Source organism: Pleurodeles waltl, chromosome 1_2 (assembly GCF_031143425.1).
Source record: "Pleurodeles waltl isolate 20211129_DDA chromosome 1_2, aPleWal1.hap1.20221129, whole genome shotgun sequence".
In the NCBI taxonomy this organism is placed as follows: Eukaryota; Metazoa; Chordata; class Amphibia; order Caudata; family Salamandridae; genus Pleurodeles; species Pleurodeles waltl.
The window spans coordinates 925246595-925534952 of NC_090437.1; the positions used below are offsets into that span (position 1 = coordinate 925246595).

The 288358-nt window shown below is 44.8% G+C and overlaps 1 protein-coding gene across 2 annotated transcripts; it reads left to right on the forward strand.

Annotated features, from left to right (window-relative positions):
- Nucleotides 1–931: 931 nt before the first annotated feature.
- LOC138246072 (general transcription factor IIE subunit 1-like) lies at nucleotides 932–146640 on the forward strand. 2 transcript variants are annotated; one of them, XM_069200281.1, is made up of 5 exons: nucleotides 932–1112; nucleotides 11023–11486; nucleotides 94562–94763; nucleotides 144594–144817; nucleotides 145567–146640. In XM_069200281.1, exons 2-5 carry the CDS (start codon nucleotides 11039–11041, stop codon nucleotides 145971–145973), a joined length of 1281 nt encoding a protein of 426 aa, XP_069056382.1. In that variant the 5' UTR covers nucleotides 932–1112; nucleotides 11023–11038; the 3' UTR covers nucleotides 145974–146640. The 2 variants fall into 2 exon arrangements, with proteins under 2 accessions (XP_069056382.1, XP_069056392.1); XM_069200291.1 differs by having other exon boundaries at nucleotides 144594–144811.
- Nucleotides 146641–288358: the final 141718 nt, after the last annotated feature.

The following is a 288358-nucleotide window of genomic DNA, read 5'->3' on the forward strand; positions in this document are numbered from 1 at the left end:
TATTATCTTTGATTGGTAGTCTGGGCTCTCATTTCTGAGATAAATGTAAAGCCCCAGACCTACACTCTAGTGCTGTGAGACTACAGACTAGTTGTGGGTACCTCACATCCTGACATTAGGTGTGAGACGGTCGCCAACACCATCTGCCCTGCCTCATTACATTATTTTTAGGATGAAAATCCATGGGTAGTTGGGGTGAGCCAGATGTTTTTGTTCAATTTGTTCAAACTAGCATAAGGTTAATTACCTTAATGTTTCCCCAACTGTTTGCCATTGGTTTTTTAATGTTCAGCAACATAATCAAAATGTTTCGGTTACTTTCTCTTCAAGAAAGATTGGGTAGATTTGGGTAGGGGTGATGGCCTTGACACAGTGCTGAAGGGCGTTATTTACTACTGAACAAGGACATAATGTGACAACTGAATGTAACATACCAGGCAGCAATCACAAAAAGCCCACAGTGAATAAATAGTGCTATGTTAAAAAAAAGAGCAAAAAAAAAAGGCACTGACAACATAGTGAGGCATAGCCTCTCTTGAGTGTGTCTGTAAAACTGATGTTTGTTCTTGAATTTTTGTCCTGAATTTTGACCCTTTGTCCTGAATTGCTTACAGGCCTGTCCAGAAATTGCCTCAATGCCAGGTGGTCACCCTAGGATGGGGTCAGATGAGAGTTGTGCATTGAGAAAGAAAGGTCAACCACACCATTATAATCTAAAATACCTCTCCCAAATGTGTGTAAGATGATGAATTAATTTCGTCTTGCCCTTTAAGGAGCAGTAGGTTCGTTTCCACGGCTGCTTTGGTCGAGTTCTAGCACATTAGTCCCTGTAAATGGAGGAAATTCTGTGTCCACGTCGGTTTGCGTGCGCACTTGTACTTTACCGAGTAAGACGAGGCTGATATCAAACACCTGTGCTAGGGACCAAGTGTCGAGGACGACGCGTTTGGGTTGGGGCGGAGCTTCTGATCACACACCTGCGCTATGTTAGTTCTGTGAAGTAAGAGCTCGGCCTATTACGTTTGCAAAGCAGACTAGTACATCTGATTGTGTTAGTGCTTGGGGGATGCCTTGCTGTTTTCGTGCTACTACCGCGGGGCACTTAACTTTCGGTAAGTGTTTACAATTACCAGCATAAAAATACCGGTCTATGTGTTAAATACGGGTCGGTTGGGCTACAGTTAACTCCTGTGTTTTTTGTCTGTGCATTGTGGGACTTGTAGTCCATTGCACAGTTATGACTGACAAAACGTCCCAGAATGCAAAGTTAAAAAGTGAACCGGAAAAGCTACTCGGGCATGGAGCTGAGAACACTGAGAGACTGGCATTTCCTCTGTAGGTTGCAGGCTATCGGGCCTCTTTCGAGGGAGAATTAATTGGCTGCCATAGTGTACCGTTCTTGTCACAGAACACCCCTCCCCCGGGAGTATCAATGTTTCTCATTTATCTCATCTGGGTGGTCTATTCACCGGCCTTGTGTGCATCTGACCACCTCGACGAAGTGGCTCTCTATGTAACTTTCTCATTATACATTTGCCCATAAAGAGTGACGTAAATGAGACTGTCGCAATCGTCACTATCTATTTAAAATGGCACGCCAAAGATAAAGGATTCAAAATAAAAATAGCCTGTTTAATTGCGTCTCACACGACTATAGTGAAACGCCGATGAACACTGGGGAGATGCGCATGGTACAGGTTGATTCTCCTGTCTGCGATCTGTATTTCAATGGTCAGTGAAAATTCACGAAGGTCTACTTAAATGTTTTTATTGGAATGCAATGCGTTTCGTTTGTTGGTGAATAGTCTTGCAAAGCCTGATACTAGTTCGTTTCTTTCAGCTACATTTCAAAAGTTGATGTGGACCTCCTAGAGTATTTAATTTGGGCGGAGGGTGATAAAACATGATTTGTGGTTGTGGAGGAAGGGAGCCATTGATGTTAGAAGGGTGGACTCCTGAGTCACAGCGTGACAGGCACCTCGGAGTTACTGATGGGGCAAAAAAAGTTGGGGCATCTAGGCACCAAGTAATGCAAACAGGGTTGAACATAAAAAGGCGCTTACTGGGGCACAGGTGGGAGCAGTGTAAGGGTGTTTGGTTAGTCGGAGCTGAGGGACTCAGAGATGCAGATGTGTGGCTTCAGAAGCTGAAGGATGGGTTACCAGGCCGCACTTAAAGGAAGTGTTTGGTGTTCAGGGGCAGAAGTTAGGGAACTTTGGGCTGTGAAAAAGGGGCACTCGGAGAATGCAGTTCGTGGTAGGTCCATGCTGGGGGCCATTTGGTAATAACCGGAGAAACAGCCAGTACCATATGTCACTTGGGAAAGGCAATTTGCGGCAGAGGTCATGGAGAGCTAGAAGCTGGGTAAGTGTGAGAAAGCACGTGGAACGGGAAAAATGAAAGGGGTTGGGGGTGGTTAGCTTCAAATAATGTTTTATTAAAGAAGCGGAGACCTCGGGGTTCAGGAAAAACAGGTAGATCTCACGATCAGCCAGCTCTCACCACGGATGTCTCAAACCAACTCTCACAGATAACAAACCTCTGTGGGTAAACTATCGCCGGATGTGGAGTGCAACAGAGAAGGAAACAAGTAAATGGCACGCGCAGGAACGAGCAGAGCGGGAGCAGCGTTGCTCCTGCCCACCACGCAATATTAAACAGTGAAAACACCCTTACATCATTTCCCCATTCCCTTGTAAATTAGCAAACAAAACTGCAATTCATAAATAAAAACATGAATGAACAGAAAAATCCTGACTGAACAGGCGTGGAAATCTTTCAAGTGGTCTTAGAAGTGGTAGGTGGTATGGTTTCTAATACAGCACAATTGTTCAAATCAGTCGAATTGTCATTTGGACTGGGCTCGGAATAATCAGCTAAACTGGCTGAATTCTAGCTAACCCTTGAAGTGCCAGGCAACAAAAAAAATGTGTGGATACATTTTATACCTGAGAGACTGACCTCTGAGATGTGAGCCAACATGAAATGCCAAGTGTAGCCCCGGGGTCACTCGCCACGTCAATAATCAACTTTTGCAGACACAATTTACTTTGCATGTAGTGGAGTGAGCTTGACTAAGCTACTTCCACCCGCCACCCTTTACCAGGAATTAAAACGGAACCTTTTTGATAACCTCACGACATGTATAGGGCAATGCATTTAGATTCTCTTTTTTTCACTCTACTGGGTTTCCATAGGAGAACCCAATTACCAATTGGCAAGTCCACAACTCTCACACAATGTTTCGTAACAATATTTTCCTTCATAACACTTGTTGCTGAACAACCTTGTTCACGACAAGATACTTCGACTGCTGAATTGAACCAATGGCACTTTTATTAAGGTCCATAATCCAATCAGGACAGACCTTTGATCTGGGACTACTTTTACGTAGGAGTTTGAACGATCAAATGGCTGTGGTGCTATGTGGGGTGATCAACTAAGACCACATTTTCTACCTCAAACATTTTTACTGTCACAATCTATAGCCAGCACTGTTTGTACGCCCTCTTTAAGGAACCTGTTCATTCTCTCCACTAAGCCATTAAAAGTGGGCGAATATAAAGTGACTCTAAGATGCTGAATATGCTGGGGGTTGATAAAATTCCTAATTTGCAGGGTTGTTAAATGGGTTCCATTTTCAGTACCTGGTACCCTGGAAGCACCATCAATTCAAAAAACACTTTCCCCCAAAACCTTGTGTGAGAAAGTTTCCTTGTTGGCATATTTATCCCCCCCCCCCCCCCCCCCCCACACACACACACGTTTTGCCTGATATTGATGCCAACTCTGAGAGTGTGCTGGGTTTCTGCTAACCAGGACCCAGTACCAGTGTTGTTTCCCCCAATCTGTACCATTGTTTCCACAATTGGCACACCCATTGCCCACAGTTAAGTCCCTTGTAAAGGTACCCATAGTACCAAGGGCTCTGTGGCCAGGGAAGGTCCCCAAGGGCTGCAGCATGTATTATGCCACCCTGGGGGACCCCTCACCAACCACATGCACACTGCCTTTGCAGCTTGTTTGTGCTGGTGGGGAGAAAAAGGCAAAGTCGACATGGTACCCCTCTCAGGGTGCCATGCCCACAAACCACGCCTGTGGCATAGGTAAGTCACCCCTCTGGCAGGCCTTACAGTACTAATGCAGGGTGCACTATTCCACAGGTGAGGGCATAGCTGCATGAGCAATATGCCCCTACAGTGTCTAAGTCCAATCCTAGACATTGTAAGTGCAGTGTAGCCATACTGAGTACATGGTCTGGGAGTGTGTCACTATGAACTCCACAGCTCCATATTGGCTCCACTGAATACTGGGAAATTTGGTATAAAACTACTCATCACAATAAACCCACACTGATGCCAGTGTGGGATTTATTGAAAAATGCACCCAGAGGGCATCTTAGAGATGCCCCCTGTATGTTAGTCAAACTGCTAGTGCAGGACTGACCAGTCTGTGACAGCCTGCCACTTTCAGACAAGTTTCTGACAGTATGGAATGAGAGCCTTTGTGCTCTCGGTGGCCAGAAACAAAGCCTGTCCTGGGCGGAGGTGTGCCACCCTTCCGCCCTACAGAAACTGTAACATCTGGCAGTGAGCCTCAAAGGCTCAAGCCTCTTGTTACAGTGCCCAAAGGCACTCTAGCTAGTGGAGTTGCCCGCCTGCCGGACAAAGCCCCACTTTTGGTGGCATGTCCAGGGGACAATTAGGGAAAACAGGGAGGAATAACCCCCCCACCCCCACTAGAACCACGCCTAAGGTGCCCAGAACTGAGGCGACCCCCTCCCTGCAGAATCCTCCATCTTAGTTTGGAGGACAAGGATCAATGGGGTTAGGTTTGTGTACCCCCTCCCCAAAGGCAGTGGACACAAGCAGGGTGTAGCTACCTTCAGGGACAGTAGCCATTGGCTACTGCCCTCTGCCCCATGTAACGCCCCTAAATCCAGGATTTAAGGGCTCCCTGAACCTAGATCGTCAGATTCCTGGTGACCTCATAAGAAGGAGGATTGCTAAGCTGAAACCCCAGCAGAGAAGGAGGAAGACAAAAACTAACTTCGCCCCTGCCCTACCGGCCTGTCTCCTGCTTCAGAGAACCTGCAAAAAGAAAGCAACCCATCCTGCGGGTCCAGCGACTTCTGCCAAACCTCCAGAGGACTGCCTCGTTCACTGAGGACCAAGAACTCCTGTGGACAACGGCCCTGTCCAAGAAGAAACTACACCTAAAGGACTCCAGAGCCTCCCTGGATCCATGAGTCCTGACCACTCTGCACCTGACTCATGCGGCTCGTGTCCAGGTGGCCCAACTGACTAGAGAGGATCCCCAGGCAATTCCGAGCAAGTGCCCACCCTGGGATGACCCCTCCTGTCCCCCCACAATGATGCCTGCAGTGTGAATCGAGAGGACCCCTCTCACCTCAAAAGCTGTGGATGAAGATACATATCGCCTAAAGGTCCACTGCACCCGCAGCCCCCTGGCCTCGGGGAACCTGACCTCCATTGCAGCAATGTTCAGCAGGTGCCCCTCCAACTTGTCCAGCCTGTGGTTTTCCGAAACCGACCCCCTGGACCCAGCCTGCAGCAGCCAAGTGACCCCCAGGGTCCCCTCATAAGAAACCATTGGGAGCCCAACACTCTGTTTGCACCCTGCACCCAGCCATCCCTATGCTGCTGAGGGTGTGTGTTTGGTGCTTACCTGTGGTCACTGCCTGGTGCTCCACTAAACCCCACAGGTCTTCGCTCCAAAGACGCAGGTACTTACCTGCCAGCAAATCTGAAACAGAGTGCCCCCAGTGTCCTTAGGAGCCCATGTTAAATTTGCCTCAGCTTTGACCTCTGCAGCCGGTCGGCCCCCTATTGCTGGTAGTGGGTGTTTGGGGTAAACTTGAAGCCCAACCTCTGGACTTACTAACCACTGGAGACTGGAACTGTAAGTCGAGTACTTACCTGTAAATCATACTAACACATCTCTCCCCTTCACCCCCCCCCCCCAACCAAGAACTGTTTCTGAAAATTGCACTGTCAACTTTTAAAACAGATTATTGACATTTATTCTTAAACTGTATAACTTACTGATTCCAAACAGCCATATTGATTCATATCTGAAATATGTATTTATTGATGTACTTACCTGCAACTTGAATCTTCTGGTTCTAGAAATAAATTAAGAAAATATATTTTTTTCTATATAAAAACCATTGGTCTGCAGTTAAGTCATTGAGTGTGTGCTTCTTCTATTGTCTGTGTGTACAAAAATGCTTTGCACTACCCTCTGATTAGCCTAACTGCTCGACCACACTACCACAAAAGAGAGCATTAGTATTATCTACTTAGCCTCTGTTAAGCCTCTGGGGAACCCCTGGACTCTGTGCACACTATATCTCATTTTGATATAGTATATACAGAGCCAGCTTCCTATACCTTGACAGCTTCAGTATTAGGAACAGATGTAAACTCAAAGTACGGCCACTTAAAATAGTAGTTAACAAGTACAAGCATGTACTTTTTCTCTGTTGGTAGAAGTTTATATGGACTGACCAAATCCAAAGCTACTTTAGCACATATATCATCTGGTAAAGGGACCATAGGAAGTGTTGTTTCATGGGTCTTCCAATGTTTGTCGGATAGTAAGCAAGTACTTTGCTTATCAATAAACTTGGAGACCTGAGTTTCCGTAGAAGGCTACTAGTAGGATTGTTTCTAGTCTTTACAAGTATCATTAACACATAGATCACCAGAATGCATCTCTTTTACCAAAATCTCTCTTACAGCAAAGGGAGGGACAAATTCATGATGTAGTTATACACCTTTTCAACTGACCACTCGCCAGTAATTTGAACAAAGGCTTTAAGCCAGGCGCCTCATTCCTCTCCTTTGGCCAGCCCATCTTCATGAAACTAAACACAGATTAAAGAATCGGACCATCTTTTCGTTGCTTCCTACCATTGCTGAGGAGTAATTATGCCTTTGTTATCTAAAATGCCCTCCACAAGAGCCACAACAGATTCTCATTATCCAAAGTTTCTATACTGTCCTCCACATATACTCTGGATAAACAATCAGCCCTAAAATTCTTTAACAAGGTCTATACTTGATAGTGAAACTGAATTCTTGAAGCTGTGACAGCAGTTTGACCAACTGCGAGGAAGCTTTCCCAAGTTCCATTGCTATTAAACATGTACAGTAAGAATTTGTGATCCGTAGAAAGATTGAAATGTGAGCCCCATAGGAAGGTTTGCCATTTTTCCGAGCCCAGCAACATGCCAATGTTCCTCATGGTACTATAACTAGATTCAGATTATTTTAAAGATTGGGAAACAAAGGCAACAGTATGATCTTTATCTTGTACAGTTTGGGATAAAACAGCCCCTAACCCAATCTGACTGGCATCAACAGTCAAAGGACACTGTTCATCTGAAACAAATTGTAACAAGGCAGGTACAGAAACTGTATGAGCTGCTTGACTTTCAAAAAAGATTAATTGACTGAGTCAGTCTAAATGTATTTTTTACCCTTCTTGAGTTGATTGTGTAAAGGCTGTACAATAAATGTATACCCCTGCACAAAGGTTAAGTGAAATTCAATTAGCCCTAAAAAGAGCAGAGTGTCTTTATTTTTGGGTGGTTGCATCAGTGTCTTGAATGGCTTTGATAAGGGAAGATTTTGGGATGTACATTGGGACTAGTGAGGATGAAGTCTGTACCCTACTGATTATGGAACAAAGTGTCAGATGTTATGGTGATGGGTTCACCAGAGTCAGCCATCATATTTATTGTGAGTGCTGGACTGTGTGTGACTTTACACCAAGGACTTTTGACTTTGGTGGACAAGTCAGTGACCACGTCTAAGGTGAAAACCATACAAGACAGGGATACAGAACAGAGATTCTGGCCCACATCGACACTTTGACATGAATTCTGCCACTTTTGCGAACACTGTGAAAGTGCCCCACTTTTTTGCACTATTTATAGTGTTTGCCTTATGCACAGTAGTTGTGATTGTTACTTACGTGACTCTTAGACTCACACCTGAAACATATTGATCCTGCGTGGTCCATTTGTGTACCCCCTTTTCCATAACAGTAACCGCATCACCAGTATCCCAATGAAGAGGAACCAATAGTAAGTGGACCAGATGAGCCAACGCCTTGTTCTCGAGAAATGAGCCGGCTAGAGAGAATGGAGCATTCAATGCTACTACAGCTATTTTCACTTCTGTTAAGGTGGGATATCTGCAGCTCAAAAGTCTTTCTTACATTTATCTTTGTTTTTAGAACAGCAGCTGTAGACAAATTCATCCCTGATATGTGGGGAACAAAGCACAAAAGTTACATGTAGATGCTCACAGTCCTCCTTATTTGAACAATGTTTGTTACTCTACAGTGCTCCACTGCAGGAACTTAATAATTATAAATGGTGCTCGCTTTAGAACAAGGAAGCCTACATTGATAAACACGTTTAATGTGTTATTAGTACACCGTAGAATCTAGTTGTTATGTAGAGAATCCAGGATACCAGCGTGTTGTATAGATAAGAAGTTTATTCTGTTTAAGAGGTCCCATCCACTTCATCCAACTGCCAGACTATTCTGCTATCTCTGCCCATAACATTCCATGATGACAAAGCCATGTTCTAATCTAAAACACAGGTTCTACACTTAGCTAGTGCCTACATACCTATTGATGAATACTACACACAATGAATACTACACATACCTCTTGCTTGGAGCCCAGGATTCCTTTGGTACGCATTGGCTTAAAAGAATCACAAAATGATCAATTAGCACCACCATATGTCTCTGAGCTATAATGTCCTCCATCAGGTGTGGTTCCCTTTCCCAAAATGACTAACCTGGGATGTTGGTCCCAACTCCCAGCTAACGGTTGGCTTTTCCTGGTGCCTGTGGTGTGCACATCAGCAGTGCGTCTATGTATATAGTGGGCAGGTGTTCCTTGTGCCCCCGGGACAGAATCACACACTCTTAAAAATGCATCTATTTTGTTTCAGCTTAAAATCAAATGCCCACACAATGAAGACTGGCACCATAATTTATTGCTGAGACACCCCAGTCTAAAGGACAATCCTGATTAGTGTCTATCAGATCTGAAACTAAAAAGCCCAATCCATACTAATGTATACAGACACAAAGGGTCAATCTGAAAGGCCAGGGACAGTTCTTAATTTGTAAATAAAAAGGAGCCCAAAGCTCTCCTCTGATTTACACAGCTGTTGCTATTCAATGTGCAAGCCCAGAATATTGAGGCAGCATAATCCTGAAACCATCTCAGGCCTCTTTAATCCATTTACATCCACTCCCTGCCCCTTCAGCTCACTCTTGCAGCATTCTGCTTTCTCCCTTTGTGTTGCTTTTTCTTTTTTAATCTCTTCCGTCTTTCTGATATGTGTCTTTTGCTCGCAGTAAATGCTTGAGGCAGAACAATAAGTGCCGCCCCTCAAAAATACGTGTCGTGTGGTCTCAAATTAAACCCTGGCCAGACTAAAGAATTGTGGACACCTGGCTAGCGGGTCACTTGGGTAGTATTTCTCCTTTCACCTTTCTACAGGCACATATGGGTAGAAATAGTTAGTCAGGAGCCCTGTACTTGGAACTTGAGGCACTAAACTGCATGTTTGGTGCGATCTGCTCCTTGTTGCCATTGGAATCAAAGGCATTAGAGTCCATATGGAGTGGTGGTGACCAGGCACTCCATAGGGGATCATCAGCCAGTGGCTCTGGGCAATGTACTGTCCGCCTGTGCAACGTTTGGGCTTTCCTCCTGGGGTCACGTCCCAGACTATGGTACTCTAGGAGAAGCGAAAGCCACCCTCCCTCTAATTAGTGGCAGACTAATCAAACGGACTCATTCTTCCAAAACAGTCTCTGGCCCTGACCAACCAATAACAGTAACACTTCTTAGAACTTGATAATCCGGCCTTTTTAGGCGCTTTCCAATTGCTAATGGGATTCATGACCCCAACCCTCCTAGATTGGGCCAGAGCGACGTCAACAATGGGGACCAACGGGAGTCCACCACACAGGGATCTCTGCTCGTCCGATGGCGCCTGATTTAGCACAGCTGACATGCGTCTATTCTCTCACTAAGTGAAATTTGGATTGCAATACACTGTTGGCACTTGTCATTAATGTGGTTAAACTACCTCAAATGGCGTTGCTTTTTAACATCAAAGAATCTTATGATCTTAATTCAGCACAAAAGATAAAGTAGCTAGTAAAGTGTTTTTATTGATGGTGAAAGAAGTTACTTTTAAAAAGTGTGGAAATCTTTGTCCTGCTCGTTAGTTCGATTTTACAACTATTAACTCTTGCGAAATATGAAAAGGGATAGATTTTAAGCCATTAAATTAACTTCCTGAAAAATGTGTATCATTATTGTTCAATGAACTTTATACCTGAGTGTGTTTTTTATGTTCCTTTACCTCTTAAATAAGAGATGGTTTATTGCATGTAGTATCACTACATATGACTTATATGATTTCAAAACAATCTGCCGTTCACACATTTAGAAATTTTACCATGTATTTTAATGGCATGTTTATGACCTCGTTTCTACGTATGTGTGAAATAAAAATGTCTAGTAAAAAACATTCAAGGATGTTGGATGAAATCATATGGGTCACAATCATTTTTCAAGGCTATTTGCAATTATCAGCCATTTTTACCACACGAGACCCACACGTGGTGCATTGTTGAAAGACGAGATGCTGCCAAGGAAGATGTTATGTGTTGTGTTGTACTAGCATGTATCTTCTCCATGCATCTTGTTTTTTTTAGAGGACACCACGAGATGGTGTCGGTGAATATTATCTCATTACTCCCTCATAGTTTGTGGCCTTGTGCTTTGTTCCCTTGCGTGGTTCGGTGATGTTACCTCGTGCATCTGGTGAGGTGGGGGATCATTAACAGCCAGGCAGAGGAGACGCCATTGCCATCGCCTTTTACAATAAAGGCTTGTGCTGTTTACGCCGAGTCTCTGCTTTCCATATCTTACTTATAATTTTCTGTCTTTCAGTACACGTGCACTGACCATGGGAGATTCGGAGACCCTGACAGAAGTGCCTGCCACATTGAAGCGCCTGGCAAAATACATTGTACGAGGCTTCTACGGGCTGGAGCATGCACTAACTCTGGACGTGCTCATACGGTATCCATGTGTGAAAGAGGAAGACATAGGCACGCTCCTCCAGTTTGATAAGAAACAGCTGAGAACCGTCATCAACACACTGAAGGCAGATAAGTTCATCAAGTGTCGGATGCGTGTGGAAACTGGGGCAAATGGGAAGAGCACAAGACACAATTACTATTACATCAATTACAAAGTCCTGGTGGATGTGGTAAAGTACAAACTTGATCATGTCCGCCGTAAGATAGAATCTGATGAAAGGGATTCCACCACAAGAGCTTCCTTCAAGTGTCCCTCCTGCCTCAAGACCTACTCCGACCTGGAGGTAAATCAGCTGTTTGATCCTTTCACGGGTAGGTGACATTATTACATTGCTAACGCGTCCCTCTATGATAATTTATGACACATCAGGACTCGTTTTAGGCAAATGAATATATTGACCCAGTTGAGAGACACCTTAGGACGAGATAGCTAATCAATATGTCAATCAATACGTCAATAATGTCATCAATATTTATCACAACAATGCATTTCACTTTAGTCAAAGACCTTAATCAACTCAAGTCTCTACCATGATCTTGCAGTCATGAATAATCACACCAGTTTAGTAGAATTTTCTGAAGTTTGTTCCCTATTTGTTTACAATTCTAAAAGCAAGTGTGTTAATCTCAAAACCAGAACACTCAATAACATTGTCATAATTTCGCAACTCGAATAAGACTTCATCAGAGCAAGAAACGCAATTATTAGAACATAACACAGCGTCAACATAGGTTGATTTCAGCAGAGTGTCATCCACGCGTCAGTTCAACAAAGCATAGACTCAGTCATTTGTCTATTTGGGTCTGTGTAGTGAACCCCTGTCCTAACCACTGATTAGCATTAGCATGTTGGGCTTTATGTAAAACAAATTAGAACACCAATTTGGAAAACATCTAACTATGGTCTCTGTCAAAAGTAAGCAGTTGGTACCTAGGAAGGAAAAGCAAACCGACAAATCACAATTTCATTGTCATAGTTACCCTCCAAGGTTTGGGTCAGCACTCAGGTTCAGTCTTCGTCTTCAGGACATCAGTTGATTCGCCATCAGTCAAAACTCAGCTCCCAGGGAAAAAGGGCACTTTCCTCATAAGGAAGTAAAGTGTAAAATGGGCAATCTAAGGAAAAGGATGGTTTGAGTAAAACCAATAAGTCACCAAACAGAGTGACAAAGTCTCTAGATCAAATCAACAGCATTTCCCTAACCAATCTCTAATGGCTCCCTGTCGTGGGTTTTTATCCTTTTTTCGTTGTACATTCCCATAAAAATTAATTGGATGGATGTTGCACACCACTATATTTAGCCAATAAGAAACGGATTATGTCATAGAATCTTTCACCCCACATTAGTTCACAAACATTTTATTGGTCCATATGATTGACGTCTTCAGAGGTAGCACGTCTGGTATGATTTCATCCTTCTGTAATTCATTGTACATCCTTTGGTCAGTAGCTCCATTGTCTGTACCGGTTTGAGCGACCTTGTACATTACATTAATCTACACTGTTGAATTTTAGCTAACCCTTTTCTACAAGCAATATGAATGTCATGAGAATGGATCTACTATGGTTGCATTCAGCTTCTAGTTTGAAGAAAACAAGGGGTCATGTCCTTTTGCGAGTCAGCACATTGCACATTAGGAAAAATACTTTTAATATGAGAGCCAGGCAACTAAGCTTCAGGTCCTGCTAACTTAAGGCCTACAAGGTTTATTAACAAAACCACAATAACATAATCAATAATTAGAATAAAACTATTAACTACAATAATTCATAAACATTAGTCGTTTTCATTAGTCCAGGTATACATTGACGGCCACTCCCCGTGGTCACATTTCAGATACACGTTTAAGCAAAACCTACTGATACAGTTTCTATGCAGCATTATTGCACACTATTTCATAAACATCTCATGTTAATATAGATTATATAAGCTAAGCTCTCTCAGTCCCTCCTCTGATGACGATCGTCATCACACAAACCTTTCACTTTTAATTTTTCACCTTGCGCATAATGCGCTTTTCAACATCTTGACCTTTGTGTGAACTCTCCCAAATTTAATTGAACATTTTCTCCCTTTCATTTTCTTTGTTTCTTTTACTTCACTTTGTCCAATTTCTTTTAATTCTGTCATTAATTTTGCATGCTCCCCATAAACCCAATAAACAGATCAGAACAATTAATAGACCCCCTAGTATTTTTGCAAGAACCCCGTTCCAAATGTTGCTAAACCAGCTCCCTACTCTGGCAATTCCTTTTCCAACTTTCTCCCACACTCCAGGTTCCTTCAATTCCTTCAAATCTGCACTATCTCTTGTTAGGTTAGTAAGCATACCTCTAGTCTTCTTGCTATTATCAGGAATAAATGAGCAGCAATGATGCTCGTTAAGCATCTTACAGACTCCTCCACTCTTTGCTAAAAGAATGTTGAAAGCAAGCCGATTTTGAAGTCATAACTCTTTCCGCAGCAAGTTCAGTATCCATCAGGAGTATGGCTCCTGTAAAATTTGTCAGCATGTTATCCACAATAGTAGACAACTTTCGAATCTTTATGGAGTTTAAAATAACCCCTACTGAAGGGATTATGGATCCAAATATGTCACCAACGACAGCAGCCGCTGTCTCTCTTTTGTCTTGCATGTTGTAATTCAGACATTTTAGGTATTTGTTTTAAGTCATCAATCTGGTAAATCTTTAGGAAAACTATTCCCAAATAACATGTCCCATACCATCCCTTAGGGGGACGGTAATAAGCATTAAGCCCACAGATATAATAGATCCCAGGGATCGCTGGATCCTGTCCATTTAACAAGAATGTCCATTTACTCTGAAACAAAAACACATGCCTGCATTCACTCGTTCCCACAAATAAGGTGTCTTGCTCAGATTTTGGCCTAAATATACAAAGCCTGCCTACATGTAATGCATCTATAGCTAATTTGCCTTGTGTGTCTATTGCGGTGTAAGCATAATCATTTGCATATGTGCGTTTCTCGAGCCCCTTTTTATAGTCTCTCTTTCAATGCTTTGCGTCTATCATCAGTGTGATCTAAAAAGCTTTTCTCTACAGGCGTTAATAAGCAGGTCAGATTGTTGCGGTGCGCATAAGCTGTCCCAAATGTCAGTGTTGGTTCAAAGAAGTCTCTAACTAATTTTATACTATGCTCCTTAGCTAATTTGTTCAGAAACTCAATCACAGAAAACACTACATCCAAATTAGAATAAAAATATTGCACATGTTCTTGATCATAGAATCTTGTTAGTAGCAAACTACACCTTATCCCGTAGGTTAAAGGCAAACTATGATAAGTGACCCCCTCTTGTACTGATGAAGGAATCTTTGTGCACACATAACAGTTTCTCGCATCCAATGTATCAACATACTCATTCAGCAAGCGATAGAAGACATTAGTAGAAAGTTCCCCATTGAATTAGTTCCCTCATGCAAGTGTTTTGTACCTTGCTCAAACTTTTCCCACGGTGTTAGTGTAGCAGTCTCAAATTTCAAAGCATTATTAGCCGCTTTCTTATCCAGCCACGGCATTCCCACAATCACACCCACAATTATTATTGCACACACAATACCTAAGAGAACACTTAACCAACCACACACTTTTTGCCACTACCTCTAGTGTAAGCCATGATCTGTAAAGAATCAGATAGCAGAATAACTCAAACAAACAATCAACTTTGAGGACGATTTAAAAGCTTCTTTTTTTTTTCTTGATTCAAAGTTTCTCTTTCTCTCTGCGTGTATTTACAGCGTTTCACTCTCCCCAGGACCCTTTTGTCAAATCAGGTTTAGCAGCTTGTCATAATCGGGTTTCAAAGTCAATTCAGGTTATCAATGTCACATCCGGTAATTTATAAGTCTCCTTTCTCAGCTTTTCAGCTTTCAATCTCAATTTCAGTTTTAACACAGTCTCTTTCTCTGTTTGATTTCAGGTACCGTAGTATTGGCCTGGTACTTCTCAATCAAAACACAACGCTAAGAATTCTTGTTGCCATTCAGATGTCGTTGCATATGCCCATTCAGGGCCTGCGTACCTTCTATTTGCGACTCTTTTTTTCTTTTCAGCCTGCGTTCACTTTGCAATTCTCCTTCACTTAGATCCTCTTTCCTTGTTGTATCAATTTCTTCCGCTATTGTTTCACCTGGTCCGACCTTTTCTCTTGCAGCTTGTTTCTTTGGCCAGTTATCACCTTTATGCGTCTTGTTCCTGCTCGGCCTTACAGGACACTGAAAAGCACCCTCCTCTTGTGCTATGGTGTTTTCTCTTGACGGATGTGCAACTGGCTCTGGAGATGTCGGTGTGCTTTGACCTCCCTCTGCTATTTCCCCCTCTTCTTCTGGGTCTGTAACGGGTTCAAGCTCTAACCCGTATCTGTCTACTTCTGGGAGAACCTCTCCTTGACTTAGTTCTCCTGCCGCCTCTACTGAGATAGGCTCACTGTCACCTCTCTCGAACTCGTTTACTGTTTGAGGGACTAGGTCGTCTTCAGTGGTCTCTCCTGCAGTCTCAGTTCCACTTTGGCTGTTCTCTGGCCCTGAGACTTCCTTCTCTGGAAATGCTGAGTCGGAAACTTCAAGTTCCTCATCAGTCGGACATGTCACCTTCTTTGTGTGACTGGCATGTATCCAGTTTGGAATGCCTGCACACTTCACAGCTGTGGTTGTTGTCAGTATTACTTGATATGGCCCCTTCCAGCGCGGCTCCAAACACGACTTCCTTACGTGCTTCTTGACAACCACCCAGTCACCGGCTTGCAGGGTGTGACCTGGATCACTGATCAGTGGCAATGTGTTGGCCTCCACCTGGTGGGGAAAAAGAGCGGACCACGTCAGCCAAACCCTTGCAGTAGTCCAACACCATATCATCCGTGATATTCACAAGAGCATTTGCAGGTCCTGCGGGTAACCGCATAGCTCATGGGGGGACAGTCCTGTCTTCTTATCAGGTGTGTTTCTCATTGACATCAGCACTAAAGGCAATGCATCTGGCCACTTCATATTGGTAGCTGCGCACATTTTTGCCATTCTCGACTTCAAGGTGCCATTCATTTTAAAGATTGTGAGAGTATGTCTTTCTCCATCAGTGTGAACCCTCATTACACCCTATCTGGTGTTTTGATCTACCGTCCACCAGTTCCTATGGGAGATTTTATGATCTCACTGGCAGAAAATATCTTGCAACTAGTATATACTAAATCAAACTTCCTATTGTTGGGAGATTTTAATCTACATGCGGAAAAAGAAGACAATGCTTCGACTAAGATGTTGATAGCAGATATGAATGCATGTGACCTAGTACAGCTAATTCAGGGACTTACTCATAATAGAGGACATACACTTGATCTGGTATTTTCCAATGTACCAGGTCTAGAATGTTTATCACCACATCCGCTAGCATGGTCGGATCACTTCCTTCTAGAGTTAGAACTATCCATTTCTCAATATAAGAGCATGAATACTAGGGCCCCTCTACGTAGAAGGAAGTGGCACAAACTTAAGGCCACAGAGTTTATTAACGCATTGGAGAAAAAGAGACCAGGAAATATAAATACAAATAATATAACCGATTTCACGCACTCCGTGAACAAATGGATAGAGGATAGCCTGGAGGAAATCATACCCCTTTCTTCTACCAAAAATATACCCCGAAAGAAATCGGCTCCTTGGTTCAGTGCTAGCCTACTTGAGAAGAGAATGTAGGAAGCAAGAGAGGAAATGGAGATACACTCAAGATGACTCTGTGAAAAGGGAATATAAAAATATGATTCGAGAATATCACTTAGAAATTAAAAAGACACAGGCTACATAGTACTCTGACAAAATTGAAGCAGCAGCTAATCCTCCCAAGGAGATATTTAATGCCTTAAAAGATCTTATTCATCCAATTGAGGAGTCAGAAACTATGGACTCCCCACAGCAACATGTAGAGGATCTGGCAAGCTTCTTTTTAAGTAAAAGTCTGAACATCTATGTAGCCCTCCCCAATCAAAGATCAGGGGTTGATGAACCAGGAGGCTAGGGAGGAAGTCTTCTTAACAAATTTTACTCCCATTAGTCTGGACAGAGTTATTAAATTATTGAGCTCAACGAAATCAGGCTCTCCGCTGGATCCTGCCCCCCCCCTCAGATTCTATCCATGGGAACACCAGTATTAGGCCCGATAATCACTAAACTTATTAACACTTCATTAGTTTCTGGCACGGTACCAGACTCCTGGAAATCAGGCTATTGTCAAGCCTCTCCTAAAAAAAACTAATCTGGATTCCAAGCTACTGACCAATTACAGACCGATTTCATTGCTGCCTCTAATGGCTAAACTTGCGGAGAAGCATGTACATTCTCAGTTGTCTACTCTTCTGGAAGGAAAAAAGCTTCTACACCCTACCCAGATGGGTTTTAGGTCTAAGCATGGGACAGAAACCGCACTGATTGCCATTACAGAAGAAGCAAAAAAGAGGATGGATAAAGGAATCGAAACCGCGATCATCCTCTTGGACTTGAGTGCGGCTTTCGATACAGTTGATTTAGATATCCTCAAAGACAGATTGCTGGGATGTGGAATCGCTGGAGTCGCACTAGAATGGATTCTTTCGTTTATACATGGGAGGTCCTTTCAGGTACTGGATAGAGCGTATACCTCCAGGCGCACTTTCAGTAGTTGTGGTGTCCCTCAGGGGTCTGCTCTGAGTCCGCTACTCTTTAACATCTACATGCGGCCATTAGCAGAGATCATTAAGCCATTTGGACTGAACCTGATGTCCTATGCAGACGATACTCAACTGGTCGTCTCCCTTTCCAATACTTACCCAGATATGGGTACGGCACTAGGCCCCTGTCTGAAAGCAGTTGCTACTTGGATGTCGGGAAGTAAACTGAAGCTCAATGACGAAAAAAAATGAGGTCATGCTCTTTGGGCAAAAAATGCCCTTAGTTAATTCTAGTTTTATTAAGAGGAGTGCCCACCCTTCCACCCCCTAAAGGTCTTATTAAAAGCCTGGGTGTATGGTTGGACCCCTAACTCTCAATGTCCCAACATGCCAATAGAATAGCAGGAACCTCATTCGCCCTGCTTAGGACTCTGAGGAAGGTTTTAACTATACTACAGTTTCTTGCCAGAAGACTGGTTATTCAGGTACTGATAGGTTCTCGGATTGATTATGGCAATGCCCTGTTTGTAGGATCACCAAGATACGTGATTCAAAGATTACAAAGGGTACAAAACGCAGCTGCACGTATGCTTCTAAATACTCCTAAGCAACACTCCATATGGACAGGAATCGCGTCCCTACACTGGCTCCCAGTGGAGAAAAGGATTCAGTTCAAGGCCCTATGCCACATTCATAGAGCCATATTCGATAATGGTCCTGAAATGCTTAAAACGTTGGCATATGTCTACATTCCAGCCAGGCCACTCAGATCCTCCTCAGCTAAGCTGGTCATAGTGCCAACGGTGAAGAAAGCAAGATGGGGAGGAAGATCATTGGCATATCAAGGTGCTTTGCTTTGGAATAACCTTCCTCTCAATATTAGATCAAATTCACAAGAGACTTCTTTTAGGAAGGATCTGAAGACTTGGTTATTTAAAACTTAAACTCCTGCACAAACATAAACAGTACAATCCCGCTATCACAGTATAATCGCTACGAGGCCTCTGGGCAGTTTAGGCGCTATATAAGCAATTATAACATAACATCTGTTCTACAAGTCCTGATGCTTCGGGCGGTAGCTACAATGCAGCTTCTGTTCAATATCTAATGCAGCACATAAGAGCTTAATCACCTCATTGTCGAAGTGTCTGCCTCTATCTGATTCTAAAGAGACCGGAAATCCGAACCTTTGTATTAGCTCTCTAAGCAACAGCTTTGCAACTGTGAGACTGTCATTCCTACGTGTAGGGTATGCTTCAATCCAGTGGCTGAAAACACACACAATCACCAACACGTACCTCAAGCCTCCACACATTGGCATCTCAATGAAATCCATTTGCATCTTGCTAAATGGACCTCCAGCTCTCCCTATGTGGCTCAGTCACCACAGTCCCTTTTCCTGCATTCATCTGTTGACAGATGATGCACCTGTGACAGGTAACCTCTGCAGCTTGTCTGAATTTTGGATTGAACCAGTCAATTTTGAACAATCTGATAATTACATCTCTCCCAAGATGTGCTTGTCAATGATAAAGCCTTTCAAACTGTGACAAAATGCTGTTTGGCAAAACCAACTTCCCCTCCTCTGAGACCCACAAGTCGTCGGCTCTTTGTACACATTGCATTCTCTGCCAAGAACGTTTTTCTTCTCTGCTAGCACGGCCCTGCAGTGATTTTAGCTCATCTAAAGTATCAACTACTCTTAATGCAAAGTTCAAACATGTTTCATTTTCAGTTTGTGGTAACAATTCCTACTGTTCTTGAACGATATACAGTTCAATACGCAAAACCTTGTGACTTGATCTGCATAGCCGTTTCCCATTGACACAAAGTCTTGTGACTTGACGTGAGCATTGCATTTCACCACAGCAATTTTCAAGAGGTAACTGAATTGCATGTAACACATCCTTAATTTGTTCGCCATTTTTCACTGGAGAGCCAGAGGAGGTCATGAAACCCCTCTGTGACCATAATTGACCGAAGTCATGCACAATTCCGAATCCATATCTGCTGTCAGTATAGATGGTAACTTTCAGGTTTACTGCTGCATGGCAAGCCTTAGTAAGGGCAATTAATTCAGCCACTTGTGTGGAATACACTCTTTCGAGCCAGGAAGCTTCTATAATACCGGTGATTGTACACACAGCATAACCGGCTCTCAGTATTCCGACTGAGTCTCTCAAGCAAGATCCATCAACAAATATAATGCAGTCATTTTCTTCTAACTGTGTATCTTTAATGTCAGGTCTGGGTTTGGTACATAGTTCTGTTACCTCAAGACAGTCATGCTCCACTTCTTCTGCATTATTAATCTCAGTGTTTTCAACAGGAAGTAGAGTTGGCGGGTTCAATACAGTACATCTCTTCAAGGAGACATTAGGTGACCCCAAAATAATTGTCTCATATCGGGTAAGTCAGGCATTTGTCATGTTCTGGGTTTTAGTTCGAGTCAACAGAATTTCAAATGAATGTGGAACCATTACTGTTAGGGGATGTCCCATCACTGTGCCTTCACACTGGGTGAGGCTCTGACCAACTGCTGCAACTGCGCGCAAACAACCTGGTAAGGCTGCTGTGACTGGGTCCAAAGTAGCTGAAAAATATGCTACAGGGCGGTTTGCACCTTCATGGACCTGTGTTAAGACAGACAAAGAACAAGCATCACGTTCATGACAGAACAGTAGAAAAGGCTTTGTGTAATTAGGCATACCTAATGCTGGTGCCCTACATATGCACTCTCTCAATTCCATGAATGACTCTAGCTCGTCCTCAGACAGAATTATGGCATACTGGTCATCCTTAATTTCCTTGCCTGTCCGTTTTATCAATGGTTTAGAGATAATCAAAAAGTTGGGAATCCACTGACAACAGTAGCCCACCATTCCCAAAAACATCCAGACATCCCTCTTTGTTGGGGGGTTCATCTGCAGTATGGCCGTCACCCTTTCTTTTGATATTCTCCTGGACCCTTTCTCAATCAAGCGCCCTAAGTATTTCACCTCTTTCTGACAGTACTGCAACTTCTTTGGAGACACTTTATGTCCATTCTTTCCCAAGTGATTCAAGAAGGCAATTGTGTTATACCTGCAATCGTCCTGGACGCAATCAACAAGTCATCAATGTACTGCACCAGAGATGAACTGAAAGGCAGTTCCAATGACTCTAAGTCCTTCTTCAATATCTGATTGAAGATGGAGGTGACTCAGAAAACCCTTGAGGAATTCTGCACCAACTGTACACGTTGTCCAGGAATTTGAAACTGAAGAGACATTGGCTGTCCTCATGAAGAGGCACAGAAAAGAACGCTTGTGACAAGTCCACAACCGTGAACCATTCTGCATCACACGGAACCTGAAACATAATCACTGCTGGGTTCGGCACTATAGGGCAACATTTTACCACTATCTCATTTATTTTCCTCAAGTCCTGCACAATTCGAACCTTCCCACAAGGCTTTTTCAGACACATTATTGGTGAATTACATGGGCTGCTCAATACCTCCTTCAGAACTCCTTGCTTTACAAAGTCCGCAATTATCTGTGACACCTGAATAAGGACATCTTCTGCCATGTGGCATTGCGGTACCTGGGGAAACACCGCATTCGCCTCGACCTGTACTTTAACCGGTTCAACTCCTTTTTATCAGTCCCACTTCCTTTCCTGTTAGGTCCCACACTTTCTCTGTCACCGTTCCCAGTAACTCGCCTGGTAAGTCAGTCATTGTAAGCATCAGGAATAAGGTTATCAAAGGATAGTATTCGTTGGTGCTTTCCGACTCTAGATCTGTAAATTGCCCTTCGTCCCGTTCATCATCACTGTTTGTCTGCACTTCAATTCCTCCATTGGAACAAGTAATTGAACATTTCGTCTTGCACAATAAGTCTCTTCCCAGTAGGGACACAGGACTTGAATCACAGACTACAAACTTATGCAGTCCCTGGAAGTTACCAATCTCAACCTGAACCGGGTGTGTAATCGGATTTGTCAAATACTGATTTGCCACTCCTACCACTCTTATAGTACGCTCTAAAAGTGGCAACTTCGGGACCTCTGCACTTCTGACTGTAGAGCGTGTAGCTCCTGTATCAACCAGGAATGAAACCTTGCGACCCATCACCTTTCCCTCTACATAGGGTCCCCTCTGATCTACTTCTAGGGACGCTGCAAGCCTGCAGTCTTCACTGTCTGAACTATCATCCGACCATTCATCATTTATTCCATCCTCACCACGCAATGGAAATTGCTGCACTGTGTTATTTTGACTCATCATTTGGCCTGTGACCTGTTGAGGAAGCATCACCTGTTGCTGTCCCATTTGGAGCTAATGGTAATTGCATTTGCTGTCTAGGTACCATGGGCACCTGCTGTTGTACCTGCTGCATATGAGTTGGTTGAACACAGGGCATTTGTATTTGCTGCATGGGCTGTAACCCCTGCATCTGTATCATGTTATTTTGGAGGTTCTGATTTAGACCTCTCACTTTTGGACCTCTCACATTTTGAAATGTACTGATATCAGTGCTTTGTTGAACGACACCATCCTGCACCATATTTGGGCATTCCCGCTTCCAATGCCCCACGCCCCGCACGCGTGACCTGGTGACATCTTTTTCATCCCTTGTACGTCATTTTGAACCTCAACAGTATTCAAATCTGGACCGTGATTTACACAACCTCGAACTCTGCCTCTCTGTTGCGCCTGAAACACACCATTCCCTTGCGGTTGCTGTTGTATCATCTGCTGAATCCCGTTTCCCTGCATACCTGCCTGCGCTGCTTTAATCTGCATCACCATCGCTTTCTCCTTCAACTTTCTCTGCTTCAGTTCAATCTCATCACTACAGTATTTTGCGTACTGCAACACCTCATCAATCGGCTTCGCTTGCCAACAGATCAAATGATTCTTAATCATCTGGCTCACCTCTGGCCTCAGTCCTTCAACAAATCTGAACACAAGATGTTTCATGTCTTTCGGTTCAATATTCTCAGTGCCACTGTAATGTTTGAACGCTTTCAACAATCTCTCATAGTAAGCATGAATAGACTCTTTAACCTCCTGTGAGGTTCGATCGATTTTCTGCCAATCAGTCACTTTCAGCGACACCTTTTGCTTCAAAAACTCAATCACTTTATGAGAGTACTTCATCACCTCCTCAGATGGTGCTCCAGTCACCTTATCTCTTGTTGGCTCCTGTGTCGGCCAGTCCACACCTCTCTTGCACTCAAGCCATAAGTCAGGAGGAACAATGATCTCAAACAAGGTATTCAAGTCTTCCCAGAGACATTTCGCAAGCTTTACAAATCTATCTATCTGTCTATAAGCATTTTATTGGCTTTTCCCTCAACCTGGGGTAATCATTTGTGAAGGACAGAATGTCTCCCCTACACCACGGTACATGGACTAGAACCCCTCCAGCTGTTTCTCTCATTGGTAGTATCTTTACTGTCCCAGTGTCTGGTGAGGCTTTAGTCGGACTTGATCCCAGACTATCACCTTTCTCCTTATCTCTTTTCTTTGCCCATCTGCCTTCCCACTTTTCTAAGGCTCCCCAAATCTGCACACTTTGCAGTATTTCTTTAAGATGCACTTTTATTCCGGCTGATCTCATGTGATCAAAATCTTTAGAGTCGAAGTCTAGTCTGTAGCTTCTCTTCAAATGTTTAGTATTCTCAATATCAATATTGTATTTATCTGCCATGTTCGCCAACCTCTGATGTACCTTGCCTACTTCCTTAGTGATTTTGGGGCACAGATACCTCAATTCTGCTTCTGTGTATGATTCTAATCTGTTTACCCCTATTGTTCCTTCCACTAGTTCAGCTGCTTCCACACCCAATCTCACAAAGTTTAAGGAATCCTCTCTCTCTGATCTTTCTGCAGTCACTGTAACAGGTTGTGAAGTTTTGCTATTTCCCAACCACTCATTTAGTTGTTGCATGGAAAAGCCTTGCAACGAGATACTTCCTGATTGCATCAATGGTCCTGCGATGCATCCGCACTTATTGTCTGTGGGGCTAACACACTTGACCCTACTTGTCTCATTGCCTCCAAAGGAGCCCCAATTGGACTATGGTCTAACAGAGACCTGAGGTGTTCGGCTGTTTGCGATCTTGGTGATATTGATCCGGGGGTTCCTGTGAACCCTTACCTCATTATTTCCTGGGTCCCCACCCCTTGATCACATGTGACCGGTTTACCCTGCGCATATAGTGGTACAGGTGGACCAACAGTAATTGGTAATGATATGGCGGCTGGTGTCTGACCTGGTCCCAAACCTCACGGGGCAGTAACTCCCAAGGCTTGACTCACTGTAGCTGGTGCAGGTATTAACGGAGATCCTGCTGCTGGACTATAACCCGGAATCATCTGTTGCTGCGGCTGGGGCAGCAATTGCGGAGTTGGCTCAATCTGTACTAACCTCGATTTTGTATATATCGGATCAGGCAGCACTATCAGACTCGTGGTAGTCTCTAGTACTGGGACGTCTGGATAGATTCTCTGTATCTGCGGTGGAGATTGCAACTGTATCTGCATGTCTGGTGCAGTGGGTACACTGACACCATTTTGTGTCAAAACCATATCACTAGTCTGCACTGTATCTGTAACTCCCTTATCCTGCGTCTGGTTCCCAGGACCCGTACTAGTGCTCGGGCATTGTTATCTACTGCATAAGGTGGCGGGCGATCATGCAATAACTGATTAAGAAACTCTTCATCGTCTGAGTCATCTTCTTCTATCCAAGACCTCTTGGACTCTAATAAGCCTAAAGAGACTTTGTCTGTCTTACAGGTGGCTTTCTTTCCCTGCGTTTCGTCTCCCTGTGTTATTACTGGAAACAATTTGAGTCCGTCAACTATCCCTCTTCTCCACATTTTGCTCTCATTGTCCCATCTAGCCTCAGCTAAAGTCTTCTTTGCCCTTTTCATTCTCCTTTCAAATTTCTGCTGTCTTTGTCGTATGGCCATTAAATCCCAGACCGCTAATGCCTCATACTGAGCTGGCCTCGGAGGTGGCTTTTGTACACTTAACATCCACCTCAAATTCTCGTATTGAATGTTCCATGTTCCGGAAACGCTGAACATCCCTCCTTCTCTGTTAGTTTGCGCCACTGTTTCATCCATAAGCAAGGCGCGACACCCTTTTCCTCCATCACTATATAAGCTGGAGTACCCTCAGGCTGTGTACGCTCCCCTTCACTCACCATAATGTATGCGTCTCCTTTCAGAGCACTCCTAAAAGCCTTGATAAAGTTAATCTTTGCTTCTTTTCTTTTGTTTGTATTTAATCAGAAAGTGACTTTAATTCCCAGGACCCTCTTCACCCACCTTTCTCAACCTATTGCCTCTCACGGACAGCAGCCAATCTGTGCGCGACCCCTTTCGGCAACTGACTTATCTCAGCACGGCACCACTGACGTCACACTCACACACACTGCAGCTGACAAAGTCTTGCGGCTTGTCCTCCTCACACTGGATTCACACCAAACTAATGCAAAATTACTGCGAGCACCTTTAACAACAACTCAAATTTGCTGGTTTACTACAGGAAAGGTAACACATTCGCTTCAGAACTTTACAGAGAGTTCACTTGAAGCCTCAGCTGCTACTCTCTCCTTCTCAGTTCCCACACCCGCAAGCAGAATTCAACCCGCAAATCCTACTCTCGACTTGCCAATGGTTTGTCCTAGTGCACATTAGAACTTGCCAAATCTCCATCAAAGGTTTCACTCACACAATTGACTCAAACTCGACTTGTCAAACACGCCCGATTGACCTATTAAACCGCACAAATTACAACATAAACCCAAGTGTCTCCTACACTGGTCAACGTACTCTGGAGTCTTAGACCACGACACGTCCGTACATTACCAACCATCCACGTGGCTAATTTTTTAGCACAAAGCGCCACACTCGTATGAAGTACGCCGACCTCCCTACTCTCATACTGCAGAGTACGCCCACTCCTACTAAAACATTACCAGGCCTAAACCTACACAACCTTCACAAATCACCTGCAAAATGCATAAGCTGAGCAAGCGCAAATTCTACACCACACAAACCTAAACGCCTAGAACATTCCCAACTCACTTAGGCAGGCTCCGAGATCCCGAGAAAGTCATGGTGAATTTAGAAACTCATCATACCTCCAATTTGCATCATCTCTGAAAAACAATTTAAGCAATAATTCTCCATCCTAGGGCCCCAAAGGGCCAAACCGTCGCTCTGCTACCAGAACTGCTAACGCGTCCCTCTATGATAATTTATTACACATCAGGACTCGTTTTAGGCCAATGAATCTTTTGACCCAGTTGAGAGACACCTTAGGACGAGATAGCTAATCAATATGTCAATCAATACGTCAATAATGTCATCAATATTTATCACAACAATGCATTTCACTTTAGTCAAAGACCTTAATCAACTCAAGACTCTACCATGATCTTGCAGTCATGAATAATCACACCAGTTTAGTAGAATTTTCTGAAGTTTATTCCCTATTTGTTTACAATTCTAAAAGCAGGTGTGTTAATCTCAAAACCAGAACACTCAATAACTGTCATAATTTGGCAACTTGAATAAGACTTCAGAGCAAGAAACGCAATTATTAGAACATAACACAGCGTCAACATAGGTCGATTTCAGCAGAGTGTCATCAATGCATCAGTTCAACAGAGCATAGACTCAGTCATTTGTCTATTTGGGTCTGTGTAGTGAACCCCTGCCCTAACCACTGATTAGCATTAGCATGTTGGGCTTTATGTAAAACAATTTAGAACACCAATTTGGAAAACATTTAACTATGGTCTCTGTCAAAAGTAAGCAGTTGGTACCTAGGAAGGAAAAGCAAACAGACATATCACAATTTCATTGTGATAGTTACCCTCCAAGGTTTGGGTCAGCACTCGGGTTCAGTCTTTGTCTTCAGGACATCAGTTGATTCGCCATCAGTCAAAACTCAGCTTCCAGGGAAAAAGGGCACTTCCCTCATAAGGAGGTAAAGTGTTAAATGGGCAATCTAAGGAAAAGGATGGTTTGAGTAAAACCAATAAGTCACCAAACAGAGTGACAAAGTCTCTGGATCAAATCAACAGCATTTCCCTAATCAATCTCTAATGGCTCACCGTCATGGGTTTTTATCCCTTTTTTGTTGTACATTCCCCCAAAACTTAATTGGATGGTTGTTGCACCCCGCTATCTTTAGCCAATAAGAAACGGATTATGTCATAGAATCTTTCACCCCACATTAGTTCACAAACATTTTATTGGTCTATATGATTGATGTCTTCAGAGGTAGCACGTCTGGTATGATTTCATCCTTCTGTAATTCTTTGCACATCCTTTGGTCAGTAGCTCCATTGTCTGTACCGGTTTGAGCGACCTTGTACATTACATTAATCTACACTGTTGAATTTTAGCTAACCCTTTTCTACAAGCAATAAGAATTTCATGAGAACGGATCTACTATGGTTACATTCAGCTTCTAGTTTGAAGAAAACAAGGGGTCATGTCTTTTTGCGAGTCAGCACACTGCACGTTAGGAAAAATACTTTTAATATGAGAGCCTGGCAACTAAGCTTCAGGTCATGCTAACTTAAGGCCTACAAGGTTTATTAACAAAACCACAATAACATAATCATTAATAATTAGAATAAAACTATTCAACCACAATAATTCATAAACATTAGTCGTTTTCATTAGTCTAGGTATACATTGGCAGCCACTCCCTGTGGTCACATTTCAGATACACGTTTAAGCAACACCTACTGATACAGTTTCTATGCAGCATTATTGCACACTATTTCATAAACATCTCATGTTAATATAGATTATATAAGATACGCTCGCTCAACATCACAAAACTACATTTCACTTTTTGATGGGTTCCTCTCGCCACAGCCAGACATGTCCTGGTTCTAGCATTCTGCCACCATATTATTGGTCTCCATGCTGTTATATAATTTGAGACGTTTTCAGTTTTGGCTCACAACTTCCCCTTAACCTGATCTTTCACAATAGCTTTGCAATAACCACACCGTATTTGTTTCTTTCTTACTCTTATTATTGAAATTAATTTTTAACTCTCCTGTTTGTTGTTCTTGATTGTGGAAATCATTCATCGTAGAGACTTTAGAACTCTATCTGTGATCCATCCTCTGAAGCCATAATGGTGGAAAACTTCTTCTCCCAGATGGTTTATTTTCCTCTTCTTTTGTTCATACCATAGTGGCCAGTGTTTTTGTTAGTTGGTTGAAAATTGCAACAAAAAGTAAAAAGTAAAATGTTATAACTGAGCATCACAAGAAGTCATTGCTTTAATTAATTTAGAATACAAGGTGAATGCCATACAGATAGTGCTCCCATTTCCAAGACCGAGCGATTTAGTATCCCCTGATGATACTAGGCTCCAATTAAACTGGTCCCCTCGTTTGTCGTAGACTCAGCAGTATTGATTCTCAGAATTTACTTGATAGGATCTACTACACCATCTTGCTTAGATGTGCTTGGTAGCTTGACTGCCACCACATGGCAATGTATTAGGAACATGCTTCTCTCTTGAGCTTCTCACACCAAGTGAGCAGAAGGAATTTATTTGAAGGACTGCAAGGAAGCTTGTGCTGTCTTCCCAGTACTCAATAGTTTTTCTTCTTCTCTTCGATGTATCCATAGCTAATGGACTGTACTGGTTTTTATGTGCTGGCACTTCACTTTATACGCTACATCATGGGTACTCACAAACACTTTTCATCGGGCCAGACTTTTGGTCTGTGATAGATGGCCGCATTGATGCCAACAGGGTGGCAGTGGTGGTTGTGCGGGGCGAGGTGGTTTGGGGTGTGTTCCAGGTAATATGTGCTTAGGGGAAGTGAAGCATGAAAATCTAATGGGTGAATTGCACAATGTGAATGTAGGACCAGTTGACCATATTGAATGCTTTGTCGAAGCCAACTGAGAGGAGGGCTGCCTAGGCAATTGTTTTATTCCACCTTCCCTCCATTATCACATATAAGAGGACCATGAAATATAGGACCTCAGGATACACGCTGTATGAAACGTTCTCCTGTGTTTGATTTAATAAACTAATGTTGTTCATGTATAATCGGGTCATGTAACAAGTGACTTGTCTCTTAGTTCACTGTTGGCATTGTTGTCCGTGTAGGGAAAGAATGAATGTTTCTAAATTAATGTTTAAAAAAACTAGCACGTATATATATTTTTTAAACTTCTCAATGCAGATATAATCTGATTTGTAAAGATGAAATGGTTCTAAGTGTTAATGCACTACGCTTTTTGAATTCTGAAAAGGCATTATATTTTTGCACCTTTGCTGCAAGATGTGCTTAAAAATGAGCCTTCCGAAAGTTAAGTGGTGGAGGAGAACCTAGTTACATCCTTTCTTTAACTTAAATTAACCTGTAAATAAAAGCTAGCCCGGTTTATTTAAAAAAAAAAATATATATATTTTATTTTTTTAAATCGTGTTGCTGAGTCGTATAAAAAAAAAAAGCCCATTGCTGCGCTTGGCCAGGGGGCCACAAGTAAAGGTCAGGAGGGCCGTACGTGGCCCCTGGGTCGTATTTTGAATATCATTGCTCTACACTACATGATGCATACTACTATGTGTAAATTGGGTTAATTTGCCAGTTGTTACTTTTGACATGTTTCACTTATCTCTTGTGTCTGTTACTTTTAATTTATTTCTGACCATTTAAATGGTTGGTTAGAATCCACTACTCATGCATTGGCACTGTGCAGCTTAATATGCACCTGTCCTTAAAAAATATATATATATCATTCAAAAGAAAATGAATGTTTCAAATACTAATGCATCTTATAGAGCCAGTGAAATTCAGCATTTCAATTAAGATGGTCATTAACAGGGGATCATTTAATACAAGTGCAAACATTTTGAGCTGCAAGTATTTAAAGAAGGACCGATATACTGCCATTTGTTACTTTGTCTAAAATGGCCCCCTCCTTAACCCGTGCTAGACGGACTATTACTCTTGGAGGCGTGTTTATAAGTCCAAAGCAACACCATCATAGGAAGTTAAATGATCAAATTCACAAAAAAGTAATAAAGATAACTGTAAGTCCCGCTTTTATAGTAACTGTACATATTGGCTTGTGCCCTTTGTAAGGCCTTAGACTGAAAAAAAATTTAACAACTCAAGTCTTTGCTTCTTCGTTAATGCCATACGCATGCTTGTTCTTGTCCTAGTGTCTAGTCTTTTTGCCAAAACAAAAAATACCATTGGTATCTAGGTTGCTGATAAGTGCGGTTTAGATACACTCTAGCTGCTCCTCCTTAGTTCCATAGAAGGTTTGTCAACCTAAGGTCTTTAGCAGCAATTGGCACATATAGCATGTTGGAGTAACCAAGTAGGTATTTGCTAGGAATCCACACTACAAAAAGACAACATAGGTAAGGGTTGCATGGGCTCCAAAACCGAGATTGCCCTTTTGCTTCCTTCAACAGATACTTGAAAGATTAGAGGACACTTTACGCACAATATATAGTGGCATGCTTCATCATAAGTGCCTTCTCCTCACCAGAGTATTTATTTATTATTATTGGGTTTTTTCCAACTCCACTGGGCTCAGTCCCTCATCGGTAGCTTGAGATAAATGTACAGTATGTATATGGCATCATATAATACAAACCTAGCGAAAAGGAAGCAGAAAGTTGTACATGGTCAAAGACTAGCATAAGTCAACAAGTGATAGGTTTGTTGTAGGCTAGTTTATAGACGTTTGGTGCATTGTGATGTAGTGCTCGTTAAAGAGGCAAGTCTTCAAATTTTTCCTAAATTGGAGGCCCAAGGCAGTCCTGATGGGTTTGGGGTGGTGTTCCAGTTTCTGCTGCTGCCTTTTCTTTTTTTTTAAACATCTTGGTCTGTAGTATGATGATGTACTGGCTTCCGTGTGTTGGGAACCACCAGTGATAGTAAGCTTGTCTGGAAGATTAGCAGGGATGCTGGTTGTGATAAATTTGTATATGATGCAGCTGTTTGTGAGGATGGTGCAGCTTATATCGCAGAACAATAAATAAAACCAGCGCCTGACAAAGAAAGGATACCTATAAATGAAATTGTAATAACCTTTTAATGTTTACTACTTTTACAGGGAACAAACGAGGGGTTGCACATGAGAATAATACTAAGTACAATATCCAGGCAATAATCTTGTAGGGATGAGGAAGAACCCAAAAGGTTCTTCTCTAATGTCCTGAGTAGTCCATGAGAAGCCCTGCAGAGCATCTGTATATCTTTCAGTGTTTCCGTCCATTGTTGTTCAGGTGCATGCAAGCCTCTTCAGGAGTGTGAGAGGTTAGACACTAACTGGTAAATTGCACTGGTGTTTTGAGTGTAGTTTGAATGATCTTCAATGGGTTTCAAAGCTATTAAACATTCTTTTGGGGAGTGACAGGCTCAGATACCAATATGTCTTTGAACTTAGGCACCTCAATGAGTGCAAAGATTCTCACAAGTTCATTTGAAATTACATATCCAACAAGGTGTCTCACCGTAGAAAGATTGCTCAGTAGGAATACTGTTTATATGAGCGTGAAACATACATGCAATCTCTAGAAGTGGTCTGAAGTAATCCATTATCTTTTAGGTGGATGGCTTGTCACCCCTCTGCCCCCCACGCACCCATCCATACAACCCAGCAGGAGCCCAACCACCTTCTTGCCCTCAGCTCTCTTTAAATAAATTTGCCATGTGTTCATAGCTGTTGTTTGCAAGGTAATTTAGGATCTGGGAGCTGAACAGCAATCTTAATCTATCGAAAGCTGTTTGAAAGGCAGTGTTCCGCTGGCCCTCCAATTGGTACACAGTGGTGGCAAGATTTGTTGTGTGTTTTTTTTTTTTTTTTTTTTTTTTTTTAAACTTTATTTAACTTATTCCATTGATCATTATCACAGAAACCGTAGTAATGTTATGATCATTGACAAGGTAGTGTATATCACAGTACAATTTTTAATGAGTTCCATTGCACATACCTATACAGTAACAAGTTACGCACTGAAAGGGATACATTGCTCCACTGTCTCAATACAAAACAGACATCAGACCATATGCACAGTGTGCTGTTATAATGTTACAGACGTCCATATTGGTCAAGAGATTACCTTGCAGGCACTCTAGTCTGAAAGAGCCCTCAAGATTCCCACAAACTCCCACTTATAATGCACTTTAAGTAGTCGTCTTCTACTAACTGACGTGGTGGCAAGTCAATCAGTGAACACTGAAAAAACCCAACCCATTTAACATCCTGCAATACAATTTCTTTCCTGATGATGTTCCACTACCACTTCACTTTCCTTGCCAAACGGTACTTTGTACTAGACCAGTCCATCTAGTCCCAGCCCCCTAATAGACAGCCATAAAAAAAATTGTTGTCCAGAGATTTTCATTTTTGATTTGTGTTTTTGGATCACTAGATAAGTAATTTAGCTTGGGTAGACATTGCTGTTCCGGGCTGAAATTTTCTGGGCGACGTATTTAAAAATGGCGGTTTTGTTGATGTAATATTTCAGGAACCATATACTTCATTTTGGTGTCAAAACATAGGTTTTGGGGATCAAGTAGTCTTAGAGAGACAGAAAATACCTCCTCAGAGCAACCCTTCCTCCAATTTTAAAATGGCTGCTATAATAGAGGAAGAAGAGACATCTATATTGAAAAGAAACACTTAAGGGTTTAAGGGCCAGATGCACAAAAGGATTTTACCCATTCTGTGTCTATGGGAAAAAGCTTTCGTACATATGGCCCTTAGTCCTTTTATATATGCACCAAACAATGTTTATGATCTGAATCTGAAAAAAATGTTTATCACTCCTGTTTCACACATTTTCATAGTTGACTTTATTTGTTTCAGGCAATCGCTTGCGGTACATTTGCAGAACGTTGAACATTTGAGAAGAATATATCGGCAGGGACAGGTTTTGCAAGTACATGTAAGTTCTGTGGTTAGAGGCTTTAGAAATTGTACAGGTTTTAGCACCCCATCAATATCTTCCCAACCAAATCCACACGGATCTTTCTCTACATATACTTGATCCAAAACATCTTCTAATTAAGTAGAATGCTCTTTTAATGTGTCCACTCACAGAATATGACATCAGTGGAAAGTCACTTAGCGGGACTGATCTCTTGAACTCACTGTAATGAAGATTGTCAAATGTGTGACAGTCAGAACTTGTTTCCACAAACGCACAAGGTATTTTTCTATGACTTTAAAATCACATTCTACTTTTGTCTCAGGAAATCCTTTTAGAAACTTCACAGGTTCATCAGGTAAAGCTCCAAGCTTTGTTCCTGTTTTGCTCCTAGTTTCATCATCCGTAAGAATATGTGCCTTGATAAGATCACTGTGCATCTCTGGGTCAAGTTTCTTGTACAAAAAATGAAGTGGGATTAATTGTCTTTTCTCGCCTGCTCCATAACATATCCATACCTCTGACAATCCTTGACTTTTGAACATTGCAACAAATCTAAGTAGCACAATAATAACATCTGTGTCATTTGACAGTAAAATGACTCAATTAGAACCATTTCGAACAGCCCACATGTGGCACAACCTGAAGGTCTGCTTCCTCTAATTTGCTCTTACATTCTTGAACAGTATGACCCATACCTTTCGAAAATATCTCTGCAGGCACCAACTCCTCATTGACCATCATTCCCCTTGCAATATTTGAAAATTCATTGTTCACTGAAGCATCAGCAATGTTTTGGTGAGTTAACATCTCCAAGTTTGATTTTTGAGGTTGATGACCAGAATGTATCAAGTTGCACAGGTATAGGTGTTGAATTTTTGATGCAGGCAAGGTCAGTTGTTCCACTTGAAGACATTTGTCAGATCCTCTCAGATTCTTTGACAGATAGTGTGTTATATCTTGTTATCTGGTATTTCATATTCTGGCAATACTACATTTGTTAAGTTTTGACACTGTGGAACACTCAATCTATAAAGATTCTGGAATGGAACATGTGGTGAGAAGAAGTGCAGCAAGCAGGGGCATAACTGGCAAGACCTAGGTGGTGGTGTGCTGTAAGGAATAACATTTATCTTGACATCTTCATCAAGTTTGGAGTGAATTTAACAAGTGACTGCACCAGTGTAACTGTAAGAAGATTTTTCACCCCAACACACTGTTGAAAGCAAATCTTACCTGCTTTTATTACGTGTCTGTCTCGGTCTTCGCAGGAAGTGGCTTTTTATTCCTTAGTATTTACGGTTGTTAAAGGAAAAAAAAAAAAGAGGACTTCTCTTCCTATTCTTTGTGGTGTAACATCAGCTATAATTCAGCCATTTGCACACTTAAATTATTTATGATGCAAATCTTTAACTACATGGTTCTACAGTGATTTGCACGCTTATGTTATATATACAGTGCAGATCTTAAACTACATTATTAATAATATTTCATTGATTTGCACACTTCAAGTCAATGATTTGCACATTCACCTAGTTTATTGAGCAGATATTTAACTACATTAGTCCACAGCGATTTGAACGCTCATGTTTATGGTGCAGATCTTAAATCATATTATTAATAATATATATCAGTGATTTGCACATGTTGAACTCAAGTTCTTAGCACTTAAGTGATTTGCACACTTTTTGTAACCTAGCTCCACATTTAGAAAAATGCAATTTGGACCACCTACCAAATTTGTACAAACCCAAGGTGATCCACCTGTACCTTGGCTGAGATGGAAAGAAGAATGCCTAACTATTAGAAATGGGGTCTCTAGTTGGACCCTTGTCCAAGTAGGGACCACAATCCTAGTCAGCGTAAGTCACAAACAATCCAAATTATCCTGTGCCCACCCTCTGGTAGCTTGGCACTGAGCAGTCAGGCTTAACTTAGAAGGCAATGTGTAAAGTATTTGTGCAATAAATCATACACCACAAACATATCCCACATAGGTTTAGAACAATAAAATATATTTATCTGAGTGAATTAAGGTCAAAATGATCAAGATTTGATAAGCACAATCTGAAATATCACTTTTGTAATGATAAGAAGAGTCTTAAGCCTTTAAAAAGCAACAAGTGTATTTTGCAAAGTACCTGGTATGCATCAAAGTTACATGCACGGAGACTGCAGAGTAGGGTATGCAAGGAAAATGAAGGATGTGCGTCGGCTTTCTGGGCGCACGCAGACAATGCGTCAATTATTTTCCACGCAGCAAGGACTTTGCGTCGAATTCCGGGGCGCAGGCTTGAATCCTTTTTGCGATGTGGGGTCTTTTGATGCCCAGGGACGATGCATCGAAATCCTGGGCGTGCAGGATGAAGTCATAGTTGCTGCGTCGATCCAGTGGGCGATGCATTGGAGTTTCTGTTGCACGGCAGGCGCTGCATCGATTTCCCCCAGCAGAAAGTCGGGCTGCGTCATTCTGGCTCGGTGATGCGTCAATCCGGTGGGCTGTGTGTTGAAGTTCCGGTCACAACGCTGGCATTGCGTCGATCTCCACTCGGGGAGCCGGGCTGTGTCATTTAGGCTCGGCAATGCGGTGATTCTTTCACCACTAGGCAGGCAGTGCATCAATTTTCGCCGCACAAGGAGTTCCTTTGCCGAGATGAAGTCTTTTTGGCCCTGTAACTTCAGGAAATGGGAGGCGAGCTCAATCCCAGCCCCTGGAGAGCACTTCTCCACAGAGCCAGAAGCCAGCAAGGCTGCAGTCCTCCACAGCAAACCTGTCCAGGTGAGTCCTTCGTTTAGCCAGGCAGCTCCTCTTGGCAGGTTGCAGGGTCTGGTTCAGAGTATCTGTCCCAGGAAGTGTCTAAGTTGATAGGGTCAGGGACCCAGTTTATATACCCAAAAGTGCCTTTGAAGTGGGGGAGACTTCAAAGAGTGGTTTTGAAGTGCACAAGGTCCCCTTTCAGTACAACCCTGTCTGCCAGGGTCCCAGTAGGGGGTTTGGCAGTCCATTGTGTGAGGGCAGACCACTGTCCTTAGAAATGTATGTGTCGGCCCTCCACACTTCCAGCCCAGGACGACCCACGCAGTATGCAAAGTATGACTGAGCGTCCGGTGCTTGTCTGGGTGAAATGCACAAGAGAGCTGTCAACCAGCCCAGATGTGGATTGGAGAGACTGGCTGTAAGGCTCAGAAGGATTTTACGTCCAGAGAAATGCTCACTTTCTAAAAAATTGTGTTTCTAAAATAGTGATATAAAATCTAACCTTACCAATAAGCAGGATTGTGTATTACCATTCTGGCCATACTAAACATGACCTATTTCCCCCTTTCTGATCAGAATCTACCACTTAAACAGTATATGAGGGTAGCCCTAATGTTAGCCCATGAAAGGAGCAGGTCTCACAGCAGTGAGAAATGAATTTAGGAGTTCTACACTACCAGGACATGTAAAACACACAGTTATATGTCCTGCCTTTTACCTACATAGTACCCTGCCCTATGGGTTATCCAGGACCTACTTGAGGGGTGACATATGTAGGAAAAATGGGAGTTTCACGCTTGGCAAGTACTTTTAATTGTCAAGTCGAAGTGACAGTGAAACTGCATGCACAGGCCTTGCACTGGCAGGCCTGAGACATGGTTAAGGGGCTACTTATGTGGGTGGCACAATCAGTGCTGCAGGCCCACTAGTAGCATTTATTTTACAGTACAGGCCCTGGGCACATGCAGTGCATTTTACTAGGGACTTACAAGTAAATTAAATATGCAAATTGGGTATGAGCCAATGTCACAATATTTTAAGGGAGAGAGCACATGCAGTCTATCACTGGTTAGCAGTGGTAAGGCTTTGCAGAGTCCTAAAACCAGTGAAAACAGTATCAAAAAGTGGAGGGGGGCCGGCAAAAAGCTGGGGGTGACCACCCTAAGGCTGTCAGGTCTAACACTAACATACATGAGAGCAATTGGTGATGAAGTCATGTCTCAAGAACGGAAGAAAAATATTTTATTACATTGCCTTGGTTCTGAGGGGCAAATGATATTCTGAACAATACTACCAGTAGAAGTTCAAGAACAACAAGGCAAATAAGTTGTTGTGTTTCAAGAAGCGTTGTTGAGGTTAGAAAAAAGATTTAAACCTACTGCAAGTATAGCTTTAAATAGGTTAAAATTTTATACCATGGCGCAGAAAAGTCAACACTTTCAATACATTTTTAACTGCATTGCAAGGATCATCTTTGCATTGTAATTTTGGTACAATTACCGATGAGATGGTTAGAGATCAGATAATAGTTCTTGTATTTTTTTGCTCTTGGCATGTACAAAGGGTTATGGGAGATCCTAAACTGCAAAATGTAATTACCATAGCTAAAGCGTTAGCACAATCTGAAAAGTGGATGAAATCTGTGCAAGAATCTGACAAAGTTAAAAGGGGTGAGAGTAAAGTGGTATGTGCTATGGGGAGCATCAATCCCAATACACGAAGTAATATGTTGGGAAAGAAAGTTGATAAACATGACAAGATGGAGGAAATTTCATGGTATCGTTGTGGCGGCATAAGTCATGTTGCTTCATCAGTTTATTGTCCTGCTATGAGCAAGGAATGCAAAAAATGTGTCAGGATTGGACATTTTGCTTGTGTGTGTAGAGACTTAAAAAAGGGAAATAATAGTCTGAAAGGGAGAGTGGCGTATATGAACAGTAGTAAAGCCAGTGATTGTGGGCACAAGTGGGATTTTAAAAATGACAATGAAATAGGTATGGTTTTGTCTCTTAAAGACAGTGGTAAAAGTGATGAGAGCGGTGAAATGAAAGGCACTTCCAAATGCAAAGTATGCATATTGGACACAGAGTTAGAACTTATGGGTGACTCAGGATCACCATGGACAATTGTCACGCAAAGTTATTGTCTCCAAAAGTTTGGAAAAATATTGAGGATTAAAAAAAACTGATAGCATATTAGAAAGGTTTGATGGCATCATAATTGATATTGTAGGTTATGTGGAGACTGAAATAAACTTTTAAAGGGAGATGTGCTACTATAAAATTCTGTGTTCCATTAAAGGGAGTGAATGTACTAGGTTGGAAAAACCAGTGGAAGCTAGGTATGATATTGAAGCCAAGAAGCAGTGAACCTGTGTTGGTAATTGAAAGTTGTGAGGAGAAAGAAAGGGTAGTATCCAAATTTCCACAAGTTTTCACAGATAAATTGGGAAAACTGGAAGGGTATAGTCATAAGATCAAGGTTAAAGTTAATGTTAAAACAGTGGTACAAAAACTCAGAAAGGTGCACATTAGTGTGAGAGAGGAACTGAAGCACATGTTATTATAAATGATTAAAGAGGATGTCATAGAGGAGATGGAGTTGTCAGAATGGTTCTCTCCAATTGTTTTAGCCCGGAAGGCAAACAAATCTTTAACGTTATGTGTGGATCTTCGAGTTGTGAATTCAAATACTGTAGAGAACTGTCATCCTCTGCCTAACATAAATGAGGTGATTAGCATGCTTGATGGGGCCAAAATTGTTTCCACGTTGGACTTGAGGTTGGCGTATCATCAAATGGAGCTGACGAAAGATTCTCACCATCTCACAGCATTTATCATGCCCCAGGGGTTATTCCAGTTTAAAAGAATGCCTTTTGGATTGGCCTCTGCAGCATCTATATTCCAAAGGGCAATGTTTTATTTATGAAAAAATGTCAAATGCTTTCAAGGCGATGTGCTGATTTGTTTTCAAGAAATGGAAAGGAGTATTTATAGCATATCAAGAGTGTATGTGAGGTTATGTAAAAAAGTGGTTTAACTTTAAAATAGAAGAAATTTCAATTTTTCTCTAAGTCAGTAAATTATTTGGGACATACGATGTCAGGAGAGGGAGTTGTGCCTTAAAATCATTAGTGGATGCCATTAATAATGCTCCTGATAATCGTGAGAAGTTATCTTTTGCAGGACTCAGTGAATACCATAGTAAGTTTATTGGAAATTTTGCCATTAAAATGGAACCACTCAGAGAACGTACATGAAAAGGAGTTGAGTATGTGTGGACGCATAGACAAAAGTCGGCTTTTGAAAGGATAAAAAAGGAATTGCTGAGGCGCCTACTTTGAAACCTTTCTAAGTGTGTGTACAATCTATTGTTACTGTAGATGCCAGTATGTATGTGATTAGTGGAGTCTCTTCCCAGAGATGCGGAAGTGAAACGTGGATTTGTTACATTTGCATCTTGTACTCTCTCAGACGCAGAGAGAAAGTATGCAATTATAGAAAAATATTTATTGGCATGTATGTGGGCCATACAACACTTCCAGAAATCTATATAGGGCTTACATTTCATACTAAAGACAGATCATAAACCTTTGGTGGGTATTCTTCCTCCCAGTGATGGATGGAATGCTACAGCTCAAATTGCTAGGTTGGTACCAAGGTTACAAGAGTACTGCTATTCTGTGGAATTTGTGCCAAGGAAAAGTAATGCAATGGCAGATTGTTTATCATGACTTCCTCAAGAAAGAGAAAAGGGATGTTAGTGTGAATCAGATGGAGATGGGAGTGGATATTGTGTCTGTGGTATCGGAGTACATGACTGATGAATTCAAACTTATTGAAGGGAAAGAATGAATGAGATGTGATGAAAAAGATTTGATTCTACACGAAATTACAAAATATTTCATACAAGGATGGCCTAAAAAAAATACACCAGCGGAAGTAGTATCCTTCTGCAAAGGATGAAGTGGTTGGTGATCTAGTGTTCAGGAAGGGAACGTGCATTCCACCACAAGGTATGCTGGAAGTTTTTTTAAGATTAGCACTTGAAGGACATCCTGGAATGTCTTCCATGAAGAGGTTCAAAAGTACCTGTTTTTGGTGGCCAGGCGTGGATAGAATGTCAGAGTAGTAAGAGAGTGGGATGTTTGTATGAATAGTGACAAAAAAGGTTGAAACCAGTGCCTGCTCCTCTCCAACCTGTTTTACTGTGGCATAAACTGTGATTTGACATATCCAGACCATCTTATGCTCTACCCAGTGAAGCTTGTCATGCTTTAGTGCTTGTGGACTATCATTCCAAATGGCCAGAGGCAAAATTGGTTCCTCAAGCTACCTCTATTGTCATTATTAATATATATATATATATATTTTTTTTCAAGGGAAGGGTACCCAGAGATGTTGATATCTGACAATGGGGTTCAATTAATGGCAAATGAGATGCAGAGTTTCTTTAAAGATAGTAATATTAAGCATGCTGTCACAGAGTTATATGAATCACAAGGTAAAGGACAGGTTGAGAGAGTTAAGCATGTTCTTAAGGAAAGTTTTTCTTCGGGCACATGGATTTGGTGGACAGTGGAAAGAGAAGGTGAGGTAGAAACTATGGTGCTATCGCATCACTCCCCAGAGTAAAATGGAGATTAGTCCTTTTAGGCTGTTGACTGGAAGACATCCTGTGTCAACATTGTGTCTGTGGTGGTTTAAGACGAAGCAACATGAAGATCAGAAGAAAGTGTATATAGAGGAAGTTAAAGAGAGGGTGAGGAAGAAGTAAGTAAATGTCAAGGAGTCTCATGATACTAAAAAAGGTCTTTAACAAACACAAGATGGTAAAGTGTGGAATGCGAGGTGATTGGCTAAGTGCAATTCACGGAATGAATAATTTTGTGGCTGTGATGTGGAACAATATTTTGTAAAAGTGGGAACTGGATGTCTTTCAAATGATATGCCATTGTTAGAACAGCAAAAGGAAAATGCTGATCATACCAGAACCTTGTCTGATGGTGGTCCAGTTTGTGATGAGAATATGACAGGAATGATTAGTAATGAATACAACATGAAAAGGGATGATGAGTCCATTGCTTCATGTGTGAAATCAAGTGCTCGAGCAAGACATATACCATCCACTCTGGGGGAATTTGGTATAATGTGTTTTTGATAGATGTGTTACAATGTCTTTTAGTGTTTTGTTTAAGGGAAGGAAATGTGTGTTTATATCTTATCTGCTATTTCATATTCTAGGCAATACTACACTTGTTAGTTTTGACGGTGTGAAAGACTTATTGTACAAAGATTCTAAAAACAGAGCATAGGGTGAGAAGGACAGCGGGCAGGGGCATAACTGCCAAGACCTGGGTGGTGATAGTTCTGTGCTGTGAGAAATAAAGTTAATCTTTACATCTTCATTGTGTTTGGAGTGAATTTAACATAGTTCAAGAAAACTGTCAAAGACAATGTGCAGTTCTTGCAAGGTGCACATATACTTTGATACCTGTAGAACTATCCAAAGCTTTGCATCGATGAACATTTCACCATTCACAGTTCTGACATATATAGACCACAACATCAGCAGTTTTCAATGTAAACATCTTTAAGAGTTTAAATTCTTCGGGTGAAAGCTTTTTTTTTTGGGGGGGGAGGGGTGTTTCTCGAGCTCTTGTACGAGTTTGTGCTTCACTGGTTTGGTTGCAGCATCTCCATCAAATAACTTGTTTGTTGGAAGAAGATCGTGGGACAGAATGTCCTTGATAAATTCACCCCTTTCTTTTGCTACATCCATCTCTCTATGAGAATGCCAACGTTGTTTTTGTGTAACCTGTTTTGTAGAGGCTGGTTGGACGAACCTCTTACTATGGCAATTAAAGCGTGGAAGTTTAGCTTTACTGATTATGTCAAACAGCCTTTTCTCTTTCAATACAAATCTCTCCTGCTTCAGTTCTGCATTTCCCAGAACATCTAGTAGATGTCTATATAGCACTATCCACATATTGTTTGGTCACTAAGTATTGCAGTCGCACAGGCTCAGTCATTTCAAAGGGGTTTCTTTGCTGCAGCATGAAATGTTATGAAGAAGACATGTTTATTAAAACATTCCCCTCTCTGTCACAAGTTTGTGGTGAGGAACTCTTTCACGATGGTCCATTCATTTTGAATTTGTCATCTCTCTGAAAACATTGCAAATGGACAAGACTTCATGGTAAACTAGCTGCCATTGAGCAGATATGATGAGCATACCTTGTAACGAACGAACATGAGTTCCACTCAATACTGAGTGGACAATTTTGCTTCCAAAGATTTCAGCATCAAAAAGTGCATCGTCCAAGCCACATCCACTGAGCTAACATCCTGCACACCGCAGCACAACTTTTGTCAGGTGGAAAACGTCCATCATTGAATAAAGATCATCCTGTTCTACCGGATTTCTCATAAAAAATGTCAGCTACAATACAGAAAACACCTTCATTGCAGAAAAGTGGCAGTATAGGCTGGTCTTCAAGCTGAGCATGCACATTTTAGACATTTTTGAGAGCTGCGTATAGTGTTACATAGTTTGTGACTGGAGATGGTACTTCTGGTAAAAACTCAACCTTCTTCAGTGGGACAGTATTCTGGGAGATCAGAGCATGAATTCCATCCCACGAAGGAACTAGCTTTTCCTCATCCTTCAGTCTGCCCCAAATAAGCAATATGATAAATTTAGTTAAATCGGCTTTGCTGCCTGCAGCATCAGGTGAAAGATCCATGTCCTCAGACACTTTGAAACTTTCTGCTAGACTGAGATGTGTTGATGGCTTGTAGTGACTTTGCACACATTGGCAAGACAGCTGGCTTATAAATTTGCAGCTTTGTTTGTTTATGCCAACAGCGGATACAGCTTGTTTTCCAGCAGCTACTTCATTGGTACATTCTTGAAAAAGCACCATGACAGTATTATGTGTGCTCAATGTCTCAGACAAAGAAGACCTGTCTTCAAAATCAAAATTATTAAGAGCAGCAATTGTAAAACCTTTCCTAGTAAAGTGACTTGGAAGTGATGTGCTAACTGATTCACAAGATTTTACAGCATGAGCTGCAAACAAGTCCCTACTCCGCACTATTATAACTTATTGATTCACCAATCCTATTTATTGAAGTGATTAGCTCTCTACGTTTGCACTTGTCATAGATTGCGTGGGTAGTCATCATGTGTAGCAGATATTTATTTTTCCGTGATGTAATTCATAAAACATGATTTGGAAAAGACAGTGCATTTGCACAGCATAAGCCTGTCGGTTGATGGGATTGTCTTCCACTTCTTTGCTTATAACTTCAAAGCCATCATCAATGTTGTTGGCTTCTGTCTGAACTCAAAAACTTTAGTTTGTATCAGTTTTGCTTTGATGATTTTAAACAATGATGTAAAAAAAAATGTTAATACCACATCAGGCATTTTTGTTGACTCCCCTGATTTGCAGAGCTCTGAGGCATCACAAAATTTGTCATTAACTCAAATCTAAATCTTTCAGGCCGTCTCTGAAAACTTCAGGAGTCAAATTAGCTGAGAACACCATAAGTGGCTCATTATTTTTGTTAGACTGACAAAAACAAATTCTGTCGTACATTCTCACCCAACAAATCTTAGTTTTATTATTATGGATCAATATAGTTTCATCAATATTGACCATTATTTCTCTGACCTGACTGAGTGTGAACCCATAGTCTGCACTCCAAAGTGACTTTAAAACTTCATTTGCTTTTTCAAAGAGTGCAAGCTTAACTGAAGGCTGACTGTTACGTTGCTGCTGGGAGCTCATTGTACATTCATATTTTTGTATGCAGTTTGGGTGGGCATACAAATCGGCAGCACATGCGTGCACCTTGCTGTTTACATCAGCTATTCGGCTAAAATAACTTCATCTTGGAAGAAACTAGCAGCTGATAAAAACAACATGTTTGTCCTTTGAGACTCGCATACTCTGTACTTTGTTCTTTTGTCAGTCCCTTTGGCCCTTGTTCTGGCTAAACCACAGATAACACATTAAAGATCCTCTACTTTTCTTATCAGTTGTTCGAGGTGGCTGAAGGGTAGACATTGATCTTCTAAGTTGATGGGCATTGGGTTTGGTTGTCATTGCTTTCTCAGAAGACCTGATTCTTGTTGTGATTCACTGGTTTCTCCTATTTTTTTGAAAAAAAAATTCCAAGCATTTTTTTTTTATTGTATATGACTTGTAGCACCTGTTCTTACAATGATAAAATATTTGATCCTTTTCACACATCAGTTTAATTATTTTGTAAACTTCGTATTGCAGTATTTTTGCAGCATCTCAACCTCTTTTGTTCAGCTGCAGTTGATGTTAGCTTTTCTTCCTGATTAGTTTGGCATAAGACACATTTTTCTTTGTTAGAGGAGTCCTCAGATTTTGTCGTTAGCAACACTGTGCCAGGAGGTAAAAATCCTATGCTACCACCTGCTTCACTTATGTTTACGAATTTGAATCAACGGAAATCCTGAAACAAACCATATTAAAATAAATTACCAACATGATGGCTAAAACACATCGTAATAGAGCCGTCGTTTTGGAAGAGGGCGGAAGGGTTGCTCTGGAGAGTTATTTATCATCTCTATAAGACAACTTGACTCCCGAACCCTATTTTTTTACACCAAAATAAAGTATGAAGGGCTCAAGGTTCCTGAAATATTACATCATCGCTGCAACACATCTGCCATTTTTAATTGGCAATGTCTCCCCAGGTTACATTACTTCTCTGATGATTCAAAAACACAAATCAAGAATGAAAATCTCTGGACATTTCTTTTATGGAGGTATATCAAGGTGCCAGGACTAATCTAATGATTACATCATCTCTGGGCTGTAGTTAAGATCTACTCCTATAAGGCAGGCACATTCCTTCCACACACCAATCCGGCATGGTCACAATGTGCCCCTGTCTTCCACCCCTTCGCCCCCAGCCTTGCATGAGCTTGTTGTCAAGATGGTGGTCCAATCTCCTGCTAATGGAGCTTATTTGTATAGTGAGGTGTTATGCAACAGTAAGCACAAGTTGTTCATATAGAATCTAACTCAGACAAGTTAAAATAAATATAATGTTCCACCCTAAAGAAAGAATTGTGTGGCACTATGAATGTAATACATATTTGAACTGGTTATTTCTTTGCAATTGACTATGGCACACTGGTCCCTCTCATAAATAGTAAACAACATTGTCTTCTCGTGTTTATGAATCTGTGTGGTGTGATTGAGTAACTGCTACTCTAGGACTTCCCCTTTAGCCTACCCTTTGTCTGAAAGGTTAGGTTGAAGGCATGTTCTGTTGCAATACGGAATGGTAATAAAAGGCTGCAAAATAAGACCATTATCTTCCATGGAGCAATTGAAGAGAGGCAGTGTTCCAGTGCTTCGTTGGTCTTGCATATTGGTGGCACATAGAGTTGTATTGTTAACCTAGGAAAATAGATGAGGTTGCGTTTTTTATTTTTTCATTATTTGTTTCAACCTATTGTGTTAGCCATCCATGCCTCACGAAATATCCCTTATGTAATAGCAGTAATATCAGTAAATAGTGTATACTGTTTTCAGTAAGTGGTGTTGATAAATATTGAAGGAGATAAGGTGTTTTTTGGAGAAACTGGCAAAGTCCAAGGGTTTTAGTTATACTGTTAGAGAGGAGGGTGTTTGTGTAGAATGAAATCAAGGAGTCTGCCTGTACACCTACTTCAGAGCAGTGGCAGAATATGGGTTCTTCGTTTACTCTGTCAAGTACCAGCTTCGTCCACTAAGCGCACCACCACCATTGCTGAAAAATAGTTCCATGGCTTCATCGCCTGCAAGGAGTCGCTCAACTGTGATCCTAGCCTTCATCTTTTCATTTAGATTCATATTTATTAAAAATGACTGACGGATGTTTGTCTGTCTGAATTTTTTATGTATAGGACAAAATTCTGATCGGTGGCTATATAACAAAAAATCTGGATTTGAGGCAGAGTTCAGCTTTCTCGAGAACGCTGTAAATTACAGGCAGACGTGCTATGTGCAAAGGGGTTCTTTACTGCGAGATGAAACCTTCTGGGGACAAACCAAGGAGTTGCGAAGGGGACCTGTGCAGTGAATCTATGCTTTAATTTCCTATAGCACCGAACAACAACGTGGAGGCTGCAAAGGTCCAATTTGAGCAGGATGATGACGGATTTCTATATGGCTGGTCTCGGTGAAGGGTGGTACAGTGGATAAACAGACTGAAATGTGGCCCTGACCATTATCTAGTGCCTGAGATGAATTCAACCATTCTTTCATCTCTTTGATATTTGTTGCCGTGATTTACTGGGGGAATCATTAAAAAAGACTTGATCTGTCCCGATCAGCTTGACTGCGTTCAGATTCACTTCATTCTGAGAGCTACGAGCTCTTTGTTATGGAAATAAAAAGGCCAAACACTTTCAGATTTTTGTGTGAATTAATTAATTCTCTGCAGAAGTTGATTATGATGAGGTTGCCTTCAGAAGTTTCAGGTGAGAAGTGTAGCATTTGAGATTATGATGGCGGAGTGGAAACAATTTGTAAAGGCACTCCAATTAAATCCAGCAACGTAGACACTGTTGATTTCGATGCTGGCTCATCTTGCATGACAAGATCAACAGAATCTGAAAAAGCAGACACTGTGGCGGCCCGATTCTTACCAGAGTCATCATGATAGCATTGGTAAATTGTCATAGATAGCTTCACTAATGATCGGTAACTGCAATGCAGCACAATATGCTTGAGGCATTCACATTGGTCTCGTTTTATTCGTCCGTGTCAAGGGCCGTTATTGATGGTTATTCCAGCAGGTTGCTCAGAGAGATAATTTTAAAGCAGATCATGCACAGATTATCTTGTTCAAAATTCACCTCCAAAGTAAAATCCAATTGCTTCACATTGCTTGTCAGTTGGGTAGATGTCACATTGCCATTTAAGGTAGCTTTATTTTTCTGCTAGAAAAATAAAGAATTCCATTTCAAACTTTCAGAAGTGTAGTTGAAATTCCACCAAATAGGTCTGACAACTGTGAACTGAAGAACGACGGGATGAATCAAAAAGTATCATGAAAGCCAGTCAAAAGGCGATATTTGGTGGTCTTAAAAACATGGACTATGCCTGTTTATATTTGTACCATGAAAGATGGTTTGCAATAATTCAGCAAAATGTGTCAGAAATTTAGGCGCTCATACTGAGTTTGGCGGTCATACCCAAAGACTGCAGTGCAAAAGGCAGGCGAAACACAGCCAGCGATGGCGGAGTGAACCCTGCCTTATCACGAGTGACCAACACAACACCGCCAAATTTGGAATGGTAAAACACCGTCTGCCCAAATGATGGAAAGAAGGAGGCGGTTGCCCCACCGCCACGCAGAGAAAATGCCACCAGCCAAATTCCGATACACAAATCAGCACCGCGGAAACCAATATGGTGGTAATCCATTGGTGGTTCAAACCGCTGCAGAAAAATAAGTACCCACCACCACAGCAACACTACACCAGATAGGTTAAAACCTAAAAAACATACACACACACACCTGTCAACAGCACTACAAAATGCACCCCCACACATACCGAGAACCCTTTGCAAATTGAAACGCAGATAGAGCGAGAGACAGACACACTGAAAGGAGGCACCAGACCTAGATACCACAGGTACCATCACACAAAGCACGCAACACACAACACACCACTGCACACAAACACCACAGAGCACGCGCACATATCATTACGCATACCCACAACTACAAACAGCACACCCACAATCCCTATACACCATACATCCCCACCCACAACACAACCACCATGGCACCACAAAATAAAAACAGATTCACTGAAGAGGAGCTCAAGGTAATGGTCGATAAAATTGTCAAAGTGGAGCAGAGACTGTTTGGAGCACTGGTCCAGCAGACATCCATAGCCCGGAAGAACGACCTATGGCAGAGGATAGTCAACAGGGTGAATGCAGTGAGAAACCATCCAAGCACAAGGGAGGACATTAGGAAGAGGTGGAACGACCTGAGGGGAAAGGTACGGGCCATGGCCTCCAGGCACCAAGTGGCCGTCATAAGGACTGGTGGCGGACCCCCATCACCTCCCCCAGAAATGGGGCCGTGGGAGGAGATGGTCCTGGGCATACTACATCCGGAAGGGCTGACGGGAATTGCCACTGGGCTGGACACTGGTAAATCCACTGTACTCACTGGCCACCATGTCGCTGTGCACAGCATGTACCCCACCACCTTCTGACCCCCCCTCAAACCACCCAAACATGCACAATCTAATCATTGGCCCCATACCCACACTTGCATGTCACATCTCCCCACTGACGCCATTCCCTCATAGCCCAACCTAGTGCATGTATGCCTGACACAGCAGAAAGTACCACAGTGCAACACTCTGTACCTTTGCCTGTCTGATACGTCCATATCACATCTCTGCAATTGCACGTTAAACCATTTCACTCCCCATCACTAATATGTTGTAGGAATGCACATCAGTTCATGGCAATGACAGTAGCAAGACAAATGTAAACTGTACTGCAAATTAGGACCATTGCAACCTTCCACTGATGGGAACACAAGCAGTGGACTGCAAACTGTCAATGCCAGTACTGCCCTGCAAATACAGTGAATGAGGGAACAAAACCATGTGTGTCACCGCATAAATAACATAATCTGACACAATACCTCTCATCTCACAGGTCTCCCAAGTACTGACACACAACAGAGGAGCCCAGTGACAGGAAGCCCAGGCCTGGATGCAGCACCAATAGGGGAGGATCCACAGGCAAGTTTGGATTCAGACAATGAACCTGGCCCATCAGGCAAGAGTGGTCAGTCCACCACCACCAGCCTTACCCTGCCCACAACCTAAACCACCTCCCCTGAGGCAGCCAGTACTCAGCAGAGCCTACCTTCCCATACCTGTGTCCCAAGGTCATCTCAATCATCAGTGTGCCCCACAGGACAGGGACAGGAGTCAACGGTGCAAACCCAAGACAATGACTGTCCTGGTGTCAGTCGGAGGGGGCACACTACACCAGGGGCATAGGCACAGGGTGCAAGGGCCAGTGGGAGGACAATCGTGGGACAAGGTACGAGGCAGGGCGAAGACACCACTGTCCAGGAGGCCGTCTCCAGATACTCACCACCTTGCAAGACACACAGAGGCTGCAGGAGGAACACCACCAGGAGGCCAGGCAGCAGTGGCAGGCACACAATGCCACCATGGCCTCCATATTAGGGGAGTTCAAGGAACTCAACTGCATCCTGCGGACATTCTCCACCTAACAGCAGGCCCCATCTAGTAGTCAGTCAACACCATGGCCCTCAACATCAGCACCTGCTACTGGGATGGAGGCACAGCAGGAGGACCCACAGGACAACAGCACCCCTACCCCTGCAGCTGAGGAACCCCCCGTAAAAGAGGTCACCCATCCAGGCATCCTGCAAGACCCCAAGCCAAGACCAATCCCCCCACCAGGAAGTGATCCCTCTTCAGATATGTCACCCTTTTGTGCCACTGTACCACCCTGTTGACTGTCCAAAACCAAGGTTCCATCATTCCGAGGTTAATGGTCACAGGACCTATGAATCTAACAGCTGGACCACCCTCTCTGATCATCACCTAGATCACTATCCCACTCCTCTGGACTGTGAAATTCAGCACTAAATAAACACCTATATTCACAAGTCATGGTGCATGTCTCTTTATTGTTAGTACTGGCAAATATGTTGAAGAACAAAAACATAATACACAGGTCTACAAAACACAGAATCCGAAGTTACATATGTATTGTGGTACTCCAACAGGTGTGTAAGTACATCCATTTTGTTTTCACATCCACTGTCAACTACACCAACAGGCAAATACAGTAAGCAGACTGCCAACAGGGAAGTCACCTGAAGAGGGATAAGTAAATGGAATGAGGTACAAGGTGGTAGGAATGTAAACTACAGTCATACTTCAACAACAGTTGAGCATAAACACAGGATGAGTGTCCCAGCAGCTATGTTGCACCATACATGAGTGAGTGCATTGGCATTCACACATGGGGGGGGGGACAGGAAAGCTGATACATAGGTAACGGCCTCAAATGCACAACTCCCTGATTAGTCACGAACAGGTACCTGACACCCATCGGATGGTAAAGCATGATATGCCCACCCAGTAGGACAAGAGTGAGAAGTCCCCCAAACATAACCCCAAATGGGCAATCTGAGGACCCTAAACCTTCACAACAACTGTAAGGCTGTACCACAATAGCACCAGCATACCACAAATGAAGTTGGCAACTTTGCATTTCCACTACCCCTCCGGTTGAGTCACCTACCCTTCAATGTCGTCAACCAATATGTAAGGCTTCAGTCCCCACACATACGTTGATGCATGCAAATATTGCCTACAAACTGCCTTCAGCAAAACATCCCCCATGTGCAGATGATATGTAATGCAGACATAACTGTATATCAAGGAAAGTAGTGATGAATCATGTCAGTCCTGTTGTCCTGTGCCTCATCCTCGTCTGCCTCCCCCTCAGCATCAGAGCCACCGGCCACAAAAACAGCTCCAGCATTAACATCCCCCTCCTCCAACAGTGGGATGTGCCTTCTGAAGGCCAGATTACAGAGCATGCTACTATGATCTTGCAGACTTTCCCTGGATTGTATTGTAGTGCACCACGAGACACATGGAGACAACGAAAATTGGCTTTTTTAAGAGACCGAAAGTATGTTCAATCACACACCTCGTCCAACCATGTACCTGCTCTCCCCTAATGTAGTTGGATGTCTCACAGGTGTCAGGAGCCAGGGCAGGTTGGGGTATCCAGAGTCACCTGTGTGGAAAGGAAACATGGCCATGGGTAACATTGCTAGGCGGAGTGCTGACTGGGTCATGAGGGGTATAGTAGTCTGACATTGCGAGCAGTACACATACCTATGAGCCAGGCCCTTTCGCCCTGTAGCTAGGACATTATTGCAGGGACACTGCTGTTCCTCAGGATGCTGGAATCCTGTACAGATCCAGGGAATTTAGCATTCACATGTGTAATGTATTGGTCTGCTAGACACACCACTTTTACATTGAGTGAATATGTACTTTTCCTGTTTCTGTAGACCTGTTCATTGATCCTCGGAGGTACCAGGGCAATGTGAGTCCCATCAATGGCCCCAATGACATGTGGGACATTTGAGACACTTTTCACAGTGGGGAAAATCTGGAGGTAGTGGTAACCTAATGTACCTGTGCACATGCCTTGAGTTGTGCATCCAACACATCCTGCAACACCTTACAGAATGGGGGCTGTGAAAAGCCTGCAGCCAGTCCCACTGTGCTCTGAAATGAGCCACTCACCTTGAAATGCAGGACTGACAACACCTGGACTGTTGGAGGGATGGCATGGGGATTCCTTAAACCCAGCAGGAGTTCTGCCATCCACTGAGTGACCAGTTCCCTGATGCACAACCGGTTCGGTCGATAGGTCAGGGTGATGTGGCATTTTTCCATGGTTTCCAGATCAACAATTGGCTGGAAAATTGGAGCATTCCTCCTCACTCCATTCTGGTCAAATCTGTGCAGGGATACAAACCAACAATCAGGATGTCTGTCACAATGTAGGCTATACAGTATGATACACGACGGTCATTATGCACTACTCATGCAAGTTGCATTTAATGTGTCAGTACACATTACTCTACCATCCATACCTAACCAGACGATGGCATGATTACTGTGTGGAGGGACGTATACAGGACATGAACACCTATACCTTTCGTGTGTTTTACCTTACTGGTCAAATATGCTGACAATTGTTGTGCCAAATCTGTACATTTCACTAGAAGGGTACTACATGTGTCCATATTCACCATGTCAGACCTGAAGTATGTGTATGTGTTGACAGGCAGGTATTGAAGCTGTGTAAACTCGGGACCGTAATGTCACAAACTAAAATGGCATCCGTGTGTCTGGCATGCATTGGACCTCATTCAGCTGGTGGAAGTCGTCATGGCATAGCGCGGTCAGATCCACTGTGCAACTCCTCATTGGTTAACATTGATGTCAATGGGAGACTGGGACCAATGACGATCACCGCTGGCGGTGACGGTCATGACCGTTGCGGTCGTAACCGCCATTTTGTGTGAGACTACTCACTTGACTCCTGGCATTTGGGCAATACAGACCTCCACTTTGTGACCTGTCTCTTAGAGCAATGATGGCATGCACTGCAGGGGAAAGGGCCATTGCCTTCTGAGCAGAGGAGCTGGAAAAACTGCTCTAGTCTACTATCATGTAAATGGCTTCACCCGCCATCTCTACGTGTACTATAGTAGTTTGAAGTGGTCACAATGGCACTGTATATGGGTAATGAAAGGCATGTTACTTGAGGGTTGCAGTTGCATCACTTCCTACATCAATGGATCCTCTGTACCACATGTACTCCTCACATTCCTGTCCATTAGTTAGTGTCAAAGTCCCTCTCTGCTTAGATTAATATCATCCTGAAGGGGATGACATATGATTGGTTACAGTTCAGGGCATGATTCTAGGAGTGGTTCTTTTGGCAATGATGGGCATGTAGGTGTCTCCATGCAGGGGTTTGGTCTGCAGGGTTGGGATGGGTTTGGACATAGCTTGCATGACTCTTTTTGGTAATAACTGGTAAATTGTCCAATGTTAGGCAGGCAGGGACTGTTATCTGCATTGTTAGTATGTGAAGTGGATGTGTGTGTTCTAATATTTTCCTCCCTTTCTGTTTCTGCCACCCTCCTTTTCTCTCGCCTCCTCTGTCTATGTATGCATTAGCATCATCTGGCGAGGGAGGAAGGGCACCAGCGAGTAGGGATGCTGCAGGACACAGGAGGTGACCAGCAGTGAAGCCGAGAGGACCAGTGGGATGGAGGGCGAGGGGAGCACCACAGCGGAGACTGGAGCTACCACAACATCGGACTCAGAATCCTGCTCCGATGGTGGCTCCCTGGCAGCGGCGGACCCTTCTGGTACCACACCAACACCATCGTTGTCCACTTCCCTCCCCCTTCCCAGCACCGCCCTCCCTGTAGCACCCCACCCAGTTTCCCGTGCCCGCTCACCCCGGAGGGTGGGTGTCTCCTTCACTGCAGGTACCTCTGCCCCTGCTCCAGTCAGACCTGCTGCCCTCATTGAGGAGGCTATTGACCTCCTGAGGTCCATCTCTGTGGGGCAGACCACGATCGTGAATGCCATCCAGGGACGGGCATTCCAGATGCAGCAGACCAATGTGTTCCTGGAAGGCATTCACAGTGCCTTGTCTGGCCTCCAGAGATCACTTCAGGCTCTGGCCTCCTCATTGACGGCAGCCAGTGTCCCTTCATCTTCCGTCCCCCCTCCAGTTATCTGTTCACAATCCACATGCCCTCTCCCTACAACCGTCCAAAGCACACCAACACACATGCATAAACCCAGTACAACAGACCAGGTGCGCAAGACAGAAATGGGCATCACAGACTTTCACACAGCCATGCACACACACAACACACATCTGGAGACACAACAACAGACACTTCTCCTACCACCTCCTCCCGTACAGTCACATCTTCACTCATACCTGCCAACACAGCATCACCACACACTGGTCCTGTTGTCATTCTTGTCATCCCCACAATCACCACAACAGTAGACGCACAGTCACACACCCCACACACCACATCCTCCCTCACCACGACTACAGCACATCCACCTCACTTGCACACAAAACCTCAACATTCACTCACACATCACCCATTCCTTCTCCCTGCTTCTCTGCCCCCTCCCAAGAGGTGCATATGTACCCACTCACCCACCCAACATTCATCCACCACACACATGCAGACACTGCACATACCAGCAACCACGTAAAGCACACATACACGTCAGATGAGCACTCCCTCAATCTCCACTCCCAACCCTCAATCATGTGACCGCCCCAGTGTACCTAAGCGAGTTTTCCTTGCCACCCTTGACCTCTTCCCTACTCCTCTCCCACCCCATCTTCTCCGTAAACAGCGTGTCCCCCTGCCCCTCTCAGGCCCTCCTACCTCCCATTTCTTGGGTCCCCCCTCTGGTGTTTCCCCTGCTCCTCCACCAAGAAAAATATCCACCTTTCCCAGTGCTAAAGTCACCCCTCCCAAGCCCAAGGCAAAACGTGCCCCTTCCACTTCAAGCCTCCCCCACCACCCTGAGTTGCCTGCCTGTCCCATTGCTGCCCCTTTGTAGTAGAGGCCTAGCTTCAGTCAGGAGTCAGGTTGGGCCATTCTTCATGGACAATGTGTCCTGCAAAATTGGATGTTTGAACTTGTCATTGGCACCTTTGTCTATAGTTTTTTGTTCAAATACAACTGCCCACATTGCTGTAGTTGGCAAGCTGAGATACTTGTCTTGGTTTCCTTCAACATTGTGGTGTGACATCTGTATACAAGGCTGTGTGGTGTCTGTGTGTGGAATGTGTCTTTGTTGTTGCATGCACTTGGTAGATGGTTTGGGCCATGGGGATGTTGTGATGTGTGTGTCTGCTTGCTTGTGTGTTTGTATGGGGTATTGTGTGCCTCCGTATGTCTAGTGCTGGATGTGTGCGTTTCCTTCATTTTTGGTTGTACATACTGTGTCAGCTGTATGATTGGATGTGTATTCACAGCTATTGTTTGTGTTTCATTGCTACATGGAGTTCATGGTGTGTGTGTACGTGTGGTGTCGCACAATGTGCCTGTCTATGCCATGGTTGAGGTGTTTGTGTGGTAGTTGTCATGTGCTTGTGGGGTGTGTTGGTGGTTGTTAGAAATGGGGTCTTTGGTTGGCAATCAGGTTACCCCCTGTCCAAGCAAGGACCCTCCCTCTAGTCAGGGTAAGTCACACACAATCCAAATTATTCTGTGCCCACCCTAGCTTGGCACTGAGCAGTCAGGCTTAACTTAGAAGGCAACGTGTAAAGTATTTGTGCAATAAAGCATACAATAACACAATATAGCACCACAAAAATACACCACAAAGTGTTTAGAAAAATATATAATATTTATCTGGATATTTGCAGGTCAAAACGATCAAAGTCTTTTAGAAGCAAACAAAATCTCTTTTTAGCACAAAGTACCTGGTTTGCGTGAAAAATCTCCGCAATGGGCTGCAGAGGAGAAGAAGCGTGGAAACAAAGTGGGTGTGTGTCGCTTTCTCGGGCCGCACACGGTGATGCGTCATTTAGTTTCCACGCAGGGACGGCTGTGCATCGATTTCTAGCGCTCGGTCATGGATCCTCTTTGGGTTGCAGGGTTTTCAGACGTCCCGGGGTCTGTGTGTGGAATCCTGGGCTTGGGGAGCGGAGTCACAAGCGCTGCGTTTTTCTGGTGGGCGTTGCGTGGCAATTTCTTCCGCATGGCAGGCGCTGCATCGATTTCCCCTCTGGAAGTTGGGCTGCGTCATCCCAGGTTGGCTGTGCATCGACCCAGGTCTGCTGTGCGTCAATCTGGTGGGCCGTGTATCGCAGTTCCGGTTGCAACGCAGGCGCCGCGTCAATCTTCTCCTTGCAAAGTCGGGCTGCGTCATTCCGGTTTGGCGTGCAGTGCATTTCTCACCACGGGGCAGGCTGTGCGTCGTTTATAGCAAGCTGTGCATTGAATTTTCGCCGCACAAGGAGTCCAGTTGCAAGAGAGAAGTCTTTTTGGTCCTGAGACTTCAGGGAACAGGAGTCAAGCTCTATCCAAGCCCTTGGAGAGCACTTCTACACCACAGCCAGGGAGCAGCAGGGCAGCAGCAAGGCGGAAGTCCTTCACAGAAAGCAGTCAGGTGAGTCCTTTGGGCAGCCAGGCAGTTCTTCTTGGCAGGATGCAGGTTCTGTCTACAAGTTTCTTCTCCAGGAAGTGTCTGAGTTGGAAGGGACAGAAGCCCTGTTTATATACCCAAATGTGCCTTTGAAGTGGGGGAGACTTCAAAGAGTGGCTTAGAAGTGCACCAGATCCACTTTCAGTTCAATCCAGTCTGCCAGGGGCCCAGTAGGGGGTGTTTTAGTTTTATGGGTTTGTAAAGCGCGTAGCTACCCTAGGGCATCCCAGCGCTAAAGGTATGTGACCCTCCTGGAGAAACAAACCCAGAAAGATAGACAAGTTAACTGCAGAAGAGGATAGTTTTCAACTTTTTCCTAAAAAGACGCTCCGATGGTTCATGACGAAGTTCGGAGGGTAGGGTGTTCCAAAGACGGGCAGCCTTGATTTAAAAAAAAAAAAAAAAAAGTTACTTCCCCCATGATCTCTTGACACAAGGTATGTAAATCTGCCGAGTAGAGGATGATCTCAGGCTTCTAGAAGGAACATAGATAAAAATCAGTTTTCTGAAGACAAACGGGCCCTTATTATATAGGGCTCTGTCAGTCCTTTGGGTGAGAACAGGCCCTCCACCCTCCCAGCCCATGAAGACCCATTCAAAATGCAGATGTATGCAAGTGAGGCTGAGTATTCTGTGTTTGGTGTGTGTCTGAGTGAATGCACAAGGAGCTGTCAACTAAACCCAGCCAGACGTGGATTGTAAGGCACAGAAAGATTTAAGTGCAAAGGAATGCTCACTTTCTAAAAGTGACATTTCTAAAATAGTAATATTAAATCCGAGTTCACCAGTCAGCAGGATTTTATATCACCATTCTGGTCATACTAAATATGACCTTCCTACTCCTTTCCGAGCAGCAGCTACCACTCAAACAATATTTGAGAACAGCCCCAATGTTGGCCTATAAAGGGAGCAGGCCTCAAAGCAGTGTAAAAACGAATTTGGGAGTTTTACACTACCAGGACATGTAAACTACATAGGTACATGGCCTGCCTTTTCCTACACAGCACCCTGCCCTGTGGGTTACCTAGGGCATACCTTAGGGGTGTCTTATATGTAGAAAAAGGGGAGTTTTAGGTTTGGCAAGTACTTTTAAATGTTAAGTCGAATTGGCAGTGAAACTGCACACACAGGCCTTGCAATTGCAGGCCTGAGACAAGGTTAAGGGAGACTTAAGTTAGTGGCACAACCAGTGCTGCAGGCCCACTAGTAGCATTTAATCTACAGGCCCTGGGCACATATAGTGCACACTACTAGAGACTTATAAGTAAATTAAATAGTCCAATTGGGTATGATCCAATGTTACCATGTTTACAGGGAGAGAGCATATGCACTTTAGCACTGGTTAGCAGTGGTAAAGTGCACAGAGTCTAAAAACCAGCAAAAATGAGGTCAGAAAAAGAGAAGGAGGAAGGCAAAAAACTGGGGATAACCCTGCAGAAGAGCCAGGTCCAACAGTGGTCATGTGCGTTGTGCTGTATGTTTGGCAGGTGACTGTATGGCTTTGTGTGTGTGTTGGGTAATTTGTATTGAGGTATGTTGTGTGTGTGGCTTTCACTGTGTGTGTGGGGTATCTGTATTGTGTGTGAGTGTGTATCACTGCCACTTCCCTCCCCGCTGTGCTAGGTATAATTACGGTTGTCGTCTTCGTCAGCGACAGTGGTCCTGAAGGTGTATGGCGAGATACAATGCTGGGAAGACTGGCAGTTAATTTGCCATGGCAGCCACGGAGGCATCTCTGTGCCTGGAGGTGGGTGTTTCCATTTATACTTTCTGTTTCTAACAGGTTTTTCAGGGTGTGTTGGCCCCACCGGATATCCTGGTGGAGTGGTTACTCGGAATATGGAGGGCGGGACGTTGTCTGCCTCCTGCCTGATGTTGTCTTCCACCGGCGGTTGCAGCTCGTCGGCGGTGGCGGGGCTGGCGGTGAGTTGTCTGTATTGTGTTGGATTAACCACGTTACTCGTTATTTGGCGGTCACAAGAACGCCATCAGCGTGGCGGTTCGTTTACTGCCAATCTCTGAATGAGCACCTGAGTCTGCAGAATTCCTTGAACCGTAGATGCAGACTGGGCTCCTTGGAGTACACAATTTCTGTTGCAGAGGTTAAAGATATCTCTTTTTGTTTGAGGATCTCAACAAGCTTGTTTAATTTATGTAAGCACATATTTATCAAATCTGCTTACGGCCACGGAACACTTTCACACAACTTATTCGGAGGTGGATAGAATGTAATATCAGAGAATTTAAATTTTCTTAAACAGTTAACACAAAAGCAAAATTCAGGGTCAACCCCCACAACTTTCATTTGTTCTAATAATATAAGAACTAGGAGCATACAGTATGTGTGAGGAACTGGGTTACTGGTTGACTGGGGTGTGAGCCATGGTCAAGCAGCAACCACAATCCTTGTCAGGGTAAGACACCAGCAAACTCTAAATTAATCTGTGCTGAACCCTTGGTAGCTTGGCACAGAACAGTCAGACTTAGAGGCAAAAAGTAAAGTATTTGTGCAACACTTCAAATAGTAAAACAGTTGAAATGCCATATAAAAATATCCCACACCAAGTTAGAAGATTAGAGCCTAATTTAATAAATGAAAAAATTCCAATAAATAGAACTAGAGTTATGAATTGTTTTAAAAACAAAGAGCAATATAGTGCCTAAAACCAGAAAGTGCCACCCGCGGCTATCTGGTCAAACTGGACTGGTCAAAGTCAAAGTTCAGGCAGACTGCGATGGCGTGTGGGTCGAATGAAGTCCCCGATTAGTGTAGCTGAAGTGATAATTTCTTGTGTTTTTGACGGCAAGACTCATCTTGACCTTGTTGAGGCGCCTAGGAGAAAGGAGAGTGCCGCGGGCTGTTGTCGGTGTGGCACGAAGAGCAGGCTGGGTGTCATAAATGGGTAGGCTGGAGTTTCGTGTTGGCTGTCCCCTCTGGGCTGTCAATACTGCTGTGTGAAAAGACAAACCGGGGTGGTGCGTACTGATTTGTGGTGCGAGTGGTGCAGTCTTGGTGTAAGTATGCCCATTTGCAGTCACAAAGAGACTAAAAGCTTGATTGTCAGAGCCTGTGAGCCATACCAAGGGTCCTGGACTTGAGAGGCACCCCCTGAGGTTCAGAACTCACTGCAGCTAGGTTCAGGGGCTGATTGGGGAGGCTTTTATGTCCTTGGGCTCCAAGCAGGAGGCTAGCTGTCTAGCCCTTGGGGTCCTGGGTTCATGATGAAGTTGCAGGTCCAGTTCTTCTTCCAGAGGAAAGAGGGCTTCAGGTCAGTTCAGCAGGGTAGCAGTTCCTTTAGAGCAGCAGTCCAGCAGAGCGACAGTCCTTGTAGCAGCACAACAGTCTTTGTTCCTGGAAGAGTATCCACAGGTCCAGACATGTTATAAAGAGTTGGTGTCTGAGGTGCAGTGTTTATACACAGTACTTCTGCCTTTGGACTGGAGAGAAGCTTCTAAAGGCATGCCTTTGAAGTGCACAGCTGCCCTGCCTCACCTGGCTCCAGACTAACTACAGGGGTTGTGCAGCCCTTTGTGTGGAGACAGGACACAGCCTATTCAGGTGAAAGTGGGCCTCCATCCAGCTCCTTCCACTCATTTACCTGTGATAGATAACTGCACACAATTGGGAGCTTACGTTTGACTGGATGGGCTAAGAAAAATACACAGTCCAACTGTTAGCTGCATCCAGTCATGTTACCCAGGCAGGGTGCTGACACAAAATGGATAAGGCAAGAAAATGCCAACTTTCTTAAAGTTCCATTTTCAGAATTGCAATTTACAATCTGACTTCACCATACGTTAGGATTCTAAATTATGATTCCAGAGACACCAAACATGAACTGAGTACCTATCCCCATTTGGATTTGGAAATTACACTTGTAAATGTAATAAGGTAGCTCTAATGCTAGCCTCGGAGAAGTAGGCCTTGCAATAGTGAAAAACAAGTTTAAGAGTTTTTCACTACCAAGATATGTAAAACTTAAAGGGCTGTCTAGGCCTAACCTAGGGGTCACTTATATGTAATAAAGAGGAAGGTTTGGGCCTGACAAAGGGTTCACTTTGCCATGTCTACATGGCAGTGTAAAACTCCACACACACTGGCTGCAATCGTAGGCCTGAAATATATTTAAGGTACTACTTAAGTGGGTGGTACAATCAGTGCTGCAGACTGTAGTGGCACAGGTAGTGCAACATACACCCCCTGGCGCAGGTAGTGCAATTTAACTAGGGACCTACAAGTAAATTAAATGTTCTAATCACATGTTCTAAGCAGAGAGCACAAGCACTTTAGCACTTGTTAGCAGTGGTAAAGTGCACGAACTCCTAAGGGCAAAAAAAACAAAGTCCAACAGTATACTAATAAGGAATTAATTAAACGGGTGTGCCAAGTAATTTATAAGCAAGGTCAGGCTTCAGAGGGTTACAACCCCTTTGCAATACGATGGTATAACAGAGGAGTGAAGGATTGGTACCTGCAGATGCACTAATGAATGCAGAATTGTCTTTTGTTGAACAGTTAAACTCAAAGCTGAATTTCCATATACACTGAAGAAAAGAAATGTGTTTTTTATTTCATACCAGTCCAAGGATGTGTCTTTATGACTGTCAAAAAAATGGACATCTGTTGCTGACCGGGAGATTATTCAATGTGAGAGCCACATAAGATGGTGGACTTCGGTGGTCTTCTGGTATGGAGAATGGGGTGCTCTCTGTCTGCTCTATGGATTTTAAAAGAGTACGTTTGTAATGCCCAATTCAATTGTGGTATTGATTGCCTCTGATCCTGCTCTTGGTGCAAGAGATAGAAATCTTCTTTTAAAAGCTTGAGAGTAGGTGAAATAATGGTTGAAATTGTGTATGTGCATTTTGAGTGTGTTTGAAAGCCATTATCAATAGCTTTAAATGAGCTTTACATTATTTCTTTGTCAGTCTCTCTAATAGTTTCTGCAGCTTCTCTTGCTGAATATGCTTGTTCTTCTTTTATAGCAGCATCTATTAAGGTATATGCAAGCAGTTTATTCTTTACAGAATGTGGTCTCAAGAGGAAATCTCCTACATCTATGTCTTCACTAAGCTTTGACAGATGAGACGACCATCTTTTGGATAACCTGGAATAACTATACATAGTTACGTTCATGGGGGTAATATACATTACGTTGAGGGCCAGGTCTGATTCTTAATTGACCAGCAGCTTTATATAGGAATCTGTTCATAATTACATACATTTTTATTGGCAGCTGGAGCTTCAATCTGAGCTGAACATAGTTGAAATGTATGTTCTATTCTGCACCTTTTTAGTTAATTCACATTACTGAAGTTCCCTGCACACGCTTTTTCGTTTATACTTTTGTTCCAATATGCGTAATCTTGTTTTGCAAATGAGTCCATAAACTCTGTGGAATAAATAAATCTGTGATTGGGGATTAGGTTTTTTTTTCATTTAATTTATCATAGTTTTTAGAATAATAAATGACAGATGCGATAGACTATTAAAATAAGGAAATGTTTTCAGGAAACATATAGGATTATTTATGAGGCCGACAATGCTCCTAATGTGAATTTGTATCAGTCCCTGATGATTTTCTGCACTTAAATAGGGAGTACCCTCTAAGGAGGAATAGTACTTTAGATCAATCTTTATCTATTTTACAGCATTCACGTCTCATAAATTTGCAAAATGGCAAGAAATTATAATGTCATCCCAGGAGAAATTTGAAACCGGGGATTTGAATAATTTTTGTCAGACCCAATCTGATAAGGAATTCTTTCCCAAACAACACCATCCAGCACAGGATGCGCAGTGATATGCACAGCATGATAATCCCTTGGTAGTGTATGAGAAGAATATGGTTACAATTCCTGAACCACAGGAAATTGCTCTGTTTATCCAGAATGTAGTCCCCATTCACTTAAAGCAAAATTATAATCCAGATTAGAATGAAAAAAACTCCAATAGCAATACAGATGTATGGCCATGGTGGAAAAAGGTGTTTGTCCCAGAACACCACGAAGGAAACCATCTGTAGTTTTGACAGCCTGAAGGAGGGATGATTTTCTCTTCTTTCAAAATCGATCAGTCATTATCGTATAGCACAGTTTCCTGCTGTGGTGTCTTTTCAATTGATGTGGATTCTATTGGGGGTTCATAATAAAATACAGTTGCAGAAGTTGCCATTGTTACTATTGCAGCAACAGGTTTGCTTGTTGGTGTAAATCTGGAGCTACCAGAGGTTTTTGATGACGCTAGTATGTAGACACTTAGGGAGGTGCTTCAATGGCTCAGCGGCTTGTGGCTGCTCTACCAGCCTCTGGCACTTCAGTGTTCGGCATCTATCCTCCTTCCCAGCCAACCCGATAGCACCCAAGCTGCCTGCCATTTGTTCCCCCTACATACCCATCACCGCCTGTGAAGCTGAACTTTGAAAAACAGTGGGAAAGTGTGGCGGGGTAAGGCAGGGCATAACTGGATCTCTCCCCCCCCCCCATGTCTTCTCCCGAGCTGCTAGAGCTGACATGGGGGGAAGGGGAGGCTGGTTTAATGTGGGGGAGCCGGTGTGATGAGCACGCTGAGGAGGATGAGCAAGCTAGTGAGGAGCTTGGAGGTTGTTCTCAACCATGGAGACAGTGAGCGGCGGAACCCATGGAGCTGACCCAGCTAGGACTGGGTGCAGTTTGTGGGAGTCTCCTTGTGAACTCCTGCTCAAATCCCCAATCTCTACAGAACATCACCCGCTACCTGGACCAGGAAGTCAAAGCATTCAGGCAGGTGTCACATGGTCTGCAGTCACCACCAGCAGTGCCCCTACACCCACTTCCACCTGCCCTAGGCCAGCAGTGACTCCCAGTGGACCTCTGAAGCGAGCAGGCATAGTGGCCAAGTGGAGGTGAGGAGTGGTGAGGCGTGGCATAGTGAGATGCAGTAAAAGTCAAGGGAAGACCTGCCATGCCCCAGAGCTGACTAGGGTATGGTGAAGGGGCAAGGCGTGGAAGTATCTGTCTAACTGATTAAACCTCATTAGATAAGACCATTTTGTTCAAGCAACAAGAATTCCAAGGACAATGCCCAGGAGGAAACTGGAATCCTGTAAGAAAGACCCATCAGGAGTATCACCCTGTCCATCGTTAACCCCCCCCCCCCCCCACGCAGCCTCTGTATCTCCTACATCAGTCACATGATCAGGAACAGGGGATGAAAAAGAGATGTCTAAGTAGCACTCCCGTGGGCATAACATCTGGCCCAAACAAATTGATAAAGCAGTTCTTTTATAAAACAGCTGAACCTGTTTCGCCAGGGTCCACTACCACCATCTTTACCACACTAGCTTCGGCCAGCCCGGATACCACCCCATGTACTTCTCGCTCCACTAGTAAGAGGCACCGTTATTCACGGGATTAAACGTCCGTAGGTCTCACTCATGTCCAGGGTTGAGCCTAGAGGAGCCTATAACGGTGTTCCTGGCCCAATCCCACTCACCCCTAAATGTTGAATTGAATACAAAGAGGGGACCCAATCACATGCCTGTATGTCTTTCCTTCACAAGTCATGTCTTAAGTAGTGCACCAGCAGCTGTATTCACAGCTAGACCAAACAAGCAGACAATAGTTCAAGTTAACTCAGAGTTGGCTGCAGGTATAGACACAGGAGATTGTGACTCTGTCTCCTGCAGTGGCAACTCCAACACTCAACAGGGCAAGAACTGGGCAATCTGTCAGATTGTTTCCTCTCCACTATTGAAGCCCAAATTGTTGACACTTGCCCACTCTCCAAAAATGGCAAGGGGCCAATTGAGCAGAGACGCCAATCCTGTACAGGTCATCCCTCTCCAGCCTCCTGCTTATGATCACCTCCATCACTGCCCAGCAAAAGAATTGTCAGAGTGCTCCTCTGGTAATCAAAAAAGATAGAGTTTCAAAAAAATGTAATACAGTCCTTTGCAACTCACCTCGCTATCTTAGGATCCAAAATAAGTATTATAGAAGGGCAATTAAAGGTATTGGCAAAGAAGCAATCCTGCCCCTGTTCCCCCATAATAGACAAACTAAGCACCCTAACAGCAATGCGAGGGACCCTACCCACACTACGTTTTGGAACAATCAATCAGGAGGGAGTCTCAAGTATGAATGGAAAACCTATCACTTTGATCTGCCCCACAAGAGCAACGAAAGCTATAGTGGAAACATCTGTAGTTGTTGGTTAGTCAAACACACCTGCAACACCCCCTATCGCTTCCCCTTCCTCTCACCCCCATGGTAGGGAAAGGGCGGCCTTGAGCCAGGCTAACCTTGATCAGCCTGAGACTGTTGAACATTTTGAGGCCTCAGCAAACCTGGTCTTGTCAGCCCATCTGTCAGGCACTAACTAGCCTTTCCAGAACCGCAAAAAAGAAACTGCTCTATTCGGCCATATCCTCTCATTAAATCAACTCACAATGGATGATCTAACGTGGGTAAAGTTGTATTCCTCATTCCGAAGTGCAAGGACAGAACCATCATCACAGTCTGGAAGAAGGAGGGCCGTCTTTGCAGGGAGAAAACAAATGCATTTGCGGATTGAACTCTTAATGCCCCAGACATTAAATTATCCTTTTATGCTTGCATCACAGGTCTCAACTCAAACAAACATGAGGGTACTGAAGGGAAATGAAAGGCTGTAACTATGGTCTGGCCTCATCAGCAATTAAGAATGTAACTCTTCTATCAGCATCATGCTCACAAAACTGGAGGAAGGTGTACTATAATAGATCGGCCAGGGGTGGTTAGCACAAACCCTAACAGCGAGGCCAGAGTGCCATCCCTAGCCTCACAACAGCCCATCAACTTCAAACCCTGATGGCAAATTTTGTGCTGTATCTTACAGTAGGATTATGGAACATGACCAACCTTAAGAGCATTCGGACAGGCAAACAAGCACTAACATACCTGGGGAAGAATTACATCCTGTGTTTCCAAGAGACCTGGGCTTTCTGTCAACATCAGAGCAGTGCGTGCTCTACAGGCAACTAAAATGCAAAAACCCAGTCTTTATGCAAGAGCATAATTCATGCATTGTGTTTATATGCAGTTTAACCTTTTGCATTGCAGAGTTTTACCTTGAAACCACTATTAATGATGTTTGCAAATAATGTTAATTTGCAAAGTATTGCTGCAGGCTTACAGAGTGTATCAGGGTGTGGTCCCTTTCTAGGACCTTCTAGAAGCTTTCCCTGCAACATGACTGGGTGTGGTTTGTGGGCTGGGCCAGACTCTATATAAGGGAGTCAGCCCAGCTCCACGTGCTCACTATTCAGAGGTCCCGGTGCAGAGCAGAAGCAATTTCCTGAGCTCCTGTTCCGGAGGCCTACCTTGATCTTCCAGGCCTTTGCCCATCATTGTATTGGTGATCCTTAATCAGGGCGGTAAGACGGTGGTCGGGCTGGGCCCCCGATCCCGTTTTCAAAGGCATTCGAGTTCTTGGGCCTAGTTTTCATGTTGGAAGATTTTTCCTTGTGCGTGTGAATGTGCTCTTGGTTTCTGGCATTTACATGTTGATATTTGAATCGGCAAGACCCGCAATTCATTCTTGGCATTTGACTTTTGAGATTCGGGTCGGCAACAGTGTGCGTGACCATTTCTTGGCATTTACATGGTGGCATTCGAATCGGCAAGACACGCAATTCATTCCGTGCATTTAACTCTTGATAATCATTGTGCGCAACGATTTCTTGGCATTTAGATGGTGGCATTCGAATTGGCAAGACGCACAATTCATTCCTGCATTTAAATCCTGAAGTTCACATCGCTTACAGTGTGCACGATCATTTCCTGGCATTTGCATGTACTTGTTGGAATCTGCAGTTTGCGCGATTCATTTCCCGCATTTAAATCTTGATGTTCAGATCGCTTGCAATGTGCGCGATCATTTCATGGCAATCAAAACTTTAATGTGTAGTGTTTCCTGAAGTGCACACAATTATCCAGGGCCCTTGAATTTTCTGCAGAGGTGTTAAATTCAAGATGTTACATTCTATGTGCATGTTAAGTCCTTAGTACAATTCCTGTTGTTTTCCAGGGAATGTTTGGATTGCCTTTTGTCCTCATGTAATGAGGCAGTGTTTGTTCTGAGACATTGTTCTAGAAGGTTCTTGTATTCCTAGACAGTATGTAACAACTCATGAAAAGTCCATATGAAACATTCTATTAACCATTCTTGATTCTTTTCCAGGTACCTAGATTTCTTGAGGCCTAGTTAGTCTAGTCCTAGGCCATTCATGTTTCTTCAGTCTAAGTGTTATTTCATGTCCCGAGTATCATTGAACCCTAGATTTCAACAGAGTTTTTATGAACCTCAATGTGATTATATCTTGATATTGTGTTGTTTAACCTTTGTTTCCTACAGGTCTCCTTCCCAGCTGTTCCCTTCCTAATCCCCTTTTCCCCACTTGGACTCTCTTAGGCTCTGTGATACTTCTATCAGCGTTTTGGAGCTGTCTTGTGGTGGACATGTTGGGAACGTGCGCAGACCCCAAGGATCTGGTCTCCCTGACACTTTCTCTCTATCAATGATACAGGGATGCTATAAAATCTTCAAGTCACGTTATGTCTCAGCCTCTTTGATTGCCCCTCAGGACGTCTGTCAATATGGTTCAAATATACGATGAAGGAAGTGGCCGGTCCAATTGCGCTGAGCTCCCCAATCTTACAAGCAGTCATGATCAGTGAAATAAAAATCAAGCAAAAACCAACAGCATTGTTGCTTTTATCTGCTACTTTAATGCACCAAAAAGTTCAAAGACAACATTGGTAGAAGAGCTATGTGACCGTTTGAAAGGCCTTCTCTTAGACTTTCCAATCCATGAAATCCTGCTTGCAGGCAATTTTAACATCCACAGGTTGTGGGACACAAGCAAATTTCTAACCCGTTCCAAAGAGTGAGAAAGGATGAAAGACTCTGTCAACTTACAAACTGACCTCGGCACAACAACAGTTTGAAGCACAAGGCAACCATGGGCTGTCCCTCCCCTTTACACCCCACCACCGCCACTTGCAGAGGAATCTCAACAATCAACTACGTCCCCATGTTAGAGGGTCTAGTTGAGCTGCTTACAAACTTTGTAGTAGTTAATAAACTTGAAACTGACCACACACCCCCTGAGTCTCACCCTGGGGCTAAAAGGGGAATGAAACAATGTTGGATTGTCAACAGGGGAGGAATTGAGGAACCTTGTGAGAAAAATCAGATAGAGGCCAGAACACAATCCCAGGGTTGTGGCCTGGCTGGGTAATCTGGTGACCGAGAAAACGTATACATCCTTTTAATCTATGCTTCAAGCATGGGACCACCTTTTTCAATGATTTTAGAGCCTCTCTGGTGGTTCATGACAGCAAACTGGCAAGCCCAAGGAACACCATACAAGGGAGGCGACAAATTCAATACAACAAATCTAGTGTTACTAGCAGAAGATCCCTATGCAAGGACCAGCCATCTCGCACCCTCACCCTCACTCCCATCACTCCACTCCATCACACATACTGCACTAACGCAGATGACCAACCCCATTGCCAAGCCTTGCATGCTATACCAATGCATGGACAGCCCTCCCAGCCCTGCATGGACAACACGGACTCAGATACCTCCTCAGATGGAAGCTCCCTGGTGGTGGGGGACACCTCTATGACCACCCAGCTGCAGGTACTGCCACTACCCTCCCAGTAGCCCCTCAGCGAGTTGCCCGTGCCCGCTCACCCAGGAGGGTGGGCATCGTCTTCGCTCCAGGCACCTCAGGCCCTGCCCCAGGGAGCCCTGCTGCCCTGAGTGAGGAGGCAATCGACCTCCTGAGATCCATCTCTGTAGGGCAATCAACTATTGTGAATGTCACACAGGGGCTGGCATCCCAGATGCAGCAATGCAATGCATTCCTGGAGGACATTCACAGTGGATTGGCGGCCCAACAGAGATCGATTTAAGGCTCTGGCCTCCTCTCTGATGGCAGCCATTGTCTCTGTTTCTACAGTTCCCCCCCCCCCCTCCAACTACCACTTCCCAGTCCCATTCTCCCCAACCCATTCCAGGCACACATGCAGACGAGCATGCACACAAGACAACACCCAAGAGTGGCATAGGAAAACATAAGCACCACACTTCATCCCACAAGCACTCATGCAAACACCATACAGTTGCAGACACAACCACATCCACTCCCTCCACTGTCTTCCCTTCCTGCTCCTCCACCTCCCTCTGTCACATCCACACTCGCCCCTGCATGCACTAAATCAACATCCACCACCAGCATCACCACACCAAGCAGCAAAAACACCTCACTAGCAAACACCTCCACAACATCCATGCACACGTCCCCTGTGTCCTCTCCCACCCTCTGTCCCCCCTCCTAAAGGACACAAATGCAAGTACTCGCACACCCAACAGCCATCCACCTCACTTCAACACACTGCCCATGCACCTACTACAACCATACCTCCTCCCTCCTCCGTCCTCCCGCCCCACCGTCCCTAAGAAGCTTTTCCTTGCCCAATTTGACCTCTTTCCTCCCCGCCCATCAGAGCAGAGCAGGGGCCCAAAGACCCAGCCCAGCACCTCAGCCAAACAGTCCATCGGGACAGTGGTGGCACCACCTACTTGTGGTGGGAAGGATACCACACCTCCAGGCAAGAATGGGAAGGAGCCCGCGCCTCCGTCCAAGAAGGGGAAGGAGCCCGCGCCTCCGTCCAAGAAGGGGAAGGAGCCCGCGCCTCTCTGTCCAAGAAGGGGAAGGAGCCCGCGCCTCTCTGTCCAAGAAGGGGAAGGAGCCCGCGCCTCTCTGTCCAAGAAGGGGAAGGAGCCCGCGCCTCTCTGTCCAAGAAGGGGAAGGAGCCCGCGCCTCTCTGTCCAAGAAGGGGAAGGAGCCCGCGCCTCTCTGTCCAAGAAGGGGAAGGAGCCCGCGCCTCTCTGTCCAAGAAGGGGAAGGAGCCCCACGCCTCTCTGTCCAAGAAGGGGAAGGAGCCCCACGCCTCTCTGTCCAAGAAGGGGAAGGAGCCCCACGCCTCTCTGTCCAAGAAGGGGAAGGAGCCCCACGCCTCTCTGTCCAAGAAGGGGAAGGAGCCCCACGCCTCTCTGTCCAAGAAGGGGAAGGAGCCCCACGCCTCTCTGTCCAAGAAGGGGAAGGAGCCCCACGCCTCTCTGTCCAAGAAGGGGAAGGAGCCCCACGCCTCTCTGTCCAAGAAGGGGAAGGAGCCCGCGCCTCTCTGTCCAAGAAGGGGAAGGAGCCTGCACCTCCAGGCAAGAAGGGTAAGGCATTCACACCCCATGTCATGGAGGGGATGAAGCCCTCTACTCCAGTGGAGGCTGTCAGGGTGACACCTCCACCAGCGGTCACAGGGCCCCCACCGCCAGTTGAGGAAGTACAGCCATCACCACCTGCAGAGACTGCCCAGGAGGCATCTCCATCTGCCACCACACTGCAGCCATCACCACCTCCAGAGGCTGCCCAGGAGGCACATCCATCTGCCACCAACGTGCAGCTGTCACCACCAGCGAACGCCATGTAGGCCTCCCTCCAGGGGCTGCTGTATAGGGGGGCCCCCTCCAGATCCAGTGGGCAAGTCACCCACCTGAGACTGTGGCCTTGCACTCCCCAGGACAGAGCGATGGGCATGGAGCCCCCTCCAGAACCAGTGGGCTTGTTCCTGAATCCGGCTGAGGTGCCCCCCCTTGAGATTCCTGCCCACTTGCAAACTTCTATCCATATGAAGTCAGGATTCGAGTTGGGCCTTAGACTGGGCCTTGTGGCCATGTGATCCCTTTGAACATTGGACTGGGCTGTGTCCCTTTTGTGTACATGTGTACATATCTGTTTCATGGACGATTCAATAATTTATTTGCTGTTGATATTAATACATTCACTTTCGTGCATTCCTGTTGTCCTTGCATTATTCTGCAGTGTATCGGGTGCAAATTGTTTTTCATGTGCAGCTGGTTGTGTGTGTGTGTCGGGTGTGTGTTGTGCATGTGTGTCACTCTTGTTTTCCTCCCTCCTTTGAGTGCTAGGCGGCTGTACTCGCCGGCGTTGTCTTCGTCGGCATTGGTGTTCCAGGTGGAGCATAACGTAGAAGATCATCAGGACAACTTGCTGTTCAGGTTCCATGGCGGCGTTCTTCCCTGTGTCTCCGATGGTGAGTCAGTTCTCTTCTGTGGTGGGTTTCCGCCAGGCTTTTGATGGCATTGGTACCGCCCTGGAAAAGCTGGCAGTTTACTGTGTCAATAAATGGTGGGCGGTACTTTGTCTTCTGCCTGGCTGTTGGCAGCTACCGCCATGGTGTTGTTTCCGCCCTGGCGGTTGGTATGATACATTGGCTGTTTATGGGAGTTATCACCTCCATGGTAATAATTTGGCAGTAGTTACCGCCAGCCTGTTTGCGGTATTATCACTCACAGCCAGGGTCATAATGAGGGCCATAGTGTGCACAGAGTCCATGGGTTCCCCAGAGGCTTAACATAGGCTAAAGTAGATAATACTAATGCTCTCTTTTTGTGGTAGTGTGGTCGAGCAGTTAGGCTTATCAGAGGGTAGTGCAAAGCATTTGTTGTACACAGACAATAGAAGCTGCACACACTCAATGACAACTCCAGACCAATGGTTTTTATATAGCAAAAATATTTTTTCTTAATTTATTTTTAGAACCACAGCATTCAAGTTGGTGGTAAGTACTTCAATATATTCGTATTTCACACATGTATCAACACTACTTTGTTTGAAATCGATAATTTATACAGTTATACAGTTTATACAGTTTTTGAATTATTGGCAATAATCTTTTTTTTTTTTTAAATGGACACAGTGCAATTTTGAGAAACAGTTCCTGGGGGGAAGAAATGCTAGATCGTTTTACAGGTGAGTACAACACTTACGGTTTCAGTGTCTGGGTTTTAGGAAGTCCACCGTTGGGGTTCAAGTTAACCCCAAACACCCACCACCAGCAACACTGGGCCGGTTGGGTGCAGAGGTAAAAAATTAGCAAATTTAATGTGGGTTCCTATGGAGAAAGGGGTTACCCGGAATCGGGCCTGCCTGCAGGTAAGTACCCGCAGCCCGGAGGGCAGACCAGGGGGTATTGAAGGAGCACTGGAGGGGCCACAATCAGTGGCACAGGGGGCTGTGGGTGCAGTGCGTCTTTAGTTGTCAGATATCTTCGTCCGGAGCTTCGTGGTCAGGGGGTCCTCGAGATTATTTCTCCAGGCATCATCGTTAGGAGGTCAGCCCAAGAGGGCACTTGCTCAGCACCACCTGGGGATCCTGTCTAACTGGTTGAGCCACCTGGACACGGGCTGTGGACGTCGGGTGCAAAGTGGTCAGGACTCACGCATCTGGAGTGAGTTGGGAGTCCTTAGTTGGTTTTGCTTAGACCGAGCCGCTGTCCTTGGGAGTTCATGCTCCTTTTGGGTGCAGAGTAGTCCTCTGGAGCTTGGCAGAGGTCGCTGGTCCTGCTGGATGCTTACTGTGCTTTTGCAGGTTCTTTGAAGCAGGAGACAGGCCGGTAGGGCTGGGGCCAAAGCATTTGTTGTCTTCCTTCTTCTCTGCTGGGAGTTTCAGCTTAGCAGTCCTTCTTTTTGTTAGGTTGCCAGGAATCTGGTGAGCTGGGTTCAGGGAGGCCCTTAAATCCTAGATTTAGGGGCTTTTTGGGGGTCAGAGGGCAGCAGCCAATGGTTTCTGTCCCTGAGGGTGGCTACACCCTCCTTGTGCCGAATTTCTTTGGGGAGGGGGACACAAACCTAATCCTATTGGTCCCTGTCCTCCAAACCAAGATGGAGGACTCTGGAGGGAGAGAAGGAGGGGTCACCACAGCTATGGACACCCTAGGGGTTGGTCCTGCTGGGGTGGTCACTCCTCCGTTTTCCTTAATTTTCCCACCGGACTTGCCATCAAAAGTGGGGGTTTGTCCTGGGGGTAAGCAGCTCCACTAGCTGGAGTGCCCTGGGGCACTGTAATCTGAGGCTTGAGCCTTTGAGGTTCACCACCAGGTGTTGGTTCCTGTGGGGGGGGGGGGGGGGGGGTGAAGCACCTCCACCCAGGATAGGCTTTGTTTCTGACCACAGAGTGCGCAAAGGCACACACAACATGTGGTCAGAAACGTTTCTGAAAGTGGCAGGCTGGCACAGACCAGTCAGTACTACACTTGCAGGTTGGCTAACATACAGGGGGCATCTCTCCTTCTGTGTGCATTTTCCAATAAATCCCACACTGGCATCAGCGTGGGTTTATTGTGCTGAGAAGTTTGATACCAAACTTCCCAGTATTAATTGAAGCCATTATGGAGCTGTGGAACTCGTAATGACAAACTCCCAGACCATATAGTAAATATGGCTACACTGTACTTACAATGTACAAGTGTGAGAGGGGTGACATGTCGACTTTGTCTTTTTCTCCGCACCAGCACACACAGGCTGCAAGGCAATGTACATGTGCTGGGTGAGGGGTCCCCTAGAGTGGCATAATACATGCTGCAGCCCTTAGAGACCTTCCCTGGCCACAGGGCCCTTGGTACCACGGATACATTTTTCAAGGGACTTAACTGTGTGCGAGGGTTGTGCCAGTTGTGGAAACAAAGGTACAGTTTTTGGAAAGAACACTGGTGCTGGGGCCTGGTTAGCAGGATCCCAGAACACTTTCAATCAAAGTTGGCATCCACACTAGGCAAAAAGTGTGAGGGGGTGACCATGCAAACCGTGGCACTTTTCTACACCTCTTTTCATCCAAGCCTTCCTAACGGGAACATTCTGAATGCATGGAGAGGATCTATCTTGTGCCTGATGTACAAGAAAGGTGATCAGATCAGGGCTGCAAATTATCGCTTAATTGCGTTCCTGGATTCGGAGGTGAAAGCTTTCACTCGAGGACTACTCAAAACAAATTGGAGGCCTGGGTAATAGAACACAAAGTTCTGCCTTTCTTTCAGACAGGCTTCCGGGTGGCTCCTTCCACAACAGGTAAGATAACATCACAGTGCTTTCATTTTTTAATCGTCAAGCAAGAAGTACAAAGGAATCCGCTACCACTCTTTAGCTCCTTTATAGATTATAGTGCAGCTATTGGTAGGGTGGACCGGCCAAAACTGGATGCATGCGCCATCATACCTAAAATGCCCACCACCTGGGGGCTGAAGGAGGGCTGCTTCCTTACTCCACCCCTATTTAATCTATATACTGTCGACCTGGGGCAACACATGGGGGAGCAGCAGCCTGGTACTCCCCAAATTTAAGCCAACCAAACTACACACTATCATTATATCATCTGCATATTGAATAATGATCACACCAAAGCTCGTATGCAAAGGGTCCTGCATGCTTTAAATGGCTGCAACTTGGAAATCCAGCTCAGGGTGAATCGGGACTAGATCATGGTTCTTATTTTTGAAAGACAGAGAAACCAGAAACACCTTACCTGGCATCTGGGTAGTATGATCATCAACACCAAACACACCACACAGGTTAAATCTTGGAAGAAGAGAGGGGCAGCACACCTAGCCTTACAGTATGGGCATCAATAATATACAGGTGCCCTGGCTTCTGCGAAGGAGCTTATTCACTGTACTGCCTACAGGGAAATCTTTCAGCAGCCATGCTACATCTGGCATTCAAGATAAAGACTTGAATTGACCTTGCTGAAACATTCACTACATTTCAAAGCTGCCCTATTGAAATATTGCATCAGGATTATGAAGACGCTGGACAGCTCGCTAAAGGGTCATCTGAATTGTAGTTTTGAGACTTCAGATAACCCTTGGCATCAATACTATGCAGGGCTCCATTAAGGCGCACATTACGACATTGGCGGTAAGTGCCGCCTACCACCGCAGTGACGGCCTCCAAAAGACCGTTGACGTGGCTAACATCCGTCCGCCAAATTATGACCACAGCCAGATTTCCATCCTTCTTCTGGCCATATTGGCGGACGGTGTTAAGGTGGCGCTGCCACCACCAGCAGCCCCATGCCAGTAGACCGCTGCCAGCCTTATGAAAAATACTGGCTGGCGGTAGCAGTGCCCTGTCCCGTTCCATGTCGGAATACCCTCTGGATGCAGGTAAGTTGGGTTTCCAAGAGGAGAGTGGGGGTGTTTTATGTGTGTATGGAGGTGTGTGCATGAATGTGTGAGCGTGTGCGTAAATGCGAATGTGTGTAGTGTTTGCATGTGTGTATGCATGTGTGAGAATGCATGTATGAATGGAAATGTGAATGCGTGTCTGTGTGTCAGTGTAAATGTGATACGGATGTCTGCGTAAATTAATGGATGCATGTGTGTATGAATGCATGTATGCCTGAGTGCGTGTGTATGCGTGGTGCATGTTTGCGACTGTGCGTGTATGGGGGGTTGGGGATTGTAATGGGGGAGCATGGATGGGGTGGGGAGGTGTCTCGGGAGTGTTGGGGGTGGGTGGGCTTCCTATCGGTGACAGGGAAAGAATTCAAAACATGGCAGTAGGCAGGGTCAAAATGCGGCTGGTGGTACTTAGCGGCCTCCAGGCTGGAGATTCTTATCTCCGGCCCAGCGGCTGCTACCGCCATGGTGGTTAGTGTGGTATATTGGCGAGTTGGCTTGAGTCAACCTGTCAATATCATAATGTGGCGGTATGTATAGCCAAGTCTGTTGGCGGTACTACTGCCAAATTATCACTGACCGCCAGGGTCATAATGAACCCTTAAGTCTTTTAACATAGAGGAATTGATGCTGAAGAACTTGGCTGTCCCTTATTCTGCATGGAAAAAAAGCAAAAAACAAGCAACTGAGGAAAATAGCAAGGGACCAGGATCTAAGGTCATTAAGGAACTTGGCCATCTTACTTCCTCTGAACACCTACTTGGTGGGGAAGCTGCAACCTTATCTTTTGGAAACCTTAAATAGGGAGACCCACAGGGTGATCCTATACATGTGGCTTTTACGACTAATTGTGAGAGATTTTACCCCAACTGGGCTGGCCAAGGAATGTAGGCTATGCAGCTACAGACATGGACCACGTTTCACCTACTGTGCTGCTGCCCTAAATTAGATTTAACCAGGAAGCTGATCTTCAAAGCCCATGGGGCACGCACGTGCCAAGAAGCTTCCAAGCTCTGTTTAACACAGTCTGCCGAATAGGCCATGTCCAGAAGTGGGAAATTTCACAAGCTGATGACATGCCCAGTCAAAAGTATGACCAAAAGCTGATAACACACTACTTCAACCAATCAGGGCTAAGCAGTGTATCAAGGTGTTACTGCAATGAAATTGGGGATGGCTGTGCCCACAGACCGGCTCAGTTGGGGCCATGTACTGAAGTGAGAAATATGAAATAGGGCCAGGTCGGTTAAGGACAAAAAGTGCAAATAATTGCTTAATGGGACAACATCAGCCTACTTTTGTCTGCACAAATTGGGTGGCTGCTAGTCGGTCACAATATGATCTGTTAGAACACTATCACCGCTATCCCACCCAGCATATGGTCAAGGCGCAGCAGAAAGCCATTCTTAGTTTAGCAAACTATCGCGCTCAGTCATTCACACGTGTGTGAGGCTGCTTTACTTTTTTACTATTTTTGAGAAAGGAGGTTTTAGCCTAGTATAGCCTCACACCTTGTTGTTCTCACTGTCCTGGAGTTGGTTTATGCTTTATCTTTTAGGTAGGGTTTTATTTAGTACTTTCTGCACAAATAAGGCACTTTGGTAACACAATTTTAGCTCTTTCTGAGGTAAACTAACTAGCTTGCTCATATTTCTATGACTCCTAGGAAGCAAGTCATTTTTAGCCTAGTATATAATCATGATCTGACATTCTTACTTTAGTGTTGCTGGTTTTCATTTCTACCTTTTAAATAGGGTCTTTAGTAACTTTAGTATTTAATAAGGCACTTAGGAAACATCTTTTATTAGCCTGTGCAGAGTCTAACCAATTACGCTTAAGAGAAGTCTGGTAATTGCACCCACACTTTCATACCCCAAGCATGGTTTCAGTAAACCCCTGAGAATAACCAGAATCTTTCAAAAATCTGGTCACTAGCACTTGGTAGAGGGAAACTAACTTAGTGAGGCTCCGTTCTAACACTGTTGCACTTCCATACAGAGAGGGATATGTGGCTTTGATGTTACTAAATAGGGATCTCCTGAATTGGAGGACAGGGCCACTTATGAATAAGATATCAAAACCAAATACATAATGCTGTTCAGTGGTAACTTTGAATCTTGTAGTCCAGCAAAGCGATTTGAAATGTCATTATTGTATTGTTGTTTTTGTCTGTGATTTTATGCTGTTATGGTTTTTATTAACTAAACAATAAAAAGAAACTGAAACAGATACTCATTAGTCCCAATGAGGTTGAAGATGTCCACCTTGCTGAACTCATCTTGGGTGGTTCCTACAGAGTATGGTGATAAATTGATCTACTTTAGAGCCACTTTGGTTTTGATAGGTGTCTGCTAACAGAATCAGCTACATAGTGCTTTTTAATGACCCTCACCTTCCTGCAATTTATTAAGAAGTGGAGGTAAAATTACTGTTTGTGTTCATTTTACCCCAAGAATTGAAATAGATTGTCTCTATGATGGTCCAAAGACCTGTTTGTCTGGGATCTTTTTCTGAACTAGCGCTCCCACTTTGGAGACCCACCTGTCAGCATCTGTAGTAACTTTCTTTGCTGGAGTCAAAATTCTTCATGTTGGATAACTTAGTTCTAGTTTCTTGAACAGTATACAATACATTCAAGCAGTAGACTGAATTGAGTGGTTTCAAGTCTGTCACCTTTCAAGAGACACTGAGACCAAGCATATATACTTGTACTCCAAAGAGCAGTTTGTATGGGGTGTGACGACTGCCTACTATTCCTCATCATGAATTCCTTCACTTTTCCGGGCTGGAGTGTGCTGTAGGGCCAAGGGAAGCTTGTCTTGTGGAATAGCTACCTTCTCCCAAAGTATTTACTTTTTTATTGATTTCCTCTTTAAGTCTCTGAATCCTGTCAAGTGTCAGTGTGATTAATGTACATTATATCTTTGTACACAGACTGCTGCTTAATCTGGCCCATTAAGTGTGGAACTGATTGAGCCTTCTTGAAGGCATATAATAGTACATGTATTTCTGCTAACTATGCAGTGGAGTTGCCCAGAACTTTAGTATGTGTGTATAAGACATTGAAGTCACAATTGTAAACAAAACCAAAAAACTGCCTGAATTGCTGCACAAGCTGTGGAGTACTTGTCAACTGTAGGCTGTGCAGAGCCATCTGAAATAGAACATTCTCTTATATTCATGTATGAGTAAAATATCTGGAGTTTGCAGAATATTTTGTGTGTCCTGCAACAATTCTTGAATACACAATATAGGATTATATTCACATTTTACATCTGTGGCATTTGAAGTGGGGACTGCACTCAACTAAGATATAGAGCGCGCAAAGTAGAAATATTAGCTCTTGCTGCTTCTAGTGTACATATGAGAGAAACTATCATTTGTTTCCCCTGTGCTCTAGGACTCTCCTTCAATATAGCTGTCTGTACAGCAAGGAGAAGTTTATCAGTAGGAGTAAATAGTTCCTCATCAGAGGGATACAAGTGTGATCTGTATGCAATGAGAGTTGTCTGTTCCTCATTGTAAACAACCTATGTGTAGCCTGAAGTGCTGGAAACAACCCTAATTATTAGATTTGACTTGTTGTACTGTGCCTGTAAATACTTGGGCCTGATTTAGAACTTGGTGGATGACATACTCCATCACAAATGTGACCAATATCCCGTCTGCCATATTACAAGTGCTATATGATATAATACACTTGTAATATGGTGGGTGTGATATGCATCACATTTGTGATGGAGTATCCCATGGTAGAATGACAAGGCACTATTATGCCTTGATACTTCATTTGATCTACAATAGCGTTCATAATGGGTTCTGGCTTTAGGGGACATTTAGCCTGAATCTCAGGCTCGCTCCTCAAGGGAAATCACATGTGGGACAGATTCTTTGTGCCACCCGCTTGATTTTTAGACAATGCAAGAGCCTGCTGTAAATCCCACTTGCGTATCTTTCCCCAGGTTCCCCCAATAATTAGAAGGAAAATGCCTGCATTATTTCCTCCTCACTTTGAGATGCATGCCTTAAAAAAATGTCTAGTCATACACTGTGAGGATGATGTGATAAGTATCCAATAAATGAGAGCAGAATATAGTTTTGATTTTGCACAATATGTAACCCTCAACTTGAAATATCTAGATCATCTCCACCTGTTATATTCTTAAGTCCCCCACAAGATGCTTATTGAGTGTCTGGTGAACTAATGTAACTTCTGCGCTGTCCAGAAGTACTGCCACCCAAGTCCCTTTCCTTAGAAATATCTCTAGTTTGTAGGGCATGCTTTTTACTAAACCAGCTACTTTATTTTTCTTAACCTGAGTTTTTCAGTCAGCACCTTTCTCTTCCTTCTTTATGGGAATTTCAACTTCATGTGTCAACTTTCTTTTCTGTTTGATGTATTTAGTTCTATTGTACTCAGCCCATCCACTCTTTTCTTTCTTTTTATTGACCCCAGAGTCCTGTATAGAATGAAAGAATACTGATACAGATTGTGCTTATTGACTTTTTCTGATAGCTCCTCATATTGTATTGACCTCTGCTAGAATCCTGCGGTCTGATGGTTTTCTTTTTATGGTTTAATTTTCTGATTTTTCTTAGTCTCTGGTGCTTTGTTCAACTTATTGGAGCACTCATTCTTATTTTTGTGCTTTGATTTGAAATTTTGTGGCCAGTGGAACAAACTTTTGAAATAATCTCAGGAAGTTCTTATTCACAATCCATTTTTGTATTTTTTTTATTTTATTTACTTTTTCATTTTATTTTTTTTACAATTGTTTTAATGTAACTACTTTAAATAACAACATAAAAACCATGGTGTGGAGTATGGATATGGAAAGTGCAGAATGGCACAATATAGTAAAGTATTTTGCAGTTGGCAATACACAGTATCCTGTCATCACAGTATGAACAATTATACATTAGCACTTTCCACCAAACCGCCATCATGAGACCCTCTGTAAAAAGTGTGTTCGCTGACCTGATGTGCCATTCTGGCTATCCAACACACTTTCAAACCCATAATAACTGATCCATCTGCCCCATACATTATAAAATATAATTTGGGGGGCAACCCCTACTGGCATATGTTACCTTCTCTGCAGCCATATAGAGGTCCATGCCTCTCTTCCATTCTTGAAGTTTCTGGACCTCTGGGACTGCTCCCCCCACTTCCACGCCACATTGTGTTTTGCCACAACAAGTCCCAGCACTCTAAAAAGAAGGTGTAGTCTAGGAATATTGATCTAGTTTGGGATCCCCAGTAGGACATGTTTGGGATCTGTTGGAAGCGATGCCTCCAGGAGTGCACAGTTCTGCCAACATTGTACCCCTGGATGGGGGGTCAGTGCCATATTGTATGGATAAAGTCCCCTCCATTGTAGTGGCACCTCAAGCATGCTGGTGACAGCGCTGTGCCCATTGTGTAAGTTAGCCCTCTCACAGTACACCCTGTGTAAGATTTTGTATTGGAATAGACGCAGTCAGGATTTGATAGCCACCTCCCTGGGGTGCATGAGCACTGCTTCCCAGTCAATATCGTCCATGTCACCCACATCCCTCATCCAGTGATCTCAAAGTCCTTGCAGGTTGTCGGGCATATTATTGTTTAGGGAACTGTAGGTGAGTGAAATTGCCCCCTTAGTCAATTAGTCTTGTGGCAATCTCCCCTCCAGGGGGAGTATTCCGGAACATCAGTTCTGGAGAGGCCCTCAGAACTCCAGGCATGTTGTAATTGTGCATATTTGAAAAATTGGGACTTATGCAGCTCATATTCAGAGCAAAGAGTCGCCAAGATTTGAATTCCTCATATTCCAGAATGTCTCACACAGTGGAAATGCTGATTAGTTCCCACACCCGAAGCCTAACCCCTCAACCATGCAACCGTGACCCCTTCCAGAGGGGTGTGATCTCCCAGGCCCAGCCAATTGTCTTTGTTGCCCTCTCCCAGACTGCTAATGTTACCTGGGTTGCTGGGAGTAGGTGTTGCCCTCTCCCAGGCTGCTAATGTGGGTATGTGCGGCATACCAAGGTGCCTCTCTCCAATCTATATGTGGAGGTCATCCTGTGGTGAATATACCCACTCGTTAATCTGTATCAGATGTGCTGCCCAGTAGTAGACCTCTGTCTGGGAGAGCTATCCCACCATTGTAGGGGTTTCATTGTAGGGTCTTCAGAGGTATTCTCGGGTGCCCACCCTGCCACAGTAGGGACCTCATTTCCCAGTTGATGTTGGTAAATGTGTTCCTAAGAAGTGGGAAGTATGTGTTTTGGAGGGTGTACAATAGCTGTGAGAGGGTGATCAGCTTGAAGAGAGCTGCCTGTCCTATCAGCGATTGGGGCGGGGGTCTCTCCACCTTACCACATCTTTTTTGAAAATGTCCAGGTACTTGAAGTCCTCTGGAGCTACTTTTAAAATAACCAGTGGGGTGGGGGTAGCTGTTTGTCTGCCCAGTTGAGAATATAGTGGATCTGCCCAATTTATTTTATACCCTGAGTGTTGTCAGTATTCCTCTAATGTATGGAATAGGGTGAGGATGGTTGTCTGGGGCTCAGTGATATACAAAAAGATATAATCTGTGTACAGGGAAATGTTTTACGAAATGTCTTCGGTGTCCGTGCACCGAAATCCATTGATATGGAGATTCATCCATATTCGACACACTAGAGTTTCTACCGTAAGGGCAAATAGAAGAGGTGATAGGGTACATTCCTGGCGGGTCCCCTGTCCAAGGGGAAATTCAGGTGACAGACCATTTGCTCGCACCACTGCCTTCAGGTCTCTGCAATCAGTGTACCTTCCAAGAATGGCCATTGCACTGCGTCAAATGCTTTCTCTGCGTCCAGGGATAAGAAATATGGGGGAGGGGGATCGGATTTTGGACTTCTGCCATCCAAATGTGGGTTCAGAGTAGGTTCAGGCAGGTGGTAAGCATCCTGGCATGAACCCTGACTGGTCTCTGTTTATAAGAGGTGTAATGACCCATAGCAACTGTGTCACTAATACCATGGCCAGGATTTTAACCTTTATGTTTAAGTCTGATATAGGGTAGTAAGATGCACACTTGTCACGTGGTCTTCTTTCTTTATGGATGATTGTGATCGTGGCCTTCCAAAGGTCTGGGAGCATTATACCATCTCTTTAATTTCCATAAAAAGATTAAACATCTTGGGATCCAGGATATCAATATAGCGCTTCTTGAACTCAGCAGGGATACCATTGGGCCATCAGGTTTTTCCCATCGTGAGTCTAGATACCACTTCCTCTACCTCTGCCAGGATTATGTCGTTCTCTGAGGTTTCAACCTCTTCTGATCCCAGAGTCGGGGTCTGGATGCTATCTAGGTAGCTAGTGATGGCTGTGTTTTTAGTGAGCTGACGTGCCCTATAAAAGGAGTTGTAGTAAGTAGCAAATGTTTGGATGATCTTTGCGTCAGTGGTGTGCTAGACCCTGTCATTTTCATGGATTTCACTGATCCACCTGAACTCCATTTCTTTTTTTACTGATCCAGGCCAGCAACTTCCCAGCCTTATCGCCGACTTTGTATAGATGGTGCATGGTCACAAACCTCAGCTGCCTTGCAGTGTCTTGTGCCACATCACAGTACTCTGTGTGCAGTGTTTCTAATTTCCTCAAAAGGAGTTAGTCTGACGAGCGGTTTGCACGCTCCTTTAGGGAAAAGATTTGTTGTTCTATGCGCACTATCTTTGCCACCCCTCCTTCTTTTTTGGGGTGGTTATGTTTTGGGCCCTATTTCTTAGGACAGTTTTGTAGACTTCCCATAACGTGACTTTTGAGTTAACAGAATCTGTTTTCCTTGAAGAGTTCAGTATCCGAGGGCTCTGTCTATCTCCCCATTGCGAAGGTCCCATGTGATACATTTCCATCCTGTGCCCAGAGATTGAGGTTTTGTCCCAAGTTGTACCAATAGCTGTGAGTGGTCGGACAGGCCTCTGGCCAGGTACTTCACCCAGGATACCCTCCCCACTTCCCCCATTGGCATAAATATGTGCTCTAATCAGGAGAATGCCTTGAGAGCCCCTGAGAAGTAAGAGTATTGTCTAGTATAGGGATGTTGGCATCTCCACAAATCAGGCAGACCCATTGTCTCCTTGATTTGGGCCAGCGGGGTGGTCTGAGGAGTGCTCCCCCCAAGATTTTGATTGGTCCAACAGTGGGTGCATCATGCCATTAAAATCCCCCCTCTAGGATATGTATGGAGCTGGGAGTCTCTACCAAGGTATCTACCACTCTGGGCAGCATAGTAGCCTGTAGACAGGGAGTTGCATAAGTGCAGATCAGGGTGAGTTCCTGCCTTGTCCACATGGCCCGAACACCTATGTAAGTGTCCTGGGGGTCGGTCCATGTCCAGGTTGGCTTGAATGGGGGGATTTTTTTCATCCGTGTTGCCACACCCCTAGAGCCTGAATGAGCTAGAACCACATTTTCACCCCTCCCTAGAAAACGGCATTGAGTGCCCTGCAAGTGTTTCTTGTAGCATCAATGTCCGGTTGTATTTTGTTTTATATGTCATTACCAGGCCACGTTTAATTTTATTTCCCAGTCGTTTTACATTCCATGTTAATAGCATGAGCCCCCAAGTGATGTTGGTAGACCCCATAGCCATTGTGGGTTTACAGCAATGCCTTGTCCGCTATCAATTGTGTTCCGCAGCCTCTTTGTCTCTGCAGCCTCACATTTTCTCCACTAATGGTCCTTAAAAGAGGAAACAAACTGTAGAACTCACCCACACTCTCCATGTTGCATCAAACCACATCAACATCGAACAACTATGTGCAGGAAGATATGCAGAGGTCTGTCGCCCAACCCCACAGAACATCCACAATTATGCAACACTAAATCTTGTACATGAAGCTAGTGAGAAGGAAATTTAAGAGGGAGACAGGAGGGAGAGACAAAAGGTAGAGAAAGAAAAGAGTAGAATTACGTGTTTAGAGAGTAGTTCACAATTAGATTGCAGTTGTGCTCTCCTTAAGAGGAGAGAGAGGGGTTCATGGGTTAGTATCATCTGGTCGCCGCCCTGGCTTTTGGCCATAGAGATGCCACTTTATGGGTTTGGCTGGTCCAGATCCCGGCCATGGGTGTTACTGTTGAGCCCGGTCAGCCTTGTCTGCCTCTAATGATGTGATTTCAGTGGCAAGGGGTTGTATGCTTTTGAGGATGCCCCCCCCAAGCTGTGGCCAGACTGGCAAGTCCCAGACAGCACTCTCCCCTGAATCTTCTTGTGGGTGCGCCCGACGTCTCCTTCAGAGTCTGAGGACAGTCCACCTCTATCTACTCTTCTGTGGGTTGTCCCCTCCAGTTGTTGTGTCTGCATTTTTTTCTCCTGCTTCGATGCTGGCCGGTTTTCAGTTTGTCCCCTGACTCCAAATCCAGCCAGAGTCTGGGTCGCTGCTCCAACCATGCCCAGGCCTCTTCTGGAGAGTGGAAGAAGAGGGCTCATCCGTTGTTGAAGATTTTTAGTTTGGACGCAAATAGGAGCCTGTTTTGGAGTTGAAGGGCACGCAACTTAGTTTTTACTGTATTTTAAATGCACCAGTGGTGTTGAATCTCCCAGCTACAGGCTGGGAATTTCATAATTATAACATTTTCTTGGCATAGGTCTGGCTTGTGGTCCACCTCCCGGATGATCATGTCTCTGTCTAGAAAGTTTAGAAACTTTGCTATCACAGGACTTGGTGGGGCCCCAGCTGGAGGCCTTGCACTGAGGGCCTTATGCCTCTATTCCACTACAAGATCTTTGGAGAATTTGTTGGGGGAGAAAGTGTTCAATAGCCAGTTAGTCTAGAACTCATTGGTGTTTGCACCCTCTGCTCCCTCCAGGAAACCAACGAAGCAGAGATTATTTCTATGGGCACGGTTTCCTGCATCCTCAAGTTGCGTTGGCCCTACAAGTCTCTGCCATTGATTTCTTAAGACTCTGGACCATGTCCTCTACCTCTAAAAGCCTGATCCCTACAGCTGTCATCCTCTTTGATACATTTCATAGGTCTTCGCGCAGGAGAGAGACTTCCACACACAGCTCCTCTATCTTAACCTCAAGTGCCTCCCTGGAGAACTGGATTGCCTGGAGGAGGGTTGATTTATTCGGTACTGAGGGCAAATAGGCTCCTGTTCTGACAGAGGTGGTATGGCTTTCGTGTACCTGTCCATTTGGCCCTGTTGTGAGTGTTTGGCTTCCTTATCTCTTGCCATAATTCTGAGTCCATCTCTGTAGACTTCAACACAGGACAAGCACCCTGCAGCGCCACCAGTGAGGAGGGGAAGTGGACGACGGGGGAGGCAGTGCATGGATACAGAGTTTTTTGCAGTATCTGCCTCACCTGGGAATGCAGTAGTTGGCAGGTCTGAAAAGTGGTATGGCTTCCAGCCCAATCCCTCTCTCCACTCGCCCCCCTTACCATAGCAGTCTGACCAACCAATGCGCGACTTCACAGACGCCCCATCTGGAGTGGTCCTCTCCTATCCTGTTCCTAAACACTACTATGGCACCAGGCCTCCCGGGGATGCAGCTGTATCCGATATGCCTCTTGGGGTGGAGGGTGAAATGTTCTTTCAGAGATCCTTGTAAGTGTTGTCAGTTCAAACGGTCCTCCTTAATCATACACAGGCTCTCTACACAAGGCCTCTGGTGCTCCAGCATGTGGCCCCAAGTTCACCTCATTTCTCCCTTGTGTAGTACATAGATCCTCACAGACACCTGTACTGTTCAGTCCCCTTTCCTTATCACTAGGGTGCCCCCACACCTCTACTATTCATTGGGTAGACCCCCACCTGGGCCTACCAATATTGCAATGTGACGCTGGCCACCAGATCACAGAGGCATACTTATTTGCGCTCCAAATCAATCCGTTGTATGAGCGAGTAGACTCCAACAAGGCTCGCCCCCTCCGCCGCAGGCGCCAGCTCCCTCAGGTCCCCCACTTCAGGTGCCAGAGTGTCAGTGTCCCTCAGTCACAGTTCAGCCCACAGATCTCCACAGGGCCCACCTGGGTAGGCCTCCAGTTCCGTCTTTCCATGGGCTGTCTCTCAGCTGAGCGGACCCTGTCACCTGCTCCGCTGTGTCGGTACTGCCAGCTGTTCCCATTTACTGACCATGGGGGGGACTCGAGCCTTCACTCTCGGGCCCTGAGAGACCGCATCCCCAGGCAAAATGGGGGGTGAGGGGTGTGAGGCATAGGCCCACCAAGTCACATCTCTGCCCTGTGGTGTATTCCAGCTTGGGGTTTTTAAGGAGGTCTGAAGAAGTGACCTTTCCTCCTTTGCTGCTGGTGCCAGCACTCTGTCACCCCTCCTAAGAGTGCTTAGGAGTGGGGGCTTCACAATCCCCACCCCGGTGTGTGCCTCCACGGAGTGCGTCCATGCACTGCTCCAACCCTGGCTCCCCTCAGACCTCACTCCAGCCAGGCAGCTTCTGTTGCCCACTCTGCTGTGACTGTGTTGCAGACTCCTCCTGCCCGCTGGGTATGAGTCAGGCTTGTTCTACCCCTCTCGGGACCCGGACCACCACGTTGCCTAAAGGATCCAGGGAAGCAGGAGAGGCACACTCACTGCCTTTGCTCCAGGGCCGACTCATTCTGATTGGCAAGAGAACTCAAGCTGTAAGGGGGTCGGTCGCCGCTATGTTGGTGTGCTCAATCAAATCATGTGCAATTATGTTGTTGTTAAGCGGTCCCGCAGCCCTCAACATGACTGGAGGACTGACCGTCTCGCTAGTGTCCCTTTGGTTGGTGTAGATATCCCCCAAGTACACAGGATTAATCCCAGATTATTTGTTGGCTGCCAGAGCTTGCAAGAAGTGTGGCTACTTGGCCGTGTTTTTGGCCACGCTCCCCTTGTTCAAAATCTTGAATGTGAATCGCTGCCAATCACTGGTTCAGTGCTAAAACTGCGGCTTCCCCACAAATGTTACTCAGACCTTTTCATGTAAATTGTCTCAAATTTACCTTTTAACTTCATTCCTAACTCCAGAGCAGCTCCGGCTCTGTGCTTGTTTTGTATTTGTTTCAACTCCTCCAGTCACACCGCTGATGAAGGTATACTAGGCATAGTAGTATAAATATTCACAAATTTGGTTCTCCAACTCTTCTGCAAGTAGTGCCATGACAAATATACAGTGTCTATCATAGGGTGTTGTGTGAGGATAAACCACTTATAGCTGGTTAGCTTTAAGAGTGATCCAAATTGAATCTTGTCTCGTTTTGTGGGCACTTTGCAAAAAATTGGGTTCATAGACTCTTACCTGCACCTCAGGAAGTGCTTGTTTTGCAGTGCCTGGAATAAACGCTCCTATAGCAGTTTATTGTAGAGCATACAGTTTAAGTTGCATATAGATGACCACTATCTGGTTTAGTAAAAATCTGACCTCTGCCCTGTCAATTTTAATAGTTCAGGAAATGGTGTCTACCTAGCCACTACAGGCCATGTAGCCCCTTAGGTGCACAATAAACCCAGTCTAATATTCTGAACTACATGGGATAATTGACCATCATACCATGATTGATGTTCTTGATATTGTAACAGGACTTCTAAGTCACAATTGGATTCATAGTTAGCCAAGATTGCAACAACTCTAAATGAATGATTGTTTCCTGTTTTGGGATATACAGCCTCAAACGCCTCCAATGAGTAAAATATTTCAAAAGGATATGTGTAGTGATGGTCTTCTTAGTTAGAATAAAGAAACGCCGTCAGTAAAATCACAGTGAGAAAAATCAGTTTATTCCTAATACAGAGCCCCGGCTGCAGCACACGGCCCGGTTACATCCACGCCTCCGGTCCGCTCTCCACCAACCGTCTCCCAACTCCCCCGAACATTCCCTACCTAACATTCCCCTGTTCTCTGGCTCGTGCGCCTAGCTAGCGCGAGCCCGACAACATGGGAAATACATTTCTTAACATTATAACATTAAAACAAAGATACAACACATCTTCCCCCTTACCCAATTTTTTTTTTTTATATATATATATCATATTCCATGAATAACACAACATCGTTACCATTCCAACAATACCCAACAATGTCTAATGACTAAAAGAAACCTATCATAAACTATTTAGTTTTACAAAGAATTTGGACTCAGTTGCATACATATTCACTAAACTTCCCCGGTCTTGTGATTTTCCTGCCACACCTACTCATTACCCTTGTCATACCTCCTTCTCGAACATTTTTTTCCCTTCCTTCAGTTACGCTATCATCTTGTATAGGAATTCCGTTGCCTCCACCCACCTGTGCTTCATTGGCATGTTGAACTGGAACCCCAAACTCACATTGTGAGGACATGTCGTTACTAGTTTCATCATCCACTAACCATTTGGTTTCAATCATACTCTTCTTTTCACCTCCTTTATATGGGGAAACCCTGCTTAAATGCCACACTTTCCCATCTTCGAGTAGCACTGCATTACACAAAATGTTCACAACTTTCATGGGCGGATAGAATTTGCCCATTCCATACTTTTTGAAACCTGGGACTTTCACTTTAACCAAATCACCTATTTCTATATTCACAGCCTTGCATTTGTGTTTTACATCATAGTTTTCTTTTGAACGCGTCTGCGCCATTTTAATGTTGTTCCTAACACCTTCAACAGTCCAACCGCTCTTCCTACCATCGATCATCCAACCAATGTTATCCTTCCATAATGGAACTCTACCCCTCATAATCTCGAAAGGACTGTGTCCTGTAGAATTACAAGGTGTGGTCCTGTATGACCAAACCGTTCTCCATACTTCTTTTTCCCAACATAGTTTTGCATTTTCTGCCAGCTGTATGCTGTTCTTCATCACTCTGTTAAAGCGCTCAACAGCACCGTTACCAGCCGGGTGATAGTTGGACATAGTAATGTGTTTTATGCCACACCTCGATAAAGTTTAGAATTTTTCAGAAATGAATTGTGGCCCATTGTCCGTAATTACAGCTTTGGGGAAACCTTCTCTTAGGAAAACCGTATCTAAAAAATTCACAATGGACCCAGAATCTACCTTGGTCATAATACTAATTTCTGGCCACTTAGAAAAATGATCATACATCACCACAATATATTTGCACTCCCCATCCGCATGTATAGGACCAGTAATATCTAGACCAATTTTTTCCCAAGGCATGTCAGGACACTTGATAGGAACTAGCGGTGGTCTAAATGTTGATAAAGCTTTCTCTGAATCATTGCACAGGAAACATTCTCTTACCTTTCTTTCCACAGCCACATCTATCCCTGGCCACCAATACAATTGTTTTAATTTTGCTTTTCGTTTTAGATATTCCTAGATGGCCGTCATGGCACAAATCCAAAACCTTATCCCTAAGTACTTCAGGAGGTATAAATTTCCCATTGCGCATCAACTTGTTGCCCTCAACAGACAACTCATCCTTCACCTCCCAAAATCGCCTTACATTTTCATCCAATTTTTTTTTATGAGGCCACCCCTCACACAACATGGTTTGAACATTGTTTAAAACTAGATCTTCATCCACAGCTTTATTCCATTCATCTTCAGTATTACCCTGAACATCTTGTACAATATCAGCTACCCAACAATCTTCCAATTCCTTCACATCTTCATCAGTACTGGCAAGGGTCATCCTACTTAGGAAATCAGCAATTTTATTCTTGACCCCCGGTACATAACATACCTCATACTTGTAATCTAAAAGTCTCATGGATAAACGGGCAATGCGTGGTGAAGCTTTGAACAAACCCTTAGTCGTTAAGACCTTGGTGAGTGGTTTATGGTCACTCCGCAAAATGACATTAGTGCCCCATACAAATGCTCGAAAATGTCCCAACCCCCACACACATGCAAGAGCCTCTCTCTCAATGACAGAATATTTTGCTTCAGTATCAGTTATCGAGCGGGAAGCAAATGCAATTACACATTCCTTATTATTCTCATTCATCTGTGAGAGTACAGCTCCCAACCCCTTACTGCTAGCGTCCGTAGTAACAATGCTTTGCAGGTTTGGGTCAAATCCTTGTAGAGCAGGTGCCCGGATAATGTCTCTTTTAATTATTTCAAAAGCCTTTTCACACTCCTCAGACCACTTGAATACACACTTATCCTTTTATCCTTTAGCAATTGCCTAATGGGAAAAGTTTTTTGAGAAAAATTATGGACAAACTTGGCATAATACTCCGCCAGGCCTAAAAATGCTCTAATTTCATCCTTGTTTGTAGGTGCAGGTGAATTTTTTATGGCCTGTACCAGACTAGCTTTAGGTTCGATGCCCTTACCACTTACTTCGTGTCCCAAATATGTGACACTTCGCCTAGCTATTTTGCATTTACTATATTCTGCTGTAAGTCCATTATCTCCCAACACCTGGAGAACCATTCTAACTTTAGCATCATGATTATCTTTCGTATCTCCCTGTTAGGGTTTGTGCACAGCAAAGAGCATGTCCCCTCTCACTGCACTAGTGGGTTCTGTAATAGCTCCCTTTTAAACTTACTATTGAAAGCCTTTCTTGTTATCTCACCTTCCCCCCCCCCCCCTAGGCTTCTGTGTATGTTGTTTAATGTGCTGTTTTGTTTATACATTGGGCCTTGCTCTTACCAAGGCTTCTTTAAAACACTCCTCCCTAGGCCATGTGTTAATTCAACTCATTTGCATAATAACTGAAACTCTGCACACCTTTCAAGAACATGTGCAGCATGTGAGGACCACACCCAGCTCTTCAAACCACACCCAGCTCTGCACACCTTTCAAGAACATGTGCAGCATGTGAGGACCACACCCAGCTCTTCAAACCACACCCAGCTCTGCACACCTTTCAAGAACATGTGCAGCATGTGAGGACCACACCCAGCTCTTCAAACCACACCCAGCTCTGCACAGCTTTCAAGAACATGTGCAGCATGTGAGGACCACACCCAGCCCTTCAAACCACACCCAGCTCTTCGAACCACACCCAGCCCTGTCTATAAAAGGCAGCCCCCGAGCCTCACCCAGTGCTTGTGCTCGTCTACCTCCCGCTTACCTGAGACCAGATCCCTCGGCGCTGGCACTCCTGCTCTCTACAGACTTTCATTGGCTTCAATGGGTGCAGCTGCTGGCTCATCCTTCCTCCGGTTTCCGGTTCCTCCTTGCCTCAGCCTCTCTCCTACAAGCAACCTGCAAAAGAGAAAGAAGACAAGGTTAGACTGATCAGTATCTCTTGCCAGCAACAAGTAAGTGCAAAACTTTTTATTACCTGAAAGAACTTTGACAACAATTTCTGGATTCGTGTATAGACAATTTGAAACAAGATACCTTCCACGAGCATTGTGATTCAAACTCTTTGTTACAAGAATACTTTGCGGAACTTTGTGAAGCAAACATTTTTTTTTATGGAACTTTTAAGAATTGAACAGTGGAAACCATTAACAGCAAGACAAACAGTAAATCAAGGACTTGCACAAATTACATGCTGTATTTTGATGTAAAAGTACAGTATTTGTTTTATAATAGATTCTGGAAATATGGGAAAAGTGAGTCTGCTATTGGGAGTTTGGGCTTTAGTTATATTAAGATGAATGTTCGATATTGGTAATTCTGATAACGGTATTTGTTTAATGTTTTAGAAGCTTTACAGCAATAGAAAGCACATCCCAGAGTAGTAACACATTCCAAACCTGGAAACTAGAGACCAGGATCCAAGGGGTACTTTTAGAAGAGAATTTCTAATAAATAAAGGGATAGTCAGGAACCCATTTAGGAATAGGTTGTACTTATCTGTTCTTTGTTTATGTTTCATTAGGCACCAGTTTCTACAGAAGTCAGAAAGGGCCGCAGATTTGTGCAGCACTTCAACAGTGGAAACGCAAAAACGGTGTTGTCTCTCTATTTTATTTTATCCACTTCCCCCCTTCCCTTGAGCTTCTGTTCTTAGTGCACTGTTTTAAAAACTAGTGTGCTGGAACAAGCAGTTTCAGGGTGGGGTCGAATTGTCTTCAACCTCCATCAGAACTGAACAAGGACTCAGGTGAGCTGGGCTATGACACTCCCAAAATTAATACATCATCTTGAAAAAAAAATACATCATGTATCTTACTGAATAGTTTATACATCAGCCTTTGGAACATAGCAGCCACAGATGCCAACCCAAATGGCACCCTAACAAATTGATAACACCCAAACGGTGTAATAAAAGTGGTTAATCTACGGCTATCAGGATGCAAAGAAATCTGGTGATACGCAGAAGTAAGGTCGATTGTGGTAAACCATTCTTTACCTTTAGTTAGGGTTACCACCTCGCTGATCCTAGGTAATGGAAATTGGTCTACCAAAATGTTTCTAATGAGGTCTCTAAGATCCACACACAATCTTAACTTGCCATTGGAACGTCTCGCTACAACCAATGGTGAAATCCAATCAGATGATTCCACCTGCTCAATAATACCTGCTTGCAATAACTTGTCTAATTCTCCAGACACTTCATCTCTAATACTTATGGGAATATTCCTGGCCTTGTGGATAACGGGTACAGATTATCCTTAAGTATGATTTTGTGTTGGAATTTTCTTAACATGCCTATAGTTCCCGAAAATACTTGTGGAAACAAATCTCTTATAGTTGCATCACTCCTCTCACCACCATGTATTATGGAAACCGGTTCCGAGCTGTTTGGATCTAGAACCATTCCCAGTGCTCCCTATCCCACCAGCCTAAAACTGAAGGTCCAGTCTTAGATACATACAATTTGCATTCTGCCCTACGATCTTTGAAAGAAAATAACAATTTCTTGTAACCTATCAACTGGATTGGCTCCCCAGTAAAACTTTTCGAAGAGATATCAGGACTGTCTAGAACCCCACCAATAACATGTTCAATTGTTTTTTAACCAAACCAGTTCATTTACAGTAGTATAAGGTGAACCAGAGTCAGCAGTAAAAGTGATGGTGACGTCCCCAACAGAAATGTTGCATTTGTTTTTTTTCCGCTGGAAATCCAGTGTCGAAGATTCATTATCCTTTACATTGAGCACCCACATGTTCCTGTCATCACTGTCTGAGGAAGATGCTGAGTCCGTTGCACTCTCTAAAAGTTTTATCGCCGAATCTTTTTTCCTCCTGCAAACTTTAACAAAATGACCACTAATGCCGCAACCAGAACATTTCTGGTTCCTGGCAGGACAGCTTTTATCATTCACATAATGACCCACTAAACCACATCTAAAACATGTAACATTCGTTTTAGTGAAATCTTTCTTGGTCTTCTTTTTATTTTTACTGGTGTAGTCTTTCTTTGAGAACCTGTCAGACCCAGACTTCATCTCCCTAACTTTGTTTAGAAAATTGTCTGATCCAGATTTAGTGTCATCATTTTTTTTACTTCCCTGTAGAACGGCTTTTGAACATCTTCCAGTCAGTTCTGCTTTTTTAACAACATCGATGACTTCCTGTAAAGACGATTCTCCTTTAGTCCATAAACAGTCCTGTATGTTTTGATTTGCTGCATGCATAACAATCTGGTCCCTTATAAGTTCGTCGTGCAAGACAGCAAACCTACATGTCAAAGCCAAGTTCTTTAAGGCTGATACATATTCCTCAATGGTTTCTTCCTTCTCCTGCTTCCTATGGTAAAATTTGTAACTATCAATTCCTACGCAAACAGTAGGAGCATAGTATCTATCTAAATCTTCTAAAGCATGACAAAAAACATCTCCATGCTCTCTATGTTTCTTTTCAATTCTATTGTATGTTTTCAGACCAAGTGGTCCCAAACAATGTAATAAAATGTTCTTCTTTTTTTCAGCAGAGAAACCATTCTCTTCATCACACGTTGAAATGTAATTTATAAAGTATTTCCACCATTCTTGCCACTTTGTAGAAGTATCGCCAGATCCAGGAATGAAAAGTTGAGGTGGTGGTAAATTCAGGTTACTAGAAGCCATAAGTAGTTATGTTATTCCACTTAAAATTCACCACAGACTTTAATTTCACTTAGAAACAGTATGAATTCAATATGCGAAGGTTAACAGTCTAGTTGTCAGAGTTCCTACACTGACATTGTAGCACAGCTTTTTTTTTTTAAAACGCGATGTACGCGAGCAGAAGCCTTTAGTGTTGCTAAGCAACGTGAAAGCTACGTTAGGCATTAGGTTGACAGTCTAGTTTCCCCACTGACGTCAGCTGTGGTAGCAAAAAAAACAAATCCGTGCACCGTGCGCGTCCCAAAAAAAAAAACTAAGTACTCACAAGGGATGTGAACAGCCTTTGGGTCCGCAGAACCACCAATCCACAAACGGAGAAAAACAAGAACGCGTGAGAGCCGGGGCTGCGCCAACACGTCGCCAAATTTGTAGTGATGGTCTTCTTAGTTAGAATAAAGAAACACCGGCAGTAAGATCACGGTGAGAAAAACCGTTTATTCCTAATACAGAGCCCCGGCTGCAGCACACGGACCGGTTACATCCACGCCTCCGGTCCGCTCTCCACCAACCGTCTCCAAACTCCTCCGAACATTCCCTACCTAACATTCCCCTGTTCTCTGGCTCGCGCGCCTAGCTAGCGCGAGCCCGACAACATGGGAAATACATTTCTTAACATTATAACATTAAAACAAAGATACAACATTATGCACCATATGCATTTACAACAAACATTACACGACCCCCTTTCTGGGAAATCCCCTACAAAAAAGTTGTTGTGTAACTGGTGCCTTAAAGTTTTAAAATAGGTGGTTGCATCATTATAAAACAGATTCAAAACATAAGACTCAAAACTGAAATCAAAACGGGCAATAACCTTTTATATATCAAGCGCCTGGCAAACACACAGCAGAAAAAAAAACACCTATCAGAAAATTACAACCGATGTCTCTGCTAATAATAATAATTGGTATCCAAACTTATTCCGATATCTAGATAACTGAGCCCTACTCAGTGCACCATGGATGTGTTTTTTGAATTTCTTTCCAGAAGATACCTGGTAAGAGGGTTTCTAGACGCTCTTGAGCCAAGGAATTTGCCAATGCGCCTGAAGCAGATATCCATATAGGCTGCAACCACCCCACAATCCCCTAAGCATTACTTGAGTGGGATGTGTTACTAGTTAACAATCAATCCTGCGAGATATCACAGGCATAGTTAGTGGAATTGAACCCTTCGTTCATCATGGAAAGGCAAACTTAACATTAAATATAATAAAAGCAAGCAAAAAAGTGACCATGATACTTAAGCAAAGTAACAGTATCTGGTATTCTTGTATGTGTCTGCAAGCAGGCAGATAGACCCACCGAGTGAAGGCTAGATGCGCCTTCCTGCATCCTTTAGCAATGGAAGGTGATTACAGCTCTGTATTGCCTTGATGTCTCGAGTCTCTGGTTTGATTCCCTCTCCATCTCAGAGACTGTTCTTAGTTCATATATTGCATCTGAACATTTTCAGAATAAACAATTAGCACAAAGGCCTTAGAGGCTTTCACTTGGGTACATTCTGTGAAAGTTGCCTGTTGATTAAAAACAATCAAAGAGAAGCGATCAGCGTCTACAAAACTTTGGTCATTATTCACTGAAAGGAAAATTCAATCCATACAAAAAACATGAATATATTTGTGAATAAGATAGCTAAGAAAGTGGCCCACATTCTGCAAATTAGGGTAGTTTTGAACTTGGGAATTTATAAACGTGCTGTATAGGTGCTGTGCAAGCTATGGAAGGCTGCATGCATTTCTGCCTGATGCAGACAATGTCTGTTGTAATATCAGGGAAAACAGCAGTAAAATCCTGCCCACCCGACCATAAAACAGGCCCACAAATTGTCTAAAAACCAACCCAAACACTGGCTTCTACAACCAACCTTCTGGCACTGCTAGACTTCCAATAGGCCAGTCTGACCTTTCTACTGGGGGTTCTGCCTGTTCCCCACGTAGCCTGTTTAGCCCTGCTTGCAAGGCTAGTTATAAATATAAAGAGCAATCGAGCTGCAGTATATGGAAAGGAAGTTATGATCGATGCTGTATTAGTGAAGCCAAGAAACTGAGCTGAAGCATTGCCATTGGTGCATATTTTGTACTTGGTTTTTACAACCCTATTCTGCTTCTAGACTGTTAAACCTACGTCTATTTTTGTGTATATTATTTTAATGTACTGTTGCCTTTCTGGATGTTGCAGAGCTGTTTCGTTGCACCTATTGCAGTACAGAGGTTGAGGAAGACTCTTCCTCGCTACCGAAGCGAGATGCTCGTACCTTAATAGCAAAATTCAATGACCAGATGGAGCCAATCTTTGCACTGCTCCGTGAGACTGAGGATATAGTTCTGCCATCTGACTTGCTTGAACCTCAACCCACAGAAATCCCTGAACTGGCATTAAGGTAAGGATGTTTTTCAGCTGGCAGGCAATGTTTGTAACAGTAGTGGGTTATTAAAATGAAATGTCGGGTAGCACAGACCTTTTGAAATGGTATTCTTAACAAACTAGCTACACAACATTAAACGGTTGGTAAGCAGACCTAATTTATTGCTGCATAAACCTATATCTGCATTAGAATCCTGCTAAATGTAAAGATACATTTTGTCCCTCTTTTTTAATACTTTCACTTTACAAGGAACAATATTTACAACTTTTTTTGGTTGTCTCTTTTTGATTGTAATTGCAACTTTGTTTTTCATTGACGTACTCTACTCTGAGGCTGACATATCTCTTTGGAACCCCTCCTGCCTTGTTAGCAAATGGCATGGTCCAAGAAGTCACTAGATCTTGCCAGTATGATGTGTTCAGCTATTGGCTTTGCCAATGCTGGTTTGTAAACATTGTAAAAACAGTGAAAGAAAAAACAATTCAAAATACTAGAGGAAGCTCATATTTTAATGTATCTGGAAAGTAAACGTTAAATTCAGTACCCTTTAATCTTTATAAAAAGCATGTTTCATGTTTTAATTTTCACACAGGAAATTCTGAGCAGAATTTTAAAAACCTGTTGCACATGATCCAGTTTAAAAATAAGACAGAGGATGGTGAGAGGTCCTTTAAAGATCATATAAGCTGTCTGAGGAAGCACTTGCTATTTGCTTTAAGCATGAGTTGTCTTAGAACTGGAACAAGTGCTTAAGGCATTTGGTGGGAGCAGATATAAGGGCCTCTAGGAGAAGATACATCTTCCCAGTCAAAATTATTATTAATGTTTCAGCCTTATAGCCATTACTTACTAACACAATATAGAAAACGGACATACGAAGGTGGGACTGTTGGAACCATGCGAATACAATTCGGAGATTACGGCCAAATAATAATAAAGCGTTCCTGATAAAATCACAATAGGAACAATAAAAACACACAAAAAGTTAATTACAGTTCATAATATTTAATACACTTAATGAATCAGTTATGTAAAGAAATCATTCTACCAGACAAGTATTTAATACAGACTTCGGTTTGAACTTTTCTCAAGATAAATAAGGGATACGGTAATAGTGCAAACGATGTCAATATCACCTGTCTTATCACAGTGATAAAGCATCACAATAGGATCTTATCCCAAACTTACTAAACAGAGTACAATGACAATTTCATCTTAGACCACTTCTTTTTGTGCAAAAAGCATGAAATGTAACACTGTGCCCTTGCCCCATAAAGTGCATGTGCAATCTTGCTAACAGGTGTGCAACCCATTGTGAGAGCTCAACTCTGGTTGGAAAGATTCCTATACCTGAACTTTATGTATAATGTATGTGTCAGTTCCTGGTATATAAGGTCTATATATGGGGCGTAACGGTATGCATCATGACCAAAATAGTTAGCAGTTAAAGGGTTCATATTGCTACTAGCGACAGTAATTTTCAAATGCCAGTATGCTCCTTGACCGCTGCAGTGCTCTGGGGCCCGGCCAGGGATGGCCCAGTATCTCATTAAGCACGTTACTTACGTGTCCCCTCCCCCACCCCAGCTGTAACCGGTTTTACATTCCACATCTAGGACTTCCATAGCAGATTGCAAAAATACACTTGCCAAGTGCTTTCTGTTTCAATAGATCCAATATAGACCAGGTCTTAAACCAGCTACATCTGATACAAGCCTGCATATAGGGGGAATAGCAGAGTCCTAGGGTCCAGTTTCAACAAAGTTGCAGGAAATTATTTTCCGCTGCTTGCAGGTCCCTGGATTTGCTATAAGCCGCAAATCCTGGCAACATAGAGAGCTGCTGCAACAGCTTTCTGCCTGTAGACCTTCAAGACAGAAGTTGAAGGCTGCCCACCTACCCCTTTGGCAAAGCTAAGAGCTGTAATGCAGAATGCTCTGAACTTAACTGTAGATTTCTCTAGATGGGGCTGCCAGCTAAGTGAGCGATGGCAGCACAAACCAAGAAAGTCGAACTGATCAACCTTTCCACATCGATCTTAGATGACCTCCTTAAGTGCAAACCTGTTCATCACCATGACCTTCTTTTTCTTCACATTAATATGTAAACATTTTTCCTCTACAGAACCCAAGAAATGCATCGATCATAAAATGGATGTAGTTTTCCATCCTATATAGCAGCACTGCATCATCCGCATGTACCAATATTGGGACCTTCGTAGCTAATAGCTATGGGGTATCTATGCCTGTTTCCTCCATGCCTCTGCCGCAAAGCCAAGCCGTTGACACGGGAGTGGCGCGTGTAGTCGAGAACTGCACGTGGTTCACCCACATTTTAAAATACATCTTTAAAGAAAGACGGTACACGCGCACTCAAGGATAATCCAAATGGTGATTTATTGAAGAGTCTCTGACACGTTTTGGCACTAAGCCTTGTTCATGGAGTATAATCCACCAACTGGATTAGATTAACAAAAGGGATATTTTTATAGAGGAAATTCAGCCAGTTGATTCTTCTTAATAGTTGCCATTTGCTCCAAAAATTGAAGGATTTTCAGTTTGCTCCAAACTCTCTTATATCCCAGCAATCATTTATGCCCAGGAATATTTTACTCTTCTGAGCCATGCATTTGAAAACTAGATTGTATGGATCATCGTCAGGTTGTAAAGACCAATATGGGTAATGTGTGATTCTGGGCTGTGAAAAGGCAATGGCATAGCCAAGTCCTGAACTTTTCAGCAGATGTCTTTGGTCGGGCCATCATCATTCGGTAGCACGTCTATTTTTCAAGCACCTTGGTTGGTTGTGCATTCTGTCAATATCGGTGTGCTAAAGGATAATTTATCCCAAACACTATGTCTATTTTAAATGCCTCTTTTGGAGAGTGCTGATACAAAATTCTAAAACTGGTTATTCACTGCTATGACATAACAATGGAAAGACAAAATGTAGTTACCGCTCCTGTCCAGGAAAAGAACTTGCTTTCTCAGTGTTCCCCCTCCATCTTGCATGGGTCTCCAGAGATCCAAGCAAAGGAGTGGAATGGCAAAGGATGATCTTTCATCTCACAATTCCTTTTTCATGATCTCTGAGATAGTTCCTTTAACTACCCTTGGCGACAGATGACTATCCACCTGGAGAATCTTGAACTAGACTGGAAATTTCACTATTTCTACAAGTTACTTTGATATTGCATACTCTGCTACTTTCCCTGCACTAAGTCGGGTGATATTCCTCCCTCCACCCTCCAATGCTTCCCCAGTACAGGAGACCCACCACTGATATGCTGACACTGAGTAGCAACCCCCCCCCCCCATCTCCCCACCCCTGGTTATTTCTGGTACAAGTTAGCTGTTTCCTTTCTTTTTTTGTTTTGTTAATTTCCTATCTTTTTATTCCACCTTCATCAGTGCTCACATTATTTATAGACCTCATGGCTCTTTCTTCTGTTTCAGCATTTGTTCTTACGCTGCTTTATGATTCGGCAGGGTACAATTCGAAACCTATCCCAGTCAGATTATTTGGGCCGACACTAATATATTGCCCATCAACAATAAATGGAGATAAAGCTGGTGCATACTCAATGTATTACTAAAGGAAGAACAGTGCAGGGCCATGATTAGGGCAGTCTGTTACCTGGATTGGCACTGTGTTCACAAATGGGCAGCTATTTGCAGCATACCTCAAACAAGTATACAGCCAACCCCCTGCCAGAGGTGGAAGTCTATTTCATAGAGCAATTCTTAGACACTACCCAACTGAATTCACTAGCCCCAGATCACAACTTTGGCCACAAGAGTTTGCTCTTGTTCCATCACAAACAGCTTGCATTGGGTCAAACCCCAGGAAGTGACGGTCCCCCGCTGGAGTTCAGCAAGTGCTACCAAGTGGATATTGCCAAGCACCTAGAGGTTCTATACAAAACTATGCAGTACCAGGCCAAGCTATTGCTACCCTGTTGTGAAGATCTTATTGTTATGCTTCCTAAAGCTCCCAGTGATCCATTGGATAAGGGTTCTTATCACCCATTGTCCGTTCTTAACCTGGACTGTGAGATCTAGGGTAAGAGCAGAGCAAACTGCATCCAACATCACCTTCCTTCCCTGGTTTATCCCAACACCCACCAATGAGATTTCATACCTGGGAGGAGCACTTCTTCATATATAAAGCAGCTTTTTTGCATCATTGTCTGGGTACCAGTGGGCTTGTTATGACCACGGTCCTCTCCATTGACATGGAGAAGGCATTTGATTGTCATTTCCCGGCATACCTATTCGCAGTGTTGCGGATAATGGCCTTTGGTAAAGAATCAAGGTCCCATACACAGACCCTGAAGTGCGGGTCAGGAGTTCTGTGACTGACTTGTGGCACATTCATATAGGCACCAGGCAGGGCTGTCCATCTCTGCTCTTTGTGTTCACAATGGAGCCACTGGCAAACAGAATTTGCCAACTGGGTATCCATCGCTGATTATTCATTGCTGGTCACAATCACTCAACCTAACAATATGCATATGACATTTAAATATATCTGAGCAGCATCATATCTGGTCTACATCTGACTTAACGTGTACTGTAATCCTTGAGAAGAATCTTGGGCCTGCTTGTTAACTAGGATAAATCTTGCATAATCCCATTGACAGACACGTGAGCCCCCCCATCAGGGATGGGTTCCCTCATGATACCAATCACATTATAAGCATTTAAATACTTGGGTATCCACATCTACAGGCATCTGGGGACATCCTGGAAGGGAGCATCGACAAAATGTCATCCCTTCAGTCCTTTGTGGGGTTTTTTAGGAACAAACGCCTATTGTCCCTGCTGAGACCTATAGCGTTGTTAAAAATGGTGGCGCAGCCACACCATTTGTATTTGTCAGTGGTCTCCTGATACTGCACCAACCGGTGTTCTGCGATCTGAACAATTGGCTCACTGAGCTGAGTTGAGGAGTGGTTAGATGTAAGGTAAGCATAAACAAGCCGATTCTCCCTGTAAGTGCTGGTAGTTTTGGGGTGCCGTACTACGATTTCTACTGTTTACAATCAAATCTCCAGTGGTTTATGATGTGGAACACACTGCCTGCACCCCCTGAGACAGGATACATGTGGAGCAGCGCGATTAGATTCTCCATTCTCAAAAGCATTCCAGAGGATCATTTCTAAGCCACTCCTACCTCTCCTTGTTTGGGTTGCTCATCTTTGCCGGTTGTGGGGCATGAACGCGTGCTTGCTCGATCTCCCACTCTGGTGTTTCCCTGCTTTGTGAAAGCAGGGTTGACTGCTAGCAAATTATACTGAATAAAAGTCTCCATTATAACTATAGTACAGTTATTGGATTCAGGAGCTACCTTCATTTTTGTAGAACTGTGTGATACCTATAACCTTACTGTGGGTCAATTCTTGCCATACATGGCACTCTGTAGGGCAGTCCTGGGGGAAAGCTGGATATTGAGCCAGAGACGGACCCTGCTTTAAACATTTAGAGTCCTAAATATCATGGGGTTAGAACGTATACTGTGCACTCAGGAAGGAAATACTCTACCTCTGACGGTTCTCAATATCCAATAAAGTTAAGATCTCCAGACTGAACTTTCTAAGAATGATTAGATCGTAGTCCTTAGCCAGGCACCTAATGTCTTTAGGAATGCACTCCTGAAACTACTGGAGTTTCAATAGGTCCATCCCACATCTGATTCCGGCCAGGCTGCACAACATGTATGTTACCACCTCCCACAAGTAACCTAGATGTGACAAGGACCAGGCAGATTTCTTCCACATGATGTGGCAGTGCATTACACTCCAGCCCCTTTGGACCGAGGTGTACAAACTAGTCCCACACGTGTCAGGCAGGTACCACATTGGTACTTCAAAACATGTCCCCTGGGACTGATGCCCCACACAAAAATGGGTAAAGTAAATAGTAAATGTATTGACGTTGTCTTTGATCTTGTGAAATAGGCAATATCATTGAACTAGAAGTCCGGTTCTTCCCCACTCATGAGTACTTGGAAATTCAAGCTCTCAAAGTTGGCCCACGCGGAGGATGACCTAGTTAGGCGTTTATTGCACACAGGTGAAAAACCTGCACTCGACAAAGGCTTAGTCACTATATTGTTAGCCCTAGCCCCAGTGGTGAACTTAAAACCACCTCAGGCATCAGTTTACCACTGTCTCAGTACGCTGCTTCCCCTGCAAGTGGCGTGATGCACGACCCTTTTATCTCATTAATTGGCCACATCCAGACGATCTCCTCCTGTGCACAGGGAAAGCTACTGTATGACCGCACTTTGTCTTGACATGTATGGTTATGTGAAAACTCTAAAGGAGCAATTAAAAAAAATCTAGACAGCTTTGGCTGCCTACTGAGTCATCATGTCAGTACAACAAACACAACTTGTACAACGCATATAACACATATACTACAAAGCACAATGACTGCTGTCGGGCGTCTGTCTTTCTCCCTTTCCCAAGCCATAACTCTCAAGAGACAAATTTGTATTTGTTAGCGCTGACTGACACCATTGTCTGTTCTTATTTCCCTTTTCTTGCATAATTCCCCCTTTTCCTTCCCGAGTCACAAGGCCCCTGTTTCTGCTCAGTCCTGGTTGACATTTATCAGTTCTCAATGTATTATCTCATGTGGTATTGGTTCTTTTTATTATGTATCTTTATTATAATGCTTATCTGAGCAATGTTTTTTTTTTTTTTTTTTTTTTTTTTTTTTTACAGTTTAGAATGCATGGGGGGATTCATTCAATAGTGTCATATTTGCAGGACAGCTTCATCCCACAATTATTTTTTGGGGTAAATCAGAATATGGATGATAAAACATCCTTGCTGGCGACCTTCCTTTTCGTTTATTTCCAATCCAGTTCTGCCGCAGAAGGCATTCTATAGCCCTTTCCTTGTGCTGTTTAAACACCATTAGTATACCTTAATGATCTAATCAAGGGAATTGGGTTTGGCAGAAAACGTGTATGTGTTATTGGACTGGTGCTAAGCATACGTATACCCGTGCCGAACTCAAAACATTTATTATGTACCTGACAGTGCTTAATTTGTAGATAAAAACGTGCCGGTGACTAAAGCCTTGCTCTTAAACATGCGGCTACTGCAATTAAATGTGCGAACACGGAATACTGAGGCAGCGTAATCCTGAAGGCATTTCGGGCCTCTTCAATCCATTTAACGCCACCCCATGCCCCTTCAGCTCACTCTTGCAGCTTTCTGCTTTCTCCCTTTGTGACGCTTTTTCGTTTTTCTGTTCCTCCGTCTTTCCCATATGTCTTCTGCTCGCAGTAAATGATTGAGACAGAAAAATAAGTGTCGGGCCTCAAAACTAAGTGCCGGTGCTCTGCACCAGAAACAACAAGCACAAATTAAGCACTGTTACCTGATGACATGAGCTCACTTTTATTTCTTTTTATGGTCCTTTTTTCTCACTAGCATTTACCCTACTCGTGTCCGCGTTGGAATGTTTTTTTTTTTTTTTTTTTTTCTTTTTTGTCAAAGCACAACCTTTACACTCCACTTTTGGTTGTGTTTGTCAGGTTTACAAAAGCAGCTTCAATTTCTACATGAAGAAAAATGTCCTCATTGTATTTAAACAGTCATAATAAAATACGTTTTCTGATATAGAAACGTGAGAAACTGAATCAAATAATAAAATAAATGCAAATATCAACTCATTTCTTGATGTTGTTGTACCCTTAGTGAAGCCTCTTCTAAATTAAGGTTAGCTAGTGTGAGTCTGCAGGTACTTTTGCTTCTTGGCGTGGCAAACTACTCCACTACTACTCTTGACTCTCCAACAGTACCATTGGCCAATATTAAAGCCTTACTTAAGGACTAGTTTATGGTAAAACCTATATACAATATCACACAATCATACACAATAAATACAAATAATTTATAAAATCTTTCATTTCTCAATATATATATATATATATATATATATATATATATATATATATATATATATTTTTTTTTTTTTTTTTACATGTCAGAAGACTATGGATCCTGAAGCAGAACCAGAAGGTTATAGTATTTCCCGGCATTGAAATAATACCCCAATTACTTAAATAATGTTTTGATACACATGCTATACGTGTTGGTATGGCCAATGGTGTACCATGTTTGGGGACCTGAAAGGTTCACAATTGTCTTTAGACTATGGCTTTGAAGATGTGGCAGAAAGCAGCTCCTTACTGGACTCAGCCACTGCAGATCTGTCTGCAGCAGAAAGAGTCTCCGGTCCTGGTGGGTGCTCACAGACCTGGTAGCTTGTACTCGCTTTCCCCTCCCCCCCCTCCCCCCCATTAAAAGTGGCTCATCCCTGGGTAACTCCCAGCAAAGTTCATAGTCCAAGCCAGGTGCATTGGTTTGTCACTTCAGTCTATATCTAGACCCCTCCTGGTTGAGGTATAATATCTAGTTCTCTATTGCCATTAGTCGTGTACAATGCAATGAACAAGAGGAAGACCTATTGGCATTGTCATATTAGGAGGGTGAACAGATGCAATGATGGAAAAAAGGTTTGTGGCAGAACAGGTATATTTGGACGGGGTGAGGATGGGAAGGAAACGGAAGAATAGTGGTGGTGAGTGAATAGACACCAGTTATCTTATTTTTAAATATTTTGCAGGGGCAGAGAATGAGTATTGTAGAGTGGTGCCAGGTACTTTTGGTTAGGTGAGGAGAAGGATGGCCACAGGGTGGTGGTGATGATGGGTGACAGAACTCTAGGACTCAATATGTTAGAAATATTCAAAATATCAGAGGCTTTAGGGAAACTTGTAGGATGGGTGGCAGAACACCAGATGTTCTATTTTTAATTATTTCTAAGGGAAAGAGGTAGAGAAAGCTGATGGTGGTCTTTGAAGTGGACAGGATGCCAGATAATGTTCTCAATCTTACAATGCATTACCCTGCTTGTTTCTATAAATGGTTGACTTTATTGAACTATTCTCACATATGGTGATGGTCACAAAGGATGACCTACTTGGGTTACTTATATGCAAGAATGCCTCCATATTCAACTTGATTGAAGTTAATTGTATTTTGGACTATGTGCTCAGAGGAAGCAACACATTAAGTTGCAAAATACTTGTTGTCAGTTTGGTATCTTTGAAACCTGTGCAATGACCGAGGCTTGAATTAAATAGTTGAATCAGAAAGCGTGTTGAACATTTGGGCGGGCGGTGCACACCAAGGCATAGCGTTCCCCCAGTGCAGGTGCAGGCTGGATCGGACTAGCCCTAGTCATGGCGCCATGCAAATGTTTCAAAATCACGCTCACTCCTGCAGGGTGAGCTGATTGGTGGATGGGTGTGGTGGGGGCTCCTAGGGCGGTCGGCAGGGGCAGCCAGACAAGACTTAAGAGGGACAGCAAGTCCCATGTAGGTCATCTTGTTCTCTTGACTGCTCCTGACGACCGTCCACGTGTGCACCTCCAGAGGACTGGAGGAATTTTCCAGTAGTGGGGGTGGACTCTGCAGGAGATCAGGGCGGGCACCCAAGGCGGGCAGGGGTCCCACCCAAATCAGCTTTTCCTCCAGTCCCTAAAAGGACTAAGAAAGTTACACCCAAGCTGAGGGGAAAAAAAGTCCAAAAGCGGTCACTCGCTGGGAGGGGGGGGCACCGGACCCCAACATGGGGCAGGCAGACGCACAATCAGAGGTTGCCATCATTGAAGCAGTACCAGGCTCAACCTTGGAGGGAACCAATTCTGTAAGCGACCGGGAACCTGGGGGGGGGCCTAGTTAGCGGCTTGGCAAAAGTGCTGCCCTGGCTGGCGAAATTAGGCAGTGTCCCACAGATGGATTTGGCCAGTGATGGGTCAGCATTGGCCACATTAAGGGGCCTAGCAGTGGGTATTTGTGCAAATCTGCAAGAGGCCACAGCAGAAACACGTGAGCACCTATGGCCATGGTCACCACATCGCACGAGCCACCCCCCCCACCTACAACATTTTTCATTGCCCCAGCAGTGGGGGGGGGGGGGGGGGTGTGCCGCTGCAAGTACATCGCCAGCAGAGACAAAAGGTGAGGGTGTTACCCAACCAGGTGGGACACATGATCAGGTGCTTTCTCCTAGGGATCAGCTGGGGCTAGTGAGATGAGGGCATAAATTCAAAAGGGAGCATTTGTGGATACTTTGGAGATAACAATAGTGAAGCCGGCTGAGGAGCAGAGTAAAGGCTGTTCCCGTAAATGGAAGAAACCTAAGGTAGATGAGACCATTATACATTGGATAACATATTTTGCTATTTATCAGTCCATTCTGCTAGAGAAATTCCCTGAACTAGGTCCTCAGACTGCATAAAATAGTGGGTACGCATGAAGTTTGGAGGATCCAATTGGAAAGAGTATGATAAGGCGTTCAGGTTGAAAAAAGCATCAAACCCTGCTGTGTTCTGGGATCAGACTGATGTTAGTGGATGGTTGCGCTGCATGATGCTGAAAAAACCATAGGCCAATGTCCAGAGTCTTTTTTAGGGGGCCCACAGCCAGTGGAGATCGCAAAGGGGCGTGTTGGGCATTCATCAAGAAGGCATGTTCTAGACCACAGGGTTCCTGCAAATTAAAGCACAATTGCTCCTTTTGCGGTACGGGAGGGCATCCTGAGTTCAAATGTTTCAAGAAGTCCAAAGAAAAGGGTGGGCAGAAATGAGGATAATTTTTTGTTGGTCCCGGGGATCCTTCACCTGTGTCTCTCTTGGCTATGAACCCTTGGCTTAATTTGTACTCGCAGCATGAAGTTTCCCAACTAATGAATGAAGGTTTCCGCTGTGGTTTCAGGATCCCAGTTTCAGAGGTGCATGACCCAAAAGTTTGTAAAAACCAGCAGTCTTTAGACCTGGCACAAGAGGTAGCTGAACACAAGATATTGAAGGAATTGAGTTTAAACAGGATTGCAGGGCCACTTGACAGCCCCCCACTTGATGGGTTTGTCTGCTCCCCTATGGGGTTGGTTCCCAAAAAGGACCCTGGTGAATTTCTGTTGCTACACAACCTCTCAGCTCCACACGGAGCCTCTGTGAATGACACCATCGATCCAGTGCTTTGCTCAGTCAAGTATGCCTCTCTTGATGGCGCCCTGAAATTACTAAGGGAACTGGGTCAAGGGACACTCTTGGCAAAAGCAGATATAGAATCAGCCTTCAGACTTTTCCCAGTTCACCCAGATGATTATCATCTGCTGGGTTTCCAATTCAGAGGGAAGTTATTATTTTGACAAGTGCATGCCCATGGGTTGTTCTCCTGCGCATATTTCGAGCAATTCAGTACCTTTTTGGAGTGGGTCTTTACGCAAGTTTCAGGGTCACCTGCTGTCATTTATTATCTAGATGACTTCTTGTTCCTGGGACTGAGTGGCTCAGATAGGTGTGCTAAGTCTTTGACTGCTTCCAAGTCACTGATGGATGAATTTGGCATTCGTTTAGCTCAAGAAAAAAACGACAAGACCAGCCACATCCCTGGTATTTCTGGGAATCGAAATTGATTCGGTAAAGGGAGAGTGTAGATTGCCCCTGGATAAAGACATTGCTTTTCGGGCATCCTTAGAAGCCTGCCTAGTGGCTAAGAAAGTCACCCTGCGTCAGTTGCCGGTATTCGTAGGTCAGCTTAATTTTGCCCCGCGGATCATTCCAATGGGACGCCCTTTCTCGCGCTCTATTGCTCAGTCTATGTCTGGTTTAAGGGAAAAACATCATAGGACATGCTTGTCTGCTGAAGTGAGACATGACTTAAGGATTTGGTTGGCATTTCTCCAGGACTTCAACGGGGCAGTGGTGTGGCCGGCCCCTGTGGTCCAATCAGGAACTCAGTTTATTTACCAACTTGGCGGGTAGTAGTGGTATTGGGGCCATTTTGGGTACCAGGTGGTGTGCCCAGGCCTGGCCTCAGTCTTGGAGACATCCGGGTTGGTTAAGAACACCACCTTCCTTGAGTTATTTTCTATTATTGTGGCACTACACATATGGATTGGCCAACTTCGCAATCAATCTGTGGTTTTTTGGTCTGACAAACATACAGTGGTCCAAAGTATTAATTTTCAACATGCTAAGTGCAGAAGGGTGTTAAGGCTGTTGAAATAGCTGGTGTTGAACTGTTTGGAGAATAACATTCTTTTCCAGGCTGAACATGTACCAGGTATTTTTAAAAATGCAGCTGATGCATTGTCTTGTTTCAAGTTACATTAGTTTTGGCAATTCTACCCAGGTGCCGAGTTGGAGCCCACATATTTCCCGGGACAGCTGTGGAATCTTGGAACTCACCCTTGGCGGATCTAGTGGTGGTCAGCCTTGCACCAAAAACAAGAAGGGCTTATGAGAATGCATTCCATAGTTACATAAATCACACATCTACCAACCCCCTAGTGCAGCCTGGCTCCTTGAGTAGTTGGTTGGGTTTTCTTGAGCTTTTGCAAAGTCAGGGTAAATCTGCCACAAGTGCCAGGCACCACATCTCAGCCACAGCCTTTTTTTTAACTAAATTGGGGGTTGGGGGGTGCAGGGTGCAGATCATTCCCGGTCTTTCCTTATCAGACAGGCACTCAAGGAATGGGAAAGGTTTAAGGGACTATTCCGGACCAGCGGCACCCCTTTGACGTGGACAAGCTAGAAGAAATCTTTGGGGCCCTGGCTGGGATCTGTGACTCTGATTTCCAGGCCACCCTATTCTTAGCAGCCTTCACGCTTGCCTTTTATGGAGCTTTTCGAGTCTCAGAACTTGTGGCCAGGTCTAAGCAGGACATTCACGGTGGGATTCTGGTGACTCATGTTCTCTGGAAAGGGGGGGATTTGGTAATTACTAGAACACGGTGCAAGACCGACCGTTTGGGGAGGCGTGAACAGTTAGTCCTAGGAAGGGCCGGTGACTCCCGTGGTTGCCCAGCACGTGCAGTCCACAGGTACTTGCAGATTCATCCCCAGGTTTCTTCCAACTTCTTATTGGTTCATGCATCTAGTGTCTGCCTCACAAGATATCAGTTTTCCAAAGTTTTGCGCAAAGCCTTGCTGGTGGTTGCTATGCAGGGCAAATTTAGTTTCCATTCGTTCAGGATAGGAGCGGCAACATCAGCTGTGGAGGCAGGGCTCAATGCTGAGACGGTCAAGGGAATTGGGAGGTGGAAGTCAGATTGCTATAAGTGCTATGTACGTCTTCATATGATCTAGGAATAATTGTTGGCACACGCCAATGATGACTTGTAACGGATTCTCCTTTTTGTTCCTATCACCTCTGTCTTCCATTGCACACATGGCTCCGCCAGTGTTTGGGTTATTGGGCATTCCATTGTGCGTCAGGTGTGGCCGTCCTTCAACCGCACCCTAGTCGGGTGCAGGACACAGGTCTCCAGTTTCTTTGGATAGCAAAAGAGGGTCTGTTCCTTGATGGTCTTCGCCAGCTCGTCGAGGAGGTTCTGCAACGGTGCTCATCATCCTTCACGTGGTAGGCAATGATCTGCCAGCAATGGGGAGGAGAGCAGTTTTTGAGGACTTGATGGTTAGCAAAAAGGTGTCCCAGGGCTATCATAGCATGGTCCCATATCATTCCTAGGCGGATTTGGAGGTCAGGGCACACAACGAAGGCCCTTAACGTCTCATCACATCAATGCTAAGGACTGATCCACACGGGTGCCTTCGAGGAGGGGCAATGTTTCACGAAGATGGAGTACACCTGTCGTATGGCGGACATGTACTGTTTGTTGAGAACCTGGTAGCATTTGCAATTCAATGTCTCTCTCCGCACCGAGCATCTAAGTCTTTGGGGGGGAGGCTTGGTTGGTCGGGAATCCATCCAGGCCTGTGGGAGGAAGGGAGTCGTTTGGGCACAAAGCAGGTGGACAACCTTGGCATCAAGAAAACTTGTGCAGGTGAACTCAAGACCGAATCAGAAGCCTTTTTCCTCAAACCAGGGTGGCGGTGCTGTGGGTGTAGAAAAGGGGCTCTGGATGACCGTTACCACGAATGTCCATAGTTCCCCCCACGGTACTCCATTACATGGCCTTGGGGATTTGGGGGGATGGAGACTGCGCCAGGGGACTAAGGTATGGCCCGGTTTCCCAGGACCATCCCCATCCGGTGCCGGGGGGGGGAATCCCTTTCTTTGGCTTGGCTCTGGCATGGTTTGATTTGGGGGACAGTTTTCATGCTGGCCTGCGCCCCCTCTATCTTGAGGGGGCAGGTGGGTCTCGCCTTGTGAAGTGTAACTCGTTTGGGGGGGGGACACAGCCCCCAGTCTACAGTCGATGCCACAGGTGCCTGGGGGGTGGTCAACCAGGACTCCTATTTAAAGAATCGAAAATTATGTACGAGAATTTGCCCCATTAAAGTGACTTGAGATGCATGTTGTAAATAAGTATTGGACATTAAGGATGAAAAAGAAAATACAGTAAAAATGTGATAATGTTCTTTTATATCATGTTTATGTGGTTATGAATAAATACGGCCTGAGAATTGTTATATTCTCTATCTCAGGAAGGTTTCAGTCTGCATTGTCTTCTGGAAGGTTGGGGGCAGACGACAGAAAATAAGTTTGCTCCTTTAAAGGAGAGGATTACAGATTTGGAACCAGTATGAATTATTTGGCTAATTGGTGGAAGGTCTCGGTACAGTCCCCCACCTGTATTTCAGGAGCTTTATTGTGTATCCGTATATAGGAAGAAGAATTAGTAGGCCGTACCAGGAGAAACCGTTTATTATTACTTGGTAGCCATTTTTATTTTATTTAAGTAGTAGTTCCTCATAAACACTATTACAACGCAAAACAGGTTTAAAAAAAAAAAAAAGGAAATACATAATTTTGTTTTTTATTGGGAATAAATGGAATGGAAATACATATTTATATTAAAACATTATCACATTAAAATGTGAGCCAGGGAAATTCATCGAATGATAACAAATACACACCAGTGCTTTATTTGTAAAATAAGAAATGCTGGTGTCCAAAGCTCTGCTCAGACACCAGCTGCGGCGCCAATAAATGTCCGAACTCCAATAGCAAGGTTGCGCAGTCCATCTCGGGCCACTTTAATTTACTGGCATTATTTCACTCTTACAGGTGCCTGCTTTCTCCCTTGGTGACAGATTGTTTGTATTTCTTTTCCTGCGGCTTTTCGTTTTTGTTTGTTTTTCCCCTGTATTGTCCTCGGGACATGTCTGATGTAGATAATAAGAGCCGGTCCTCAAAAATAAGTGCCAGTGCCTGCCACCAGCTCAAATTAAGCACTGATAAACACGCTGGAGAATTTACTAAAGGGGAAAAAAACAGCACTTTTTGTTTATTTCATAATCATCTTCATCAGATACTTTATTTCGGCAATTTGCCATAAAAAAAAATCAATAAATACATTAAACATGAGTATTAAAAAAATGAAATGTGTGGCTAAAACAGCATAATGTGTAAAAAGTGACAAAGTGCACAATGAAACAGTACACCACCCCATACAGAGCTCAAACCTACAATTCCTGAACAGTTACCCACTCTTACATAAACAAATAAATGAGAGAATATTAGCTTCAACATATCTTCTGTCAAATTCTCCACATCATTAACAACAGGACACAGCAAACATTATACTCTGCTTTATGTCTGTTTTTAAAATCCGCAGAGCCTCAGCAAATTCCCTCACTCCACGATTTCGACAGACTGGTACAATCCATTTACATCTACCCAAATAATAAGTAGGACAGAAGGGAAAAAAAAAAGTGCCCTTCAGTCTCCTCTTTTAGCCTACACGCAGAGCAAAGACTTCTTTATGCATGGGCTGATGCCTCCACTTAGCAGTAAAAGGCGCAGTAGGAAGTTTTCCATACCTCAATTGAAGGTACAACTTCCTTGCTTGTGGAGGTTCTATTTCGTTTAAAAAATCATTGAAATTTAAATTCATCTTTGGTTAAAAGAAATGTCCATAAGGATACCTTTTCAGACACGCTTTGGTGAGTGCATCCCATTAGATTGGATGTGCTTCACTTTCAAGAGTGATTTTACTAATTGTAGAAGCTTACAAGTGATCAGTCAAAAGATTACGGCAAACCATGTTTACCAGGGTGTCCTTCATATATCTAACCCAGGGAATTCCTTCTGATCCCGAAATATCCAGTACTTCCTTTAACCCCTCCCGGTAGGTCTTAAGATCTTCTGTTGGCCAAATATGCTTCCAAAATAGTACAGGTCGAATTCCTATATTCTCCATGATTGGTCTCGCATCCAAACCCATCCTAAGAGGTAGCACAGGGCTACTAGTCCGAGCCCCACCAGCTGCTGTAAGAAGCCTTTTTCCACAACTTGCAAAGTACCCACATCCTTATGACCCAACAGCTTGGCTCGGTAAAGAGACGAGCAGAGCACCTGTTTTTTAAATTTGGACCATTGGGGACAATGGGCGAAAACATGACCTATTCAAGGCTCTAATCAAAGCACCTGTATTCTGCCCAGTTTAAGCTTTGACTTAGCTATGTGATGTGTACAATCAAGCTGCTCTGTTAGGGTCAACCCTAAATATCAAATATTTGGACTTGCTAATTTGCAACTTCGGTTTGGATCTCGTACTCGTGCAAGTATTCAAAACCATGTATTTGGTCTTAGCCACATTAACTTCGAGCCCCCTTAGAGCACACAAATCTACAAAGCAGTCTAAGGTCTTCTGCAGGCCCATTGGTGATTAGGATAGTATTAGAGTATCATCTGCAAACATCAAGGCCATGATGTTGGCCAGGCGGGGTGCGTCTCCATCGCAATCAGTCAGAAAAGATATTAAGTTTGTTGAAATATAATATAAAAAGAGCTGGAGCCAGGCACAACCCTGGCTTACTCCTCTACTAACAGGGTATGCTTCGGTCATTTTGCCGATCTTTCCACAGTGGACTTGTGCATAATTGCTGTGGAGCTTTATTATGGCAGCCAGGAGGTCACCAGGGACCCCCATATCAGCCCAAACACGCCATAGTGTTCTCCTGGGTACCAGATCAAATGCTGAACATAAATTGACAAAAGCAACATAGTCGACCACCTCCCACGGACACTATTTTCCAGTAAATGAGCTGGAGCCTAAAGGCCTGGTCCACTGTACTGTATGTTTCCTGAACTCTGCCTGGAGGGCAGTAGAATTGCTCTATCCTCCATGCAAGTTAGCAGCCACTCCAATTTGACTCTACTAAATAACTTTTGAGAGCAATCAATAAGGCTACTTGACCTGTAATTACAGGGATCTGATAAATAACCTTTCTTATAGATCGGTACTATCTCAGCCCCCGCCCAAGTGGGCGATAAAGAGGCTCCTAATAAAATAGAATTAAATAAAATAGCAAAATAAGGTTGTCAAAAGTCAACCTCCCCCCTTGTACAGATCTCCTGGTATCTCATCAAGGCCAGGGGCTTTGTTGAAGACTATCTTTAATGTCTTCAATGTTTACTTCTGATAATGTTATTGGGACGATTTCTGATTGTGGCGCCTCACTGCTCCCCCCTGCTGGATTTCCTTGCTCCCTTACATGTACATCTGTGCCCTCACTGCCATTAGTAACATACAATCTGGAGAAGTGAGCAACTCAAGCAGCAGCAGGGACATTCACCTCTGTTGGATTATGGTCTTGTTGGGCTCCCATAGCGAGCAGGTTCCAGAAGGCTCGTTGATCACTCTTTCTAGCTGCTTCAAGTATGCTTTCCCACAACATCTAGTCCCAATCTGTTTTCGCAGCACTTATACACCTCGTAAATGACACTGTCTTCTCTTTTATTTCCCCCTTAAATTGGGATTATTTAGCTAGCATGAGGGCTGTTTTACAGGCCTTATTATACCAAGACGAGGAGAGCTTTCTCCTGAAGGACTTTTTGTAGACACATAAAAATAGTTACTAAGCTGTGCGAAAAGGTTGTTATGCATAATATATAGTTGTTCTAACTGGTTGCCCTGGCCCATACTCCACTTCAGGGCCTGGAGCTGCTCAATGCTACAACCAACAAGCGTGTTTATCTCCTTCAGCTGTTCCCTTGGAACCATGGAAGCCCATTTAACATAACGCTTGTTACTAGCAATTTGTAGACTGCTTTCAAGAGGCTCATCCATGCTAATCATCTTATTCACTGCTGGGAGCTTTACAGTAAGAACCAATGCATTGTTATCACTGTCCCCTCTATTGAGTAATATTATATCTCTTGCATACGGCCAGACCCTTACATCCGCCAAAGTATAATAGATGAGGCTAGTTCCTGGGGTCCGATTAAAAGTATGTTTTACTTCTTTATCGGACTGTGCACTGGCATTCGTTGCCCGCAAATCCTGGTTCAGCTCCAACACATTCATTTGTAATGCCAAGGTAGTTCACTTTCTAATGAGTGATTATTCCCAGTGGAGGAATCAACCAAACAGCATCCTCATCAAATGCGAGAGGAATTTGTCAAGCGTCAAGAGGTTCAACCTGACAAAATCCCCTCCCACAAGCTTCACTACTCCCAATGGGCAGACATATCATCCAAACTGTCCCTGCAAGTGACCAGTCTTAATGTCGCTCCCCCATCCCAAAACCAATGATACAGGCCTCTTCCAGAGTGGGCTTCAGAATATTGAGTCAGTCTACCCTATCCAACGTATCAAAGTAATTGGATACAGGAATTCCAAATATGCCTGTTCGACTAGGATATCTATTAGGGCCTTCCAATAAGACCAAATCCGGATGCATACACCTTTTGTAAGATGACAGAGCTTCCCTCTGGACATGGCCAGGCTTGTAAAAATATCCCAATAGGAGATGCTCAATAGCAGATTCTGTAATAGAACCCCAGATATGGATGAAACCAGCCTAGGGGATTGGAAATTGATCACAACGCAATCGCCCTGGAGATCCACAGATGCCGACCCCAACCAGCCCACCCTACATGTAAGGCGAACATCGCTCGCCTTGGCAAAAGAAAGATTCCTATGCTGAACCAGCAAATTTAAGCACTTGTTAGTAAGTTCTTCCTGGTTCTCCCTCTGGGCCTTAAGCAGACGAGGCACATCAGATAATATTACCACATAGTGACAGCTTTCAGGTGGAAGATCAATAACAGGCTGATGCTAGTAAAGAACAGGCCACTTGGTCAATAGGTGAGTTGGACGTGCCCCTCCCGACCCATCCCCTCGCTTAGGGGATTTAAACATTCTTAGGCCTGGAGACAGCTGGTACAGTTCCGCGAGACCCATTCTGCACTATCTGTCCACCCCTAATATGTGCAGTGGTAACAGACCAGGTAAGTTTAGTCTCCGGTTGAATCCATTCCTTAGCGTAATAATGGAGCAACAAATGTTGTTAGTCAATAGATCCCTCAGGGCTTAAGCAGCTGTTTTCTGTGTTTCACTCTGCAGTACCTTCAAGTTTATCATTTCAAGTTTATAATTTCCTTCTCAATTGATACTAATCGAGCCACAATCGGAGAGAGTTCAGCTATCATACCATCTCTAACCTTCCCTAGGCAATCCTCCATTCGATCATTAGCCCAGGATGGAACGGGTTAAGGCTCCTTCCAAACTGAAGTATCACTAGAGGCCAAACCTTTGTGTTGACAATCCATACTAAAAATTGCCTTTACCCAGGATCGCCCACTAGACAGCTTAACCTGCATGGAGGGTCTTATGGATGTGTTTAGGCCTTGCTCCAGTGGATCCCATAACTAAATCATCAATACAAAGACTGGAAGTCCGAAACTTGAAGAACAGATTCATCCATAGTTTTATCACCTGATGTAGCACAGGAAGGGCCCTGTGTTAAGGGTCTGTCAGTAGGCCAACTTACACCTGCCCCCAAGGACAGCCGCCTCTCTGTTAGATCAATTTCTGTGGAAATAGTTCCCACTGCACGCCGCAACATCTTGTCAATGCTTCTTGTACATATCAGAGGAGGGGTCCCAGCAACAGTAATCCCAACACCCTTCCTTTAACCCATATCACCAAATAGGTACACAGTGCATGTTTCTTAGAGGAAAAAGAGTGTACCAAAAAAGCGCCAAACAATGTGATACAGCACTGCAGCACTAAATACACATACAGCAACCAGGTTGCAGGACAATAATTTAGGGGAGGTGGAACCACACTTACCCCCCAGATCACTTAATCAGAGGCTGCAGACAGGCCCGCTCTTAGCCTGGTCTTTGCCCAGGTATGAGCCCGGGTGCGCCTTGTGCACTGGGGCCCAGCCAGTAGTTTTAAAGTGCCTCCAGGTACGTGAAGAGTGATGGAGTGGTCTTCTGCCACGTGGAGTGCTGGGAAGGTTAGTCCTCTCGGCCCCGGCCTGCCTCAAGCATGTCTCACACAGCGCTCCACTCATTGCCCGGAACCGGTTCACACCGGCCACGCCTCCTCGCCCAGCCCCTGCCCTCCCGCCTCCCAGAGCTACTTAATGGAGGCCTCCGGCATGCCAAAGGTAAATCTGAGGCAAGGCTGTCTGCGCCCATCCATGCCTGGTCCGCGCCGAGTGCCAGGACCCCTGGATCTACAGCCTGCCACCGGTACTCCTCCAAGAGATCCAAAACCTCATGCCCAAGACCCGAAAAACCAACTGCAGCATCACCTCAATCCACAGAAGGACCCGTCACCTGCCACCACTGCTATTTCTCCTGTGACGCCAGAACCCCTGCGATCACGACCCAGCTGCCCCCCGGCCAAAGACCACAGCTTCACTGCGCTCTGTTCAACATCCGATCCCTCTGCAAACACGGCATGAAAATCTGGAACACCATGTCTACCCTTGCACCCAAAGTAATGTTAATCACTGAAACTTGGCTCACTCCCGCATTGGCACCCGACATTGCCACCACAACATTCCCCAAATACAAGATGATCCACTGTGACCACCCCAACAGACATGGCAGAGGCATCTCCATCATCCACAAGGACTCCCTCAACTGCACTGCCTCAGACAATGGCACATTACTGATAATGGAACACTTCAAATTCTAGATCAAACCAGACGCCAAAATCACCATCGGAGGAACCCTCGCTTTTAGATCCCCTGTGCCCTGCCACAGCTTCTGCAACTAAATCCTGGACTTCATCGCCCACCCTGGCAATCAACTCCAACCACTACATCTTCCTGGGAGATCTGAACTTCCACCTCAACCCTAATGACGCCAACTCTACAGCGCTCTTGAAAACATGAGCATCATCGGTCTCTCACCTGGTCACTGCACCCACGCACATTGAAGGTGACACACTGGACTACATTTTCTCCACTGACAACAGAGCCACAATTTTCCACACCACTATGGTAACCTGGACAGACCACAACATCATCCACTTCACCATCGGCCAGAGAGAAAGCCCGGCGAGACCCCCCACCCTCCTTTGCCGCAGCTGGGGTAGAGTCACAGAAACCCCCTGAATTGCAGCCCTCGAAGAAGCAAGACCCATCCCCTCAGACACTCTTGAACTCCATGTCCAAAACTTCTCTAATTGGATCTCCTCAGCCACTGACCCCATTGCCCCCTGAAGAACACCCCAGCAACAAACCCACCAAGCAAGCCAGCAGGTTCACCTCAGACCTACTGACCCTCAAAAGCCACCGCTAGGAACTAGAGAGACACTGGCAATCCAACAAGACCCCAGCCAACCTCGACTCCTTCAGATCTGCCATCGACAGCTACAACCACCATCTCAGGGAGACCAAGAGAAAAGCCCTCTCTACCCACATTGAGGCAAGTGCCAACCACACCACAGAACTTATCAGAATCGTCAGAGAATTCTCCTGCCCCTCTGCTACAGAGAACACGAGCCACACCTCCCAAGCCCTCTGCGACACTCTAGCAGACTACTTTCACCTGAAAGCATGCCTAGGTCAAGCCCCTCCTGAAGAAGCCCTCAGCCAACCCCAGCAAACATAAAAACTACTGCCTCATCTTGGTTTTTTCCAAGACTTTGGCAGGGAAGGGGAAAAGCATCAACTATCAGCTCCCAGACTACTTCGAAGATAAAACACTGCTCAACCCATCCAAATCCTGGTTCCGGAGTAATCACAGCACCAAGATCACCCTGATTACAGCAATGGATGACATCAGACACCTTCTCAAACTGCGTGGAATGGTTGCCCTCATCCTCCTCGACTTATCGCCAGTCTTCAAAACAGTCTCCCACCATACTCTTGTCACTCGACTCCACTGCATCGGCATCCAAGGCAACGCATTCAACTGGATCTCCTCTTTCCTCTCCGGCTAAACACAGAGGATCCACTTACCACCCTTTGCCTCTGCACCCAAAGACGTCATCTGGGGCTTCCCTCAGGGCTCCTCCCTCAGCTCAACTCTTTTCAACACCTACATTACACCACTGGCAGACATCGCTCTCACCCACGGATTCAACATCGTCTCCTACACCAACGACACCCAGCTTGTCCAATCCCTCACAGACAATGTCGTCACCACAAGAGCCAACTTCCAAAACACCTTACACCTTACACTCTACTCAGACAAAACAGAGGTCCTCCTCTTCGGGGGCAAGCCCTCCCCTTGGGAATACACTTGGTGGCCCTCTGCACTCAGCCCCCCACTAGCCCTCACCAACCACACACACAACCTCAGCATTATCCTGGACACCCAATTGACCATGAAGCAACAGATCAACACAGTCTCCTCTGACGGTTTCCTCACCCTCCACATGCTCCGTAAGATCTTCCAATGGATCCCCATCTTAACCAGTAAGACTGGTCTGCGGCAATGCACTCTACGCCGGAACCACCAAACAGCTCCTGAACTGCCTCCAGACTATCCAGAACTTGGCAGCTTAATTATCCTTGACCTCCCGAAAAGAACCAGCATTGTCCCTCTTCAAGCTCTCACATGCGCTTACAAAGCCCTACACAATTTTGGACCCACCGACATCAACAACCCACCTGACATTCCACCAACTGACCAGAGAACTCTGCTCCTCCACCCTCACTCTGGCTCACATCCCCCACAATCGTTGTGACCGCTGCAGAGGTCGCTCCTCCTCCCACCTCGCAGCCAAGTCCTGGAACGACCTCCACCTGTACACCTCCCCATCTCTGAAGGACTTCAGGAGGCAGCTGAAAACTTCGCTCTTTGACGCTAGCACCTTCCGATTGAGGCTCGCAGAATCCACCATTTCCTGGAGACCCTCCGGGGTGACAAGTCGCGCTTTACAAGATCCACTTGATTGATCGAGTATCCAGAAAAGCAGGTTATATCAACCACTTCAGCTGAGGAAATCATTACACAGATAGAAAAGATCTGCCTGGCTGTCCAAAGGACTCATCTGGACTACTTTGCTGAGAAGGACTGCTGCCCTGCTGCCTTGCTGCCCCCTTACTTGCTCTCCAAGGGCTTGCATTGAGCTTGCCTCCTGTTTTCTGAAGTCTCAGGGCCAAAAAGACTTAGGGCCTGAATCCGAGTGAGGAACCGCCATATGGCCGCTCCGCGGTCGAAAGACTGCGGAGGCCATTCAGGCTTTCCCGCTGGGCTGGCGGGCGACCGCCAGAAGGCCGCCCGCCAGCCCAGCGGGAAACCCCTCCCCACGAGGAAGCCGGCTCCGAATGGAGCCGGCGGAGTGGGTATGTGCGACGGGTGCAGTTTGCACCCGTCGCGTATTTCAGTGTCTGCATTGCAGACACTGAAATACACAGTGGGGCCCTCTTACGGGGGCCCCTCGGCACCCCCTACCGTCATCCTGTTCCTGGCGGGAGACCCGCCAGGAACAGGATGGCGGTAGGGGGTGTCAGAATCCCCATCCGCCGCCATGGAGGATTCTCCCGAGCAGCGGAAAGTCGGTGGGAGCACTGCCAGCCTGTTGGCGGTGCTCCCGTGGTCGGTGACCCTGGCGGTCACCGACCGCCAGGGTCAGAATGACCCCCTTAATCTCCTCAGGAAACTCCTTGTGTGCCGAAAATCAATGCACAGCCTGCTGGAAACGGCACACAGCCATTTTGTGACTGAGAAATCGCCGCACAGCTGAGCTGGAACGACGCGGCCTGACTTGCCATCTAGTTTACTCTACATATAATTGTATCAATTTGATTTCATCATCTCCTGTCCATCTGTACATTGCAGAAAATTCTAGCTAAGCAGACTTTAACATTGGGTGGTTCAAGGTTAGTTCGACATCTCAGCTTCACTACAGTGCACAATTTATTCAGCTTCGGCATGAGGCCTGGCAAAACTAGGCCACAACTTCGGCTAAGTTAACTCTACAATATAATGCAAAACATACATTTTACATCTCAGTATGGCACATTACTCCATTATTCTTATATATCTTCATTATTTCACAATTTTTTTATCATTTTAGTACAAATTCGTATAGGTGGCTGCCATTCTTCGTGGGCACATTTTCAAATGTGCACATTAATTTCTCTACAATTAATTTATTTCTCTATGAACCTGTTGTTGAAGCACATAAACATTCATTAATAATTTTTAATTAGCATATCTGCTTCAACAGTCCCTCCTCTGACTAAATATGTCATCACACCTTTCTTTACCATCATTTCACAATTCTGTTTCTGCTGTATTTTGTCTCCGCCTCAAATCTTCCCTATAAATTCTTTCTCTGTTTCGTTCTTCCCTCCCCTGATTATTGTTAGATCTTGTCAATTTTATCTTTTGACATGATTTACATGAACCCCATATTCCTAATAAGTAAGCAATCACAAATAATAATACCCCATTCCTAATTTGACTAAGCCAATTTCCTACTGAAGCAAATCCTTTACCCAACCTTTTCCCAAACACCTAGTTCCTTTAATTCTTTCAAATCCTTACTTGAGTTAGTCAGATTAGTGAGTAAGTCTCTTATCTCGCTATCCGGTATATAGGAACAACAGTGCCTAGCATTAATCATCTTACAGACCGTCTTTCGCTAAAAGAATGTCTAAAGTAAGCCTATTTTGAAGCGTCATAGCTCTATCCGTGGCTAATTCAGTATCTAGCAGGAGTATTGCGCCTGTAAAATTTGTCAGCATTGTATCCAAAATAGTAGACAACTTTTGTATCTTGATCAAATTCAGAATGACTCCCACTGAAGGAATCACTGCACCAAAGATATCTCCCACAATTGCAAAAGAGGTTTCTCTCCTCTGTCGTTTATGATGTAATTCAGTCAATTTTTTAAACTTCATTAAGTCATCTATCTGGTAAATTTTAGGGAAAACTATCCCCAAATAACATGTCCCATACCATCCCCTTGGAAGACGGTAATAAGCATTTACTCCACAAATATAATAAATCCCAGGAATCGCAGGGTCCTGACCATTCAACATAAAAGTCCACTTACCCTGAAACTAAAACACATGCCTACATTCACTCATACCCACAAATAAAGTGTCAGTGCGTGATTTTGGCCTATATATACAAAGCTTCCCTACATGTAGTGCATCTAATGCTAATCTCCCTTGTGTTTTAATAGCAGTATAAGCATAATCATTCTTGTAAGTCCTTTTCTCTAAACCTTTTTCTAATTTCTCCTTTAATGCTTTTCTTCTATCATCAGTATGCCCTATGAAGCTCTTTTCTAAAGGTGTAAGCAAACATGTTAGGTTGTTACTATGGGCATAGGCTGTCCCAAATGTTAATGTAGGCTCAAAGATTCCCCTAACTAAGACTATATCATGCTCTTTAGCTACTCTACTCAAATATCTAATAATAGGAACAAATGAAAACACCAAGTCATAATTAGAGTAAAAATACTGTATATACTCTTGATTATAGAATCTTTTTTTAGTAGCAAGCTACAGCTTATTCCATAGGTTAAGGGTAAGCTATGGTACGTAACTCCTTCTTCTACTGAGGAAGGAATTTGCGTACACACAAGACAATCCCTTGCATCCATCGTCTCAACATACTCACTCAACAAGCGATAGAAAGCTCTCCTTGTGCATTAGTATAGTCATGCAAGTACTTCTCATCTAATTTAAACCTCTCTCTAAAGTTGTTAGCATAGTAGTTTCAGGAGCAGAAGTAAAAGTAGCTCTTTTCATATCATGAACAGACATTCCCACAATCATCACTAGCAACAGAATTCCACACATAACCGCCAATCTAACACTCATATATCTACAGCGCCTAGTAATTCTGACTTGATTATTTAGCTCCGCCATGATCTGTAAAGAATCAGAAAGTAGAAGTAACTCTGAAATAAAGTGCAGTAAAATAAAAAATGCAGAAAAATTCTTCTCACAGTTCTGTTTCACACTCAGGAACCCTTTTCCTTTGTCAAAATTCGATTAGCAGCTTGTCACATCCGATTTTCACTGTCACATCAGGTTATCAATGTCTCTTTGAGTTTTATTTTTCAAACAGTCTCTTTCTTAGGTTTTTCAGTTAAGCTCAACAATTCAGCTTCTTGATCACCTTCAGGTTACATCAAAGTACTGACTCGGAACTTCTCTATCTAAACAAAAAGACATAAACTTGTTTTTCCATACATTAGTAATTGCATACGCCCATTCAGGACCTGTGTAGCGTCGACTTGCTATTCTTTGTTTTCAACTTTCTATCACCACTTAGTTCTCCTTCACTCAATTCTTCTTTTCTTGTAGTAACCACTTCTTCCTCTATTGTCTCATTTATGACCAGTTCCTTTTTCTTCCCTATCTGTGATTCAGGCCAATTATCTCCTTTTCTTGTTCCTTCTGTCAATATTCTTCTCAGGATTGGATTCTTTTCCTTCTCTTTCTCTATGGTGTTTTCTCTTGATGGACCTACAACGGGCTCAGGAGGAGTCGGATCACTTTGACTTTGATCCGTCTCAACTCTTTTCCCCCTCTTGGTCTGGCACTTGCTCTATCTGCTTTTCAACACCTTCTGCTTCTGGGAAAACCTCTGCTGAGCTAAGCTCTCCTGCTGTATCCATCAAGATGGATTCTTCCGCACCCTCCTGTAATTCTTCACTCTCATCTCTTATAGGGGTAATTGAACCATCTTTCACTAGCTCTGGTTTAACTTCAGGTTCTGTTGGCTCTTTTTCTGGTTCAGGTGCGGTGACCTGTTTCCCTGTTGTTGGTGCTTTCAACAACGCTTCCTCATGATCTGGTGGACATAGCACTCTCTTTGTATGGCTTGCGTGTATTCAGTTCGGGAGTACTGCACGCTTCACAGCTGTCGTAGTTGTTAGCACCACCACCTGATAAGGACCCCTCCAACGCAGCTCCAAACAAGTCTTACGAACATGCTTTCTGACAACGGCCCAGTCACTGTCTCTCAGTTTGTGCTCTGGATCGTAGATAGGTGGCAGGGTGGTGGCCTGCACCTGCTGAGAGAAAGAGCGAACCACATCAGCCAGACCCTTACAGTAGTCCAACACCATATCATCTGTAATGTTTACAAGTGCATTGGCTGGAACTGCTGGTAATCTCATTGCTCTGCCCATGAGGATTTCATGGGGCGACAGCCCTGTCTTCCTGTCAGGTGTTTCTCATTGACATCAACACCAAAGGCACTGCATCTGGCCATTTCAGATTCTTAGCTCCACACATCTTTGCAATTCTGGATTTCAAGGTACCATTTATCTGTTCAACCAGTCCTTATGCTTCCGGACGATAACTACAATGCAATTTTTGCTCGATGTTTAGTGCTGCACATAAGAGTTTTATCCCCTCTTTATTGAAGTGTCCCTTTACCATCTCTGAGACATGAGCCATCAACAAAGACAATTTGATCATTTTCTTCCAATCGTGTATCTCTGATATCAGGCCTTGGTTTTGTACACAGTTCAATTACCTCAAGACAATCATGCTCAATGTCTTCCTCCTTTTCAATTTCATCAGTATCGCTTGGAAGTAATGTTGCCGGATTCAGCACTGTACATCTTTTCAATGTTACATTTGGAGCACCTATTATGCTCGTCTCATACCTTGTGAGTCTTGCACCAGTCAAATACTGTGTTTTCGTCCTTGTCAGTAAAATATCAACAGATTGAGGTACCATATCCGTCAAAGGGTATCCCATCACTACTCCCTCACATAGTGAAAGGCTTTGACCAACTGCGGCAACCGCACGCAGACAACCTGGTAAAGCTGCTGCGACTGAGTGCAAAGTAGCTGAAAAATAGGCTACTGGGTAATAAGCACCTCCAAGGACCTGTGTCAAACCAGACAAAGAACAAGCATCTCGTTCATAACAAAACAATGTGAATGGCATTCCCAACGCTGGAGCTCTGCACAAACTCTCTCTCAATTCAGTAAACATTCTCATCTGATCCTCATCTAAAGTTATGAGGTCAGTAATCTCCTAATGTGTCAGTTGCTGCAATGGTTTGGCAATGTCCGCAAAATTTGGAATCCACTGTTGACAATAGCCTACCATTCCCAGAAACATTCTGACATCTCTCTGTGAAGTCGGATGACTTCTCTGAAATGTCATTGTAATCCTCTCTCTGGAGATTCTCCTCGACCCTGTCTCAATTTAGTGTACCAGATATTTCACTGACTTCTGACAGTACTGCAATTTCAAAGGTGACACTTTGTCAAAATTTTCCCAAATGATTCAACAGGGCAATCAAGTTGTAATTACACTCGTCCCTTGTCCTGGATGCAATTAGCAAGTCATCAGTGTACTGCACTAGAGTCGATTGGTACGGTAGTTCCAATGACTCAAAGTTCTTTTTCAAGATCTGATTGAACAGAGTCGGTAACGTTGTATGCCCTTGTGGAAGCCTGCACCAGCTGTAGACTCTGTCTAGGAATTTGAAACTAAATAGAAACTGACTATCCCGATGAAGAGGCACAGAAAAGAAAGCTTGTGACAAGTCAACCACTGTGAACCAATCTGCATCGCGTGGAATCTTAAACCGTATCACTGCTGGGTTTGGCACTACTGGACAACACTTGACCACCATGTCATTCACTTTTCGCAAGTCCTGCACAATGCATACTTTCCCACACGGCTTCTTCAAGCCCATTATCGGGGAGTTACATGGACTGCTCAACACTTCTTTCAAAACCCCTTGTTTCAGAAAATCTCCAATTATCTGCGCCACTTTCATTAGAACATCTTGTGCCATGTTATACTGTGGAAGCTGCAGAAACACTACATTTGGCTTCAAAGTGATATTGATTGGCTCCACTCCCTTGATCAAACCTACTTCTTTACCTGTTGGGTCCCACACGTTCGCCTGTACTGTTCCCTGTAAATCTGCATGCAATTCTTTCACAGTAAACATCGGGAAAAACTCATGCAGAGGATACTCCTCGTTAACGTTTCCAATCTCAATTTCAGATGCCTGTTCTTCATCATTACTATTAGTCTGAACCTCTATTCCAGCAGTCGAACAACTAATGGAACATTTGGTCTTGCGTAACAAGTCCCTTCCCAGTAGAGATACTGGACTTGAGTCGCAAACTACAAACTTATGTAGTCCCTGGAAGTTGACAATCTCAGCTTGTACTGGGTCTGTGATCGGATTTGTCAACTGTTTGTTTGCTACCCCCACAACCTGAACTGTTCTGCCTGAAAGAGGTGAGTTCGGAACTTCTGCACTTCTCACGGTAGAGCGTGTAGCTCCGTGTCCGCTAGAAATGAAACTTTGTGATCCATCACCTTGCCTCTCACAAAAGGTCCTCACTGATCTACCTTTAAGGACCCTGCAAGCATACATGGCGTTTCATCTGAACTAATACTCATCCATTCATCGTTTATTTCATTCTCACTATGTAATGGGAATTGGTGCACTGTGTCATTACTTCTGTCTTTTTTTTTTTTTTTTTCCTTCTTGATCCTCATTTACCTTCCAAATTTCCCTTCACAGACCGGGGTTGGGGGGGGGGTAAGTTGTGTGATGCTATTAAGTGTGTTTTGACCAATGACTTTGTGTTTCACCACTGCGCATATTAGTTGCTCAATGTTCACCAGTAGCACATTATATGTTTTGTTCAGTTCAGCTGCCTATTTTCTTTGACATGATATTAGACATTACATTTGATATTTAGGTTAGCTGCCTATTGGCTTTAACGTGGAGTTAGACATTGCAGTTGAGACATTAGATGTCTGTGTTTTTCCAAGCTGTGTTTTTCCACAAGATGAACCAAGCTGTTTTCTTCACACCAGACCTTGCAATGCAGTCTGAGACCGGAATGGCTCGAACTACTGCCCATTCTCCAAGGCCGTTCAAATCTCACACTGAGTTTGCTTTTAAGGATGGCTCTGGGCTACAGTGAGTTGGATTCAAATCTGCTTTACTTCAGGCTGGAGCTAGACGTCAGTTGCCAGTCTCCCGTTTGGGAAGATAATCTCTTTCTCGCAGTTGACCGGAGTCATCAACTTGCAGACCCCAGAAAGATGAAGCTGAATATTTAGGCCCTGCCGCCTTGCCCATACGGTGATGAATTTGACTTTTATGCTTTGCTACTATAATCATATACATATATTTGCTGTGTACATTGCAACTGAGAAGTACTGTGATATATTTTATTTTATTTTTCTTGCTGCAACTACTTTGTGCTTGAAATCTACTAATTCGTCTCTCAAGAACTTGTGGGTGGGGAGAATTATCAACAATAAAGGTCTTCTTTGAACTCAGAAGTGCATTCCAGAGAGGTTCTGTAAGCTCCGATATGTAGGAAAGCAGAACAGAGCTGCAAAGTTCTCACATAGCTGCTCACCACCCGTCTCCAACCACATCTCCCCTGTCTAGGAAGACTTTCCACGTGAAATCCGATGTGGAGCGCAAAGGAGAGCGTATAATCACAGGATCACAGCCTACCTATTTATAACTCTCCAATTACCAGCCATTGCTTCAGCAGATTCCAAAATCTAGTTCTCTTACAGTCTTTATGAAAGTCTAACTTAAAATGATAGATTAGAGAGTTTTTCCATTCAACAAAAGTAGGGGGAACAGAGCTAATCAATTTCCTACATATCTCCCTTCTTGCCACAAGCATCATGTAACACAGTTTAGCTCCATCTCTACCCATCTTCTGCGCCTCATGTGAGCAACCAAAGATCACTACCGACGGTCTTAACTTGTGGGAAGAACTTCCTTAATCGCTTCACCCACCTCTTTCCAAAATTTACGGCGTAGAGGACAGTCTACAGACCTCAGCTGATGCAGAACCACACTTACACCTCACCACGTTATCCTGTTTCAGCCTGGAAAGCTTTATGGGAGTCCAGAAAGCTGTGTGAATTGAAAATAAATGATTTCTTCTTAACGTAGCAGGTTTAACCGTATTATAAAGAAGTGTAGTAGATACTTGCCAAAGATCTTTAAGATGAGGCTCCGGCAAGCACTCCGTCCAGCTTTCTTCTGGGAGAATAAATTCGCCATAGACGATATCCTTAATCAGCCAGTACCATCTAGCCACTTCTTTCTTCAACGGGATATCCAGCTGCATCTGATCCTCCACACTTTTAGTACTTCCCACTTCCCACTTCCTCAGTCACATTCCTTGCCCAACTCTTCGTCTGAAGGTATTTAAAATTGGACAACCTTCCTCCTACCTCCACATTAAGATTTTCGAACTCCCTGATTTCTCACAAGTGTCTCCATTGCACTAATCCTTCCTCTTTCAGTGGAATGGCCAAGGCATCTTTATTCCATTCTGGAGAGCCAGGAGAGTCCCAGACTGGAGCATACTCACTGTAATACGACAACCTTGTGGTCTTTCTCACCTCATACCACAGCATGGCCCAATCCTGCAATATCTTAAATACATTTTTTTTTAAAGAACTTAGTGTAGGAAAGTACCATCTTGCCTGGCATGTTACCCCCATATTTCACTGTATTTATGTTGTTTTAGTTGTATGTGTCACTGGGACCCTGCCAGCCAGGGCCCCAGTGCTCATAAGTGTGCCCTGTATGTGTTCCCTGTGTGATGACTAACTGTCTCACTGAGGCTCTGCTAACCAGAACCTCAGTGGTTATGCTCTCTTTGCTTTCCAAATTGTCACTAACAGGCTAGTGACCAATTTCACCAATTCACATTGGCATACTGGAACACCCTTATAATTCCCTAGTATATGGTACTGATGTTCCCAGGGTATTGGGGTTCCAGGAGATCCCTATGGGCTGCAGCATTTCTTTTGCCACCCATAGGGAGCTCTGGCAATTCTTACACAGGCCTGCCACTGCAGCCTGAGTGAAATAACGTCCACGTTATTTCACAGCCATTTACCACTGCACTTAAGTAACTTATAAGTCACCTATATGTCTAACCCTTACCTGGTAAAGGTTGGGTGCTAAGTTACTTAGTGTGTGGGCACCCTGGCACTAGCCAAGGTGCCCCCACATCGTTCAGGGCCAATTCCCCGAACTTTGTGAGTACGGGGACACCATTACACGCCTGCACTATACAAAGGTCACTACCTATGTATAGCGTCACACTGGTAACTCCGAACATGGCCATGTAACATGTCTAAGATCATGGAATTGTCACCCCAATACCATTCTGGCATTGGGGAGACAATTCCATGATCCCCCGAGTCTCTAGCACAGACCCGGGTACTGCCAAACTGCCGGTTCAGGGATCCCCCAGCCCTGCTCTGGCGCGAAACTGGACAAAGGAAAGGGGAGTGACCACTCCCCTGACCTGCACCTCCCAGGGGAGGTGCCCAGAGCTCCTCCAGTGTGCTCCAGACCTCTGCCATCTTGGAAACAGAGGTGCTGCTGGCACACTGGACTGCTCTGAGTGGCCAGTGCCAGCAGGTGACGTCAGAGACCCCTTCTGATAGGCTCTTACCTGTGTTGCTAGCCTATCCTCCTTCCTAGGTAGCCAAGCCTCCTTTTCTGACTATTTAGGGTCTCTGCTTTGGGGAATTCTTTAGATAACGAATGCAAGAGCTCATCAGAGTTCCTCTGCATCTCTCTCTTCACCTTCTGCCACGGAATCGACCGCTGACTGCTCAGGAAGCCTGCAAAACCGCAACAAAGTAGCAAAGACGACTACTGCAACCTTGTATCGCTGATCCTGCCGCCTTCTCGACTGTTTTCCTGGTGGTGCATGCTGTGGGGGTAGTCTGCCTCCTCTCGGCAATAGAATCTCAGAAGAAATCTCCAGTGGGGTGACGGAATCCTCCCCCTGCAACCGCAGGAACCAAAAGAACTGCATCACCGGTCCTCTGGGTCCCCTCTCAGCACGACGAGCGTGGTCCCTGGAACTCAGCAACTCTGTCCAAGTGACTCCCACAGTCCAGTGACTCTTCAGTCCAAGTTTGGTGGAGGTAAGTCCTTGCCTCCCCACGCTAGACTGCATTGCTGGGTACCGCGTGATTTGCAGCTGCTCCGGCTCCTGTGCACTCTTCCAGGATTTCCTTTGTGCACAGCCAAGCCTGGGTCCCCGACACTCTAACCTGTAGTGCACAACCTCCTGAGTTGTCCTACGGCGTCGTGGGATCTCCTTTTGTGGCTTTGGGTGAGCTCTGGTTCACTCTTCTTCGTAGTGCCTGTTCCGGCACTTCTGCAGGTGCTGCCTGCTTCTGTGAGGGCTCCCTATCTTGCTGGGCGCCCCCTCTGTCTCCTCACGCAATTGGCGACATCCTGGTCCCTCCTGGGCCACAGCAGCATCCAAAAACCCTAACCGCTACCCTTGCAGCTAGCAAGGCTTGTTTGCGGTCTTTCTGCGTGGGAATACCTCTGCAAGCTTCTTCACGACGTGGGACATCCATCCTCCAAAGGGAAAGCTCCTAGTCCTCTTCGTTCTTGCAGAATCCACAGCTTCTACCATCCAGTGGCAGCTTCTTTGCATCCTCAGCTGGCATTTCCTGGGCATCTGCCCAATCTTGACTTTGTCGCGACTCTTGGACTTGGTCCCTTTGTTCCACAGGTACTCTCGTCCGGAAATCCACCTTTGTTGCATTGCTGGTGTTGGTCTTCCTTGCAGAATTCCCCTATCACGACTTCTCTGCTCTCTGGGGAACATAGGTTCACTTTACACCTACTTTTCAGGGTCTTGGGGTGGGCTATTTTTCTAACCCTCACTGTTTTCTTACAGTCCCAGCGACCCTCTACAAGCTCACATAGGTTTGGGGTCCATTCGTGGTTCGCATTCCACTTTTGGAGTATATGGTTTGTGTTGCCCCTATACCTATGTGCTCTCATTGAAATCTGCTTGCATTACTTCCCTTTGCTATTACTGCATATTTTTGGTATTGTGTACATATATCTTGTGTATATTTGCTATCCTCATACTGAGGGTACTCACTGAGATACTTTTGGCATATTGTCATAAAAATAAAGTACCTTTATTTTTAGTATATCTGTGTATTGTGTTTTGTTATGATATTGTGCATATGACACCAGTGGTATAGAGGGAGCTTTGCATGTCTCCTAGTTCAGCCTAAGCTGCTCTGCTAAGCTACCTTTTCTATCAGCCTAAGCTGCTAGAACACCTCTTCTACACTAATAAGGGATAACTGGACCTGGTGCAGAGTGTAAGTACCCCTTGGTACCCACTACAAACCAGGCCAGCCTCCAACACTTAGGGTCCCCAAACTTATACAGAAAACTTTTCTGTACCTCCTGTCCCTCCATCATAGTAATTAACACCTGCCCTAACTCTGAATGATCTGGTAAGTTAAGAATCTGCCTTGCGTTTTTCAACAAAAAAGCCCATGCGTAATACTGCAAGTCCGGAACCACCAGACCACCTTTTTCTTTCTTCCTTCTGAGTTTTTTCCACAATATACGAACACCTTTGGATGTCCAAATAAAGCTGCTAATTTTCCCTTGAAACTTAGTCAAAGCAGCCTTGTTATACATTAATGGCAATGAATTAAAGATAAAAGTTAGTTTGGGTACAATCACCATCTTTACGACATTAATCTGACCTATAATAGTGGAAAATTAAGCCATTTCTTCATTGGTAAATCCACCTCCCTCATAACCCGACCAAGATCTAGTTCCGCCTTTTTTCATATATTGTGCGTTATAGTTATCCCCAGATATGTAACTTCTTTACATTCATTGAATCATTTACTTCCATATTCCACACCATAATTTTGGTCTTTTGCTTATTAACTGCATAACCAGATATTCCCCCAAAATCCTCCATTAACTCTTGTTGAACTGGTTTGGCCTGACTTAAATTCGAAGTGTAAATCATTAAATCGTCTGCCTATAAAGAGACTTTCCTAACTAGATTCCTGCTCCGGAAAGGAAGTATTCTCTTATCTCTCCTGTCTTTCCAGATTCTACTAGCTAATGGCTCGATATAGAGATCAAACAATAATGGGGATAGTGGACACCCCTGTCTCGTCCCTCTTTCTATTTTTACCGGAGGAGTGAGCAAACCATTAACCAAAATTCTTGCACTAGGGTCATAATAGATTTTTTGTAATGTTCTAATAAATTGGCCTCCAAGGTTATAGAATTCACATACAGTAATCAAATAGCTCCAATTAACTCAAATGTCTTTGGTGCATCCACCATTACCACGGCCAAAGGCATACGCAGAGAAGTGGCTAAATCAATCGACCCTTCCAACCCCTGTGTTAATTCGTGCACATATCTACCCTTCAAAAAACCTTTCTAATCTATGTGTATGAGTTTCCCCATAACAGTCCCTAATCTGTCTGCCAAAAGTTTTGCAACTTTTTGTTGGCAGCCTAAGATGTAAACTAACCGCCGAATGATCTGATAAATGGGCATATGTGTTACTGCCTCAACATAATCTCTCAAGACAATATCCATAAGGAAATAATCAATTCTTGACTGATGCCGATACTTATAACCTCTCTCCAACCCCCTCTTATCCCTCCAAACATCGTATAATCCCCATTGGGCCATCATTACCCAAATCTGAGCCTGCATTTTCTCATTTATTCTTGACCTACGACCCTATCTAAATCATAATTCAATACAACATTGAAGTCTCCTACCCATATGATACGATCTGAATATTGCAAAAGAAGATCTGAGACTTCCCTTAATGGACCTATATCATCTCTATTAGGACCATAGTATCCTACCAATGTAAAGGCATACTCAAAATCAGACAACTTCCCCAACACCCACCTCCCAGATTTATCCATAGGGCCTTCCACAAAAGTAATATTAGCATGATTCTTAATTAAAACGGACACCCCTTTACTACCACTTGTATAGTTTGAACTAGCTATCTGCTGTATCCATCTACATAGATTAGACTTCAAAACATTCTTACTTAGATGAGTCTCCTGTAAGATCAACACATCAAACGGAGCATCTTTCAAGTATTGCACCAACCTTTTCTGCCTACTCTACCAAGACGGGAGTTTCAGATTCTTCACTACCATCTTCCAAAATAGAGACCAAATACATTCTTACACCCCCCACCTTCCCTCTTCCCACCCCCCTCTCTCTAACTACATCAATGAGGATCTTTTTCTTTTTTCCTTTTTTCCCTTTATGCTCCCCACCCAGTGCTCCCCACCACCACCCCTCTTCACACCACCCATCCCCACTCCTGCCCAGGGAACCCACCCAATCTTTATTCTGACAAAATGTCAAAGGAGGGTCACCGTACCTGAATTGGGGCATCACCCCCATAACAAAACCTCCTTACCGGGGAAAACAATAGAAACTTAAACCAGACCGTTCCCATTCCCGCTCCCTTTCTCCATTTTCCTGATCAACTTGTCTACCTCCTTCCAATCCGTAAAGTTATACATTTTGTTATTCACCATGACCCTTAAGGAAGCAGGAAATGTTAACTGAGCTGTTGCGCCAAGCTTTTTTAATATATCTATTCTTTTACCCAGTTCCCACTTTTTATTTAAAGTCACAGGCGCTAGGTCTGACCTAATTTCAAACGGAGATCCATTCACTGACAATGATTTCTTTTTTAACGCCAGGGCCAAAATATGTTCCTTCAATGTATATGTTTGAAAATAAACTAACATTTTTCTTGGTCCATCCCTATTAGAGGGCATTTTCGCCGGATCCCTGTGCACCCTTTGAATGTCCTTAGCAATGTCCTCTTCTGATTCTACCACATTCACTTCCTGCTTTATCAGTCGAGCCATAAAACCTTTTAAGTCACCTTCTTCCAAACCTTCTGGGACTCTGAGAAACCTCAGATTATTTCTCCTCTGATTATTTTCCAAGGATTCCATCTTGGCCATTACCCCTACTTCCCCTTCTTTTAGATATCTTATTTGCTCTTTATTTTCCTCTACCACCATCCTTAACTCACCAACTTCCTCCTCCAGAACAGCCGTCCGGCCCACAAGCTCATCAATTTTCTTCCCTAAATCTTCACAAAGACTCCTAATCTCCGCCTGATTAGCATTAGAGGTCTCAAAGCCACCCTTCAATTCCACAGATAATGCCTTCAACATATCTGCTATTGAATATCCATGATCTTCCCCGGATGGCTGGAGATCTTGCCCTGCATTTACCTCTTCTTGAATCCCTACAGGCCTCCTGGATAAAGAAAATTGCAGCACACCTCTCCCGTCTTCCCGGAAATCTGAGCCAATGCCTTCCAAGCTAGCAACAGGTTCCAACTTGTCCACCTCTTGCATGCTCGCACCCCATCAACATTTTAGGGGACCCTGGCAATACCCAAAAATAGGTCCTTACAGACTGAGTAACCCAGACTTTCCTATTGTTCAAACTTGCACTACTGTTAACATCCAGTCTCTTTTTAACAAAACTGTTATTTTGCTCTGCCTTACTTCTCACTATAGAAGGTTTCTGGAGGGGGTCCAAGCTATCAGCTTCTACTCTTTTCTTACTTTTTTTTGGCACTCCGCAGGGAGTACGCTGCTTGGCCCAAACCATTTTTAAATGCCACCTTCCCCCCTTCCTTTCTGGCCCCAACCAGCCCTCTCGCCCTGTCCACCATATGGTCTAGATAAATTGCTGTACCGTTTGTATATGAAGTAGCGTGCCCCCAGCACGCAAAACCTCCAAATCCTTTAGAACACTGTTTTTCTCCTTCTGTACCTGGATCAAGCAAGTCCTCAATATATCTTGGAATCCTCAATGTCCTGCACTTCTTTCCCGATGGTTCCAGCCCTGTGCTGGCTCTGCCATGGCTTCCCCGGTAGGAAACGCGAGCTGCCGCCTCCCTGACACGAAGGAGCTCCAGGGAGGCTCGCAGCAGCGGCACAACCCTCTGCTCCTGTGCGTCCCGCGTTCCAGCCACTCCCGCCAGCCACCAAAAAACGGATCCCCAGCCGAAAGACGCTACCGACCTGTCATGCCCTCATGCCCCCGGTAAGGAGAAACTACTTTTACTTCGTTTTTAGTTTACTGAACTGAGCCCTCCGCGACCGGCTCCTTTAGACAACCGCATTGTTCCCTCCTGTCATGATTACTTCTGTCTTGTCTCTGATCTGTGATCTGCTGAGTAAGCATCATCTGTTGCTGTTCCATCGGGGCTTGAGGTATCTGCATTTGCTGTCTCGGTACCATAGGAACCTGCTGCTGCATTGGTTGTAACTGTGTCACTCGTGCATGCGGCACTTGCACCTGCTGCATGGGTTAAAAATTCTGCACTTGATTCTGCAAATTCGGATTAAGTCCTCTCCTTCTAGGGACTTTCACAGTTTGAAATGTATTGACATCACCACTTTGCTGAACAACACCATCCTGCACCATCACCGCTTCCAGTTTCCGCACAGATGACACGGTAACATCTTTTTTATCCCTTGCACATCATTCTGAATCACTACAGTACTCTAATCTGGACCACAAATCATATTGACTCCACGACCCCTACCTCTCATCTGAGATTGGAACATAATAGTTCCCTGCTGCTACGGTATCTGTTGCACTAAAGCTCCCTGCACTTCTGTCTGAGCTGCCTTAATTTTGCATTACCATTTTTTTCTCCTTCAACCTTTTCTGCTTCAACTCAATCTCATCACTACAGTATTTTGCATACTGCAACACCTCATCAATCAGCTGTGCTTGCCAACAAATCAAATGACTCTTAATCATCTGGCCTACTTCAGGTCTCAATCCTTCCACAAACCTGAACCCAAAGAGAAACATGTCTTTCGTCTCAAATGCTTCTTTACCACTGTACTCATTCAACGCTTTCAGCAATCTCTCATAGTAGGTATGTATTGACTCCTTTATTTCCTGCACTGTCCTGCTAAACCTGTGCCAGTCAATATTTGTAGGCAAAATTCTCGTTTTCAGAAACTCAATCACCTTATAGTAATGCTTCATCACTTCAGGTGATGGTGTACCTGTAACTCTCTCTCTTTCTGCCAATCCACTGCTCTCTTGCACTCAACCCACAAGTCAGCTGGAACCACTATCTCCAACGGAGTTCCCACAGACATTTAGAAGGTTTCACAAATCTGTCTGTCTGCTGGTACCACTCAACCGGTTTCTCTCTCAATTTTGGATAATCATTTGTGAATGACAAAATATCACTCCTGTGCCAGGGTACATGAACAAACTGCCCTTCGGTAATTTCCCTCATTGGTAAAATTTTTACATGATCTTTTTCTTTCTGAACACCTTCAGACCCTTGTTGTGAATCTCGTTTCCATTTATCCTTCTTCTTTGCCCATCTGCATTCCCACTTTTGTAATGCTCCCCAAATCTGAACATTCTGCAATAATTCTTTTAGATGCGCTTTCATCCCTGCTGACCTCATGTGTTCAAAATCCTTTGCCTCAAAGTCTAACCTGTAACTCCTCTTCAAGTGTTTTGTTCTCTCAATCTCTGTCATGTTTGTCTGCTAGTTCTGCCAATTTCTGATGTATCTTGTCCACTTCCTTCGTAATCCTCGGACACAAGTACCTCAGCTCTTCTGTATATGATTCTAACCAGTTCACTCCCATTGTTCCCTCAACTAGCTCGGTTACTTCGGTAGACAGCCTTACACGATTTATCTGCTCTTCTCCCTTGGATGCATTTCGAGGAGTATTCAAACAATCCCTGTAATCATATAACTCACATTAAGCATTGGCACCTGTTGTACCACTGCACCTGGAGTCTGCGGTGTCAAAAGCTTGAAGCTCTGACTTGCACTCGGACCATTTACCGCATCTGGAAGCGCAACAAGTGGATTAAGATCCATTAATGGTCTAGATCTATCAAAGGTCTGACCCATTGATTATATCACCTGTATATGATCTCTCACTCCCCTCCTCACGAGGCTCTGTGACATTTCACCCTGTTCTCCTGCACTCGATTTCTTTTTAGCAAACAATGGTACCGCTGGACCAACAGTAATCTGCACTGATATTGCATCTGGTGCTGCTCTGACACTCGCATTTTGTGGAAGGGCTACTCACATACTCTGATTCATCACTGGTGTCACATCTGAGTGTGTCCCTGTCATTGGTGTGAACTTCGGCAAACCCATGGCTGTGCCTGAGGCAACTACATTGGAGTCAGCTCAGTCTGAACTAGCATTGGCCTGGACAGCCATTGCTCCGATGGCACCACTAAGTTCGAAGTTGTCTCAAGAATTGGTACTTCTGGATAAATTCTCTGTATCAATAGTGGGTGCATCTGCGCCTGGACCACCGAAGTAGTCACTGCATTAGGAGTACTCTGCACTACCCCTTGTACCTGTCCATTATCTGCCTGCACTGTTCCCGTCACTTGAGCTGGAGCAGTTGGAACAGAACTGGTACTTGGACCCTCTTCGTGTGCCGCATATGGCTGAAGTCGATCCCTCAATATCTGTGTAATAAAATCCTCAACGTCTGACTCTTCTTCTTCTACATAAGTCTTTTTCTTCTTCTTACTCCCTGATGAACTCTTACTTTTGCCAGTACCCTCTTTTCCTTCTGACTCATCTCCCTCTGTGATTGCGGGAAAACAACTTAACACCCTGTAACATCGTCATTCTCCACTTCTTTTGTTCCCAATCCCACCTTTCCTCTGCTAAGGACTTCTCTACCTTCCTTATCCTCCTCTGGAACTTCCTCTCTTGCTGCTGTCTGGCTATGAGCTCCCAAACCGCTAAAGCCTCAAACTGTGCTGGTCTTGGAAGTGGTTTCGTCTCATATGTCATTCGCAACTGATCCAAAATTCTCAAATTAAACGTTACATGCTCTGGAAACGCTAAAGCTCCCTGTTTCTCTGTCAATTTGCACCACTGTTTTAACCAAAGACAGTGCGAGACGCCTCGCTCCTCCATCACAATAAATGCCGGAGAATTTTCCGGTGGGGTTCTTCATCTTCATCTTTGCTATCTTTTGTGTATTCAATTCAATAAGGAAATGACTTTTACTCCCAAGATTCCTTTCACCCGCTTACTCAACCAATTGCCTCTTACAGATGGCTGCGTATACACTCGCGACTCTTCTTACTAACCAACCTATCCCAGCGCGGCTCACTCTGACATCACACTTACACACTTCGGCTGACAAAGTCTTGCGGCTTGTCTTCCTAAACTTCGACTCACACGAAACGAATGCAAAATTATTGCGAGCACTAACCAAAAACCAATAACCAAAAACAAACCTACTGGTTTACGACAGGAAGGTGCACAATCGCTTCAGAGACGGATTTTCACTGATGGCCCTTTCGCTCATGCAGCTATTCCTCTTTCTTAGTCTCCCACATTCGCAAGCAAAATTCGACCTGCGAATTTCACTCTCAACTGGTCAATGGGTCTGTCCTGGTGCACAATGGACTCGCCAAATCTCAGTCGAAAATTTCCCTTACTTAACTCACACACAGACTTGTTGACCGTGCCTAATCAACCTACTAAACCAGACAGATTACAACATCTCCTACACTTGTCAATGTACTATGGAGTCTTAGACCACGCAGGGTCCGTACATCACCAACAACCGCGTGGACAATTTTTTAGCACAAAGCGCCACACACACATGAAGTTCGACTTCCCTACTCTCACACTGCGAAGTACGCACACTCCTACTAAACCTCAACTGGAATACGCAAACTCCCTACTTTCCTCACATACACAATTCAACTGCCATTTGCGTAAGCCTTTGCAAGCGCAACCTTCCACTTTTACACTATCACTTATACACTGAGCACATACCCAACTTTACTAGTGGGATCCAGGATCTGGGAAAGTCATTTTTGCGCTTAAGGGGACATCATCTGTGCTACAATTGCCATTATGGAAAACAAAATTTTAAACCTCCTAAAAGGAACAACTAATCCTAACTTAAACTACCACCATAATCATTAATCACCACATAACCAAAAACTGCTAGCGGGCCTGGTCCTTAGTAAGTAAACTTACAAGGGGACGCGTATAGGCCGAATTAACCTTTTGGATCGCATGGAGTATCCTAGCCATGTAGTGACCAATGTTATCAATATTCAATATTACCCATCATTAATCACTAAGAGAATCATTAGACAATTATATCAACATGTGATGAATAACCACAACTCAATATACGTTTTAACAATTTTTATTTCCCTATTAGTTACAATTCTAGTGCATAAGGTTAATTCAAACTTTATTCAATCAACTCGGAATTAGTTTATTAGCGACCACCAATAACATAACCTAATAAGAACTTGAGAAAAGAGATACTCTAATGCTTCAGCATAAGCCAACGAAGATGAATACATCAACATCAATGGCAATGTTCAGCAATCAGTTCGTCAATCATTTGTCACTGTCAACATCACCCAAAGTAGCCTTACCTAACCCAAATTAGCATCAGCATGTGGGACTTCATGTGAAAACAATTTTAAAAATTGAATTTGGAAAACATCTAGCTAGAAGAAAATCTATAAAAACAGCACAGTTGGTACCTAGAAGGAAAGGCACAAAGTTAATCAGTCACATTGCCATAGCTACCTATCAGCGGAATGGATCAGCAACAAAGTCAGTCTTCGTCTTCAGGTCAGCAACGCATCAGGCTCTCAAGAGCATGAGCCCAATGACAGAATCTTGAAGCGCTTGAACGTCATGAACCTCAAACATCTTGCATCTCCCTCAATTCTCATCTGAAGTTTTAGCCCCCTGTCATGACTTTTTATTAGTTTTTCAGTCCATCCCCCTAATTCCTAATTGGTCAATCACCAGTTATTACTCTACCCAATAAAACTGATTTTGCAGATCTATGAATTCTAATATTTCACTGTTCTCAGTTCATTGATTGGTTCGCTGTACGATGTCCTCATCATCCTGCTCATCAGGTATTGAAAATGTTGCATCTTCTTCTCCAATCAGTGTCTCTATTGTTCAAGTCCTGGGAAAGTATATCCAGTCTACTCTACACATAATTGTATCAATTTGATTCCATCATCTCCTGTCCATCTGTACATTGCAGAAAATTCTAGCTAAGCAGACTTTAACATTGGGTGGTTCAAGGTTAGTTCAACACCTCAGCTTCACTACAGTGTGCAATTTATTCAGCTTCGGCATGAGGCCTGGCAAAACTAGGCCACAACTTCGGCCAAGTTAACTCTACAATATAATGCAAAATATATATTATATATCTCAATATGGCACATTACTACATTATTATTACATATTTTCATTATTTCACGCATTTTTAATCATTTTAGTACAAATTCGTATGGGTGGCTGCCATTCTCCGTGGGCACATTTTCAAACGGGCACATTAATTTCTCTACAATTAATTTCTCTATGAGCCGATTGTTAATCAAAACACATAACAATTCATTAATCATTTTTAATTAGCATATCTGCTTCAACAATTCTTTGCCTCGTTACTACAGCCTGTGACAAAGTGTTGAAACTTGCTCACCAAGGGCATATGGGAATAGTTAAAACTAAGGGAAGACTTCAACATGATTTTTGATGGCCAGCTTTAGACCATGATGTGGAGTGTATGATTAGAGACTGTGCGGAGTGTCTCACAAGTGATCAGGGACTAAGAACTAACCATATTTCCATAGTATACAGATAATTACTAAAATATTAATGGGAAGAAGTTGCATTTTATGACCGGTAAAAGGGAAACGTGGCACTTCTTATGTGTTAATTCTTATGGATCTGTACTTCCAGTGGATTGAGGTGTTGTGTGTACATGACATCTCTTTTTCTGCAGTTACGATTTTAAAAACCATCTTCAAACATGAAAGTTATCCCTGTTATCTGTTAACGGATAATGGAGTGCAGTTTTTTTCTTGTGAAATGGAGAAGTATCTGAGAGAATGTGGGATTGAACATAAAATCAGCTTTATATCACCCTCAAATGAATGGTGCTATTGAGTGTGATGAAGACATTGAAGGAAGGCATACAATTGGCTAGGGTGGATGTGCTTAATTGGAAAACTGAGTTGTCACGAATAATATCCAGTTATCCTGTCTCTCCCCACTGTTTGAGTTGTTTGAAGGGAGAGCTCCATCACCAAAGTTTATCATGGCTGGATGCTTTGGAACAAAGGGTATGTTAAAAATGCTTTGGGTGAGTGAAGAGGAAGAGAGATTGTGGCTCAAGAAAAGAGTAAGAAGTACTATGACAAAAACAAGCAAGTGAAAAATGTGGAGGTCATGGTTGGAGGTTATGTAGAGATAAGAGCACCTAAGGGTTGTGCAGACTGGATCATATTTACAAAACGATTAGAGGTAATTAAATGTTTAAAAAATGCAATTAAAATGCATGATGGTTGAATCTAGAATAAGAACAGGGTAGCTGCAATTGGGATTCTGGACCTGAGACTGTCTTCACTGTTGATCGGGACAAACGAAAAACAGACCCAATTTCAACCCTTAACCAGGAAAAGAGCATGTAAGATGTCAAAAAACCTGTGTATCACAAGGATTATGTTGAACAATGACAATATTGAATTCTTTGTGACTGGTTACTTAGTAGCCTAATGTATTCATGCAAGCTGTGGTTCAAGTTCTACATTCTTTCTTCTATACTTTTCAGTTGATTGATGTACTGTTTTTTGGTTTCTTTACTTACCTTATTATTATTCTATTCATATTTTAATGCTTTACAAGGGTGGGGGTGGTTTAGGGATATGGTTTGGGTTTCTGTATTTATTCCTAGTTTTTTGGAACGATGTGTTATGGGAGGGACACGTTTGGCATAGTGGAATGCTGAGGGTGGAATGCCATGAGGTCAGCAGATGGAATGCAGGGCTGCTAGATGACAGTTGGAGAGAGCGCGCTGTTGGGTGAGGTGTTAGAATAAAGCTCCACATACCTTATCTGCTTGCTGTTTCACCCTTGTTAGTAAACATCGCAGATGCATGTGCATCGGTTAAGTGAATAACCTAACAGCAACATATGGAACTGGAACAGAACACTCTGTTGTAAAATATCCATGGTTCTTTGGTTTTTGTAGTTGCACGTGACTATGCGAATACTCCTAGTGTAACTGACAGTGCAGGAACACACTCGATCAACAAATCATGGAATGGCTTCAACTGATGTTGAATATTGACTCATTTGGATCCTTACAGGACACCCCAGCTTGTTTCAATCTCAGGTGCAATAAATATGTCACAATAAACCTTGTTTATCTTGTTTGTAAATGTACACCACATTAAAAATTTACAAGCTGCTTTTCAGAGCAGGCCTTTTTCTGTCAATTTGAAATTGCATTTGGAATAAAACGTATGTGCAATACAACATACTACCTGCCATGCTTCTTTAGTTAGAAAAATATTTATACATAAGGTTTTTCTTTTATTGTATTACCATGCATTTATATTTCGGTGTCGAACTGTCCCATTGTGACTGTGTTGCTCTATCTTTGGGTGCAGGTTCAATGATCAGTCATTTATTTGCAACATTATACATTTTGTTGTTTGCCCCATTAGTATCCCTACTGAAAATGCCCCACTAGACTTTAAAGTACTGTGCATATACAGGTCAATCATTAATACAGTTATCAAAAATCTAGACATAAATAGTAATAATAGGACGGTGATAAACTTTTAGATTTACATCACTGTCCACACCAGCCAGTGGCATTTTAAATACACCTCTGGTAACTGCCTTACTAGAATTGTAGCTTAACATTCTACTCCTCATTGGCTGTGGGTCGGGCAGGGGTTTAATTCATGCTTATAAGAAAATGCACTTGTTTTTGCCTGGTCATCTCCACTTTTTTCTAGATTTTTTTTTTTGTTGGTCTCTGTTGTCCAGTGTCTTTTGCATGTGTTATAACATGTTGGCTACATTCCTTAATAGCATATTTATCCTACGTATAAGTCCGTAGTATATAGTACAAAGGGTACCCAGGGCATGTAAATTAAAGGTCACTAGTGGAGTGCAGCATATATTGGGGCACCACTAAAGTGATAATGCAAAACATGACTGTATGCTTGCCACCAGTAACCTGGCTGTGCAAGTTTATACTGAAAATTTGATCTGTCAAAATAAACCCCCTGTTAAATATTACTAAATCACCCCTAAGTAGACCCCAATGCCAAATAAGACAGGGGGCATGATAGTTAAAGGTATTACATGTAAAGCATGTCCTTCCAGTGACAAGGCCCTAAAAGCTATTTTCACTGTAGCAAGATTAGCTGTTCCATTGGCAGTTACAATTAACATTTAATTTTATCTATACTTAGGAACCAACTACAAAGTTTACTCTTGTACTTTTTAAAATATTTATTACAAGTCAAATCCACTGGTAAAGTCTGAGTTGTAATAACTATTTTACAAAAGGTCCATTGGCCTCTGCTTCCAACTAGAATAGTTTCTTGATAAGGTGTGAATTGGCCCCAAGAGCTGAGACATAGACTTTGGGTGTGGGAAGAAGTTGACCTTTACATGACAGGATAACCTGTCAGATGTGCCCAACCCTTTGCATAGTTTCAAAGGATACCTATCCTGTCAGACAGATACAGCTCATGCCTGGATCTTCTTTCTCTATTGTCCCGCTAGACAGTGAGGTTAGAAGATAATAGACTCTGAGTGGGAGAAGAGCTGCCCTCAGAACCTGTTTTGAGTGACCACAAAGAAAGATGTGCTTGTTGCCCTGGCCATTCCTCTGGGGTGGGCACGAGTGCTACACAGGGGAAGAAAGTTTCTGCCATGGAGGATTTAGGTACAGAGGGAAACTCTGGGATTGTTTTCAGTAGGACACTTTGGCTCTGCTGCAAAGTGGGTAGGGTTACCACTGGAAACGTTTCCACTATTGGTCAAGTATGGACCAGGAGTCACCCCAACCTACTTGCTAGTGTCATGCACAATATGCTACCCCTGGGCACCCTCTTTAGAACACCACTAGACCCGTTGAAGACAGGAGGACTGCATCTACAGTTGTGACCTGTGAGGTGATGCAGAAGAGCTGGACGTGCACCCACTTATATCCAGGACTAAGAAGTGGAGTGCAAGGGTGAGTTGTCAGATCTGTTAAGCTACAGGGGCACATGCTGCAAGAAGACAACTTTCCTGGTGGAGCCCAGCAGACCATTTTCACCTAGACCTGCCCTGGACTCTTCTGGTGACTTTTGTTCTAGTGAGTCCTGACCTCCAAGTCCTGTTCCTGAGGTCCTGGAACCCTTGGCTGGTGCCAAGGTGTAATCCTCCTGCCTGACCTCAAAAGCTGGGACTTAGAAGCTTTTTCAAGACACTTTACCTGGAGAACTGACAGAAGAAATGGATAGATCTGCCAAGTCAGTCTGACAAGGTGCATTGCCATGGGTCCTATGATTAAGGTTGCGCCTGCTTGGAGCTCTTCCACAGTAGCAAAACCTGTCTCAGCAGGATGTTGTGGAGAAGATATCCAGCACCTTGGAGCCTAGTTTGGCTAGAGCTCACAGCCTTGCCCCCACTAAATGAATCTGAGCTCCAAAAAGGTGAGTACGAAGGTAGAAATCTTCACCGGGTGAAGGCACAAAAGGCATCCAGCCAGCAAGATACTTTTCACAGGCGCAAATTTTGAATTTCCCCCACTTAGTTTTCCTCCAAAAAGTCAACAGATTCACCCGGACCTCGTCTGTCGGCTAGCCAGCCTCTTGCACTTCCATTTCATAGACTAAGGGCCTCATTACGAGTGTGGCAGTCTTCGGACCTCCACACTTGCAATGGTGGTGGGACCGCCGCACTCCAGGCAGTCCCACTGCCACATTATGACCCTGGTGGGCAGGACCGCCGTCACCGCCAGGACAATTGTTGCTGATGGCGGTCTATGTTGTGCTCAGCCACAGTGGTGCTGAACCCAGGCTGTAGTGCTGATTACAACTGAGCTTTCCTCCAGCCTTTCCATGGCAGACACCCTGGCATGGGCAGTGCAGAGGCCTCCCTGCCCAGCAACATCGGAATGCGTACTGCCTGCTTTGCATTGTGTATTTCGATGGTGCTGTTGTGCTACAGTATTGGCCTCAGCTCACTTAATACCGTATGGTCAGCCCAGCGGGAACATTGTAATGACTGTGGGAATGTTGCCGGCATGCCAGTGGCAGCCTCCCTGGGGCATTGGCCGTCCTGTGGTGGGACAGCCAATGTCGTAATTGGGTCCTAAGAAGATAAAACTTGGTATCTCTATCCGACCCATGCTCCATCACGGCCAGCTTTAACTTGCACTTAGGTGCAGGTCATGTGCAACCAGGTTGGTGCTTAACACATTTTGGGTCTATTTTTATTTAAAACCTTTACAATTCATATCTTCCCCTTACTAGATTTTTGGCAATTTGGTGTAATTTGTTTATTAAAATATTCTCTATTGTTCTAAATAGGAGTGGTATTTTTATTGTGCTGTTTATGACTTTTTATCGGTTTTGGTACTTCTAAATGCTTTTCACGTTTTCTTAAGGTAAGCCTGTCTGCTCTGTGCCATAGTTTCCAAGGGTTAAGCTCAAGTTTAAGTTACTGAAACCTTTTCTGAACCTAACAAGAACACAATATCCACCCCAGCTAATAATTAACTTTTTCACAATGCTTGTATTGCAGTGCAACATTCATATAGTGCTTACTTCCCTTTTGGGGCACTGAGGTGCTTGCCTATATGGGCAGCAAGCTACACCATGATGTGTGTGTGTCGTGGAAATGTTGATACTGTCTTTGTTTCTATTTGGGAAGTCTTTCCGTATCGTGTGTGATGACCTACAAGGGCAGTTTTCGTGTTCTGGGACACAGTGCTTAGCAGTGTTGTAAATGAAGAGTTGTGAGAGATAGCCATGCAGTTTATGATTTTCAGTAAGCTAGCAGCTTTGAGCAGCTCTACAGGTCCCTTTATGGTATTTCCTATGAACATAGTCTACTTCGCTGGTTGTTGCACTGGGTTGTCCAACCTGATATTTTGTTTAAAGTTTATGGCCCTGAGCAGACTTGTTTGGAAATTAAAGTGGTGGGGAGATTTGGTGGGATGGACTATCAGTATCATCTCCTATCTGGATGTCATTGTAAGATGCAAAGAAGCAGTCATAGTATGTAGCGAATTGGGACCTGCAGTGTTGGGCTAGATTAGAGTCCTCCAATTACCCAGCAATATGTGTCCGATCACTTCAGTTATTCCATGCCTTTTCAGTTGAAGGGTGGGTGTCGGGTACAGTATGAGTGTTGGACAAGACCCGTTGCAGCTATGTCTTATGAAAGTATAAGAGGATTAAGCAGTATAGGAGAGTTTATTGTGCAGCCTGTCTGAGCTAAGGATGACTGCCGACCACTAGGTGTTATGGTATTAGTTTTAGTGCAGACCAGAAGGGTTATATATGAATTGATATTACTACACAACTACATAATAACCCAGCTAGACATAGGTCAGCCATTCTTAACTGACCTGGAAATAGAAAGTACTGTGCTGCTTGGGCTGTTCCATGTTTGTGGGCTGTAAACTGGAGATTACAATTGGAGGTTCCATTATCTTTGTGTTCTATCCCAAGGTTGTGGAATGATGGAGCATCTAAATGACCCCTAAAAATTACTCTTTTGACGCCTCTCTGAGAATTGCATGTAATTGGAGAAATTCTGTTCCTGACACTTTCTTCTGTTCGAGATATACATTGCTATTTTGATTATTGAAATAACGTGTAGTCGTGGAGAACATTTTGGGGACATGTTTTTCAAGAGTTTTGCTGATTATGTAATGCCTTTTTTTGGCTTGCAGCTCTAATCAGCTCTCAGGCTCACCTTTGAGAGAATTGGCAAGCCGTGCTGAAAAATGGGCCAATAAGAACTCCTCTGCAAACATGTATGTGCAAAATGTAGTAATCAGTGTGAGGGAGTCTGATCAGAAGAAGAAAGAGAAAGAAAAGGCCAAGGAGCAACCTGTCTGGATGACGAGAAGTACCATACAGGAAGTACCTACAGATGCTCAAAATACAGGTCTGTGTGAGTATTTCGCATGCTGGGTGCAAGTCTGTTTGGGTCTTTGCTTTCTAATTTCCTACGTTTTTTTCTTTCTTCCTGTTTCTGAAAATCATTGATTTATTTCCAAAACGTATGAACTATTCTATATAGTGTAGGCCAGATAAATTCTGCTGGCATAGACCTCTGTGTAAGTGCCTATGATACTACTATGGATGGTATCCAAGGCAGGCCATTCCACACCAGTGTGTACGTGTTTTTTTTTCATTTTTGTAGTTCATTTTGTTTGCTTCACATGGTCATTAATTGGAGCCATGTAACCATCAGAGTACCACTTGAGTAATTTTGTCTATGTAATGTAAATCACAAGACGTTCTATACAATATCTTATGGATTTGAGCCTGCAGCAGGAACTGCATTCCTCACATGGTGTCTAGAGCTCGTTTTCTCTGCTGCACTGAATACCATCATCTAGAATGTGGTGAGGGAGGGCTCCTGTTGTATCATCACAAATGGTCTATGAAGGATCAGCTTTGGGGATGATTGCGTTCCCCTGTAACTGCGTGAGCATGGTGACAGTGGAAGTCCATAGAGCAGCAGAGAGCGTCATGCAGGACAGGACTGGGTGGAGGGGCCCAAATGCTCCCGTAGTGCCCAACGATTGCAGTTAAGTGTGAGATTTCCACTTTTCATAGATATTGTTGTCACTCTTCTAAACTTTTTCTGTTATCTTTCATTTAAAAATTGTCAATTGCTGATGTATTTTTTTACAGCTCTAGAAATGCCTGCGGTGATGGATGAAAATGACAATAAGGACACAGCAGAAGACAATGAAGTGATACGGACACTTATGATGCATGAGCTGAAACCTTCTGGTCTCGGGCCGCTACCAGCAGCAGCCAGCACTCGGAGCGATACCGGCAGTGACACCAGTGAATCCGAAGATGAGAAGAAGCAAGTGAAGGAGCCACTGGGTAAACCCACAGTAGGCGATGAAGTAAAGGAGGAGGAGGAAGAAGAGGAGCAGGAGACCGAGGATCCGACTGTCATGGTCGCTGGGCAGCCGCACCTCTACAGCGAGGTCAGTCAGAATCCACAACTAGTGTCCTTCATGACCGAGGAGGAGCGAGATTTGTACATTAAGGTGGGGCAACAGATGTTCCAGTCTGCTTTTGAGTGATTGTATGCAAAGCTTCCTTTCGTGTTTTGGTTCGTTAGGTCACAGTTTGTGAGAGGAAGAGGTGCGCACAGCAGGATGTATATCCCACATGGGAGAAAAATACACACAATTAGATTATTTCTCTATTGATCAATACATGCAGACCTACAACTTCATACTCTGCTAATGTTTTTCTCTGAAGTTGCTGACAAAGTGTGTCTTTTGCTAGTAGAATCTGCTTTGAAGTCGAAAAGACACTTGGGTGTGCAAATGCTTAAAAACAGTGGGTGCCTGCAAGAGAATATTTAAATAATCGCAGGTTTTTTTAGCCCTGGATTCTGGCTTAAGCACGATATTAGAGGGGTACAGGAACTTTGTGTTTGTTTGTATATATTGTTTGATGTTTGCACTTGGATGAAACAAAATTAAACATTTCACTGAATTAAAAAATGAAGTATTATCTGTGCATAGGTTCTCATGCCAAAAAGCTGGTGTGTGCATGCAAAGGTGCTAGAGGCAAATCCGCCGTTGTTAATTTGATTTACTGTTTGGTATTGAAGTGTTCTATGTCTAAAGCTAAGACAGTGTAGTGTGATTGATACTTGGGAAACGAAGTCATTGTGTTCAGTGCATACGAAAAGGGTTTGTGCACTGTAAAATTATGAAACTCAAATAGTCACTTTCTATAATAAATGCTGAATTCCTTAAATGAAATACGGGTCTATGTCCCTGCTTGCACTTTCTTAGTACTGTTTGATGTGAGCAAATAAAAAAAAATACAATTAAGAGGATAGGATGTGACCTAACGACCAGAGTTTCCGACTTTGGAACTGGGGAACTACCTTCAAGTCTCGGCGTCGGCTGTGATTCTGAATTAATTACTTGATCGTTACGTGCCTACAAAAAAAATGAATGTGTCCTGTGCAATATTACTAGGGCTCATGTAAAGTGCTCAAACACCTTCAGGTCGAGTTCCCGATATATATAAAACCGAAAAAAAGGATCGCTCATGACACACTGAACAAATAGGATTTGCATTGATTTCTTAATCGTTTCCCAGGCAGATGACATGACTTCCTAAGGTTATTCTTCATACAGCTATGTAGATGATCCTTGCCGTTTTCTTTTTCCTTCCTTCTGTCGTTCTCCCCCTGAGTTAAATACTTTTTGGCGCATCTTCTTGCAGTGGAGAAATGGGTGGCCTGACAATATCTCATCCTCTAAGTGAAGGCAAAGGTGGTGTTTCAAATGGTCACCCAAATTGCTCATGGATGAGATGTTCTCTCCCCCATCCTCCCTTTCTTCCACGTCTATTGGCTGGAATATAGGTGTTGTTAAGAGACAGTTTTCCATAAAAAACCTGATTAACTTACATACGCATTCTGCATTAAACTTAACATATTCAAGAAAGTCCTTAAGTTTTCTTCCTTAAATATCTTGCACAATTTAATTCCTTCTCTCTTCATGTGTTGCTCTTCTCTGTAGGTTAGAGGCTGAGCTAGTGTTTTATGGTCGCCTAGGCTTTCGCCTCCACCTTCCATTGGCAGAGGACCACCTGCCATAATCATAGATTCCAAAACTAAAGCATACAAAAAGTGATGGGTGGAAAGGTTAAAATCATCTCACCTACTGGTTATCACTCGGTCCGCATCCCAATCCTTCATTATTTTACACACTATGCCACCTGAATTTGGACCCAGCCATATGCAAATCCGTTTTGAGCCTGCTCCACTGGGAACAGTCCAGCCTGAACTGCCATGCCAGGTCCTCCATGAACCAGAATACAAGCAAACCTGAACTAGTTTTGCCCAAGTTAGGGCTCATCAGCCAGGTATAGCTTGGTTCCACTGACAGTGTGCAAGGGTCCTTAAAGTGACAAACTAAAGTATCCAAAAAAATTGAATGTTTGAATTAATGTCGGCCAGTAGCTGCATCTCAATCTATTGTTATTATGCACACCATGCCACCTCAGTTTGGTCCTAACCATATACAAATCAGTCTTGACCTCGCTCCAAAGGGAACAGTTCAGCCTCAATTGCCAGGCCTTCCCTGAACCGGTGCTCAAGCAAGGCAGGACCTGTTTCTCCCTAGTTAGGGCTTATCAGCCAGTGACACAATCAATCCAAGATTCCAGCCTGCCTGCAGAGGCTCTTTGCCAAATGTTCATCTGCCTTTTGCTAGAGTGAACACTGTGTTTCCTTGTCCACTCAGCATTTATTTTTTGTTTTCCACAAACTTCCAAAGTGAAAAAGAAAATTGAATTCACCCTGACTTTCAAGGAATGTTTTCTGTTACTAGGAATCTTTATTTTCCCTGCCCGGTACTGCCATGCCTTGCACAGCAGATGCTGGCAGAGAAAATATGCATTGGAATGACTACCCTAAATAGGATGGGCCTTTGAAAGTATGAATGTCGGCAACTATGTGGCAAATGGATTGCCTCAATTGGCTGACCAGAGGTCAATCAGAAGTTCTCAAGCTCTTAATAGAGTGAGCCTAAACTTTATTTCACCACTTTTTAGTAATAGTAAATATATATATATATATATATAGACTAATGTAGAGTACCTATTGATTTTAATGTTTTGCCACCAGATGCAACACAAATATGAAGAGTCCTGTGTTTTATAGTTGTAGCCTGGGAAGTAGCTTGCTGTATTGTAGTTTCCATTCAACTAAGAGGTTCTGTCAATGTTTTTTGCGTCGTCTTGTTTAACCTTGCATACGTTGCCCCTTATGTAATTTCTGCTAGAATTGATTTCAGCTGTGTTTCTCTGTCATTCACAATCTTGGTTAAATATTCTTTATTCTTTTCTCTTTTTCCCTGAGATGAGAAACATGCTTGACAAATCTGATATTTATATTTTATGTCTTATTTATACAACTAATGTAAGAACCTGGTTATTAGTTGAGAGGGGTGGCAGTGTAGGAAAGTACCATCTTGCCTGGCATGTTACCCCCATTTTTCACTGTATATATGTTTTTTTAGTTGTATGTGTCACTGGGACCCTGTTCACCAGGGCCCCAGTGCTCATAAGTGTGCCTGAATGTGTTACCTGTGTAGTGACTAACTGTCTCACTGAGACTCTGATAATCAGAACCTCAGTGGTTATGCTCTCTCATTTCTTTCTAAATTGTCACTAACAGGCTAGTGACCAATTTTACCAATTTACATTGGCTTACTGGAACACCCTTATAATTCCCTAGTATATGGTACTGAGGTACCCAGGGTATTGGGGTTCCAGGAGATCCCTATGGGCTGCAGCATTTCTTTTGCCACCCATAGGGAGCTCTGACAATTCTTACACAGGCCTGCCACTGCAGCCTGAGTGAAATAACATCCACGTTATTTCACAGCCATTTTACACTGCACTTAAGTAACTTATAAGTCACCTATATGTCTAACCTTTACCTGGTAAAGGTTAGGTGCAAAGTTACTTAGTGTGAGGGCACCCTGGCACTAGCCAAGGTGCCTCCACATTGTTCAGGGCCAATTCCCCGGACTTTGTGAGTGCGGGGACACCATTACACGCGTGCACTACATATAGGTCACTACCTATATGTAGCTTCACAATGGTAACTCCGAATATGGCCATGTAACATGTCTATGATCATGGAATTGCCCCCTCTATGCCATCCTGGCATAGTTGGCACAATCCCATGATCCCAGTGGTCTGTAGCACAGACCCTGGTACTGCCAAACTGCCTTTTCTGGGGTTTCACTGCAGCTGCTGCTGCTGCCAACCCCTCAGACAGGTTTCTGCCCTCCTGGGGTCAAGCCAGGCTTGTCCCAGGATGGCAGAACAAAGGCCTTCCTCTGAGAGAGGGTGTTACACCCTCTCCCTTTGGAAAATGGTGTGAAGGCAGGGGAGGAGTAGCCTCCCCCAGCCTCTGGAAATGCTTTCTTGGGCACAGATGTGCCCAATTCTGCATAAGCCAGTTTACACCGGTTCAGGGGACCCCTTAGCCCTGCTCTGGCGCGAAACTGGACAAAGGAAAGGGGAGTGACCACTCCCCTGACCTGCACCTCCCCTGGGAGGTGTCCAGAGCTCCTCGAAGTGTGCTCCAGACCTCTGCCATCTTGGAAACAGAGGTGCTGCTGGCACACTGGACTGCTCTGAGTGGCCAGTGCCACCAGGTGACGTCAGAGACTCCTTGTGATAGGCTCCTTCAGGTGTTGCTAGCCTATCCTCTCTCCTAGGTAGCCAAACCCTCTTTTCTGGCTATTTAGGGTCTCTGTCTCTGGGGAAACTTTAGATAACGAATGCAAGAGCTCATCCGAGTTCCTCTGCATCTCTCTCTTCACCTTCTGCCAAGGAATCGACTGCTGACCGCGCTGGAAGCCTGCAAAACTGCAACATAGTAGCTAAGACGACTACTGCAACTCTGCAACGCTGATCCTGCCGCCTTCTCGACTGTTTTCCTGGTGGTGCATGCTGTGGGGGTAGTCTGCCTCCTCTCTGCACTAGAAGCTCCGAAGAAATCTCCTGTGGGTCGACGGAATCTTCCCCCTGCAACCGCAGGCACCAAAAAGCTGCATTACCGGTCCCTTGGGTCTCCTCTCAGCACGACGAGCGAGGTCCCTCGAATCCAGCAATTCTGTCCAAGTGACTCCCCCAGTCCAGTGACTCTTCAGTCCAAGTTTGGTGGAGGTAAGTCCTTGCCTCACCTCGCTAGACTGCATTGCTGGGAACCGCAACTTTTGCAGCTACTCCGGCCCCTGTGCACTTCCGGCGGAAATCCTTCGTGCACAGCCAAGCCTGGGTCCACGGCACTCTAACCTACATTGCACGACTTTCTAAGTTGGTCTCCGGCGACGTGGGACTCCTTTGTGTAACTTTGGGTGAGCACCGTTTCATGCATCCTCGTAGTGCCTGTTTCTGGCACTTCTCCGGGTGCTACCTGCTGCTGAGAGGGCTCTTTGTCTTGCTCAACGTCCCCTCTCTCTCCTGGTCCAATTTGCGACCTCCTGGTCCCTCCTGGGCCACAGCAGCATCCAAAAATGCTAACCGCACGATTTGCAGCTAGGAAGGCTTGTTGGCGTTCTTTCAGCGGGAAAACACTTCTGCACAACTCTCCACGGCAAGAGGGATCCGTCCACCAAAGGGGAAGTCTCTAGCCCTTTTCGTTCCTGCAGAAACCTCCGCTTCTTCTGTCCAGTAGAAGCTTCTTTGCATCCACAGCTGGCATTTCCTGGGCATATACCCATCTCCGACTTGCTTGTGACTTTTGGACTTGGTCCCCTTGTTCCACAGGTACCCTAGATTGGAAATCCATCGTTGTTGCATTGTTGGTTTGTGTCTTTCCTGCATTATTCCTCTAACACGACTTCTTTGTCCTTAGGGGAACTTTAGTGCACTTTGCACTCACTTTTCAGGGTCTTGGGGAGGGTTATTTTTCTAACTCTCACTATTTTCTAATAGTCCCAGCGACCCTCTACAGGGTCACATAGGTTTGGGGTCCATTCGTGGTTCGCATTCCACTTTTGGAGTATATGGTTTGTGTTGCCCCTATCCCTATGTGTCCCCATTGCATCCTATTGTAACTATACATTGTTTGCACTGTTTTCTAAGACTATACTGCATATTTTTGCTATTGTGTATATATATCTTGTGTATATTTTCTATCCTCTCACTGAGGTTACACTCTAAGATACTTTGGCATATTGTCATAAAAATAAAGTACCTTTATTTTTAGTATAACTGTGTATTGTGTTTTCTTATGATATTGTGCAAGTGACACTTGTGGTACTGTAGTAGCTTCACACGTCTCCTAGTTCAGCCTAAGCTGCTCTGCTAAGCTACCATTATCTATCAGCCTAAGCTGCTAGACACCCTATACACTAATAAGGGATAACTGGGCCTGGTGCAAGGTGCAAGTACCCCTTGGTACTCACTACAAGCCAGTCCAGCCTCCTACAGGCAGCCTCACTCAAATTATGCACACAATCCTCGGCAGGCCAAATCATAAAAAGCCACTAAATTAACCTGTGCTTAAAACTCTGGTAGCTTGACACAAAAGCAGTGGGACTCAACACAAGGAAAAAACTCACAAAATTAGAGAAATGGAGAAAAGTTTATTAAATAAACTGACAACAAAAATCAATAAAACCAGAGTTATGATATTCTAAAGTTTAGTGAAATCTGGCACCTAAAAGATCAACGTGCCAGTCACAGGTATCTGGTCATGCCAGACTGTGGCAAAATCAAAAGTGAAGGCCCACCATGGTAGAGAGTGGGTCAAATGCAAGAGGTGGATGGGGCCCAGTCTTGGGCTACCTTAATTCTGGAAAAGGTAGAGTCTCAATGGGGCACGACAGTAGGTATTAGCAAATAGGAGGACATCGATGACTAGGAGTTGCTGGATAGAGTCTCTGTGAAGCCATTAGTGATGGCGGGCAAAAGGTCTGGGTGGGAAAAGCTGTATTTTCAGGCCAAGGAGGTTATCATTGTCGTTGACGGGGGTGCTGATTGTCCCTAGTGACGATTTCTACCTTTGAACTTGGGAGTTTTTGTGCAGCTCAGATTCACCCAATGGGATGAGGCTGCAGCCAAAGAGGGCTGCACTTGGCTGAGTACCACCACCAGGAGATCCAACTAAAAAGGATTTGCTGCTGCAGAGAAGAATGTAGTGGGAGCTGCAGCAAAGTCAGACCCTCTGGTGATGCACTCTCAGCGAATTGGCTTGCTTGCAGGAAGTGTAAGTGGAGCAGGGCCCCACTCTACACCCCATTCTGCCCACCCCTACTCCACTTTGTGTCACCGTCTGGGAAGAATTCATCATAGTTTCTTACTGCTGTAGCTGAAATAACACTTCACTATACGCATACACAATTGGGAAACAAGGCAAGAGGTGTCTGGACCCAATTAACAACAAAAAAGAGTGTTTAGTTTCCTGTAAAAACAGCTGGAGGCAAAGAAGAGGGCTAGATCAGACAGAAGATTATTCCAGGCCTTTGCTGCAGCCACTACAAAAGCCCTAATGCCAATAGTTATGTTCTCGGACCCTAGGGATTTGCAGCAGTCGTTGGTTGGGATACCACAAAATACACTGTTACCTATAAATTGTGTTCTTCAACAGGCAGCTGATGTAAAGATTTTAAGTTTGTATATTTACTGCCCGAAATTCAACACTTCACTGCAGGTAGGTGTAGAACTATCATCATATACTTGCATTAGGTCGTGGAGTTTTGAAACTGGCTCCGTCTCTTAACAATTAGTACAATTTCATTGCGTAATGATACAATGCACTCTAGTGAATACCTGGACAATCCTTGTTCTACGCACCTTTCCGTTGTTGACATTTCTTTATAGACTATTCCCTTTTGTGAATAGATTGTCTTCACCAAGTTTATATTTTAGGAATTAAATGTGATATATTTTTATTATTTTCTTATAATCAAGGGAACAAATTTGAATGAATAGACTAGTAATACATCCAACATGTGCAGCCGGTCAAATTTGGTGCTCAGTTCTTATTCCATGTTAGACAGACACGTTTTGTAAGGCATCGGTGGCTGTTGCTATGTTTTTGAGTAAAACAATAATTATATTTTATGTATAATTTTGATGTTTGTATACATTTTATCTTGTTAATCCTTTTAAGATCATACGTCTGTTACACTCAAGAAGAGAACTTTGGCTAATAGCGTGTTAATCAAACATACAAATAAAAATACGTTATTTACCAGTCTCCTCATGTTATGTTGACATGCGTAGCACACTAATCACCCAGGGTATCCAACATATTCATTTGTAGTAATGGCTCTTTTGGCAGCATCCAATTATAGCTGGTGAGGCACTATAATTGTCTCAAACTCCCTAAATGCTGGTCCGAAGAACTTCCTAATATTGAACAAGACAGGTCCTGGCGAGGAAGACCGTGTTTAACATTGTGCCAGTTGTAAAGGTAGGGAAAGGCTGTGCATTCCACTTATGTCAATGATTGTAGTAAAGCCCTATTTGACATGGTCACCCCTACTTTTTGCTCACTGCTACTGCAGTTTTTTTGGACTGAGGTGCACCAAGCCCTTGCTAAACAGGTCCCCAGTGCTCTTTCCATAAAAAGCCTTAAGGGCCTTAAGGGCTGCAGCATGTATTAAGCCACCCTCTGGGAACCCTCCTAAAAATTAGATGCACAAGGCTGCCGTTAGTCTGCGTGTCCTGGTGCAAGCCAAGCAACAATATCACATGGCACACCCATCCAGTGCCATGTTACCATCACTGCATCTGAGTATATGTAAGTTACCCCTACAGCAGGCCTTGGAGCCCTAAGGCAGGGTGCATTAAATTTGATGTGTGGTCTATCTGCACAAGCAGATATGACCCTGTGATGCCCAGTCCAATTGCAGAGCCTTGCAAGTGGGCAGAGAAGCCATCTTAAGGTATGTGCTGGACCCTCGTCATCGCGAGTGACCTAGTCACATAATGACTTCACTGAAATTTATGGTGTTTGAGATCAAACACCTCATCCTAATTAATCCAGGCAGATGCCAGTCTTGGATTTATTATGACATGCACCCAGAGGATAACTTAGTTGCCCTATGAACTCCACTAGTCTGAGTGTGTTGGATGACTGGTGTCGACATGCCTGCCACCACAGACCGGTTTCTGACCCCCTGGAGGTGAGAGCCTGTGCTCTCAGAGGTCAGAAACAAAGTTTGCTCCGGAGAGGGGTGTTGTCACCCACTCCAACAGGATGGCTAGCAGATCTGCATACCAAGGCCAGGGACTTCAAAGGCCCTGACACCTTTGGCATTCAAACTGTTGCTCACCCAGTCATGGGTGTAGCTACCCCCTGCCTTGAGGAACATTTGGCACCAGGACAGGAGAGAAAATTAGTCAGTAGGCATGTACGACCTCTGGGCTAGCCACACCCCTAAGGTGGGGTACCCGAGGAAAACACTCAAAGGGTTCTACCACCTTATTTTTGGTTGGAACTAGGCCTTCTGGGATAATAGTGTGTCCACTCCCCATATGAAGTGGTCATATAGGAGTTGTAGGCACTCAAAGAGTAAGTAGCCCATTGGTTACTACCCTACACACTCCTAAATGCCCCAAAGTTGAGTATTTAGGTGGCTCCCAAACACCAGAAGACAGATTCTCTGGACCCAAGAAGGACACCGAAGAGCAGTGAAAAGCAAGAACTGAGGAGCAGCTACTGACTTGGCCCCAGCCCTCCCAGTCTGCCTGCAGTCTTCTGCAATTGCGCCAAAGACGATTTGTCCTGAAGCTGCTCTGCCTCCAGAAGTCTGTGGGGACTGCAGCAGTTCAAGAAGCACGTGAGTAGTGCTACTTCCCTGCATGCACCCAAAAAGAACCTTAGGGATCCTGAGTACAAAAAAACCAACACTGGAAAGCAGTACCGCATCTGTGCCCACTAGCCAGAGTCAGTCGGCCGGAGGTCTAGGACACAAGCTCACCTTGAGTTTCTGAACTGTAGATTTTTCAATACCACCTGCAACCTCTTTGTGCAGGCCCTCTCTACCGCAATCATCTCCAGTGACAAAGACTCAATGCCTCAGGACACCTCTGCACCCGGCAATTCTGAACTGAGGAGAAGAGGACCAAAGGTGTCTCTATGTCCCCAAGCATCGCAAGACCTGAGCCCCCTTTTGGTTTAGCCGGACTGGCCCCAATCCTTACCTGCAGCTTCTTTTCACCAGGACCATTTCTCATTGAAACCAACAAGGCACCCAACTACATAAAGCACCTGTTAAATCGAAGATAATCCACAGACCAGGAAGATATTTAACGAGCTTTATTCCATAAAAAGATTCCTCTTCAGATAACGTCCCAGCCTCCCCTTTTATCTCCACAACGTCCTCTGCTCGCGCTCACAGCTCGCGCTCACAGCTCTGCCCCACCATTCTAAGAACCTCTCCAGGTTCTAACTCACGGCTATTAGGATATAACACATCTCTCCCCTTTCATTGATGACCAAATAACAGTATGCGTAAAGAAAAGATACAAAAAACTTTAAGATAACAATCACTACATATATACTGAAACATTTCAAAAAAATATAAGAGAAACAAAAAGCTAGCATATATATTATTATTATTATTTTTTTTTTTACATCCTCACATAGTTTAAGTGGGAAGGAGTCCTGATATTTCTCCTCGGTCTCATTCACTTCCTCACATCCATAGTGTTTGAATTCCACTCTTTTGGTCCTTTTAAAACATAGTCTTTTAAATGTGGAGGTATCTTGATGTTCCTCTCAGATCTTCTTAGTCTCATCTCATCAGCAGAACGAGAGATTTCATCTTGCGGTCCCTCCAGAGTTTCCAAATTCGCAGTGTTACTGTGAAGCTTAACAATTCTATTCAAATTCCAAATTCGACCGTCACCAAGTTTTACAGCATTAGTGAAAAGTTTCACAACCTCCATTGGAGAGGAAAGTTTCTTTCCACAACCTCTCAAAACTGGATTCTTGACCATAACCCAATCACCAACATTTACGACAGTTTTCTTCACCGAGTTCTTCTTATCAAAGTTACATTTACTCATCAAAGATTTCTCCCGTTCCCTGACTTTCCACCCTTCATCAATAAACTTCTTTCCTTTTACCCCCAACAACTCATTAACCCAATTCGGTTCAAGAATAGTGTTCCCTCGTCTCCCATGAAATAAGACAAAAGGAGTTTGACCTGTGGTTGAATGGGGAGTATGTCTATATACAGCCACCTTTTTCATTACTTCCTGTTTCCAATTTAGATGATTGTCTTTGGCTAATGTAATAGTTTCCTTTAAAACTCGATTGAATCTCTCAATTAAACCATTACACTCAGGGTGATATAGCGCACACAATTTATGTCTTATTCCACACCCTTTAAGAAATCTCTCCATTTCTCTTGAAATCAATTGTACACCATTATCAGTAAGAAGAGTGGAAGGAATACCCTCTCTATTAATGAGGTTTGTGAGAAATTCTATCACTTTCCGAGTTTCTATTCCCCTGGTAAAACAAACTTCAGGCCATCTAGAATACATGTCCATGATCACTATGACATATTCAGCTGACCCTTCGCTGTATATAGGACCTAAAATATCCAAAGCTATATCTTCCCATGGTCCTATCGGTTTGTCCCTTATAATCATAGGTTGAACCTTAGGCTTCATAGCCTTTTCACTAAGAGCGCACTGAACACACTCACGAACCACCCTCTCAACATGAGTATCCATACCAGGCCACCAATACGATGAACGTAATCTCTCCTTTGTTTTGGATATCCCCATGTGACTTTTATGTGCATGATCTATCAGTAGCCCTCTCACACTAGAGGGTGGTATCAACCTCATCCCTCTAAGTAACAAATCCCGATCAACAGCTAGTTGATCTCTCACACTCCAGAACTCTCTGCACTCTGTACTACATTGACTTTTACTATTCCATCCAGACCGCAGCAAATTTACCAATTCTTGTAACACTCTGTCAGACTTAGTATCCTCACGCCACTTTTCCTCAGATATAATTTCAAAACTCACCTCACATACTCTATCAAATTGTTCACAATCTTCTATTTCATCAAAATGTAACAAGTTCGGTGATACTAGTCTGGATAATACATCCGCTGAGTAATTGTCAGATCCAGGAACATACTCCACAACATAATCATATTCCTGCAAAGCTACAATCCATTTAGTAATCCTGCTCGAGACAGTATCAATACCTTTAGATTTAAAAACCTCACACAAAGGTTTATGGTCAGTTTTAACTACAAAAGATCTCCCCCACAAAAACTTTTTAAGTTTCTTAACTGCCCAGTAAACCGCAAGAGCCTCTCTCTCTATTACAGAGTACTTAGTCTCAGTTTCTTTCAAACTCCTGGAGATGAAAGCAATTGTGTTCTCTGAACTACAAATACCCTGATGTAGAACCGCACCTAACCCCTTCCCACTGGCATCCGTTGTGAGAATCGATTGTAAATCAGGATCAAAATTCTTTAGTTTGGGAGCATTGCATAAGCAATTCTTTAACTCCAAGAACTCCTTCTCACACTCTTCACTCCATATGAACTCTTTCCCTTTTTTCAACAGAAGTCTCATATTATAACAAGAACTAGCAAAATCCTTAATGAATTTGTTATAATATTCCGCCATACCCAGAAATCTCATCAACTCTTCTTTGGAAGTTGGAGAAGTCAAGCTCGAAATTGTGTCAACAAGATCTTTCTTAGGAAATAAACCACCTCCAGTAATAGTGTGCCCTAGATAGTCAATATGCTTAACTGCAAACTTGCATTTCTCTGCTTTAATAGTTAAACCATTTTCCGAAATCTTCGATAAAACTTTTCTAAGAGTGTCATTATGATCAACATTGTCTTTGCCATAGATCAGAATGTCATCTTGATAGACACACACACCATTAATCCCTCGCAAAATTCGTTCCATAGCCCTCTGAAACACTGATGCAGCAGAGATTAGACCAAAAGGTAGACGAATAAACCTGAAGGTGCCAAAAGGTGTAACAAAGGCCGTTAAATTCCTAGACGATTCATCCAATATTATCTGATGATATGCCGAGGTTAAATCTACAGTAGAGAAAACTTTAGCACCTGACACCATAGTTAATAACTCAGATATGTTGGGAAGTGGATATCTGTCTACCATTACACATTGATTAAGTTTGCGCAGATCAACACAAAGTCTGATATTGCCATTAGCCTTCTTAGCTATGACTATGGGAGACAACCATTCTGTACCCTCCACTTCTTCAATTATACCTTGATCTTCTAATTTTTTAAGTTCCGATCGTAACTCATCCCTCACCGCAAAGGGAACATTCCGCACTTTGCTACAGAACGGTACAGCACCTGGAAGCAATTTAATTTTATGTGAGTATCCTTTCATGCATCCTATATTCCCACAGAAAACATTGGGAAATTCTTTACGTAAATTCTCAGTGAGATCACTGATGGTTAATACACTCTCACCATCTAAATCCTGTATTGGTTTTACTATAATGGGAGGTGAATTATTAGGGTCAAGCATCACCCCAAGATCTTTCTGATGCCACCAACTTATGATGCTATCACCTCTCTTTGAAACATAGACTTTCCCTGAAGTGAAACGATTGTCATATTCAATCAACCCAACAAAATAACCATGTAAGTCAATGGGCTCACCACCATATCCACAAGGCTTAATATCAGGTTTTAAAAGCTTAACCTTTCCCTTTAACTCATCTTGATAAAACATATTAGAAACTATGGAAATCTTTGCGCCAGAATCAAAAAGCACTTTGGATTATATCACTGTAGAGGGAAAAAGAACCAGAGGGCCACACAAGCTGTCATTAGAAACTTGAAGTACAATTTGACCACAAGCAAAGTCAGACTCATCATTGTTGACATGAGAATTATCATCAATCACACTCACCGACTGCTTTGTCTTTTTAAGATTACACGCAACCGAAAAGTGACCTTTCTTTTTGCAATACAAACAAAAGCTGTTAACAGCTGGACAAAGTTTACTATTTGCAAGATGGCCTCCTCTCCCACATCTAAAACATTTCTTTCCATTATTATTGGAGAACATTCCTTTACTAGAAGGCTGAGACACTTTGAACTTATTATTACTCCCAACCACATTCACTTCCTTTGGGTCACAGCGTTTCACCACCTCTACACACTTAAGAGAGTGCTCAATTCTCTTGGCTAATGATAAAACTTGATCAATATGAGGATCATCTAAAAGCCATAATTCATCTCTTACTTTATCGATATTGCACCCTAGCATGAATTGATCACGGATTCTCTCTTCCAACGTTGACCCAAACTTACAAGATGAGGACAAACGCCTTAACTCTGTGACATAATTTTCAACAGTTTCCCCTTCCACTTGTTGACGTTTTCCAAAATAGTACCTCTCTAAAATTGTGCTAACTTTAGGAAGATAATGTAAATCCAGTTTCCTAATGCATACCTCATATTCACTTAAATTAATTGCTTCATTGTCCGGAAGATAAGGAAGATGGTCAAAAACTTCTTGACCTTCTGTCCCCAAACAATGAAGAAATAGAGCAGTTCTTCTTTCATTGCTCAACGAGGTACCACACACTCTGGAGTATCTCTCGAAAACCTTTTTCCACTTTGCCCATTTGATTGGGGGTTCACCAGGAGTGGAAAGAAAGAAAGGTGGGGAGGAAACATTCTGCATTTTTAGTATGTAAGATATACTGCAGTACACCAATACTTAATGATATTTAAATATTAAAATACAGTGAAAAAAAATAGTGTAAAACAAACTTAATAACATGCGAGCATATAAGTAAAAAATAACACACACACTACATTGTGTGAAATGAACCTAGAACCTACATTTAGACTAATTTTGAAAGAAGCATAAATACATTCTTAGAGAAAACTTAAAGATATGGTATTAACAACACAACAGTGTCTGTAGTCAAAACAGCCGCAAAATATATATATATTTTTTTCTAAACTACTTTTTCCAAGTAGTAACAGTGTCACTCAGAAGTAATATAAACATCTCTCGTAACAGTTCCTTTGAAATTGAGAGCACAGTGAAAATTGAGAGCCAGTGTGATAATGGCGTCTCTCGGTTGCTAGGAGATAGCGTGTAAACAACAGAAATGGTGTCTCTCAGTTGTTAGAAGAGCAACATTATTGTCACATAGACAGGGAAAAAAAATGATGTTTTATAAAACAAAATACAAAAAAAAATATAGAAATCACGTTATCTAGAAGAATGCCAATGAGAGTGGCAACAGCATCACGAGAAACGCGATCCAAATTTAGCCCAAAACTGCTCCATCGTGCTGAAACCAATGAAGGAATGTCTTGAAGAAAAAAAAACATACAATCCGCCTGGAGTATCGAAATCCGACACAGTGTATTCTTGTCTTGGCAGAGTGCCAAAAATAGCGGTGATGAAAGAAAACGAACCGCTGTTTTCAAAATCCGGAGTTGAGACGTTACTGGAATTATAAACATGCAGGGTCAGCCACCTTCGTCGCCAGTGTTAAATCGAAGATAATCCACAGACCAGGAAGATATTTAACGAGCTTTATTCCATAAAAAGATTCCTCTTCAGATAACGTCCCAGCCTCCCCTTTCATCTCCACAACGTCCTCTGCTCGCGCTCACAGCTCGCGCTCACAGCTCGCGCTCACAGCTCTGCCCCACCATTCTAAGAATCTCTCCAGGTTCTAACTCACGGCTATTAGGATATAACAGCACCTCTGTACCCGGTTACACCAGAACTCCACGAAGTGACCTGTGGGTGCTGCCTTGGACTGTACTTACCTTAACTTCTGAAGATTGGTCCTGTAAATCGCTGTTGAGTACCCATATACAATATGTGCTTTTCTCCATGGGATTGCATTGGTGCCTTCGAGACCCTTCAAGTATTATGCCTATTTTCTTCAAACTGCATCAGCATTTATTTGGTAAAATCATTCTGGTGTTCAAACGTAATATAAACAAAGTAGCTATTTTTCTAACAAATGACAAATGGTCTTGAGTTCCTTCTTGAGAGTGTGTCTCCTTTATTGCCTATGTGAGTACAACAAATGCTTAGCACTTCCCTTTGTTGAGCCTAACTGCTTGCCCACACTAACAAAAAAGAGCACTTTTGGGATTATCATTTGAAACCCTGTAAACCAATAAGGGTTCCCTGGACTATCTGCATAGTGCCTCCTATATATTGGTGCAGGACATAGATTGCCAGCGTCTTACAATAGTCTTCAAAATGTTAATGTTGTGTCATCCACCACATATGAAAAAAATGATCAGGCTCCCCAGAACGACCAACATATTTTCTCACAATAGTTCACTAATCTGAAAATTGGAGGGCCGTTGCTTTAGGCATCAATATGGTGGTCGCCCTCAGAAAGCTCAGGACCCCTCTTCCATCTGCCACCAATACTACTGCTGTAATTTGGCTTCTTGATACCGAAGATGAGCTGGCTTTGGTCCGGGTGGCCAGAGAAAAGAGGCATAGACCTCAATGGCCTCGGCCACACTCAAGATAGCAGGTCACTGGGCACTGACAGTGCAGCAGCCCTGAACCAGACAAGGCTGGTGTTTTTTCCATGGTGGGTAGAGCTGAGGTGGCTACTGGTTCCTGGTGGCCGGGAAAGGGTCAGAGATCTGTAGCCGCTGAACGATTATTCAGAGCGGGCTTTCTGAGGCTCCCGACGGGGCCATGTCACTGCCCGCGCAGATTCTACGAGCAAGGACCAGATTGCAGCAGAGGTGCCTCCTGCTGGTCTGGTGCCCCCCTGTGGTGGTCCCCTAGTACACAGAGAAGCCCCACCGACTGCATGGTAAAGGGGTATTTGGTGGGCAAACTGAAGAGGCCTGTGATGTTGACTCTGGCCGGCGGCCCTAAAACTGATTGGCTGTGACGGCAGGGCAGCCTTATGCCACTGTGGAGATTGGGTGGTCTTGGGGGCATAATTGAGAGAGGCTGCAGACGTGAGGATGCCTCACACGAATTCCGTACGGCCTGTGAGCCCCATCAGGAGGGGAGCCCCTGATGGTAGAGCCGTGGGGATGACCGATACTCCTGATGAAGGACCTGTGGGATGGCAGGGCCCTGAGGAGTGGCCTTGACTTACAGCCCCCTCTTCTAACATTGTGGGCTCCCGGACATATTATTGGGGATGCAGCAGAGTGGTGGACTAGTAGGGATCCTGGACTGTGCCTTGGCTGTGTCCGCCCCCCCCCCCCCAGCTCATGGCTGCAATTGGTTTCCTGGAAGGCCCCCAGAGGCGCATGTCTGGTGACTTTTTATGTCTTCTCACATCCCCTCCCAGCCTCTGAACTTCTGGATGCTGTGGTTGAATGCCTGGAGCTGCACTACCTGCAGTTTTTGGCAAGATGTGGTCGCTGGACTGCACCTACGGCCGTTATGAGTTCAATAGTTGGATGATGTGCATTGCGGGTGCCGCTGGGGATGCTGCATACGTAGGGCCGCTGGGTCTCCTGTCCCCATCACACAGCCCTAGATCCTGACTGACATTGCATTCTCATGCCGCTCTCCACCTTCTGTGGGTCCCCAGGTGCATGTGCTGTTGTATTTGTGGCAAGTGAGCTGTGTGCTGGGAGTTCTGCTTTCAAGCAATTTCTCCTGCCACAACTATCCCGCTCCTCACTCCTCCCAAACATGCATGGATAAATACAACACAAGCCTGGGTAATGCCCCCACGGCCTCCAGAGAGGCTTCGGGGGTTCCTTTGCCTGCTGATGCTGGAGATCTCGCCAAGATCCTTCAGGCTATCCATGCATCACAGCTGGCAGTGGAAACCAAGATCGCAGAGGTCCAAGACGATGTGGCGCTCCTGTGCAACGACTACGAAATGCCACCAGCAGAATTACAGAAGCTGAAGGATGGCTCTCCGTGGTGGAGGATGAGGTATCCGACCTCAAAATCAAAGGGTCCGGCCTCATGTCTCAGTCGGCGGAGCTGAACAGCTGGACAGAAAATGCTGAAAATAGATCTCTGTGAACCAATCTTAGATTTATCGACTTCTTGGAGGGGACAGAGATGCTGCATTGGAACAGTGGATTAAGCTGAGGATGCTAGTAGATAAGTTATCTGCCTCATTCGTATTGGGTCTGGCACACACAGTCCTGGTTCCCAGGTCCTTCCCCCCCCCATTCCCCACCCCAGAGGCCCCACATAGGCCCATGATCGCTTGCTTCCCCAACTTTTGGGACAGGGATTCCATCCTTCGGGAGGTTCGGTGCCATGCAGACCTGCACATCAAAGTCTCCAAGATATTGGTGTTCCTGGTCTATACTAAGGAGGTGCAGGCCAAAAAAAAGGTCTTATGCGGCGGTCAGGGAAAAGCTGAAAACTCTCAACCACTTCTACATGCTTCTATTCCCTTCATGGCTGAAGGAGATCTATGAAGGGAATATACATTTTATTTTTTGCTACACCGTAGTTAGCTCACTGAGGAGCAGTCCGCTGTCCAGACCGATATCACCACCCTGCGGAGAGGCAACCTCTGGTGACAAAGCCTGCACCTGCCTAAGTGAGACGGAGGATCCAAACTCATTCTCACAAGGGACAAGGTCGGGCTGTGACAGGTTCACCTACCCCAGACTCTGCACAACTGAGAGGCCAGGGACAGAGGCTTCAGACTGATGCTGCCTCTCTTGAGCTTGCTCCAGACACAGTGCCTCCCATTCTACACCCCCACTAAAGAGGATGCAGGACTATCCTTCAGTACCATGATATGCCCTGGAGTACCCGCAGCAAACACAAGGGTAGCCTGACTTGACAAACCTTGTACTTTTTTTCTTTACCAAGTATTGGCAATTGGGATTCTAATAAAAGGAGGGGTACACCACTTCATGTTCCGTATGTGATGTTGTGGGGTTGTGTTCTAGTTTGGAGTCTGAAAGATGCTTCCAGGGTAAAAGTATGGGGTGGGGAATTGTTCTGTTGTTTGGAGTTTTCCATCATTTGTTGTGCTTGTATTTGGCTATTTCTTAATGTTTTTATGTTTTGTCCCACCACATCAACACATGATGCTTTCAACAAATCAATCCACTTACAGATGGCATCCCACTGTTATATTTGTTGAAAACCACAATGAGCCGGATGCCCTTCCTGCCGTCCCTTCCCTTACATGTCCACCTTTACAGAATTTCAGGTATTGTCATGAATGTTAATGGGCTACTAGACCAAATCAAGTGCTCAGTGATCCAGTGCTATGCCCCCATTGCTTCCTTTTTGCAATCCAAAGCAAGAAGGTAAGCAATGTCATCAGTATCCTTAGATAGTACCATGGATGAACCAAATAATTGTTTTTAAGCCAGTTATAAAGCTTATGTGTTCTTGAGACTGGTGCAGTCACAGATTCAGAGGACTTTGAACAAAAGTCATTGATGTCGACAAAATAACCAGAAACAGTCTGCAAAAGCAGGAGATGGTGCAGAACTGGTAGATGGGCCAATGGTGGTGGTTCATAATAAACTACTTCATACTTTTGTGGTGAATTGTAATAGTAGAGAACTAAATTTTGGATGTTTCTTGTCAGTGAAGTATGGACAGGAAGTAACCAAAGTTCATTCTCCGCCCTCCCCAAGTTTAGGGAGATAATTGTAACGCTGGTACTTGCAGAAGCATTGTCAACTGCTTGAAGAGATCTATCCCCATTTGGTAGCGAGGGAGGCTAGGGAACTTGCCAGGAATCCTCATGTTCTACTGTGCAGGATTAACCACATGGTGCAATTTGATATTGGCAATTGAAACAAAGAGGTTTTCTTTAGAACCAGGCAGCTGATGCAGTTCTGGTAGCATGGATTCCCAGGACTGGAACCAGTGTTCTATATGATGGGCCAAACTCCTTTTTCACAGCAATCTTTTTTCGTACTAAATCTCCAACTTTAGGAATACAGCCGGTAGATGTTGTTGGCAAATCACTCATTCCCAAGATGTGGGGGCTTATGCAGATGAATTTTCATCTTGGAATTGATGTATTTCCTGTAAAACAGCAACATGTTCATGTATGTCAAAAGGGGTGTCTGTCGACATCGCAGCAGGCCCATGGTGATCTGGGGCATAGATAGGTGTCCCAAATACGATCTCGTAAGGAGTGAGTCCTCCCAAGGACCTTCTGGGCAGATTAGTAAGTGCTTTCTGGAACCCATATAGGTGATGAAGCCAGCTATGACCAGAACCTAATACCCTTGCTGTTAAGGATTGCATTAAGTCTCAGTTCTTCCTCTCCATGACCGTGTTGCTCTCAGGATGGTATGGTGAGGAGTGATGGAGTTGAACACCCATCATTACCATGGCGTCCCTGAATGCCCTGGTGGCAAAGGCAGGGCTCTGGTCCAAGTGGATTGCTGCAACTGCACATGTACTGAGTAAGACTTGCAGATATTTTATAACCATTCGAGCGTCAGCCAATCATTGTGGCTATATCCATAGGAATCTAGAACATGAGTCAACAGCAAGTAATATGTATTTGTTTGCACTACCAGGTTGTAAGGGAATGTAAGGGTGCAGGTACACACATTGTAGTGGTTTGTTGGATACTAAGAGGAGTGTCTGCAGTGGGCATTTGATGGTGAATCCTCATGTGCTGCTTTAATGAGATCTCATCTCTGATCTTGATTGGGGGTCACACAATCGCCCACCACTGGGATAGTTGCAAATGCACTATTTTGGGCACTGAGGTGGTAAGTATATTTTGCAGGGTATGCTTTTCTTAAAGGCTTGCTGTCAGCCGAGGCTTTGACATTAGCCAATGTCTCATTTGCCAATCTCGTATGAGAACAAGTAACTACAGCAACCGAAGCCATAGCTACTGCCGATTTGGCAGCTTCATCAGCCAAAGTGATTACTACAATGTGTATTCTTACATATTGATGGTCTAATGTATGAACTACATGAGCATTTGGTAGTCTGTCCTTAAAATCTACCCTCCCCCGCAGGTTTTTGTGTTTGATGGTGTTCCCTTTTGAACCTCTGAACCTTTGCAGGTGCCGATGATGTAGGTAATCATTGTAGGACTGGACACATTAGTACAGATAACACAGAGTCAATTTAGATTGTTTAGATTCTGTATGTTTCAGTGCCAAACTTAGAGCCTTAACCTCTGCAAGTTGTGCTGTGCAGTACCCTGGGGTCTGCTTGTACATATGTCAAGGGTGGAATGCACCACCCCTCACTACCCCGCTAACAGCTGTGCAAGTATTATACCCACAGCTAGTTGTGCTGAACCATTGTGTAAATGATTCTTTTGTATATTTCAAGAGGCATGATATTACAGGGCACAGGGAACTCAAGTGAATATTTAAGACATTCTTGGGTCTCCAGTTTAAGGTCAAAAACATAATCAACATCATTGGCAGTTAGGGAGGTTGCCCACAGAATCCAATGTGGTTTTCGCATTTGAGACAAAGGCTTTAGTAACAGCCTCAAGGACTGATACCAGGGTAACAACAAAAATGTGTTTCCCTTGGGCAAGTGGCCTCTCCTTAATCACAGCCATCTGTACAGTAGTCAATATTTTTTCTGTTGGTGCATATCATTATTCTGCATTAGAGTACAAATGTGATTTGTATGCTATGAGTTCTGTGTCACTCATTAAATGTGACATAGGTGGATTCAATGGCACCAGGAATTATTCTGATAACCACATTTTTGTTGTCACATGTGTGTAAGTGTTGTGCTTCAAGCATATCCTATTGTAAAGCTCTGAGTATGCGTGTATGCTCTGGTGTCCAATGTTTGCTTGAGAATCTGGAGGGAATTAAATCATAAAGAGGTTTTATGTGTTGTGCGTAGTCAGGAATGTATGTTCTTCCAAAATTAAAGAAACCTTGCAATGACTGTAGTTTCTTGATGGTTTTTGGAGGTTAGATTTGAACACATGTTTTCAGAAAGTCTAGTGCTAGTCAGTTGCCCTCATCAGATAGTTTGTATCCTAGCAATAGGACACTAAGAAAAGCAATTTTGGTTTTCTTGAAATTGAATATATAGCCTGGGGCAGCGAATCCTAAAACGAGCGATTCACCTAGGCCAAATGTGCATTGAGGTCTTCATCTGTGAGATTTATGTCATCTATACAGAAAAAAGCCTCTGGATCAATATCATGTAATATTGACGTTACATGGCCAGAGAACAACTCAGGGCTGTTCTGATACACTTGAAGTAATCTGCAAAACCACTTTTGAAAGCCAAGCACACTGAAGGCACTGCAATCCTGGCATTCAGGCACTAGATTCTGGCAGAAAAAAGCATTGGAAATATCCAAGGTTGTTTTATATTTTATGTACACTATATTGTTAACCGGTTCTGTGCCTTGGACCAGGTGACCTCGTCCAAGGCTACAGTTGCCCTGTGCTTTGGACGAGGTCACCTCGTCCAAGGCACAGGGGAACTTGGGGGAGCGCTAGCGCGCCCCCCCGTGCACCCCCCTCCCCCCCAAGGCGGGGATGGAAGGGGAAGACCTTCCCCTTCCACCCCCCACCCCCCCCGGCAATCCGATGACATCAGCGCGCGCACAGCGCGCCGACGTCATCAAGTGTTGCCGGGCGCGCTGGAAGCCATTTGCTTCCAGCGTGCCGTGGGGAAAGGATCCAAGAAGTGAGTCCTTTCCGTTTTTGGGGGGTGGGGGTGGGGGTGGGGGAAAACAGACGCGGGGGAAAGGAAAGGGTTTTTCCTTTCCCCCTGTGCCTCTTTTCACAAGATTCCTGTTCCACAATCGCGGGCAGGGCCCGCGATCGTGGAGCAGGAATATCCACTAGACACCAGGGATTTTTTAGATGATGTTTCTTTTGGGGGCGACCCCTTGGGCAAGGGTCGCCCCCCCCCCGGGGGTCTTTTTTATTTAGTATTTCGCCCCCCCCCCCCCCTGGGGGCAGATCGCCTTTTTTTCGGCCGATCTGCCCCCGGGGGAGGGGGGGGGCAAAATCCACTAGACACCAGGGATTTATTTGTAAAGAAAAGTTTATTTTGGGGGCGACCCCTTAGGAAAGGGTCACCCCCCTGGGGGGGCTATTTTTTTTAGTATTTCGCCTCCCCCTGGGGCAGATCGCCAATTTTTGGGCTGATCTGCCCCCCGGGGGGGGGGAGGCGAAATCCGCTAGACAACATGGATTTTGTTTTTATTGTTTATTTTGGGGGCAACCCCTTGGGCAAGGGTCGCTCCCCTGGGGGGCTATTTTTTTTTCTGTTTCGGCCCCCCCGATGGCAGACCAGCCATTTTTTGGACGATCTGGCCCCCGGGGGGGATGGAAGCACACTAGGCGCCAGGGATTGTGTGGTGTGTGTGGTGTGTGTTTGGGGGGCACCCCTTGGGCAACGGTCGCCCCCCTAAAGTGGGGAAAGTTCAAAGTTCGTATTGACCATCTCTGCCCCCTTTGGGGGCAGATGGGCCTATTTTTGTAGGCCCATCTGCCCCCAAGGAGGGCAGAAACCACCAATACACCAGGGATTTTTTTTTTTTTTTTGTGCTGGGGGTGCCCCCTTTGGGAAGGGTCGCCCCCTAAAGGGGGCACAGAGGTGTTGCCCATTTCTGCCCCCGTTGGGGGCAGATTGGCCAATTTTCTTTTACACCCATCTACCCCGAGGGGGGCAGGATCCACTTAGGTACCAGGGACAACTTCTAAGTTCTTGGTGGTGGGGTGTTTGTCAACTAGCGAAGTATTTGTATTTGTGATTATGACAATTTATTTATTCTTTTTCTTCTAGTTCAACGCTTTTGCTTCCTTTGCTGTGGATCTTTGCGGTTTTGGCAGTAGTTGTCCTGCGGTTTGCATAGTTGCATGTTTTAGGTAAGTGAAAACAATTTACTCCAAAGGAGTATTGTTGACATGCATGAATGACATGTTTGTAGGTGGTGTACTAAATGCAGTATTGGGTGTTTGACATTGTCCTTAGATTTGAGCACAGTGATGTTTGTGTTGTCATATGTCTAATTTGCTTTTTTCTTTTTCTTTTTAGTGGGATATCATTGGTGATTGCTGTGTCTGTGCAGAGTAGTTGCTTGGTGAGTAGCTTTTTCAGGCAAGTGAGTGGTATAGTTTTTTGTAGTACATAACTCTTTGTGATAAAGCTACACTTTGTTTATTACTTATTTTAGTGCTAGTTGTTGTTGGCAATCCATTTGTTGTTAGTGAGGATCATGGCTAGCTGCAAAGTGACCGCTCAGCAGGTTGTTCGCATGCTCTTTGAGTCGTCTTCAGACCATGATTACGACACTGACTCTGGATCTGAGGCAGAGGAGGAAGCAAGAGATTCTGGAAGTGAGTTTTCTGTCCGAGAGTATTCTTCTGATGAGGAAGCTACTCTCAGTGCAGATGAAGGGCCTGTGTTAGAGGAGGACATTGATGTGCCAAGAGTGCAGCAGCCTGGGGCTGAAGGGTTTCCCATTAGAAGTCCTGACACCTGGATTGGCCCAAACATGGAGCAGCCACAGTTACCTGCATTTACTGGTCTCCCAGGGTGTAGAGTTAATACGGAAAACTTTTTGCCTGTCCATTTCTTTCACTTGTTTATGGACGATGTATTTTTGGAAGAGATTGTGGAGCAGACAAATGTGCATGCCGAGCAATATATGCGGGACAGCGCTGCCAGACTTAAGCCTCAGTCTAGAGCTACTCAGTGGGTTCCCACATATCTGGAAGAGATGAAAAGGTTTTTAGGTTTGACTTTTTTGATGGGGTTGATCAGGAAGCCGTCACTGGCTTCCTATTGGTCTACTAGTCCCTTGATGGCAACCGCTATATTTCCTGCAACTATGACACGTAATCGGTATTTGCTTCTTCTTCATATGCTGCATTTTGTAGACAATGCTTTAGCCTTGCCACGAGATCACCCTGATTGTGACCGTCTTTTTAAGATTAGGCCTCTCCTTGATCATTTTGTGGATCGGTTTTCAGAGGTCTATGTTCCAGGCAAAGAGATAAGTGTGGACGAGTCTTTGGTCCTTTTCAAGGGGCGTTTAGTTTTTAAGCAGTACATTCCTAGTAAGAGGGCACGATATGGGATTAAATTGTATATGCTGTCAGAAAGCAGTACAGGATATGTATATAATTTCTGGGTCTACACTGGTAGGGATTCCAGTATTGACCCTCCTGGTTGTCCGGCCACTTTAGGAGTTAGCGAAAAAATTGTGTGGGAACTTGCTAGACGGCTGTTTAACAAAGGTCACCATTTGTACGTAGATCATTTCTACACTGGAGTGCAGTTGTTCAAGGAGTTGTTTAGAGTGGACACTGTTGCTTGTGGCACAATCCTTTCTAACCGGAAAGGCTATCCAAGGGAGCTTGTCTGTAAGAAACTTGTGAGGGGACAGTGCAGTGCCTTGTGGAATAATGAGCTGCTAGCTATGAAATTTTCAGACGGGAGGGATGTGTACATGCTATCGACCATCCACGATGAGAGTACTTCCCCTGTGGCTGTTTAGTGTCAGGTTGTGGAAGTGCGCAAACCTGCGTGCAATAGGCACATGGGTGGTGTTGATAGAGTAGATCAGAGGTTGGAACCTTACACTGCTCTTCGTAAGTCTTTTATGTGTGGTATAAAAAGTTGGCCCTACATTTATTTCATTTGGCAACTTTTAATGCTTTTATTGTGTTCAAGGATTGTTCACCTGAGTCAAGGATGACATTTGTTAAATTTCAGGAGTCGGTGATAGAAAGCCTTATTGTGGTGGAACCGGCAAGAGTTCCTAGAGTAGAAGTGGTGGAGGATGTGGCTAGATTGAAAGATCAGCACTTTCCAGATCACATTCCTCCCACTCCCAAAAAAGACTTGCCCACAAAGAAATGTAGAGTATGTGCCCGGAGATTAATCCGGAGGGAGAGCCAGATGTACTGCCCCGAATGCTCTTCAAAGCCTGGGCTGTGTGTGCCCAGCTGTTATAGAAGTTACCATACCCCAAAAAACTTCTGGGAAATACCGTGAGCGTAAGCTGTCTGTTTTATATTTGCATATGTTTCATGGTTGGCATCTCTGTCATGTATTTAGTTAGAGCTTTTGTGTTTGTAGTTTTGTGCTTATTTTATAATTAGTGGTTTCTTTGTTGTTTATAAACAAAAAAAAGTGATGGCGGTGTGCGTGGGGTGGCGCTTGGCTGGCGGTATGCGTGGGGTGGGGCTTGGCTGGCGGTGTGCGTGGGGTGCGGCTTGGCTGGCGGTGTGCGTGGGGTGGGGCTTGGCTGGCGGTGTGCGTGGGGTGGGGCTTGGCTGGCGGTGTGCGTGGGGTGGCGCTTGGCTGGCGGTGTGCGTGGGGTGGCGCTTGGCTGGCGGCGTGCTTGGGGTGGCGCTTGGCTGGCGGCGTGCTTGGGGTGGCGCTTGGCTGGCGGCGTGCTTGGGGTGGCGCTTGGCTGGCGGCGTGCTTGGCGTGGCGCTTGGCTGGCGGCGTGCTTGGGGTGGCGCTTGGCTGGCGGTGTGCTTGGGGTGGCGCTTGGCTGGCGGTGTGCTTGGGGTGGCGCTTGGCTGGCAGTGCCAGCCAAGCGCCAGTCCACACTCCCATCAGCTGGTGTGATTCTTGTATCAGGCATGTGGGCGTATGTAAGTGATGGGCCATTGAGTGGCGCGGTCTGTCGATGTGAGTGTTGTAATGTGCTGGGCCCGTGGCTGGCGGTGTTAATGGTCTTGTGCGTGTCATGTATGAAAGGTGTGTGAATGGACTGTAAAGCGGTTGGTGCCTTGTCGCGGCTTTACAGCTCACGAGCTGTGAGTCATTGGTTCAGCTTTTTGCCTTTCAGTTATTAACAGTGCATTTCATTTTTGTGAAATCTCTTGTTAATAAAATTTGATCCACTGAACCATCACTCACCCTCATGCCAAATCCAACCAGTATGTGTGGTAAAAATTACAAAACCTGCTCCGCTGTAATCAGACGTCGCAGCACACCTGTGAAACGCTAGGTGCCTCGGGTGGGACCCCGATGATGAAGCATGCCACCAACTTGGTTGGTGGGTGAGGGGTCTTCTTCACATAACCTAAGTGTGTTCTTTTCACAATTCTAGTGTTTGGCACATCACAGACGTATGTGCACACATCAAAATGATATATTACAAAAATACCTGTGTTTGGGGGGGGGGGGGAGGGCCCACCTATGTTTTTGGTCCTGGGTGCGGCCTTCATCTAGGGAAACCTACAAAACCCAGACATTTTTTAAAACTAGACACCCCAAGGAGTCCAGGGAGGTGTGGCTTGCGTGGCTCCCCCAACATTTTCTTACCCAGACTCCTCTGTAAACCTCAAAATGTACATAAAAAGGCATATTTTCCTGACTTGTCTTAGTAGGATCACCGCTCCAGCACAAAATTCCTACTCCCCAGTTTTCCCCTCAGTCTCCCAAGTAAAATGACACCTAACTTATGTGGGTCCCCAAAGCAGAGTCCGTCTAAAGATGCATAAAAGAATATGCCCTTATAAACTCGCTGTGCTATCCCCTCTATCTCTTCAAGTTTTGTGCCTTATTCTGTTGCAGGCACATGGCCCACCCACACAAGTGAGGTATCATTTTTATCGGGAGACTTGGGGGAACGCTGGGTGGAAGGAAATTTGTGGCTCCTCTCAGATTCCAGAACTTTCTGCCACAGAAATGGGAGGAACATGTGGTTTTTTTAGCCAAATTTTGAGGTTTGCAAAGGATTCTGGGTAACAGAACCTGGTCCGAGCCCCACAAGTCACCCTATCTTGGATTCCCCTAGGTCTCTAGTTTTCAGAAATGCACAGGTTTGGTAGGTTTCCCTAGGTGCCGGCTGAGCTAGAGGCCAAAATCTACAGGTAGGCACTTTGCAAAAAAACACCTCTGTTTTCTTTCAAAAAATTGGATGTGTCCATGTTGCGCTTTGGGGCATTTCCTGTCGCGGGCGCTAGGCCTACCCACACAAGTGAGGTATCATTTTCATCGGGAGACTTGGGGGAACGCTGGGTGGAAGGAAATTTGTGGCTCCTCTCAGATTCCAGAAATTTCTGCCACAGAAATGTGAGGAACATGTGTTTTTTTTTTAGCCAAATTTTGAGGTTTGCGAAGGATTCTGGGTAACAGAACCTGGTCCGAGCCCCACAAGTCACCCCATCTTGGATTCCCCTAGGTCTCTAGTTTTCAGAAATGCACAGGTTTGGTAGGTTTCCATAGGTGCCGGCTGAGCTAGAGGCCAAAATCTACAGGGGCATTTCCTGTCGCGGGCGCTAGGCCTACCCACACAAGTGAGGTACCATTTTTATCGGGAGACTTGGGGGAACATAGATTAGCAAAACAAGTGTTATTGCCCCTTGTCTTTCTCTACATTTTTTCCTTCCAAATATAGGAGAGTGTGTAAAAAAGACGTCTATTTGAGAAATGCCCTGTAATTCACATGCTAGTATGGTCACCCCGGAATTCAGAGATGTGCAAATAACCACTGCTCCTCAACACCTTATCTTGTGCCCTTTTTGGAAATACAAAGGTTTTCTTGATAGCTATTTTTTCTCTTTATATTTCAGCAAATGAATTGCTGTATACCCGGTATAGAATGAAAACGCACTGCAGGGTGCAGCTCATTTATTGGCTCTGGGTTCCTGGGGTTCTTGATGAACCTAAAAGCCCTATATATCCCTGCAACCAGAGGAGTCCAGCAGACGTAACGGTATATTGCTTTCGATAATCTGACATTGCAGGGAAAAGTTAGAGTAAAACGTAGAGAAAAAAATGATTTTTTTTCACCTCAATTTCAATATTTTTCTTTTTCAGTTATTTTCTGTAGGAAACCCTTGTAGGATCTACACAATGACCCCTTGCTGAATTCAGAATTTCATCTACTTTTCAGAAATGTTTAGGTTTCTGGGATCCAGCATTGGTTTCATGCCCATTTCTGTCACTGACTGGAAGGAGGCTGAAAGCACAAAAAATTGCAAAAATGGGGTATGTCCAAGTAAAATGCCAAAATTGTGTTGAAAAATTGGGTTTTCTGATTCAAGTCTGCCTGTTCCTGAAAGCTGGGAAGCTGCTGAGTTTATCACCGCAAACCCTTTGTTGATGCCATTTTCAGGGGAAAAACCACAAGCCTTCTTCTGCAGCCACTTTTTCCAATTGTTTTGAAAAAAACGAAATTTTCACTGTATTTTGGCTAATTTCTTGGCCTCCTTCAGGGGAACCCACAAAGTCTGGGTACCTCTAGAATCCCTAGGATGTTGGAAAAAAAGGACGCAAATTTGGCTTGGTTAGCTTATGTGGCAAAAAGTTATGAGGGCCTAAGCGCGAACTGCCCCAAATAGGCAAAAAAAGGCCTGGCAGGGGAGGGGGAAAGGCCTGGCAGCGAAGGGGGAAAGGCCTGGCAGCGAAGGGGTTAATAAGTGCTATATGCATTTTGAATTGCTAATGTGTGTGTATGACTGTTTTAAGTGTCTGTTATCTAAGAGTATTCTATATGAATGGTCAGGTTTTGGTATGGGGAATAACGGGTTATTCGTTGCAGAGATGCAGGGTTCTATTGCTCCCTGGTACTCAAGTTGTGTGAGAATCTTTCACGAGTGTTTTAGCTTCATGTTTATTTGAACAATGAGGCTGGACCTATGGAGTTGATCTAATTGGTTCAACATGGTAGGGGGAATCTCTGTCCCACAATATGTGGTTGCAGTACAGGGTAGAAGCCTGTGCCAAAACCCAATCTGCAGCGTAATCTTACTCAACTATGTTGGAACCAGGACCGAGAAAGAAGGCAAAATTACATCTTCCCCTTGTGGGAGCACGTAGACAAATTCAGGGGGTCAATCTTTTTTTGCCAATAAAATGTCATAATTTAGTGTTAATCTTCTCCAGAAGATAATTTAACAGTGCGCTCTGTCTCCCTCAATCTGAATGGTAAATCTGTAAACATTGTCGGTGGGGAGACACTCTTGTCTCCTATTTCACCTTCAAGGAAGTCATTAGTTGGTGTCCCATCCAGAATATCTATAAGATTCTGGAGACATATTGTGACCTCTGCCGCTCTGTCTAGCAGAGTCACTGCCCACACCCTGTTCTTCAACAATGTTCTCAATATGATTGGCATCCTTGATTGATATTACTGCCACCTTTTAAATTGGGGCTTTTGTTGTGGACAGTTTATCTTCCATTTTTGTGAAAGTTTCTGAAGAATGTTGCGAGTTCTTTTTCGGCTTTACATAGTGGCTTCAATGTTCTGACAGCCCTCTTCTGTTGCTCCATTTATCTGGTGTGCCTGGAATTAACAAGATGGTCAACGTTCAGTATATTGGTATCTATACAGTGTTTTTAAATCTATTTCTAAGATTGTATTGTTTATCTGAGGTCTCCAGTGCTGGTGCAGAGTCTCCTCTCTGGCTTCTCCTATCTTTGTTTTGTTTTTATTTATATCGGAATTTATTTTTTAGAACTCTCTTGTGCTTGGTTTGTACACTCCTTAGTGGAAGTACTCTGTAATTGAGGTTTAGTTGGTCTGACCTGTAGGAGGCTGGCTTGGTGTGTGGTGGGTACCTATGGTACTTACACCTGGTCCAGTTATGCCTTATTAGTGTAGTGTAGTCAGTGTCTAGAAGCCAGGCTCTCAAGAGGTAGATGTGGATGAGACATGCCAAGCTCATTCAATACCACTGCAGTCACCCAGTACTCACACACATGAAAGAAAACACGGTTACAAAACTAAAGGTATTTTATTTTGGTGACACAAATACCAAAAGAAACATACAGGCTATGCTCCCTTAGGAGGTAAGTAATACCCAAATGTTATACACTAGTATGCAGAAACAGGTGTAAAAACAGTTAGAAAACAGTGCAATTAGTGAAAATCACAATAGGTGGAATTGGGTCTAGGAGGAGCACGAAGCATATACTAAGAAAGTGGAATGCGAAAGTCTGTCTCCCACCTAGGCAAGTGTAGTGTGTAGAGGGTAGCTGAGAGTACTAGAAAATCCCAAGGGTAAGTACTATAACCCACCCCAATGACCAGGAAAGAAGGAGTAAATCACAGTACGTTTCCTAGAACACACACGGAAATGAGAAGAAGACCTATGCAAGAACCAGAAGAGACTGTAAGACACCAACAGTAGATTCCTGGACCAGATGGCCTGTTTCAACACCTCCAGTAAATTTGTGAGTGTTGGTGTACCATACATATTGGTATGTATTGCAGCAAAAACTGTGCCCAAGTAGCGCAGTTCTCTATTGAGGGAACTGTCCCAAATTGCAAGCACATTGTGAGAATTCTATGTTTAGCCTGGGGTCCCCTATGGGGAAAAACAGCTTCCAGCTTGGTTTGTTTTTGGAGCAGCCCTCACTGGGGCGGTGTTTTAAGTCTGCATTATGAATTGTATTAAACATCTTTATATTGCTACTAGCTCATTGTATGTGTGTACTTCATCTACTTGCATAGCCTGCACATTGGGATGTGGTGTATATGTGGCCAATGTTGACTAATTTGGCCTGTCATTACTTAAAAGACCTAATCTAACAGGTTGTACTACACTTAGGAGGGCCCCATTGAACCAATCTTGGTGTTCTTGATAATTGGAAAGGTATTTTTAAGTATTGCTATACTCTGCATTGCTGTGGTACATTTGCTATTCTGTATGTGTGAAATGTATTTGAGTAGGCATTTATTACTGGAAAGGTGACCCATGAGTAAATTATTTCTGTTCTGTAAGCGTCATGAGCTTCAATGACAAACTTGACATCCGCCCTCACTTGTTACTCCATTATCTAAAACAAACTGTGTGACTGGTAGTCTAAGTTCTCTAGGATATTTATTGGTTGTGCCATATTAAAATAATAGGTATCGGAGTTGGGAACACCAATGGTGGAATCCTTTTAAGGTTCAAGCTAGAACAACCTACAGCTTAGATAAGTGCTTCCTATTTAGCTGAGGAGGATTTTTCACTAAGACCACGGACATCTCGTATAATTTTACTTAGTATATTATTAGCGTGTGTGAGACAGTGATACTTAGGAGACCTGGATAATTAGTGCCTTATCAACATTGGGCCATGTCATAGGACAATTATTATTGGAACAAGACTGCTGGGCTTGGGCTGGCAGCACCACTGCTTGTGGGTGACTGAGTCATTCCCATACGGTCTTGGTAGCTGTCGGACCATTCCTTTCAGCTAGCTAGCAAAACCTCACACAAACATAGAAAACAAAGGTGATTTGCGACAGCCTGCCACATGACACTCTGTGTCCTCTCAGGGAAGTTGTGTTTGCTAATGAGAGAAAGGGGTAAGATTTGTCAAAGTTCTCATACTCACATGTAGGCCACAGAAAAGATGCAGGATGGTTTTCAATATATTTATTTAAAAGACTGCAATCTATTATAAAATATATGGGCTACAATTATTAGGGCAATGAGACATAGCAAAAAAAGGATTGTTACGACTAGTGAGAATGAAATAAACCGCCCAAGCAGATTGTAATAACATAGGCATTAGAATCCTACAGAACTCCTAAGCAAGAGCATAGCAGTGATAACCCAATTCTTTCATATTTAGTCCGTGAGAGGAGCACCCACCCCATTACCTGATAACAGGGGTCTGGCTGCCGTTTCCATGGCTGGTCGTAGAGACAGGGCTGAGGTTCATCAATAAAATGGCATACAGCGTGGATGGGTATCCTGACCAGAATGACCTCCCTCCCTTTCCTTGACCTGTATGATATTTTTATAAGAAACATGTTTCTGTTCTGTTCTGTGAAATAGGCCTGATGTGGGCATATGCCTAAGTGTCGGACTGTTTATGTGCTCCTGTGGTGACAATCCTAGATGGATTATCATATACTGTTCTCATCAGCTTTAGGCAAGAGGTACATGGTGAAATGTCATGCACAAAAATAATGCTTTTGATTAACCACAGCTTATTATGAACAATAAAACATCCCAGCTGAAAAGCAGGCTGACTAAAATGAATACATTGAATTTGAGTATATATCTAGGTAAAAGGGCACAGGCCTAAGCTAAGCTAAAGTATGTGTGCCCAAGCAAGCTGTGAAAATGAACCCATGATAGTGTCATATTCTCGTGTTAAAGAAAAACATGGAAAAATCAGCATTAAAGAAAGATGTCAAGTTAAAAAGGAAATCAGAAATGGACCATAAGCCCAGGCCCTACAACAATGGGAGCCACCTAAGGGCATGTCTATGAAAGAGCCCTGAACATGACCCAAAAAGCCAGTGGTTCTCAACCAGGTGTGGCACCTAAGGCCACCGACTATGAAATTGCTCTGCCTAGTGAGTTGTTTGAATCCAGCCCACAGAGTATAGTGATCTTAGCTGCATCCATCCCATCAGCAATAGCTTGGAGGACCAAGTCCCAGAGTGAGTTGGAGTATCGACCCAAAAGGTATGCACTGTTCACCAACCACAGTGCCAGGCTTCTTTCCCAAGGTATCCAGACTATTGGATACCTTGTCCGGTAAAGTGGTAGGGCATGCACCAGGATTTTGTTTTGAAGTGGATGCTTGGACTAGCAAGCTCTCTGTGGGTGGGATGTTGGGTGAGGAAGTTGGGGTCACCTGGGGCAAGGCGTTGGTGGCAGGCAATTTTCCTATTCACATGACCCCCCCCTGTGCATGGCTTGGACCAGGTAACTTTGGCTGAAGCACCTCCATCAAGACGTTCGCCTTGACAGCCACAGATGGAAGTTGAAGGTTAGGACCTTGGTGGCCCACCTCACCACCATTACAATTGAGGCTCCCTCCTCTGTAGCCATGGTAGGAGGAGATACAAAGTCAGTATCTGGGGAGGTGTCTCGGTCCAGTGGCATCTGCCAAATCCTCATACTAGTAGTCTTCACTGGGGTCTAGGGGCTGTAATTCATAAGGGTTCAGTGGCCACTCCCAATCTTCCCTAAGTCCTAGCCCATGGGAATAGGGCTCAGGCTTTGGTCTAGATGGAAAGCCTCCAGTTGGCACTGGTGTGAGCATCGGACGACATCCATCTGGCTCTGTGTTGAAGTCAGTGAGAAGAATGGAGGCACTGCTGGTGGAGGGTGCTGGTGGTGTTGGGAATGTCAGCAGTGGGGCCAGCGCTGGGGAAGGTCAAGGTGGCTCGACCAGTGTCAGTCCAGAACCGTCCATGTATCCAAGAGAGCTGATCCATCCAAATATGAGGTGCAAGACCTCAGAAACTCACTGAGTTCGGTGGGAATCACTCTAGCTTCAGGAAACTCAGGTGTGAAGACAGCCCAGGCACAGACTCAATTGCAGAGCAAGGCCTCAAATGCTGATGGTCCCTTGTCTCGCCAGAAGACTTTGGCAGGCGGAAACTTCTTTGATTTCTTCTTCTTTTTGTAGGACTTACCCAAATGCCCAGACTTCAAATGCAACGAAGATCGATGACTCCACAACCAATCCCAGAGCATTCCTATTGACCAGGATCAAGACCGTTGTGGTATCTCACATCGAGCAGCAAGGAGCTTAAGGGACTGCTTCCATAAGGCCTTGGGATGCATGGCGTGACAATTGACTCAGATCTTGGCATCATGGTTGTGCTCAAGAAAACCAGAGGAAGGTGAGGTGTGGATCTGCCACTGACATTTGCCAGTGTAGAGTGGGCAGGGTTCACGGCTCCAAGGCAGTTCTGGAGTCCTCCTTGGATATTTCTTGTGGACAGGGCTGCTGTCCTCTGGAGTTATTGGTCCTCTGGTGGGCAGGCAGTCCTCTGAAGGTTTGTAGAGGTCGCTGGTCCTGCAGAATGCATTGCCTTTTTGTAGTAGGAGTCTTGAAGCTGCAGACAGGCCAGTAGGGCTGGGGCCAAGTCAGATGTTGTCTGGAGTCTTCACTGCTGGGATCGAATCGTCAGTCCTTCTTCTTCCAGAGGTCCCCAGGAATCTGAAGAGCAAGGTTCAGGGGTGCCCCTAAATACTAGATTTAGGGGAGTTACAGGGGTCAGAGGGCAGTAGCCAATGGTTATTGACTCTGAGGGTGGCTACACCCTTCCTGTGCCAACTCCCTTTTGGGAGGGGAGCACATTCATATCCCAATTGGCTACTTTCCTCCAAAGCAAGATGGAGGGGGTCACTTGAGGTCTGGACATTTTTGGGGTGGTCCAGGCTGCTCTGGTCACTTCTCGTTGTTTTACCTAATTTTCCCACTGGATCTGCTGCCAAAAGTGGGGCTTGGTCCCGGGGGTCGGGCACCTCCACTAGCTGGAGTGCCCTAGGGCACCAACATGAGGCCCTAGCCTTTGAGGCTCACTGCCACATTTTGCAGTTACTGTAGTGGGAAGTTGTGAAGCACCTCCACCCAGAGCAGGCTTTGCTCCTGTCCCCGGAGGGTCAGCAACCTGTCTGTTAGTAGCAGGCTGGCACAGACTGGTCAGACTTTCACGAAAGGGTTGGGTGAAATACAGGGTGCATCTCTAAGATGCCCCCGTGTGCATTTTCCAATAAATCCAACATTGGCATCAGTGTGGGTTTTTGTGCTGAGAAGTTTGATACCAAACTTCCCAGTCTTCAGTGAAGCCATCATGGAGCTGTGGAGTTCATAATGACAAACTCCCAGCCCATGTACTTAATATGGCTACACTGCACTTACAATGTCTAAGAATGGACTTAGACACTGTAGGGGCATATTACTCATGCAGCCATGCCCTCACATGTGGTATAGTGTCCCATGCCTAGGGCTGTAAGGGCTGCTAGAGGGGTGACTTAACTATGCCACAGGCAGTGGTTGGTACGCATGACTTTACCTTTTTCCTCCCCACCAGCACACACAAGGTGCATTGGCAATGTGCATGTGTTTGATGAAGGGTCCCTTAGGTTGGCATTATAACTGCTGCCGCCCTTAGGGACCTTCCCTGGCCACAGAGACGGGTACCACTGGTAACTTTTACAATGGACTTAGCTGTCTGCCAGGGGTGTGTCAATTGTGGAGCAATGGTACAGTTTAGGGAAAGAACACTGGTGCTGGGCCCTGGTTAGCAGGATTCCAGTACCCACTCAGTCAAGTTAGCATCAACATCAGGCAAAAAGTGGGGGGGTAACCATGCCAAAAGGGGCACTTTCCCATGGTGAGTACCAAACTAAGGTCCCATTGTGGCATCACAAATGGTTTTGGCAGGAATATGTTGATTAGCCCTTTCAAGATACATATCTGCCTTTTCAAGAAATGCACAACTTGAAAAGTGTTGGCAGATCAGGTAAAGGTAAGAAGGCCGAAAGTTAATTTGTAACTGTTGCCACAGCAAGGACGTGCTGGGCTTCAGACAAACAAAAGAGAAGAGCATCCAATAAGAGGGGTTGGATTTTTCAGGAGGCGCACCAAACAACAAACCTCTTGCAGCATTCTGCATAGACAGATTTTGTGGATGGAAAGCATGGCTGCCAAGATGACATTAACAAGTTCGGGAGGAAGACTAGAAGGCCTCAAGTGTTGATGCTCATTCTCCGTGCCTGTAGTTGTAGGTTGTGCAGGCTTGAGTGCAAGACTCAACCCTGCTGCTGTGACATCTGGCAGCTTCTTTGGGAGGACCTCCTAAGAGAAGGAATGCTCATGGCCAGAAGTTTTAGGTACCCCACACTCTTTACCCAGTCTGCAGCCCCAAGGATTACTTGGTCCCGGTCTCCTGATCTATTTCAGTACACTGGCCAGGAGAGCATAGTGCATTACACATTTGCAGGCTGTGCAAGGCTGTCAGAATATTATAACAAATAAGGCCCTTGTAACAAAAACTCCTCTCAGCTGTAAAAATAAAAGTTCCAGCTACAAGAGAATTTAAATATGCATTGAATGGTGGAAGAAGTTACGATTTTTGTGCCTCCTCTAACTCAGTGAGATCAACAAGATGGCCTCGACAGAAAGAGCACATCGTTCTGAATGTTTTAGTGGTGGTCCTATGGCCACCACAGGCTGAGTTATAGGCAAAATGTGTTGAAAAAGGAATGCCTGCAAAGCATCATGGGGTCTGTTTCCCCAAGTGCAGTGAATATTGCAGTATGGGCTTTCCCACTGTGCAGGGCGAACTGCTGTTGAGGATTCAATCCTGGGTCAATTTCATGCTATATAAAGCCACAAAAAAAATGTACAAAACACACGCACTACACGACTACATGTAATTACTGATTATGTAACGTAAGGACCAAGTGAAGGGGAAATGTGGAAAACAAACTGCACGCATGAACATGACTGCTTACTGACAAACACGAGAGGCAGGAAACAAAGAAAAATAGTCCATCCAAGCAACAGAAAAACATTACAGGCGTAATTAAACTGTATTTTGCTGGTGCTCCTCAGCCAAGTACAGGAAGTGACGTATCAGCTGCCAAACCAGTTAGGAGGCGGCAAAACAAGAGCAACACTGCCTTCAACCTATGGTAAGCGTCAGGCAGGCAGGAGCAAAGTCCTATGCTCCATCCAACAGGTCTTGCAGAATGCGCATGCCTGCTGTCTAGGCTCGACCTAAAAAATCCGGAGGAAAAAAACTGCCTCTTCTTCAAAATGCCATTAGGTGTTGGCTAGAAGCAGATGAATACGTTTTTGTTTTTAAACTGTAGCCCCTGAAACAGAAATAGCTGTTTTCTTTTAAAAGGAGAAGGATCTGGTGCCAACAACAACAAAAAAAAATCTGTTATCCCAAAACTACTGCAAGCCCCCACCTCACGTAATGAAGCGAAAACCTTATTTATTTTGGGTCATTTGATGCCATTGTTTCTGCTACAGATAGTTCTTTTTAATACAATAACATTGCTCTTTGTGCATGGTACTCACGGTACAAATATAAAGCGTTCCCCTGAATTTGCATTTTGTTATCTCTTGTACGACACCGACAAAAGCTTCCATGAGGTACTGGACTCTATTTATTGAAGCCATAGAATGGGGCTTGTTAAATATTTGTTTTTAAATGCACATACACATCTCTTGCAAGGTCGAGGTGATTCCTTAATATTTTATAAAAATATGCTTTCAGCGGGTTGTGTTCGCTATGGCAGTTTTCAGTTCAGTTCTGAGGTAGCCACAGTTTATGCTTTATGATTTTATATCAGCTTTTATTGTAAAGGCGTGTTATCGGGGGCGCACTGCTTAAAGGAGTGTCGGAAAAGATGGAGACGAATAAGGAAATATATTTTTTAACACCAAAAGCAAAAAAAAACAAAAAACTATTATCTTGAAATACACACTATTTTCTGATTTATGTACGTCTCATTCAACCACAATGGACTCAGATGGTGGTTTCTGTCTATAGAGTTATGTTATTCAGTCAGTTCTTTCATTCATCCACCCTCCCACCCACCAGAACGATCCATTCATTCATTCATCCATCCAGATCGACCCTCCTATCCAGCCATCAATCCCACTGGAACAATCCATCAATATATCCATCACACCCGCAATCCATCCATCGCACCTGAACCATTCATCCATCTCTCTTTCTCTGGGACTTCCCCACTTAGGTAGCTGTGTGTGTTTTGCAGTGCTGTTGAGATTTGGTTGTCAGCAGTTGACTCACCCTTTCATCCTTCCGGTTGATTGAGTACTATTTAATTGAACGATACTAAAAATACAACAAAATCTATAGAAAGTGTAACATAACAACCACAACATCTATACCAAGTGCTGTATAATAACATGATTTTCGTGTTTCCCTGTTCTTGCCTACTTGTGCCGGCTGGTGACATTTGAAAGTGGTGGGGCTTAAAAGTCTGGGTATGACTTATCTAGCGAGTGGAGCGTGCAAGCTCAATGAACAAGCATGGGGTCCAGGGTGGGTCCTGCTCCCAAGAAAAAATTGAAAAAAGATTGACAAATGGTACATTTGAAAGGAAATAAATTTAGTGAGAAAGCAAGGTTTATAAAGCAGTGGGAATGTATATTCTTTAAATATTAAATACATTTAAAACTGTCCCATATCTTACTGCATTAATATGTTCACCCTTGACTTTAATGTGTGAATTGTACACTGCAACAACTTCAGGCCCTTTAAAGTGTGTGCTTACACGGTATCATGCGCTGCATGCAGCATCAACTTTGGAAGAAAATGCTCTAACCAGGCATCAGAAAGCACCCATAGCTGCTGGCTCCAAACCCAGCTCAGGGGGCTCCTGTGAATAGGATAATTGCCCATCGCCACCGCTCCACACCGGGAGACCCAACCATCCTCAACCAACACCCTACCTCGGAGAACTTTGTGGTACAGGCCTCTACATCCCACGTAAATCCTGGTGCATCCCCCACCACACCTCTAAACATGGAATCCAAGAGGATAGACACTTTGGGGAAAAAGATGTTTTCTTCCGGCATTGCAGTCCTAGAACACCACATGCATCATGGGCCGCTTTTCCCACTCCCTGTGGGACATGGTTGCACAGATGTTGCCAACAGCTCCAGAGGAGGCTCAGGCTGTGTTCTGTCAGGCTGTTGTCGATGACAGAGACACAGTGAAGTTCACCATCCGTTGTGGACTTGACCTGATTGACTTACTGGGCAGAGCGGTTTCATTGATGGTGGCCTTGAGGCGCCACATGCCTGGTTGAGGACCACTGGCTTTTTGGGTGATGTCCAGTCATCCTTGATGGACATGCCCTTTCATGGCTCCCATCTCTTTGGCGACAAGGCAGATTCGGTGCTGGAGCGCTTTAAGGACAATTGGGCTACTGCCGGGTCCTTGGGCCTTTCTCTGATCCCTCATTATTCCCCTCAGTCATTTGCTCCTTTTGTGGCTACTGAAGGGGCTTCCAGCCGTGTTGATACCCTCCCAACTACTGCACCATGCATACTCCACAACCCCTGCGTGGCAAAGGGTGCTGTACCCACAGACCTCTTGGGTCGGGCAGCCAGAGGTTAAGTCAATCCACCATTTCCCATGCAGCTGCAGCCTTCAAACCCTCCTATGACTACATACTATCATGGGCATCCAGTTGGCAGCAGGAGTTGCCATCGCCTGTCCCACTGGCAGTCCACAACATCAGACAGGTGGGTTTTGGAGATCGTCCGAAGAGGCTACTCCCTCCCCTTCTTGACCACCCCTCCCCATGACACCATCTTACAAAAGGCTGTTGGAGGATCATCTTTCTCTTCACCACCAGGAAGTTACAGCTGTATTGGCTGTTAGAACTGGGGTTTCTGATTGTCAGAGTACGTGCCCTGCACAAGTAGAAACCACAACATCTATTCAGGTTGGCTTAGATGCACAACTTAAATTAACCTGTGCTCAACCTCTGGTAGCTTGGCACAGAACAGTCAGGCTTAACTTAGGAGGCAATGTGTAGGGTATTTGTGCAACACATACACACAGCAACACAATGAAAATACCACAAAAAGACTCCACACAGGGTTAGAAAAATAGAAAATATTTATCTGAGTAGAGCATGACCAAAACAACAAAATCTATTAAGTAGAAGCCGAGTTATGAATTTTTAAAGAATAAACCAAAAAACAGTGATTAGCAGTCGATAACACTAAAAGGTTACTTGAGGTTGTGCTAGACCAGGGTAAATCCAAAGTTCAGGCCGACCCCAATGGAGAGCAAACCAGCTGCAGGATCCATGCAGAGCCTATTAAGCAGTACCTTGGATGGTAGTGTGCTGATGATGAGCAGGTGCATTGTTTCTGATCCACGCAACCTGAGGGATGCGTCGTCATCGAGATGTGCAGACCCCTGTGTGATGAAGGGAAGGCATCATTGTCGAGCTGTGCAGACCCCTTGCGATGAAGGCGATGCGTTGTCGTCTAGCTGGCTAGATGTAGGTAATGCGTTGGTTTTGAGCCACACAATCCGAAATGCTTTGTCAGCGGCTTCTCAACAAGGAAGGCAAAGCATTATCATTGAGCCGTGCAGACCCCTTGCGATGAAGATGATATATTGTCATAGAGCCTGCTGGATGTCAGCAATGTGTCAGTTCCAACTGGTGCAATGGTGGCTATGTGTACATTTTTGTAGAAAACAGATGCAGAGTCCCCTCTCAAGGCCCAGGACTGGATTGGCACCTCTTGGTAGGACAGGGCTCACCGTGGGCAGAGTCCAGCAGCTACAGCACGGTTGAGGTGAAGTCTTTGCTGTTCCTGAGACTTCAGAAGAGGAGGCAAGCCAGCAAGCCCTTTGTCATTCTGGGTTCAGGAGAGAAGTGAGCATTCCTTCCTCAACAGGGCAGAAATGAGCAGGAACCAGGTTAACTCATCAAAGCAGAGCTCATTCTGTTTTGGAAAGCAGTCCAGCAGAGTGGCACTCCTTGTAGCACAGCAGTCCTTGCCGGGTTAGAAGGAACTCGTTCTGACATTCTGCAGGGGAACGCCTTGCTCAGAATCCAATGTGGTTGGAAAAACTCCCTCTGTCTCAGTTGTGAGGGTTCCTCAGCCTGATGCTTGCAAGCAAAGGGGTGATGTCGTCAAGCCCCATGGTAATCCATTTTTCATTCTTATTTTTAGCTTTGCGTTGTGCATGCGTGATTATGTAACCTATACACGTATATATTATAACCATTATTGAATTCTGTAATCAGTATTGTTTCACTGCTGTGATTACTTTTCAGAGTTGCACATGTGTTTTCGCATCTGAAATAAAAGCCACATTATTTTTGTGTGTGCATGAGACATGAGAAGCGTCTTAATAAATTCATGACTCAGACTAAGAGTGCTGCCTTCTTGCCATTCCTTTTATTTTGTCTCCTCTCAGTCTGCAGTAAAGCACAACAATCTGGCGTTGTCAGCAATATATGGGAAAAGTTAACAAGTGTAAGTTTAAAAGTGAAAAATGTTTGGCAAAAAGTCAAAAGCAGCTTCACAAGCCATTTCTCAAGCCTCATGAGAGATTCCGGGGTGGCTTAAAGAGCCTTATTATGTATTGGCGAATTAATGGTCTTGTTTTTCAGTGCTTTCGGAGTCGTGGGATGAATGTCTTGAAGACGCTGAACTCCAGGATGTGCTTTTTATGTTTTTTTTTTTTTTTTTAAAGTACCTAATGAGCAGGGTGGTAATTTATCTAGCTTAGGTCAAAGGGGATCGATATTGATGTCGGCTTATAGAAAAATGCATGAAAAAGTTTGGCAATTGGAAGATGAAAACCAGCAATTAGAAAGGCAGGTTGTTGAAACTAAAAATACTCTAACTATGCTGTTTTATCAGAATAAGCGATTGCAAGATAAGGCAAGTACCTATCCGTGTGTTGCAGAAAGCGCAGCTGTCAAAGTTGCTCAGAAGAGATTTTGTAAACACAGAGGTAAAATAAACCAAAAGAAGGCTAATTTAGCAATTGCCAAAGCCGTATTAGTTTGGAATCGGATGAATGGGATATGAATATTTGGGATAGTACTGATTTTTCAATTTCCAGTGAAGAAAAGTTTAAAAAAGGTGGGGGCCATTTGAGTCCGATGAGCCAGAGGTGGTTCACTCACAGCCCATATTTAGATGAAAAATACAGGGCACCCCACAGAATCGGGCAGGAATTGAAATGTACTCTGTAGAAGATTGCATCCTGCAAGAAGTTAATAATATTGTAAATAAATAGATTCAAGCAGAGAGCTGGGGAAACATTACTCACCTGGATGGTGTGATTATTTGGCACAGGATCCTCTGGAGTCTTGTTAGATATAGGAGATGCTCCTAAGTTTTGTACTCTTAGTACTGACCCTATAATACAGGAGCAGTTTAGGAGTTATTGGGGTCACCAACAGATCACCCTACTGCAGTTAGCAGTTGAGGTGTGCAACCATAAATCTCCTGCAGAATCAGATTGGCCCAAAATGACAAACCCTGGTACACCTTAAGAGATGCAATGCAGAAAATTAAAGAGGAGGCAATGAAAATTGCTATTTTCCTAAGTAATGCTCACCGTCTGTTAGACCGACGGCTCTGTGTGTCAGTAAAAAATAAAATAATTTGAGACACTCCTCCAGTCTATAAGCAAGTAGTAATGACTCTACTAATTAATCAGACAGGGCAGTCTTTGAAAGATGTGCTGGAGGCAGTTTGCGAGCTAGGAGAGCTTGGAGACTGGAATAAACCCGAGAGGGCATCGAGGTCTGAGGGTCGCACAGCTAATAACCAGGTTCCTAGGGGAGACATGTTCATGGCATTACTGCATGATGGTGTCAGTAAGGAGCACATTTGTGGCATAGATACTAAAAGCTTGTGGGAGAAGTACAGCACAAGAGGGCTGGACCAAAAGGAAGGCAGTAGAAAAGTAAATAAGCAGGATAATAAACGAGTGAATCAGGGCCAACCACGGTTGCATGAGGATGGAACAGGAAAGAAATGTTTCTTCACAAGGGAAAGAGGAAGATTTGGACAGTGAGTGGTTAATTGAGAGCAGGGAAGAAGGAGAATCTGCTTGTAGATATGAAAGCATATATCCAGACCTGACTTTGGCAAAGTTTGACGGGTTTAAATCAGATTAGGAAACAGGTCAAGGTCTGGTACAGGGATGGGCTCGTAAAGATAATAGACCCCATATTGATTTAGAAATACACTGGAAACACAACATTTTTCAGAGTCTGAGCATTAGTTGACACCGGAGCGGAGGCCTGTTTTAATTTATGGAAATCCCAAAAAGTTTACTGGTCAGCACTACACATCACAGGGGTGGAAAACAAACCCCTTCTGTTGTGGCTACTGTTCTAATGAAATTAGGAAGAACACCAAAAAGAGAATATAATGTTTTCATAGTGCCCCTTCTAGAATCTATACTGGATATTTACATTTTAAAGGGGATGACTTTGTATTTGGATGATGGTTGTCATCAGTTTGGATCAAAGAGATATATTTCAGCTGCAGCCATGAGGGTGGGCTGTCTGAAGATACCCCCAGTGAAGGTGGCCCTAGCAACCAAGATAATCTGCTTGAAGCAGTACCACATTCCAGGAGGGCATGAGGAAACAAGTAAAACTATACAAGAATTGATTGAGCTGGTGTGATAGCTCCAACCACCACTGAATGGAACAATCCTTTGTGGCCCTTGCAGAAACGTGATGGGCGCTAGAGAATGACGGTCGATTATCGCGAGCTGAATAAACATACACCCCCTTTGACAGCCGCGGTTCCCAATACCATCACTTTGATTGAAAGAAAACAGAAACATACAGGGACGTGGTGTACAGCCATTGATATTGCTAATGCTTTCTTTTCTATACCATTGGCCTGTAAGTGGCAGGACCAATTTGCTTTCTCACCTTGTGGCAGACAATTCTGAATGTTATCTTTACCTATGGGGTGGGGGAGGAGCCAAGATGGCGGCCAGGACGGACGCCTAAAGCGTGCGCTCCGTCCAGGGCTCGCCAAACACATCCTGTAGGGTGTCCCCCGGGCCCGCGAGGGCGCATCGGGAGTGGCAGACTGCCCTGGACGGGTCGGTGCACCGAGCGGTGGCCGGTCGCTGCCTCTGACGTGGCTGTGGTGCCTGGAGCGCCGTGAGAGGGCCGGGCACTGCCTCGGGTGTGGCTGAGGAGCCTGGGGCGCTGACTGAGGGCCGGGCGCTGCACGGAGTGCGGGCGCGGCGCCGTAGTCGGCCTACACGGCCGGGGGTCGCAAATTGTGGACCCCGGCCTAAATGCAGCTCCGACGGTGGGGAGCGGCGCCGGCGGGCCTAACTCCGCCCCCGCCCCGCGTTGCCCGCGCCACCTGGCTTCCCTTGCGGCTGCGAGAGCCGGGGAGTGGAGAACGCGTCAGCCTTCCTGTGCCCCGCTGATCCTGGATCGGTTAGTGGGGGTCTGAGGACTCAGAGCGGAGCTAGGCGCTCCCACAGCCGGACAAAAAAAAAAAATTTGAGAAAAAGGATATCAGCAAGGGGCTGAGACGGGAGCCCAAGACGGGACCATACCACTGCAGCGACGCATTGCAACAAGCAGCAGCGCTGGGAGAAAGTGCCCCCACACTGGGCTGACTGGATCTGAGTACAACGTGGCTTGTGGGCCGAGGAGGGAGCCGGGGACGCTCGGGCGGCGCGGCGCACCGAGGTGGGGAGCGGGCCTGTTGGGGGTCGTAGGAAATACGTGAGGGGGCCGCTTCACGACTCCAATGGTCGACCCGCGCCCTTAAAAAGGTGACGCGCAGCGCTTGAGCCCAGGAGGTGGCCCAGGACCAGTGGGCACCACAGAGTCCCCACCGACCTCGCCCTGGCAGTCAGCTCTGTACCGGTGCTCGGCCCGGACCGAGAACGTGGGTGCCATACCGGGGCCCCCCCGCCGACTGCCCGTGGGGGACAGGACACCGGCCACCCTCTGCCCCCGTGGGCCTTTATCAGCGTTCACGGGAGCCGACGTGGATCCCCCCTGAAGGGTCGGACGCCCGCTCCCCTCCTCGGACACGCCCTGGTGCGCGCACCCCCCTGCCTCCGGCCGTGCCCCTTCTCCCCTCTGGGAGCGCGGCTACCGCCGGACTTCACTGGAATCCAGGAGGGCACAGACATCCCATTACAGCCTAAAACGGGTCGCACCCCCAACAGTGTTGCCACAAACAGCCCAGGAGCAACTCCAAGCCGAGGCCGTGGGAGGACCCGGCCCCGCTGCCCTGCGCAGAGCGTACACAGTCACATGCACCGGTCACTTAAGTAAAGAATAAGCTCCTGCTTGGCTCCCCAAGAGTTAAACATTAAACCGAGTGCAGCAGACAAAAGACCAGCCCGCCGAGTTGACAGCGTCAAAGTGAGCGATCTAGCACATCTCAAGGTAACTCCCGGACAGTCATAATGGCCGGCAGAACCAAGTCTTCAAAGAACTCGGACCGCAATACTCTTGGAACAACACCCAACGACCAGCAGACTAACCCGTCCCTACAGTCCCTAGAAAACACTCTCATGACGCACTCTGCCCAGTTTGAGAAAGTATTGCAGGCAATTATGGACACTAAATCCTCTCTGGAAAACAGAATAGATGCAGTTTCTCAAGACCTGAATCTTCTACGTGTGGACCACCGAAACTTAGCAGAAAGAGTGAAAACGGCCGAAGAAGAACTCATCACCCTAACCCCAGTGGCTCAAGGCAACCAAAAACAGATTCAGCGACTAGACGCAGAATTGAAAGTGCTCTGGAGAAGGTCAGAAGAAATGGAGAGCAAGGCGCGCCGCAACAACGTACGTTTCCTAGGATTCCCAGAAAGTATGCAGCAATCAGAATCGGAAATCTCCCTGGAGCAATGGCTCATCATGGAGGTGCTTAACGGGACTCCATCCAAGTTCTTCTCTGGCGTATAGAATTCCGGGCAGACCCCCGGCCAGCCCCCTAGATCACTGATCGCTAGATTCCTAAACCACAGGGATCGGGACGCAATACTACAACAATTCCGAAACAGAGGCCCATTCAAATAAGAGGACTCCATTATCAACGCATACCCGGACTTCACACAGGAGGTGCAAAATCAACACAACTCCTATGTTAAAATAAAACAACGCCTGCGTGAACACAACATAAAGTACGCCTTGCTTTTCCCCGCGAAACTAAGGGTGATAACGGAGGACCGTATCCACATATTCACCACCCCTGAGGATGCCTGGACATGGCTGCACGCCAAGGGATTCGCTCGTCCGCGGGAAGAAGCGGAGGGAGATGAGGAATGGCAAACCTCTGCCCCAAAGAGGCGGTCCAAGAGGCGTGCAAGGGGCCAACCTAACGACCTGCAAGCAGCAGAAGAAAGAGCAAGAGTGCTCAAAGAGGCGCCCTTACACATGCAAAGTAATTTTGCCACCGCTAGGAAGCCTCCTGAGATGGAATCGGACTCTGATACGGCCAGCTCCACATCCACAATAACAGGAGAACTGGGAGGCCGCGGGTCACCCCCAGAACAGCAGATGAACTTTAGCCGCACACATCCAATCCGCTGGCCCGCAGGCCCCAACGCAGCCAGTACTCGGTGAGCCACTGGGATAATGGGAGCGCCACCGGGGCCTTGAGGAAATGAGCCTCCAACAAAGAGTAACTTTGGAATAAATGAAAGGCTACCTGAGGGGGGCCGGGGGGGGTGGGCGGTGGTTGGCACTAGGGCAGAGGGCGGAATAGATTCACAGCCCGGGGGAGCCCAAAGGTATCAGCAGACTAGGTCTGCGGCAGGATGTGAGCCCCTCATAAGAGTCACATCTGGTAGATATGATAACTCCATCATGGAAATCCAATCGGATACGGGTTATTACACACGGTTATGGGTTTAGTAGTTTCACACAAGTTGTAAGTAGTGTTGGGGACACATTTGGGGTGGGTGGGGTTAGTAGTTTAGTAAAAATGCACGCGCCGGAATCACTCAAAACACAAAATGCACAGCTGCACCTGCTATCCTTAACAAATAGCACTGTCAGAGGGGCAGTGACCAGGTGGGCCAACCTCATGGGTCGGTACTCAAGAATAGAGAATTATCCCCAAATCTCCGCATGGCGCCTCACGGGAGACACAACAAAACCCAATATGTCATAGTAACATGAAATGTAAGGGGCCTGGGAGCACTGAGCAAGCGGACCAGAGTTTACGCACGCCTTAGGTGACTAGGAGTGCACATAGCCATCCTACAAGAGACGCACATGCTCGAGGCGGACTTACGTGAGCTGCGCGCGAAATGGGGAGGTCAACTGATAGGCACTGCGTACTCGGACTTCGCGAGAGGGGTACTGGTCTGAATAGCAGCGGGAGTTCCATTCCTTATATCGGCACATAAAATAGACCAAGGAGGCAGATATGTGGTAGTAGAGGGCAGCCTGGACGGCAAACAATTAGCTGTAATCGGCATATACGCCCCAAATAGCGGGGTTGCAGGCTTCCTAGACATCCTCACACCCAAATTATTGTCCAACCCAATGGTACCGGCCCTCTGGGGCAGGGACTTTAATAGCACACCTACCGCAACACTGGACAGATCTCACGCTCAAGTGAGCTCGATGGCAAATAGGAAAACCCCCGGCCCCCTACAGGTTTGGGCAAGTGATATGGGTCTGCACGACATATGGCGGTCGGGGCACCCACAGCAGAGGGAATATTCATTCTTCTCAGCACCACATAACACCCATACCAGAATAGACATAATATGGGGCACCCGGGATATAGGAGCACTAGTCAGCGAGTCAGAATACCTGGCGCAGACACTGTCTGATCACGCTCCACTGAGAGTCACACTTAACTGGGGTAAGACACGCCAGACGATTTCCACATGGCGGCTCCAAGTGGAAGCGCTACAAGATCAGGCATTTGCCGAAACATTGAAATCCACTGTAAGCCAATATTGGGAGACAAACGCCATGACAGCGACAACTAGGGCGATTGAATGGGATGCCCACAAAGTAGTGGTCCGCGGAGTATGCATATCCTCCTCATGGGGAGTAAGACGCACCTTACAGGCGGAAATCGGCAAATTAGAAAAGGAGCTCAGAACAGCAGAAATAGCAGCTGCGCTGGGTGAAATTCCACACACTGTCCTAAAGGATAGGCACTCAAAATACAACGACGCGGACAGCAAACTCCGCTGTCTCGATTATAACTATCATCTAATGAGGCTGCAAACAGAAGGGGATAGGTCGGGAAGAATGCTAGCGTGGCTGCTCCGAGAGGATAGACAGCATTCCCCAATAGGGGCCATACGTGTGGGCCCACACGCTATGGTCACCACACAAACTGAGATAAATGCGACATTTAGAGACTATTACTCAAATTTGTATACCAAACGCACCTCATGCAATGCTTCACAACTTGAGGCTTTCCTCGCTGGTTCTCTCCTGCCGCAGCTGTCAAAAACAGACAGAGAAATAATCGAAGCTCCCATGACAATGGGGGAAATAGAAATAGCCCTGGCACAGATTCCCAGAAATAAAGCGCCTGGAACAGACGGGCTCCCGTCGGAATATTATACCACCTATTTACCCTGCCTAAAGTCTCACCTGTTAAAGGTGTTTGTAGAAGCATGGACTAACCAACGCCTGCCTACTTCCCAGAGAGAAGCTATGATAGTGGTGCTCCCCAAACAGGGTCGCGACCCCACAGATGTTAAATCCTATAGACCACTATCGCTTCTAAACTTAGACTGCAAAATACTAGGCAAAATATTAGCAAATAGACTAGCCCCCCTTATGAACTCCTTGATACACGCCGACCAGAATGGCTTTATACCAAGGCGTAACACCTTTTTAAACATTCGCAGACTACTGGGCATAACAGGAGACACCCCCCCAGATGCATATGAAGAAATGGTGCTTTCACTGGATATCGAAAAGGCATTCGACACGCTCGAGTGGGACTTCCTCCTGGTCACTATGACCCGCATGGGGATAGGCCCCAATTATATACGCTGGGTCCGTACACTGTACTCCAGCCCACAAGCAAGGGTGAAGACGGGCGGTGTGATCTCCGACAGCTTTTCGATCTCCCAGGGCACGAGACAGGACTGCCCCCTATCCCCACTACTGTTCGCTTTAGCATTGGAACCACTAGCGGCAAGAGTGCATCTCATGGAACGTGATTGGGGAATAATCAGGAACGGGTTCCACCACACGATCTCGCTATATGCAGATGATGCCCTAATATATATCCAGAAAAGCCGCGAGGTTGCTCCTTTAGTAATATCCTTACTGGCCGAATTCAGGGAAATATCGGGATTAGTTGTGAACTGGGAAAAGTCATGCGCGTTCCCTTTAGTGAAGTGGCCATCAGATAGACTGGGCCCCCCTTGGCTGGGGCGTCTAAAATGGTGCCCGGAGACGTTCAAATACCTCGGGATAAATGTATACCATGACACAGAAGATCTCAGAGATGGAAACCTGGGGAGAGCACTGTCCTCCATAAAAGGCTCATTGCAATTTTGGAATAAACTCCCGCTCTCGCCACCAGGCAAGGTAGCGATCGCGAACATGCTAATCTTGCCTAGGCTATTATATTACTTCGCGGCCTTGCCAATAATCATCCCCAAAAGCTTTTTTGGCAACTTAAATACAGCCCTGCTGCGGCTCATCTGGGGCGGTGGCAGAGCGCGCGTGGCCCTGGCCACGCTACAGCATCCAGTGGACCTGGGTGGTCTGGGAGCCCCCAATTTCGAATACTACTATGCGGCTGCTCAACTGCAGTGGGTTCAGAATTGGCTTCATAGACCAACGCTGGTAGAGTACGTGTGCCTGGAGCCCTGGTTGAAGGGAACTCCCCTGCTAGATTGGCTGTCATCCAAACGCACCAGGACAGACCCCACGAGCCCACTGCTAGCAGTGGCGCATGCATGTTGGGCAAAATACGTGATAAGTAGAGGCGACAAGCCCCCCTACTCCCCACACATCCCACTGGTCCACCTCCCGGGGTGGAAAGCACCCGGTACGCAAACACCGCTGGCATGGATAGAGGCGGGAGTGCGGACAGTAGGTGACTGTTTTGAAGATGGTAAATTAATGTCATTCGAGGCCATACACGCCCTTACGGAGGTGAAGCCAGGCCAATTCCTGACATACCACGCTATATGCCACGCAATTAAAAAAACGTGGGGGGCAGGTACCTCAGAACCGGAGACCTCCCCTGCAATTCATCATCTCCTACAATACAATGCTCAAATAAAAATAGTATCAAGCGTGTATAAAGTCCTTAACAAACCCCCCGAGCCGCATGCGGAGAGAGCACGGGAGAGATGGAACGCCGTCCTTTCCGACCCGATCCTACAAACTGATTGGCAGAAAGCCCTGTATCATGCTCGGGGCGTATCTAGGAATCCCAGATTCAGGTACACCCAGTTCAACTTCACACATCAAACCTACTTGTCCCCTGCCAGGATAAAGCGAATGTTTCCAGAATCTGATCCGGCATGCCCTAGATGTAAAGCGCCGTTAGCACACTTCTACCACATGGTATGGGAGTGCCCTCAAATACAAAAAGCCTGGACAGAGGTGATACAAGGGATCTCCGAAATAACGGGGCTCACATTGGCAGTAGACCCTAAGTCCTGCCTACTGGGGCTGAGGCTTAGACCCAAGAAACAAAGACACCTGCACAAATTTGTAGACCTAGCCTGCTTAATGTATAAAAGAATGATAGCAATGCATTGGAAAGCCCCCATCGCTCCCAATCGGAAAGCCTGGTACAGCTTAACATTACGTTGGACTCGCACGGAATACCGGGTATTAAAGAAACTGACGCAAGAGGGGCAACAACACACAGGGAGCATCATCTGGGAAGCGCTGGTAACAAAACTAGAGGCAAAAAACGATGATAAGCCCCCTTGACCTAGGGAGCACACAATAGGAACAAGCGCGATATAATTTACCCCCGCATACCTCATCATCATAGCAGCGAAATTCAAAGCGAGGCCAAACATGACAGAACAGCACCGACCGCCCCCCACTCCCGCCCCCTCTTGCATAGTTATCCCACCAGACGAGCTGCGCAACAATATCTACAACACATAGGGTTAAAACTCCACCTCTGCCATCACCCGTTATCACCATCCCAAGCGGGGTCACTATTAGGTGACAAGCGCCGCAGGCTCAACAGAAAAGGTCCACACTGGTCACGCGCGAGCACCCCTCAGATAGTTAACACACGCTAAAGCTTTCAGCAATTGCAGCAAGTAATGATACTGAAGGAATGGGAGTGATCCGGGACGCGTCCAATGTGTGGGGTTTGGGGTTGTTAAAGGGTTTTAACGCTGTTAAATGTTCTAGTTGATCCTGATGTTGACAATTGCACAAAATGTATCACATATTTGAAATATAAAACCAATAAAAAGATTTAACAAAAAAAAAATCTTTACCTATGGGATATATACATAGCCCCACTATCTGTCACCGGCTGGTGACAGAGCACCCATCTTTAATTCTAGGGGTGCAATTTACCCATTAAATTGATGATGTGATGATTCAAGGAGGGATACAATAACGGGTGCAGACACAGTTGGAACGGGTTGTGGAACTTTTGCAGAACAAAGGGTGAATGATTAATCCAGACAAGACACAGGGACCCTCTCAAAGTGGGAAGTTTCTAGGAATTCAGTGGTATCTGGGACATAGGGAGGTGTTGCCACAGGGAAAACAAAAGATTTTAGAGTTTGCCACTCCCTGCACTAAGCAGGAGACACATCGATTCATTGGATTGTTTGGTGTTTGGAGAAAGCATATTCCTCATTTGCGTCAGATTCTGGCCCCTTTGTATAAAGTGACATGAAAGAAGCATGAGTTTGAATGGCGTGAACAGCAGCAGTGTGCATTTGATTTGGCAAAGGAGGCAATTCAACAGGCTTTAGACTTTTGGCCAGTACAGGAAGGAGATATTGAGTTGCATGTAACCGTTCAGAGGCAATATGCAAATTGGAGCATGTGGGGAAAAAAAGAGGAAAGAAAAAGGGTGCCCCAGGGTTTCTGGACTAAAAAGCTACCTGGTGCTGGGGAGCAATATACCCCTTTGAGAAACTGTTGCTTGCATGCTACTGGGGGTCTAGTGAATACTGAGCGAATTACCCTAGTTCATAATGTGATTTTGAGACCAGAGTTTCCAATAATGCAGTGGGTGATGAGTTCACCTAAAACTCACCGTAAAGGACATCCACAAAAAGCTAGTATCATACGTAGGAAATGGTACATACAAGACAGGGCCTGAGTGGGGACAGCAGGCACAACAGCTCTAGATGAACAGGTGTCACAAGCCCCCATTCAGGATGAGGAGAGGGGGCAGGAGGTGGGGTGCGCCATTTGTATCCTTGTCCCTTGAGGATGGGAAGCATGTATGGTTTACCAATGGTTCCGTCAAGTATGCGGGGGTCAAAAGACATTGGAAAGCAGTGTCATATAACCCGATCACCAAGAAGCTATTGACCACTACAGGAGAAGGGGAGAGTAGTCAATAAGCAGAATTGTGCACTGTGGATCAGTCATTGAAACAAGAATTACCTGGGACATGTCACATTTATACTGACTCTTGGTCTACCATTAGTGGGTTAGCCACTGGACTTCCCGGATGGCATGCACATAACTGGCAAATACATTCAAAGGAGGTATAGGGCAAAGAGTTGTGGCAGGAAATTTGGGAAATGCTTGAGCAAAGTACTGTTACTGTGTATCATGTAGATGCCCACTCTCCCACCAATTCACTAGAACGCTGGTTCAATTCCCCTGCAAATGACAAAGCCAAAATCTCAGAGGCAGAGGTGGCAACATTGAATTCTGACTCGGTGGGGACGGCTAAATGGGCACACCAAAAATGTGGACACCTAGGAGAGGAAGCGACTTACAGGTGGGCAGAGATTAGAGGGATGCACATTCACCTAGACTTGATAAAAACTGTGATCCTGCAATGTCCTATTTGTCAACACACACAACAGAGAACTGTCCACAGACTGTCAGAGGTCAGTTGGGGAGAGGGAATTTACCAGGGCAGATACGGCAAATTCATTACATTGGGCCACTAGTGACTAGTTGCAGGTTTCAATATGCTTGCACAGTAGTGGACACTTATTCTGGTTATCTGATTGCTGTCCCTTGTAAATGCACCACTCAGTACAACACTATCAAAACTCTGGACTTGTTAATGTTATATTATGGAGTACCACTCCAGGTCCAGAGTGACAATGGGTCACACTTCAAAGGAACATTGGTACAAGATCACTATTTACAACACAACGTTGAGTGGATTTATCACATTCCTTATTATCCACAAGCTTAGGACTGATTGACTTGCTGAAAGCCCATTTACGAAAGCTATCAGACGGAACCTTGAAAAACTGGAGAGAGCTCTTAAATTAAGCCCTCCAAATTCTGAATAACAAACCATTGACAAATACAGAGACTCAGCTAATGCGTATGTTAACCCTGGCATTACAGATACAACCCCATGTAGCGACTAACACCATCATGTATTGGGGGATAAAACCAGGAGCTTTATAAATAGTGAAAAAGGAGACTGCCCCAGGCCTTCTTACAGAGCGTGGGGGGGTGGGTTGGTTCAACTGACAAAAACCCTGGTGCTAAGGTGTGGGTAGAATCCCCAAACTGTCTTCCTGAACCAACAGAAATCATTGCCAAGGGGCAGGACAATAGCCTCCTGGTTATGAAGCCCGGGAAAGAGAAGTAGTAACATATACCAGCTGACAAATGTTATTTGCGACTATGATCATACTTGTCTCTTTTATAGATCATACTACGAGGTGTCTGTGCTGTGTGGTCTCCTTTCGGGTGTGTGCGTGTGGGGTCAGGAGGGACAGAAAACCCCCAACTTCGAAATGATTGATCAAGCGCGTGGATCAACACCTTTACTGCACTTAATCGAGAATGTTTGGACACATTTGGCAACAGGGGTACTCAACAGATCATACTTTTGCATAGGAGCCATACACAGTACGGTGGACCTCCTATCTGCGTGTATGTTTGCAATTCCCACACATGCAGAAGTCCTACTTAAAATATTCACTGCCATTTACCAGGATGGAGATGTCCAAGAACAGGACGTGATATCCCTTTTTAGCCCCTTAGTTGTTTCTTGGCAAAACCTAGAATATTCAAACGAAAGTGGGAGAACCTTACTCAAATAATTGTGTACAATATTACCACCGGCAATGCCTGTTACAACATGACTTGCAATTCTCATGCCATAGGAAAATGTGCTCAACTGCGCCTAGAGGCAAAAACGAGGTCTCCTCAAGAGATACTGTGGAAACACCAACCTATGGCCCTCATTACAGCCCTGGCGGTCGGTTTCCAAAGTGGCGGTAATACTGCCACCAGGCTGGCAGTAATTACCGCCAAATTATGACCATGGCGGTGAGAACTCAGACAGCCACTTTACCACACCGACCGCCAGGACGGAAACAGCAGCCACCATGGTGGTAGCCACCTACAGCCAGGCGGAAGCCAATGTCCTGCCCACCGTATTAAGGCCCTGCAATCTGCCACCTTTTACGGGGCGGTACCAACGACATCAAAACCCTGGCGGAAACACTGCACAGAAGGGAAAGGACTCACCATTGGAGATACAGGGAACATCCACGCCGCCATGGAGCCTGAGCTGCATGTCTTTCCAATGATTTTCTGCATGCTGCTCCACCACGAACACAAACGACGGCGAAGACAACAACGGTGAGTACAGCCACCTAGCACACAAGGGAGGGGGGGGGAAGAGAGTGACACACGCAACACCCCCACCCCCAACACTATACACTCAATCGGCTGCAGTAATAAAACATTAATACCCCGTACCTCGGATGAATAATGCAAGGACAACAGGAATATATTAAAGTGAGTGTAATAAGATCAACACAGTCTAAATAAGAAATATGCAATGTAACTGGTTTATACAAATGTACAGTTCAAGGGACACTGCCCAGTCCTCAGTGTGCGTGGGCCACAGGCCAAAGTCCAAGGACCCACTTGTCACCTGCATCAACATGGAGAGAACACTGCAGGGGCATCAGTTGGTAAATAGGCAGGCACCCCATGGGCACGGGAACCGGGTTAACCTTAGCCAGCTGATGGAACAACACCACTTGCTATGGAGGGGGCAACATGCCCTGTGCTTGGTCCTGGAGAGTACAAGGCCACAGTCTCTCAAGTGGGTGACTTGCCCACTGGTTCTGGAGGGGGTATCGTGCCCTGTGCTCTTGATCCTGGGGAGGCTGGGGTAGGTGGGTGTCTTTCCCACTGGTTCTTGAGGGGGCATTGTGCCCTGTGCTCTTGATCCTGGGGAGGCTGGGATTTTTGGGTGTCTTACCCACTGGTTCTGGAGTGGGCATCGTGCCAGTGCTTTTGATCCCAGGGAGTGCAAGGTCACAGTCTCTCAGGTGGGTGTCATACCCACTGGATTTGCAGGGGGCAGGCTGCACAGCAGCCCATGGATGCAGGATTACATACTGTCTGCCGGCAATGACGGCTGCCCAGTGGTGGTGGTGGTGGTAGTAGTGGTGCTGCTGCTGCTGCTGCTGCTGCTGATGGGGGTAGGCCCCAGCCCATCCCCTGCAGCCTAGTATGGCTGCCCACTGGTGGTGGTGGTGCTGCTGCTGGTTGGGGGAGGCTCCAGCCGATACCCTGCAGCCTAGGACAGCTGCCCAGTGGTGGTGGTGGTGCTGCTGCTGCTGGTGGGGGGAGACTCCATCCCATCCCCTGCAGCTTTGGACGGCTGCACAACCATGGTTGGTGGTGGGGGTCAGTCTGAGTACCTGCCCTAGGCCCCTTGTCCTTCCTGCCTGCTGTTGCTGGCTCTTTGCCCTTCCTGGCAGCATCTGGGGCTGGCTCCTTGCCCTTTCTGGCAGCATCTGGGGCTGGCTCCTTGCCCTTCCTGGAAGCAGCTGGGGCTGGCTCCTTCACCCTCTGCACAAGTGCCCTGGATCCTTTCCCACCACGCATGGGTGTGGAGAAGACTGGACCTGTGGACTGGTTGGCTGAGGTGCTTGCCTGAGGTTTTGCTACCCTGGCCAGATGTGAAGGATGGAAGGGGTAGGGGTAAGGAAGAGGTCAATGGTGGAGAGGAAAAGCTGCTTAAGAACATTGGGGCGGGAAGAGGGAGAAGGTTTGGGAGTGAAGGAAGAAGGGGTGGTTGTAGGAGGTGTCTGATGATTTTGGGTGCAGGTGCATGGTCTGGATGCTGCTGTGAGGTGGATGGCTGTTGGGTGTCTGAGTGCTTGTGTTTGTGTACTTTAGGAGGTGGGGGACAGACATAGTGGGAGAGGATACAGGGGACATGTGGATGCTGTTGTGGAGGTGTCTGCCAGTCAGGTGTGTGTTCTGCTAGGTGTGGTGGTGATGCTGGTAGTGGATGAGGATGTAGTGCATGCAGGTGTGAGGGTAGATGGAACTGGGAGGGACGTAGACAGAGGAGGAGGGGTAGACTGGAAATTGTGGATGTTGGTATGTCTGCATCTGGATGGTGTTTGTGTGAGTGCCTGTGGGATGATGTGTGGTGCTTGTGTTTGCCAGTGCCACTCTTGTGTGTTGTCTTGTGTGCATGCTCATCTGCCTGTGTGCTTGGGATAGGTTGGGGTTGAGGGGAAAGGGATTGGGAAGAGGAAGTTGGAGGGGGAAGGTGGAAACAGGGACAATGGCTGCTATTAGAGAGGAGGCCGGAGCCTGGATTGATCTCTATTGGGCCGCCAAGCCAGTGTGAATGCCCTCCAGAAATACAGTAGTTTGTTGCATCTGGGCTGCCAGCCCCTGGATGGCATTCCAATGGTTGACTGCCCTACAGAGATGGATCTCAGGAGGTCAATAGCCTCCTCACTCAGGGCAGCAGGGCTCACTGGGGCAGGGCCCGAGATGGATGGGGCGAAGGAGATGCCTCCTGGGTGAGCGGGCACTGGCAACTCGATGAGGGGGTGCTGGGAGGGCAGTGCTGGTACGGGTGGTGGCGGATGTACCTGTAGCTGGTGTGGTCACAGAGGTGTCCGCCACCACCAGAGAGCTTTTATCGGAGGAGGTATCTGTGTCTGAACTGTCCCCTCCAGTTTTGGCCATGGTGATCCCCTTGTCCTCCGTCCCTCTGGTGCCCTCAGCGTTGCTGGACTCTGCCTCCTGGGTCCTATGGGATGCAGCTCCCTCTGTCGCCGGTGCCTTTGCTCCTCCGCCAGATGATGCTAATGCACATAAGGACAGGGTGACAAAACAAAAGGGGGGAAGAGACAAAGGATACACCTGGTTAATGGCTGCACCAACACCACCATTGGCGTACACACCACTCACACACAGGGAACAGCCCTACGCACTATGCATTGCACTACCAGTTATTTAGCTAGCCACCAAGACATGGGGAGGGGCACACACTGCCAAATGCAGCACACCTGGGACCCACGCAGCCCTGACCAGTTGTGGATGCCTACGAGCTAGATAGCAGGAATATCGCTTCAGGACCCTTGCCACCAGGGGACCTTCTCGGCAATGTCAGGCCTGGGCTAGGGGCACCCACTGAGACACATCCCCCCACCCAGATACCACCCTACCATGCGTAAGTTGTAATGATGGGCACTGTACTCACCCCCTTGTGGCTGCTGTGATGCCCTCATGCGCCCATCCAGCTCTAGATAGGCCATCGCCAGTATGCGGGCCATCAGTGGGGTCAGGGTTTGACTAGCACCCCTTCCTCATTGGGAGTCCATCCCCAGCTGGGCCTCCGCCATTTTCCGTGCCCAGCGTTTCAGGTCCTCCCACCGTTTCCCACAGTGGGTGCTCCGCCTGCTGTAGACCCCAGGGTCTGCACATCCTTGGTGATGGCACGCCATATTCCCCTCTTTCGATGGGCGCTGACCTGCAGTGGTAATACACACAGGAAAATAGTATCAGTCAGACAGTCCTGTCTGTTACACTTATGGCCCACCATACCCCTTCACATGACAATTTGCACACACATGGCCCAGCACACAACCAATATGCCGCCCAGAGGACATCCACCCCCCCTTAAACGAGGCCTTCACACACATGACTCCATGCATTCATGCAACATGCATCGTGCCCACAGTGTACTCACCTGTTGGTTTGGAGGCCCATACAGCAGTCCGTATGTGGGTAGGACCCCATCCACCAGTCGCTCCAACTCCCCCGAGGTGAAGGCAGGGGCCCTTTCCCCAGTCACACGGGCCATGGTAGGTTCCAGACAGAGGTCACAGCAGCACATGCAGTGTAGGTCCTCTCCTGTTGAAGGTCAGGTAGAAAATGGTGGTCACGTCCGCGGTGCTGCACACCGTCACCACCGGCATAGATCACCATTGGCCACTGTAACCCATAGGGCCCAATGTTAGCAAATGAGGAGTTGCACGACGGTTCCCGACCGCCTCCAGCAATGGCGCACAATGTCAGCGGAATTACCTCACTTCCACCTGTCCCTCCACACAGGACAGGCGGATGCCATTTCAGGGGGGGGCAGGCCCTGGATAATAACTGCATCACAGTTAATATTTGGACATACAGGACAAATACCACTTACCCATTACAAATTGACATCATGCATTGTACTATAGTGGCTCCAATGTTCAGTTTGTACCAGCTTCTCACTCTTTTGCCCCTTAGATTGCTTCCGCTGTGGATGAATAGGAGATGGAGACATGCCACTGTGTACAGACCCCTGGTGGACTTGGCAACAATGGAGGACCGGCACATCATCCTCACCTGTAAACTTGACAGGGCCAAACTCAGAGTTGTGTGGCCAATTGGAGCCTGACCTGATATTTGTTATCCGTCACCACACTGGTATCCCCCCTCTTGTGCAGGTTCTATCTGCTCCATTTCCTGGCAACTGGTTCTTCTCAAGTGACAGTGGGCTTGGCAGCAGGAATTATACAGCCAATGTTCTCAATAGTGCTGACCAGAGTGTTGCTGCCCTGATTAAACACATGTGCAACTACATTGTTTTCCCCCAGGTGGAGGATTTGACCACAGTGAAGGCTGACTTCTATGCAATGGGACATACCCCCAACATAATTGGTGCGATTGATGGAACTCATATTGCATTTGTGTCCCCCCCACCGTCACAATGAATAGGTGTTCAGAAATCTTAAGAGTTTCAGCTCCATGAATGTACAGATGGTGTGCTTGGCGGACCAGTACATCTCCCATGTCAATGTTAAGTATCCTGGGTCGGTGCATGATGCCTTCCTCCTGAGGAATAGCATCCTGATCCAGTAATACAGGAACAGTTCAGGGGTTTTCAAGGGAACCACCAGATTACTTTGTTACAACTAGTTGTTGATGGATGTAATCTGAAGTACCCCACTGATGCAAAGTGGCCTCCCAATGAGAAACCCTGGTATACATTACGTGATGCAATGCAGAGAATTAAGGAAGAGGCAATGAAATCTGCTGTTTTCTTGGGCACTGCACACCAGTTGTTAGATGGATAGCTTACTGTGCCAATAAGAAACAAAATAATTTGCCTTGCTTCACCTGCCTATAAGCAAGTAATTATGACTTTATTAATCAATCAGGCAGGGCAGGCTTTGAAAGACGAACTAGAAGCAGTCTGAGAGTTAGGTGAATTAGGAATTTGGGATAAACCTGAGAGATCTTTGAGGTCTGAGGGTCGCACAGATAAAACCGAGTGTTCAGAAAAGACATGTTTACAGCACTACTAAAAGATGGTGTCAAAAAAGAACAGATTGATGGGCTAGATATCAAAAGCTTGTGGGAAATGTACCGTAAAATGTGCTTAGATCGAAAGGAAGGCAGCAATAAGATAACAAGCGTGAAACGCAGAGTCAGTCACAGATATCAAGGGAAGGAAAGAAAGGGAGAAAATTATTCCCTCATGCGAGAGAGAGGAAAACCTGGACAGTGACTGGTAAGCTCTTGAGAAAAGAGATGGGGGTGAGCCTGCTCGCAAATATGAAAGCATATATCCAGATCTCACTTGGGCAAAAGTTGAAGTCAGACCAGGAAACTGGCCAAGCTCCGGTACAGCATTAGGCTCGTTGAGATAACAGACCTCATGTTAATTTAGAAACACACTGGAAATACAAAAATGTGCAAAACGTTCGAGCCTTAGTTGACACCGGAGCAGAGGCCTCTGTGATTTATGGGAACCCTAAGAAGTTTAATGGACCGCATTACACCATCACAGGTCTGGGGCGGGAAGGCAGACCCCCACTGTACAAACCACAGTACAAATGAAAATAGGGAGTGCTGATTGCGCCTCTTCTAGAATACATACTTGGAATTGACATTTTGAAAGGAATGACTTTGTATTTGGATGATGGTTGCTATCAGTTTGGAATAAAAAGATACATTTCAGTGGCTGCCATGAAAGTGGGTCATTTAAAAATTACCCCAGTGAAGGTGCCCTTGGCGACTAAGGTAATTCATTTGAAACAGTACTGCATTCCTGGAGGGCATGATGAAATAAGTGAAACCATAAAAGACATGCTTGAGACTGGTGTAATAGCTCCCACTACTACTGAATGGAACAATCCTCTATGGCCTGTGCGCAAACCTGACAGGCGGAACAGAATGACAATTGATTACCGCAAGCTGAATAAATATACAACTCCTTTAACAGCCGCGGTCACAGACACCATCACTTTGATTGAACAGATACAGAAACATGCAGGGACATGGTACGCCACTATCTATCGCCAATGCGTTCTTCTCTATACCATTGGCATCAGAAAGCCAAGAGCAATTTTTGTTCTCCCATGGCGGCAGACAATTTAACATGTTATCTTTACCCATGGGGTACTTACATAGTCCCACTATCTGTCACCGGCTGCTGGCAGAACGCCTGGATGAAGTGTCTGTCATTCTGGGTGTGCAACTGACCCATTACATTGATGATGTGATGATTCAGGGAGAGACAGAAGAACAAGTGAAGATTCAGTTGGAGAGAGTAGTGGAACTCTTGCAGAGTGAGGCATGGATGATTAACACTGATAAGACACAAGGACCATCTCAAAATGTGCAGTTTCTAGGCATTCAGTGGAATCAGGGACACAGAGAGGTGTTACCACAAGCAAAGCAAAAGATTCTTGAGTTTGCCACACCACGCACTAAGCAGGAGACAAAAAATTCATTGGATTATTTGGTTTTTGGAGAAAGCACATTCCTCATTTGAGTCATATTTTTGCCCCTCGGTACAATGTGATAAGAAAGAAACATGAGTTTGAATGGGGTGAGGAGCAGCAGCGTGCTCTTAATTTGGCAAAGGAAGCAATTCAACAGGCCTTAGACTTTTGGCCAGTGCAGGATGGTGATATTGAGTTACATGTAACTGTTCAGGGGCAATATGCAAATTGGAGTATGTGGCAAAAACAGGGAAGGACGAGGTTTTGTACCAGAAAACTACCTGACTCTGGGGAGCGCTATACTCCTTTTGGCCTGTTATTGGGCTCTAGTGGATACTGAGCAAATAACACTAGCTCATAATGTAATTCTGAGACCTGAGATACCAATTTTGCAGTGGGTGATGAGTTCACCGAAATCTCACCGTATAGGACATGCACAATAGGCTAGCATCATACGCTGGAAATGGTACATACAAGACACAGCTCTAGTAGGACTGGCAGGCACTGCAGCCCTACATGAACAGGTGTCACAAGCCCCTTTACAGGATGAGGAAAGGGTGCAGGAGGTACCACAGGTAAGAGTCACCAGTAAGAAGGGGTGTGCCATTTGAATCCTTGTCCCCTGAGCATAAGAAACCTGTATGGTTCACGGATGGTTCATACAAATATGTGGGTACCAAAAGGCATTGGAAAGCAGTATCATACAATTCAGTTACCAAAAAGTTGCTGACCACCACAGGAGAAGGAAAAAGTAGCCAATATGCAGAACTGTATGTTGTGTATCAGGCTCTAAAGCAAGAGCTGCCTGGGACTTGTCATATTTACACTGATTCTTGATCCACTGCCAATGGGTTAGCCACCTGGCTTCCCACATGGCATGCACATAACTGGTTTATCCACTCAAAGGAGGTGTGGGGCAAAGAGTTGGGACAGGAAATTTGGGAAATGTTAGAACAAAGTAAAGTCACAGTTTATCATGTGGATGCTCACTGTCCCATTGACTCATTAGAACGATGGTTCAATTCCCTTGCAGACCATAAAGCCAAAATTTCAGAGACAGAAGTGGCAATACTGGATTCTGACTCGGTGGGAATGGCTAAATGGGCGCACCAAAAATGTGGACACCTGGGAGAAAAAGCCACTTACAGGTGGGCAGAGATTAGAGGGATGCACATTCCCCTAGACTTGATAAAAACTCTGATTTTGCAATGTCCTATTTGTCAGCACACACAACAGAGCTCTGTCCCACAAACAGTTAAAGGTCAGTTGGGGAGAAAAAAGTTACCAGGACAGATATGGCAAATTGATTACATTGGACCACTACCGATTAGTCGTTGATGTCAATACGCCTGCACCATAGTGGACACTTATTCTGGATACCTGATTGCTGTCCCTTGCAAATGTGCTACTCAGCACAATACTGTCAGAACTTTGGACTTGTTAATGTTATACTATGGAGTACCACTCCAGATCCAGAGTGGCTATGGGTCACACTTCAAAGGCAAATTGGTGCAGGACTACTGTTCTCAGCACAATATTGAGTGGATATATCATATTCTTTATTATCCACAGGCCTCAGGACTGATTGGGAGAATGAATGGTTTACTGAAAGCTCAATTGCGAAAATTATCTGATGGAACTTTGAAAAACTGGAGAGAGCATTTAAATGAAGCCCTCCAGAATCTGAACAATAGAACATTAACAAATGCTTAAACACCTTTGATGCGAATGTTAACTCCAGCTTTGCAAATACAACCACATGTGGCCACCAATACCATCACATACTGGGAAATAAAACCTGGAGCCTTAGCTCCTAACAGAGCCACACCCGAATCTGCAGGTCTTGACTTACATGCTTTACAAGCTTACAGACTGAAACCCCGACACATAGCGTTGTGTGAAACAGGTGTTGTAGTACAAATTATTTTGGATTAATTGCTCCCAGATCTGGGTTGGCCCTTAAAGATATTCAGGTTTTAGGGGGCATGATTGATGCAGATTACCAAGGAGAAATCAAAGTTATTCTGTTAAATAGTGGAGAAGTTGACTTATTCATTCAAATTGGTGACAGAATTGCCCAACTTGTCATAATTCCAGTGTATGGAGGATTGGTGAAGAAAGTGACTGCTCCAGCCCTTCTTACTGTATGTGGGGAGGGAGGCTTTGGTTCCACTGATAAAAACCCTGGTGCTAAAGTGTGGGTTGAATCCCCAAATGGCCATCCAGAACCTCAGAAATTATAGCAAGGGGCCCCAATAATGTTCTGTTGATTATGAAACCAGGAAAGGAAAAATGGGAACATATTCCAGCTGATAAATGTTATTTGCGAGAATGATCATACTTGTTTCTTTTACAGATCATACTGCAGCTTGTTTTTGCCACAAGTGTTCCACGTGGTCTCCTTTTGGGCGTGTGCATGTGGGGTCGGGAGGGACCCAACACCCCCAATCTTGACTTGATTGATCGACCACATTGTGCAACACGTTTACTGTATCTGAATGACATTTGGATTCAGTTGGTGCAAACTGTGCTCAACAGATCTGATTTCTGCATCGGCGCGATGCAAAGCACTGTGGATGTTTTGTCAACATGTTTGATCGCCATACCAACGCCAACAAGCATCTTCTTAGAAATTTTCAATGCTACTAACCGTGACAAAAACGTGCAAGAACATGATGTTGAAACTTACTTCAGTCTCTGTGAGTATTGCAGGGACTGTCAGGAAACAACCAATGAAAAGTGGGACAATCTCACTCATATAATCACCTACAACATTACTACCGGTGACGTGTTACTGCATGTCCTGTAATTCTCGTGACAGTGGAAAATTGCCCTTATAAAAAACATCAACCTTTCAGAACTTAGGGACATATTTATACTTTTTGACGCAAAACTGCACGAACACAGTTTTGCGTAAAAAACTTTAACGCAATTTTTTTGCGCCACCCAGGCGTCAAATTTATATATTTTTTTTACTCTAACCATTGTGCCACGTCATAAAGCAAAACGACGTTAAACAGAGAAAATTACTCTAATCCGGTTTATGACGTCGCAAACCAGACACGTGCCATTTTTCCCCGCAATAACATCAAAAAGCAGCGCAAACGCAGCAAACAGTGCTAAGGAGCCCTACTTTGGATCCCAGAAGCCAGGAGAGACCCCAGGGAGACCCCAATCGACCAGGGACCAGCCATGAGTACACATAGATGACCCAGGAGTGGGAGAAGAAGAAAAGGAAGCGTTGTTTCAGTGCAGAGGAGCAGGAAATACTGGTCAGAGTGGTGACGGAACACCAGCATCAACTTTTTGTCACCTCAAAATTGCCAACTGGGATGAGAGAGGCAATTTGGCAACAAATTGTCGACAAGATCAACAGTGTGGCAGAGGTCCGTAGAACAGTCACGGAGTGCAAGAAATGCTGGCATGACTGCAAGCGCAGGAACAAGAAAAAATGGCAAGGAACAAGAAGGCAGCCCTGCAGACTGGAGGCCCTGAACCAGATGGAGGAGATGGTGGCAGCCGTCGTCCCAGAGGAGATCGTCACAGGAATTCAAGGACAGGACAGCGCAGACTACCAGGAAACAATACAGATGCAGGGTAAGTTGCATGGGGGACAAAAATGCCTAAATGTTAACTGCAAGCGGGGGGGTACATACCTACTACACAATGCATGTCAGCCATGGAAATCCGGCAGTGGAAAGGTCAAAGGGGCACGGGACGGGTGCATGGGCTGTGCAGGGGAAACCAAGGGCACAGCACAACACCATACCAACAACCTTTGCATGGGGGTACTCTGCCATGCCAAGGCTGTTGGAAAGGCAAAGCCAGTCCAGGAGGGGAGGGTAGGGTAGAATGTAAAACTGGGCTGCTGTCACAGGACAGCTGGTATTGTCACAACATGAACTAGGGCTCAATTTCTAGTCTCGGGCTATATCCGCAAGTGGTATTTACCATTGACAACAGTTGCCACTACCACCTGTACTGTGTGTGCTGGCCAAGTAGCAAATGGCAGTTAGGTGCCCATGGATCAAACACACCCAAAATAGAGGGTTCAGGATGACACCGTTACCAATCCCCTGTAAGTGTAAATCCTGTCAAATGCTCATGTCTATAGGCACAATAAACATCATGTATTGTTACTTACATTATGAAGTACACAGCAGTAATGTCATACCCATGCTGCCCATTCCAGGGTCCACCCCGTGCCTGTGTTACAATAGCTGCAATGCCACCTTGCAACATCCCAACTGTCATACTGCTAAGACAACAGCATTGAGGGGGAGGACATATGTGTCTATATAGTGAAACACACTTGCACAATCATAAGAGGAAATGGAACACTGCCAGGCCAGTCAATGCAATGCAATGTAGCACACATTGGCAAACATCAACATGACACACTACCAATGCTGACACCTGTATCGTGTCATGAAAATGCTATACATAGTATGTGCTTGGTCTCAGCAACGTATAGGTGTATGTGAAATATCAGAGACTTGGTCAGTCCCATATTGTTAAGTGTGCTGCAAGTGGCATCAGAACACCCACAGCCATTGCAAGGCCTCACCATGCTAATGAACGTAGAGGGAGAGTTGAGTAGGACAAGAAGGTGGCAACACACAATTTGGACAGAACCTACACCTAGAGGATGTGACGCAGACAATTCCCACACTACATGTGACATGCAGGTGGGGCATAGGCCTGTGAGAATGCTAATATTAATGACTGGAACAATGAACAGGAACCAAGTTTACAATGTCCCACTAAAGGAAGTCAGTGACGTCACATTACAACTGCAACAACACAGACACACTAATTGTATAATATCTCATTGCAGAGGACGATGAATCTCCTGTGGATATGCCAGTCATGGACTTCCCTGATGACATGGATGACGAGCTGACAACCATTAGCCAGCAAACCCTCCAAGATGTCCTTGGAACCCTCCAGGCCTCACCTTCAGTCGCAAGGAGGTGCATAGATGTAGCAGCCGTCACAGAGGACCCATCCACCACCCCAATAGTACGACCTGCCAGCTCCAACACAGGATAACACTGGTACCACCTTTGAGAGGACAGTAGTGGGAGTACAGCGAGAGCTGGCCAAGGAGGTGCAGGTGGGGATTCAAAATATGGCAGCCAGCCTTGAGGGGATGCGCATGTGCATGATGTCATCTGCAGAACAGTTAGCAGCCATGCAAGTGCAACAATCCCTACTGCAAGGGCTACAACAGTGTATGAGGGATTTCGCCATAGTAGTTAGGGATTTGCCACAACACCTGGCATCCCAAACATTTCACTGCTTGCACGACTGCAATCATGACCCCCTCAGGGCCGAGCTGGCTGCCTACCACAGCGATGTAGCTGCTATACTCAAGAACCACCAGCTTCCCCTTGCTGCAGTAATGCCCTTAATAGCCCCACAGTTGGCAGCTACCGAGAATTCTGAGTCCACTTCTTCAAACACTGAAGTGTGTGTTGCCCCTTCAAACCCACCACCACCAAGGGCAGAGGAGACGACACACACATCAGAAGATGAAGACGTGGAACAGATCACCTTCAGCCGTAGGAGTACCCGGTAGCACCAGTCCATTCCACATTGGCACTGATTTTCTATGTCCCGTGCTTGTTAACATGCCAGTCTTGCTACAGTTGGTAACATGCACTGTTCTCCAGCACACTGTTTACCTTACCACTATGCACAGGAATTGTCTGTCACTACCTAATTGGCAATTCATGTTCCTCTGCGCTGAATGACACTTCACCACAGCATGTCAAATGACATGTCCCTCACCATTGCACTTGTGTTGCGTCACAATAGAAGGTGTCACTCTAATGGACATACAATCATGGACTATGTAAATATTGCACTACAGCACTTTAAAATAAATAGCACTTACACAACCACTTTGTCTCTGTGTAATGTGACACATCAACTGTGTAGGAGATTTGTGATGTATTGACATTCTGTGGCCATTGACATGTTACATGCAACAGTGTAGAAAGAATGTAGGTAGATAACTATGCACAAGGGTCTGGATTGTATCATCATCTGTGCTTCCTTAGGCTTATTTCTGAAGTTAAAAGATTACAAACAGTATAATGCTGTGTAGAACTGAATATGTCAGGTCCAAAGTATGTACAAGATTAAACTCAATGTGGCCCACATTCCCTTCAAGACAATCATTATGTATGTGACATCTGACTCTAAACCTTAATGACACACCCACACCATACAGCAGGAATGGATGTATACGAGTGTACGGACAATTACGTAACCTGGGAGTACAATATAAGAAATCATAGGTGTGATTTATGTATACTGAACTTCATAAGATTGACATTACTCAGCTTATCAGGGTTCACATGAACATCAGGCTGCAGGCAGACGTCCCACAGTGCCCAAGATTCCAACACAGGACTCAAACGATGACAGATTTAAAATCACACCAACCTTTACAACACATTGGGAACCATAATCACCTTGAGTGGTGGGTGCAATGGATGGCAGATGCATAGAGAAGTAGCTTTGTTGTAGCTGCCAATGTGACAGCTCATTTGGAAGTGGGAATAACCATGTCAAGAATGGGATTTGGATGCAGGATGGAACACAAATGCAAATACAAAATTGACACTGTACACTCATGCAAAGGCCCTGATCCCCAAGCATATGACACATACTATAAAGGAGTACATAAAACTTTATTATGTCAGTATGAAAGGAAACTTAAACTGTGGGAAACACCTAAACTAACCTAACCTATCCTAACTATACGTTACCCACAACTGGCCCTAACTACCCTAAACTAAACTTAGTTACCACATGTAACTAAACACTCTTAACATCAATCCCCCACCCCTGTTATATGACGGGACACCGTGTAGGAGAACATATACTAACCTAAACACATACTAACTTATCCTAAACAAATGATTTTTTTTGTATTTTTTATTTTATAATTTTTTTAATTGTCATGTAGGATGCTTATGTGTCCCTTCAAACTTGTCCGAATTGACTTTGCTTTTATATATATCTTAGGTTGAGCTTTTTAGTAATAAAATTTTAGCTTTGGCTTTGAACCACTTTCAACCAACAAGGGGAGGGTGTTGTGTAGCCATTTTAGTTATAGCTCCATGCATGTTATTTTAACACACTAGGCCGCTGTGCACTACAGATATATTTTATTCAGCTTCGTCTTATTATTATTATTACAATAACCAGTTTTACCGTCTTGTTTTATTTTCATCTATCTAACTCTTTTTGCCTAAGCCACTCTGTTCTCAAACAAGACATTCTTGATCACTCTGTGCTTCCTTCAAGGCTACAGCTCGGTACATTGCCGGTGAACATGGTAGAAGTTTAGTCTTCAACATTCATAGAAAATACACATCCTTACGTAGGGACATTTTCTCAGAACATCAGCTGTGTTATTATATAAACACTTCCTTGTCCCTTACACCTTAGAGGGAGATTCCAGCCAGGGAACCATGACTGTATGCTGATTGCTGAATGCTTCGCTACAGATGCTAACGCAGACCACAGGCCTTTGCTCAGGTATGGGTATTGATGTCTCCCCAAGGGAACCTGAAAGCCAGATCTAGTGCTCAAATCACAAAATCGATTATAGTGACAATATGATAGCGTTGTTTTTCTGCTTCACTCTTCTCGTCTTAATTTTAATACTGCCATGTGTCGCCCTGGTTATTGCAGCTCACGCTTTGCTATCTAAGATGCAGTCATTTTTATTAAACTCATTATGGAAACATATACTGCATCTGTTTGTCATTTATTTATGAGACTGAATTGTAATTGAGAGAACCGGATGCGACCTGAGTGACCACGACTTCCCTGAGAAGGCTAGAATGTCATGCGCTCAGCTGTCCAATTATCACTATCCTTTGGTAGAGATGAGGCACTGCTGGTTAGCCGAAGCAAAACCCAGATTGGAGCGACAGGTGTCATCCGCAGTGGGTTGGACTCAGTCTCCCACACCGCGGGCAATTCTGCCGCTCAAAATCCAGTAGTCTCATTAGAATGATGATAGCCTATGTGACACATTGAGTCCAAAACACAGGATCCAATCACACAACAGCTGCAAACACAACACAGGACAAACATATTAACACTTACTGGATACGTCTGGGTCCGCAAATCGAGCCACTTCACCTATTGTGTAGGGGGCTGGTCCACCAGTGAAACATGGAAGGGTGATATGTGCTCTCAATGTCTGCTCGCTGTACAAAAGTTGGAACAACAAATCACTGTGTGTGACATTTTATATGATAGAGCTGCACATCAGGCATGTAGACACACCAACAGACATACCACTGCAAACATGCATTGACACTGTCACTCCAGTGAGTGATAGACACACATATACACACATGCACTGGCCCTAACAATCATGTGGTGCCAAACATGAATACTCAATTTTGTGCTTAATTCATTCCAGAGGGTACTCCAGTTCATCATTTGTAATTGGGAGACACATGAAATGCCACATTCCTGGTGCACTGCAATACCAGTGACTCGGGTATTGTGGCTTGTGCATCAAGGGACAATGAGTAACTGTGTGATGCTCATGTGGGTGGATTTGCGTTCATGAATTATTGTGGTTTCAGTGGTCCTTAAGAGGTGTGCCAGTCTTATCTGTAGGTTACATATGCCACATTGGCAGTGTACCCTGAGTTGTATATGCCCTCTATGACAACATGATGGCAGGGTCCTGTGTGTTACTTGATGACAATGTTACACTAAACATGAATTGGCCACTTTTCTGATTCAAAACAACAACAAAATGTATGCTGACAGTGTCTTAGTTGATCATCCTTGGCAGAATGCATGGGCACAGGTGTAGTCATTGCACTTGAAATGCGTTACTCTGGGCCCTGTGTACCTATATCAGGTATTGTAAATCATACTTTGCCAGAATCAGCAACTTAGAATTGCCAAGTTGGGTGATCAGTGGTAGTACAACCGAACTGACACTGCCTGCTAATAAAAACGTGGGTTAGAAAATGTCCTACTTCTTCAATCACGATGAGGTAGGTCTCTATTTGAAAGCACCATGGGAATGGCGGCACTCACAGGAATGCTGGCCTGCTGATCTTAGCAGACCACCATGTCTGTGACAGCCTTCATACTGAGAAGTTAACATTTGTAAAAATGCTGCACTATATAAGCAGGGGTGTACCAAAAGTAAAATAACAACCTATTCAGTCACTAAAATAGTATAATTTAAGCAGTCAGTGGTCCCTTGCACAACATCATGCTCAAAAATAGTTTGTGACCATGCATTCACAAAGAGCAGGGATCCCATGATGACCCATTCACTTTACAAAATTGTTTGGAACAAAAGTGACACAGATGGTAACGGCACTAGCTCAGTACCAGCAATTGCGCCCAAGCCAAAAATGTTGTTGGGCCCTGCTACTCAATGATAGAATTTAAACGCCTACTCCGAAAAGCAACAAGATGAACCTGTTTTGTGCTACAGCAATCTGGTAGCATCCTGGCCCATTTGGATATGGCCATGTGAAAGATTATCTGTCCAGACGTAAACACACAGAAACAGTGAACTTAGGGCCAGATGTGTCATTTTTTTGTGTTGCATTTGCTTCATTTGTTTACGCTACAGCTATGGAAATTAGCAAAATAAATTTGATTGTAGCAAGTGTGCTATACTTTTGCGTCCAGAAATAAGGCAAATGCAGCACAAACAAAGTAGAAATTTGGGCCTGAGATAATAGCGGAGGTTATAAAGAGCTTGGTACGTATGGCCATGAATACTGTTCGGACATTGTTCCACAAAACTGAGGACTACATTGTTTCCATGTATTACCATGTGAAATACATCCCATTCCTGGTACACTCACAGGCAATGATTCATACTTTTGTTTGTGCCTCATTACCATCATCTATTGATGCAAAAGCGGAACTAATTACAAAATAAAATTGTCTTTTGTAAGTTTGTACAGCTTTTGTGTCAACAAATGACGGTAATGCGTTGCAAAAATTTTATAAATCAGGGCCACATGTCCGCAAACATTGCATGCAGCATGTCACAAAATCTGCTACTGTCACTCCAGAGCATTGTACTGTACACAGTCAATTTTGTACTCACCAACAGGGCCACCAATCACCACACCCAGGTGGTCCAGCAGGTCCTCCTCTTGGGCCACCAGGTCAGCCCAGCGATGCTTCAGCTAGTGGTCATTGCGCTGGCTGTTGAATATGCACCACAGGTGGAACAGCACCTTTGCCCACCTGAGCCTTCTTGCCTCCGTGTGATAACCTTGTATCACACGGCCCCCAGCCTCCAACATCAGGGGGAGGAAGTGGCACATCAGCCACACAAATGCCCCTAGCTCCTCCTCACCCATTTCCCCAGACATGGCCTTCCCAACATCTCAACAAAATTAGGAAAGGAAAGGGTAAAGAGGGAAAAACAGGGAAAGGAGGTAGGAAAAGGAATCTTAACTAACCCACAGATAGCCCAACAATACCCCAACTAACAAAACCCACAAACAGACTCCCAACAGAACAAAGACAAATCTAATTACAATAAATGACAAAAAATCTCTTACACATGATACCACAGACACTTATAAAACAACAAAATACAATATCAATAGCACACAGGAGACAAATTCACAATATTCACAGAGACAAGTCAAGACACAGCCACACAGTCTAGAATAATCACAGACTGCAAAGTGAAAGTGAAAGTACACCCACTGTACCATTTCTGCAAACAGGATATCCTATTACATCACTTCCTGTCTCAATTGCAGGCTGTTATTTTGTATTGCGTGTCATTTTATGACGCTTACGGGGTCTGCGTCAATATTTTTTGACGCATATGCCTGAAAATTCCCACGCATTCAAGGATCAATACATTTTAAATGGATAACCGCATTCCTGGGGTGCGTTGGTGAAATTTAACGCTAAGGACCAAATGATGTATAGTGTGTATGAGCATCACTTTTTAATGCATATGCATCATAGTTTGACACATATGTGTCTTTTTTACGCGTTTGCAGCAAAAAATCTGTTTTAAACTGTGTTTGAGTGATTTTTCAATTTTTAACATGCATGCAGCCTATAACTATACAAAGATAGAATGGTATGACCTGCAGTGTGTGTTCTAGTGTTTGGGCATATGTGGCAGACCATACTACTGCGGCCCATAATACTCATGTTGTTGTGCAGGATTAGCTCTCTTAACTGATGCAACAGCAACACAAACTTTGGAAATAAAATAGGAATTTTCTAGTTTGAGCAGGTGTTGCATCAATAGAGGACAGCAAGGCTACGCTACTAAACAAATAGACTCATGGCCTGTGTGTTTGTGTGTGAATTGTCTGTTCAAATTATTGTTGTGCCTCTGTGGGAACGTCATGCAAAACATTTGGCGTAATGTGCATGTATGAATGTGTTCTAAATGGGTATAACCATCAGATGCCATTCATTAAGGTACATCAGTCATGATATGTGTTTTTAATATTTTTTGTGTCTTATGCTGTGTGTACTTGCTTGACATTGGGGACAAAACATTTCCCATGACTAACTATACACAGGAAAGATTGAGGACGGTTGATAATGGCTATGTCAGATTAGTTACCCCTCACATGTAATGAAATGTTGGATACCACTTCATGGTCATTTGTGTGTATACTACCCATGAGTCAGGCACTTGAACATGCTAGGTAGGTACAGTGTTTGTGACACAGAGTCTCAAATCCAATGCTAAAATTGTTATGTACACCACAGTTTGAGTCATGTAAATTACCTATGTTTCTCCTGTGGCTGTGGAGGACCAGCAGACCATGCTGCATGTGCTCACATATTTCCAGTCGTTCATTGCACAAAGGTGTCCAGTTCAAGTGTGTGGCCATGTGTACCCTGTGTCAGTATTGGCCTCCATGTTGTCACAGTTACGTGCAGGTCTAGTCATGACTCTGTGGAGCCAACTCTTGAATTAACAGAGTATCCTTCAAAGCAGATTTGACCAAAAGCCAAAGATCAACTAATGGCACACATGGGGTTAATCCAGCTATGGCACAGCAGAACTTTTAGAAGGCTGACGACAGAGCAACCTTGCTGTGCTCAAATATGTTATGGATCAGTAATAGGAAACAGCCAGGTTTCATCACATTTGTAGATATGGTGGGCTCTAAAATTCCCACTGCAACAGGGAACATCAGTGCCTATGTGCTGATTAATCTCACAGCTAGTCACCACGCAAGCCCCATCAAAAGGTGGCGGCAGAAGTGAATCTGTGTCTGAACCGTCAGGGCACAAACATGTTTTGTCCTTACATACACATTAGCAACCCTTGTTTGTTGTGCTGGAGGCACAGTACCAAATCCATGCATACAGCAATAGCACACTGTCACTGTTTGGCACTAATGAATACATGCAAAACCAGACAAGGGATGGGGGCTGGATTAGGCCATTCGAATACATGTCCCAGAACAAAATATGATAAGTAAACTGATTAAACTATGCTATACATTTGAGGATTCATCATAGAACTACCAGGAGGAAACAGAGGGCATGGAAAGCAACTATGAGACAAATGTAGCCACAGGGAACCTCTGTGGTTAACGCAAAGACTGGAACCAGTCTGGCTAACGGGATGCATGCTCTGTCAGGAACAAACATGAACAAGGCAAATACACAGTGAGCAGACTCTGACTGGGATAAGCAGGAACTACACTGTGAGAACAAAGAACAGTTTCTGTTGTGGTCTGCACTGTTACACAATCCCCCAAGGGCTCTGGTACACAAGTGATTTGTACGCCAATGCACAACAGGGAGATTCAGAAAATGGCAGCTTCTAGGCAGTTCTAGGCAGCAGCAAGGGCAGGGCAGGTCCAAATGGCTGGTCTGCATTGAAGTGCTCACAGGTGTGTGCAGCTTTAGTCTCTCACAAGTCCTGGAGTTGAGAATCAAGTTCAAAGGGCCAACTGGATCTTTCACATGGGAAGCAATGGACAGCTGATTACAGGTCTTACAGACTACCAGACAGTGCATTACAGGACCTGAAGTCCATGCAGACTGATGAACTATGACTATGGCATGCCATACTGAAGACGGAAGCACACAGGAGTCAGAATGAGAGTCTGGGTGAGTGTAGATGAAGATTCTCAGGGTACAGATAGTCCATTTACAGTGCCCCCTAGAGAAGGGTGGGGAGAGACTTAAAACATGGCAGTGGCAGGACTTATTACCTGGGATGGAGGGCATGTCTTGTGAGCAATGCTTGTCATATCTGGGGCACTTGTGCTATCCATTTTCAGGTTTGATGCACTTCTTGTCACACATGCTCCTTGCAGAGATAGCTGATGTCACACTTACTGCTGTCAAGGGTCTGGTCATACATTCCTGTTACCAATCCAATTGCACATCCACTGCCTCATGTATGATGTACTTTTTTACCTTATGATTGATGGTATCTTAGTTGGGTATCATATGCTGCAGTGGACCATGTTGGCAACATGGACGTGTCTCATAGCTGTGGTCCTCTGATATTGCCCTTTAAATGTGAAATAGACAGGATATATGTCATTAACACTGTGTGTGATGTTTGCTGTACATTCATACCCATCAAATGTGATGTGGCTTTTGCAGTATGAAAACCTGTATTTCTGCAATGCTCTATGAGGCAAAACTCTGATTATGATTCCTAGAGATCATGTGATGCATAAATAATTACCCAGAGCTTGATTGAGTGATGAAGTGAGGTGTTTAACTCCATATGATAACAAAGTGGTGATGGTGACTATAGTTAGAAGACGTTTTGTACGATCTGTCATCTGCGACGCAATCCTGCAGCTGTGTTTGGATGTTCCCTCTCATTTTCCCAGACAGCATCCCCCACCTCCTCCGCTTCAGGCATTTGTTGATCCGGTTCATAGAGGGGAATGTTCCTCCTCACACAGATGTTGTGCAGGATGGCACAGGTCAAAATGATCTTGCAGACCATTTCAGGGGAATATAGGAGGCTGCCTCCGGTGATGTCCAGGCACCTAAATCTGGACTTCAGGATGCCAAAAGTCCACTCAACTATGGTGCGTGTCCTACAATGTGCCTCATTATAGGCACGCTCTGCTGCTGTGCTTGGGTTGGCAAATGGGGTCATGATCTATGGCTGGTTCCCATAACCCTGATCAGCTGAAAGTGAAAATGAGGGTAAGTATTTTGTTGTTGGTTGCACTGTGATTGTCACTTTGCATGGCAGTTATCTTGTGTCGTCTGTGACTCATCTGTGTTTGTGGTATTGTGTGGGATCCTAGGCTTCTGTGATGTTCTTTCTGCATTGGGTTGTTTGACTAGCAAGACTGGTGTTTGGCTGATTGGCATAAAATCTGTGGTATATTTAGAAACTTGCTGTTCAGTGTGTATCTCCCATGCATTATGTAGTGAGAAAGAAGTATCCATGTGCCTTCACTGGAGGTGGCATGATACTTCTACACACACAATAGATTCCACTGTGGTGGTAACTATATGGCCTAAACATCCCATCCAATTCGACATATGTAATTGCAGGTGAAATGCAACAGTGAGGCCCTTTCATTTGGCTAGGTGACAATGCACAACACATCTCCATACGTTGGAAGCACTGAAGTATTCACAATTGACAATGCACAATTATCCCATGTGTGACAAGTTCTATGCAAACCTATTTTTGTTACCTCACCGAGTTGGCTCATGTGCAACCGTGCACCTACACTACTGAACTTGCTCCAGGTAAGCTGGCTAACTTGGTTGTGGGGGGGAAGGTTTTAGTGTAGGAAGGTCCATCATTTCTTTGTACATCTGTTATGTATATGGGGAATTGTCTCAATCTGTATGTGTAGCAGTGTGCACTTTGCATTAGTGTCACATCCACATGCTTTCATAGCACAGTCCACTTCCTTATTGCTAGCTGGCAATGTCACCCCAGGAGCGATGTGAGATGTTGGTACTGCCTCAATAATTCCATGTCACCTTCATTAGAGTCCGCGTCATCATGCTATGTGTCTCATTGTATTTGACCTGCAGCAACACACATTACACACCCCTTACACAGGACGTATTGCTTGGAAGTGTGTGGAATTGACTGTAGCCTTATGTGATATTGAAAGGTTCACCTTCCAAGTTGCACTGCCAGTTAAGGCCATGTCATTGTCACTGTGTGGTTTCAAATTGGTCCCGTGTGGCTTTAGAATGGCATCTATTGTTATTTGCATTGGTCATTTGTACATAGGTGTGTATCCCATTGGGTCAGGATATCAAACATGACTACCAGTGTCACACCTCAGTGTCTTCCTAGCCACGTGTCAATGTAGTGGTGTATGTGTTGGGTGTCCTACAGGGTTGCTGTGCTGTGTGTAAATTACTAGGTTTCTGTACTTACCAACAAGTAGGCCATTGCCATATCGTCCATCCTGGAAGTTCCGATTGATGGTGCTTTAGCGGAAGATGAATGAATCATGTACACTCCCAGGATACTTTGCCATGATGTTGGTGAACAATCCCCGGTGATCCACAATGGCCTGCACATTGATGGAGTGTATGTGCTTTCTGTTGCGGTATAGGTGTTCAGTTGCAGCAGGTGGCACAATCCGGACATGTGTGCAGTCAATGGCACCAAGCATGTGCGGGAAGCCATTAATTTGATAAAACCCCAGTTTGGTCTCCTGCTGCTTCTGCTGTGTGTTGGGGAAGCTGATGTGGCGGGGTGTGAGGGCGATGATGGCATCAAGTACCTTGGGAAGGAAAGCAGAGAATGTGGGCTGTGAGATCCCAGCAACCAGTGCACCAGTGGTTTGAAAAGAGCCACTTGCCAACATGTGCAGGACAGCTAGCAGCTTGGTCTCTGGTGGAATGATGTGGGGTGTCTGCAAGCTGGGTGCCAACTGTGCCTCAATGTGGCACAGCAGCTGCTGTATGGCTTGCCAGTTTAGTCTGTACCTCTAGATGATGTCATGTTCCCTGAGGCCCTGAAGGGTTGTCCTGGTCCTGAATATCCTCTCATGCCTTCTGCGTTGCCTTTGGGGTCCATGTTGGTGTGGTGGTAGCTGCTGCTGTTGGCCCTGTGCTCTGCGTCTTGGAGCATGCTGCATGAGTAGCACCTCCATGTCTTCCTTTTTAAGCAATGATGTTGCTTGTGTGAATTTTCCTTAAGTAGTGGTGTGTTTGCCCCATTTTAATGACTGCCCTGACCCAGGTGTTACAATTTGGCAAAAATCGGGATTTGTGTCATTTTCCGGCTCCGCCTACCAGGCGTGCGCCATTTTTGCCCTGTTCAATAAATATGGTGCACTGGTGTTTAAGTCATTTTTTGGACGGGAACGCCTACCTTGCATCTCATTGATGCAAGGCAGTTTCATGCATCGAGAAAATGACACACACTAGGATATTTTGACGTTAGACGGGTCTAGCATCAAAGTATAAATATGGTGTTAAGTTTGTGCCGGATTAGCGTAAAAAAATTACGCTAATCCGGCGCAAAGGGAGTATAAATATGGACTTTCCTGTGGGAACACAGAGTTTTGTGCTTTTACTAAACAGACAGACATTGCAAAAATATGTTGAATCATATGGTTTGTGGTCATCTAGTGACTGCTGCCAGTCACATTAAACATGTCAAGTTGCCAGTTGGCTGGCTGTTTTCGTGTGGAAACCTGACTTTCACTTACATTCCAGCTAACAAAACAGGCGGGTCGTGTACTTTTACACGCCTGGGACTCATGATGTTTCCATCAAACTCAATACATGGTCACTATCCCAGAGATGATATGCACCTAGATGAAAATTGTGATTCAGATATTCAACTATTATCCCAATCAGAGTATCTAAGCTTAAGTCTTTCCATTGTAGGCGTGCCTGGTTTAACTGTATACAACACTAGGTTAATCAATAAGCTAGCGTGTCTAATAGTTAAAAATATTAACCATACTTCTATTGCTTTATCTGAATTTGTACTAGATGTGCGTGGTACCTGGAAAGCTGAATTACAAAACAGAGCTGCTATAAACTATCTTTTGCTAAAACATAACCATGCTTGCAATGAATTTGAAGGCATGTGTTGTTTTAATTTTTCTTACCACTCTAAATCTATCCAGGCCCACATTGATACCCTACATACATTAGTGAAAGGGGTAAAGCAGGATATAGATCAGGCATGGTGGGACTGGTTATTTCAATGGTTACCTGATTTCAGACAATTCCACAAAGTTTTTGGTGGAATTTATGTAGCATCAGTTCTTATTACATCATTATATTGCTGCGCACAATGTATTCCTAATTTGCTTGCAACGCTTAGACCGAAAAAAGTTGATTTTAAACCTATAGGCTACATGACTCACTGGTCAAAGGGTGGAATGTAGTGATAGTGATATTTGTGTGTTGACCACTGATGTCTTGTCGCACCACTTTGCACCTGGCTTAGCTGCCTATTATCACTTTAGTGGGCACTGGTTATAGACTCCATTTTATATTCCGCCTAGATTCAATTTGGTGTTCAGCTTAGCTTCACCGCTACGCTAAAGAATTTTTCCGTACAAACATGTTATGCAACGTGTTTTCCATTTCTGCGTGTTTTCCTTCTCACCAAAGAGCTAGGACATACTATCACCTAGGACTGGTACATAGTATGTAGGAGGTAAGCAGTCAGTACGATAAGAATGTACCAGGCTGATGTTTATTACAAGCAGGGAATGATTTGACTTCGGGAGAAGTGCCTTGGGATGGTGGCCAACTCTAAACGCATTCCTGTCAAAGTTTACCTAAACTAGCCAGTATTTTTTTATATTTATTTCTGAGAGGAGGGGTTTTTCCAGAAAGCCCTTTCTATGGGTCTTTAAAATATAAAAAGATGGCCCTGCTCAGTAGCGGTGAATTCCAAGACCTCGGTCAGGATTGGATGTCAAATGCCTGGCATTTGTCCAGTGAGGGTGAGGATCTCTTTCTCGCAGTTGAACGGGGTCATCTTCTTGCTGGCATGAGAAAGATGAAGCACCTGACAGGCCCTACGGTGATGAATTGTTATTAATTATTTGCTTTGCATTGTGTAAGGATATATTTCCATATAGTAATATGTGTTTGTACCCTTGCATGTATATATTTTCTGTTTATAGATTGAAGATTCTTTACACATTGTCTTACGTTGTTGTTGCACATTTTGAAAGTACACTTTTTACTGTTCAAACCTTCCTTCACGAAGCTTGCAAACAACTATAATAAATGTCTTCTTCAGATTAAGAAGTACATTCCAGAGAATCTTTTCAACTCCTTTCAGTGTATATGGCTCAGTCAAAAGTAAAGCAAAACAGGTGAGTGTGTGTATGGGTGTCAGGTGTGTGTTATTTAAATTGACCAATATAATGTTGTTTTCTGTGTGTGTATTTTGAGCATGCGGTATGTACCGCCAATGGCTTACTGCTGTTGAATGTCTGCCATGGTGATTTGTGGGTCATAATGTGATGGGTGTTTTTCTGTTGGCATAACGGTGTGGGTTGGATACCACCAGTTTATCACTGACCTTTGGTGTGGCGGACCTGTGTCTGTGGCTGAATAGTGACGGATTGGTGTGTGTGTGTGTGTCATAATATGGTGAATGGATATCCGCTGCCGCAGCGGTATGTAGGCAGCAGTCAGCATGGTGTAAGTGGCATTTACCACCATTGTCATAAGGAGGGCCTATGTTCTTACTAAATGGATAAACACTGCAAAAACATGACCAACCACATGACTTGCCTTCACGTTGTGACTGCTGCCAGTCACATCAAACATGTCAAACTGCCAGTGGGGTGGTTATTTTCCTGTGGAAATGTCACTTTCACATATATTCCTGCCAATATAACTGGTGGACCATGGACCTTTACACGATTAGGACTCATGATGTTTCCATTCCATTCTGTACATACTCGCTATCCAAGGGACACGTTCAATTAAGTGAGGACCGTGACCCTGAAATTCAATAATTATCCCAATCAGAATATATAAGCTTGAGTCTCTCTACTGTAGGCATGCCCCGGCTAGCCACTTATAATACTCAAATTTATTAATAAGCTAGCATATTCAATCATTAAGAAAATCAATCATACTTCTATTGCTTTTGCAGAATTATTGCTAGCTATACGAGGTACTAGGAAAGCTACATTGCAAAACAGAGCCGCTATTGACTATATACTGCTAAAGCAAGATCATGGTTGCTTAGAATTTGAAGGTCTATGTTGTTTAAATCTGTCAGACCACTCTAAATCCACCCAGTCCCATATTGACACTTTACATGAATTGGTGAAAGGAGTAAAACAAGACGTAGACAAAGGGTGGTGGGACTGGTGGTTCCAGTGGTTGCCCGATTTTGGGCAGTTACACAATGCTTTGGGTGGGATTCTGGCAGCAATTTCCGTCATGATAATGCTGTGTTGCTGTGTACAATGCATACCTAATTTGCTTGCAATGTTTAAACCAAAAAGAGCTATTTTCACACCAGTATGTTATCAGAGTCACTGGTCAAAGGGTGGAGTGTAATGCTATTTGTATGTAACCACCAGCTTCTTCACCTCTGACTCCATTTTGTGCTTAGCTTAGCTTCACACACCGTCAGGTATTCTTCGGTGCACAGCTTGTGCAATGTGTTTTTGCTCTTTTTCATTGAAGGATGGGTACATAACATGGAGGAGTGAGGAACGCGGATGCTAAGATGCACCAGGTTGCAAATGTTTATGGTAAGGCAGGGAACAACTCTGTCTTGGAAAAATACTGTGAGTTGGCCAGTCTCCTCTAGAATTCTCCTCTCCAGTTTGTGTAAAGTATATAAGGGGAGGAAGCTTGACAACCGGGTTAGAAGGAACTCATTCTGAGGGGGGATGCCTTGCTCAGAATCAAATGTGGTTGGAAAAACTCCCTCCGTCTCTCTCGGTTGTGAGGGTTCCTCAGCTTAATTCTGACAAGCAAAGGGATGATGTTGTCAAATCCTGTGGTAATGCATTTTTAATTCTTATTTTAAGCTCTGCGTTGTGCATGCATGAATATGTAACCTAGATACATATATATTATAACCAACGTTGAATTCTGTAATCAGTATTGTTTTACTGCTGTAATTACTTTCGGAGTTGCACATGTGTTTTTGCATCTGAAATAAAAGCCATGTTATTTTTGTCTGTCCATGAGACTTGAGAAGCGTCTTGATAAATCCATTACTCAGACTGAGTGCTGCATTCTTGGCATTCCTTTTATATTGGCTCCTCTCACTCTGCAGTAAAGCAGAACATGGTCTAGGAGAGGAGTAGGCCTCACTGTAGTGACAAACGAATTTTGGAGTTTTTCACTACTAGGACATGTAACACTTAGAAGTGTATGTCCTTCCTTTTAGTTACATAGCACCCTACCATATGGGCTTCCTAGGGTCTACCATAGGGGTGACTATATGTAATAAAATGGGAGCTTAAGGCTTGTCAAGGAGTTTTAAATGCCAAGTCGATGTGGCAGTAAACTGCACACATAGACCCTACAATGGCAGGCCTGAGGCAAAATTTGAAACACTACTTAAGTGGATGTCACAATCAGTATTGCAGGCCCTCTAATAGAATTTAATTTACAGGCCCTGGGTATATGGTATACTACTTTACAACGGATTTATAGGTAAATTAAATATGCCTGTTGTGAATACACCAGCCATACCATGCTTAGGGCAGAAGCTCATGCACTTTAGCACTGGTTATCAATGGTAAAGTGCTTGGAGTCCAAAGGGCAACAAAAAGAAACAGCAACAATGTGGAGCAAGAAGACAAAAAGTTTAAGGGGGGCTACCACCCAAACGCTGTCAGGTCTAGCATGTGACCCCGCCCACTCTCAGCTGAAAGTGGGGAAAGCTACCCAACCTTCAGGGAGTTCTCATCACTGAGGCGGAAAAACCTGGATAGACCATCAACATTGGTGTGGTCTACCCTTGGTTTGTGTGCCACCCTAAAGTCCATACCTTGTAGGGAGACGGACCACCTCAACAATTATAGATTCTCACCCCTCATTTGCACGATCCAGCAGAGAGGCCTGTGGTCAGTCTGAATCGGGAAGTGAGTGCCAAACAGGTATGGCCTCAACTTCTTCAGGGCCCAAGTCACTGCAAAAGCTTCTCTTTACATAACACTCTGCCTTTAATCCCAGGCAAGAGGTGAAGGCTACAGGCTGGTCCAGGCCTTCTACATTAAGCTGTGATAAAACTGTCTGAATCAGAAAGTGAGTGCCAAACAGGTATGGCCTCAACTTCTTCAGGGCCCAAGTCACCACAAAAGCTTATCTTTACATAACACTCCACCTCTGATCCCAGACAAGAGATGAAGGCTACAGGTTGGTCCTTCTTCATTAAGCTGTGATAAAACTGAGTAAATGTGATGGCTCCCAGAAACATCACCTGCTGCTTGGGTTTCAGCCTGGTGCCTCATGCCCTCAAGGGTTGGACACTCCTTTTGTGCCCTACAGATCTCCTCCTTGGTGGGGCCTCCTTCTACATGCCATCCAGCAGGTATAGGCAGGTCACCAAGAGAAGCAGTTACCTCAGTGAATTCTGGGATGGCCACTGCAGGTGCCCTATCCATCTCACTGGGGGTACACTTCAGGCTGGTTTCTACACTCTCCATCTTTACCCTTTTTAAAAGGTGGTTGGACTATTGTTCCTCACTGAAGCCCTTTCTGACTACCTTCCCGGGCAGCCCTGGACCTTGTGGTAGCACAGTTCCAATCATGTAACCCCCAACATCTCTACATGAGCCTTGAGCTCTACTTCTTTACAGCTAGTGTGCTCAAGATCATTACCCAACAAGCAGTCCAAAGGGATGGCAGGGCTCACAGCAACCTTCAGAGATCCTGAACCCCTTTTCCACTCAAATGAAACAAGGACCACGGTAGATGTTGTCAGCCACACCAACCTGGTGGAATGCATTGGGAACTACCTGCTCTGGTTACACCAGCTGACTCCTTATCATAGTAATGCTGGCACCTGTATGTCTCAGAGCCTCAACACCATGCCCATTGATGGTGACCTATTGCCTATATTTCGTAGCATTTGATAGTACATGGTTCTTAGGAACCATCTCTCTGTCACCCAGGGACACTAGGTTAACACCGCTAAATTTCTCACCAGTAACTGAGACAGACTCCTCCCCCATCACTACACTAGCCACCCCTGTGTTTTACTTCCAGTGGAAGGTGCTGCTCTTTTTTGGACACCTGGGATCCCCTTTGTAATGTCCATACTCATAGAATCCGTAGCTCAGGTGTTTTTGGCTGCTGACTTTTGTCAGGGTGTTTTTTTTCTTCTGGTGGCCAGATTGGGAATGAGAACCAGACTCTTTTCCCTGTGAGTTGTTTTGGAGTTCTTTAGAGAACTGTCTTTTTACCTCCCCCTCCTCCTTCTGGTGGGAACCCTCCCACCCTTTTAAGAGCCCCCAAGCACCTTTTTGAACACTCTGGTGCATACACAGATGTCTGCCTTCTCAGCAAACATCCTGGGATCAGTAAGCTTGTTATCAACCAGGTGTTGGTGCAGTTCTGTAAAACAAAGATCAAGTATGTACTCCTCCAAGTTGTACAGCCCTTCATAATCTTTTGCTTTGCTGCCCCTCACCCAGCCTGTCAGTGCCTTGCTATCGTAGTACAAGCAATCTACCCTACTCTGTGATGCAATCTTGTGTCTGGCTCAGAACCACTGTCAGTGTAGGGAGCTGGGTTCTGGTTGCAGTACCCCCCAATTTTTTCCTGGCTTTTAGATGCAACGTCGACTGAAGTGCACTGGGTTCCTGCTAACCAAGTCCCCAGTACCAGTGTTACTTCCCTAAAACAAAGACACCAGGTCAGTAGATCCCTAACTGACCAGGTCCTTCAGGCCTCTATAAGCCCCTATAAATTGTACCCTTGGTATCTAGGGCATGGGGTACTGAAGAGGACCCCTCTGAGCTGCAGCATGACTTGTGCTACTCTGAGGGAGCCAGAACCAACATTATGAAGTGCATAGGGAAGCCTTTTTAAATGCATGAGCTGGACACTGGTCACTACGTGTTCCCAGCTACATGATGGCTTCTCTGAACCCCTGGATGTTTGGTATCAAACATCTCAGAATAATAAACCTTCACTGATTCCAGTGATGGATTTATTAATAAATGCACCCAGAGTGCACCTTAGAGGTGCCTTTGTAATGCGACCCAGGTCTCTCCAGATGGTGGAGATGACCAACCCCGCTGTCCTGATCCCACTTCTAGCAGCAACACAGGTGGGAAAATTAGTTAAATTAGGAGGAGTTCCCACTTCACCCCTAAAGGGGATAAGCTGAAGTAGACACTACTTTTTAAATTCCTCCATCTTGTTTGGAAGGAATTAGGCCAGTAGGGTTAGAGTTGTGCCCAATTCTCAGCAGAAGTGGTCCTCATACGATGGGTGTAGTCACCCTGAAGGTGGTCCGCCCATTGGCTACCTCCTGGCACTCCCTGTAACACCCCTAAATTAAGTATTTAGGTGGAACCCCTGAACCCTAGAATTCGGATTCCTGATGACCTGAGACGATCCGGACACTACAGCATCGCACCAGCAGAGACGACTGCAGATACCGACTGACTTGACCCCTACCCTACCTGCCTGTCTGCAGCCCTTGACGATCCTGCACCAGAAGTGACCTGTCCTGAAGCCCAGTGACCTCCAAAGCCCTGGGAGGACTGCATCTCTTCAATGAAGACCAAGCTCTGCAGAGAACAGCAGACCTGTTCAAGAAGAAACCAACTTTAAATAAAAATAACTTTGCCCTGAGGAACCGTGAAACTGCCTTGGGACTCACCTTTGCCCACCTGATTCCCACGGTCCGAGTTCAAGTGGCCCACCAGTCCTGTGAAGGTTCCCCAGAGATGCTGAGTCAGAGTCCACCATTTGCTGACCTCTGCTGAACTCTGCCTCAAAGCCTGCAGCCTCAGTCTGAAGACTTCCCCCAACCATGACCTGCCCGGTAAGCTGTTTCCAATGCCAAAAGCCACCCCTGCACAGGGAGTCCCTGGGCCATGGGGAGCTGGACCATTGGTGTCCCTACATGCACTAGCATCAGAACGTACCTGGGCAGCTGTGGGTTTGCTTGATTCACCCTCCTGGCTTGAGCCTGCCGCCTTTTTCTAAAACTGATCTCCCCTGTTGACTTACATTGGGTGCCTGATGCTGTGTTGACACTCCACACCTGGCTGCCCCTGTGCCGCAGAGGGTGTAGGTTTGGTGCTGCCTTGTGGCCCCACCTTTACTTACCTCAACCATAGGAATTGACCCTGCTTTACTCACCTGTGGCACGCATGTCCAGGTACCCCCGGTCTCCATTGGTTAACATTGGGCGCCAAAGCTGTGTTGGCACTCTGTAGCCGGCTGCCCCTGTACTGCTGAGGATGTAAGTTTGGGCTGCCTTATGCTCCTTCCCCCCCGTGCTTACCTCAACACTAGGAGACCAACCTCGGACACTTCTTTACTCACCTGTGAGCAGTGCATCTTCGTTCACCCCCCCCGCCTCCATTGGTTAATATTGGGCAACGGCCTCCGAATTTGCCCACTGCACCTAGTCACCTCTGTGCCGCTGTGGGTGGACTCGGTACTGATTTGAACCTTGCCTGGTGTTGACCTAAAATCCCGAAGATTTGTAAGTCGAGTATTTACCTGCAAAACTGCATTCTTTTTTTCTTCCCAAAGGTTAACATTGCACTGCCAATTTTGGAAACTGAAAAGTATGTTTAATTTAAAAACTGCTTACCTTATAACAAAGTTCTTTGGTTCAACGCATATATAAAAGCAAATGTTAATTTTTAAATTTGGTCCCGGATTAATTGAGTCTGTTTCTCATTTATTGCCACTGTGAGCACAATAAATGCTTAACACGACTCCTTGATAAGCCTAATTGCAACCCACACTACCATTTATACAGCATTAGACCTCTCTATTTCTGTCTCTGCAAACCTTTGGGGATCCACTGGACTGTCTGCATGGTGTACTTCATTTTAGTGCAGCATATAAAGAGTCAGCTTCCTACACTGAGGATCAGCAGTGGGTTCTACAGACTTTGCATTTGCAGATACCACTTGGTCAATAAGTGACTACACAAGTAAATCCCAAAATTGCCTTTAGTGAAATTGCATTTTTTTTTTTATTGGGTATTTTTCCAAATTCTTAAAAGTACTGTTAGGGCCCTGGTTAGATCCCTGTATCTTAACAGTAAAATTGTTTAAAAAATACTCTAGTTAGGACTGTACAAACTGTTGGGATTTTTATGAGCTACAGAAAAAATCCTAACTTTAGTAAAATATGAGTACCTCAGAGGGCAGGGTGGTGGAGCTCGATATCACCCCTTACCTTAAGCTTTCTCAGAAGCAGTTAAGGGCCCTCTATAAATGGCACAAAATAAAAACAGGCTTAAACTCTACCAGTGTAAAACTCCAGGAGCTACTGGCAGAGTCTGAGCAGGCCCATCCTTCTGATGAAGCCACTGATCCTGTAAATCACAATCAAGAGAACTCAGGTGAGAAGGACGAAATGGACCCTCCACCACTTGAAGAAGAGGGATCTGTACCCCAAGTGTCTAGGACACCTCCCTCTAGTGAGAGTGGCTTAGATTCCTCAAGGTCCAGCGATCAAATCTCTGAAGAAGATGCTCTTTTAGATAGACTAGCTTAAAGACTGGACCTGGAAAACAGGATCTGAGCTACAGAAAGGGAAAGAATAGAACTGGGTTTAGGACTCATGAATGGTGGCAGTAATTTCATAACTAGGGACAGAGTGGAGCACTGTGACCCTAAAATCCCGAAGGGATTGTCCCCAAATATGAGGACATATTTTCCAGAGGACTTGCCAAACAGTACTGGGGAACTCTCCTTTGGAAACTGTTCTAAGGGAAGTGTAGGGATAGACCCCTCACACTGAATGAGTCAGATGCAACATCCTATAATCTCATGAAGGCTGCCCTAATTGAGGGGTTTGAATTGACCACTAAAGAATAGAGAATCAGGTTCAGGGCAACTCACAAAACTGCGAGTCAGACCTGGGTTCATTTTGTGAACTTTTCAGTGAAAACACTAGGTGGTTGGTTAAAGGGAAGTCAGGAGCAAGATTATGATGGGCTTTATAATTAGATTATAAAGGAACACCTATTAAGTAATTGTACTTCTGAGAAGTTGCATCACCTGCTGATTAATAGAATCCCGGCCACTGCCCTGAGAGAAACATGTGCCATTCACACTGTTGTGCATGACAGGCTGGTACTCTCAAACCAATATATCCCAGGCGAGACTACCAGGGTAAGGGTTGTCCAAGTCGAGGTCACTGTTCGGTCTGTGGGTTTAGTCCCCCTAGACATAGCTGGGGCCTTTAGTTGTAGAAGAATGGTAGTCAGTACAGACCTTCCCCTTGATTGTCTCCTTGGTAATGACCTCCCAGAGTTTGATAAGAGCCCAAAAGAGGAGCTGGTCCAGTGCCAGCCCTCTGCCAAGGATTCTGGAGGTACTGCCCTTGCAGTGAATGCAAGTAGGCCCCAGAAAGAAAAGAAAGGAAAGAAGCGTAAGAAGGGTGGCCACCTTTTAGCCAAAGTTCCTGTATGCCAGGGAGATTCTGCTCAATTGAGGATGAACTCCATAGCTGGCATTGGTGAAGCCCAGCCTGACCCACAACAAGTCCTGACTAGTCAGGCAACTGTTAAGTTTGAGTTGTTGGCTCCTCAGCTATCAGAAAAAAGAGTGGAAGAAGGGTGTTTGCTACAGGATGTAGCAACTCCCTACTCTAAACCAGCAGACAGGTAACCTGAAGCCTGTAACTTAGCCCCTTCACCAGTCAGTGAAGAGCTAAAGGTGTGGTTCTGGGCACTGACAGCAGTTTGTGGTCTCTACTGGGTATTAGCCTTTATGGCAGCACTATCCTTGGCATGGTGGCCCAAACCCATGTGTGGGAGACTGGCTCCTTGTTGTAGTACCCCCCCTCCCCCACTTGTTTTGGCTAGTTTCCGAATGCAACTTGGACTGGAGAGCAATGGGATCCTGCTAACCAGGTTCCCAGTGTCCGTGTTCTTTCCCTAAAACGTGGTAAAAGTAATTGGATACACCTTTAGCCACCACTATAAGGGCCAGATGTAGCAAAGGGTTTTTCCCATTCTGTGTCAATGGGAAAATGTGTTCGTACATATGCCCTAAGTCCCTAGTAAAAGGTACTTAAGTACCCAGGGCATAGGGTACTATGGGTAAGCCCCTGAGGGCAGCAGCGCTGATTGTGCCACCCTCAAGGGCTATGCATCCAGATGCACCCAGCACTACAATCGCAGGCTGTGTCCTGGTGCAAACCTAAAATGCAAACTTGACATGGCACACTCTCCGTGTGCCCTGTCCACCCTACACTGCATATGTTATGGGTAAGTCACCCCTCTAGCAGGCCTTCCAGCCCTAAGGCATAAGGCATGGTGCACCATACTATATGTGAGGGCATAATTACATGAGCAAAATGCCCCCACTGTGTCCTTGCCAAACCTGGGACACAGTGAGTGAACAGAGCAGCCATTTTAATAAATGTACTGGACACTGGTCTATACGAATTTCCCAGCTTCATAACGGCTACTCTGAACCCTGGGTTGTTTGGTATCAAACAACTCCGAATGATAAATCCAAAATGGTACCTGTACTGAATTTATTATAAAAAGGACCCAGGACTCACATTGGAGGTTCCCCCTGAAAAAGTTAACTATCCTGGCATGGTTGCTGACTGGTTCCATACAGCCTGCTGCCTCCAGACAGCCAATCCACAAACCTTGGGGGAGGGCACAGGCTCTCTGGTTTGTGAAGCAAAGCCCTTCCTTGGTGGAGGAGCTAACTCCCCCTCCCTCAGGAATGTGCACTGCCCTGGCAGTGAGCTTCTAAGGGCTCTCACCCTTGAAACTCAACCCCCAGGCCTGCTGCTAGTAGCAGATGGCCTCCCCCTTTCCAAATTCCCACTCTTGGAAGAAGCAAAGGCAGGAAACCACACAACGGGTAGGAGGAGTGGCATTGTCTAGCCTGCACCAACCCTATGGGGCTTGCAGGCGAAGTTGACCCTTCATTCCATTTTTCTGCATCTTGGAATGGAGAATAATAGCCAATCAGGTTTAGGGAAGTGACCCTACCCACAGGAAGTGGTCACTGAAGTGGGAGTAGCCACCCAAGGGTAAGTGTCCCATTGGACACTAGCTATGGGGCTTGCAGGCGAAGTGGACCCTTAATTTCATTTTTCTGCATCTTGGAATGGAGAAAAATAGCCAATCCGGTTTAGGGAAGTGACTCTACCCACAGGAAGTGGTCACTGTAGTGGGAGTAGCCACCCACGGGTAAGTGTCCCATTGGACACTACCAGGTTACCCCTAAAACGTCCACTAAATTCAGTATTTAGTGGGCTCCTCTAGACCCAGAAATTAGATTTGAAAAGGATCCCAAGAAGAAAAGAAGACTAGCACCAAATAACCTGCCAGGAAAAGAACAGAGGACCTGCTGCACCAGAAGAGGCACCAAGACCCTTGCTTGCTGCACCAGAGTCCTGACAGTTGTGGCTGCGAAGGAGTTGAACACTGGACTGACCCCAAGAAACCCAGGGGACCTCCAGGCTTCAAGGACCACCCCAGATCTCCCTCCTGAGTGAAGGCACCACTCAAGAAAAGCAAGAAACCTGCAAAGGACCAACAAACCAGTGAGGGTCACTTCACTCAATCATTGATATCTCCGCAACAGGAAGTCACAACTGGACCCAACAACACACCGACGACCGCCCGGAAGTGCCCCACAACTGTGCCAAGTTTGGCACTGCGCCCACTAGTGGCCGACATACAGCAATACCCTGGGTACGGGTCAGCTGAATCGGACCAGGAGAAAACCAGCTTCCCCAAATCTGAAAAAGGATCAGGAGGAAGCCCCAGTGGAGGGACCTCAGAAAAACCCTGGACCTCCAACCAGAGTGCCCCCGTTATCCTATAATTCGCCCACAAAGAGACTCATCTCCAGCTCCAGTGGACTCCGTTGTGCACAGCATCCAAGACCTCCAAAACGCCCTCCACCTGTCCGCCCTGGGCCTTGCATCGCAGGATCTGCTGTGTGCCCGGGTCCCCAACCCCTTTCAACTTTAAGGGCCCAAGGGGACCCCCAGGCACCACCTTTAAATCTGCAAACGAGCTCCTTCTCCAAGTGGCCCTGTGCCTCTGCCAAGAACCTCTCCAACGCTGCTCCTGCCAGAACCGGGAGCTCCCAGAGACTCTCCAGCTGGCACTGTGTGCCCACCAACTGCTGCGACCGCCCTGCATGAGAAGAGACTGGTAACTCAACCTCACGATTTTTAATGCATTTTTTTAAGTGACTGCCTATTGATTCCAATGGTGCGTAATTACGCACAGAAAGACTAACTTTGCTAAAACTTTTAAAAGTCATAACTTGAAAAGTACTTAACGTATTTGAAAGATTTTGGTCTTAAGAATTATACAAAAGTCTTAAGTATTTTTATAAATTCTGGTCTGATCTCGAGGTATTCATTGAGTGTGTGTGGTGCATGATTGGATTTGTGAGTACAGCAAATACATAGCACATCCTGGATTAGCCTAACTGCTCGACCAGCTACCTTAAAAATTAGAGCATTAGCTGCTCTGATTTTTACCTCTGAAAACCAACGGGTGGTTGCCTGAACCCTTTGCATAGTGTGCTTGGTTTTGCACACTACATAGAGGGCCAGCCTCCAACACCATGTCAATAAGTGTAGGAAAGTAGCCTCTTTCTAGCTTGGTTACCCCCACTTTTGGCCTGTTTGTCACTGCTAATCAGGACCCCAGTAGTTATGCTCTCTCCTCTAAATTTGGTTGTTGACTATTGTCAACACAGTATTTCACTCACAATTGGTATACTGGTGCCCCCTTATAAGTCCCTAGCATATGGTATCTATGGGCTGCAGCATATATTTTGCCACCCATAGGGAGCCCATGCAAATGCAAGACAGTACCCCTGTACTCCATGTATTTTGCAGCTGCCAAGGCTTGCTGGCTTCCTTCCTCCAAATCCTTCATGCATCTTGTAGCTCCAGTCCCCAGCAATCTATCGTGCAAAGCACAGCTTCCTGAGTCGTTCTCCAGTGGTATGGGAGCCTTTGTCGTAGTACTACAAGGGTATCTTCTGCAACTTCCTTGTCCCTGTGCTGTGGGGCTCCTGTACATGCTGCCTGGTCTTCTGTAGGTTCTCTGAGTTGCTAAGAGCACCCCTGACTCCCCTCTTCTGCCTGGAGTCCACCTGGTCCTTTCTGGTCCCGGGCAGTGGCATTTTCCATTAACCGCAAGCTTTGCGTGTGCCAAGGCTTGTTGGCGGACTCCAGTGACGCAAACCAGACTGCAATCCTCCATCCGGCGTGGGACATCACTTGCATCCTCCAGGAACCCACCTCCATCTTCTGGGGTGCAGTACTGACTTTTCTTCTTCACCGGTGGTTGTTCTTTTGCACCTTCATCTAGGTGAACAGGGGCTCCTGATCTTCCTGGACTCTTCTGTGCTTCTTGGACTTGGTCCCCTTCTTCCACAGGTCCTCTGGCCCAGGAATCCACTGTTGGTATCTTGCAGTCTCTTCTGGTTCTTGCATAATTCTGCTTCTCATTTCTGTGTGTGTTCTAGGAAACATACTATGATTTACTCCCGCTTTCCTGGTCACTGGGGGTGGGTTCTAGTATTTACCTTTGGGGTTTTCTATTACACCCAGCTCCCCCTCCACACACTACACTTGCCTAGGTGGGAGACCGGCTTTAACATTCCACTTTCTTAGTATATGGTTTGTGTTCCACCAGGCCCATTTCTAACTATTGTGATTTTCACTAATTGCACTGTTTTCTAACTGTTTTTACACCTGTTTCTGCATAATAATTTGAGTATTACTTACCTCCTAAGGGAGTATAGCCTCTATGGTATTTTTGGTATTTGTGTCACCAAAATAAAGTACCTTTATTTTTGTAACACTGAGGCGGTCATTCCAACCGCGGCGGGAACCGCCGAATGACCGCACCGCGGTCAAAAGACCGCGGCGGCCATTCTGGCTTTCCCGCTGGGCCGGTGGCCGACCGCCAAAAGGCCGCCCGCCGGCCCAGTGGGAAAGACCCAGCAACGATGAAGCCGGCTCCGAATGGAGCCGGCGGAGTTGCTGGGGTGCGACGGGTGCTGTGGTACCCGTCGCGATTTTCAGTGTCTGCAAAGCAGACACTGAAAATCATTATGGGGCCCTGTTAGGGGGCCCCTGCACTGCCCATGCCAGTGGCATGGGCAGTGCAGGGGCCCCCAGGGGCCCCACGACACCCGTTCCCACCATCCTGTTCCTGGCGGTAAAAACCGCCAGGAACAGGATGGCGGGAAGGGGGTCGGAATCCCCATGGCGGCGCTGCCATGGCGGATTCCCTGGGCCAGGGGAAAACCGGCGGGAAACCGCCGGTTCCCCTTTTCTGACCGCGGCTTTACCGCCGCGGTCAGAATGGCCCAGGAAGCACCGCCAGCCTGTTGGCGGTGATTCCGCGGTTGTTGGCACTGGCGGTCAGTGACCGCCAAGGTCAGAATGACCCCCTGAGTGTTTTCTTTCATGTTTGTGAGTACTGTGTGACTACAGTGGTATTGCATGAGCTTTGCATGTCTCCTAGATAAGCCTTGGATGCTCAGCCACAGCTACCTCTAGAGAGACTGGCTTCTAGACATTGCCTGCATGTCACTAATAAAGGATAACTGGACTTGGTATAAGGTGCAAGTACCATAGGTACCCACTATAACCAGGCCAGCCTCCTACAATAAGCAAGCTAGGCCCCGACCCTGTTGGTCATGGTGGGTTACTCCATTTGTGGGTAACCTCTTTGGGTAAACTGGGGGTTGCCCTGGCTAAGATAGGGTTAGCAGAGGTGAACACCTCTCATCTCAAGGAAAGGGAAAACGCAAACAAATAACATTCTAAATGGGGTCCTAACACGGTTGAAGTGGGTCAGCTTCCCAAAGCAAATTACCTGGACAGTAGGATGGAAGGCAGTGTAGGTCCTGCAACCATGCAGCCTGCTCTCTTATGTAGGAAATTGCCATCTTTCTGGCATAGTTACCCCCACTTTTTGCCTGATGTCAGTGTGTTTGGACTGTAGTTCATTGGATCCTTCTAACCAGGACCCCTGTGACTGTGCTCTCTCCTGTAAATATAGTTGCTGGTAACTTCTTACACCCACAATTGGCATACTGGTGCACCCATGTAAGTCCTTAGTATATAGTACCAAGGTACTGAGGGCATTGGTACACCAGGGTTTCTCAATGGGCTGCAGCATGTATTATGCCACCTATGGAAGCCCATGCAAATTGTGACAGCAGGCCTGCCATTGCAGCCTGCATGAAATGGTGTATGCACCCTTTCACCACTGAACCTGACCACTGCACTTAGACATTATAAGTCACAACTCTGGTAGGCCTTTCAGCCCAAGGGCAGGGTGCATGTCTCTATGTGTAAGGGTAACCCTACAGAACCCAGGCAAATTCCTGGAATATGTATGTGCTGGGAAGTGGTCTTAAGGTATGTAGTGGACACTGGTCAATATGAGTGGTCCAACTACATAATGACTTCTCCGAACCTAGGCATGTTTGGTATCAAACACGTTGGAAACATGCAACTACACTGATTCCAGTGTTAGCTGCATGATACCATGTACTCTGGGGATTCCTTAGAGGATCCCCCAGTTCAGCTTGTGCAGCCTTACGGGGTCTAGCTGCTGCTGACCACAGACACTATTCTGCCCTCCTGCTGGGGACCAGGCTCAGGCCGGAGAAGCAGAACAAAGGATTTCCTGCAAGGGAGAGGTGTGACCACCTCTCCCTGTGAATTAGGTGTCTAAGGGATTGGGTGGCCTCTGAGCACCCACAGACTGCTTTGAAGGGTACATTTAGTGCCCTCCTTGCATAATCCAGTGTGCACCAGTTCAGGAACCCCCTGTTCCCGCTCTGGCATAAAACTACACAAAGGGCAGGGGAGTGACCAACCCGTCCAACTCCTCCCCTAGGTAGGCCACTTGATTCTGCTGTCTTGGAAATAAGATTTGCAGAGGCCCTTAGGAGCATCTGACTGGTTAGGCCAGGTAGATGACGTCCCTGACGTACAGTAGGTGGGTCACTGTAGAGAGTGACCAACCCCTTTTAGGGTTACTTAAGGGCTCCCCTGTGTGTGAGTCCTCAGATTTGTCGAGCAAGACTCCCCAAGGAACTCTCTGCAAGACCTCTTCTTCTCCTGGTTTCTCCAACCGCTGCTGGCCTTTGTTGGAACCAAGCAAGTCTGCTTCTAGTAGGAAGGGTCCCATTGCAGCATTGTTTCTCCAGATCTTGCAAGAATTCTGCAACATCCAAGGCTGTGCATCCCCCAGGGTCACAAGGACTCTGTTTGCACCAGGAAGCGTGAAGGAATCTCCCCTGGAGTGAAGGAGTCATTCGCAGCAAATGCAGGCACATCAAGACAACATTGACTGGCTGATGGGGTCTGCTGTCTACGGACATCTGAAGATCCTCCAACACAGGTCGTGAGACTGTGGCCTCCTCTGGATCCTGCTCGCCTTCTAACTAGCTTCAGAAACTGTGGGCCCCTGCTCCTACCACTGGACTGGAGCTCCTGTGCACCACTACTGTTGCACTTGGAGAAGCTTGTTGACTCTTTCTGTGGGAGATCTTTTGGCACCAAGAAGCCCCGGTCTCCAGCACTCTGCAACGTGAAGATCAGCCCTTTTCCTGCAGCTCCTCTGACGTGAGACTTCTGTTTTGTTGTGCTGGTAAGGCCTCACTGTGACTCCACGTGTCCATCATCTGTGGGTCACTCGTGTGGGTCCATTGACTTCTATTGGCCTTCCTGCATGCTGAGAGCCAGCTCTGACTCTCCTTCCTGTGAAGAGTCTCCTGGACCTTGTTTGTCCCCAAAACTTTGCAAAGTCTTCTACGGCACCTGTTTGAACTTGCCAGTGCTTGTTGGTGACCTGGCTGGTCACTGAGCCTCCTGCAATCCGGCAATTGTCGAGAGACAGCTCGTAGGCAAATTCTGGGATCTTCTGCAGCTCCTGGCCCCCACAACTAGACTACTTCTTCCACTGACTTGCTGGAACTTCACCTTCAGGAAGGTAGGCATTGCCACCTGCACCACCTGGGCACCTCCAAGGATGCTGGACTCTGTCCCTTCCTTTGCAGGTCCTCCATGTCTGGAATCCATCTCTGGATTCCACATGCCTGGTCCACAGGTCGTGACAGCAGCTGGACAATCCAAGGCAACCACTGACTTCAGAGAGAGTCCCTTCTCCCCTCTGCATCTGGGTCCCTGGTGTAGGTACTCCTGTCTTCTGGGTATCATGGGGTTGGGGCACTCTTCATTCATCCTCTTGTCTGCTGGTTTCCTCCGGGTCTGCTGGAAAAGGACCTGAAATCCATAAACTCCAACCACTACTCTCTGTGTTAGTTTATGTGACAGCTGGGCAGGTAACTACCTTACTCCTGGTTGCTGGGTTCACTTACTGTATTTAACCTCAGGTGTTCCTAACTGCCCCTAGTCCCTAGCTAACTATCACACTTACCTTGGTTGGGGTCACTGTTTCACATTCCACTTTACAGAGTCGAGCGCACAAGCGCTCTGTCCCTGTTGTAATCTCTCTCTGGGCTTTTAACCACACCCATGTCACGCCCATCAGTTTAGTTGGTTTGTGGGATTGCCTTTTAAAATTTGTTTGATTTCATTTGTTAAAGGCAGGCATATGTCATGCCATTTCTGGTGTTTAGCCCTCCTCGAGCGCACCAGTAAACTAGCGAAAACATACCAGGCTCAATGTTTTCTGTATGGCTTCTGGACTACTTTTTCTTTTCAGTACAGCGCAATCTTGCTGGGCAGTAGTCTATCGCTTTGCATGACACCAACCCTGTTACTTAAATAATTGCATAACTGCTGATACGTTTGACTGCGAGTGAACTTCTGTTTCCTTTTGTGTGCTCCTTCATGCTCATGGCGTGGCGCTTTAAATCGGCTCATTTATGTAAAACAGTATTGCTTTTCATTTTATATGGCAAGAAATTCCCACATAGGACTTTATAAAGCTAATTGCTCTTTTCACTGGATGCTACCACTTGTAGTGCTGCATTTATATTCGTGTGGTCAATGCAAAACAACGTACCAGAATGCATAGGGATCAACAGAACCGGACATATTACTCTCGCGAGACGAAGGGCAACTATTTGCAGGCATAACCAGTGAAATATCTCCTTTGATCCATCCACTATGCGCCGTTGAGGGGGGCACTGTGGTCCAGGAGTGAACACACTTTGGTTGGACTCAGGAGACCCGAGTCTAGTTCCCTCCCGATCTGGATGATTTTAGGTAAGTCGCCGGTCAGTGGTGTTTGTTATTATTATTATTATTTATTTGCCTCCGTTTATTATTAACATTTTAAAATGCATTGGCATCATAGCTAGTTTACAGAAAGAGCGGCTCTGCGCACATGCATCCATTCTGCTGTCAGTGCAGGTCACGCTACTGTCTTCAGTCCTAGAGTGAAGCTGTCCATTATGCAGCTGGAGCGCACTGAATCCCAATTATGGCCGCCCAGGACTTCTAATCTGGGATTCCAGGTCCCATTTTCCTGGCTTGCAACCACCCATGTCACGCCACAGTTCCCAAAGTGCATTTGTTTCTCATTTGACTGGCTGACAGAAGGTACTTGCATTGTCCCATTAAGAGTAAACCAGCGAAACGCAGAAGTGACGTCAGTGACCAATGATAAATGTGTTACATTGAAATTAGTGGGGCTGAGCTGAAAGATGTCGGTACTGTCCCATCGCAGTTACCGAGCTCCTGGCAGAAGGGTGATGCTGTCCCATTGATGGCACAGCAGTTCTGCTGACAAGTGACAATGCTGCCATAAAACAAGTAAAGCTGGCCAGCTTACATAGGCATAATGGCGAGAAACACTGATGAAATTACACCCTTCCTCGTGATAGGTGCCAGTCACGGATCTGTTGCAAGAACAGATCTGTTAAAAGCAGAGATAACGTGGCGAGAAGTGTCAAGGCTGTCCATAACCAGTAAAGCAGTAATGCCAGGAACTAACTATACTGTCCCTTTCAAGTCCCACGTAGAAGTGAATGTACGGTCCATATAAAGTAGAACAGCCCGCTCAGAAGTGCTATTGCTGCCCCTGTAAGAAACTGCGCTCCTCTGATGAGAACTCCGTGTAACGTCGATTAAAATCACAGCAGCTGTCCTAATAAGTGTGATTACTGCCTTCTAATTAATCATAGCAAACATGGGGATATGTGCTAATATTGCCCCACTAAGCCACAAGGATGCTGCTAAGTAGTGTAGATACTGCCCATTAAAAGTGTAGTATACCTTGCTGATAAGACCAGTGTAGGCAGATACCTTACCACGCCATCATAAATGTCTACAGGAGGGCACCAGACTTCAACAATTTGCCTGAAAATTGGTTTCCCAGGTCTATGCCTAAGTAGCTATTTAGTTCCCTTTTTTGCTTTGAACTTTGGGTATATGGTATATGCTAAGTAAAAACCTGGATTGGATTTGGTACTAATGCGTGGACAAAAGAAAATCTGAGCAGTCTGATTAAAAGTTTAGAAGTTCTGCTAAGCCATAAAAACTGTAACAACTCTTCTGAAAAGCGCAAAGACTCTGGCCCATATTTATACTTTTTGACGCAAAACTGCGCCAACGCAGTTTTGCGTCCAAAAAATTAGCGCCGGCTAACGCCATTCTGAAGCGCCATGCGGGCGCCGTATTTATTGAATGACGTTAGCCGGCGTTAGCCGCCGGCGCCGTCTGGTGTGCGTTAAAAAAAACGACGTACACCAGGCAGCGCCGGCGTAGGGAGATATGGAGCTTGGGCGTCAAGAAATGGGGCAAGTCAGGTTGAGGCAATTTTTTCGCCTCAACCCGATTTGCGCCATTTTTTTTCACTCCCAACCCCCATAGAAATGACTCCTGTCTTAGCAAAGACAGGAGTCATGCCCCCTTGCCCAATGGCCATGCCCAGGGGACTTCTGTCCCCTGGGCATGGTCATTGGGCATAGTGGCATGTAGGGGGGCACAAATCAGGCCCCCCTATGCCACAAAAAAAACAAAAAAAAAACACTTACCTGAACTTACCTTAATGTCCCTGGGATGGGTCCCTCCAGCCTTGGGTGTCCTCCTGGGGTGGGCATGGGTGACAGGGGGTGTCCCTGGGGGCATGGGGGGGTACCTCTGGGCTCCTTCAGAGCCCACAGGTCCCTTAACGCCTGCCTTTTGCAGGCGCTAAAAAACGGCGCCAAAGCGGCCGTACGTCATTTTTTGGACCCGCCCACTCCCGGGCGTGATTTTTGCCAGGGAGTATAAATCCCACGCACATGCCTCGGAGTCGATTTTTTAGACGGGAACGCCTACCTTGCATATAATTAACGCAAAGTAGGTGTCCACGCTAAAAAATGACGCTAACTCCATGGACTTTGGCGCTAGACGCGTCTAACGCCAAAGTATAAATATGGAGTTAGTTTTGCGTCGAAATTGCGTCAAAAAAATGACGCAATTTTGGCGCAAACAGAGTATAAATATGCCCCTCTGTTTTACTAAATGTGGTGCAGGGATTTGCAGCCTTACATGCTTACAACATAATACTATAGATACCATTTGTTCTGCTGTGCTGGCCCAGTTGGTTCCTAGGAAAGGCACCGAGACCCCCGTCCTCACCCCCGGTTCCTCCTGCTGACTGACCCTGAGAAGGTTGGCCGATATTTGGAAGAAGTAGGGACTTTAGGACGGGCGCCAACACGTTGCCATGATTCGGGCACTATTCTGTCATACACTCCTTTGAGGAACTTACTGGGGTGGCCATCTGTCTCTTCGGGGGACACAGCACATCCTAATACAAGAATATGTGTGTGAAAAAGGCCATATTAATGATACAGTTGCACATCACAAGTATCCACAATCACTTTACAACCTCACCATACAGACTGTTATAAAGGACTCACTATACATAAATTCACCCTATCCCCCTGGATCCCCATTCCTAAATAACCTACTTTCAACATTCTCCAAACCTGCAACAGCCTCCTGATCTCCAATACCCTTCATGACTCATTAACATCCCAGGGCCTTGTGTCTCACTGACCTCTGAACATTGAATTCTCCATACACTCTACCCTTATCCCCCCTGACCTTTCTGCCCGCCCAATAGAGTAACCAACCTCGTTTATGTCTTAAACAAGCATTTGCAATGGCAATAGGCATGGCTTTCAAAGAATGTTGTACGGTAATGTGAATCATTACACCTAAATAGTATCGGAATGAATATGTCTTTGTATAGAAGCAAAGAATTGTAGAATAATATTGGTGTAGTTTAAAAGGTCAGGCGCAGACGGCTGTACTGTCAAGCCAGACCTAAACATCCATGTAGGTTAATGAAAGCCCTTCCCCCCTCTGTGCTGCTGCCAGCGAATATTTGTGTGACTCTGGAAGTTCAAGCTCAGGCAGCTGAATAAATAAACAAAATGATCACAGCTATGTGGAGGGGAAGCCATATTTTGTGGAAGCACACAACTTGTGCCCAGTTAGAACATATGCTCCTGGAATCCAACATAAGGGCAGAGCCAAAGCTCTTCTCTAGTGACAATCACACAATTGTCTGCTGACAGTTGCGCTGACAAGCCAGACCATAAAAAGCCTGCAAACCTGTTCATTGCCAACACTAACACTAAATCAACAACTATCCTTATCGTAGCCTTGCCATGAAAAACAGGAAAATGTCCTTCAAATGCACCTACAACCTTCATAACCTGCCCAACACGACTTTACATGGATTGGAGGGAGGCAATTAAAAATGTCCCTTCCTAGCTAGTGAATAATGTGCTCATTTATCAGGTAGAAAACTCCTAACTTCCACTCCCCCAGCTATCTACCTTAACATAAAGCTGCCCCCAGTGCTACTTGACCAATACAATCCCCCCATAGTCTCCTAGAATCCAACACCCACCTGAAAAGCCCGGGAAGATGAGACCAATATATCCTCATCCCCTAGCCCCATTTCAATATACCAAGTCAGTCTTGGGCCGTGGTTTGTTTTATTATTGTTTGTTCATTTCAAGAACATGTTCATCTTATAAAATTGTTTTAGGATATATAAGATCAGATTTTTCATGAATGATCGGCTGAGTCCTATTGCACTTTGTTGACTGTAAGTGACATCTTTAAAAAGTAAAACTCCATTGAGGACTGATATCATCAGCTTTCCTAGAGCAAGGTTATCATAATCACATTTCCTCATCTATTGTTCCACATATAGGTAGCCCATAGCTGTGTAAAACGTGGGTTTTTTCTATTTGTTAGCTGTTATATATTTGTTTTGTTGAGTACTTTTCTGATATCTCTATCAATGATTCTAGCATGTCATTGCTTCAGGTTATTTCTGTTTCTTTACCCTTCGTCATATCTTAGTGGAATTACCAATCGAAGAGCAATATGAGTCAATGTCCTGCTTTTTTGTTGGTACACACACGTGCTTCTGTTGGTTGGTGGCTGCTACAGGTGTTTACGTTTATATATTTATCATTGACTCTGTTATTTATTAATTTTTGTTCCTTGTTGTAATCTTACCTGCTCACTTGGTGGTTGTCCTTTTTGTCCAATGGAATAATACTCTGGCGATTTTAAGTTTAAATTCCATCTAGTGATTTTTGCAGTGTTCATTGTAAATGTCTGTTTTTCATATGCTGTGAGGTTAAAGTTTAAGCTCTCCAACATATGCCTTTTATGGGTGTCATATGTATAGTCCAGCGGAAGGTGATCTAGAACAATATAATCACAGCCAAACCATGTGTCAAAGAGTTTGTGTGGTTTTTAAATGTATGTGTATGTTGGTGCAAGTGTGTGTGAGATTCCTGCTCGTATGTATATCGTTGGAGTTAAATATATGGAATTTACCTTTATTGTACTATAACCATATTTAATCCTTCTATAATTATTCTTGCAATTGTATTTATTGAATAAGTTAATGTTGATTCAAACAATTTGTATTTGACAAAAAAAATAAATCTGCTACATATGTGTTTTTGATGTTGCTGATGTTAATCTTAATATTATGAGAGTACTATTTTTAGGGTCCAGCGCACAAGCCCTCTGGTCTGTTGTAATCTCTCTGTGGGCTTCTAACTTCGCCCACTCTTGCTAGTCACTCTTTGTTGTGCTTCTCTTAAAAGCTTCATTTTTTATTGGTGCATTTTTGTGAAATGTCCCTTCTTTGTCTGCTGAGTTCTCTACCAGGCGATTTCATTAAGTGAACATTTTTGTTGCGCATCACACTTCCTCCTGTTTCAGGGTGTGATGGCCCCTCCTCAGGTATCGGTTTGCCTTTCATCTCATCCGCGATCTTTTCTATACATTCAAGCAGGGAGCCAATAACTCTCGCGCTCCTGCCGGCAGTGGCACTTTTAATCAGCTTGCTTCTGTCAACTGTTTTACTTTTCATTTTCAATTTGTGTGGCAAAAAAAGTCCAGTTAGGAATTTACAACGCTAATGGCTCTAACGAGCAAATGCGAGACCCATTGCATTGCAAAGGCTTGTTGTTTCTGTCACTCGGGAGAGCGGGCTCTCGACGGCAAAGAGCTTTTCTGTCTGCGAAAACAAGGCTGACAAGTGTGCAACAAGATGGCCAGCTGAAGTGGAATTCTTTTAAGCAGACTGTTGATGTAAGTATGTTAGTGAGGCAAGCTGTGTGTTTTTTTTTTTTTTTTTTTTTTTTTTTAATGAGCACTTTGTAAATTCTCTCCATTTAAATTAGCATCGCTCTGCATGGTTAAGATGACGTTTTTGCACCACGATGTGTTTTTCGTAATAGATGTTTAACAACACTAATTTGTGACCCAAAGAAACTAGCGGAGACTATTTAAAAAAAACATCCATCCAAATTAGGCTATGTGTGTTGGTGCAACCTGCTGTTAAATGATGGATATGTAAGTTAATGGAAAAGTACTTATATGTGTTTGAAAGGACTGCTTTCAAGATAACTGCTGGAAGATGAGCCGGGTTGAATCCATCAGCTCTTAAATACCTAATTTACCGAATCGATAAGGCTGTAAGATGCACTTCCCAGAACTGCAGCCCCCTCGGACTTTCGCGTGACTTTGCATGTTTTTTCTTTCTTGCTGATGTTCATGTGTGCAAATAAAGTAGCTGCCTAAAGCGTTAGGCCTTTTTATTTTTTATTTTTTTTTATTTTTAAGAGGTGTAATACGAAGGCTGCGTATTGATTCCGCCTCTTGTCACGTTCATCCAACACCAGACACTCCCTGACCCATTACCTTTTTCTTTCAGGTTCTTTTTCCTTCTTCTTTCCAGCTTTTGTTTTTTCTCTCTTGCACACAAGTCTGATGAGGTAAAATAAGTGCTGGTCCCCAAATTAAAATGACAGTGGGTGCCACCGGTCACACTTCAAATTAAACACTGCTTCTTCATTGTTTCAGATAAGAGATTGCTCATGCCTATGTGTAGTGCTTTATTTGTTCTCCATTTGTAACAGACTAAATTTTTGGTGGTTCCATTACAGTGTGGAGTTAGTCTGTTCTCGAGCAGCTCCATAGTATCCAATTACAACATAGAAGGCAAGGTGTGAGCGCTTATTAGTCACTCTTATCCACTTTCTCAACTTCCACTCTTTATAGCTTAGGTCAGACCAATGTCATAACCTTGTGGTTGTGCCTCTGCTTTCCCAGATACTCACCATCAGGAGAGAAATTAATGCCTGCACGCTTTCTGGTCATCCAATCTAGACCTGTCATTCACCCCTCAACCACACCACCCATTCCCATTTAGCTCCTCCATTGTAAAGAAAGCTGTCCACAGAGACAACAAATGCATTAAGAGAAAATCATCCCACTCAACTGTTTTCCGCTGTGGACTCCAACTGCGACATTGCCAGAGTCACAATTCGAAAAATGTGCTTCTTAGCATTTCTGATTTCTCTACTAAGTAATGAACTATAGGGGGGCGTTGGAAAGGAACATGGCCGGCGGGACGCGCTCCTAGTGAGCTCCCACTCCCAGTGCAATCCTTCATTGATCCTGGGGTCCCTTAGACTGTGAGGACACCCCCTTTTCAGCAGCGGGACTTCGCGCAGTGGGACTGAGCACAGCACGGTCCTCCTCTCTGCACCAGTGAAGCCGGATCGGAGGCAGAGAGTGGGTGACTTTCCTGGGCCGCGCTGGTGGTTGCGGTCAGGCCTGTGGAGCTTGATTAGGTGCGGCAGGCGGCTGCAGTGGCAGCGCTGCCGGGCTGAAAGGAGCGCTCGCTTGGAGGCCCCAATTCTGTGCGGCTGTCCTCTTTGGCCGAGAGGCTGGCAGCATCCCCTTTGGAAAAGCAAAGATGACAATTGGGCCCCGGTGCTCTAGGCAGGAGCCTGCGGTGAGCACAGCCAGAGGGTGAAGGCCCTTTCTGGGCCAACGGGGGACTTGTGGCTGGGCCCGTCACAGGGTGTAAAGTTGGAGGACGGGCGGCAGTTTCTGCGCTGCTGCCCCGATTGGTCCTGTTGGGCATGTGGCCCTCGGCCTGTGTGATGGTGCCTCTGAGTCTGGAGGACAGGCAGCTGTGCCTCATACTGGTCTGGGGGGGGGGGGGCCGTTGGAGCCCAGGAGGATCGTACTGCGATTTGGAGACTGGTTGGCTGAATGGTGAGCACCCAGATGGGTCTGAATAAAAGTGGCTCCTGGATCTCCATCATCCGGCCCTCTTGATCCTTTCAGCCCCTGTTTGTGAGTGCTTTGAGGGGGATCCCCCCTCGTAGGGGGTGCATGTGGCCTTTGATCTGGACACTGTGGGAAACAGGAGGATTGTGGTGCCTAGTGGCACGGAGGGCAGCGGACTTCGCTTCAGTGGTGTTTTGCACTGCAGATTTTGCCAGCAGCCCACCTGCTGTAACTGGGACTGGGTCGGAGCCCTGGTCTGGGGACGGTGCAGAATGGGGCGGCACAAGTGGATGGATCACTCACAGGGTAATACCATGGAGCAATATACTGCTGCGGTACCCCTGCCACAACGCCCGGCCCGTTCCGATGGGAGTGGAGACGGTGTGAGGGTACTAGCCACTTCTGATGAGCCTTCACGTGCAGAGCTCCTAACGGCCATCCAGGGCTCCAGGGTGGCACTGGAGATTAAGACAGAGACTTTGGCAGTGGAGGTTAACTTGCTTCGGGCATACATTCAGAAGGTGTCCGATAAGGTCAAGGTGGCAGAGGGATCCATTGTGGAGCTACCAACGGAGGTGGGGGCTCTGCGGAAACAGATGGTGCAGGCCACCTCCGCGGTCGGGCGACAAGGTGGAAAGATGCAGAGGGGAGGTCCTGATGAAACAATGTCAGGCTGCTGGGCTTCCCAGAACATGCTGAAGGGTCGGCTGTGGAATCTTTTGTTGAAAACTGGATCAGAGATGTATTGCAGCCTTCGGGTCTATCAAAGATGTTTGTGGTGAAGCGTGCACATAGAACACTTGTTGCACCTCCCCGGCCTGGTGCGCCGCACAGAGCCATAATTGCCCGTCTTCTGAACTATAAGGATCACGACTGTGTGTTGTGGGCTGCCACTGAAGGCACTTTATGAGAACTGCAAGATATCTATTGATCCTGATTACACAAACAAAGTGCAGAGTTCTTGAAAAGGATTCATGGAGGTCATGGCAAAACTCTGAGCCATGAACATTCGTTATATGCTCCTGTATCTGGCACGTTTGAAGGTGATCTCAGGTGGGAGATCGCATTTCTTCGAGCCCCCGGAGGAGGTGTGGCGGTGGCTGGAGATGTGGGATAAAGTGGTCCCGGGGAGGACGGAGGGTGCTGGAGGTGTTGCTTCATGGGCCTCTGGAGCAGAGGGCCCGGATTGGAGGGCCTGATTTGTGTTGCTGTTTGACACAAAGGCGCACTAACTTACATTATGCAAATGTATTAAATAAGTTTGCGGAGCTCTTGCTTCCTAACAGCTAGCAATTGTGGTCCTTAACAAAGTAGATATATGACCCTGTATGTTTCAGTAGCATTCCACACACTCAACAACATTGCCGGCAGATATTGTAAAAATCAGCTGATGTCACTACAGAGCAATTAAACATGCACATTTACATGATTTGCACTCACCAACAGGGCCACCAATCACAATCCCCTGGTGGTCCAGCAGATCTTGCTCCCTGGAGATAAGGTCACCCCAGCGGTGATTCAGCTGGTGGTCGTTTCTTGGTGTCTGATAAATCAGTTGCAGATGATGCAACACCTTTGCCCACCTGAGCCTCCGTGCCTCAGTGCGATACCCCTGTATCACCCGCCCACCTGCCTCAATCATTAGGGGTAGGAAATGGCACACCAGCCATATAAATCCACCTAGCTCCTCCTCACCCATCTTGCCAAGACGAGGCCTACCCAACATAATTGCAGCAACAGAGAAATCGGGGATAAAGGGGAACAAAGGAGAATAGGGGAAAAGTAGAACAGGAAAAACTTAAACTAAACAACAAACACACCCCTACTATACCCAAACTAACACTACCCACAACAGACTCCCAACAAAACAAAGACAATACTTTACAACACAAATGTACACAAAAAACACTCAGACAGGATACTGCAACAAGTTTTTATCCACAAAGACAATACATAGACCACACAGGAGACAAAAGCACAATTTGAACAGACAGAACTCTGAGCACAGCCACACAGTCAGGAAATATCACAGACTGCAAAGTGAAAGTGAAAGTACACCCACTGTACATAATCTGTAAACAGGAAATCCTATCACATCACTTCCTGCCTAAAATGGCGGGGTTTTTATCGTTATGCGTCAAAATATTTTGACGCATACAGTCTGCGCGTCATTTTTTTCGACGCACAGGAGTAGAATTAAGCCCGCATCAATATGTTTGGAAATAGTTTTACACTTAACAATTTTCTGAGGTACAGTGTGGAAGATACAGCTCAGGGGCAATGATTATTTCAGGGCATTATGCGTCGTTTTTTGGCCATAAGCATCATTTTTTGACGCATATGCGTCAACATTTCAGGCATTAACTGGGTTTGGGTCATTTTACCATTTTAATGTAATATTACAGTTGTGACAATACTGAGATAGGCTGATTGCACCCACTTTGGTCATGACGGTGTATGGGCACATGTGACATCGTACTACTGCGGACCATGATCCGCTACTTCATGTACAGGATTTTCACTCTTGGCTGACACACTAGATGGCCAAACGTGTGGCCTACATATCTGTATTGTGCAAATTGGGCATGTTTGGCATCAGGAGAGGCTAGCAAGGTGACGCACATAAGTACAATACCTCAATGCCTATGGCTCAATGTATGTGCATTGGCTACTAATGTAGTTGTTGACCCACTGTGTGAGCATCACAATATGCATCATTGCAAATATGCTTGTATGAATGTGGAGTCAATGTGTCCAACCCTCAGATGCAAGTCAGTGTGGAAATGAGAGAGGACATGTGTTAGTCCTACATGTAGCAACATCTGTTGTGTGCACTTCCTAGTTTTTGGGTAACGTAAACACCACAAATGACAAAGCATGCACCGGATAGATAGCAGACGCTTGTTCATGTCAATGGTCCAAAACTTGCCCATCACATGTCCTGGAAATTTGGATACTGCTTCCTAGGCACTTGTTGGTGAACCCACCATGAGTCAGGCACATGTACAGACTAAGTGGGTACCATGTTATTGACACAGAAAGCCAAAGGTGAACCACAATTGTAATATCACGCCACAGTGGTGGTCATATGACTGAGCCACAACTCTCCTGTGGCAGTGGTGGACCAGCAGACCAAGCAGCACGTGGCCACATATTTCCAGTGATCAATTGCACAGAGGTGTCTGGTTCATGTGTGTGGTCCAATGTTGATCCTGTATATTTTTAGGGGTCTATGTTGTCACAGTTACGTCCAGGTCTCATCATGAGTCAGTGGCGGCTAATCCTGTATCTACTGAGTATCCTTCGGAGATCAATGGAAGTAAAGCCAATGAGGATATAAGAACCTAAATGGGGATGGTCCCACCCTGTCACTGCAGACGTGTTATGAGACTATCAACAGGGCAACCTTGGTGTGCTGAGTGAGATCATATCTCAGGAGTCTTGTACCGGCAGGTGTCATTACAACATTTGTACACAGGTTGGCATGTAAAGTTCCCACTGCACCTGGGAACATCATAGCCTCTGTGCTGAATAATCTTGCAGCTATTCATCACACACGGCCCATCAATATGTTGTGAGCAATGTGAATCAGTGGGTGAACTGTCAGGGTCCTAACATGTGTGGACTTTTCATGCACATTATCTGACGTTGCTGGTTCTGCTGGAGGCACCATACCCAATCCCTGCATACGGCCATGGTACACTGTCACACTTTGTCGCTCATGCATACATGAGACCCAGACAAGGGATAGGCCATGATTTGGGTATTTGGAGACAAGTTCCCAATTATGCTACGATAAACAAGCAGATTATGCTAAGTAACTTATTTGAGTATGTATTGAAGAACCATCTGACAAAATACCCCCGGAGGAATGTGAGGGTTGGGAAAGCAAGTATGATACATAAGTAGCCACAAGGAACCTTTAGGGTAACGCACAGACAGGTGCCAGTCAGGCTGACATGATGCAGGGTCAATCAGGATCCAGCAATTTCACAAGGAACATACGCAGTGGTCTGACTAAGACTGGTCGGAGGAAGAACAAGACAGTTGAGATAGAAAACTGTGTTTGTCCTGTGTTTTGGAAGGTGACACATAAACCCAAGGGCTATGTTACACAGCTTATTTTTCTAGAAATGCATAACAGTGTAATCGGCAAAATGTCAGCTTCTATGCTGTTCTAAGCATCTGCAAGGGCAGTGCATGTTCAAATGGCTGGTCTGCATGGAGGTACTCACAGGTGTGTGCAGCATCAGTTTCTCACAAGTCCTGTAGGTGAGATTTGAGTTCAAATGGCCAACAGTACCTTTCACATGGGAAGCAAACTACAGGTGAGAACAGGGCTTAGAGACTACGAGCCAGTGCATTATTTAACCGGACGTCCATGCAGACAGATGTACAATGACTATGGCATACCATACTAAAGGGTGAAGCACACTGGATTAATATTGTTAGTCTGTGTGTGTAGAGGAGGGACCTCTTAAGACAGGTGGGGTGCGACCAGGAACATGGGTGTGTCACGACTTAGGACATGGGCTGACATGTACATGGAATGTCATGTGCGCAGTGCTTGTCATAGGTGTGGCACTTGTGCTCTCTATGTACTGCTTATATGGAATTCTAGTCACAGATCGTCCTTGCAAAGATAGGTGCTGTACGACTTACTGCTGTCAAGGGTCTGGTCATACATTCCTGTTACCAATGCAATAGCACATCCACTGCCTTATGTATGAGGCATTTTTTCCCTTATTGACTGATGGTGTCTGCGATGAACCATGTTGCCAACATGTATGTGTGAAATAGGTATGGTCCTCTGCTATTGGCCTTCAAAGGTGAAATGTACAGGATATATGTCATTTACAGTGTGTGTGAATGTGACTGTTGTATAATACGCATCACAATTGCTTTGGAAATTTCTGTGTCCTGATCGGTATATCAGCAATGCTCCATGAGGCTACACTCTTATTCTGATAGTTAGATATAAAGGTGAGCAAAAATGATTACCCAGACCATGATATGGTGATTATTATAGGTGTTTATTTACATATGTTGATACGACGGTGATGGTGAGTTGTTTCAGAAGAAATTGTTGACAATATGTTGGCGCCTATGCAATCCAGCAGCTCTGTTTTGTTGGTCCCCCACATGTTGCAGACCAGTATCCTCCTCTTCAGGCATTTGTGGCTCTGGTTGTAATAGGGGAATGTTCCTTCGTACACAAATGTTGTGCAGGATGGCACATGTTAAAATGATCTTGCGGACCATTTCTGGTGAGTATAGGAGGCTGCCACCAGTGATGTCGAGGCACCTGAATCTCGACTTCAGGATGCCAAAGGTCCTCCTATGGTGTGTGTCCTCCTATGTGCCTCATTGTAGGCACGCTCTGCTGCAGTGCTTGGGTTGTCAAATGGTGTCATAATCCATGGCTGGATCCCATACCCCTGATCAGCTGAAAGAGAAAATGATTGAGATCATGTTGATGTAGCATGCCCCATTAATATCACCTTGCATGGCAGTAGTTGTCTTGTGTCGTCTGTGACCCTTTTGTGTTATTGTGTTGATTCCTAGGCTTCTAGGATGTACCATCAGCATAGGGTTGTTTCCTTGGCTGAACGAGTGCTTGCCTGCTGACCGGTTGTCAGCGGTATGTTTTGGGAGTTGCAGTACAGTGTGTACTCCCTAGCATTGTGACTTGTGATACAGGTGTTCCTGTGTCTTCACTGGGGGTGACATGATAGATCCATACACAGATTCAATTTGACAGTGGTGGTAACACGTTTGCATCTATGTACCCTGGACATCCCATACCCTTTTGACCTATGCAATGGAATATTTTAAACATCAGTGAGACGCTTACATTTTGCAAGGTGACAATTAGCCAAACCTCTCCATACGTTGTGATCATTGACGTCTTAACATTTGACTGTACACTAATTTCACATGTGTGACAGGTTCACTGCAGCCCTATCAAACATGCCTAGCGGTGTCACAACCTTAGTGTGTTCCTGTTCACATGTCGCTATCATGGTGTATGTGTTGTTTGTCGTAGAGGGTTGCTGTGCAGTGTGTTTATGAGTAGGTTTCTTTACTTACCAACAAGTAGTCCATTGCCATATCATCCATCCTGGAAGTGTTGATTGATGGTACAGTGACGGAAGATGAATGAATCATGTACACTCCCAGGATACTTTGCCACGATGTTGGTGATCAATCCTTGGTGATCCACAATGGCCTGCACATTGATGGAGTTTGTGTGCTTCCTGTTGCGGTATAGATGTTCAGTTGCAGCATGTGGCACAAGGCGTACATGTGTGCAGTCAATGGCACCAAGGATGTGTGGGAATCCATTAATGAGGGAAAACCCCTGTTTGGTCTCCTGTTGCTTCTGCTGTGTGTTTGGGAAGCAGATATGGCGGGGTGTGAGTCTGATGATGGCATCCAGTACCTTGGGCAGGAAGGCAGAGAATGATGGCTGTGAGATCCCAGCAACAAGGGCGCCAGTGGTTTGAAAGGAGCCACTTGCCAGCATGTGTAGTACAGCTAGCAGCTTGGTTTCTGGTGGGATGGTGCGGGGTGTCTGCAAGCTGGGTGCCAACTGTGGCTCAATGTTGCACAGCAGCTGCTGAATGGCTTGCCAGTTCAACCTGTACCTCTGGATGATGTCATGTTTCCTGAGGCCATGAAGGGTTGTCCTGGTGTGGAATAACCTCTCCACCTTCTGCGTTGCCTTTGGGGTCCCTGCTGGTGTTGTGGAAGCTGCTGTGCTCTGCATCTGCGTGCACGCTGGATGAGAAGCACCTCCATGTCGTCCTTTTGCTGCTCTGCTGTTGCTTCTGTGTGTTTTGATTAAATACAGGTGTGTTTGCCCCATTTTAACGCCTGCCCTGTCCCAGGCGTTCATTTTTGACGCAATCGGGCTGTGCGTCATTTTCCAACTCCGCCTCCCGGCCTTGTTGGATTTTTGCACGGTAGCATACTACCCCAAATAAGGGGGGGTGGGGAAGGAATTCCCAGCAGTTAAGGGGTTAAGAAACCAATAATTATACGGTTTTTGGGTACAGAATTGGGGAAATTGAATCGTATTACCTACAGAGTCATATGAGGTCACTACGACAGAGCAGGGAGGTTAGGAATCTGCGTGTGACAGTCTATCAGAAAAGGTGTAACCAAAGGTAAGTAACCTGCTGTTCTGGCAGAAACCTCTAACCACAAATTCCATACCTTTTGAATATATAACAAAGCAGTGCCTCCTCCATACCTCCAGTACCACCTGTGGAATGTCTCAAACTAGGAAATTCTGCAGGACAGATCAGCAAATTTCCTATCCCTCCGACTTAATTGTCCAGGCAAAAGTGCTTGGTGAATGTGTGCAAGGATGCCCACATTGCATCCTGAGAAATATCCCAAACTAGTACACTTCGATCTAATGTCATAGCAGACACTTTTGCCGTAGTGTGGTGTGTACGCAATCCTTCTGGTATTTGTATTTTTGCTAGTCCAAAACAGATCTTAATACCTAATGTAATCCATTGAGTGTGTCCTCTTCTAAACTGCTTTACCCTTTTAGGCTCCAGAAAATCAGACAAAAAGTTTCTCATGCTGTAGGAATTCCCTAGTTCTCTCCAGATAAAAACAGAGCTCTTTTAGGATCTAGACAATGTAATTGTTCTCTTTCCTTTGAGGGATGAGGTGGTGCATAAAAAGATGACAAAGTGATTGATTGTCCCACATTAAAAGGTATGACTACCTTGGAAAGGAATGCTGCCCTTGTCCGAAAGACCAACTTATTCTGAAAGAAGGAAGCATAATGAGGCCCGGATGACAGTCTGAAGTTCACTCACTCTCCTAGCTGAAGTCATAGCTATAAGAAATATTATCTTCAGAGTCAACAACGTTAATGAACAACTATGGATATGCTCAAAAGTTACACATTATATAAGATCAAACCACATTTAAATCCCTGTGCATCATATCGCTCAACCCCTTAAAAAACACTTAACAAGTGATTTAAAAAGAAACAGTTGATCAGAAAAATGTAATAAAGCAGAAATGGCTGCTAAAAAACCTTTAACCCTAGACACACCAAGTCCTGCCTGAGCCAGAGAAAAGAATATCAGAAAAACTAAGCCTGTAAAGGTTTGATTTGATGTAAAGAACACCATACCATAAAATTCTTCCAGTGACCATCATAAACTGTTATTGTAGATGGACACCTGGCTGCCAAAATCATCCAGAGCACTTCCGTAGGAATATTGTATGTCAACAACTGCTGCCACACAATCTCCATGCAGGGAGGTGTAAACTGCTCCGGTTCGGATGGGGAACTTGACCCTGCTGCTGTGATAGGAGATCCTCCCGAACAGGCAGGTGATTTGGAGGACTGATGCTCATGGCCAGATGTTCTTGGTACCACACTCTCCTTGCGCAGTCCGTAGCCACTAGGCCCAGTCTCTCGACCTTCTTGAGCACTCTGGGCAGAGGTAGATAGGCATATTGAAGTACCAAATCCCATTGCTGGTGGAAGGTAACCCCTAGGGAGAGTGGCCTTGGGTACCCGAATGTGAAAAATTCTGGACACTGCGCTTTGTCACCTCGGATGTTTAAAGATCCAGCTAGATGTTGGATGATCAGAGATATGTCCTGATCACTGTGCCACTTCCAAAGAGGAAAATCTTCTAAGTACAGAATCCATCACCCTACTCTACACTGTTTGTTGCAATACCACATAGCGATCATATTGTCCGTGAGTACCTGGACTGGGTTCCACTTGATCCTTATAAGGACGTTTTTAAAGCCAAACGATCTGTCGAAGCTCCAGCAGATTTATTTGAAGTTGAGCTTCCGTCAGAGACCAGAGTCCTCTGATCTTTACTTCTCCCACATGACCTCCCCAGCCCAGTAATGACGCCATTGGTCACAAAGGTCAGCTCGGGGTGGGATAGGGAGAGAGATCTGCTGTTGGTCCAATTTCAGTCAAGTAGCCACCATGCAGATTGATTCCAGTCTCCTCTAACACCTGAATGAACGCTGACATTTCATTAGTGCTGAGCCCACTCAGACTTCAAAATCCACTACAAAGTTCACATGTGCCACCTGGCATGGTCCACAAGCACGATGCAGGAGGTCAAGAGACCTAGAAGTCTCAGGCTGCAGGCTGAAACATTGGGATCATAGCCTGAATGTCCTGGACTCGTTGAGGCTGAGGAATACTTCGAACCAACACTGTCTAGGATAGCTTTAAAGAAAGGGAGCCTCTGCAAAGGAGTCAGGTGTGACTTTGGCACATTCATGTTAAATCCAAACAACATCAACAGGTCGGTCATCATCGGTACATAGTTGGCAAATGTCTGGGGTGAATCCGCCTTTAACAGCCATTCATTGAAGTATGGGATGACTGGTATTCTCAACCTCCTAAAATGGGCTGTAACCACTGCCATCACCTTTGTGAACACCCTAGGTCCCTGGTCAGCCCAAAGGAAAGGACGGAGAACTGAATGTTCCCATCCCACTCGAAAATGCAGGTAACGTCGGAGATTACAGGATGATGTAGAAATAAGCATCCCGCAGATGTAGCACTACCACCCAGTCTCCTGTATCTAGAGCAGAAAAAACCTTGGCCAAAGTGAGTATTTTGAACTTGTCTTTTCTCGAAAAGAAGTTCAGGGGATGAAGTTCTGGAATGGGGTAAAAATCCCTGTTCTTTTTTGGTATTAGAAAGTAGCGGATGCAACAACCAGTCCCTAGTTCTGAAACTGGAACTCTCTCTATTGCCCTCTTTGATAAGAGAGTCTGACCTTCTTCTTGAAGAAAAGGCCGACAGTTCTCTGATAGATATTGTGGTGGTGGAGGAATGTTTGGAGGGAACAAATGAAAAGGTAGAGAATACATCTCTGTCATGATCTGGAGCACTCTAATATGAATTTATCCTCCTCCTAAGTCGGGATGTAATAGGATATGCGTAATCCATCCAGCCGATCATGAGGTACCAAGATCAAGTTAGAAAAACTGAGGTGGCTGCAGAAGGGGAAAAGTGTGAAGATCAAGTTAGAAAGGCTGAGTTTCGTGCAGAAGTGGGGACTGGAATTTGGGCAGAACATTGCACCTGGGAGGCTGCCCATTGTTTGGCTGCTCCATGACCACATCTTCTAAAAGCCTGGGTGGTCTGCTATATTGAAGGCATATCACGTCTCTGCTTTTGAAGATAGCTTCTTCCAAAACCTCTAAAGGTGTCCTGCTGTTGTGATAGCCGACAAGCCAAAGGTGCCAAGCCTAAAGAGCACGCAGTAGTCTTGTTCTCCTTAAATATTTTTAGGGCTGTATCTTTTCTTTCCTTAAATAATCCAGAACCATCCAATGGCATATTTATTAAGGAATGTTTCCTATCCATGGAAAAACCAGTTGAGCGTATCCAAGCATGCTGTCTTATCACCATAATGGTCCCCATTGCTCTTCCTAAACAATCTGTAGTGTCCAGACCAGATTTTATTGAAAACTTTGAAGCACTGTCTATCTGCAACCAAACTCTGCAAGATTTTACGAGTATCCTCAGGGACCTCAAGTAAACCATCAGCCACGCTATCCCACAAAGCATGGGAAGATCTCCCTTAAATATGGGAATTATTCACTGACCTTAAAGCCAAACTTGTAGAATAAAAAAACACTTTCATGTTTTTAAGACTCCCTATTAGGAGGAGTGTAATCAGTTAGGAAAGTACTCATTGAGTATAAAGGTGCTACCTTCCCTGATTCCAACTGGCTCAGAAGGTGCACTAGTCAGGGTGAGTACTTTCAAAAGACCCCCATCTACCAGCAATTCATACTGGTAAGTCATATATTTCATAAATTTACTAGGCACACAACCCACCAGAATAGCATTCAATTGAAATGTACAAAAAATATTAACTATTGTTATAACAGTAGTTCCACCTATGTTAAAGTTATTTATTATTCCATATGCATATTCAGATTGGCACCACTGTGTCCACAATCAGTTGATATAAGATCCAGTAAGTTGTATTCCGTAAGTCTCTAAATCAATTCCAAAATAGGCATCACATTGAATTTCCACCGATAGAGTCTCCTGAAATCTCTCAAAACCAGCCCGCCAACACGTGTTTCATCAGGGATATTACCCTTATAACTTCATCAGGGCTGTAACAATGTATAGCACACATATTAACACAGTAAAACATTTTGAGACCAATATTACTGATAATATGAGTAACCATGCAGTGTCATGTGGGTAGCTGAATAGTGACAAGGAAAACAAACAAAAATTCATACATAAATGTGATTGAATAGCAACTGTTATGTGCATAAGTGACCATATACCCATAATTACCAAATGTACCTATGTGAAAAACACTTGTCGCAAAATATCACCAAAATCGACCAATAGTGTAAACCATAACTGTGTGCATGCCACTGTGATCAATTCCTAGATAATAAAATATCACTAACCTTAATGTTAAAAAATTATTTACATGGAGAGTCTCTCTAATTCTTATTCCTAAATAATTTCATAGCGATATTTCAAGATTTAAAGTGAAGATATTCAATTTCTCTATCCAAATATCAAAAACAAAGTCAAACTGAATAAGTGTAAGACCTTGCCACTGTAATCTCAGAGTTATATGCCACTAACGACTAGCTCCATAGCCCCTAAATACTTTAAAGCTCAAAACTCAATAAATGTACACCTCCTTTCTTTACAAGTTTATAGAATCACTGTGGCCAAATATATATAAAATAAAATAAATCTAGATCTATTGTGGTGTCCCTACTCGATAAATAAATATGCATAACAAGTAACTTATGCATATAAGAGAAAGATTACCCCCTAGAGTACAACCGGTGGTCGAAACCCAATAATCCTCAAAGACTAACAAAACCTTCGTTTTCTTGAAAATTATATTTGCTAGTTGCCAAAATCATGGACAAAGCACAGTACCGCCACTTCAATATATCAGCCCAGATTCCAAGTGTCAATCCAACTGGGCCTCCACACTTACCTTGGGCCAACTCTACTCCAGCTCATACGTCCACAGTGGTTGGAAGCGAGTGCGCTCATCAACCGAGCATCACTCGCGCTGAAGTTTATATACCAGCACCAGCGCGTCTTGATGCGGAACTGACTAATCCGTATACGTTAGTCCTTCCTTATTGTTTATGTCCATCGAATAGAGACAAAGAGAGGACTCAGAGCAACAAGTTCTTTCCTCTGCGCTATCATCCACTACCTTAAGGCCACTGTGTGTAAAATTCGAATTAGTGAACTATTTCCCTGCCTCCCATCCTAAAATAATTTTGGTGATTAGCACTCTCTAAATATTAGAAAATAATAAATTTTTATATTAAACTCAAACATTTCCACACGAAAATTATATATGTCTTAAACACTAGATATGCTACTCGAGAAACAGTGGCAAGCACAAACAGATTATCTAAAACCTACACTTGGTCAAAATACAATTTAGTGGGACCAGTCAAAATGCTCTAAATGAATTGTGGCATACAATCATAGTCCACTATGGCACTTCTATCCACTGCCTTCAGGCCACTGTGTGTGAAATTCGAATTAGTATCATAATAAACTATTTCCCTGCCTCTCATCCTTGAATACAGTTGGTGATTAGCGCTCTCTAAATATTAGAAAACAATCTATTTTTTTTAAAGTTAGCTAACTCAAACATTTCCAAATGAAAATGATATATTACTTGGGCACTTGATATGCTGTCCAAGAAACAGTGGCAAGCACAAACAAATTAACATCTAAAATCTTAATCAAACAAAGTGCAGCAAGCCCCAAAAAAAGGAAGGCATCAATCCCTAGTAGTTTCCAAATAGTCACAATGTACATGAACAACACGTTGTAGAGTAAAATGTAGTGTGCACTACCAACAGAGTTCCTGCTGCACAGAGGAACCAGAGGGGTGAACAGAACACCCCAATTGTTGAAGAACAAAGAAATGGGTGGTGCACCACTATCGGTTGTAAACACAATTCATGAATAATAATTCAAGAGAGTCCCAATTTGTTGAGCATGTGATGACGCGAAATTTCTGTGGATTTCTTCCAGAAAGTTTTTATTTGGTCAAAGACACTTGATGCCACAATAGATTTATGGAGACAAAGAACCCAGCAGCCAACGCGTTTTGCCCTATACACTTGGGCTTCTTCAGGGCTGCAAAAGTAACATATAGCCATAAAAAAGTAGTAAAATAACAGTAGTGTTCCTAACATTACAAAATCAAATTATATAAAGCAGAATGAATTATTACATAGTGTAAGGCACAAGCCACTAGTTACGTGTGATTTAAATTTAAACAGAAAGGAGAGAATTTCTTCGGATAAATCATAGTTCTGGTTGTAAATCAACCTTAAGTCGTAAGTGATGGATAGAACCGACAAGGAAGAAGAATAAAGAGAAAAAAGCGAAAAAACAAAAGAAAAGAAGTGGATTCTAAGAATTACATTAGTGACGAAAAAGTGCACGATAGCAAAATACTGTGAAAGGTGTGGTAAGTATGATGATTACAGTGAACCCTGGACAAGATAATGCCAACATCACCATACCAAAGTGTTTAATGATCCATCACCAGACATACAGTAACAAGAAGCTCAGATTAAGGGCTTAAAAATAGAATGAGAAAGTAAAGTAAAACAAAATGAAAGTAAAGAAAAAAATGAAAATAAGTATAAAAAGAAGAGATAGTTTACTTTGAAAGAGGAGCACATACCGAGTAGTAAGTTCCAATTTGAAATCGAAAGTCATTCATACAATAAGTGTGAGCATGAACGAAGATTCAATGAACTAAAAGTGAGAAAGAAAATAGGGGAAAGGCGGTTCATATATCCAAACATAATAATGCAATGTGGGCAATAACCCACGGAGGTTAATTTGAGTACGTTAACATAGCTGTATTTGTAGGTTAGACGGCTGTTTTCCAGCCTTACCTAGAATATGTACTTGCACGTTGTTCTCACGTTAAGGATTCTAACCGGCCGGTGAACAGCAGAACGAAAAGAAAGAAAAACGGGTCTGTTCGTGTTGCCGCCCGTCGAGTGGAATAAAGTAAGTAGCGCGTCCAGGTGTAAAGAAAATTACGGCAAGAAATGCCGAAAATTTATGGAACCCGCCGTACGCGAGAAAGAATATAAACATGGTAAAAGGACTATGCCCAATGAGCGGCATAACACAAGTGGTTTAAACGGCGGCCATATTAGAGTGAACAAAAGGAATTCAAAACATAGTAATAAATAGGAGTGTAAGAATGGCAGAATATAAAGAATAATTACCAATAATCGGTAATAGAACAGTAAGAAAAGCAAAAATATGTCAAAGCGAGAGACCATTTCTTGTGCACATTCTTCAAACTCTTCTGTTCTACTGCAATTGCGTTTTGCCCTAACTAGTTCCCCAAAGGGTATTGCTGATATCTGGTGTTTGGGGTGTGCACTAGAAGCATGTAATAATGCATTGTACAATCTACTATGAATATGGTCATCATGTATAAACAATTCAACATCTAGAAATTCAATTTTTTGTTTGCTAAACTTACAGGTGAATTTAATATTTACATCACTTTCATTCAAATATTTACAAAATTCAGTCAGTTGTGTTGAATCTCCTGTCCAAATCATAAAACAATCAATATATCTTCCCCAGTACAAAATATAATCCTGCCACTCTCTGGCCCCTGGTCCCCAAACCCACCTCTCCTCAAACCATCTTATAATGAGATTGGCGTAAGAAGGGGAGAATTTGGCCCCCATCGCCACTCCTTGCCTCTATCTGTACCACTGATTGTTGAAGAGGAAAACAGTAGGGAGAAACAAACACACAGAGGAGAGGAATGAAAACAAGATCGTTGGACAGGAAGAATCAGGGCAATTGATAGGACAGCAGATTAATGTTATCAATCTATCAAATAAGAATCTTTCTGGGGACATGATCTCCTTACTAAGTAAAGGTTTGGGTTTTTGCCCTTCTAATAGGGGGGATTTGTGTAGACAACAAATTGACCTTTACAAGTTTGTGAGACGCTTAAAACTTAAGAGGTTCTTTGAATTAAACACACAAGCAGCTGGTCAAGCGAGTCGTACTGTAGAGGAGTCCAAATACAGTGACATTACAATACAAGATATACATGACACGGCAATGATAATTGTCAATTACTGACTATGAGGATATACCTATGACCACTCAGAAACTACTGTATGATTTGAATATTTTTTTTATTCACATGATACTACTGGTCTGAAGAGGAGATCTAAGTGGACCCCCAGATCAGGAGATGATAGCAATATTGAAGTCTTTTATAGATCTCTTACCAGAGATTTTAGACAACATTGGAACAAATTTAGAGATAGAAGATTGAAAAACAATCTCACTAGTAAAGAATGGCAGGCTCAGAGAATTACAGGATGATGATGAGATTATTATCAGACAAGCAGATAAGGGTGGGAACATTGTAATTATGAATAGAAAAGATCATGATGAAGAGATCTACAAACAACTGAATGATAGTAATTGTTATGAGACTCTGCCCTCCAACCCTATACGAAATCTGGTTAATTTAATCAATAACTCACTGGGAGCATGACATCAGCAAGGGCTATTGGATGAAGAAGAATATTTATACATGCAAGTGGATAGACCTAGATATCCGTGCTTCTATACTTTACCAAAAATCCATAAAAACCTCCCTTTTCCCCCTGGAAGACCAATTATTTCAGGAATTGGGGGACCTACGGAGAGAATTTCTGAATTTGTTGATGTTTTTTTACAACCACTTGTTGCGAATTTACCATCATATATTAGAGATACTAAACATATTCTGGGCATATTAGGCGATATGCAATGGGAAGCAGGCATGACGCTAGTCACTTTGGATGTGGTGGCACTTTACACTAGTATTCAACATGAGGCAGGTCTCAAAGCTTTGAGACACATGTTAAATAGAAGATCTGCCAGTTTGCTTAAACACACTGAAATGATACTGATGATGGTCGATCTAATATTAAATCACAATGTTTTCCTCTTCAACAATCAGTGGTACAGACAGAGGAAAGGAGTGGCGATGGGGGCCAAATTCTCCCCTTCTTACTTCAATCTCTTTATGGGATGGTTTGGGGAGAGGTGGGTTTGAGGACCAGGGGCCAGAGAGTGGCAGGATCATATTTTGTACTGGGGAAGATATATTGATGATTGTTTTATGATTTGGACAGGAGATTGAACACAACTGACTGAATTTTGTGAATATTTGAATGAAAATGATGTAAACATTAAATTCACCTGTACGTTTAACAAACAGAAAATTGAATTTCTAGATGTTGAATTGTTTATACATGATGACCATATTCATAGTAGATTGTACAGAAAACCAACTTCGTGCAATGCATTATTACATGCTTCTAGTGCACACCCCAAACACCAGATATCAGCAATACCCTTTGGGGAACTAGTTAGGGCAAAACTAACGCAATTGCAGTAGAACAGAAGAGATTGAAGAATGTGCACAAGAAATGGTCTCTCACTTTGCACAAAGGGGTTACAGTTGGGATACGATTTGCAATGCCCAGAAACAGATTAAAAAAGTTAACCGGACAGCGACTTTACTACCCCGATGGAAACCTTTGGATAAAAGTTCGAATGAGATCCGATTGATTACAGATGATAATGAGAGTGCGTCTATTTTGCGAAGGGTGATGCAACAACATTGGAACGTTTTGAAACAAGACAATATGCTAACAAAGTTCATCACACCACGCCCGATATTTAGGTATAGAAGAGGACAATCTTTGAAGAATCTGTTGTGTCGGACTTACCCTAGATTTTCCAACAAAGAGAATTGGTTATCAAGAAAATATCCAGGTTTTTATAAAGGTGGCCGTTGTGCGGTTTGTAAATGGGCTTGCCATGGTTTAACGGAATTCACTGACAATGATGGTAAGGTCTAACGCATAAGCTCACTTATGACTTGTGATACGAAACTTGTTGTTTACATTATAAAATGTAAATGTGAATGTATATATGTAGGGAGCACTATACGCCCACTGAAAATAAGGATTGGGGAACATTTGAGGGCGGTTAAACAAAGGGATGGGAGATATCCATTAGTTCAACATGTCCTGGTTTGTAGGAATCAAAGCACTGAGATTACAATTCAATGTTTTGGTTTAGAACATATTTTGGTGGACCCCAAGGGTGGAAACAGAGAATTACAACTCAGACAAATAGAATCGTTATGGATTATGAGGTTACAGGCGGAGGAGGTGGGCTTAAATACAGATCATGAGTTAGAGTATTTTTTAGGAACGTAATTTTGGGAAACTAAGCCTGAATTAATTTTGAAATTAATAGACATTAATTTTCAAGACTATGATTATTTTTTTCCATAATTTTTTTAGAGCACCTTGACTGGTCTCATAAAAGTGTATTTTGACCAAGTATAGATTTTAGATGTTAATTTGTTTGTGCTTGCCATTGTTTCTCGGACAGCATATCTAGTGACCAAGTAATATATAATTTTCAGTTGGAAATGTTCGAGTTAGCTAACTTAAAAAAAATAGATTGTTTTCTAATACTTAGAGAGCACTAATCACCAACTGTATTCAAGGATGGGAGGCAGGGAAATAGTTTATTATGATACTAATTCGAATTTCACACACAATGGCCTGAAGGAAGTGGATAGAAGCGCCATAATGGACTATGATTGTATTCCACAATTCATTTAGAGCATTTTGACTGGTCCCACAAAATAGTATTTTGACCAAGTGTAGGTTTTAGATAATAATCTGTTTGTGCTTGCCACTGTTTCTTGAGTAGCATATCTAGTGTTTAAGACATATATAATTTTCATGTGGAAATGTTTGAGTTTGTTCATTTAAAAATTGATTATTTTCTAATATTTAGAGAGTGCTAATCACCAACTTTATTTTAGGATAGGAGGCAGGGAAATAGTTAACTGATTTGAATTTTACACACAGTGGCCTTAAGGTAGTGGGTGGTAGCGCGGAGGAAAGAGCTTGTTGCTCTGAGTCCTCTCTTTGTCTCTATACGATGGACATAAACAATAAGGAAGGACCAACGTATACGGACTAGTCCGTTCCGCATCAAGACGCGCTGGTGCTGATATATAAACTTCGGCACGAGTGACGCTCGGTTGATGAGCGCACTCGCTTTCAACCACTGTGGATGTATGAGCTGGAGTAGAGTTGGCCTGAGGTAAGTGTGGAGGCCTAGTCGGATTGACACTGGGAATCTGGGCTGAAATATTGAAGCAGCGGTACTGTGCTTTGTCCATGATTTTGGCAACTAGCAAATATAATTTTCAAGAAAACAAAGGTTATGTTACTCTGAGGATTATTGGGTTTCGGCCACCGGTTATACTCTAGGGGGTAATCTTTCTCTTATATGCATAAGTTACTTGTTATGCAGATTTATTTATCAAGTAGGGACACCACGATAGATCTAGATTTATTTTATTTTATATATATTTGGCCACAGTGATTCTATAAACCTGTAAAGAGAGGAGGTGTACATTTGAGTTTCGAGCTTTATAGTATTTAGGTGCTATGGAGCTAGTCGTTAGTGGCATATAACTCTGAGATTACAGTGGCAAGGACTTACACTTATTCAGTTTGACTTTGCTTTTGATATTTGGATAGAGAAATTGAATATCTTCATTTTAAATCTTGAAATACCGCTATGAAATTATTTAGGAATAAGAATTAGAGAGACTCTCCATGTAAAGATTTTTTTAACATTAAAGTTAGTGATATTTTATTATCTGGGAATTGATCACAGTGGCATGCACACAGTTATGGTTTACACTATTGGTCGATTTTGGTGATATTATTTTGGGACAAGTGTTTTTCACATAGGTACAATTGGTAATTCTGGGTATTTGGTCACTTATGCACATAACAGTTGCTATTCAATCACATTTATGTATGAACTTTTGTTTGTTTTCCTTGTCACTATTTAACTACCCACACGACACCGCTTGGTTACTCATATTATCAGTATTATTGTCGCAACACTTTTTACTGTGTTAATATGTGTGCTATACATTGTTACAGCCCTGATGAAGTCATAAGGGTAATATCCCTGACGAAACACGTGTTGGCGGGCTGGTTTTGAGAGATTTAAGGAGACTCTATTGGTGGAAATTCAATGTGATGCCTATTTTGGAATTGATTTAGAGACTTACGGAATACGACTTATTGGATCTTATATCAACGGATTGTGGACACAGTGGTGCCAATCTGGATATGCATATGGACTAATAAATAACTTTAACATAGGTGGAACTACTTATAACAATACTTTTTTTTTTTGTACATTTCAATTGAATGCTGTTCTGGTGGTTTGTGTGCCTAGTAAAATTAGGAACTATTAGGAGGAGTGGTAGATAATGAATTAGGATAAGAACGAGTAATAGAAGCCTATTCTGACAGACTTTCCAGTGTTGGATGTTGAAGAAAATCTGGATCTCCTGGGCCTGGGCGGTCTCTTCTAGCTATCTTGCGATCTATAGGAGGACAAGTATCTGGGTTGGTCCAGGTGTCCATTAAAACATCAGTCAAAGCCTCATTAAAAGGTAATAAAGGCTTTTGTAGTCTTATACTCTTATACAAATAACTGTGGCAAATGATTCTGCCTCAGTTGCTATAACCAGTGTAGGGGATGATAAATCTACATCTGGTGAAGTGTCTAGATGACCTGAATCTTGCAAGGGCCTAGCAGATCTGTCAACATCAGGACAGTGCGCGCTCTATGGGCGACGTAAATGCAAAAACCCAGTCCTTATGCAAGGGCATATTTCATGCATTGTGTTTCTATGCAGTATGTTAACCTTTTGCATTTCAGAGCTTTTACCTTGAAAAGTCATTAATGCGGTTTGTAATACATTGTTCAGTTGCAAGGCTTGTTTGCAGGATTACAGGGTGTGGTCCTTATTCTTAGACATTCTAGAAGCCTTTCCTGCAGCATGGTTGGGTGTGGCTCATGGGCAGGCTTGGCTCTATATAAGGGAGCCAGCCCAGCTCCATGTGCTCACTATTCAGAGGTCCCGGTGCAGAGCAGCAGCATTTTCCTGAGCTCCTGTCCCGGAGGCCTATCAAGTCATTTCCAGGCCTGCCCTCATTTATTTGGTGATCTTCAAGCCGGGCGGTAAGGCGGAGGTCGGTTAGGCCCCCGACTCTGTTTCCAGTGACATTCGAGTTTTGGGCTTAAACATAAAACCCCGTGTGCGATTGTTTTCCTGGCATTTGGCTCTTGGCATTCAGGTCGGCAGTGTGCGCGATCATTTCATGGCAATTGCATCGTGATGTTCGAATCGGCAACAGCGTGCTTGATTCATTCCTGGCATTTGGCTCTTGGCAATCAGGTCGGCAGAGTGCGCGATCATTTCATGGCATTTGCATCGTGAAGTTCGAATCGGCAACAGTGTGCACGATTCATTCCTGGCATTCAGATCGGCAGTGTGCGCAATCATTTCATGGCATTTGGTTCTTGATGTTCAAATCGGCAACAGTGTGCCCAATTCATTCCAGACATTTAACTCTTGAATTAGAGGTCGGCAGTGCGCGCGATCGTTTCATTGCATTTGAATCTAGATGTGTGAATTGGCAACAGTGCACGCGATTCATTCCAGGCAATTAACTCTTGAATTACAGATCGGCAGTGCGCGCGATCGTTTCATTGCATTTGAATCTAGATGTGTGAATTGGCAACAGTGTGCGCGATTCATTCCAGGCAATTAACTCTTGAATTACAGATCAGCAGTGTGCGCAATCATTTCATTGCAGTTGAATCTAGATGTGTGAATCGGCAACAGTGTGCTCAATTCATTCCTGGAGTTTTAACTTTTGAAATACATTAAAATCTTGATGTGCAGTTTGATTAAGGTGCATAATAATTCCTGAACATTTGAGTCTTGGAACTCTTAATCAGAGTGTGACGTAGCAGTGTTATTCATGATTCTAGTACAGTTCATTTATGCAGAGAAAACCAGGTGCTCTTTGATTTTTGTTGTAATGCAGTGATTATTCTAAGAACTATTTGGAGAGCGTTCATTGTTCAAAATATGATATGTTCATTCTGGAATGTACATATGAAACTTTGCATAACCTTTCTTGATTTCAAGGTACCTAGATTCCTGAGGCCTAGTTATAGTGAAGCTTTAGGTCATTTATCTTTTCAGTATAAGTGTTATTTGAAAAAAGCTTATTGAAAGTCATTGTGATTAATCTCGCAATTGTGTTGTTTAACTCTTGCTTCCACAGGTCTCCTTCCCCGCTGTTCCCAACCCAAAACCCATTCCCCCACTTGGCCATTCTTTAACTCTGTGCTAAACTAGTGGAGTTTGGAGCTGCTAAGAGGTGGACATGTTGGGAACATGCGCAAGCCCAAGGATCTGGTCTCCTTGACAAGATCTTAACATAGAGAACAACAATGTGGTCTCACCCATCTTGGACTCACTGAGATGCCTGCAGCCTCTGCACACAGGCCCCATCTCCTGCAGCCTTGTGGTGAGAGAAAATCTGACACCTCCAGCAACCACTGCACCCATGGTCCCTGACCCCATTTGAGGTGGGTCACTGGTGCCAACCACGTCCCCCGGCTCCTAAGAGCTTGAGTTCACCCTGGGTCCACCCCTTGTGGACTCCACAAAGACACCTGCATCCCCAACATACCAGACCCCATGACTGTGAGTGCTCCTGGACAAGAAAACCTGGCACTCATGGACACCCCCGCATCCGTCGTCCCTGGGCACAGAAGAGGACCAAAGGTTGTGCTACACATCCATGCCTCTTTCCTTCTTAAGGTGGTGACCCCATTCCATCTCTGTCAAACTGTCACCTTGCCCACCTTCTTTGCTCCCCTACATTCCTCTAAGGAAGAGGAGAAGCTCCATTGGTTGGACCCAAAAAGAGCACTGTCGTTCTACTTTGGCCACACAAAAGAGTTGTGGTGGATGACCAGCTCTGTGTAGAGCATGTGGGAGCAAAGAAGGGACGGGCAGTACAGAAGCAGACCGTTTTGCGCTGGGTCGTTGTAGGAAGCTGGTGCTCTATATAGTGCACTAAAAAGAAGTACACCATGCAAAGAGTCCATTGGATCCCCAATTGGTTTTGCAGAGGCAAAATTAGATCGGACTAATCCTCTATTTGAGGTAGTGTGGGTGAGCAGTTAGGCTTATCAAGGAGTTGTGATAAGCATTTGTTGTAGTCACAGAGGAAATGAGACACACACTCAGATTAAATCTGAGGCCAATTTCGAAAAATTACTGTTGCTTTTACATATGCTTTGAACCAAAGAACTTTTCAAGGTAAGCAGTTTTTAAGTAAAAAATACTTTTCAGGTTGTAAAACCGACAGTTCAATTTTCAGAGTCTTCAATGTTAACCTATGAGAAGAAAACAAGAGTGCAGTTTTGCAGGTGAGTACATGACTTACAAATCCAGTTTTTGGGGTTTTAGGTCAACACCAGGCAAGGTTCAAATCCGTACCAAGAGTCCACCCACAGCAGCACAGTGATGGCCGGGTGCAGAGGTCGAATTTGGAGTCGGGTGCCCATGTTAACCAATGGAGAAGGGGGTTGAATGTTGTTGAGCTGCTCACAGGTAAGTAAAAGCTGTGTCAGAGGTTGGTCTCCTGGGATTGAGGTAAGCATCGGGGGTAAACCACAAGTCAGCACCAAATGTACACCCTCAGTGTCACAGGGTCACCCGGGTGCAGAATGCCAACACAGTGTCGGATGCCCAATGTTATCCAATGGAGGAGATCGGTTTCAGAAATCATGCTGCAGGCTCTGGTCCGGAGACTGGGCGAGGACAACCCACAGCTGCCTAGATAAGCTGAGATGCCAGGGGTTGTAGTGACATCAACGGTCTAGCTGTGTAAGGTCGAGGGGCTCCGGGTGCAGGAGTGTCTTTTGGCATTGGAAACAGCTTACCAGGCAGGTCGCAATCAGTGATAGTTCTCAGATTTAGGCTGCAGGCGTCACTGTGGAGTCTGGCAGTGGTCAGACCACAGTGTTCAGAAGTGCTGGGGAACCTTCACAGGACTGGTGGGCCACTTGGACTCTAGTCATTGGTGTCGGGTGCATAAATGGTTTCAGTGGCAGTTTCTCAGTTCCTCTGCAGACTACTTTTTCTTTGAAGTTATTTTCCATTAGACAGGTCTGCTGTCCACAGGAGTTTTTGTTCTTTATTGAAGGCAGGAAATATTCCCAAAGCTTTGGAGGTCACTGGGCTGCAGGACAAGTCGTCTTTTTTTTGGGTGCAGGTTTTTTGAGGGCTGCAGACAGGACGGGAAGACTGGGGCCAAGTCAGTTTGTATCTTCAGTCTTCCCTGTTGGTACACCTTCTGTGATGTCCCTTGTAGGAGTCTGGCCCAGTTTATGGTGTACATCTATGGTGTGGCACCCTATGAGTCCAGGCAACCCTTAGTGATAGTGTTTAGATGTCCAGATAGCAAAAGCCCTCCAGGGCTAGCTGTGAAAAGCAACCTCAAGCTTATCTAGGAGAAGTGTAAAGCACTTGCAATAATACAATAGTCAGTCAGTAACTCTCACATAAGAAAGAACTACACCAGGTGTTGCAAAAATAAAGTATTCTTTATTACAACACTACTGCTATACTAACATTGGTATATCTCCACTTGGAGATATCCACACACAAAACATACAAGTAGAAACAAACAGGACCCGTATAGAAATACATGGGGCCCTATGGGGGGGGGACCAAACCACGTACTAAGAAAGTGGTATAAGAATGGAGGTGCCCAACCAAGGTAGTGTGCTAGAATCCCAGGGGCTGGGAGAGTAAGAAATTACCAAAGGTAAGTACCAGAAATCCCACATGTACGGGTGCAGAGTTGTTATTGAGCCGGTTGTCCCATAGGCTAACACAGTACCATTGTGGTTGGATTTTTATGGATTCAGGACCCTTCCCATTGGACAGCAAGAAAACCAGTTGGCACAAAGAAGGTTGGATAGTGCCCTCACCCATGGATAACCAGAAGACCGGAGTACCTACACCAGGGTGCCCAGGTGCATGGGGTGAAGTGGCATCGGAAACCCTAGTTGAAGTCAATGGAAGCCTTGGTTGTCCAGCTGCTGTCGCAACCCATGGCCCAGGCCGGTGGAACCCAAGGGTGAATTCCGGACATGAAGAACCTGAAAAAGAAGAGGACAGTGTCCAGATCACTCGGAGATATCCACATGGTGAAGGTAGGCAATGCCCACCCTCTTGGAGGTTAAGTTCCTGCAGGATGGTGAAGGAAGAAGTCCAGCTGCGGAGTCTGGGGCAATGCAGGTCGTCCTTGGAGTCACCCACGAGCATCCCATGTAGGTCGCCAGATTGCAGGAGGGTCAATGGCCAGCAGAACCAATAGCTAGCCTTGGCAAATGTAAATAGATGATGCAATGAATATTGCAGGTTTTGAAGGACCCTTGGAAGGGAGTCAGGGCAGGCCTTCAGCAGGAAGGAAAGCCAGCCGGAGTCGTAGGAGCCCCCATGAGTGATCCACTGGCAGCAGACACAGAGAGGCCTCAGCAGCACAACAAAATAAGAGTCCCACATCGCAGGAGCTGCAGAGTGGAAGCTGATCTTGGAGTTGCAGAGTGCTGGGGCTTCTTGGAGCCTGAAGATCTCCTTGAGGAAGAGCCAACAAGCCTTGGCAGTGTACAGGTTTCCTTTCCAGTGTTGCAGCAAGGGTCTGCCATCTCCCAAGCTGGTCAGCAGACAAGTTGGACTCTGAGAGAGGAACACAGAACCACCACTTGTGAACAGAGCCTTTTAGTTGTCCGCGGGACAGCAGGATCCACCAGCCAGTCACCATCTTGAGGTGCCTGCGGATGCAGTGGAGTGACTTCTTCACTTCAAGGGAGATTCCTTTTTGCTTCTTGGATGCAGCAGAGTCCTTGGGACCCTGGAGGATACACAGCCATGGATGTTGCAGAAATCTTGCAGGAGATGGAGAAACAATGTTGCAGTGGGAGCCTTCCCAGCTGGATACAGTCTTGTTTCAGTTCCAAAGCAGACTAGCAGAAGTTCTGGAGGCCAGAAGCAGAAGATGTATTGCAGAGTTCCTTGAAGAGCCTTGCTTGACGAATCTGAGGACCTGCCCTCGGGGAAGCCCTTAAGTAACCTTAAAAGGAGGTTGATCACTCTCTCTAGTGACCCACCTATCAGAGGGGGTCAAAGACATCCTTTATCTGGCTTAACCAGTCAGGTGCTCCCAGGGGCCTCTGTCCACCTTGTTTCCAAGATGGCAGAATCCACCAGCAACCTGACAGAGATCTGTGCATCTCTCTAGGGGAGGAGTTGGACGGGGTGGTAACTTCCCTGTCCTTTGTGTGAGCGAGAACTCGGGGTTCCTGAACTGGTACAAACTGGATTATGCAAGAAGGGCACCAAATGTACCCTTTCAAAGCAGTCTGGTGGTGCTAAGAGGCCACCCCACCCCACCCCACCCCACCCCAGAGACACCTATTTCAAAAGGTGAGGTGGTCACACCTCTCTCTTGCAAGAAATCCTTTGTTCTGCCTTCCCCTGTTTGAGTTAGGCTCACCAGCAAGAGGGCAGGACAGTGTATGAGGTCAGCAGCAGCGTTGGCTGGTGGCCAGACCTCGTAAGGCTGTCAAGGCAGAACTGGGGGATCCTCTATGGAACCCCTAGAGAACATGGGATCATGCAACTCACACTAAAATCGGTGTAGATACACGATTCCAACATGTTTGATACCAAACATGCATAGGTTTGGAGAAGTGGTTATGTAGTTGGACCACTCATGTTGACCAGTGTTCACTACCTTCCTTATGATGGCTTCCTTGCACTTACAAAGCCCAAAGAATGGTACCCTGCTCATGAAGGAGGACCCTCGCAGATAAGGCACATGCACCCTGCCCTTGGGCTGAAGGTCCTGCCAGAGGGGTGACTTGCAATGTCCAAGTGCAGTGACTGATATAAGGCAAGCCTTATATCTGATGTGAAAAGTGTATGCACCATTTCATGCAGGCTGCAAAGGCAGGCCTGCAGAAACAGGTTGCATGAGCCGCCATGCATTGCATAATACATGCTGCAGCCCCTGGGACACCCCTGGTGTACCAATGCCCTGGGTATCTAAGTCCCAAATAATGGGGTATAAAAGTTTACCAGGCACTGGGGTCCTGATTAGCAGGATCCTAGTATACTACAGTCTAAACATACTGACACAAGGCAAAATCTGATGGGGTAACAATGTCAGAAAGATGCTACTTTCAGGGTGCCACCTAAATACTGAATTCAGGGGTGTTACAGGGAGTGCCAGGTGGTAGCGAATGGGCTACTCACCTTTAGGGTGACTACACCCTTCTTATGACCACTTCCTTTGGGAACTGGGCATAGCCATAACCCTCTTGGCCTAATTCAGAGATGTTGTTATTTTCTTTTCAAACACAGTACTACTTTAAATTGTGCTGTGCCTTTGAAACCTTGTGTAAGTTGCCAACTCAGTTATTAACATAATGGCAATGTTTAAAGTAGATCTAGACCAGTGCTTCTTGTCAATATAACTTCTGAACTACTGGGCCTCACCCAGATAATTCAAGAAGCACGTCAACTGTCTACAACTGCTGGTTCTTTAATTGACAGATATCTTGAAGGGTGTTTTTATGGGTGATGGTGCTCACGGATTCCCTCCAAAATCATATACCCAAATTGTATATATATACGGTGCTCCTGGAAGGGGAAATCCACCCTACTCTCCTCCAATCCCCCAAAGGGGTAGTCAATTAGAATATAAACCAATGCACACATTCCAAACCAAAGTCAGTTCAGCAACATTAAATAATACATAGTTCAATTCCAGCTTTTGTTTATTTCAAGCTTGTGGTGTTTTCTTCTGACAAACAATTTACGTCCCTCACAGTTGTCATTAACGTTCCAGCGAACACGTGTTTCGTCATGCGAACATAATCGCTGCAACTTCGTCAGGGTTGAAAGGTGAACATACCTATTTCCCATTGTAACTTTACAGACATGTAAATTTCATTTGTTCCATTTCCCAATCCTGTGTCAGAAGTATGAAATAGTGCAGCCATGCGTGGAAACCTGAACATTTTATCAAACCAGAGCATAACACAATAAAATCATTCAGAAGTCCTGTGCATGCGTTGTGCCCAATTTACAAAAAATATCCATTCTGTGTGTAAAAAGCATCCAATTTCAAAGCATGGGATGAGTCGCAATTGGTAGAAAAAAGATAGTGAAGAGAAGAACAAAACTCCTAATGTTCTGGACCCATTTGAGAAAGTTAAAAACCAATCACCTTTTATCCACATGTGCTAACATGCAAATGTCATCATCGATAGTGACTACCACCCAAACTTTACTTGCCTACTCAATGTGTCTTCTAAGACTACTAGTCCTTAGTAAGTGTTTTACCATGTGTGTTGCCTTTTTTCCTTGTTTGTGTAAGTCATAACAAAAAAATTGAGAAAACAGAAAGAAAGTAAATCAACAATAAGAAAGGCTTTACTCATTAATTCCATTTTAATATAATATACTGCCCTTAATCTAAAACCAAAAGTGTTTCTTATGTACATCCACACTGGTAGCTGTGAGCACTTCTATGTACATATGCGTCACTTATTAATTACACAAAACACTTTAATCACTAATACTGATGATACCTGCTAACTAACATTCAACAAAAGCAGTCACTTAAACCAACATCCAATAATATTGGCATCCCAAAACAGGCGTGTACACTTCTTAATCATCTGTATGGGTGTCGATATTATTTTGGGGACCGGAATCTCTTATAGAGTCCACCAAGGATATAAATGGTATGTAGCATTGTGGCTGATTTTTGAAGCACGCATCTGCTGGAATTGACGCGGAAGCATAAACGGGTGCTTTTTCTTTTGAATAACGTGGGCGCACACGCATTGGCTCAAGGGAGTGCTCAGACTGGATGTCGAGAAGCAGCTATCAGTAGTACTAGCAACTAAAGCATGATCTATAAACTTATGAAGTAACGTGGAATAACGTGGGCATACAATTGTTGGTTTCAGAGACAGCTTATGTTGGATGTTCGTCAGCAGCTACCATCAGCACTAGCGATTAAAGTATATATTTGTGGAATTAATAAGTGACACATATGTACATACAAGTGCTTACTGCTGCCAGTGTGGCTGTGCATAATAAACGGTTTTGGTTTTAGATTAACGGCAGTACATTGTATTAAGACAGAAGTAATGATTAAAGCCTTTCTTATTGTTGTTTTACTTTCTGTTTTCTCAATTTTTTGGTTATGACTTACACAAATAAGGAAAGGAGGCAACACACATGGTAAAACGATTACTTGCCTACTCAATGTGTCTCCTAAGACCACTAGTCCTTAGTAAAGTTTTGGTGGTGGTCACTATCGATTATGGCATTTGCATGTTAGCAAAAAACAATCACCACTTATCCGCATGTGCATGTTAGCACATGCGGATAAGTGGTGATTGTTTTTTGTCTTTCTCAAATGGGTCAAGCACTATAGGAGTTTTGTTCTTCTCTTCACTATCTTTTGTCTACCAATAACGACTCGTCCCATGCTTTGAAATTGGATGCTTTGTACACACGAATGGATATTTTTTGTAAATTGGGCACAACCCATGCACATGACTTACTGAATGCTTTTATTGTGTCATGCTCTGGTTTGATAAAATGTTTGGGTTTCAAAGCATGGCTGCACTATTTCATACTTCTGCCACAGGATTGGGAAATGGAACAAATGAAACTTACATGTCTGTAAAGTAACAATGGAAAATATGTATGTTCACCTTTCAGTCCTGACGAAGTTGCAGCGATTATCTTCACATGACGAAACATGTTGGCTGAAACGTTAATGACAACTGTGAGAAACGGGAATTGTTTGTCAGAAGAGAACACCACAAGCGTGAAATAAACAAAAGCTGGAATTGAAATACGTATTATTTAATGTTTCTGAACTGACTTTGATTTGGAACGCGGGCCTTGGTTTATTTTTTAATTGGCTCTTTAATTGATCCTCCTAATGGAAAAAGACATTTGAAAAACAACGTGCAATTACAATAATGACTAACACGTTCTTAATTGATCCTCCTGATGGAAAAAGACAGTTGAGAAACATGAGCAATGGCAATAACGACTAATGAGTTCCTCTGTTTTTCCCATGTGTTTCCTTACACCTGGTTCGGGCCGGCTATAAAAGACTGACTAAACCCGGCTTAGCCTTGTTTAAGTTGGAAGCTGTGCATACCTGTCTCCAGTCTTCGTCAGCCTTCCCTTCGCAGCAGCAGTCCTCTTTCCGCAGCAGCATGCATACCTTCACAGCAACAGGCTTCTCCTCACAGCGACGCTCTTCCTGATGTTCCAGCTTAGTATTTCTGATCTTCTCTGCAGTTACCACTGTACTTGTAAAAGGCAGACAGCTTGCAATTCATCTCTCACATCACGCTTTTCATCCCAAATAAGGTAACATGAGTTTTTCAGTTCAATTTGGGATCTTGACCAGCGCTGATTAATCAAACTTATCTATAACATAACATTCGTGTCTATCTCGTGACTGAAAAGACATTAGAGAAAAGTTGTACTTCTTCTAATAATTGCACCTTCTTGGATCTTGTGATCACAGTTGGTTTTCAATCTGTGTTTTCTCAATCAGAATCTGATGTTGGTGTTCTAAAGACTTTTGGGACAATTGAGAACTATAATCTGATTGCCGTTGCATATTTGCATATGAACCGTAAACTCTTGACTCTTGGACTACTGATGAATTTGAAGTAGTTTTAATTGTGATTAACCCAGTTATTTTCTCTCAGTGAAATACTTGTACTTGATAATTCCAGTTCATGACAATTTATGGATAATTAATGAATCACACTGGGAAGTGTTTCAAGTGTGATTTATTGGTACGTTGATTTGACAGTAGGTAATGTTCCTGTTTTAAAGTGTGGTTTCGTTACAGGGAAATCTGAGTCCAGACCCTTGTAACTAAATAATCCTGATTGCCAGTATGCTGGATCCAGAACAAGAATCCAGATATTCTTGATCCCAGCAGTCCGCGGAGTGGAGAAATCCGAATATACAGAAGTCCATTGTATTTCTCTCTCATCCCAACCCCCTTCCCCTTGGAATCTCCTAGGGTTGCAGTGTGTCCTTCATTGCTCCTCTGTCAGCTCTCATTGTAATTCGGAGCACGGAGTAACACAGAGTAATTTTCCCACCAGTCGTGCCGCCAAAAGTGGGGTCAGGAACTGGAGGTTAGCCTTCTCTACCATTTGGAGAGGCCTTGGTCGCAATTTAAAGGTGGCAAGGTCTTTGAAGCTCCCAGCTCTGGAATGTCCATCTTGCCTGGGAGAGGAGGCCACACCTCTGCCCAGAGCAGGCCTTTGTTCTGAGCCCTCAGGAGCACTGGCTTTTACCTCAGGGGGCCAAAACTCTGTTGAAGGGGGCTGTACTGGTTTTGACCAGTCAGTCCCCACATTAGGAGTTGGTAGGTTTTGAGGGGGGGACCTCTAAGGTGCCCTCTGAATGCATTTAATAATAAATCCACCACTGGATTCATTGATACAAGATATTTGATATCAAACATCCCTATCGTCAAAGAAGCCATCATGTAGCTGGGGAGCTCATAATGACCAGTGCCCAGCACATGTACTTAAAATGGCTTCACTGTTCACTTACTATGTCTGAGAATTGTAAAAGACATAGCAGGGGTCATATCTGCTCATGCAGATATGCCCTCACATGTAATAAAATGCACCCTGCCTTTAGGGCTGGACGGCATGCTAGAGGGGTGACATATATATATTGCATGTGGAGTAAAGGGGGTCCAGGGCCACAGGCTGAGTGCCATGTGTTCATTTTAGTTCTGGACCAAGACACACCTGCAAAAGCAGCACTCTACACTTAGTGAGTGGGTTCCTGAGGGTGGCACAATTCATGCTGTAACCTTCAGGGGCCTTCCTTTAGTACTCCATCCCTAGGTACCAGGGGTACCATTTATTAGGTATTTACAGTGATAGCGAAATATTTTCCAACTGGGAGAAACAACTGTGCAGTTTTGGGGAAAGAGATCTGGCACTAGGGACCTGTTTAGCAGGGACCGAGTGCATTTTCAGTCGAAATTGCACCAGAAACCAGGCAAAAGTGGGGGGTGACCATGCCAAAGGAGGTACTTTCCTACACGACCCCCTCCCAGGGAAGTCCTCTTCCTCTAAGTGGAAGAACCTGGAAAGGCCCATCTGCATTGCCATGGTTAGACCCAGGTCTGTGTTCCACTGTAAGGTCCATTCCCTGTAGGGAGGTGGACCATCTCAAATGTTTAGGGTTCTCACCTTTCATCTGCATCAGCCATCTGAGAGGTCTGTGGTCAGTAAGTACCAAAATAGTATAGTCTCAACTTCTTCAGGGACCAAACCACAGCAAAAGCCTTCCTTTCAGTGACACTCCAAAGCTCGTCCCTGGAGAGTACCCTCCTGCTAATGAAAGCAACAGGTTGGTCATGGCCATCATCATTGATTTGGGACAGGACTGCCCCATCCCATGTTCAGAGACATCTGTCTGTACAATGAACTGCTTAGAGTAATCTGGAGCGTTTAGAACACGTGCAGAGCACATTGCCTCTTTCAGGGTGTCAAAGGCCTTTTGACAGCTGACTGTCCAGTTTACCTTTTTGGGCATCTTCTTGGATGTGAGCTCCGTGAGGGGTGCCACACCGGTGCCATAGCCCTTCACAAATGTTCTATAATACCCAGTCAAGCCAAGGAATGCCCTGACTTGTGTCTGGGTTGTTGGACCTTCCCAGTCCAGAATTGCCTGGATCTTGGCTTGGGGTGGTTGAACCTGGCCCCCACCTACCAGGTGTCCCAAGTGTACAACCTGACCCTGTCCTATCTGTCACTTGCTTGCCTTGAGAGTGAGGCCTGCCAGGTAGAGCTGAAGACAGCAATATCATCTAGATATGTTGCACCAAAGTCTTCTAACCCAGCAAGGACTTTAGTCACCAACCTCTGGAAGGTGGTTGTGGCATACTTTAGACCAAAGGGCATAACAGTGAACTGATAATGCCCATGAGGAGTGGAGAAGGCAGATCTTTCTTTTGCTTCTAGAAACAGGCCTATCTGCAAGTACCCTGATGTGAGATCAAAAGTACTCAGATATTTGGCTGCTCCCAATCTGTCAATGAGTTATTCTGCTCTTGGAAGTGAGTGGGCATCTTTCTTTGTCAATGCACTGAGACCACTGTAGTTCACACCGAACCTCATCTGTCTCTTTCCACTCTGGGTATGAGGTTTGGAGACTTGCATGACTGGGCTGGCCAAGGGGTTCTCTGAGTGCTCAATGACTCCCAATTCCAGCATCTTGCTGACTTCATATTCTCCTTGACATGGTCAGATTGTCTGTATATTTTGTTTTTGACAGCTAAACTGTCTCCAGTGTCCACATCATGGGTGCACCAACTAGTTCTGCCAGGGGTCAATGAGAAGTGGTCAGCAAACTGCTGCTGATCAGCGAGGGTGTCTAAAAAGACTACTTCCTCAACTGAGCCATCTATCGGATTGCTGGAGAGATCAGGGAGAGGCTCACTCTCAATTTCTTGTCCCTTATCTGTGACCATGAACATGGTCAGCTCAGCTCTGTCACAGTAGCGTTTCAGTTGGTTTACATGGATTACCCTCTTGGGATTCCTGCAACTGCCAAAGTACACCAGGTAGGCAACTTCCCCTTTTCTTCTAGGATAGGGTAGGGTCCACTTCACTTATCTTGGAGGGACATAGGGTCCATAGGCTCAAAACACCCATACCTTCAGCCCAGTTTGGTATACAACCAGTGCACCTTTGTGGTCAAACCAGAGCTTCTGGAGTTCTTGGCTAGCCTCAAGGTTCTTGTTTGTGTTTTTCATGTACTCTGCTATCCTTGAGCAAAGGTCAAGCACATAGTTCACAATGTTCTGTTCAGGTTCTCTGGGAGGTCTCTCCCACCCTTCCTTTACAAGGCAAAGTGATCCCCTAACAGGATGCCAAACGGGGAGAACCCCACTCTCTTTTGTGGCACTTCTCTGTAGGTAAAAAAGCAGGCAAGGAAGTAGGACATTCCATCTCCTTCTGAGTTTTTCAGGGAGCCCACCAATCATGCCTTTAAGAGTCTTGTTAGATCTCTCAACTAGACCAGTATACTGGGGATGATAAGAGGTGGTAAACTTAAAACTCACACCACCTTCAACCCACATGTGCTTCAGGTAGCCACACAAAGTTGGTACCTCTGTGTGACAACACTTCCTTAGGAAAGTCCACTCTGGAAAAAAAATGCCAATAAGGGCCCTAGTTATTACAGGGACAGTAGTAGTCCTTAGGGGTATGGCTTCAGGGTACATGGTGGCATGATTTACTGCCACCAGTATAAAGCTGTTCTCTGATGCTATTGAAGGGTCAAGGGGACCAACAATGTCAATCCCAACCCTTTCTAAGGGATCCCCAACCAATGGAAATGGAATTAAGGGGGTCTTTGGTTGTCCACCTGTCTTGCCACTGGCCTGAAGTGTGGCACAGGAGTTGCAAAACTCATTGACTTTCTGGGACATGCCTGGCCAGTAGAAGTGGTTGACCAACCGACTCCATGTTTTTTGTCTGGCCAAGATGTCCAGCTAAGGCAATGTCATGAGCCAGTATATTAGGAGAAACTCTCTACATTGCTGAGGCACTACCAGTTCCCTGGTGGCACCAGGTTTAAGGTCTCTTGCATCAGTATATACAGGAGCCCCTCCTCCCAGTGGGTCCTGTGGGTACCACTAACATAATCTTTTTCATGTGCAGCAGTCTGCTACCTCAGGTTTCAAGAGTGGGACAGGTTTGTTGTCCCTGAATCCCCCTGGTCCTAGGAACTCTTCCGTGTAAGGCCCAAACTCCTCAGGCTTAGTTCCCTCTGGTATTGTTGAGTCTTCTCCCTTAGGAGAGAGATCCTGCTCGGTGATCTGTTTGGAAGCTGGTCCTCCAGTCTTCCTGCCTTTTCCTGTAGGTTGGGCCATTATCCCAGGCTCCAACTCTTCCTTTTCACCCAGTGCTTTGCTCTGTGCTCAGGTTTTGAAGCACACCCACTAAAGGATACCCAGCATAGATGCATCAGTCTTTATTTCTTTCTGGGCCTTAGCCTGATTGTCAGGGTTAAGGACAGTATATCTCTCTCAAGGAAAATACTGGTCTGAGGACACGTTGCTCAGTGGTAGAAATGGGGTCTCTAGTTGGCAGAGGTATACACCCTTGTCCAAGTAGGGACCACAATTCTAGTCCGAGTAAGTCACACACAATCTAAATTATTGTGTGCCCATCCTCTGGTACTGAGCCATCAGGCTTAACTTAGAAGGCAATGTGTAAAGTATTTGTGCAATAAATCATACCATAACACCGTGAAAATACCACATAAATACACCACACAGGTTTAGAAAAATAGATAATATTTACTTGAATACAATAAAGTCAAAACAATAAAGATTCAATAAGCACAAGTTGAAATATCACTTTTGAAAGGATTAAAAGAGTCTTCATCCTTGGAAATTAACAGGTGATCTTTGTTACACACAGTACCTAGTATGTGTCAAAAATAACGATGCGTAGAGACCGCAGAGGAGATGTGTGGTAAAATAAAGTGTTGCTCGGTTTCTGTGCAGCAACACAGACAATGCATCGCTTCTTTCACAGCTGCAAGGGGCTTGCATTGTTTTTTGGCGCACAGTCTTGGTTCCTCACTGCAATGCGGGGAGACTTTGATGCCCAGTGACGTTTCAGGGAAAATCCTTGAAGCGCTGCGTCGATCTGGTAGGCAATATGTCACATTTTCCTTCGCATGGCAGGAGGTGCGTCGAATTTCCACTCAGGAAGTCGGGCTGCACTGTTCTGGTCAGCTGAGCAGCGATTTCGCAATCGCAAATCAGGCTTTGCATAGATTTCGCAGGCAGTGCGTCGATTTTCGATGCACAAGGAGTTTCCTGAGGAGATAAAGTCTTTTTGGCCCTGAGACTTCAGAAAACAGGAGGCAAGCTCAATCCGAGCCCTTTGAGAGCACGCTTGGGTACGGCAGAGTCCTTCTTAGCAAAGTCAGAGGCCAGCAGGGCAGCAGTCCTTGTCAGCGTGGCAGTCCAGATGAGTCCTTTGGGCAGCCAGGCAGTTCCTCTTGACAGGGTGCATGAGTAGGTCCAGAAGTGTCTGACTGGTGGAGTCAGAGACACAGTTTATATACCCCAAAATGCCTTTAAAATGGGAGAGACTTCACAGAGTGGTTCTGAAGTGCACAAGTTCCCCTTTCAGTACAGTCCTGTCTGCCAGGGTCCCAGTAGGGGGTTTGGCAGTCCGTTGTGTGAGGGCAGGCCACATGCCTTTGAAATGTAAGTGTCAAGCCCTTCACCCTTCCAGCACAGAATATGCAGATGAGCAGGTGTGACTGAGTATCCTGCGTTTGTGGTTGTCTGGGTGAAATGCACAAGAGAGCTGTCAACCAGCCTAGCCCGGATGTTGATTGGAGACAGGCTGTAAGGCACAGGTGGTTTTTAAGTGCAGAGAAATACTCACTTTCTAAAAGTGTCATTTTAAAAATAGTAATATAAAATCAAACCTCACCAATAAGCCGGATTTTCTATTACCATTCTGACCATATTAAATATGACCTAGTTACCCCTTTCAGATCAGAACCTACCACTCAAAAAGTATATGAGGTCAGTCCTAATGCTGGCCTATGAAAGGAGCAGGCCTCGCAGCAGTGAAAACAAATTTAGGACTTTTTCACTATAAGGACATATTTAACACATATATACATGTCCTGCCTTTTACCTACATAGCACCATGCCCTATGGGTTACCTAGGGCATACCATAGGGGTGACATATCTAGAAAAAGGGGAGTTTAAGGCTTGGCAAATACTTTTAAATGCCAAGTCCAAGTGGCAGTGAAACTGCACACACAGGCCTTGCAATGGCAGGCCTGAGACATGGTTATGGGGCTACTTATGTGGGTGGCACAAGCCGTGCTGCAGACCCACTAGTAGCATTTAATGTTCAGGCCCTGGGCACATGTAGTGCACTTTACTAGAGCCAATGTTACCAAGTTTTTAGGAGAGGGCACATGCACTTTAGCACTGGTTAGCAGTGGTAAAGTGTCCAGAGTCCTAAAGCCTGCAAAAATGAGGTCAGAAAAAGAGGAGCAAGGCAAAACGTTTGGGGTGACCCTTTAGAGAGGCCATTTCCAACACACTGGCATCAGTGTCTCTCGGTGCTTCAACTTGAATCCCATTTATATGAGGCTGTTTGTACTTTTCCAGACTACTGGGCCAGACAGCCAGGGCGGCTACATCTAACCCACTCTCTGAGACTAAAAGGGCCTACTTGGAATCCCATTTGGAGACTTACCACTGCATTTACTGCAGGTGCACTAGAGGCATTATTTTTTTTAAGGACAGTTAATATCTCCAGTTTGGTGTTCATTGGTTATGCAGCTATGTATCTGCTGCCAGGTACCTTTCTGAGATCCCAGTTTTTCCCTCTGTACCCTGCCCTTGGGCTAGGAAGAGTCTTGTGCCTGTGCAGGTTATTGGGGGCCTTTAAAAGACTCCTTATTTTTGTTACCACCCTTCCCTTGTGGGGCTTTTTGGCCTCTTTGTTGTGGTCCTCCCACCAGTGGAAAACTTGGTACCCTTGTTTTGACCCAGTCGTCTGCCTTCTTCACCAACTCTCGAGGAGAAAGTGGACCTACGTCTACCAGGTAGTGGTGCAACTTTTCTGAACACAATTACCCAACAGATGCTCTTTCATCATTACAGTAGACTGTTAAGCCCTTCATAATCATGCACATTGTTACCTTTCAACCAGCCACCTAGAGTTTTCACTGAGAAGTCCACAAAATCAACCCAGGACTGACTGGGTTTTTCGAGTCTCCCTGAATTTGATTCTGTACTCCTCATGAGTCAACCCAACCCCATCAATCAGGGTGGCCTTCATGAGATCATAGGATGCTGTATCTGCCTCATTCAGTGGGAGGAGTCTATCCCTACACTTTCTTGAGAACAGTTCCCAAAGGAGAGTTCCCAAGTACTCCTTTAGTGTTCTGGAAACAAAGGCCCTCTCATAGGCTGTGAACCACTTGGTGATGTCATCACCCTCCTCATATTTAGGGAAAATCCCTTTGGGGATTACAGGGTCACAGTGCACTACTCTGTCCCTGGTTGTAATATTGCTGCCACCATTCATGGGTGCTAAACCCATTCCTGCTCTTTTCCTCTCTATAGCTAATATCCTGTGTGCCAGGACCAGTCTCTTAGCTAACCTCTCTAAGAGGGCATCTTTCTCAGAGATTCTCTTTGGATCTTGAGATACCTGAGCCACCCTCGCTAGAGGGTGGTGCCCTAGACACTTGGGGTGCTGGTTCCTCTATTTCAAGTTGAGGAGGGTCCCTTTCTTCCTCCTCACGTGGGTTGTCTTGATCCTGAGTCACAGGATTAGTAGCCTCATTAGAAGGATGGGCCTGGTCATACTCTGACAGTAGCTCCTTGAGCCTTGCACTGATAGGGTTTGAGCCTGTTTTTATTCTGTACATTTTACAGAGGGCCCTTTACTGCTTGCGGGAAAGCTGCAGGTAAGGGGTGACGTTGAGCTCTACCACCCTGTCCTCTAAGGCACTCATTATTTTACTAAAGTGGGGACCTTTTTGAGCTAGCGAAAACAAATCTTTACACAAGTTTTTGCAGTCTTCACTGAAGTAAGTTTTTAAAGTTTTTACTGTTAAGCTACAGGGACCTAACCAGGTCCCCAACAGTATTCTTTTGGGGAATTCAGAAAAATACCCAATTAAAAAATGGAATTTATCTAAAGGCAAATTTTGGATTTACTCATGTAGTCACTTATTGACCAAGTGGTATCGGCAAATGCAATGTCGCAGACCCCATCGCTGTTCTACCAATGTAGAAAGCTGTCTCTACATGGTGCACTAAAATAAAGTACACCATGTAGAGAGTCCAGTGGATCCCCAAAGGTATGAAGAAATAGATAGGTCTAATACTTTGTGGTGGTGTGGTGAGCAGTTAAGCTTATCAAGGAGTTGTGTTAAGCATTTGTTGTACTCACAGAGGCAATAAATGATACACGGTCAAAAAATAAATCCAAGACCAATTTAGAAAAATAACAGTTGCTTTTATATAAGCTTTGAACCAAAGACCTTTGTTACAAGGTAAGCTTTTTTAAAGTAAAAAATAATTTTCAGTTTGAAACATCGACCTGTGGAAGGAAAACAAGAGTGCAGTTTTGCAGGTGAGTACACAACTTAAACATCCAGAGTTTGGGGTTTTAGGTCAACACCAGGCAAGGTTCAAATCAGTACCAAGAGTGCACCCACAGCAGCACAGGGGCGGCTGGGTGCAGAGGCCAAATTTGGAGTCAGTGCCCAATGTTAACCAATGGAGACTGGGGGTGAATGAAAATGCGCTGCTCACAGGTAAAGGCGATGTCAGAGGTTGGTCTCCTGGGGTTGAGTTAAGCACTGACATGGAGGGGAAGGGCTGTAGAGGGCCACAAGGCAGCACTAAACTTACACACTCAGTGGCACAGAGGCAGCCAGCTACAGAGTACCAACACAGCATTAGGTGCCCAATGTTAAACAATGGAGACAGGGGTAACTGATGAAGAGCTGCTCACAGGTGAGTAAAGCGGAGTCAAGGGTCAAACTCCTGGAGTTGAGGTAAGTACAAGGGGGACACAAGGCAGCAAACTTATACCCTCAGCGGCACTGGGGTGGTCGGGTGCAGAGTTCGAATACAGAGTAGGCACCCAATGTTATCCAAAGGAGGAGATCAGTTTCAGGGCAGAGCAGATATGCCCCTGCTGTGTCATTGTCAA

Bases quoted from the DNA above. Each gene is read 5' to 3' on its own strand.
- LOC138246072 (XM_069200281.1), top strand. From the start codon at position 11,039: ATGGGAGATTCGGAGACCCTGACAGAAGTGCCTGCCACATTGAAGCGC. The intron at 94,764-144,593 runs GTAAGGATGTTT...TTTGGCTTGCAG, and splicing joins ATCCCTGAACTGGCATTAAG to CTCTAATCAGCTCTCAGGCT. The intron at 144,818-145,566 runs GTGAGTATTTCG...ATTTTTTTACAG, and splicing joins TGCTCAAAATACAGGTCTGT to CTCTAGAAATGCCTGCGGTG.